This window comes from Ochlerotatus camptorhynchus, unplaced genomic scaffold, assembly GCF_037179485.1.
Source record: "Ochlerotatus camptorhynchus isolate MF236.1 unplaced genomic scaffold, CSIRO-AGI_Acam_v1.1 ptg000321l, whole genome shotgun sequence".
Lineage (NCBI taxonomy): Eukaryota > Metazoa > Arthropoda > Insecta > Diptera > Culicidae > Ochlerotatus > Ochlerotatus camptorhynchus.
Window position 1 is genome coordinate 37656 of NW_027040809.1, and position 288358 is coordinate 326013.

The window sequence follows — 288358 nt, forward strand, 5'->3', positions numbered from 1 at the left end:
GCTCTAATCGCGATTTGGGGGGTGTCCAGATGCTCGAAATTTTCATATCCAAATTTCCCAGTACAAAATATTTCATAAATCATTATTAATCAAACCATTAAATCGATTTATCTCCTTAAATATAGCTCTAATCGCGATTTGGGGGGTGTCCAGATGCTCGAAATTTTCATATCCAAATTTCCCAGTACAAAATATTTCATAAATCATTATTTGTCGGCCGGTGGGTTTCCCAAACCTTTAAATCGATGTATCTCCTTAAATATAGCTCTAATCGCGATTTGGGGGGTGTCCAGATGCTCGAAATTTTCATATCCAAATTTCCCAGTACAAAATATTTCATAAATCATTATCATTATTTATCAAACCATTAAATCGATTTATCTCCTTAAATATAGCTCTAATCGCGATTTGGGGGGTGTCCAGATGCTCGAAATTTTCATATCCAAATTTCCCAGTACAAAATATTTCATAAATCATTATTTGTCGGCCGGTGGGTTTCCCAAACCTTTAAATCGATGTATCTCCTTAAATATAGCTCTAATCGCGATTTGGGGGGTGTCCAGATGCTCGAAATTTTCATATCCAAATTTCCCAGTACAAAATATTTCATAAATCATTATTTGTCGGCCGGTGGGTTTCCCAAACCTTTAAATCGATGTATCTCCTTAAATATAGCTCTAATCGCGATTTGGGGGGTGTCCAGATGCTCGAAATTTTCATATCCAAATTTCCCAGTACAAAATATTTCATAAATCATTATTTGTCGGCCGGTGGGTTTCCCAAACCTTTAAATCGATTTATCTCCTTAAATATAGCTCTAATCGCGATTTGGGGGGTGTCCAGATGCTCGAAATTTTCATATCCAAATTTCCCAGTACAAAATATTTCATAAATCATTATCATTATTTATCAAACCATTAAATCGATTTATCTCCTTAAATATAGCTCTAATCGCGATTTGGGGGGTGTCCAGATGCTCGAAATTTTCATATCCAAATTTCCCAGTACAAAATATTTCATAAATCATTATTTGTCGGCCGGTGGGTTTCCCAAACCTTTAAATCGATGTATCTCCTTAAATATAGCTCTAATCGCGATTTGGGGGGTGTCCAGATGCTCGAAATTTTCATATCCAAATTTCCCAGTACAAAATATTTCATAAATCATTATCATTATTTATCAAACCATTAAATCGATTTATCTCCTTAAATATAGCTCTAATCGCGATTTGGGGGGTGTCCAGATGCTCGAAATTTTCATATCCAAATTTCCCAGTACAAAATATTTCATAAATCATTATTTGTCGGCCGGTGGGTTTCCCAAACCTTTAAATCGATTTATCTCCTTAAATATAGCTCTAATCGCGATTTGGGGGGTGTCCAGATGCTCGAAATTTTCATATCCAAATTTCCCAGTACAAAATATTTCATAAATCATTATTTGTCGGCCGGTGGGTTTCCCAAACCTTTAAATCGATGTATCTCCTTAAATATAGCTCTAATCGCGATTTGGGGGGTGTCCAGATGCTCGAAATTTTCATATCCAAATTTCCCAGTACAAAATATTTCATAAATCATTATTAATCAAACCATTAAATCGATTTATCTCCTTAAATATAGCTCTAATCGCGATTTGGGGGGTGTCCAGATGCTCGAAATTTTCATATCCAAATTTCCCAGTACAAAATATTTCATAAATCATTATTTGTCGGCCGGTGGGTTTCCCAAACCTTTAAATCGATGTATCTCCTTAAATATAGCTCTAATCGCGATTTGGGGGGTGTCCAGATGCTCGAAATTTTCATATCCAAATTTCCCAGTACAAAATATTTCATAAATCATTATCATTATTTATCAAACCATTAAATCGATTTATCTCCTTAAATATAGCTCTAATCGCGATTTGGGGGGTGTCCAGATGCTCGAAATTTTCATATCCAAATTTCCCAGTACAAAATATTTCATAAATCATTATTTGTCGGCCGGTGGGTTTCCCAAACCTTTAAATCGATGTATCTCCTTAAATATAGCTCTAATCGCGATTTGGGGGGTGTCCAGATGCTCGAAATTTTCATATCCAAATTTCCCAGTACAAAATATTTCATAAATCATTATTTGTCGGCCGGTGGGTTTCCCAAACCTTTAAATCGATGTATCTCCTTAAATATAGCTCTAATCGCGATTTGGGGGGTGTCCAGATGCTCGAAATTTTCATATCCAAATTTCCCAGTACAAAATATTTCATAAATCATTATCATTATTTATCAAACCATTAAATCGATTTATCTCCTTAAATATAGCTCTAATCGCGATTTGGGGGGTGTCCAGATGCTCGAAATTTTCATATCCAAATTTCCCAGTACAAAATATTTCATAAATCATTATTTGTCGGCCGGTGGGTTTCCCAAACCTTTAAATCGATGTATCTCCTTAAATATAGCTCTAATCGCGATTTGGGGGGTGTCCAGATGCTCGAAATTTTCATATCCAAATTTCCCAGTACAAAATATTTCATAAATCATTATTTGTCGGCCGGTGGGTTTCCCAAACCTTTAAATCGATGTATCTCCTTAAATATAGCTCTAATCGCAATTTGGGGGGTGTCCAGATGCTCGAAATTTTCATATCCAAATTTCCCAGTACAAAATATTTCATAAATCATTATTTGTCGGCCGGTGGGTTTCCCAAACCTTTAAATCGATGTATCTCCTTAAATATAGCTCTAATCGCGATTTGGGGGGTGTCCAGATGCTCGAAATTTTCATATCCAAATTTCCCAGTACAAAATATTTCATAAATCATTAGCATTATTTATCAAACCATTAAATCGATTTATCTCCTTAAATATAGCTCTAATCGCGATTTGGGGGGTGTCCAGATGCTCGAAATTTTCATATCAAAATTTCCCAGTACAAAATTTTTCATAAATCATTATTTGTCGGCCGGTGGGTTTCCCAAACCTTTAAATCGATGTATCTCCTTAAATATAGCTCTAATCGCGATTTGGGGGGTGTCCAGATGCTCGAAATTTTCATATCCAAATTTCCCAGTACAAAATATTTCATAAATCATTGTTTGTCGGCCGATGCTCGAAATTTTCATATCCAAATTTCCCAGTACAAAATATTTCATAAATCATTATTTGTCGGCCGGTGGGTTTCCCAAACCTTTAAATCGATAAATATAGCTCTAATCGCGATTTGGGGGGTGTCCAGATGCTCGAAATTTTCATATCCAAATTTCCCAGTACAAAATATTTCATAAATCATTATTTGTCGGCCGGTGGGTTTCCCAAACCTTTAAATCGATGTATCTCCTTAAATATAGCTCTAATCGCGATTTGGGGGGTGTCCAGATGCTCGAAATTTTCATATCCAAATTTCCCAGTACAAAATATTTCATAAATCATTATCATTATTTATCAAACCATTAAATCGATTTATCTCCTTAAATATAGCTCTAATCGCGATTTGGGGGGTGTCCAGATGCTCGAAATTTTCATATCAAAATTTCCCAGTACAAAATATTTCATAAATCATTATTTGTCGGCCGGTGGGTTTCCCAAACCTTTAAATCGATTTATCTCCTTAAATATAGCTCTAATCGCGATTTGGGGGGTGTCCAGATGCTCGAAATTTTCATATCCAAATTTCCCAGTACAAAATATTTCATAAATCATTATTTGTCGGCCGGTGGGTTTCCCAAACCTTTAAATCGATTTATCTCCTTAAATATAGCTCTAATCGCGATTTGGGGGGTGTCCAGATGCTCGAAATTTTCATATCCAAATTTCCCAGTACAAAATATTTCATAAATCATTATTTGTCGGCCGGTGGGTTTCCCAAACCTTTAAATCGATGTATCTCCTTAAATATAGCTCTAATCGCGATTTGGGGGGTGTCCAGATGCTCGAAATTTTCATATCCAAATTTCCCAGTACAAAATATTTCATAAATCATTATTTGTCGGCCGGTGGGTTTCCCAAACCTTTAAATCGATGTATCTCCTTAAATATAGCTCTAATCGCGATTTGGGGGGTGTCAAGATGCTCGAAATTTTCATATCCAAATTTCCCAGTACAAAATATTTCATAAATCATTATTTGTCGGCCGGTGGGTTTCCCAAACCTTTAAATCGATGTATCTCCTTAAATATAGCTCTAATCGCGATTTGGGGGGTGTCCAGATGCTCGAAATTTTCATATCCAAATTTCCCAGTACAAAATATTTCATAAATCATTATCATTATTTATCAAACCATTAAATCGATTTATCTCCTTAAATATAGCTCTAATCGCGATTTGGGGGGTGTCCAGATGCTCGAAATTTTCATATCCAAATTTCCCAGTACAAAATATTTCATAAATCATTATTTGTCGGCCGGTGGGTTTCCCAAACCTTTAAATCGATGTATCTCCTTAAATATAGCTCTAATCGCGATTTGGGGGGTGTCCAGATGCTCGAAATTTTCATATCCAAATTTCCCAGTACAAAATATTTCATAAATCATTATTAATCAAACCATTAAATCGATTTATCTCCTTAAATATAGCTCTAATCGCGATTTGGGGGGTGTCCAGATGCTCGAAATTTTCATATCCAAATTTCCCAGTACAAAATATTTCATAAATCATTATTTGTCGGCCGGTGGGTTTCCCAAACCTTTAAATCGATGTATCTCCTTAAATATAGCTCTAATCGCGATTTGGGGGGTGTCCAGATGCTCGAAATTTTCATATCCAAATTTCCCAGTACAAAATATTTCATAAATCATTATCATTATTTATCAAACCATTAAATCGATTTATCTCCTTAAATATAGCTCTAATCGCGATTTGGGGGGTGTCCAGATGCTCGAAATTTTCATATCCAAATTTCCCAGTACAAAATATTTCATAAATCATTATTTGTCGGCCGGTGGGTTTCCCAAACCTTTAAATCGATGTATCTCCTTAAATATAGCTCTAATCGCGATTTGGGGGGTGTCCAGATGCTCGAAATTTTCATATCCAAATTTCCCAGTACAAAATATTTCATAAATCATTATTTGTCGGCCGGTGGGTTTCCCAAACCTTTAAATCGATGTATCTCCTTAAATATAGCTCTAATCGCGATTTGGGGGGTGTCCAGATGCTCGAAATTTTCATATCCAAATTTCCCAGTACAAAATATTTCATAAATCATTATTTGTCGGCCGGTGGGTTTCCCAAACCTTTAAATCGATTTATCTCCTTAAATATAGCTCTAATCGCGATTTGGGGGGTGTCCAGATGCTCGAAATTTTCATATCCAAATTTCCCAGTACAAAATATTTCATAAATCATTATTTGTCGGCCGGTGGGTTTCCCAAACCTTTAAATCGATGTATCTCCTTAAATATAGCTCTAATCGCGATTTGGGGGGTGTCCAGATGCTCGAAATTTTCATATCCAAATTTCCCAGTACAAAATATTTCATAAATCATTATTTGTCGGCCGGTGGGTTTCCCAAACCTTTAAATCGATGTATCTCCTTAAATATAGCTCTAATCGCGATTTGGGGGGTGTCCAGATGCTCGAAATTTTCATATCCAAATTTCCCAGTACAAAATATTTCATAAATCATTATTTGTCGGCCGGTGGGTTTCCCAAACCTTTAAATCGATGTATCTCCTTAAATATAGCTCTAATCGCAATTTGGGGGGTGTCCAGATGCTCGAAATTTTCATATCCAAATTTCCCAGTACAAAATATTTCATAAATCATTATTTGTCGGCCGGTGGGTTTCCCAAACCTTTAAATCGATGTATCTCCTTAAATATAGCTCTAATCGCGATTTGGGGGGTGTCCAGATGCTCGAAATTTTCATATCCAAATTTCCCAGTACAAAATATTTCATAAATCATTAGCATTATTTATCAAACCATTAAATCGATTTATCTCCTTAAATATAGCTCTAATCGCGATTTGGGGGGTGTCCAGATGCTCGAAATTTTCATATCAAAATTTCCCAGTACAAAATTTTTCATAAATCATTATTTGTCGGCCGGTGGGTTTCCCAAACCTTTAAATCGATGTATCTCCTTAAATATAGCTCTAATCGCGATTTGGGGGGTGTCCAGATGCTCGAAATTTTCATATCCAAATTTCCCAGTACAAAATATTTCATAAATCATTGTTTGTCGGCCGATGCTCGAAATTTTCATATCCAAATTTCCCAGTACAAAATATTTCATAAATCATTATTTGTCGGCCGGTGGGTTTCCCAAACCTTTAAATCGATAAATATAGCTCTAATCGCGATTTGGGGGGTGTCCAGATGCTCGAAATTTTCATATCCAAATTTCCCAGTACAAAATATTTCATAAATCATTATTTGTCGGCCGGTGGGTTTCCCAAACCTTTAAATCGATGTATCTCCTTAAATATAGCTCTAATCGCGATTTGGGGGGTGTCCAGATGCTCGAAATTTTCATATCCAAATTTCCCAGTACAAAATATTTCATAAATCATTATCATTATTTATCAAACCATTAAATCGATTTATCTCCTTAAATATAGCTCTAATCGCGATTTGGGGGGTGTCCAGATGCTCGAAATTTTCATATCAAAATTTCCCAGTACAAAATATTTCATAAATCATTATTTGTCGGCCGGTGGGTTTCCCAAACCTTTAAATCGATTTATCTCCTTAAATATAGCTCTAATCGCGATTTGGGGGGTGTCCAGATGCTCGAAATTTTCATATCCAAATTTCCCAGTACAAAATATTTCATAAATCATTATTTGTCGGCCGGTGGGTTTCCCAAACCTTTAAATCGATTTATCTCCTTAAATATAGCTCTAATCGCGATTTGGGGGGTGTCCAGATGCTCGAAATTTTCATATCCAAATTTCCCAGTACAAAATATTTCATAAATCATTATTTGTCGGCCGGTGGGTTTCCCAAACCTTTAAATCGATTTATCTCCTTAAATATAGCTCTAATCGCGATTTGGGGGGTGTCCAGATGCTCGAAATTTTCATATCCAAATTTCCCAGTACAAAATATTTCATAAATCATTATTTGTCGGCCGGTGGGTTTCCCAAACCTTTAAATCGATGTATCTCCTTAAATATAGCTCTAATCGCGATTTGGGGGGTGTCCAGATGCTCGAAATTTTCATATCCAAATTTCCCAGTACAAAATATTTCATAAATCATTATCATTATTTATCAAACCATTAAATCGATTTATCTCCTTAAATATAGCTCTAATCGCGATTTGGGGGGTGTCCAGATGCTCGAAATTTTCATATCCAAATTTCCCAGTACAAAATATTTCATAAATCATTATTTGTCGGCCGGTGGGTTTCCCAAACCTTTAAATCGATGTATCTCCTTAAATATAGCTCTAATCGCGATTTGGGGGGTGTCCAGATGCTCGAAATTTTCATATCCAAATTTCCCAGTACAAAATATTTCATAAATCATTATTTGTCGGCCGGTGGGTTTCCCAAACCTTTAAATCGATGTATCTCCTTAAATATAGCTCTAATCGCGATTTGGGGGGTGTCCAGATGCTCGAAATTTTCATATCCAAATTTCCCAGTACAAAATATTTCATAAATCATTATTTGTCGGCCGGTGGGTTTCCCAAACCTTTAAATCGATGTATCTCCTTAAATATAGCTCTAATCGCGATTTGGGGGGTGTCCAGATGCTCGAAATTTTCATATCCAAATTTCCCAGTACAAAATATTTCATAAATCATTATTTGTCGGCCGGTGGGTTTCCCAAACCTTTAAATCGATGTATCTCCTTAAATATAGCTCTAATCGCGATTTGGGGGGTGTCCAGATGCTCGAAATTTTCATATCCAAATTTCCCAGTACAAAATATTTCATAAATCATTATTTGTCGGCCGGTGGGTTTCCCAAACCTTTAAATCGATGTATCTCCTTAAATATAGCTCTAATCGCGATTTGGGGGGTGTCCAGATGCTCGAAATTTTCAGTACAAAATATTTCATAAATCATTATTTGTCGGCCGGTGGGTTTCCCAAACCTTTAAATCGATGTATCTCCTTAAATATAGCTCTAATCGCGATTTGGGGGGTGTCCAGATGCTCGAAATTTTCATATCCAAATTTCCCAGTACAAAATATTTCATAAATCATTATCATTATTTATCAAACCATTAAATCGATTTATCTCCTTAAATATAGCTCTAATCGCGATTTGGGGGGTGTCCAGATGCTCGAAATTTTCATATCCAAATTTCCCAGTACAAAATATTTCATAAATCATTATTTGTCGGCCGGTAGGTTTCCCAAACCTTTAAATCGATGTATCTCCTTAAATATAGCTCTAATCGCGATTTGGGGGGTGTCCAGATGCTCGAAATTTTCATATCCAAATTTCCCAGTACAAAATATTTCATAAATCATTATTTGTCGGCCGGTGGGTTTCCCAAACCTTTAAATCGATGTATCTCCTTAAATATAGCTCTAATCGCGATTTGGGGGGTGTCCAGATGCTCGAAATTTTCATATCCAAATTTCCCAGTACAAAATATTTCATAAATCATTATTTGTCGGCCGGTGGGTTTCCCAAACCTTTAAATCGATGTATCTCCTTAAATATAGCTCTAATCGCGATTTGGGGGGTGTCCAGATGCTCGAAATTTTCATATCCAAATTTCCCAGTACAAAATATTTCATAAATAATTATTTGTCGGCCGGTGGGTTTCCCAAACCTTTAAATCGATGTATCTCCTTAAATATAGCTCTAATCGCGATTTGGGGGGTGTCCAGATGCTCGAAATTTTCATATCCAAATTTCCCAGTACAAAATATTTCATAAATCATTATTTGTCGGCCGGTGGGTTTCCCAAACCTTTAAATCGATGTATCTCCTTAAATATAGCTCTAATCGCGATTTGGGGGGTGTCCAGATGCTCGAAATTTTCATATCCAAATTTCCCAGTACAAAATATTTCATAAATAATTATTTGTCGGCCGGTGGGTTTCCCAAACCTTTAAATCGATGTATCTCCTTAAATATAGCTCTAATCGCGATTTGGGGGGTGTCCAGATGCTCGAAATTTTCATATCCAAATTTCCCAGTACAAAATATTTCATAAATCATTATTTGTCGGCCGGTGGGTTTCCCAAACCTTTAAATCGATGTATCTCCTTAAATATAGCTCTAATCGCAATTTGGGGGGTGTCCAGATGCTTTCAGATTCATATCCAAATTTCCCAGTACAAAATATTTCATAAATCATTATTTGTCGGCCGGTGGGTTTCCCAAACCTTTAAATCGATTTATCTCCTTAAATATAGCTCTAATCGCGATTTGGGGGGTGTCCAGATGCTTTCAGATTCATATCCAAATTTCCCAGTACAAAATATTTCATAAATCATTATCATTATTTATCAAACCATTAAATCGATTTATCTCCTTAAATATAGCTCTAATCGTGATTTGGGGGGTGTCCAGATGCTCGAAATTTTCATATCCAAATTTCCCAGTACAAAATATTTCATAAATCATTATTTGTCGGCCGGTGGGTTTCCCAAACCTTTAAATCGATGTATCTCCTTAAATATAGCTCTAATCGCGATTTGGGGGGTGTCCAGATGCTCGAAATTTTCATATCCAAATTTCCCAGTACAAAATATTTCATAAATCATTATTTGTCGGCCGGTGGGTTTCCCAAACCTTTAAATCGATGTATCTCCTTAAATATAGCTCTAATCGCGATTTGGGGGGTGTCAAGATGCTCGAAATTTTCATATCCAAATTTCCCAGTACAAAATATTTCATAAATCATTATTTGTCGGCCGGTGGGTTTCCCAAACCTTTAAATCGATGTATCTCCTTAAATATAGCTCTAATCGCGATTTGGGGGGTGTCCAGATGCTCGAAATTTTCATATCCAAATTTCCCAGTACAAAATATTTCATAAATCATTATCATTATTTATCAAACCATTAAATCGATTTATCTCCTTAAATATAGCTCTAATCGCGATTTGGGGGGTGTCCAGATGCTCGAAATTTTCATATCCAAATTTCCCAGTACAAAATATTTCATAAATCATTATTTGTCGGCCGGTGGGTTTCCCAAACCTTTAAATCGATGTATCTCCTTAAATATAGCTCTAATCGCGATTTGGGGGGTGTCCAGATGCTCGAAATTTTCATATCCAAATTTCCCAGTACAAAATATTTCATAAATCATTATTTGTCGGCCGGTGGGTTTCCCAAACCTTTAAATCGATGTATCTCCTTAAATATAGCTCTAATCGCGATTTGGGGGGTGTCAAGATGCTCGAAATTTTCATATCCAAATTTCCCAGTACAAAATATTTCATAAATCATTATTTGTCGGCCGGTGGGTTTCCCAAACCTTTAAATCGATGTATCTCCTTAAATATAGCTCTAATCGCGATTTGGGGGGTGTCCAGATGCTCGAAATTTTCATATCCAAATTTCCCAGTACAAAATATTTCATAAATCATTATCATTATTTATCAAACCATTAAATCGATTTATCTCCTTAAATATAGCTCTAATCGCGATTTGGGGGGTGTCCAGATGCTCGAAATTTTCATATCCAAATTTCCCAGTACAAAATATTTCATAAATCATTATTTGTCGGCCGGTGGGTTTCCCAAACCTTTAAATCGATGTATCTCCTTAAATATAGCTCTAATCGCGATTTGGGGGGTGTCCAGATGCTCGAAATTTTCATATCCAAATTTCCCAGTACAAAATATTTCATAAATCATTATTTGTCGGCCGGTGGGTTTCCCAAACCTTTAAATCGATGTATCTCCTTAAATATAGCTCTAATCGCGATTTGGGGGGTGTCCAGATGCTCGAAATTTTCATATCCAAATTTCCCAGTACAAAATATTTCATAAATCATTATTTGTCGGCCGGTGGGTTTCCCAAACCTTTAAATCGATGTATCTCCTTAAATATAGCTCTAATCGCAATTTGGGGGGTGTCCAGATGCTCGAAATTTTCATATCCAAATTTCCCAGTACAAAATATTTCATAAATCATTATTTGTCGGCCGGTGGGTTTCCCAAACCTTTAAATCGATGTATCTCCTTAAATATAGCTCTAATCGCGATTTGGGGGGTGTCCAGATGCTCGAAATTTTCATATCCAAATTTCCCAGTACAAAATATTTCATAAATCATTATCATTATTTATCAAACCATTAAATCGATTTATCTCCTTAAATATAGCTCTAATCGCGATTTGGGGGGTGTCCAGATGCTCGAAATTTTCATATCCAAATTTCCCAGTACAAAATATTTCATAAATCATTATCATTATTTATCAAACCATTAAATCGATTTATCTCCTTAAATATAGCTCTAATCGCGATTTGGGGGGTGTCCAGATGCTCGAAATTTTCATATCCAAATTTCCCAGTACAAAATATTTCATAAATCATTATTTGTCGGCCGGTGGGTTTCCCAAACCTTTAAATCGATGTATCTCCTTAAATATAGCTCTAATCGCGATTTGGGGGGTGTCCAGATGCTCGAAATTTTCATATCCAAATTTCCCAGTACAAAATATTTCATAAATCATTATCATTATTTATCAAACCATTAAATCGATTTATCTCCTTAAATATAGCTCTAATCGCGATTTGGGGGGTGTCCAGATGCTCGAAATTTTCATATCCAAATTTCCCAGTACAAAATATTTCATAAATCATTATTTGTCGGCCGGTAGGTTTCCCAAACCTTTAAATCGATGTATCTCCTTAAATATAGCTCTAATCGCGATTTGGGGGGTGTCCAGATGCTCGAAATTTTCATATCCAAATTTCCCAGTACAAAATATTTCATAAATCATTATTTGTCGGCCGGTGGGTTTCCCAAACCTTTAAATCGATGTATCTCCTTAAATATAGCTCTAATCACGATTTGGGGGGTGTCCAGATGCTCGAAATTTTCATATCCAAATTTCCCAGTACAAAATATTTCATAAATCATTATTTGTCGGCCGGTGGGTTTCCCAAACCTTTAAATCGATGTATCTCCTTAAATATAGCTCTAATCGCGATTTGGGGGGTGTCCAGATGCTCGAAATTTTCATATCCAAATTTCCCAGTACAAAATATTTCATAAATAATTATTTGTCGGCCGGTGGGTTTCCCAAACCTTTAAATCGATGTATCTCCTTAAATATAGCTCTAATCGCGATTTGGGGGGTGTCCAGATGCTCGAAATTTTCATATCCAAATTTCCCAGTACAAAATATTTCATAAATCATTATTTGTCGGCCGGTGGGTTTCCCAAACCTTTAAATCGATGTATCTCCTTAAATATAGCTCTAATCGCGATTTGGGGGGTGTCCAGATGCTCGAAATTTTCATATCCAAATTTCCCAGTACAAAATATTTCATAAATAATTATTTGTCGGCCGGTGGGTTTCCCAAACCTTTAAATCGATGTATCTCCTTAAATATAGCTCTAATCGCGATTTGGGGGGTGTCCAGATGCTCGAAATTTTCATATCCAAATTTCCCAGTACAAAATATTTCATAAATCATTATTTGTCGGCCGGTGGGTTTCCCAAACCTTTAAATCGATGTATCTCCTTAAATATAGCTCTAATCGCAATTTGGGGGGTGTCCAGATGCTTTCAGATTCATATCCAAATTTCCCAGTACAAAATATTTCATAAATCATTATTTGTCGGCCGGTGGGTTTCCCAAACCTTTAAATCGATTTATCTCCTTAAATATAGCTCTAATCGCGATTTGGGGGGTGTCCAGATGCTTTCAGATTCATATCCAAATTTCCCAGTACAAAATATTTCATAAATCATTATCATTATTTATCAAACCATTAAATCGATTTATCTCCTTAAATATAGCTCTAATCGTGATTTGGGGGGTGTCCAGATGCTCGAAATTTTCATATCCAAATTTCCCAGTACAAAATATTTCATAAATCATTATTTGTCGGCCGGTAGGTTTCCCAAACCTTTAAATCGATGTATCTCCTTAAATATAGCTCTAATCGCGATTTGGGGGGTGTCCAGATGCTCGAAATTTTCATATCCAAATTTCCCAGTACAAAATATTTCATAAATCATTATTTGTCGGCCGGTGGGTTTCCCAAACCTTTAAATCGATGTATCTCCTTAAATATAGCTCTAATCACGATTTGGGGGGTGTCCAGATGCTCGAAATTTTCATATCCAAATTTCCCAGTACAAAATATTTCATAAATCATTATTTGTCGGCCGGTGGGTTTCCCAAACCTTTAAATCGATGTATCTCCTTAAATATAGCTCTAATCGCGATTTGGGGGGTGTCCAGATGCTCGAAATTTTCATATCCAAATTTCCCAGTACAAAATATTTCATAAATAATTATTTGTCGGCCGGTGGGTTTCCCAAACCTTTAAATCGATGTATCTCCTTAAATATAGCTCTAATCGCGATTTGGGGGGTGTCCAGATGCTCGAAATTTTCATATCCAAATTTCCCAGTACAAAATATTTCATAAATCATTATTTGTCGGCCGGTGGGTTTCCCAAACCTTTAAATCGATGTATCTCCTTAAATATAGCTCTAATCGCGATTTGGGGGGTGTCCAGATGCTCGAAATTTTCATATCCAAATTTCCCAGTACAAAATATTTCATAAATAATTATTTGTCGGCCGGTGGGTTTCCCAAACCTTTAAATCGATGTATCTCCTTAAATATAGCTCTAATCGCGATTTGGGGGGTGTCCAGATGCTCGAAATTTTCATATCCAAATTTCCCAGTACAAAATATTTCATAAATCATTATTTGTCGGCCGGTGGGTTTCCCAAACCTTTAAATCGATGTATCTCCTTAAATATAGCTCTAATCGCAATTTGGGGGGTGTCCAGATGCTTTCAGATTCATATCCAAATTTCCCAGTACAAAATATTTCATAAATCATTATTTGTCGGCCGGTGGGTTTCCCAAACCTTTAAATCGATTTATCTCCTTAAATATAGCTCTAATCGCGATTTGGGGGGTGTCCAGATGCTTTCAGATTCATATCCAAATTTCCCAGTACAAAATATTTCATAAATCATTATCATTATTTATCAAACCATTAAATCGATTTATCTCCTTAAATATAGCTCTAATCGTGATTTGGGGGGTGTCCAGATGCTCGAAATTTTCATATCCAAATTTCCCAGTACAAAATATTTCATAAATCATTATTTGTCGGCCGGTAGGTTTCCCAAACCTTTAAATCGATGTATCTCCTTAAATATAGCTCTAATCGCGATTTGGGGGGTGTCCAGATGCTCGAAATTTTCATATCCAAATTTCCCAGTACAAAATATTTCATAAATCATTATTTGTCGGCCGGTGGGTTTCCCAAACCTTTAAATCGATGTATCTCCTTAAATATAGCTCTAATCGCGATTTGGGGGGTGTCCAGATGCTCGAAATTTTCATATCCAAATTTCCCAGTACAAAATATTTCATAAATCATTATTTGTCGGCCGGTGGGTTTCCCAAACCTTTAAATCGATTTATCTCCTTAAATATAGCTCTAATCGCGATTTGGGGGGTGTCCAGATGCTCGAAATTTTCATATCCAAATTTCCCAGTACAAAATATTTCATAAATCATTATTTGTCGGCCGGTGGGTTTCCCAAACCTTTAAATCGATTTATCTCCTTAAATATAGCTCTAATCGCGATTTGGGGGGTGTCCAGATGCTCGAAATTTTCATATCCAAATTTCCCAGTACAAAATATTTCATAAATCATTATTTGTCGGCCGGTGGGGTTCCCAAACCTTTAAATCGATTTATCTCCTTAAATATAGCTCTAATCGCGATTTGGGGGGTGTCCAGATGCTCGAAATTTTCATATCCAAATTTCCCAGTACAAAATATTTCATAAATCATTATTTGTCGGCCGGTGGGTTTCCCAAACCTTTAAATCGATTTATCTCCTTAAATATAGCTCTAATCGCAATTTGGGGGGTCTCCAGATGCTCGAAATTTTCATATCCAAATTTCCCAGTTCAAAATATTTCATAAATCATTATTTGTCGGCCGGTGGGTTTCCCAAACCTTTAAATCGATTTATCTCCTTAAATATAGCTCTAATCGCGATTTGGGGGGTGTCCAGATGCTCGAAATTTTCATATCCAAATTTCCCAGTACAAAATATTTCATAAATCATTATTTGTCGGCCGGTGGGTTTCCCAAACCTTTAAATCGATGTATCTCCTTAAATATAGCTCTAATCGCGATTTGGGGGGTGTCCAGATGCTCGAAATTTTCATATCCAAATTTCCCAGTACAAAATATTTAATAAATCATTATTTGTCGGCCGGTGGGTTTCCCAAACCTTTAAATCGATGTATCTCCTTAAATATAGCTCTAATCGCGATTTGGAGGGTGTCCAGATGCTCGAAATTTTCATATCCAAATTTTCCAGTACAAAATATTTCATAAATCATTATTTGTCGGCCGGTGGGTTTCCCAAACCTTTAAATCGATGTATCTCCTTAAATATAGCTCTAATCGCGATTTGGGGGGTGTCCAGATGCTCGAAATTTTCATATCCAAATTTCCCAGTACAAAATATTTAATAAATCATTATTTGTCGGCCGGTGGGTTTCCCAAACCTTTAAATCGATGTATCTCCTTAAATATAGCTCTAATCGCGATTTGGAGGGTGTCCAGATGCTCGAAATTTTCATATCCAAATTTTCCAGTACAAAATATTTCATAAATCATTATTTGTCGGCCGGTGGGTTTCCCAAACCTTTAAATCGATTTATCTCCTTAAATATAGCTCTAATCGCGATTTGGGGGGTGTCCAGATGCTCGAAATTTTCATATCCAAATTTCCCAGTACAAAATATTTCATAAATCATTATTTGTCGGCCGGTGGGGTTCCCAAACCTTTAAATCGATTTATCTCCTTAAATATAGCTCTAATCGTGATTTGGGGGGTGTCCAGATGCTCGAAATTTTCATATCCAAATTTCCCAGTACAAAATATTTCATAAATCATTATTTGTCGGCCGGTGGGTTTCCCAAACCTTTAAATCGATTTATCTCCTTAAATATAGCTCTAATCGCAATTTGGGGGGTCTCCAGATGCTCGAAATTTTCATATCCAAATTTCCCAGTTCAAAATATTTCATAAATCATTATTTGTCGGCCGGTGGGTTTCCCAAACCTTTAAATCGATGTATCTCCTTAAATATAGCTCTAATCGCGATTTGGGGGGTGTCCAGATGCTCGAAATTTTCATATCCAAATTTCCCAGTACAAAATATTTAATAAATCATTATTTGTCGGCCGGTGGGTTTCCCAAACCTTTAAATCGATGTATCTCCTTAAATATAGCTCTAATCGCGATTTGGAGGGTGTCCAGATGCTCGAAATTTTCATATCCAAATTTCCCAGTACAAAATATTTCATAAATCATTATTTGTCGGCCGGTGGGTTTCCCAAACCTTTAAATCGATGTATCTCCTTAAATATAGCTCTAATCGCGATTTGGGGGGTGTCCAGATGCTCGAAATTTTCATATCCAAATTTCCCAGTACAAAATATTTCATAAATCATTATTTGTCGGCCGGTGGGTTTCCCAAACCTTTAAATCGATGTATCTCCTTAAATATAGCTCTAATCGCGATTTGGGGGGTGTCCAGATGCTCGAAATTTTCATATCCAAATTTCCCAGTACAAAATATTTCATAAATCATTATTTGTCGGCCGGTGGGTTTCCCAAACCTTTAAATCGATGTATCTCCTTAAATATAGCTCTAATCGCGATTTGGGGGGTGTCCAGATGCTCGAAATTTTCATATCCAAATTTCCCAGTACAAAATATTTCATAAATCATTATTTGTCGGCCGGTGGGTTTCCCAAACCTTTAAATCGATGTATCTCCTTAAATATAGCTCTAATCGCGATTTGGGGGGTGTCCAGATGCTCGAAATTTTCATATCCAAATTTCCCAGTACAAAATATTTCATAAATCATTATTTGTCGGCCGGTGGGTTTCCCAAACCTTTAAATCGATGTATCTCCTTAAATATAGCTCTAATCGCGATTTGGGGGGTGTCCAGATGCTCGAAATTTTCATATCCAAATTTCCCAGTACAAAATATTTCATAAATCATTATTTGTCGGCCGGTGGGTTTCCCAAACCTTTAAATCGATGTATCTCCTTAAATATAGCTCTAATCGCGATTTGGGGGGTGTCCAGATGCTCGAAATTTTCATATCCAAATTTCCCAGTACAAAATATTTCATAAATCATTATTTGTCGGCCGGTGGGTTTCCCAAACCTTTAAATCGATGTATCTCCTTAAATATAGCTCTAATCGCGATTTGGGGGGTGTCCAGATGCTCGAAATTTTCATATCCAAATTTCCCAGTACAAAATATTTCATAAATAATTATTTGTCGGCCGGTGGGTTTCCCAAACCTTTAAATCGATGTATCTCCTTAAATATAGCTCTAATCGCGATTTGGGGGGTGTCCAGATGCTCGAAATTTTCATATCCAAATTTCCCAGTACAAAATATTTCATAAATCATTATTTGTCGGCCGGTGGGTTTCCCAAACCTTTAAATCGATGTATCTCCTTAAATATAGCTCTAATCGCGATTTGGGGGGTGTCCAGATGCTCGAAATTTTCATATCCAAATTTCCCAGTACAAAATATTTCATAAATAATTATTTGTCGGCCGGTGGGTTTCCCAAACCTTTAAATCGATGTATCTCCTTAAATATAGCTCTAATCGCGATTTGGGGGGTGTCCAGATGCTCGAAATTTTCATATCCAAATTTCCCAGTACAAAATATTTCATAAATCATTATTTGTCGGCCGGTGGGTTTCCCAAACCTTTAAATCGATGTATCTCCTTAAATATAGCTCTAATCGCAATTTGGGGGGTGTCCAGATGCTTTCAGATTCATATCCAAATTTCCCAGTACAAAATATTTCATAAATCATTATTTGTCGGCCGGTGGGTTTCCCAAACCTTTAAATCGATTTATCTCCTTAAATATAGCTCTAATCGCGATTTGGGGGGTGTCCAGATGCTTTCAGATTCATATCCAAATTTCCCAGTACAAAATATTTCATAAATCATTATCATTATTTATCAAACCATTATTCGATTTATCTCCTTAAATATAGCTCTAATCGTGATTTGGGGGGTGTCCAGATGCTCGAAATTTTCATATCCAAATTTCCCAGTACAAAATATTTCATAAATCATTATTTGTCGGCCGGTAGGTTTCCCAAACCTTTAAATCGATGTATCTCCTTAAATATAGCTCTAATCGCGATTTGGGGGGTGTCCAGATGCTCGAAATTTTCATATCCAAATTTCCCAGTACAAAATATTTCATAAATCATTATTTGTCGGCCGGTGGGTTTCCCAAACCTTTAAATCGATGTATCTCCTTAAATATAGCTCTAATCGCGATTTGGGGGGTGTCCAGATGCTCGAAATTTTCATATCCAAATTTCCCAGTACAAAATATTTCATAAATCATTATTTGTCGGCCGGTGGGGTTCCCAAACCTTTAAATCGATTTATCTCCTTAAATATAGCTCTAATCGCGATTTGGGGGGTGTCCAGATGCTCGAAATTTTCATATCCAAATTTCCCAGTACAAAATATTTCATAAATCATTATTTGTCGGCCGGTGGGTTTCCCAAACCTTTAAATCGATTTATCTCCTTAAATATAGCTCTAATCGCAATTTGGGGGGTCTCCAGATGCTCGAAATTTTCATATCCAAATTTCCCAGTTCAAAATATTTCATAAATCATTATTTGTCGGCCGGTGGGTTTCCCAAACCTTTAAATCGATTTATCTCCTTAAATATAGCTCTAATCGCGATTTGGGGGGTGTCCAGATGCTCGAAATTTTCATATCCAAATTTCCCAGTACAAAATATTTCATAAATCATTATTTGTCGGCCGGTGGGTTTCCCAAACCTTTAAATCGATGTATCTCCTTAAATATAGCTCTAATCGCGATTTGGGGGGTGTCCAGATGCTCGAAATTTTCATATCCAAATTTCCCAGTACAAAATATTTAATAAATCATTATTTGTCGGCCGGTGGGTTTCCCAAACCTTTAAATCGATGTATCTCCTTAAATATAGCTCTAATCGCGATTTGGAGGGTGTCCAGATGCTCGAAATTTTCATATCCAAATTTTCCAGTACAAAATATTTCATAAATCATTATTTGTCGGCCGGTGGGGTTCCCAAACCTTTAAATCGATTTATCTCCTTAAATATAGCTCTAATCGTGATTTGGGGGGTGTCCAGATGCTCGAAATTTTCATATCCAAATTTCCCAGTACAAAATATTTCATAAATCATTATTTGTCGGCCGGTGGGTTTCCCAAACCTTTAAATCGATTTATCTCCTTAAATATAGCTCTAATCGCAATTTGGGGGGTCTCCAGATGCTCGAAATTTTCATATCCAAATTTCCCAGTTCAAAATATTTCATAAATCATTATTTGTCGGCCGGTGGGTTTCCCAAACCTTTAAATCGATGTATCTCCTTAAATATAGCTCTAATCGCGATTTGGGGGGTGTCCAGATGCTCGAAATTTTCATATCCAAATTTCCCAGTACAAAATATTTAATAAATCATTATTTGTCGGCCGGTGGGTTTCCCAAACCTTTAAATCGATGTATCTCCTTAAATATAGCTCTAATCGCGATTTGGAGGGTGTCCAGATGCTCGAAATTTTCATATCCAAATTTTCCAGTACAAAATATTTCATAAATCATTATTTGTCGGCCGGTGGGGTTCCCAAACCTTTAAATCGATTTATCTCCTTAAATATAGCTCTAATCGTGATTTGGGGGGTGTCCAGATGCTCGAAATTTTCATATCCAAATTTCCCAGTACAAAATATTTCATAAATCATTATTTGTCGGCCGGTGGGTTTCCCAAACCTTTAAATCGATTTATCTCCTTAAATATAGCTCTAATCGCAATTTGGGGGGTCTCCAGATGCTCGAAATTTTCATATCCAAATTTCCCAGTTCAAAATATTTCATAAATCATTATTTGTCGGCCGGTGGGTTTCCCAAACCTTTAAATCGATGTATCTCCTTAAATATAGCTCTAATCGCGATTTGGGGGGTGTCCAGATGCTCGAAATTTTCATATCCAAATTTCCCAGTACAAAATATTTAATAAATCATTATTTGTCGGCCGGTGGGTTTCCCAAACCTTTAAATCGATGTATCTCCTTAAATATAGCTCTAATCGCGATTTGGGGGGTGTCCAGATGCTCGAAATTTTCATATCCAAATTTCCCAGTACAAAATATTTCATAAATCATTATTTGTCGGCCGGTGGGGTTCCCAAACCTTTAAATCGATTTATCTCCTTAAATATAGCTCTAATCGTGATTTGGGGGGTGTCCAGATGCTCGAAATTTTCATATCCAAATTTCCCAGTACAAAATATTTCATAAATCATTATTTGTCGGCCGGTGGGTTTCCCAAACCTTTAAATCGATTTATCTCCTTAAATATAGCTCTAATCGCAATTTGGGGGGTCTCCAGATGCTCGAAATTTTCATATCCAAATTTCCCAGTTCAAAATATTTCATAAATCATTATTTGTCGGCCGGTGGGTTTCCCAAACCTTTAAATCGATGTATCTCCTTAAATATAGCTCTAATCGCGATTTGGGGGGTGTCCAGATGCTCGAAATTTTCATATCCAAATTTCCCAGTACAAAATATTTAATAAATCATTATTTGTCGGCCGGTGGGTTTCCCAAACCTTTAAATCGATGTATCTCCTTAAATATAGCTCTAATCGCGATTTGGAGGGTGTCCAGATGCTCGAAATTTTCATATCCAAATTTCCCAGTACAAAATATTTCATAAATCATTATTTGTCGGCCGGTGGGTTTCCCAAACCTTTAAATCGATGTATCTCCTTAAATATAGCTCTAATCGCGATTTGGGGGGTGTCCAGATGCTCGAAATTTTCATATCCAAATTTCCCAGTACAAAATATTTCATAAATCATTATTTGTCGGCCGGTGGGTTTCCCAAACCTTTAAATCGATGTATCTCCTTAAATATAGCTCTAATCGCGATTTGGGGGGTGTCCAGATGCTCGAAATTTTCATATCCAAATTTCCCAGTACAAAATATTTCATAAATCATTATTTGTCGGCCGGTGGGTTTCCCAAACCTTTAAATCGATGTATCTCCTTAAATATAGCTCTAATCGCGATTTGGGGGGTGTCCAGATGCTCGAAATTTTCATATCCAAATTTCCCAGTACAAAATATTTCATAAATCATTATTTGTCGGCCGGTGGGTTTCCCAAACCTTTAAATCGATGTATCTCCTTAAATATAGCTCTAATCGCGATTTGGGGGGTGTCCAGATGCTCGAAATTTTCATATCCAAATTTCCCAGTACAAAATATTTCATAAATCATTATTTGTCGGCCGGTGGGTTTCCCAAACCTTTAAATCGATGTATCTCCTTAAATATAGCTCTAATCGCGATTTGGGGGGTGTCCAGATGCTCGAAATTTTCATATCCAAATTTCCCAGTACAAAATATTTCATAAATCATTATTTGTCGGCCGGTGGGTTTCCCAAACCTTTAAATCGATGTATCTCCTTAAATATAGCTCTAATCGCGATTTGGGGGGTGTCCAGATGCTCGAAATTTTCATATCCAAATTTCCCAGTACAAAATATTTCATAAATAATTATTTGTCGGCCGGTGGGTTTCCCAAACCTTTAAATCGATGTATCTCCTTAAATATAGCTCTAATCGCGATTTGGGGGGTGTCCAGATGCTCGAAATTTTCATATCCAAATTTCCCAGTACAAAATATTTCATAAATCATTATTTGTCGGCCGGTGGGTTTCCCAAACCTTTAAATCGATGTATCTCCTTAAATATAGCTCTAATCGCGATTTGGGGGGTGTCCAGATGCTCGAAATTTTCATATCCAAATTTCCCAGTACAAAATATTTCATAAATAATTATTTGTCGGCCGGTGGGTTTCCCAAACCTTTAAATCGATGTATCTCCTTAAATATAGCTCTAATCGCGATTTGGGGGGTGTCCAGATGCTCGAAATTTTCATATCCAAATTTCCCAGTACAAAATATTTCATAAATCATTATTTGTCGGCCGGTGGGTTTCCCAAACCTTTAAATCGATGTATCTCCTTAAATATAGCTCTAATCGCAATTTGGGGGGTGTCCAGATGCTTTCAGATTCATATCCAAATTTCCCAGTACAAAATATTTCATAAATCATTATTTGTCGGCCGGTGGGTTTCCCAAACCTTTAAATCGATTTATCTCCTTAAATATAGCTCTAATCGCGATTTGGGGGGTGTCCAGATGCTTTCAGATTCATATCCAAATTTCCCAGTACAAAATATTTCATAAATCATTATCATTATTTATCAAACCATTATTCGATTTATCTCCTTAAATATAGCTCTAATCGTGATTTGGGGGGTGTCCAGATGCTCGAAATTTTCATATCCAAATTTCCCAGTACAAAATATTTCATAAATCATTATTTGTCGGCCGGTAGGTTTCCCAAACCTTTAAATCGATGTATCTCCTTAAATATAGCTCTAATCGCGATTTGGGGGGTGTCCAGATGCTCGAAATTTTCATATCCAAATTTCCCAGTACAAAATATTTCATAAATCATTATTTGTCGGCCGGTGGGTTTCCCAAACCTTTAAATCGATGTATCTCCTTAAATATAGCTCTAATCGCGATTTGGGGGGTGTCCAGATGCTCGAAATTTTCATATCCAAATTTCCCAGTACAAAATATTTCATAAATCATTATTTGTCGGCCGGTGGGGTTCCCAAACCTTTAAATCGATTTATCTCCTTAAATATAGCTCTAATCGCGATTTGGGGGGTGTCCAGATGCTCGAAATTTTCATATCCAAATTTCCCAGTACAAAATATTTCATAAATCATTATTTGTCGGCCGGTGGGTTTCCCAAACCTTTAAATCGATTTATCTCCTTAAATATAGCTCTAATCGCAATTTGGGGGGTCTCCAGATGCTCGAAATTTTCATATCCAAATTTCCCAGTTCAAAATATTTCATAAATCATTATTTGTCGGCCGGTGGGTTTCCCAAACCTTTAAATCGATTTATCTCCTTAAATATAGCTCTAATCGCGATTTGGGGGGTGTCCAGATGCTCGAAATTTTCATATCCAAATTTCCCAGTACAAAATATTTCATAAATCATTATTTGTCGGCCGGTGGGTTTCCCAAACCTTTAAATCGATGTATCTCCTTAAATATAGCTCTAATCGCGATTTGGGGGGTGTCCAGATGCTCGAAATTTTCATATCCAAATTTCCCAGTACAAAATATTTAATAAATCATTATTTGTCGGCCGGTGGGTTTCCCAAACCTTTAAATCGATGTATCTCCTTAAATATAGCTCTAATCGCGATTTGGAGGGTGTCCAGATGCTCGAAATTTTCATATCCAAATTTTCCAGTACAAAATATTTCATAAATCATTATTTGTCGGCCGGTGGGTTTCCCAAACCTTAAAATCGATTTATCTCCTTAAATATAGCTCTAATCGCGATTTGGGGGGTGTCCAGATGCTCGAAATTTTCATATCCAAATTTCCCAGTACAAAATATTTCATAAATCATTATTTGTCGGCCGGTGGGGTTCCCAAACCTTTAAATCGATTTATCTCCTTAAATATAGCTCTAATCGTGATTTGGGGGGTGTCCAGATGCTCGAAATTTTCATATCCAAATTTCCCAGTACAAAATATTTCATAAATCATTATTTGTCGGCCGGTGGGTTTCCCAAACCTTTAAATCGATTTATCTCCTTAAATATAGCTCTAATCGCAATTTGGGGGGTCTCCAGATGCTCGAAATTTTCATATCCAAATTTCCCAGTTCAAAATATTTCATAAATCATTATTTCTCGGCCGGTGGGTTTCCCAAACCTTTAAATCGATGTATCTCCTTAAATATAGCTCTAATCGCGATTTGGGGGGTGTCCAGATGCTCGAAATTTTCATATCCAAATTTCCCAGTACAAAATATTTAATAAATCATTATTTGTCGGCCGGTGGGTTTCCCAAACCTTTAAATCGATGTATCTCCTTAAATATAGCTCTAATCGCGATTTGGAGGGTGTCCAGATGCTCGAAATTTTCATATCCAAATTTCCCAGTACAAAATATTTCATAAATCATTATTTGTCGGCCGGTGGGTTTCCCAAACCTTTAAATCGATGTATCTCCTTAAATATAGCTCTAATCGCGATTTGGGGGGTGTCCAGATGCTCGAAATTTTCATATCCAAATTTCCCAGTACAAAATATTTCATAAATCATTTCCCAGTACAAAATATTTCATAAATCATTATTTGTCGGCCGGTGGGTTTCCCAAACCTTTAAATCGATGTATCTCCTTAAATATAGCTCTAATCGCGATTTGGAGGGTGTCCAGATGCTCGAAATTTTCATATCCAAATTTCCCAGTACAAAATATTTCATAAATCATTATTTGTCGGCCGGTGGGTTTCCCAAACCTTTAAATCGATGTATCTCCTTAAATATAGCTCTAATCGCGATTTGGAGGGTGTCCAGATGCTCGAAATTTTCATATCCAAATTTCCCAGTACAAAATGTTTCATAAATCATTATTTGTCGGCCGGTGGGTTTCCCAAACCTTTAAATCGATGTATCTCCTTAAATATAGCTCTAATCGCGATTTGGGGGGTGTCCAGATGCTCGAAATTTTCATATCCAAATTTCCCAGTACAAAATATTTCATAAATCATTTCCCAGTACAAAATATTTCATAAATCATTATTTGTCGGCCGGTGGGTTTCCCAAACCTTTAAATCGATGTATCTCCTTAAATATAGCTCTAATCGCGATTTGGAGGGTGTCCAGATGCTCGAAATTTTCATATCCAAATTTCCCAGTACAAAATATTTCATAAATCATTATTTGTCGGCCGGTGGGTTTCCCAAACCTTTAAATCGATGTATCTCCTTAAATATAGCTCTAATCGCGATTTGGGGGGTGTCCAGATGCTCGAAATTTTCATATCCAAATTTCCCAGTACAAAATATTTCATAAATCATTATTTGTTGGCCGGTGGGTTTCCCAAACCTTTAAATCGATTTATCTCCTTAAATATAGCTCTAATCGCGATTTGGGGGGTGTCCAGATGCTCGAAATTTTCATATCCAAATTTCCCAGTACAAAATGTTTCATAAATCATTATTTGTCGGCCGGTGGGTTTCCCAAACCTTTAAATCGATGTATCTCCTTAAATATAGCTCTAATCGCGATTTGGGGGGTGTCCAGATGCTCGAAATTTTCATATCCAAATTTCCCAGTACAAAATATTTCATAAATCATTTCCCAGTACAAAATATTTCATAAATCATTATTTGTCGGCCGGTGGGTTTCCCAAACCTTTAAATCGATGTATCTCCTTAAATATAGCTCTAATCGCGATTTGGAGGGTGTCCAGATGCTCGAAATTTTCATATCCAAATTTCCCAGTACAAAATATTTCATAAATCATTATTTGTCGGCCGGTGGGTTTCCCAAACCTTTAAATCGATGTATCTCCTTAAATATAGCTCTAATCGCGATTTGGGGGGTGTCCAGATGCTCGAAATTTTCATATCCAAATTTCCCAGTACAAAATATTTCATAAATCATTATTTGTTGGCCGGTGGGTTTCCCAAACCTTTAAATCGATTTATCTCCTTAAATATAGCTCTAATCGCGATTTGGGGGGTGTCCAGATGCTCGAAATTTTCATATCCAAATTTCCTAGTACAAAATATTTCATAAATCATTATTTGTCGGCCGGTGGGTTTCCCAAACCTTTAAATCGATTTATCTCCTTAAATATAGCTCTAATCGCGATTTGGGGGGTGTCCAGATGCTCGAAATTTTCATATCCAAATTTCCCAGTACAAAATATTTAATAAATCATTATTTGTCGGCCGGTGGGTTTCCCAAACCTTTAAATCGATTTATCTCCTTAAATATAGCTCTAATCGCGATTTGGGGGGTGTCCAGATGCTCGAAATTTTCATATCCAAATTTCCCAGTACAAAATATTTCATAAATCATTATTTGTCGGCCGGTGGGTTTCCCAAACCTTTAAATCGATTTATCTCCTTAAATATAGCTCTAATCGCAATTTGGGGGGTCTCCAGATGCTCGAAATTTTCATATCCAAATTTCCCAGTTCAAAATATTTCATAAATCATTATTTGTCGGCCGGTGGGTTTCCCAAACCTTTAAATCGATGTATCTCCTTAAATATAGCTCTAATCGCGATTTGGAGGGTGTCCAGATGCTCGAAATTTTCATATCCAAATTTCCCAGTACAAAATATTTCATAAATCATTATTTGTCGGCCGGTGGGTTTCCCAAACCTTTAAATCGATGTATCTCCTTAAATATAGCTCTAATCGCGATTTGGGGGGTGTCCAGATGCTCGAAATTTTCATATCCAAATTTCCCAGTACAAAATATTTAATAAATCATTATTTGTCGGCCGGTGGGTTTCCCAAACCTTTAAATCGATGTATCTCCTTAAATATAGCTCTAATCGCGATTTGGGGGGTGTCCAGATGCTCGAAATTTTCATATCCAAATTTCCCAGTACAAAATATTTAATAAATCATTATTTGTCGGCCGGTGGGTTTCCCAAACCTTTAAATCGATGTATCTCCTTAAATATAGCTCTAATCGCGATTTGGAGGGTGTCCAGATGCTCGAAATTTTCATATCCAAATTTTCCAGTACAAAATATTTCATAAATCATTATTTGTCGGCCGGTGGGTTTCCCAAACCTTTAAATCGATTTATCTCCTTAAATATAGCTCTAATCGCGATTTGGGGGGTGTCCAGATGCTCGAAATTTTCATATCCAAATTTCCCAGTACAAAATATTTCATAAATCATTATTTGTCGGCCGGTGGGGTTCCCAAACCTTTAAATCGATTTATCTCCTTAAATATAGCTCTAATCGTGATTTGGGGGGTGTCCAGATGCTCGAAATTTTCATATCCAAATTTCCCAGTACAAAATATTTCATAAATCATTATTTGTCGGCCGGTGGGTTTCCCAAACCTTTAAATCGATTTATCTCCTTAAATATAGCTCTAATCGCGATTTGGGGGGTGTCCAGATGCTCGAAATTTTCATATCCAAATTTCCCAGTACAAAATATTTAATAAATCATTATTTGTCGGCCGGTGGGTTTCCCAAACCTTTAAATCGATTTATCTCCTTAAATATAGCTCTAATCGCGATTTGGGGGGTGTCCAGATGCTCGAAATTTTCATATCCAAATTTCCCAGTACAAAATATTTCATAAATCATTATTTGTCGGCCGGTGGGTTTCCCAAACCTTTAAATCGATGTATCTCCTTAAATATAGCTCTAATCGCGATTTGGAGGGTGTCCAGATGCTCGAAATTTTCATATCCAAATTTCCCAGTACAAAATATTTCATAAATCATTATTTGTCGGCCGGTGGGTTTCCCAAACCTTTAAATCGATGTATCTCCTTAAATATAGCTCTAATCGCGATTTGGGGGGTGTCCAGATGCTCGAAATTTTCATATCCAAATTTCCCAGTACAAAATATTTAATAAATCATTATTTGTCGGCCGGTGGGTTTCCCAAACCTTTAAATCGATGTATCTCCTTAAATATAGCTCTAATCGCGATTTGGGGGGTGTCCAGATGCTCGAAATTTTCATATCCAAATTTCCCAGTACAAAATATTTAATAAATCATTATTTGTCGGCCGGTGGGTTTCCCAAACCTTTAAATCGATGTATCTCCTTAAATATAGCTCTAATCGCGATTTGGAGGGTGTCCAGATGCTCGAAATTTTCATATCCAAATTTTCCAGTACAAAATATTTCATAAATCATTATTTGTCGGCCGGTGGGTTTCCCAAACCTTTAAATCGATTTATCTCCTTAAATATAGCTCTAATCGCGATTTGGGGGGTGTCCAGATGCTCGAAATTTTCATATCCAAATTTCCCAGTACAAAATATTTCATAAATCATTATTTGTCGGCCGGTGGGGTTCCCAAACCTTTAAATCGATTTATCTCCTTAAATATAGCTCTAATCGTGATTTGGGGGGTGTCCAGATGCTCGAAATTTTCATATCCAAATTTCCCAGTACAAAATATTTCATAAATCATTATTTGTCGGCCGGTGGGTTTCCCAAACCTTTAAATCGATTTATCTCCTTAAATATAGCTCTAATCGCAATTTGGGGGGTCTCCAGATGCTCGAAATTTTCATATCCAAATTTCCCAGTTCAAAATATTTCATAAATCATTATTTGTCGGCCGGTGGGTTTCCCAAACCTTTAAATCGATGTATCTCCTTAAATATAGCTCTAATCGCGATTTGGGGGGTGTCCAGATGCTCGAAATTTTCATATCCAAATTTCCCAGTACAAAATATTTAATAAATCATTATTTGTCGGCCGGTGGGTTTCCCAAACCTTTAAATCGATGTATCTCCTTAAATATAGCTCTAATCGCGATTTGGAGGGTGTCCAGATGCTCGAAATTTTCATATCCAAATTTCCCAGTACAAAATATTTCATAAATCATTATTTGTCGGCCGGTGGGTTTCCCAAACCTTTAAATCGATGTATCTCCTTAAATATAGCTCTAATCGCGATTTGGGGGGTGTCCAGATGCTCGAAATTTTCATATCCAAATTTCCCAGTACAAAATATTTCATAAATCATTTCCCAGTACAAAATATTTCATAAATCATTATTTGTCGGCCGGTGGGTTTCCCAAACCTTTAAATCGATGTATCTCCTTAAATATAGCTCTAATCGCGATTTGGAGGGTGTCCAGATGCTCGAAATTTTCATATCCAAATTTCCCAGTACAAAATATTTCATAAATCATTATTTGTCGGCCGGTGGGTTTCCCAAACCTTTAAATCGATGTATCTCCTTAAATATAGCTCTAATCGCGATTTGGAGGGTGTCCAGATGCTCGAAATTTTCATATCCAAATTTCCCAGTACAAAATATTTCATAAATCATTATTTGTCGGCCGGTGGGTTTCCCAAACCTTTAAATCGATGTATCTCCTTAAATATAGCTCTAATCGCGATTTGGGGGGTGTCCAGATGCTCGAAATTTTCATATCCAAATTTCCCAGTACAAAATATTTCATAAATCATTTCCCAGTACAAAATATTTCATAAATCATTATTTGTCGGCCGGTGGGTTTCCCAAACCTTTAAATCGATGTATCTCCTTAAATATAGCTCTAATCGCGATTTGGAGGGTGTCCAGATGCTCGAAATTTTCATATCCAAATTTCCCAGTACAAAATATTTCATAAATCATTATTTGTCGGCCGGTGGGTTTCCCAAACCTTTAAATCGATGTATCTCCTTAAATATAGCTCTAATCGCGATTTGGGGGGTGTCCAGATGCTCGAAATTTTCATATCCAAATTTCCCAGTTCAAAATATTTCATAAATCATTATTTGTCGGCCGGTGGGTTTCCCAAACCTTTAAATCGATGTATCTCCTTAAATATAGCTCTAATCGCGATTTGGGGGGTGTCCAGATGCTCGAAATTTTCATATCCAAATTTCCCAGTACAAAATATTTCATAAATCATTATTTGTCGGCCGGTGGGTTTCCCAAACCTTTAAATCGATTTATCTCCTTAAATATAGCTCTAATCGCGATTTGGGGGGTGTCCAGATGCTCGAAATTTTCATATCCAAATTTCCCAGTACAAAATATTTAATAAATCATTATTTGTCGGCCGGTGGGTTTCCCAAACCTTTAAATCGATTTATCTCCTTAAATATAGCTCTAATCGCGATTTGGGGGGTGTCCAGATGCTCGAAATTTTCATATCCAAATTTCCCAGTACAAAATATTTCATAAATCATTATTTGTCGGCCGGTGGGTTTCCCAAACCTTTAAATCGATTTATCTCCTTAAATATAGCTCTAATCGCAATTTGGGGGGTCTCCAGATGCTCGAAATTTTCATATCCAAATTTCCCAGTTCAAAATATTTCATAAATCATTATTTGTCGGCCGGTGGGTTTCCCAAACCTTTAAATCGATGTATCTCCTTAAATATAGCTCTAATCGCGATTTGGAGGGTGTCCAGATGCTCGAAATTTTCATATCCAAATTTCCCAGTACAAAATATTTCATAAATCATTATTTGTCGGCCGGTGGGTTTCCCAAACCTTTAAATCGATGTATCTCCTTAAATATAGCTCTAATCGCGATTTGGGGGGTGTCCAGATGCTCGAAATTTTCATATCCAAATTTCCCAGTACAAAATATTTAATAAATCATTATTTGTCGGCCGGTGGGTTTCCCAAACCTTTAAATCGATGTATCTCCTTAAATATAGCTCTAATCGCGATTTGGAGGGTGTCCAGATGCTCGAAATTTTCATATCCAAATTTCCCAGTACAAAATATTTCATAAATCATTATTTGTCGGCCGGTGGGTTTCCCAAACCTTTAAATCGATGTATCTCCTTAAATATAGCTCTAATCGCGATTTGGGGGGTGTCCAGATGCTCGAAATTTTCATATCCAAATTTCCCAGTACAAAATATTTCATAAATCATTATTTGTCGGCCGGTGGGTTTCCCAAACCTTTAAATCGATGTATCTCCTTAAATATAGCTGTGGTCGCGATTTTGGGGGGTGTCCAGATGCTCGAAATTTTTATTAATGGTTGGCCCGCTATAAATTCTGGTACGAACAATTCGACTCAATCGCAAAAAGTCATTAAACCTTAACACGATTACCGTGACAAACTGATTGTACCAAAACACCCCATTCCAAACCTGATTACTTTTCCCACACCTCTGAAACGACCGGCGTGCGACTGCTTGAAGCCGTCGAGAAATCAAACAATTATTACAGTTCACCGGAAATCGCTCATCGGTAATAAAGCACCCCGAAGGTTCTTCCATTCCTCCTGTCCCCCCCCCCCCCAATGGATTAGATTGAATCCAATTTATATCAAATTCAAACCAACCAGCCGCAGCCATTATGGGATTTTATGGAACGTTTATCCACGTGGTTTGCGTGCTACCATCACTTTGTCGGAGAGTCAAGCGGGGGCGATTTGAGTGGTAGCGTTTTTTACCTGTTTCCTAATGAATCATATAAATTTTGCTACACTATTGGGAGGTCCCAGTCCACCGAAAAACCACCAAATGCTCCAAAACAGTGGTGGACGCGATGCAAAATCAGTTTTCCTGGCACGCGTTTCGATCGCTTTTCCATCGTCGGTCGGTCAGTCGATTTTATGTTGCACGTTCCGTGTTTTTGTTTATTTCAGTTGAGATTATAATTTTGTCATTTTATGTTTCCGCCTCCACCAGGTTGCCGGTCGGAAAATGGGGACTTGATGTCGTCCGTAGCCCCCGGTAAATGAGACAATTATCACAGTTTAAAGCCGATTACAAGCAGTTGTTGGTGCTCGGTCGGGAAAAAGGGGAGAAGCACCCATTTGGAGTTTCCGCTCTTGCCGGAACTGTCGGTCGGTGATAATATTCCATTTAGATTGTTGTGAATTTTGGAGCAATCGAAAACATGCTGCCTGCCTCTCAATCTCCTTTAATGCGTTGCTGGCAAACTTTTGCCGGGAAATTGTCAAGATCATTAACAGTCAACTTCGGGGAAACTTCCTTCCTAAGAATCCACCAGTTTTCGCCCGTCCTTTGAGGCTTGAACAGCTTCTTTATTTACACCAAATCCTATTCTCGGACCTACCAAGAGCCCGAACCAGACGATTATAATCTAATTTAACGCTGTACATAATTTAATTTTCAATTAGTGCCGCCCTCGATTGTGGAATCGCTGACGAGCAACGACATGGTCGTCCGGGAAGGAACCAACGTGACGTTGACGTGCAAGGCGAAGGGATTCCCCGAACCGTACGTCATGTGGCGCCGGGAGGATGGTGACGAGATGCCCATCGGTGGCGAGAATGGTAAGTTGGCTCCCCTCTTCCAGCTCGGTCTTCTCGATTACGAGCTGCTAATTAATTAGTGGGAAGACGACAGCCGACAGCTACGTTGGTTGTGAGCGATTAGCTTGATGTAATAGTTAGTTAGTTAGTTAGTTAGTTAGTTAGTTAGTTACAGTCGTTGTGAGTGGCAGATTGTGTCGGTTCTGATTTCCCTTTTTTTTGTATGTGTGGTTTGGTTTCTTTTTCGATTCGTTTTCTTTTTCTCTTGCAGTGAATGTGGTCGACGGAGAGATGCTTCACATCACCAGGGTCAGCAGGTTGCACATGACGGCGTATCTGTGCGTGGCGTCCAACGGAGTGCCGCCGTCCATCAGCAAACGGGTGCATCTGAGGGTGCAATGTAAGTAATTATGAATATATATTTTTTTTTTTTATTTTATTTATTTATTTATTTATTAATCTGACTTTTTGTCGTCTTAATGAATGTGATGGGGAAAAGCCAATTTAAATTGCTTAAAAACCCCATATCTTTTCACAATACAGTACATCCGTGAACATAACATAAAGTGAACATGGCTTCAAATATCAACTGTAGTCAAAAACATAAAAAAAAAAAATAATTCTATCAACTCCATCATCCGAAGCAATCCTCGTCGGCAGAGGTGAATCGAGAACAAAAAAAGGATACAGGTAGCATAATCGTTACAATTTAGGAGCAATGGAATATTACTCACCTTTCACAATAACGAATCTCACTCGATCCATTAATGCAATTCAGTCCGTCTACGCTTAAATGTTGCCACAGTAGAGTTGAAGTCGAAGAGGATGTAGACTTCGTTGAACCTAGTCGGCATAAAGCGGACAGGATCATGAAGGCCGTACAAGGAGTTGCGGGGCTCAAGCAGCAAAAAGTCCCGTTGGTGAAGTAATCGTTCAGGAACGTATAGGTTAAGTTGACCTAGTAACTCCAGTGCGTCAGTTTCTCCTGTGAGAAGTTTAGCTACAAACACCGCTTGGGCATCATTCCGTCTCTGCTCAAGCGTCTGCAGTCCCAATAATCTGCATCGATCTCCATATTGTGGTAGGTTTAACGGATCTCGCCACGGAAGGCGTCGTAGGGCATATCTCACAAATTTTCTCTGAATTGCTTCGATCCTACCAGTCCAGGTTGACTGGTACGGGCACCATACTACAGAGTTGGATTCCAGAATCGATCGCACCAGTGCGCAGTACAGAGACCGGAGGCAGAGAGGATCGGTAAATTCGCAGGATACTTACTTGATACTTGATGGGCTACGAATCGCCAGGTTGATTCAACGCCGAACGAAGTACTCTTCTCCATTGGACTCGGTCCTGAGCCAATCGCTTCCAGTCGCCATGAACGTTTAGCGACCTGATGTCCTCCTCAACTGCAAATAGCCAACGTGTCCGAGGTCTACCCCGGAGTCGACGACCTCTACCGGGTTCTCTGCTGAATATAATATTTGCTTGTCGTTCTTCCGGCATCCGCACTACATGCCCAGCCCACCGTAGTCTGCCGTGTTTTATAAGCTTCACTATATCCGTACCGTTATACACTGGGTACAACTCGTGATTCATGCGACGCCGCCAGATGCCATTCTCCTGTTTACCGCCGAGTATTGTTCGCAGCACCTTACGCTCGAAGACACCAAATGCTCTCCGGTCAGACTCTTTTAACGTCCACGATTCGTGGCCGTAGAGGGCTACCGGAAGTATCAGCGTCTTATACAGAGCGAATTTCGTTTTCGTTTGCAGGCTACGGGACTTCAGCTGGCTACGTAATCCGTAAAAGGCCCTGTTTGCAGCTGCAATACGTCTCTTCACCTCGCGGGTAACATCATTATCGCATGTCACTAGTGTTCCAAGATACACAAATTCTTCCACTACCTCAAATTGTTCACCATCTAACAACACTACACTACCAACACCACTATTGCTCCCACGCTGGCTACCATGTACTTCGTTTTGGTAGAACTTATCGTGAGCCCAATCCTCGCCGTCTCCCTCTTAAAAGGCACAAACGCCTCTTCCACTGCTCTAGGGTCAATTCCGATGATATCGATGTCGTCCGCAAAGGCAAGGAGCATGTACGATCGTGTGATGATGGTACCGTTCCTCTGCACACCAGCTCTCCTAATCGCTCCTTCAAGAGCAATGTTGAACAGTAAGTTTGAAAGTGCATCACCCTGCTTCAATCCATCTAAGGTCACGAACGAGGTCGAAATCTCATCTGCAACCCTTACACTTGATTTCGATCCATCTAGCGTTGCGCGAATCAGTCTAATTAGTTTCGCCGGAAAACCATGTTCTAGCATAATCTGCCAAAGCTCATTTCTCTTCACTGAATCGTATGCTGCTTTGAAATCAATAAACAGATGGTGAGTCTGCTAGTTGTACTCCCGGAATTTATCAAGGATTTGACGCAGGGTAAACATTTGATCCGTCGTTGATCGGCCCTCACGAAAACCAGCCTGGTATTCACCGACGAAGGACTCCTCAAGCGGTCTCAATCTGTTAAACAGAACGCGTGACAGTATTTTGTACGCCGAATTCAGAAGAGTTATTCCTCGATAATTGGCGCACTCGAGTCTGTGCCCTTTTTTGAATAATGGGCAAATGAGGCCATCCAACCAGCTAGCAGGCAGTTCTTCGTCCTCCCATATCTTCGTTAGAATACGGTGGATTGCTTGATGCAGCTGCTCACTTCCGTGTTTGAAAAGTTCGGCCGGGAGCTCGTCCTTCCCAGCAGCCTTATTGCTTTTCAGCTCACGTATTGCCTTTTTAACCTCGTCTAGCGTTGGAGGCTCCACAGCTTGATCGTCGTCTGCGATGTTTACTCTGTTCCTCGATACTCCCTCACTCTCTCCATTCAACAATGTCTCAAAATGTTATTTCCACCTGGCAGCCACCATTGTTTTATCTGTCAGCAAATTCCCCTCAAGGTCATTGCACATGGCGGGAGATGGCGCTGTTTTACTCCGCACACCATTGACAGTCGCGTAGAACCTTCGCATATCGTTCTGTTCCATACTTTCTTGCGCCTCAGCAATCACGCGTTCTTCGTATTGCCTTTTCTTTCTGCGGTGGGTTCGTTTCTCAGCTGCCCTTGCTACCTTGTACCGCTCTCTGTTCAGCCGGGTACCAGACACTAACATCCGGCTTCTGGCAACGTTCTTCTCATCAGTCAACCTCTGGCACTCCTCATCAAACCAGCCATTACGTGGTCGTCTTTGAGCTGTACCTATCACTTCTTGTGCTGTTGTGTTCACCGCTCCGTGGATTGTGTTCCACAGATTGTTGAGGTCCTCGTTCACGTTGATTTCGCTAATCCGCTCATCAAGCTTCTGGCGGTACTCTGCAGCAACACCTTCTACTGACAAGCGATGGATATTGAAACGCATCGATCTCCGGTTCGTTGAATTCGTAACGGTCGATAGACGCGCCCGAATTTTGCAGACAACAAGATAATGATCTGAGTCAATGTTAGGCCCCCTAAAAGTCCTTACATCAATGACATCTGAGAAGTGCCGGCCATCCACCAACATGTGATCGATCTGGGTGCAAGTTTCGCCATTTGGGTGTCTCCAGGTGTGCTTTCGGATATTCTTGCGTGCAAAGTAGGTGCTACTGATGGCCATACCTCTAGCAGCGGCGAAGTTTATCAGTTTCAGGCCGTTATCATTGGTTACTGTATGTAGGCTCTCTGTACCAATGATTGGACGAAAGAAATCTTCCCTCCCGACCTGCGCATTTGCATCTCCCATTACAATCTTCACGTCGTGTTTTGGGCACTCATCATAAGTTTTATCGAGACTGTCATAAAACGCGTCCTCCACGTCATCGGATTTATCGTTGGTTGGCGCATAGATGTTGATCAGGCTGTAGTTGAAGAATTTGCCCCGAATCCTTAATACACAGATGCGGTCGCTTACCGGTCTCCACCGCATAACACGCTTCATCTGCTTCCCGATCACTATGAACCCTACTCCATGTTCTGCCCTATCGCCACCGCTGTGATAGATATGATACTTGAAGGAAGTGTTGGCGATGGGATCCACCGCCCGGAATTCACGTTCTCCGGATCTAGGCCACCGTACTTCCTGAATAGCAGCTACGCTCACATTCACTTTTTGCAGTTCACGAGCCAAAAGGCCCGCTCGTCCAGGTTTATTTAAGGTTCTGACATTCCAAGTACCGAGTTTCCATTCATTGTCCTTATTTCGTTGCCGGGTCGGTTGCCGAAAATTCCGTTCGTTGTTTTCTCTTTCTTCGTTTTTCTGAGTAATGTTGGGGGTTTCAGTATGCTACCTTACCGGGGTCGCGATACCTACATCATGTTGGTGGGGCTGCCACCTTAGGTGTAGCTGACGTGATACAGCATTTCTTATTCAGCCGCTCGCTCCGAGACAGACGCTGTTTGAGCCGCACCTCAATGGTGAACAGACGCTCGAGGGTCGCACCTCCTCACTTTGCTATCACCACGATCCGGATCCATGTTTTTATCGTGGTGACATTGCCCAGGCTACGCTACCAGCATCTTTTGCTGGCGGTCTTTGTCATCGGCTGACCCGTGGAAGCGTGAGGTAGGAACTTGTGAGGACCAGAGCTGTTGGGACAACACTCCTTCCAGTTTGTCGACTCACCATTTGTAGCCCGCAGGATATTTTGAACATAAATCCCAGCTGTCGGTTGGCTCTACAGATAATATCGTTGTAGTGCGATCGGAAGGTCAGCGCTGAATCCAGGATGACACCAAGATCACGAACTTGAAGACAACGGTCAAGGGACTGACCATTAATTGAATAATCATACGTAATTGGGTTGAGCTTGCGATGAAACGATATAACGTTACATTTGTGGATGCTCAACGTCAGCATGTTCCGGGTGCACCAATCAGTAAACTATTCAGCAGAAATTGTAGAGCATAGCAGTTCTCGATACCTTTAATGATCATGTATATTTTGACGTCATCACCGTAAAACACACGGCAGCCAGATGGTAGTACGAGAGAAAGGTCGTTGATGAAGAGTGAGAATAACAAAGGACCCAGGTTGCTACCCTGTGGCACGCCAGATAAGTTTGAAAATTGTTCCGAAGACTCAAATCCGATATTAACGGTGAGGCTACGATCCGTAAGGTATGATCCAAACCAGCTAACAAGATCCGCAGAGACACCAATTCTTCCTAGACGTTTCAGTAATATTCCGCGGTCAACTCTATCGAAAGCTGATTTCAAATCAGTGTATGCGGTGTCGATCTGAGCACCAGCATCAATGTTGCGTATGCAAAACGAAGTAAACTGGACGAGATTTGTAGATGTTGATCTTTTGGGGTAGAAACCGTGCTGATCCGTAGAAATATAATTCTTGCAGGAGTCGAAAAGTACATCATTTATTACGATTTCGAAAACCTTCGAACAAGCACACAACGAAGTTATTCCTCTGTAATTCTCGATGTTCTGTCGATCCCCCTTTTTAAAAACGGGGAACATGACCGATGTTTTCCAGCTTGTGGGAAAACAACGCTTCCGTAAAGATATGTTGAAAAGTGTCGTAAGAGGGAAAATCAACTCTTCGCCGCATTTTTTCAGGATGCATGACGGTATGCCATCTGGACTGGACACAGAGTATTTCAATTTGTTTATTGCGGAGTCCACCTGATTCGACGTGATCGCAAAGCTTCTCAGAGAACAGACCCCACTAGGTGTATCTCTACAAGCTTCTGTGATTTGACATGCAGACGACGTAGAACCATTAAATGCCCTTCTAACGTGAGTGGCAAACAAATTGCACTTTTCCAAAGCGGAGGTGGCGACTTCATCGCCCAGAAACATCTCAACGGGTAACCCATTCTCCTTCCGTTTAGAGTCGACAAATTTCCAAAAATATCGTGTATGTCTGCGTAGATTTTCCTGAGTTCGTTTGCAGTAGCATTTGTACAGATAACGGTTATACGTGCGATAATTGTTACTAGCACGTGCGAAATGTTGCTTGGAAAAAGGACAACGAGACTGGCAGTAGGATCGGAGTGCTTTGGATCTTAGACGTTTGAGTCGTTGTAAATGTATATTTCCCCAAGGTGGTTTCGAAGATGGCCTGCGCAGTGGAACAAAATCAACCAAGTAACTCTTCAACACACTGGTGAAGTACTCTACAGCAATGTCAATATCTTCAGCGGATTCAAGGATGTGCCAGTCAGTTTGGCGAAGCGCTTTAAGTAATCCTCCAAAATCAGCGCGGTGAAAGTCAAGTCCAGATTTGTCCGGGAAACTCTCAAATTCAGTAGGCTGTGCGAGACTGATAGTTACTTCAAAAGCGGGCTGATCGGCATCAATAAAAGAGAGTGGTGCTACAGCTGCTTCAATCTGGCATCGAGAGAGCGTTGCTTCATTTACCAATGCGAAATCCAAGATTCGCATGTTTTGATTAGTAATATAGTTAACTTGAACTCAATTAAGCCTGTACAAATAAAGTAATTACAAAAAAAAAAAAAAAATAGTTAGCAGATTGAAGCCATCGAGTAACGAGGCGCAAGCAACAGAGATGAGAGACTGCAAGGAAGGACGATCGTTGCTTGGTGTGTTCCAGACAAGTCCCGATTGATTATAATCGCCAAGAAGAATAGCATGATCGTTATTCCCAAGGTGTGAATGTATCGCCTCGATCGACTCGATATGGTTATTCACGCTAAGTAAATCATTCTTGCTATCAGGTGGAAGGTAAATTACACCTATATTAACTGAACATTGATGCAGTTTCAACTTAACCCAAAGCTATTCTAGAGAAACATTTACCGGAGTGGGATCAATGTACCCGTTGAAATTAGTTGAAATAGCGATCAACACTCCACCGCCACGTGATTTATGACTGTTAATATTGCTGCGATCTGATCTGTAAACGATGTAGGAATCTCCGAAAAGCTGTGGTAAAAATATTTTGTCATCAAGCCATGTTTCCGTAAGCACTATAACGTCATAATGACATGACGAAACAGCCAAGAAAACGTCGCTGAAAACGTGCTTGGTTAGTTGCAGGTCTTGAGCTTCTTAGTGTGGCACTGCAAACAGTAGCAAATATCAATGGTTTTTCATTTTGCCAAATCTCACAATGACTCTTAAGCCAAATATTATAAATTAACAGGCAGTATTTTTTTTCTCATGCATTTTACATGCCTAACCTGGCATTAGCCTCGTAACGTGGGTAGATCACCTTTTCGTGGTACGTTACGAAATGTAAGATCTACCACCGGTTCCTAGTCTTGACTACTTCAAACTAGGGGAACAGGATTTTTCAGTAATCAAAGAAACACATCTTAGTCCTTGTTACTTTGTATGCCTTGTTGATAGTGATAAGTCCTCGGGCTTCCTGGACAGAGGATGATCATTAAACAAGGAAAAAATGAGCTAGTTAGTCTTCATCTATGTGATTCCTAATCTTCTATTCGTTGTTCCCTAGTTTGAAGTGGTTAAGACTAGGGTTCTGATGCATGGTCGCTATCGGTGTCATTCTTTGATTTTGTTGCTAAGGAATTCAATTTTGACTGACAAAGGGGCGCGCCTTTGGAGGGTGTTCCAACACTCCGAAGAGTATAACTAGCGGGACCTTTCAATTAGAATCGATTCCTTGCGATGAAGGCAAGAATGAAAACTGTATCAAAACCGAATACTTCATCATTTCTCAATAGTGATGAAGCAATACGACATGCACTAAACTAAGGACACGGGATATACTACAATAGATCAAATTACTGGTCGCAGTAGTTTTATGTCCCGAACAGAGGAAAAAAAAAACCTGGCATTATCACATTATACTACGTTCAGACTAAAGAGACTGAATTGGGTAAAGAGGCGAAATCTTATCCATTTGACAGGTCTTCTGCTCGACTGGACTAAATTTTCATATGACTTTGACAGATAAACGATTGTTCCAAATTTGACATTTTGACTCTTTATAAATTCAGCCTCTTTAGTTAAGGCTATAGATGATATCACGTGATATAATATGATATCATGAAAGCCTTTATTACGTGATATCAGCTATAGTTCGCTGTATGCTATTTTTCGCATGGTCCCAGCACGACGACCCACGCCTACGCGTGCTAAAACGTCAACGCTCTGCTGCCCTCCGAAAGTATTGCCTCGCTCACCGTACCACAAATGACTGTTCAATTTTGCGAGTCGTACCTAGTTATCGAAATTACAATCGTTTTCTCTATAATCGACACGTGAGACGCACGGAATCGAACCTTCGCACGAATCCGAAAAGATTTTGGTCGTTTGTCAACTCCAAACGAAAGGAATCCGGGTTGCCTTGTTCCATGTTTCTCGAGAATAACTCGGCTAATAGCGAAAGAGAAAAAGGCGTCGTCATTTCAAGCAAGTGTTCCACGATTTTTCCGCCTCGCCGACACAAGTGCTGGATGCTACAGTTTTTTTTTTTTTTCTTTGGTTTGTTTTTTTCCGTCGATCTTGTTTTCCGTGCTGAGCACCAATGCTACCGACGTGCCAGGAAGACAGCTCCCACACCTGGACCCTACTTATCGACCCATCAACTCATGAACCGGGGACCAACGGCTTTACTTCCCATCCGAACATCCCGGCGGCGCCGACTGGGATTGAACCCAGGCCTGCTGGGGTGAGAGGTAATCACGCTTACCATTACACCACCGGCGCCGTTGGATGCTACAGTTGGAATGCCACGTCATGTGTTTAGTTTCAATATTCCGTGCATTTCAGAAGACATGGTGATAGCCGCAACACGCAAACTGAAGCTCTCGTTCGCCGCCGGACCTGACGGCACACGCTATGTCTGAAGGCACTTTTTTTTTTCAACGTTCTTGTACCTCAGATTTTTCTTCACAGGATGTTAGTATTGATTCTAACAATCAAATCTGTGATGGTTTTAAAATATTTCAGCTTGGGTTTTTTGAGAACAAATGATTTGAAGTTTACAAAGCCGATTATGAATGCGTATATGGACTATTGACCATACAACTGTTACGAATTGAACAAATGCAGTCAAATAAGGTTCAAAAGTCGATTGCGTTAATCCAAATGGCATTACAGAAGTTTTCTTTAACTCCCAAGTAAGATCCATATTGATTTTGTCGACTTTGTGATAAATCAATTAATATTTGTTCGTAGCACAATTTCTTGTTTAATTTCTCTTCCCTCATAATAGTAAAAGAGAAAGAAGCGAGCAGGACTGTCCGAGACAGCCATCCTATTTCGAGTGTTTTTTTTTTTTTTATGGATGTAACGTGTAGAAAATCTGGAAAAATTAAAAAATCTCATGAAGAAAATAGAGAGCTCGCTTGTCGTGCTTCGAAAAGCGACTCTGTAAAAAAAATTAAGCCACTTTAGTAGCGACGATCGTTGAAAGATTTTTACCGGAGTTAAATAAAGGAGATAGTAGGTATCCGAAAGTTTTGTGTCTTGTACTCAGCAGCTGGCGAAGGTGGCATTTACCACTAAATCATCCTGAGGGGCGGAAAATTTGCTTGGATTTTTATAAATAAATAGATATGTTTGCCTCAACGGCGAGATCGAAAATAAATTCTGGCAACCATGATGATATTTTTTGAAAATCGTTTAACCGATAATGCCGAAAATACAGGAATGAAACTCGCATGAGGTTAGTTACTCTTGCCCAGTGAGTTTAGGTAGCCCTCACCTTGAATTACCACAGATTTGCTAGAGCTTCATTGCAGCTCCCATATTTTGTCCATGGAAATTTTCAGGAAGGTTCAGCGACCTTCTAGGAAATTATGTGAACTATAGGGAACTGTAGTGAATTTTAGGAAAGTACTGCAAACTTTAAATAATTTCCTCCAATAAAGCAGAGAAATTCAACAACTTTCAGATTAGTTCATTGGACTTCAGAGAAGCTCTACAAACTTCAGGAAAATTCTGCTGACTTCAGGGACGTTTTGTGAGCTTCTGGGGAGTTCAATGTCGTTCTGGTAAGCTCTACGAACTTCAAGCGAGTTCTGTGAACTATAGCAACATTATATGTTGAATTTCATCGAAATTCAAGGAAATCAAGGAAAAACAGAGCTTTGAATTTGAATGTAACTTCTAAAAGTTGTTTCATCGGGTCGTTGGTTGAACAACTCCCACTCTATGTCTTAGAAAACAGGTATAATACACGCAAAACAAAAATTCATTACAATGAATGCAAGATCCATCTTCATACATCCTCTGTATATGAACTACACTGTGAAGGTTAGAAGCTAAGCTTACAGACGATGTAATGATTTTTAATCTTTTTTTATTTCACGATCTGTTTTGCTTTCACCTATATATGCAAGCATTTTTTGCCTTGATTTTTATTCGATCTAGATAGAGCTGAAATTAGAGCGTAAAACAATGACTTCTCTCGATGTTTTCTAGGAATTAAAGGTACGCCCACGCAAACCAACATTACCGTCGGTAGGGGAAGTCTTACCCTACCTGATTGTGATGTTGCTTTGCGTTGGCGAGCCTTGAATTTCAAGACATCATCGAAATAAGTTATCGTTTACAAAAGCTGTTACGCCCTAAATCCAGCTCTATCTTGCCAACGATGTACACATTAATCTCAATTCTCTCCAACCACATTTATACACGAATACATATGTAAAGTTATCAACGTACAGTGGTAACTTTCTTATATTTACATAAACACAAACTCTACACGACATGCATATTTTTGTATGCGTGAGAACCGTACGCCAACTGCACGTATTAGTTGGTCGCTGGCGATGAAAAAGGATGTGCGTCAGGAATAATAATAATTATTAGGGGAAATGGATGTAATGTCGGTCTAAATGCCCCTAATTTGGCCCCATGCATAAATTCAGCAATCGACTAAATTTTCAATAGTGACCAAAAATATCCATTAGTACCGTTCCAATGGCGCGTTCATCTAGATAAAATTGATAAATAGCAGATGTTTAGCGATGGCCCAATCTTAGATCCATAGACCAACATTAGATCCATTTGCCCTATTTGGTAACATTCTAAACAATGTTTTGTTTTTGTTTGTGATGTGGGAAGTTATGTTTAGTGTTAAGTGTTTGTGTTGCTTAATCTTTTATACCCGTTTACCCCGGTCCGTTGCGACGCGTTGGTCCATTTTTTACTGCGGAATCATTCCGGTAATCGCGTCTTTCACGAATCGTCGTACAGTTGTCTTTAGGTGGAGAAAAATATTGGAAGGAGGAATGAGCTGTTGACATGGACGACGCCGTCCCCACCATGTTACGGGTTTCAAATCCAATTGGACAAACCGACCGAATCTTGGTTTTTACCGTGAGTGTGGATAAGTACAGTGTAGAGCTGATTCGATCGGTTCGATCCGCGGATGTTGGCTGGTCGTAGTGGGAGAGAGAATAATTATGTGTGGTGCCGGTGTACTATAAATTCAGTGCCAACATTTCAAAGGGGCGTAATTGCTTTTGTAAACCATGACTTTAGCCATCAATTTCTCGCGAATGAAATCTTACCTCTCCAAAATAACAATGCTAGCTGGTAGAGGAAACATTCCTCTACCTGCTGGTGTCATTATTTTTCATGAGTGAGCTTTTATTCGTGAGAAGTCGACGGCTAAAGCCATTGTTTACAAATGCAATTACGCCACTCTGAATTGTTGGCAATGAATTACTTGTTTGATGAATAGTTGACCAGAATCAAGAGTAGATCGTTAATAGTCGGAGAAGTGAGTGAATGGTTCGATTTTCTTGGGTGCTCAGCTAGAAGTTCGGCTACTGGTTTTGCTGGTTTTCAACATTCGATACAGCTCTGACCACATCCAGTGCTGGATATTGTATTCAACTGGAACTCTGTTGTCCTGGACTTCCACCCACGTTGCGGTCGTGTGATCCATTTGTTTCTGTCGGTCTGTGCTGTACGATACAGTGTAGGGCCACCAGGACCAATGATTGACTCTGCACCAGGGCAAGGTGATCGATGCGCTGCTGAACATTAAATCACCGGCAATCCGGAGACAACACCAGCTGTGACCACGATTGGTGAACTGGTGGTGACGGGTTGATGTGCGAGCAGACATGACCCTACTATTGGTCACTCTGGATAATATCGACCCACCTGGCGTATCAGGTAAGTGTTGCTTGTGTTAATTAAGCAACATATACATACGCATATACGCAACGATGTTGCAGGTCTAAAATTGTCCAAAAAATTGTACGCTACGTATGTGCACCACCGATGAATGTGCACTACTACCTACCAGTTATAAGAACGGAATCACTTAGAAATGTATTCCAACATTCATGTTGAATATTTTATCACCAAAAATCGTTGAAAACCGTGCTAAATTTGCCTGGAAATTGAAGATTGAAGTGGATACAAAAAATTCTTATGTAATTCAGTAATTTCTGAAATAATTCCGAAATTTTCTGGAGTTACTCTATATTTACCAAAGTGATAATGTGTGATCCATAATATATATTGCATATATTACGTATGGTAAATGAAAGATTATGATACAAGCAAAACAATAGGTACCGTAAAATGGGGTAGCTTTGATAGTTTTTTTAAGTATCTAAATATTTTTTACAAAAATGAATGTTTTTCAAAATTTAATTTTTTAAAACAAGTACTGGGGATCCGAGAGTTAATTTTTTGGTAACATGTTTACCAGGAATTATTGCATTTGCACTATTTTAATTGTCTTGTGTTCGAACATCAGATTTTTGTTTTGGGGTTACTTTGATAATACTCGATGAATGTAGAAAACCATGCAAGAATCGCAAACAATTTTGATCAAGAAATAAGTTACTTTGAATGAGGAAATAATCAGAAACATCATAAGCAATAAAAAACAATATTGAATTTCAGGCATAACATTTGAAAATGGCACAAAAGCTTTTGTAAACAATAGTTGTAAGGCCCTTTACACGCAATCTGAAGTACGCTCACGTAAACCAATACCACTATCGGAAAGGGGAAAATTCCCCTACCCGATGATGTTGTTGGTTTGCGTGGACGTACTTCGGTTCACGTGTAAAGGGCCTTACAAATTTTGTTTGCAAAAGTTGTTGTCCGTTTTCAAATGTTACGCCTGATTTGTCATGACTATATAGGAATCACATTTTCTAAAACTCTATACGATATCAAAGGTAATACCCTATGCTACAAAATGGAACCAATATTTCTAATTTGGAAACAGTGCAGAGTGTAAATTTAATCATTATATTCTACTATCATAGTTACCCGCATTATCAAAGATACCCCGTTTTATGGTATATGTAAATAACAGAGGGGGTACACTTTTTTCATTGTAGGTACATGACTAATTAATACATGGCCCCTTGTATATTTTTCTGGAGGTATTCAGTACTTCCTGAAGTTATTTTGAACTTTTATAAATTGACTTAGCACTTTCCTAGGTGATTTTAAAACTTTCCGAGGAGATTCTATCTTGGATTCTATATTTTATTGAAATTATATTTATTACTTGTGGAAGTTTATCACAATTTTTCAAGTTAATCCAGTTTTTCCAAAGTAATTCCATATTTTTCTGAAGCAATTCAATACTCCTAAAGTAAATTCAAATTGAAGGGATGAAGGGAATGAAAACATAGTATACTTTTGTGTGTACCTACATAGGACAAAAATTTGCCAGTCAATCGAAATAGCACTGTTTAAGTAAATAGCAGTAAAAGACACTGTTTTTTTCTCGTGATTTCCTTGCGATTTTCGGACAATATTACAACATTACATGAATGAATCTCAAATACATTTTTTAAATCTTTTCTACAAAGTACGAAGTATTTAAGAACACATGGTTAGCAAATATTAACCGTTTTATTGACTGAACTGCATATAATCCCATATCAGTCCCATATGGAAAAAGTAGGCATTGAGAAAGTGGCAGTCGAAGTTACGAAGTGCAATTTTCATGTAAATATTTGATAAATAATAGATAATTAATTGATATTTTTTAAGTTAAAATCATTTGCAACGAAGCTTGCATGTTTTGTTATATCAGCGAAAAATATGGCAATTCAACAACCTTTAACTTGAACTATGGGCGATTGAATTTCAGGATGGGACTGATATGCGATTATTTTGCTTGATGGGAAAAACTGACCTGATATTGTTCACATTTTTCACGATCAAAGTCCATAGCTTTATCACATTATATGAAAGTAGATGCCAATTGATAGTGGATAGCGTTGTTAACTAAAAATTGACGAACATCCATATGGGACTGATATGCGATTATAGGCAGTGAAGTAAAGAATCTGTTTATCGTAACTTCATCTGAACATGGGAAACATGTTTGCTACTCTTGAACCCATTAACCCAAGTCCAATAAATTAATGATCAATTCAAAGCCCTATTGGTAAAGCATTTTTTTTTATCAAGGTTCATTAAAACTACACAATGTTTCAACAAGGTTCATAACATTTAACTCAAAGCTAGAATTTACAGCGGTGCCGACAAATTTACTGGGCCTAACTTGTTTACGCTCAATGATTTTCCCTATCAAGCTGAACATTGCATTAGGTCCTAAGTAACATTGATGGATTCTTTTCATCGACTTCCTCTTTCGTTAATAACTTGTGCACATAACCGTTTCTTGTCGTGTTTGTCGTATTAGATGCTGGATAACAGCTTCTTTTATCGATCTGTGTGCTTAAATTACCTGAGAAAATCTTTACATGGCCGTGGACATGTACAAAGATACAAAGATAAAGTCGATGAAGAGATTCTGTCAATGTTACTTAGGACCTAATGAAATGTTCAGCTTGCTATGTGAATTTGGTTCCAAACATGTTGTCATTTGGAACCAGTTAGAATTGGGCCAAGATTGCCCAAAAAACGACATTCATTTGTTTCCTTGAAGATCAAACAGACCGAAGGGAAAGATCGATTTTTACAATTTTTTAATAAACAAAAAATCGATCCTAAAAATCGGAACTCGTGATGAAAAAAATCGATCTCTCAAAGATTGATCGATCTTTGAGAGATCCATTTTTTTCATCTCGATTTTCGATTTTTAGGGTTGAATTTTTTGTTTATTAAAAAATTGTAAAAATCGATCTTTCCCTTCGATCTGTTCGATCTTCAAGGAAACAAATGCATGTCGTTTTTCCAATGTGTATTGAAATATCGTTTTGTTTTCACGCCAAACCATTTGGAAAATTCAATGAACATAGCCTAAAAATCTGCATCACCATAGTCGGTCCTAATGTTATATAAAATAGGTGACAACAAAGACGAGTAGTTCCACGTTACCAACCTAATATTCCATGATATAGTGTTATGATGACTGTTGTCACATTTTTACAATTTTTGAATTTTTGAATTGAAACCATTTGTGGCATTAATTCTATTGCTGATTGTTTGATTTCAGAAAAATCTTACCGTCTCCATTTAAGGAATTTTGAAATAAGTTATTCTGATAAACAAACAAATTTCTTGATCAGCTCGAGTAAATGGGAATGAAAAATATGGCTATTGTTATTTCTTTAAAATTGCATACATATAGTTCGACAGTGAGCATGCATATGGGCCTATACGCGATGATCGATTCTCTTCGTCGATTTTCTCTTTTGTTAATAACTCGCTAGATTTAACGTTTCTCGGTGCGTTTGCTGTTGCTTTTGATAGCCAATACAACCTGTTACTACTCTGCATTGAACAAATTCTAGAAAATTGTTTCGCTTAGCTGTAGCAATGCAAAGAGAAAATCTATGAAGAGAATCGATCATCGCGTATTCGCCCTTATGCATGCTCACTGTCGAGTTATTAATTCTCGCGCAACACGAGTAAAGCATAGGCGTAGCCAGATAGGGGCAGGGGGGGGCGACTGCCCCCCCCTAAACTCGGCAACACAAAGGCTTTCGAGGAAATGGCGTTCGGTGAAATGGCATTCGGCCAAATTTTCCATGGTAATTTTTTTTTTCGCCCCTCCCTAGCTCGAAACCTGGCTACGCCCTTGAGTAAAGGGCCTATCATTGTTGATCGATTCTCTTCATCGATTTTCTCTTTCGCGAATAATCCGACTGCAAATCAATTTCCCATTGAGTATGTTGTTTCAGGCGCAATCTAACATCATCTTCTGTTGAACTGTGCTGAGAGTTTGTATTCGTTTATGTTGCCGTGGTAAATCAAAGTGAAAGTCGATAAAGAAAATCGATCAACGACGATAGGCCCGTTTGAAATGTTACGCGAGAATTGATAGTTTTTGATGCCTGTACCATTTTTGCCCGGGGAAGTCGACAAATTTTCCAAACCAAAATATTCCTAGACCGGACCGGGAATCGAACCCAGTTACCTCCAGCACGATCTTGCTCTGAAGGTGCGCCATTACCGACTGAGCTACTTAAGGGAGGCCACACAAAAGATCGATTCTTTGGTATCGATTTAATCGATGGATCGATTTGTCGTAAATTGAATCGATCCGTCGAGATCGATATTTCCCTGAAGATCGCCCAATCCTACAACCAGTTATGCGAGGTGCAACGATTGTTCGTATTTGACAGTAACCTCCCCCAGGCACTGACGGGTCTAACATTTTGACAGTTTGATATAAATGTATTGGTGAGCCTACTGCTCGTGAGCGGATAGCTCACTAACACATACAAACGATTTGTGGGTCTCACAAATACGTATGTAAATGTTAATGGTCACTAATACACATGCATCTATGATATACCAACACAAGCACAGTATGCTTCGTAAACAAATACTTAAGCAGCAGCTCTCCACATCCAAAATCTCTCCAAAATTGTTGATCTCTTTTATCTCCTTTTTCTTGCATTGGACCGTAGCTCGATTCATCACATCCTCTGTTCATGCGGTCTCCACTAACATCCTGTGATGATGAATCACACAGAATTGTAAGCAAATCTTACATCCCCCGGTTGGGTGTAGAAATAATTTCTTGTGATATCTCTTTCTCTTTTACGCTTCCCTTACGAAATGTGATCGAGGGCATGAGCAGGGTAAAAATGAGAGTTCGCCATCTAAAAAAATATCGTGAATACGACTCACGCATGTTACATTGCCGTTTACCGGTATAGAAAAGGGAGCTGTTTATGAAAATTGAGGTTCAAATAATTCAAATAACCAGAAGAAAGATTTTAACAAGAAGTTCAAACCAAACTCGACAGTCAAAGATGTGCGGGTTTGTAGATGTTTGTTAGAAAACCACTTTGTCGCCAAAAGCAGGCAAAAAACTAGCCGAGGTTATTTTTGTAAACGTCGCAGGAATACCAATGGGTTTAAATTTGAAACAGTCGGGACAAAAAATCTAAGATTTCTCACGAAGATTCACTCAGCTTTAAGAAAGATCTTAATCTGAGTGCTAATAGGTTCAGTGTGTGACAGTTATCTTTATAACTTTATATTTTACAAATCTTTACACTATACTTTTTTTATATTACAGACGCTAAAAAATGGCTAAACTTATGAGATATACCGGCTGTCAAACAGCCTTGCCTCAAATCAGCTTTGAGGAAAGACAACGCAATTGGGTGGCTGCCGATTCAGCATACGCAATTTGTATTCGCTGGTCGCCATTGTAGGTGCTTGATAAATGCCATTGCCTGATAAACGTGCAGTTTTTCAAGGATGAAATTTTGATCATCAGCTATCAAAAAACAACACATCGCTGATTTTTGGATATGTTGTGAAAGAAAGCCTAATATTTCAAGGGAAAATATGAAAACATATTGAATCCTCTATCTAAAAAACCATGAAAACTGTAATAAATTAAGAGACTACAAAATTGTTTAATTATTTTATTAATTTAAACATTATGAGATCATGACAAAGCTACGATATCTTACGGTACCAAAAAGGGAATCTTACTTTACCAGTATTTTGGCAACTTTGGTCCCATTTTGAATCATTTTCAGTTGAATTTATTTCGACCCGTAACAGTTTTGTATCATCAATAGTTCATATACGCCTTTGTAAACGACTAAGTATATTTCAAAACACTTATTCTCTAAAACCCCAAGATAAAATATTTTAAAACCATCACAGATTTGATTGTTAGGATCAATGCTAACATCTTGTGAAGAAAAATATGAGGTACATGAATGTTGCAAAAAAAAAGTGCCCTCAGACATAGCGTGCGGCATTCCGTCATCAGTTTTAAAACGTTGTGTAGCCAATCTCTGTCTTCCACTTGCGAGGCTATTCAATCTTTCGGCACAGCAATGTGAGTTCCCCTGCCGCTGGAAACATTCTTATCTGTTCCCAGTCTACAAAAAAGGAGGTAAACGGAATGTCGCAAATTATCGTGGAATCACCTCCCTGTCTGCATGCTCAAAACTGTTCGAGATTATCATAAATGGTGCTCTGTTCGCGTGTTGCAAAAAATATATCGATACAGAACAACACGGCTTTTACCCGAAGCGCTCCGTGTCCACGAACCTGGTGCAGTTTACGTCTAACTGTTTGCGATGTATGGATTCAGGATGGCAAGTCGATGCTGCGTATATGGATCTAAAAGCTGCATTTGACACGGTGGACCATAATATCTTGCTTGCCAAGCTGGAGATACTTGGCGTCTCGTCAACCGCTGTGGATTGGTTCAGATCTTACTTGGTGAATCGCTATGTACGGGTTAAGATTAGCGCGTCGGAATCGGATGTTTTCTCAAACAACTCGGGAGTTCCGCAAGGCAGTAACCTAGGGCCGCTACTGTTTTCGATCTTTTTAAACGACGTCGCCTTGCTGATACCATCAGGATGCCGCTTTTTCTATGCAGACGATACGAAAATCTACAAAATTATTTAAAGTCTCTCGGACTTTCGTGATCTCCAGAATATATTAGGTATTTTTGCTGACTGGTCCTCAAGAAATTTTATGAGTCTAAGCATCGAAAAATGTAACATTATTTCCTAGCACCGAAAAATGAACCAATCATGTTTGGCTATGTTCTCTACGGAGGCTTTCTTGCTCGTGTAGAGCACATAAAGGATCCCGGCGTTACCTTGGACTGCAGACTCACTTTCAGAATCCACTACAATGACATCATCTCCAGAGCTAATCGACAATTGGGCTTTATTTTCAAAATTTCCGACGAGTTCCGTGCCCCGCTATGCCTCAGGTCACTCTACTGCGATCTTTATTGGAGTCAAGTTTAGTTGTTTGGTGCCCTTTCACTAGAATTGAATCCGTTCAACGCAAGTTGGTATGCTCTTCGTTTCCTCAACTGGCGTGACCCAACAAACTTGCCACCGTACGAGGAGCGTTGTCGTCTCCTGGGAATCGAACCATTAGAGGTGAGACGGACGGTCGCTCAAGCTATGTTCGCTGGAAAGCTGCTTACGGGTGACATTGACTGTCCAACACTGCTGGCTCAGCTAAATATGTATGTCCCTGAGAGGCCTCTTCGTCAACGCGACTTTCTGTTTTTTGAAACCACGGCGCTGAAATAATACACAACACGAGCCAATTCGAGCAAGCAGCCGGCAATTCAACAACTTCTGTTAATATGTTCGACTTCAATGTATCAGCTGAAGTGTTTCGTCATCGGTTAGTTGGCCTTTTCCGTACCGCTGACCGTAACTATTTAGTTTAAGTTTTATTCATTTACACAATAATTGTCAGTTGAATTTTTCAATATACAAATAAACAAATTAACACATATAGTCTGAACGTACTATAAGCATAAAGGGGAACCAAACCAATACAAGGAAAAGCCAGGTTTTTTTGCCATCCCTCTTTACATACCACATTGGCTACTTAGCCACTGTGCAACAGGCCCCTCTGGTGTTTTTTTTTGACTCACTGGTATTTTTTCAAGCTTTTCAAGTTCGATTAATAAAATTGTAAAAAATAATTATAAAAAAATCCTTTATGTTAACTATTTTTCTTATGTACTGGATTATAAGAAACAGTTTTAAGAAATTATATTATATCGATATTTTATCGATGGCATAATAAAACATCTTCAGGCTCTGCAAATTAGCCATAAGCCCAAGGATTTTTGTTTAACTTCTCAGAACTTCGTTAAAGTTCAAGGACTTCTAAAAAGTTCAGGAAACATCTTAGCAATTGAGTCAACTTAATAGAAATTCAGGGAGCTTCATAGATCTTCAGATAAATTCGTAGAAACAAGGAACTTGGAAAAAGTCTGAAAATAGCGTAGAAGTGGAAAATTTATTCAGAAGTCATGGGAACATTATTTTATTTCAAGGAAGCTTATTATTGATCGGCAACCTATATTTAATTTCAGGGCACTGTTTTTAAGCCTCATGGACTTCAAATAGTTGTTTAACTTCGAAAAATAACACACCGATTTTTGTACATCATCTGCTAAAGTCTAATAAAGTAATGAAATTGGGTTGTTAGCGGAATGCTTAAATTAAACAGCAAAAAAGGTTATCGTCCATTTAATTCCTCTTAATTAATTTAAGTATCCATGACAGATACGTATTTCGACTACAATGTGCAGTCTTCATCAGTGTCATTCCCACTAAAGAACTTCAAAAAAATTTAACCCCCTTAAGTAATCATCCCATAGGTTAAAAAGTCAAGATCACAGGTATAAAAATGAAACTACAATGTGTTGAATGTAGATTTAATGTTGTAGATTTTGAAAAATTCTTTAGTGGAAATGACACTGATGCACATTGTAGTCGAAATTCGTATCTTTCATGGATACCAACATTAATTAAGTGGAATTAAATGGAAGATAACCTTTTTTGCTCTTTGTGCTCGCTCCCATACAAAGCCCCACCAAGGGGCGCTAAGGTGGTAATTTTTACTAATGTAATCGTACTTATTTAAAACAGTTCCAGTCTTAAATTGATAAAATTTTGGTTTCGGTTCCATTGTTAATGCAGATAACGAATATGTATTTGCCTCAATACCCCTATACAACCCAATTACGTACAAATTCAAGAAATTTCGTTCGTGGAACTTTGCAGAAAATCAACGAGAAACGTAGAAATGCAGAAAACTTTGTAGAAGTTTTGCGAATTTTGTAGCATTTTGAGGAGCTGCTTGAAACTTCAAACAAGTTCACGGAATTTTGTAGAAGATCTAAAAATAGTTCACTGAACTTCTGAGAGCTTCATAGATCCTCGTTTCAGTTTAGGAATCTTCGTTACAGTTTGTCAGAGATCTTATCTCAAAAAAGCTGCATGAACTTCTTGCAGGTTTTGGGAACTCCGTTAAATTTCAAGGAACTGGCTTGTGGCCTTCTAAACGTGCAAAGATGTTCAGAGATCTCTGTAGAATTAAGAGAGATGGAACAAATATGGAATTTGGAATATTGCAGAATATTTTGTAAAACTTAAGGGAGTTTTGTAGATGTTCAGGAAACGTTGCATAAGTTACAGGATATTCTTCAAAGACAACAGGAAATATTCAAAAGATCTCCAAATAGACGAAGATATTAGTAAATATCTTTGGATATTTTTCCAAGAATTTAGGTTGATGAAGTTCTGAGGATCTCCAACCTTTTAAAAATTCACATTTTCGTTCAAGACTGTAGGTTGTTCACGAAGTATAAAAAACTTTTCCAGCTTATTGAATCTGATGGAATCTTGAATGATGAATCTATATTTTATGGACATGTTTGAACATTCTCTATACGGAAGACCCATGTCTTGGTGATTTAGCTATTTTGTAAAGAATTAGCGCTCCATGACACAGCTAAAAAAACTAGCGCAAATTTCCGTTACTATGATGCACATAAATGGAGCGTCATATATCATACAAGTTTAGATTATAGATCGTGTAAATTTATGAGACATGTCATGCAATATTCCATATATTGTATGCAACTGTCCACTTTTGTTTGCAATATTTCTTGCAAGCTGCTTGTTTACGTGAAAAGGAAGTTTACATGCATGAATGTCTGTATGCATGGTTGTTTACATCGCCAGTAAAATTCAGAATTTTTTGGTGTGTACATACACTTAATGTAGTTGCCTTGACGCAATTTAATTGAATAGAATTACCGAATCTTCTGAAATTTTAAGGCAGTTCTGAATTATCAAGTAATACAAAATGCTTCACAAACTCTGAATTCCAAGGCACTTGAAAAAAAAAAAAAATACTAAGAATTTTCAAATTCCTTTTAAATTCTTTAAAATTCAATTAGAATACATCTCCATACAGATGCATTCAACTGAATTCCATTGAAATACAATAGTCTTTATATTCATGGTTAGTATCGTTCTGAATCATGATACACATTAATTAGAAGATACACCAATTTAATTAAAAAAAATTAACGAACGGCTTAACGAACCGTCTGGTATTCGATGTATTACGGAATATTCCCAATTTCGATAACTTCCTTAAATGTAATCCATCGTTACTCGATATCCTTCTTTGCCCTCAGCATCCTTCGATATCCTGGAATTTGGAAAATTCGTCAGTAATACTCACCTTTCATCTTTTCCCCCCCTACAGTTCCCCCGATGCTGTCCATCCCGAGTCAGCTGGAAGGTGCCTACCTCGGTCAGGACGTAATCCTCGAGTGCCACACGGAAGCGTACCCGGCCTCCATCAATTACTGGACGACGGAACGGGGTGATATGATAATTTCCGGTAAGTATCACTTTCATCCCCCCTCTCTATCTCTCTCTCTCTCTGACCAGAGTCACCAAACACAACCAACAATCACAGTCCGATATCCGGTCCAATAAATCAAAGCGACACTTTCGTCAGCAGGAAGCCCGCCCCTTTTCGAGATCGGAAGATGATAAGATGCCTCTCATTTAGCACCAATCGGTTCCCCCCAGCGCAATCAATAGAACTTAACTCAATTTGCGAAATTAGTTACAAGTGAGCAGACACATCCCCAAAAGCCGATCGAATTCGAGTCCCTACGCCTTCTCCCGCCCTCTCCCTTAGGAAATTGATTCATGTGCCAAATTGTCCGACGAAGGAAGGACGAAACGGATCAAGTAGAAGGGGAGCCGTGATGGGAAAAAGGACACCAGAAATAAATCATATACCCGACTGGGGCGGCGGCCTTTGAAGTGCCTGTGTCACCGGGGACAGATTTCCTCGGGCATGAACTCAGCCGGAACGGTTGAAGGTCCCTTTCTTCTGTCTGCATGATGCCAGTCTACAGGCGGCGAATGTAGGTCGGATGGGGGAAGGATACGTCCGTATCCGGAAATCGACATCACGCCTCATTTAATTGAATTGACGTTTGCTTAGGACGAACTGGTGGGCAGCTGTTTTAAGGGGAGGGGGGTGATGGGTAAACTGCTGATCGGATATAGGGGTATTTTGACTGGAATTTAACATTGGAGATTTGGCAATTTATCTGGCGACGGAATCGGAGAGTGAAATTTTAATCCTGAAAAGTATGCTCTCGTGTCCGTTATTGGATTTTAACTGTTTCGACGAGCCTGAGCAGGAGTTTCCTCCAGAAAAGTTGCACCCTAGGAAGGAAATTGCTACAATTTCATCTCGGTTTCCTGATTATTCTGGTAAATTGAATATGGGTCATTCCAGCTCAAGTGGGTACAGAATTTAAAAAAGTTGTGGTCGATGTCACCGATTTAAGCCAAACTTAACCAAAACGTTTATTTTGGCATTCTGAACAAACGTCATTTACTCTAAAGTGCCTTGATCCTTTTGGGCTACAACCCTTGATTTTCGAGAAAATTTCAACTTTCAGAAGATATCCACAACCAAATAAGCTAAATGTGATCTTAGATCTCCAATTTGAAGGTTTTTAAATTTAAATTCTTATGGGTGTACCCACATTTTATTTTTGTTATAGTAACTGCAGTATTCTGACTGAATACCAGCAGGTATTCAAATTGTTAAAAATAGCCTATTTTCACCATAGTCGAGTATTAGTACAAGACACTGAAGAAGTCTGCACATTGTAGACGAAATACGCGTATCAGTCAAGGATAAGCAAATAAAGTAGTGGAATTAAATGGAAAATACTAATCCTTCTCTCTCTCATTATACAGGTATTCCACTAAGACGCCCACATTCATCAGGGATTTTTTATTTCTCAATATTTTGGGCTCAAATTTTTACCACACTTTTGAAAACTCTTCTAAAGGGCGAACACGAAATTATTGCGACACATTCAACAGGGCATAACTTTTTTACCATTGGGTAAAAATCAACCAAATTTTGCACACTTTCTCATTGATGTGTATTGTGTACATGCTGTCAAACTCGAAGTCGTGTTTTTCGATTCAACGAAAATGGAGGTGAACCAACGCGAGTTGAGAGAACAAATTCTTTCCAAACACCTGGAATTTCCTGACCTGTCGCACCGGCAGTTGGGAAAAATGTTGAACATTCACCATTCAACCGTCTCCAGAGTGTTGAAGCGGTTGACGTTGGACCACGGCAAAGGAGCTGGAAGAAAACCGGGACCGGAGAACAAAAAGACGGAGGGAAAGGTGAAGCGGATGATTAAAGCAAATCCCAACGTCTCAAGCCGAGATTTGGCTAAAAAGATCGGCATGTCGCAGAGCTACGTCCAGAATGCAAAGAAGAGAGCTGGACTACATACATACAAGGTACAGAACTTCCCAAACCGCGATGAGCGGCAACAATCGACGGCTAAAACTCGGGCACGGAAGCTCTACGAGAAGATGCTGACAAAATATGGCTGCTGTGTGATGGACGACGAAACGTATATAAAAGCCGATTTTAAGCAAATTCCGGGGTTGAAGTTTTTCACCGGCAAGAGCAAGTTCGATGTGGACGACACATTTAAGAAGAAGAAAATGTCGAAGTTCGCCTCCAAATATCTCATTTGGCAGGCCATCTGCTCTTGCGGACTAAGGAGTGAGCCTTTCGTGACAAAGGGCACAGTAAATGGCGAGATCTACAAATCTGAGTGCCTCGAGAAGCGTCTTTTGCCGTTCTTGCAGCAGCACGACGAAGCTCCGCTATTTTGGCCAGATTTGGCATCATGCCACTATTCTAAAAGTGTCCTGGAGTGGTATGAGGCCAATTCTGTCCATTTTGTTCCAAAGGACATGAATCCGCCTAACTGTCCGGAGCTGCGCCCGGTGGAGCAGTACTGGGCAATAATGAAGCGGAAACTTCGGAAGAGCAAGAAGACAGTCAAAGACGAGAAGGACATGTTAAGAAAATGAAAAAAAAACTGAGAAACTGGTACCGGATGACACTGTAAAGACTTTGATGGAGGGCATTAAGCGAAAATGCGTTAAATTTTACACTCAAGGCTCCATCGATTAACTTTTCTTTTGATTTTTGAAGTAAATATATGTATAAAACTACCCTAAAATTTTGGTTTAATTCTAAACATTATAAGAAAATTGGCATGACATTTTCGGTGTCGCAATAATTTCGTGTTCGCCCTTTATTTGATGTGTTTCCAAAGGCAAATAATTTGGACAAATAGTTTTTTTGAGATTTGACCAGATGAGTAAGAGGTTGTTTTGAGCTTTTTTTGGTGGAAATCAATGTTAGCTAATGTTTTTTTTTCCTAACGGGAAGAAGTAAATGTTCGATTGCCACCGATTCTCGCACCTTTGTCGACCCCGCTTAATCAGTTCCCATCGCTCAAAATATTAAAAAATAAAAAAATCCCGCCCATGGTGAAAATAGGCCACTTTTTACAATTTGGATACCTGCCGGTAATCAGCCTGATTACTGTAGTTACTGTAACAAAAACAAAATGTGGGTAAATTAAAATTAAAAAACCTTCAAATTGACGTTCTAAGATTACGAATAGCTCATTTGGTTACTGTTCTGAAAGATTACATTTTTAGAACATTCGAAAATCCAGGGTTGTAGCCGAGAGGGATCTAGAAACTTCAGAGCAAAATCGAAAAAGGCGTTTGTTCAGAATGCCAAAATAAGCATTTTGGCCAAGTTTGGCTCAAATCGGTAACATCGACCACAGGTGCCACTTGCAAAGTTGATTTTTTTAAATATCAACCAACTATCAGCAGAGTTGAGAATTCTCTTTGAAGTTTCCATAGGCCCATGTTGGTTTACGCGTCATCATTATCCACAATAATCTGGACACACCAAAACTTAAGTAAAACACAAATTTCGCTTGATATATCAATTGTTGTTGTTTATTTAAAATTCATGGGATATGATTTAAAAATTCACCAAGTCAAAACATAGTAATTCGGTATTCGCATAAAATTTTTGAACTTTGCGCTTAACTCCATCCATTAGGGTTTGTTCAGACTCCTCAAATACCGTGGTGGCCGTCTTTGTCCAAATTTGTTGGAAGTGTTTGATATCGTTGATTCTTTGTTTCTTTCCAGAAAGCTTCCGCTTCATCAGAGCCCAATATCTCTCGATTGAACGTAACTCTAGATAATTTGGCGGATTTGCGGTTTTTGGTACAATATTCACTTGATTTGCTTAGTAGTACTCCCTCACAGTTTTAACATAATGCATGATGCAAAACCGGGCCAGAACAAAGGGTTTTCGTTGTGGCTTTTGATCAAAGGTAGCAACGATCTCTGCAGGCAATTTTTCTGCAAAATCTCCTTCTTGATTGTGCCTGTAGTGACGAAAGATTGACTCTTTCGACCACACATGCAAATTGCTAGCTAAGGGTAAGGTATATTTTGGGAAATTTCGATGCCTGCTTCGTCCTGAAATACTCAGCTGTAGCATTTTTGGTCATAGCAGAATAGAAAGCCAGCCCTGGAAGCTGCTTTAAATCCTCCAGGACATAAGTTTCATCATCCATAGCAACGCATGAAAACTCCGTCAAATATTCGCAGTACACACGTCGAGCCCGTGATTTTGCTGTCAAATTATTATGATTTTTGAACAAAACATTCCTTTTTTATTTATTTATTTATTCGTCAATCAATCAAATCGTAGACTACATATTAACATTAAGACTTATGTTCTATGACTTCGCAGGGTTCTGAAATATATTTTTTAATTCTGTTGAGGGCATATTTAGGTCAATCATTTCACAATGATGATTATAAACAGTCATCATCTGATTTACCGGTCCAAATTTAGCGTAATTGGTCCGATGGCGATCTACTGCGAACAACTGTAGATTGCGTAATTGTCGGGAAGGTGCATACAGATTTAACCTTGACAATAGATCAGCTGAGTCAATGCGTTGCGAAATGATATTGTTTAATAAAGAAATCTTTGCGTAATCCCGACGTTCTTTCAATGTTTGAACGCTGATCAGCAAGCAACGTGCTTCATATGACGGGAAAGGAAAAGCCGTCCAACCTAACTTACGTAATGCATATAATAAAAATTGCTTTTGGATTGACTCTATTCGTTCTTCATGCTTTTTTCATATAGGGTGACCAAACAACGCTACAATATTCTAAAATTGACCTCACATAAGCAACGTAAAGTGATTTAATTGTATAAGGATCATTAAAGTGGAGACCGAAACGTTTTATAAAATTAAGCATATTGCCTGCTCTATGTATTATTGTGTTATAATGGTCCACAAATGTCAATTTATAATCTAGAATAACACCTAAATCTCTTACATTTTCACATTTTTGAACATTTTCATTACCTAATGTAATACAAAGATTTTGTTTGTTTAGTTTTCTACTGTACGTTATAAGATTACATTTTTTGATATTTAGTTTCAATAAACTTTTACTACACCATCTGTAAAAAAACATGTATTTCATTCTGAAACACATTCATATCGTTATCGCTTCCTATTTCTAAAAATAGCTTCATGTCATCAGCGTATATAAGTACCTTGATATTTTTAAAATAAGAGAGACGTCATTAATGTACAAAATAAAAAGAAGGGGACCTAGGTGCGATCCCTGGGGAACCCCTGACGTGACATGAATTGGCTTAGATGTTTTCTCGTTGAATCTTACAATTTGCTGGCGATCAACTAAATACGATCTAATCCAGGTGATGAGCTCCATCTCAATTCCCATTTTTTCTAATTTAAAAATCAGCATTGGGATATCAATTCTGTCAAACGCTTTGCTGAAGTCTGTATATAGAGCTTCTACTTGGTTACCTCTGTCCATTGCATTTAATACAAAGTCCACAAATTCCAAAAGGTTTGTGGTGGTTGAACGGCCTTTAAAAAATCCGTGTTGTGCACTAGTTATTCTTTGTTTTATTCGGCCAAAAATGTTTTTTATTTATAATTGATTCGAAGAGTTTTGGAATGCATGCACGAAATGATAGCAATCCCACGATAATTTCGAATATCGGATTTTTTACCTGATTTATATATGGGTATAAAGTAGATTTTTTCCATACTTTCGGGAATATACCGGATTCAAGCGGCATATTAAACAGCCATAATAAAGGGGTTGTGAGTTCAGTTGCTAAGTTTTTCATAAAAGTAGGTGGGATTCCATCTGGTCCTGAACCTTTAGTGGCGTCCAAATCTCGTAGGCCATTCCAAATATCATGAAGCAAAATTTTATTAACGCCAACAGTAGTTGAAAAGTCAGGAAAATAAGAAAAATATTCATAATCACGATCATTATCTGAAAATTTCGTGTATGTTTCTTGAAAAAAAAGTGGCGAAAAGATTACATATATCATCAGAATTATTACCTTCCTTTTCATCCAATGTCATTTTTGATGGAAAACTGCACGATTTCATTTTAGTTTTGACGTAATTGAAGAAGTTTCTTGGACATGATTTAATTTCATTCTCAGTTTTTATGTTATACTCAGAAAGTGCCAAAGAAATTGCATCATTGAGTTGATCACAAATCCTTAAATACTTTTCGAGATTATCACGATTTTTATGTTTTCTGTATAATTTGTGAGCTTTTTGTTTACGATTTTTCAAGTTAATGATATGATTAGTGAACCAAACCGGATATTTGGAGGAATAATTGCGTCGTCTCCTTTTTAATGGAATTTCCTCGTGAATTACGTCAAACAGAATTTTATAAAAAACCTCCACGGCACATTCAACATTTACCTGATCCTTCAAAATGGTTTTCCAATTTAGTCCATTGAATTTAGTTTTAATATTATCATAATTAGCATTTTTGTAGTCGAACACATTTTCATACCCACTGTCGTTAGGGTGTTGACTCTCATGAACAAATATGGAATACTCGATTGCTGTGTGAAATGCTTCATTCTTCCATAAAGGAGAAATAGATTTACTTACACAGAAATCTTCATGTATATTCGTTAACAAGAAATCTAGGAAACAATTCTGTTGATTTCTTACATGGTTTATTTGGTTTAATCCTAAAGACGCCATTTTTTCAAAAATAAATTGTAATGTTTCGTTTTCCCCAATGACTGGGAGAAGAAAACTCTCATTATCTGAATCAGGAATAAAATCAGCATTGCGTTGATTGAAATCTCCATAAATATGAATTTTGAATTCAGGGGGAAATTGAAATACACACTACAAAAAAGACATGTAAATTTCAGTGCCCTGAGACCGACACATGCAAGCGGCCCTTTTGACATAAGAATCAGTTGAAAAGGACGAGAAAATCAATTCTATCAAACGCACTTTTCGTCAAGTTGCATATGTTTCAGTTTCAGGAAACTCAATTTTACATGCCATGTTTGTTTACGTTCCATGATGTACGTCAAAGCTGAATTACATCTCGTGTAAAAATAATAATTTCTAAGTGTGTACGATTTCTTCAGCTATTTGGAAAAACTTTTCATACGAGGACTTACAAGCGTAGTCTGGGGGAAAATAGACTGTGGCAAAAATATGAGTTTCACCAGCTATATTTGTCTTTACCCACACATGCTCAAATTCTTTTACTTTCGATGAAACAATAAGTTCTGAAATAAATTTTGAAGAAATAGCAATAAGAACTCCACCACCTGACATTCTTTGGGTTTCGAGTAAGTCGCGATCATCTCTGAAAACATTATAATCATTTCCAAAAGTTTCCTCACTTTTAATGTTCTCGTTCCAACTAGTTTCAGTGCCCAAAATAACTGAAAAAGAGGAACTCAGTATATTTTAATAAATTTCATTCATTTTTGTTGCGCTTTTCATACGATTAAAATTCTGACAATATACCACAATTTCCGTAGAATGTGTTTCAGATGAAATTTTTGTTTGTTCGTCAGAGCTTAGAATATTATTAAAAATATCGGATTCATTACCAGTCACATCCGGTTCGTCACAGTCTGCCTCAGAAAAGTGCGTCAGGTTCATCTCCTGCGAAACGTCGTGATCCTCGTCAATTTCATTCTCAGCCGCATCCGGTACGTCACAGACTACTTCTGAAGAGAGCATCAGATTAAGCAGAAACACATTTTCTTCCTCCAAAGGGTGCGTCAATTGTGTTGAAAACACGAGTGCCTGCATGAGCACACCTCATACGATGAAGCTGAAGTTGACCGGTTGGTTGGATGTGCTGTTATAGAAGGTGGAAATTCAGCACTCGTCGGGTACGGGTTCAATATCTCTCCTCTTCGAAATTGAATTGTAGGCCGATAGCTAACCGGCGGTCGCGAAAACTGATCTTTCGCTGCTGCAAGAAGTACTCTGTCAGGCGGAAGCAAGTGGTTGCCATTTTTTCTGCTTACTATGTGATTACCCTGAGCGCTGATGTTGTTATTGTTGCAGTTATTGTTATAGTTATTGGAGATGTCTCTATTGTAGTTGGCGTCATTGGTGTTGCAGTTGTAGTCGTCGTTGTTTCTGTTGTAGTTGTTGTGGTTGATTTTGTTGTTGCTGTTGTTGTTGCTGTTGTTGTTTCTGCTACGATTGTGTGAGTTGTTGTTTTTGTTGAACATTTTTTGGTAGGCCCTTTTCTGCTTCCTCCGCTTACTAGCCTTTGCAGCCAATTTTTGCTGGCTCAGATGTCGCGATTTTCGAGCATCGTACTCCGTCCAATCAGCTTTCCACACCTTCCTGTCGCCCAAAACCCTCCAACCGGAGTCGGCAGCATCATTGTTATTTCGGTTGTTTTTGTTGTTCAATTCGCCCATTAGGCTGGGCGGGGACGGCAAACGTGCGTCCATAGTATTAATTGTGCAATTTACGCTGTCGGAGACCAGCCATTTTGCCCTAGGTTTTCCCCTTCACGACGGGACGCACGTCTTACCTTCACAGCTGCCAAGATACGAAAGAGCCCGGAGCTCAGTGCTGCGCGGTCAAGTGAGCGGATGCGGGGTTGGGCGAACAGCGAGGCGGGCATGGCACAAGTTGTATAGAGTTGAGTAGGGCTGTGTAGCATGGCTACGGTATATATATAGGGTGGAACCAAATGTAAATAAGAAGAGGATTACAGTTGTAATCATGCGAACTGTCAAATAATAACCACGACCCCACACATTAATTACAGAGGCAAGGCATTTAATTTCATTTAAAATGTCCCCACCAACTGCGTCCGCAAGACATTGCTCTCCAGTCAACACATTTGATGTAGAACACCGTTCAGTGCATTGAGCAGCCATGTCCATGGTTAGACTGCTCAAATTTGTCACTTCATCGCATATTTTCGTCAGCTCACGTGACAAATCCCCCGTAAGATCACGAACATAGTCCTCGATACGGTTTCTCGTCGTCTCCATGGATATATTGAATAATGAGGTCAGGTGGTTTTTAATGCCAGCGACCTCATCGGATTTGTTTAAAGAGCTGACTTCAAGACCGCGCGACAATGTCGACACCGCATTTTTTACTTCTCTTCTCCTTTTTTACGAGCCACCGTTCGAACAGAGAGATTCGGGTTTTCTTTCAATATCCTCTTAACCTTTTGGTCCATCACAGGATCAGAACTTCCAATGTTTTTATCACTTCTCGGGTTCCTCTCAACCGTCAAACGTTCCGAAAATGATTTGAGCACAAACGTCACTACGTTAGGCTCAATTATGAGCTCAAGCGAGTTAGCCGTCGATGCTATTCGCAATATCAGAGGAAACTCAAGTCGCACCCGAAGTCATTCTGGAATTACGTAAATGAGCAGTGCAAGGAATCCGGCCTACTTTCTTCGATGGTGTTGAATGGAGCAGTTGCTTCCACTCCTCAGCAGATCTGTCGCTTGTTTTCTGAGAAGTTCGCCAGTGTTTTCACGAATGAGAGATTAACTGACGAACACGTTACCCTAGCAGCTAGTAATGTTCCACTGTGCGGTCAAACACTGGGTGTGATGGATGTCAACGTCGAGATGATTTCCACTGCCGCATCACAACTCAAGTCGTCCTTCAATCCAGGACCCGATGGCGTTCCATCCGTATTCCTGAAAAAGCATATCGCCAGCTTGCTGATGCCCATGCTTCACCTATTTCGATTGTCCATCTCGAGTAGTACATTTCCATCTTGTTGGAAATTCGCACATATGTTTCCTATCCACAAAAAGGGCAGCAAACGAGATATGGACAATTTTCGTGGAATTACGTCGTTGAGTGCAGTTTTGAAGTTATTCGAGTTAGTTATCATGGAGCCTCTACTCTCTCATTGTAAGCAGTATCTAAGTGGTGATCAACACGGCTTCACTTCCAGTCGTTCTACTTCCACAAATCTGCTGTGTTTGACATCGTATCTTACGGAAAGCATGGCAGAGAGGACTCAAACAGACGTCATATAGACCGACTTGTCAGCTGCCTTCGATAAGCTAAACCATGCCATCGCGATTGCCAAGTTGCATAGACTTGGGGTCAGCGGCAACCTCTTGCGATGGTTTCGTTCATATCTCACTGATCGGCAACTCATGGTTGCCATTGGTGACAACCGGTCCAATATCTATCTAGCTACGTCAGGAATACCTCAAGGAAGTCACCTGGGACCTTTGATTTTCTTACTCTACATCAATGACGTGAACTTGGTCATCGAAGGCCCACGAGTATCGTATGCAGACGATCTTAAAATCTACCTACGAATCCGCTCGATTGATGACTGTCACTTCCTTCAACGTCAGTTCGAAGCCTTTGCCAGCTGGTGTAATTTGAACCGAATGGTGGTTAACCCCACTAAGTGTTCAGTGATTACTTTTACTCGGAAGAAAGAACCAATCACATTTGAATACAAACTTATCGGCACTGTAATCGACCGTGTGAACCATGTGAAAGATCTGGGTGTTATTCTGGATTCTCAACTTACGTACAAGCAGCACATCTCGTACGTTGTGGACAAAGCGTCTAGTACACTGGGATTTATCTTCAGGATAGCAAAGAATTTCTCCGATATCTACTGTTTGAAGTCACTGTACTGTTCCTTGGTGCGATCCATTCTGGAATATTGTTCTGTGGTCTGGAGTCCAAACTACAACAATGGTGCTGAGAGAGTTGAGTCCGTTCAACGCCGTTTTCTTCGATTCGCTCTGCGGGAGCTGCCTTGGAGAGACCCATTTCATCTGCCCAGCTATGGAAGTCGTTTCCAGCTGATTGATCTGGAGCCTCTCCGAACTAGAAGAGACACCTCTAGGGCCCTGTTCATTGCGGATACTTTACAAGGTAGAATTGATTGCAGTGCAATCTTAGGGCAAGTCAACATTAACGTCCAACCCCGTGCGCTACGTAACAACGTTATGCTGAGATTGCCACTTCAGCGCACAAACTATGGCATGAACGGTGCAATAGGTGGGCTGCAACGAGTGTTCAATCGAGTCTCGGGCATCTTCGATTTCCATATGCCTCGACAGCTGCTACGAAGATACTTCTCATCGTTCTTTTCTGGCACAGTTAACCGTGAATGATTGTGTGTTTTATTTATGTATTTTATTCTTAGTTTTTATTTTTTAACTTGCCTATATAAGTTACTTAAATCATCATTGGGGCTATACACAGCCTGTTGATGCAGACACATAAATTAGTCAAATTAGTACACCGTGAACAGTGGATTTTGGTAAATCCAATTTTTTTGCAAGTTCCCGTATTGACAAGTCAGGATTTGCATTACGTCCGTACAAAATCCGCTCGCGCACGTGTTTTTCTTTGGTCGCCATCTTGAACACTAAATATGAAATGGAAATACCAATCATAGTATTTTTCAGCAATGACGCCCAGCTATACCTCAGCGAAATTTTTCACTCCTACGCATCCTACGTGCTATGTTTCAAAAGTTACAGTGATTTGAAGGTGTCCTGACTAATATGGATACAGACCTTAACCGCTTAAATGCACCTACTAGCTACCCGAGTATAGTAGGCTTATCTTACCAATCGGGCACTCTACTCGATCCATGGCCACACGTCGCCAGCCTCGTAGTCTGCGAAGGGTCCGCAGATCGCCTTCTACTTGGTCGCAGCGCGCCTTCTCTTATTGTTCCTGTTGGGTCGCTTTTTCACTGGGTCGTCGTGCGGCAGTCTTACAACGTGCCCAGTCCACCGTAGTCGCCCAAATTTTGTAATGTGGACGATGGATGGTTCTCCCAGCAGCTGATGAAATTCGTGGTTCATTCGCCTCCTCCACGTTCCGTCATCCATCTGCACTCCACCGTAGATGGTACGCAACACCTTCCGTTCGAAAACACCAAAGGCGCGTTGGTCCTCCACGAGCATAGTCCAGGTCTCGTGGCCGTAAAGGACCACCGGTCTAATCAGCGTCTTGTAGACAGTCAACTTCGTGCGGTGGCGAATTTTATTCGACCGGAGCGTCCTCCGGAGTCCAAAATAGGCATGATTCCCTGTCATAATGCGCCTGTGAATTTCTCTGCTGGTATCATTTTCGGCGGTCACCAGTGAGCCCAAATACACGAAGTCATCGACCACCTCGATTTCGTCACCGGAAATCTGAACTTGGGGTGGGAGGCTAACATTGTCTTCCCTAGAATCTCTGATGTACGTTTCCGACATCGTCTCAAAGTTCCGTGCCATGATGTCGACGTCATCGGCGAATCCAAGAAGCTGGATGGACTTCCTGAATATCGTGCCACTCGTGTCTATCCCAGCTCTTCTGATCACACCTTCTAACGCGATGTTGAATAGCAGACACGAAAGTCCATCACCGTGCCGTAACTCCTTTCGAGAAGCAAACGGACTCAAGAGTGTCCCCGATACTCGAACAACGTACATCGCTCGATCCATCGTCGCCTTGACCGATCGCGTCAGTTTATCCCGAAATCCGAACTCGCGCATAATCTGCCATAGCTGGTCTCGATCGATTGTATCGTATGCAGATTTGAAAAAGATGAACAAATTATGTGTGGGCACGTTGTATTCGTGGCATTTCTGCAGAACCTGCCGAATCGCTAAAATTTGGTCCGTGGTAGCTTGTAGTCCGTAGTACCTTGTAGGCGGCGCTCAGCAGTGTGATCGCGCGGTAGTTGCAGCAATCCAACTTGTCGCTCTTTTTGTAGATTGGGCATACGACACCTTCCATCCACTCCTCCCGTAATACACAAAACATATGTAGAACTTCATGCAAAATAACTGACTAAAAGTTGGCCCCTTTTTTGTGTTGTCTCAGTGGTATAACTGGTATAGTTGGTTGTAGATCTGTCAAAATAAAATTTTCGTGATATCGACACTGAACGTTCACAAGGACCAATGTTGAAAACGTAAACAATGGCTTCTTTCGTAAATTTCTCGTGGATGAAGTCAATCCATGTAAGCCACCAAATCGATCAGATAGGGCGACTTTCCCTCTACATAATCATCGTGGTGGTTTACTTGAGTGGTTTTTCATTCTCAAGAAATTCGTGAAAAAAGTAATTGTTTGCGTTTGTGACATTGGCTCTTATGAAAGAGAAGCAGATATATGGTTGCATGATCAGTAAGCATTGACTTTTTTCGACCACTCTGCATTGCAACTCTTTACTCCTATGGTAAAATCCCATGAACATCTGTAAATCTGTGCATTAAATCAAGTGAGCTTTGTATTATCTCTTCACTCCACCAGTGAAGTGCCGTCTCTTTACGCAAAGCTTAACAGTATCTTATGGGATTTTCATAGGAGTGAAAGGGTAAGAAATGTCCACCATGGTTCACGCACAGACTGTCGTTTGCTGATGGAAATTTACCATAAAAGTAAAGAGTTACAGAGTGGCCGAAAAGCAGTTTGTTTATTATCAAGGTAATGCGGCCATTCTTTTTTCGATTTGCTCTACAGGGAGCTTATCAAAGGATTTTTTAACTGGGATTTTAAAGTCGGTCAGAAGCGGTTCAAAAGCGTTATTAATTAGTAATATTTTTCGCTGTGCTTTTAATGAGTCAACTTATGAATGTTTCAGCACGAAATATTCTGTTGATGGATATTAACGTTTACATTTAAAAAAGTTCATTTTTTTAAAAGCCTCATAAAGAGCAAGAAATAAAACAAGGGTAAGTGTGCCAGTTTTTGCTCAAATTGGCCCTATCCCACATTCATCAGGTTTAAATTACACATGTTTTGCATTATTTTCATTTTTTTTTCTCCATACAAGGTTTGAACATATGGTTAATTTGAAAATATATTTTAAATTTGATTTAGGCCCTATGGCAAAAACTGGACCACTAGTGTCAAAACTAATAAACTAACCCTACGTAAAATAGATCCAAACGATTACTTTCGTTTGTAAATAGTGCTTAACCTTGATTGGAAAAATAGCCGTTCCTGGTAACTTTGAGACAGCTAGCTAGGAGTCTTAGCCTGGGACCTTAGACATAGTTATCAAACCAAGTTTGTTAGGATCCTTTTTTCCCCTCCTTCCCCTTTTAGATCAATCTTTCCACGTTTTTTAGTCCTAAGTAATTGGAGTAGATCTTTGTGTTGGGGTTTGAGCAAAAGTTTGCAATTGGCCGCAGTTGAGAAACATATGGAGCCATGGAGGGTTGAATCCTTGCGTATTACAGGAATCGAAGCACTCAAATTGATTTATCGTCCTGCTTGCGAAATTCTTGCGAATTAAACGATGATCACCTCAATACACTGCATATTTTCAGCTTAAACCAGGCCACTTGTTGCAAAATTATGCTGCTTCTCTCTGGACTTCAAAATGTGTGCAGTAAACTTCTAATTAGCACAGTCATATTTTTCCTCCTATGAATCCAAATGAATTCAAAGATTGATGCAATTGGTTCCAAACCATTAGAAAAGTTTAACGAAAAATCGTACATACATTTTTCTTTTAAGATAGAAAAAATCAAATAGTAAAAATATACCTGCATTAATTTTGAATCAGAAGAATGAAACAAGTATTCGCGTGCAGTTTCCCCACTTTTTTGCCATAACTACAAAAAAACACTACGAGCCGCTTTCAAAATTTGTCTGCAAACAGTTAACATACCATATCGGTTAAAAATGTCTACTTTTTTAAATGCAAACGTAAACATACGTTATGCTGTGTGAAGCAAGATGATGAATTTGTTAGATCCAGCTATACAGTTATAAATAAAGGACGTAACGATGAACAAAGACATAAGTTCAGAAGTGCTAATCATAGAATTTAAAACCTAATTATTATTATTTTAATAGAATTGACTACCCCTTGATTTCCTTTCTCATGGTATAATCAATTTGAAAGATCGATGTCTTTCTATACCACTTGAAATTACTGAAATGGGGTTGTTTTTTGATGATCAAGTTCCATATATGTTATGTGCGTAATATCTCCTCCTCCCAAATCTTGGAAATTACCCAGTGCAGCGTTCTAGCCAGTGCTTCACCACCGTATTTTAATAGCTCACTTGGTAGTTGATCTACACCAGTTGCTTTGTTGTTCTTCAGCCGACCGATCTGCTCCTCAACTTCTTGAAGATCAGGGGCCGGTAGACTGTCGTCTTTTGCGCGACCTCCAAGGTCTGTTGCCGTGCCACCTTCGTTTTCTGCTACTTCACCGTTGAGGTGCTCGTCATAGTACTGCTTCCACCTCTCAATCACCTCACACTCGTTCGTGAGAAGGTTACCGTCCAAGTCCTTGCACATATCGGTTAGCAGCACGTAGCCTTTGCCCGAACTATTTAGCTTCTCGTAGAACTTCCGTGTGTCTTTTACGCGGTACAGATTTTCCATCGCCTTGCGATCTCGGTCTTCCTGCTGACGCTTCTTCCTTCGGAAAAACCGAGTATTGTCTGTTCCGCGCTTGTCTGTATCGCTCCACATTCAATCTCGTGCGGTGTTGCAGCATTCTCGCCCGTGCAGCATTCTTCTCCTCTACTAACAGTTTGGATTCACCGTCCAACCAGTCATTTCTTCGGTCCGGGATAGCAGTACCTAGTGCCGCTGCAGCAGTACTACCTATGGCGGAACGGATATCCTCCAGCCATCTTCAAGAGAAGCTGAGCCAAGCTGCTTTTCCGTGGGTAGTGCAACTTCCAGCTGCTGCGCGTAGTCCTGGGCAACTCCGGTGTCCCGTAGTTGCTCAATGTTGGGTTGCGGCGTTCGACTTCGACGTGTGTTATGAACCGTCGAGAGTTTTGAGCGCATGTATATTGCAACTAGGTAGTGGTCCGAATCTATGTTCGCACTGCGGTACGTGCGGACGTTGATAATGTCGGAGAATAATTTCCCGTCGATTAAAACGTGATCGATTTGGTTTTCTGTGTGTTGGTCAGGTGATCTCCAGGTGGCTTTGTGGATATCCTTGCGGGGGAAAAAGGTACTTCGAACTACCATGCCTTGAGAGGCTGCAAAGTTCACGCATCGTTGGCCGTTGTCGTTCGATACGGCATGGCCCGATTGCCGGTCTACATTGTCTCCCGTCCTACCTGAGCGTTCATGTCGCCGATGAAGATTTTGAAGTCCCGTTGCAAACAGCCATCGTACACCTGCTCCAGCTGCGCATAGAACGCTTCTTTCCCGTCGGCGGGTCTCCCTTCGTGTGGGCAGTGCACGTTGATGATACTGTAGTTGAAGAAACGGCCCTTAATCCTCAACTTGCACATCCTCACGTTGATCGGCTGCCAACCAATCACGCGTTGGCGCATCTTACCAAGCACTACAAAGCCGGTTGGTGGTGCCACAGCTCTGGTAGAAAGTAGTCGCTCGATGCCCGCTTTTCCATACCTTTTGTCCCGTCCAGCAAAGTTCCTGCAGTGCTACGACTTCGTAGTTGCGTGGTTGAAGTTCGTCATAGATTAACCTATCGCAGCCCGGGAAGCCGAGCGATTTGCAGTTCCATGTTCCGAGTTTCCAATCGTAGTCCTTATTTCGTCACGTAGGTCTGTACCTATTGTTCCGATCCGTATGTCTTTCTTAAGTATTTGCAACTTTATGTTTTTTTTTTTTCAGGGCGGCTTGTTGGGCCTGCCCCAACCCCCTGTCTCGCAGGGGACCATCGTGCACAGCTCTTTTTAGAGTCCCACGCTGGCACTAGAACGGTGATCAGCCGCTCCTAACATGGAGAACATACGCCGTTTTGAGCCGCACCTCTATGGTGAACAGACGCTCGGGTTTGGTGAAGTATTTCCTCTATCTGGCAACGCCACCCAGCTGTGTCCATGTTTCAGCTGGTAGTATTTTGTTATCATATAACTCAGGGAGGCATGAAGCAGGAACTTGTGAGGACCAGAGCAAGGTATTCCGCTCCTTCCAGGTTGTCAACTCACCATTTTGTAGCCCAAGTATAGTAGGTGTAGTAGGATTTTCCGATAGCACTCCAGATTCATTCTCGAAGTTATGTGATCTCGCCTTGGTAAAAAAACCAAGCCAGCATTTATGTCCTCTGAACCTGTCTCTCAAAATTATCTTTGCCTTATCTCCCAGAAAATAACCGGACGCAACTTCATAATAGTTTGTTCTCATAATTGGATCACTACCTTACCGATTATTGTTCTTCAACATGTCCAAATAGTAAGTGTATAGTTTATATCAAAACTCGGTTGTAATGCCTTCAAATTGCAACGAACTGAAAACATCAAAATCCACAAGACCCTGAATTGAAAAATAGACATCGTACAATCATCTGCCCAGCTGAGCATAACTGATCCCATATCACGCCAGGAATGCGATACCCTTGCCGACCGGAGATATCCTCGGTGGTAGTGATCTGAAGCGAAAGGCAGGAAAGTTGTCGGTCCGTTCGGTTTGGTGAATAGTTTTCCGGCTTTTCGGCAAAGACCGCGCGTCATGTCAGCCGCGCGACAGTTCCGGTACTACTTAGCAGAGCATTTATCGGATTACTACTGCTGGCACCATGTTCTTTGCTCTACTGAGTCGGCCATAGCAAGTGCCATGCATCCGCCACGGAAACTAAAGCTTTCTTCGTAGCAGCAGCAGCAGCTGCTCGAACTAGCCTCTAACCACCGTTGCTCATCCTGCTGTTGACAGAAACGATCCGATGTGGACAGCCAGGAGGGAGAAAGGGGAACGAAACGATTTCCGCCTTTGATGTCGTATATCAACATGTTTTCCATGAACGGGCGCGCCGCACCGTATGTTGCCTGTATTTATGTCCGATTCGTATCGCTGGGAGTCGGTTGCAGGATCGGTCGCTTTTCCCATTGATGGTGGTGGCGCGCTTGGAGTGTTTCGGAAAAGAGGCGGTAGATGAAAGATACGGTATTTAACGTGGTAATGTGTGAAGCGCACTGCCGCCTCTCGTCTACCGTCATCATCATCACCATCATCATCATCGACAACGGTTTTGCTGGTGTCGAGCTTTTGGAAAGAGAGATATCGCATCTCTCTGCCACTATCGGATGGCTACGATCAGCTTTCCGGGGTGGGACGTGCGCTTATGACGAATTAATTTACCATTGCTGATGACGATGTGATGATGACGCAGAGATTGGCTGCTTGGTGTATTGATGGCATGGGCTCAAAATGTCGAATATTCATAGAATTAATTCGGAGTTATAATAAAAAAAAAATTAATAACATATCTCGTCACCAAGAAATTATTTGTAGTCTGATTCGTTATGCAGGGACCATGGAATCTAAGGCATCATCATAAATCAATGAAATTTCATTCTGAAAATCTGATGCTTTCTGTCTAAGATGAGAAACGGCAAAAACAAATGAAAACTTTGAAGGAGAAAGCTGAAGCAACTGGACTGAAGGGTCTAATAACAGTAGTCTAGATAATAATTTGATTTCAATAAACTCTGATGGCATTAGTCACTCGACAGGTACAGTTGTCTTTCTTTTTCCCGCCAAGAGGTTATGGGTTCAGCACGCTTCCACTGCGCTATTGAAGATTGAAGAAATTCAAATATCGAAGCAAAATGGAACGATTGGGAATTATCAAGCTTAATGAATCCAATTATTCAACCTGGAAAACGAAAGTGGAATTCCTGCTGATCCGAGATGACCTCTGGAAATACGTAATCGGGAAACGATCAGAACTCGGTGCAGAGCCTAGACCAGCGTCTATGCAGCGCTTCGGCAATGGCCTCCCAGCTGGCGCTGTTGAACGCATTCTTGACGTCGACCGTTATCATGGCTAAAAATATAGATCTCCTCCTCGCTTATGTTTGGACGCCTTCTCGGCTCTCTCGACCACTGTCCGAATTGCATCCACCGATGCGCGTCCTTTTCGGAATCCGAACTGCCTCTCCGACAATCCGTGCATTTCTTCAGTCTGTTGAGGGTGATCCTCTCCAAGAGACGCCTGGATCGCCGCTTTCAACGCCACGTTGGCGATTCCATCCAGACCGGGAGTTTTCTTCACCTTCCTTCCTTGCGCAACTCAGATATGGGAATTGTCGCGTTTGTCATTGACGCACGAGCGACAAGATACATTAAAAAAAATGGTCATCCTGGAAAATTCTCGTCAAACAACAATTTCTTGTCGCACGACAAGATCACCACGACAAGAATCAAGATCAAGAATCCATCCAGTCTCGACTATCTATTCTAGTCATATGTCACTCATTCTGTTCTCTGAGACAAAGTCTATATAGATTGTTTAAAAGGAGGATCACGACAAGAAACCATCCATTCTAAAACGGAGGTTAGATTTAAAACAAGGCCGGAAATAATGTTAATTTCCTTCAATATTGGTATTTCCTATTTCAGAAAAAAGTGGGAAATACTGCCAAATATACTTCAATATGTATATTTTCAGAATCGGGATGACGTCTCGAGACCGAAAATCGATATCCAGCGCCATGTTTAAATCCAAGATGGCGGCTTCCGATTTCAGAAAAAGTGGGAAATACTGCCAAATATACTTCAATATGTATATTTTCGGAATCGGGATGACGTCTAGAGACCGAAAATCGATATCCAGCGCCATGTTGAAATCCAGGATGGCGGCTTCTGGTTTCAGAAAAAGATATAAATACAGTCAATATGAGTATTTTTGGAAAAGGAATGACGTCTAGATAATTACATCTAAAAATAAAAATGAGTGACCTGAAATCCTAAATGGCAGCTACAGAATGCAGGAAAAGTTGGAAATACTGTCAAATACACATGAATGTGGGTATTTTGGGACTCGCGGTGATAACTACGGATTAGCAATTACTGTCCGATGCCATATTGAATTCCAAGATGGCAGCTTCTGGTTGCAGATAAACTGGATAAATCATGTTAAATACCCACAATATGGGTATATTTTGAATGGGGACGATATGTAGAGGCTCGAAATCGATGTCCGACTGTCAAATACCCCCTTCACTAGACGGAAAATTGATGGCTGACGCCATTTCGGTATTCCAATTTTCGGCATCTGCACGTCGTCTTTGAGCCTAAAATATCCATATTGTAAAGTATTTTAAAGTATTTCCCACTTTTTTTAGGTGACCGGGTCGTTGGGTCGTGCTTCGGGAAAAGTCCTTCCACGATTACTTTCAGCTTCTCTGGACACATTTCAGGGGGCATCGTTTGACCTCTGATCTTTACCATCACGACACGGTAATTGGCATCAGCGTTTCGACACAGCTCCTAGAAACAGTTTGACTTGCTCTGCTTTATTTCTCGTTTATGTGTGGCCCTGGCCTCTCGGAACTTTCCTCTACATTCCTCTCTGTCTGCTTCTGTTCTTGCTCTCTAAACTGCTAAGTGCCTCGTTTTACCAGTAAGCTGGACGCCGTCTGTTATTTGGCTCCAGTTTCCCTAGCATGGTCATCTTACATACTCTCACTAATGTTTCTGTCAGCTCGTCTGCGTTCAGATCCGCGGGGCCCCTGTCCACATGGAGTGCTTCAATGAAAAGATCCTTGTCAAATGCCTTCATCTTCCACTTCAGGTCGCAAGTTCTCGTCCTCCGCACTGCCAATGCGTTTTTCGGATCGCCTGATGGTCGCAATGGGTATAACCTTCGCACACTGTCCAATTCATGTTGCCACCAGCAGCGATGGACTGCAGAAAGTGACGTCGATAATGGATTCCCGGCCATCTTTGCGAAAAGTGCTGCTGGTGTCTTCATTGGACAGCATAACATAAAGCTTTGCTATCGGGAGGGACTCAAAACGGTTCCGCAATGATCGCAACGTCGCACTTTGTTTCCGTTGTCGACTGCCACAACAGCTGTGCAGTGTCGCAATGATTGAGGTTAATTTGGATCATCTCCGTTACTGTTGTGACAAAAAAATTAATTCAATTCATACTTTAAAACCAAAAAGTTCAGCAAAATCTGCATGCTGACAAAATCGGGGGTAGACAAAATTGGGAAAGCACTGTAATTGAACTCTCTGGCTCATCAATATTGCACGCATTGGTGAAAAATATAGACTGTTTATAAAAAATTTCATTTTCAAACAAAAGCACAGAATTAACTTCTAGTCCGATCATGTTCAAACTTTGCATCTAGGGTTTAAATCTAACCGTGAAACCGTAAAACATATATCAGTACATCTTCTGTATGCCAAAAAATTGCAGGATAAATTTCCCCGTTGAATGGCATATTACATGACATATTTCATAATAATGCTTTGGAGAAATATGCGTTTGAAATCACCCCCATTTTCGTTACAAGCTTCATTTGAGATTTCTTAATGCGATCCCTAGTAAGGTAAAGAAAGACGTAGTCCTAAGTAAAAAACCATTTTGCTCAGGAGTGTAAAGAATTGTTAGGGACCTTCCTGGGCGCTCCCAACCAAACACCCCTAAATATCTCAATCAATGTTCCAATCATACCACCCTGCTGGCTGACCCACGCACGTGGACACTCCATCGGAAAGCATCGATGAACAGAATTATCCGTGTTAACATTTCATTTGCCATAATTAAATCAATTTAATATCTCGTATAGCAGCTTGTATCCGAGTCGTGTTTTCCTGCCACGTTGCTAACAGCCATCCGCACCACCATCATCGGTTATCAGTTGTCTATTGCCAGCGAGCGAACTAGTGAGATGCCAACGTCCTGTGCACCCACTTCCCCTCCCCAAGGAATCATCGACGGCTGGCGGACGACCTGCGTTCAACTGAATCTCCCCAAGCCGACCGAAATCGGTAGATCATTCTATCGTTTTCCTATATCGAACGTACCGTAGAACCCCGTTAGTTTGAATAGCTAAAATTGCAACTAACCAGCGCTCATTTCGAATTAGCTATTCAAACTAACAGAGTACTACGGTATTTAAATCTAAATTGCACACTGCTGACGGGGCAATGCAGGCAACGATCCACTGTATCTGCTAGCTGTTAAGGTCGCAAACTGTCGGGGTATTAGCAATTCACGTAGCAACATTAGAAAAGGGCTTAATTGGAATTTCAGATCGAACTCAGCTCTTTTTATACGTTGCTTGGATTCAATCCTAGAGCTCAAAGGTTTGAAATTCAATCGATGACATCTAGAAAAAAAAATCATTCAAAATCATCGATTTGGAGACTCACGTACTGTTTCTGGGGAGCAGTGAAACCGGATGCATAAATGCATCGAAAATGCGCTTTTTGCTATCTCTGACTCGGTCTTCGACGGGTGCGGGGGGGTGGGCATATGCTGCGGAAAGTGGCGAGATGCTCATCGAGAAATAGATGACTTCCCGATCCGCTCCGGAATGTGTTTCATCGAACATCAAGCAGTACGGGCCTCTGTTCGTGCCATACGCCGCCGACTATAGCATATCATTAATAACGGGAGTTTTTCAGTAGCGCAAAAATTGAAACCCGAGGACGAGGGAAAATGTCATCTTCATCGGAGTGGATTTTTTATTGAGTTGGCTCTGATCGTGACAGGGAATTAAATAACTAGGTGAACCATGGATGCAGCAATTCTTTTTTTTTTTATAAACAAATTGCACATCCCAGACCGTCTATATTGGATCACCACCGGAGAACGGGAAACCGCAGATTAGCATTTTGAAATGGCATGATGGATTGAATTTTGCTCTTTGATCAAGCGCAATGTGCACCGAAGAGGGGGGCGTGTGGATGTGGATATGTGCATTGGGAAACAGATTGGTGTCAAACTGATTATTGACTAAGTGATGATGGTGAAATATGCGTGTCACCTGGTTATTATTCGCCAGCCGGGGTATGTTGGCTGTGGATTTAGATAAAATGTACCGAAGCGGTGTACAATTTATCTGCGAAACGAAACTAACGAATGCAAATAATGCTTATTGGGATAGACTAATTGAAGGGGATCACTCATCGAATATGGTGAAATTCTGGTGGTTCCTGAAATGATTTTAACGATACAATTGGGTAAAAAACCTTTGATTTGGGAGGCGTCATTGAAAATTAATATGTCATCATTAATTATCTACAAGTTAGTATGTGTCAGTCACCATTAGCTCTAAAATTTATTGTAGCTTATCTTAGTATAAGCCAGCACTTGAAATAAAGTTCTTTGAACTGTCAGTACTTTGCATCCCATAAAAAGAACCATAATATTTACCCGCAAAAATATAGCCCAATAGAACAAAGTGCCTGAAAAGCCACCCAGTGGAAAAAGAAAACTCCCACGCGCCAAGTAACTTCCGCTTTCGATCTTCAACTTAACTCGTTTTTCAAATGGGTTTAAAAAAAAAACGAAAACTCGGAAAACGCCATAACGCATCCGCGGTCTGGCGCACGTAAAAGAAGAGATATTTTCCCGAGCTGCACCGAAAGTTTATTTTTCCCTCTAATTCATAAATTTTAATTACTTCCCATAACTTTTCACCAACTCCGGCGCTACCCCAAATAGGAAACCCCACTGCCACCCACCGTCGATGATGAAGAGCAGTCGTAAAGAAGCTTACCTTCTGCTCTTTCCCTCCTGTCCACTCCTTAGTAATGTTGAGGAATAAAAAAAAAGAAAACTTCGCCCAGCGTTCCGCTCGCACTGAATCGGTTTGATGTTAAAGTACTTTTTCACTAAATTTGCGGTCATTTTTCTTCATGTTACACCGAAATGCCAAAGAAAAAAAAAATTCGCCTCAGGGTCGATGTGCAAGAGGATAGCAATCAGAACCAAAAGGTCATTTACTCTCCGACTCCTTCGGCAATTGTGGCTCTCGCCAAAATCAAGCAACAATAACACCTCACGGAATAAGAAAAATAAAATAGCAGAAGAAGAAAAAGCGCTTTTTGCTTGATTAATGATCATCAGAGGTGGGTGTCGAATAGGAGAGGGGGGGTGATGAGATAGTAGCGGAAAAGAGGCAGAGAGTGATTTACTTTTTACACCTTGAGGAGTCGAGCGGTGTTTGAGTGACTGCCGTGAGGCAATCGGAGACATTTGTCTCATGATTATGTTTTGATGGACTTTGCTCCAGGATACTTTTGGATGGTGTTTTAGAAACTACATTTGTTAAGATTTCTTTTACTGTTAGCGCGAAGTATTTTAAAGTAAAGGTCATCCAGCATGGAATTAAGTCCAATCATGGCCGTTCAACTTACATCCGTCAGCATTTAGAAAAAAAAGGACAGTTTTGTTTAGGTCATGTTTTAATATTAAAATTAAAGTTCCTGCGTTAAGGTTCAAGTTGATACGTTCATGCCTCGGTTATGGTGAACATTTTACGTCAGAACTAGCTTACTAAGATGTGGTAGTGTATAGAAAAAGGTTACCGTTAATTCACAGACAAACAGACATAACTCTTAGAAGAAATTTCTTCAAAAAAGTAGAAGGGTCTGTGCCTAGGGGCACGAACGGAAGCTGGACGTAGGACCGCTAGTGGACGGAATAAATGTGAAGAGCATTTAGTTATTTTAATTGATCAATTATCTATTATCTCAACTCTTTCCGTTTTTTAATTGTAGGCGTACCAAATTTGTATTAATCTTTTTCAAAGAGAAAGTTGATTAAGAGAATCAATCAAAATCACTTGCACCTCTGCTTCCAAGTTTAGTACAGGATTACAACTCTGGAGAGCATTTTGTGTGGTCGTTGGGGGCTTGTGGTTCTGAATATGGACAAACAAGCACAGATAAATTCTATTCCAACTCTTTACTGATGTAAGCTTGATGGCCCTGAAAAGGGCCGTTTTATTGAAGAGAACATCCATGGCCACCTACGTTTGGCGTGTTTAGTGTAGGTGACAGCATCACGGACCTCATTTTCCAGGAACACCTTCATCACACCTCGTAGATCAGACCGGAGATACGTTTGACACCACCACGGCGAGCCAGACGACCGATGGCGGTTATCTCGAAGAACTTTGCGAAGCGCTTGGCGCCTCCTTTACCAGACCTTTTCCTCCTTTGCCACGACCAGTCAATTGTTGCTTGTTAGGTGTGAAGGAGTGGACTAGCCACCACCTTCCTATCAACAATCAATACGAAACTAACGATTTTAAATTGGCTCACTACTTGACTAGCCTATTGGTCCCAAGCAAACGATTAACGTACCCCATTCTAGTCAAAATTCTAGAACTACACAATGTTTTTTTTTGATTCGCTATGAAAGTTTGACAGATAAAATGAGGGATTAGTGGATTTTTCTATGTTTCGAGTGGTGAATCGATTAGCTTGGGACAGAAGAGAGTACCAGAGCTGAGCCAAAAAGATGGCACGTTTCTTCGGAACCTTCTAGTTTAAGAGTTTCCTCTATGTTTCTTCTGCTGCTATTGCTGTTCACCACACCGTCCGAAGCGAAAATGAGCTAATGCCATACAGCAGCTCTCTTTTATATCTTTTCAGGTTAAAGCAGAATGATGTGCAACCAAGTGGTATAAAAGCTACAAAGACTCCTCCCATTATGAGTAGTTTGCTATCGAGTAGTGACACTGGCTCTTTTCCTTTTGCGTACACGACAAATGAGAACGACCCAAATTTGAGTTTAGTTCACTCATAGTCGCCAAAAGTGCAGGAACTCAGCGATGAGTAAATTTGTCTCATGGTTTCCTGTGGAAAACCTAAAAAATCTGTCAAAAAATGAGGAAATTGACGAAAATTTCATTCAGCCTCGGAGTTGTACCAATAGACTGAGTGAATCCAATCTTTACTTTTCTCAAATTCAGGAATTTTTCCCTGGAAAATCCTGGAAAAACCTGGGAAAACATGAGGCAAATTTACTCATCGCTAAGTTCCTGCACTTTATTTCTTATTTCTGAGATAACAAAACTCAAATTCGGGTCGTTCTCATTCGCCGTGATATCACCTTGAAAGATAACGGCGCCGGTGGTTAGCGTGATTACCTCTCACCACAGCAGGCCTGGGTCCAATCTTAGTCGGCAACACCGGCATGTTCTAAGGCATAACATCTCTGATCACGCCTTCCTTCGGGAAGTGAAGCCGTTGGTCCCCGGTTGAGTTGATGGGTCGATGGTAGGGTCCAGGTGTGGGAGCTGCCTCCCTGGTGTCGGTAGCATTGGAGCTCAGTACGGAAAACAAATCTCACGTCACTTTTCAATAGGTCCTATCTACATTGATCGATTCTCTCCATCGACACTCTCTTTTGTAAATAACTCGGCTTCACAAATGTTTCCTGCCGTCTTCGTCGAATTAGATGCTAGATTGTTGCTTCTTCCATCGAAAATATCCGGCCGTGGCGATTCAAAGTTGATCAAGGTTCATCAAAATAATTTGTACCCCTGCTTCCAGTTTGATTACATGAGCATTTTGTGTGATCAATGGTTCTGATTATATACACAAACAGGCAGATGAATTCTATTCCTACTCTTTACTGTAATAAGCTTGGTGGCCCTGAAAAGAGCCGTTTTGTTGCCAAAGTTGGTGATGATTTAACCTCCGAAACCAAACAGAGTGCGTCTCTGTCACTACAAAACGTAGATGACATCCATGGCCGCTTACGCTTGGCGTGTTTAGTGTAGGTGACAGCATCACGGAACTCATTTTTCAGGAACACCTTCAGCACACCTCGTAAATCAAACCGGAGATACGTCAGAAACCGCCACGGCAAGCCAGACGACGGATGGTGGTTATCTTGAAGAATTTGCGTTTGGTTCTGAATAAGGCGATGAGTGTGCAAAATATTACGCAATTCCATCTTCCCTATTCGCACGCGCCCACTTCGACTTGTTTCGTCTACTTACTACTCTCTGACGTCTGTGCTGGGGAAGCAGCATATGCATGTAGGTAATTGATGGATTTGTTAGTTAATTTGACGCTTTTGGACAATGCTGGACATTTACCAGTTTTTCAATAGTTTCTAGTTGAAAATCAACATTCGGAAGCATTGTTATCGATGCGTAGCCATATTTTTGATCGATTGGTGATAAATTTATTGAAATTGGACCAGGGGCAGCTGAATTATTAACGTTCAAAATCTTTCTTAATTTGTTACATGTTCCATTTTCGGTTTTCACAAAGTGTACCTCCATATAGAAATCAAAAACGTAGTCCTACGTCAAAATGTCGTCAAGCGTATTTTTCATGCACGCTAGCACCATCTATCATGCACATTTCGATGCATTGTTTAGCAACCGGAGCATCCCTCGATCATGCAATTTTTTCTCTAGTTGCTTTTCCCTCGTTTTGTCAACGCGTCAGCTGTGTTGAATAAAAACAAAACAGATGGAAGCCAGTGATGTCGGTTCTACGAAATTTTCCGTAGATCTATAGAATTGATTGAATTTTGAAGAAATATGGATCCGTAGCCGTAGGAGAAATTCACATCCTCAGTCTTTTAAGGGATTTGTTTTGATTGATAAGTGTGATTTTTTATTTGCTGGAAACAAGTTTTTAAACGTGGTAATGTTTTTTTTTCACTGTAAAATTTAGTTTATTTGGCTGATTGTGTTAATAACTAATTACTGCAATTAATTACATAGCAACTTGTAAATGGAAAACTAACTCGTCAACGTCTACAGCGTTATCACAACCTATGATAAAGGTGACGTAATTAGTAAAATATTTTAGAATTTCAATTTTGTGCCTTCTGCCCATGTTGTTTAAAACTGTATGTATGAGGTCCTCAAAAGAGAGCCTCCTACGACCGTCAAGGATTGTTGATATCGTTCTCTGCAGGTGTGACCACGCCGGCGTCACTCGTGGATATTCACATCATTTGTGCTTCAATGTTTCAATTGCTCCATTACAGTGTAGGTACTGCTCGTTGTTTGCTCGTCGAATGGTGTGCCATAACAGTCTGTGCTCTATCTTTTCGTTAACGAGTAGATACCAGCCACTACGCTGGGTTGAAGAGAGTCTTCTGCTTCCGATGTTAAGCCACACGCGCTTCACAATTCCTCTCTCGGTTGATCTGTTTGGTCAAGGAAAAAGCGGTGAATTTGATCGGAGGAAGGGTTTTGTTGGATTTTTTGCGGTAAGCGAGGGTATGCTTGCAGGATTGTTTTTAGGCAGGGGAGATCAGCAGGGGGATTGTTGGGATTTGGGTGGATAAGAAAGGAATTATAAAAGGGAATGAAGCCGATCCAGATCCAGAAGATTAGGCCAACGCTGGTCCTGTTAAATTTTAATCTGTAAAAATGCGGTTCAGCATGAGGGAAAAAGTTTTGCTAGTGAGCCATTTTCTGGCAGTGTTGTGCGTTTTGTCCGGACCAATGCAAATCCAGTCAAGACTGCATTCTACCGGTGCAGCAACTAGTCCCAATCTAAACTACTCGGTCGTTCCACAACCCGTCGATGAAAACGTTTGCGAGTACAATGAAGCCTGTACGGCCGCCGTGGAATGGAATCTCTTTTGGCTTTGAAGCGAAAGCCAACTTGAAGCCATGTTCGACTGCAACCCACGTGGATGGAGTTTGCTGTCCCATAAGCGAGCAAAATGAAACCACCACCAGCAGTAGCAGTGGCCACCTTCACAAACATTCCCTGGAGCATCCTGGTGAGTACTTGTACTTGAACGCCATTCACGAGGGCCAACAGGAGTACAACGAAAAGCTTCGCCATGAGGGCATATTTTTGCCAGTCAAAACTTCGCTGAGATGACGAATATGACCTTGGAGGAGCGGTAAGTTGATCGGTTTGTGAGGCTTCCCAGGGCAGTGCAGAAGTGTTGTCTACCACCGGTACCATGCAATCCAAATGCACGCTACCGGACCATCAACGGAACGTGCAACAATCCACGGCCAGACCGTACCAGCTGGGGACAATCTGGCTATTCTTTCGACAGGGTTCTGCCACCAGTGTACGAAGATGTAATATGGGCGCCAAGAATCCAGTCGGTAACCAGCAACCTGCTAGAGAGTGCTCGAACCATTTCTGTAGCGCTATTTCCGGACATTTTCCGACCGGACCTCCACCTGAACATTCTATTCATGCAGCTTAGCCAACTCATATCCCACGATTTTACCCTCAGCCGAAGCTCAAGAATGGTCAACCGATCGAATGCTGCACCCCGGATGGCTCCCAGGAATTGACGGGAGCACAACGGCATTTTGCCTGTTTCCCCTTCTCCGTCAGCCCTGATGATCCGTTCTACTCCAAGTTTGGCGTTCGCTGTTTAAACGTGGTCCGGGTACGACTAGCTCAGGGCCCCAAATGCAAACTGGGCTACGTAAAACAATCCGATCTCATTACTCACTTCATCGATGGTTCGGTGGTGTACGGATCGACTGATGCGGCATTTGCACTTCGCTCGTTCCGACAAAGGTCCCCGGGATTGCGTCCCGTGGGCTCGAGTTTGCTACGATGCCGGTGATATTCGAACCAATCAGCTGCTCGCTTTGACCATGGTTCATACGCTGTTCATGAGGGAACACAATCGAGTGGCAGAGGAGCTGAGTCGACTCAACACACTGGGACGACGAAACGATTTACCAAGAGTCGAGGAGGATAGTGATTGCTGACCTTCAGAACCTGGTGTACAATGAGTACCTTCCGATTCTCCTGGGTCATCGGAAGGCGCAACAGTTCGGTGGATCCTGTTAGAGGGTTCACCAACTTCTACAATCCGAATCTTCGACCGATGACGCTTGCTGAGGTTGCAGTGGTGGCCCAACGTTACGACCACTCCAGCGTTGAAGGGTTCTTCCGACTCCTCCACGAAAAGGCACCTCCGGAGAACGTAGCCATCAAGGACATCTTCAACGATCCGACGAAGACTCTGGAACCGGACAGTTTCGACGAAATGCTGTTTTCTTTTAACCAACAGCCCATGGAGTCAATGGATAACGCTGTCACCTTTGGCCTTACCCGGTTCCTGTTCAAGGAGCGTAAACCATTCGGTTCGGATTTGGCCGCGATAAATATCCAACGGAGTCGTGACTTTGCCTTGCGGCCGTACAATGATTATCGTGAATGTGCAGGACTTCCCCGGATAACCGATTTCCGATAACTGGGCAAGATGGGAGCACGGCTAGCGCAGGTTTTCGAATCTCCCGACGACATCGATCTGTGGCCTGGCGGTGTGTAACCTCCTGCGAATGGTGCCGTTGTGGGACCGACTTTCAGTCATCTGCTAGCGAAGGCGTATAAGTTTGAAGACAGGCACTACTTCACCAATTCTCCGGATGTAAATCCGGGTGCTTTTACGCTGCAGCAGTTGAAGGAAATCCGGCGTACGTCACTGGCCAGTATAATCTGTGCAAATGTGGATAACTGGTTCGATTTCTACCAGGCTCCTCAGGCGTTCCTGCAACCCAGTAACGATAACGTAATGACGAAGTTATCTCTAACGGATTATTTTATATGGATCGCTGTCATAACGACTTTTTTTAATAATTATTGTAGCACTGCAAAAACTATTTCTGTTCGCCACGATGGTGATGATGGATTTTTAATATTTGATTTAATAGCAGATTAATAAAAAAAAAAAGAAGTCTACAAAGGTTTGAGCCTCGCGAACGTATTACGGATATAGAGGACTGAATTTAACATTTTATAAAAAAAAAATGCAATTTTGAAGCTTATTTGGAAGATACCTTGAGTTAGTAGTAAGTTTTCTGGCAAATGTTAGGGGTTCGTGAGCATTCCTGACATTGCTGAAAATTATGATAGCATCAGATTGCGGGGTTGCTAGTGTAATAGGATGCTTTGTTGATTGTTCACTAACTCATGATTGCTTGTAATACTTATGAATATTTAGGTGGACAAAAAGGCGAACTAAGAGGTGGACGCCTGAGCTTTTCCACATTTATATCGCTGTGAAGCAACTGTAAATTCTAGAGGGATGTCATATTTAATTATCTTAAAGATAAATCGTCCAGCTCAAACCCTTGTTGGAGTAAGAGGTGGGACCATCATCATCATCATCATCATCATCTCCTGGAGATGCCGATTGATCAGCAGCGCTTTTGCTTTCAGTTTCAGTCCTCCTTGATCTCGTGCCCTTGTTAATTGTTGCATTGGCGCATGCGCTGGATGCCTTCTCCACAAAAATGTTGAGAAGGATCACCTTTTGGTGAAGAGTAAGTGTATGCAACGAATGCAGCCACACCTGTTGTGACATTTTGCCTATCAGTATATCCCAGTTAATTGTGATCATGTGCCATGTGCCAAGTTGGCAAAAATCACACTCAGAATTTTTATCTGGTTTTCGGTCCTCATCCAATTCGCTTGAATCGGGTTTCCATTAACGAAACCGACATTCATGGACGTTGTTTTGTGTAGGTTATGTAACGCTCCAGACACACGCCCGAAGCGATGGAATAGGTCTCGCACTGTTTCGATCTTGCTTGCCGGTGTAGTGATGACGCTGATATCATCTGCATATGCCACGATCAAGTCGGAGCCACACACTCGCGCGAGAGAATCTACCAGTGGATGTAAATACAACGCAAACAAATGCATCGAGATTGCGCCTCCTTGTCTCACCGACCGCTGGATGGGAAACGATGTCGTAAGGTGCCCATTTATCAACAGGCGGGAAGAGGATAGAGTTGCTCATCTGGGACAGCAAATCCACGAGTTGACTGTTTATGTCGAGATTGCGCATATTTTCAAAGAGAAACGTAGTTTGTACGGCTTCCCGTCGACTGTCAGCTCGTGTTTGCCCCACTTCGAGGCAAGCGGCTTTGACATAGGCAACTACGGTGTTGCGGCTGTATTGAATCCGCAAGACATCTACACGCTTCATACCCAGCGTCACACCAACGAACTGGTGGACCTCCTCGGACGATGGCTTCTTCGGCACATTCGCATAGTCAATGCGAAATGTGTTTTCGTGGCGTTTTATCGCGGACATTGCTACGCAGTATCATAAAAAATGCGGTGAAACTCACGACAATCACTCAATCACGGATACGCACTTTTAAACTGAAAATTGATCAAAAATAGCCGGCAAATGACTTTCGCAGACGATAGTGGTATAAGCATCTATTCGGTACGGAAGTTGAGCGCTAACTGTGCCTCACTAATGAGTGCCCTTTCTACCACCGCTCATCGCTTTAATGTGTACAAAGCAAACAATATGTATCAATCAATGTTATTCATGATGTATTGAACACCAGTTGCTAAAAGTGGATACAATATTACACTCATTACAATTATTTGCTCACAAACTCTGTGTATATTGTACAGCGTAATATTACAGAACTAGCGGAATGACCAAGAATTGGGTATGATATTCAAATTTTTTTTGACGTAGCACTACGTCTTTGATTTCTATACCGGAGGTCACAATAACAAAATCAAAATTCAGACATGTAACGAAAAATCCCAAACACGGACGTAACGATAGAGCGCAAATCGATCACACGACACATTGCGCATGCTCACATGAGCGACCTCACTGCTCGTTTGACCGCTCACCATTTCACCAATGAAAGAAAGGGAGGAGAAAAGCAGCGGTAATAAAAACGCTTGCCAAATCGTGCCATCAAGCTGTACAGTCTCTCTCGAGTCATTCGGTGTTTTAAGTCGGTCATTTGGTCGTGGTACCCGTCGCGAGTTTTCGCTTTGGCTAGCAACGTGTCGTCAGTTCTCGCCTCTCTTGTGGTAGTCGCTAAATCGGCGGTAGTGGAGCAACAATTGAATGCCTCCACTCACCCGCTGAAAAAACAAAAGGTGATGGGTTGCCAAAGTGTGGATGCAACCGCATTCGATCAAGATGCCCCGAAAAGGCCTCGCAAGCAAGCTGGTGCCAGCAACCACACGGAAAGGTTGCTTCAGAGTAATCCGTTCTCGGCACTCCCCGAAGAAGCAGATGTAGATCCAGTTAACAAAACGGGAAAAAGTGCCCCCACTGTTCACCTCGACGAAAGAACTCGCGTTGCTCAGGAATGAGCTGACTAAAAATTAAATCCATCCGCTGTTCAAGCTGTGCAGAACGGGGATCAAAATCTTGTGCTCAACGCTGGCGGACTATAACGCTGTTGGCACTTTTCTTCAGCTGAACCGGTTTGAGTTCTACACTCACGACGTCCCTGGAAGAAAACTACTGAAAATGGTGATCTTCCAAATCTCCCTGTTGCGGAGATTAAAGTGGAATTGGAGCTTCTTCTATCTGCATCCAATCAACATTTTTCCCATTGCGAGACGTGATGAAACCAGTGCATTCCGGGACCAGTTGTACATGGTGCACTACGATAAGGACTCCACCAGTGTGGCTGCTCTGCGGCAGATTCAATGGGAGCAGTATCGCCCTCGGCACCGTGACGTGACACAGTGCACTAATTGTCTGGCATTCGGGCACGGTACGAAAAATTGACACATGAAGGCTCGTTGTGGCAAATGTGCTGGGGCTCACAATACTACCGCCTGCAAGAAGGAAGAAGAAGCTGAACCTAAGTGCGTGAACTGTGATTCCAACCATCTGGGCAGCAATAGAAGATATCCCAAGCGAGCGGCCTTCATCCAGATCCGACAACAGGCTTCCACGAGGAACCAACCTGGTCACCACCGCAATAATCGTGTTCCTATTGTCAACATGGACACGTTTCCTGTACTTCCGGCTCGTCGTATGGTCCCGAACCTAGCACCGCTTCCACTAAACCAGCGCCCCCCCCCCCCTCGTTGCGAATCCAACATCAGATCAACCGGGTTCCAGCCACCGTTCAGTTCAGCATCGCCTCCCTGATGCTGCGGCTCAGCCGAGTCATGGCTCTACTGCCCCGGAATTATCGTACGCCCGTGCTGTGTCAGGTGAGTCAGAAGACAATTCTCCACTCACAAGGGACGAGTGATCCTCGTGACTGAGGTGATCATAATCTTGCGCACCAACAATACACTACCTGAGCAGCTTCGTGCAGTTATGACCCTCGCGCAAAAGTATGGACCGTGAAGCCATCAAAATAGCCAACTGGAACGCTTGCTCGCTCAAGAGCAAAATCATTGAGTTCGTTGATTTCCTCAATGAACGTAACATCGACATTGCAGTCATCAGTGAAACCCACCTGAAACCGGAGGTAAACGTCTACCGTCCTGACTTTCGGGTTCTAAGACTTGATCGAACCAGCTCCGGGGGAGGAGGAGTGACCATTGCTGTAAGGAGAAACATCTGCTGTCGCCTTCTGCCGAGCTTCCAGCTGAAAATCATCGAAGCTTTAGGGGTAGAAGTCTCCACTCCTGTCGGCCCTATCACCATCATTGCGACCTACTGCCCCATGCAAATCACCATCAGGGACGGGTCGGCAGCAGACCTACGGAGGGATATCATCAGACTAACTCGACGGCGCGAAAAGTACGACCTGCAAGAGACTCGCTACACCATATTAGTGCTGGACTCTTCCACCCGGTTGAGCCGGTCTGGCGTACACTCCACCATCGACATATTCATCAGCAACATGGGAGACAACATCTCGCTACCTGTGACCCACCAGGAGCTGAGTTCGGACCACTATCCGGTGGTGGCCGATGTAGGCTCATCCGTCAACCGATTTCTAGCTTCCCGACGCCACTACCTTCGTGTCAGCTGGGAGCAGTTCCAACACTGTGTCGACTCCTCTGTCGACTACGGTGTACTTCTGAAGACGTCCGAAGACGTTGACTGGTGTCTGCGTTCCATCGAGGAGGCGATATCCCAGGCCAGGGAACAACATATGCCAGTATCCAGACAGGTGAGCAATACTCTGAACCTTGGTAGATCTACCAAAGACCTTATAAGACTCCATAACGCCATCCGAAGGCAGTACCAACGCTCTGGTCTGCCTGTCCTTAAGATCCACTGTAATTGCCTAGCAAAAACTATCCAAACCAGGTGGACCGCAGAAATCAGGACTTTGATAACAGCATCCGCTCTCTCCCAGAATGTGCTAAGCCCTTCTGGAAACTTACAAAAATTCTTTAAAACAAGCCTAGGCTCATTCCACCACTGACTCCACTGGATCGTCCCGGCGACCCAGTGGTTCATCTGATAACTCCTGAAGAGAAGGCTGCCGCGATAGGTCAACACTTCGTCAGCTCCCATAATCTCGAACAAAACATCGTCAGCCCTCATGAATCTGAGGTTGCTGAAATTGCAACCAATCTTCTTCAGATTCCTAATATTTTTCCAGAGGAATCCGAGATTACGGCTGACGAACTGTTGGCCTATATCAAATCATCTTAAAGCATGAAGGCCCCAGGTTTCGACAACATCCTGAATCTGGAACTGAAACATTTGAGCTTCAGATTCTACAACCATCTGGCACTGATTTTTAATCTGTGCCTCAGACTTGGCTACTTCCCCTCGTGCTGGAAATCAGCTAAAGTCATACCCATCCGGAAACCTGGGAAGGATCCGTCCTCTCCTTCAAATTTTCCGACCTATCAGCCTTCTCTCAGGGTTATCAAAACTGTTCGAAAGAGCAGTCTACCACCGGCTCCTAACATCTGCCGAAGAAAACAACTTGTTACTCGAGGAACAGTTTGGTTTTCGGAAAGGTCGTTCGACCGTCCACCAGCTGTCTCGAGTAACAAACATTCTCAGGCGGAACAAGTCTGTTTCGAAAACATCTGCCATGGCGTTGTTGGACGTTGAAAAAGCGTTCGACAATGTCTGGCATGATGGCCTGGTGTTCAAATTGCAGCAGTACGGTCTTTCAATCTTCCTAGTGAAGATAATAAACAACTATCTATCAGACAGGACGTTCCGAGTCTCTCTGAATGGCATCACATCGGATGCTTTCAACATCGGTGCCGGGGTTCCACAAGGAAGCATCCTTGGTCCCATCCTATTCAACCTGTTCACCTCCGATATGCCGGCTCTCCCTGATGGTGGATCGTTGCCTCTGTTTGCAAATGACACATCCATCGTCTACAAGGGTAGGGTCATCGGAGCTCTGAGTGCTAAACTTCAGAGTCTGAATATTTCAACAGCTGGAAGATCCGTATCAACGCGGCAAAGACCCAGGTCATCATATTTCCACACTCTAAATCTCCCAGACTTGTTCCGTCGGTGAATAATAAGATCTGCCTGAACGGCACAGTGGTGGAATGGTCCAAAGAGGTAATCTACCTCGGCTTAGCACTAGACAGCAAGCTGATTTTCAGGGAGCACGTTGACAAAACCAAAACAAAGTGTAACATCTTGATAAGATCACTGTATCCACTCATCAACATCCTTCCCGTAATAGAATACGGGATGCCAATCTGGGAGAGTTGCGTCAAATGCCATCACCTCTAACTCCAAAGGATGCAAAACAAGATCCTTAGAATGATTTTTAACAATCCCCCGCGGACTAGAAATTCTGAGATACACCTCCTGGCTGGAATTAAGATATTAGAAGAACGGAGAGTTTTCATCCTGGAAAGGTTCAGAGAGACCTGTCTGAGATCAAATCATCAGATCATACGTGATCTAGCACGTTAGGTTAAGTTATACTCGTAGTTAGGTAGGTTTTCACTTTTTTCAATTCAAACAAAACACACTCTCAATAGGGGTATTCTGATATCATAATCGACAGAAATAAACATAATTTTACTACTACTAAAAGCCGGATCAGTGTTCACTCAGCCGTCAGCCGTCGATGTGTGTGACGCGATCGTCTGTTTACTTGGCAGCAACCATTGTGTGGTCCTTCTCATTGCTCTTCATCAGCAGTTCTTTCGATTGATGCGTCGTCGACTTTGGAAAGCAACCGTTTCGTGATGAGTGTGTGAGTGCTGACCACGTCTGCCTCCCGTTGGCGATACTGCCATACAATTAAACCACTGGAATTGGCTCCCGTTCTGATGAAGGAGGCTTATTGGTTAGCGGAAGATAAAGTGTTTATTGTGTTGTACCTTTTGACTATAGTTTTAAGATGTGTAGTATAGTGAACAAGAAGCTTCGGCTCTGTAAACTTAATTAGATTGAGCCTTTATGAAACAAATTAATGAAGGAAACGAATATTTATAACACATTTAGTTTATTTGAATATCGACTTTTCACGCTACGATGATTAACGTCTGACGTTTTGACCTTTGGATTTCGACCTCCTCCAAGGGATATAAAGTTGCAGACTGAAAAGTTGACAATCGAAAAATCCAGTCGTTTTTCAACTGTAATAGATTCAATGGTCGTAATTGAAACCTTATACCGCAAGCAAACTATTTCAAGGATCAGCTTTAATTTAAATTCTGCCATCCAATGCAGCCACTTCACCTCTCACATAATATAACCACCCAAGCATACGACAATCGCAAATAATAAACCGGCAATTCAGTGTTTATTGAATCTATCGAAATGCAGTCACAATTGCGCGCTGCAAAAACGAAATATTGCGATTTCGACTATCATTTATTACTTAACGTGAAGGAGTATATTATTCCACATTGAAATCATCCCCCCCACAAGCAGGGACAAGGTAGCGAAAAATCCAGCACATTGGCTTTCAACATTCATCAACACCCAAGCAGGCAGTCAGGCCGATCGGCGCGGCAGTGGGAGTGTTGATAAAGTTATTTATTTTTAATTATTTTTCAACAACTCAAAACCCCGGGCCCGTTAGATTTGAGCTCTGTGCATGAGGAAAAGCCTTGCCGTCCAAAAAAGGGAATAATTTATTAGCGAAAAATAACCCCGGACTGCGTTGTCGGTTGAGTACCCACACTTCAGCTGGTTTCCTCCGGAGCCGCCACCGAAAAACAGAAAGCCACTTGCCACCGAAAATCTGTTTGATGCAATCGGCTGCGCGTTAAAAATTCTATCAGATAAAAGTACATTTAATTCGAAACGCACTAGCAAAATGTTCGCAGTTTTTGGTTCCCTCGCATTTTATTCGATTCGTCCCCCAGGGGGGAAATCCTTGCGTAAAATAAATGTTGTAGGTTTATTGGTAAATAAAATAGTGCTGACACTCAAATTGAGAGCCGGCTGAATTCGGAGAAATTCTCTTTTTTTATTTAAATTTTTAATCATTTACGCATAACATATTCGGCAATCATCAAATGAGAATGAAAATTTTCGATGAAAAATTTAACAAATGATTCCCTGGTTTGGAATCAAGCGAGTTCATAAGTAGTGTGAAAATATTCGGTTTGATGGGTATGATGATATATTAAACTTGTCAAACGATTTATTCCGAAAACACACACTTCAGGAACCAAAGTGATAAATGTATCGAATCCCTCGTCGATTCCATATCAAAATAAACCAATGATCTGTTTCCAATGTAGTGGAAGGCTGCTCGGGTCCCGTCTCACCCGAAATCTGTCAATGTTGTCATCGAAACTTTTTGTTCTCGAAAAAAAAACTGATCGTTCGTCATTGACCCCCAGTTGACAGCTTAGTTTTTTTTTGTTTCGTTTTACGAAGCTACCTAAATCTTCGGAATTCTCCATCCAAGAAAAAAAATGACAATTGTTTTCCATTAGAAGTCACACTCCAAAGCTCACCCGAGTGGAAAGCGACTCAATCAAAATTTATTTAACTTCTTCCCCCACGCCATTTCACTTGCACGGCCAATGAGAGTAACTCAAAGTTGAGTCGAATTTTATTGAAAATTGCAAAAAGCGAATGAGTAAATTGTTCACGATTTTTCTGGAACAACTTCTTGAATTTGAAGAAAATTGAGAGATATTTCAATTGGTCTATTGTATGCTCCTAGACTGAGTAAAATCTTCGTCGATTTTCCTCATTTTCAAGCAGTTTTTCCCGGTAAAGTGAGGACATTTTTACGAATTCACGGAGTAACTCAAGCTTGCCAAGTTCGATTAATAAAATTAAACTATATGGATTATATGGATATTTAATCGATGACATAACAAGACGTCTTCTGGTTCTACAAATTGGCCATGAGTCCAACGATTTTTGTTTAACTTCTGAGAACTTCGTGAAACTTCAAGGACTTCTTAAAAGTTCAGGAAACATCTTAGAAATTGAGGCAACTTAGTAGAAATTCAGGGAGCTTCATAGATCTTCAGACAAATTCCTAGAATTTTGAAACTTGGAAAAATTCTGAAAAGAGCGTTGAAGTGCAAAATTTATTTAAGTTTGAGGAGCTTCGTAGAAGTCAAGGGAACATGATTTTATTTCAGGGAAGCTCATTATTGATCGGCAACCTCTATTTTATTTCAAAGAACTTTTTATAAGTCTCGCGGACTTGAAATAACTGTGGAAATTGGATTGTTTAACTTCGAAAAATACACCATTTTTACACATCATCTGATAGAGTCTAATTTTCTGAGAACAACGATATTTTTATCGATCCTATAGATATCCATCTCGATTTTTAAATCAAGATTTGAATTTATGATCGTTGACACTAAATCTATTCGTTGACAGCTCGCTCCCATTCAATACTCATTATACCGTTACTAAGAACCAATGTCGAGACCAAAGACATCACTGGGTTCCGTCCCATTGCACTGACCTGCTGCACGGCCAAAGTCCTGGAACGGATGGTCAACAGGCGGCTGAAGCAATATCTTGAGGCCAAGGGGCTGCTTGATCATAGTCAGCACGCCTTCAGGCAAGCGTATGGCACCTCCACCTACTTCGTCACTCTTAAGGGAAGTCCTGAAGGAGGTCTCGCTGGACATCTTCAAAGCGTTCAACCGAACATGGACACCAGCTGTATTGAAGAAGCTTGCTAATTGGGGCCTGAAAGGACACATCCTTCACTTCGTCCGGCACTTTCTGACCGACCGATCTTTTCGGGATTCGGTCGGAAACGTGCAATCCGGAAGTTTCAGTGAGGAAACCGGAGTGCCACAGGGTTCGGTGATCGCAGTCACCCTCTTCCTGGTGGCCATGAATGGGGTCTTTGACCAACTACCCAAGAACGTTTACATCTTCGTCTACGCGGATGACGTCCTCACCCTGCAGAGGACGAAACTGGGAGCGCAAGCGGCAGCCTCCTCGGTGGTCAGATGGGCTGACTCTGTTGGTTTCCAGCTTTCCGCCGGCAAGAGCGTGCACTGCCATATATGTACCACCAGGCATCGCAACAACGGACAGCCCATCATGATTAAAAAACAAGCAATACCGACCAAAAACACCGTGAGGGTCTTGGGAGTGCTCCTCGATCGGAATTTATCTTTTGAGCCGCACTTCCAACAAGTAAAGAAGGACTGTCGCAGTCGGTCCAACCTGATTAGGACCATCTCCCGCCCCCACCGATCCAACAGTCGCCATCATCGACAATCGCCTACTGTACGGTGTAGAGATTACATGCCTTGCCGCCGAGAAAGCCGTCCAGATTCTGGAACCGGTGTATAACGGCCGACTCGTGCGCACGGCCGCCAACGTAGATCTCCCTCCAGTGGCTAAGGTCACCGGCACGGAGACAAAAGTTGGCAATCGCACAAGATCAAAATTGACAGCCGAATCAAGGACCGCTTCAGGGCAGGAGACAACTCGCTGGCTTTACGCCGAACAGTTGTCGAAACTCTCGGGGCGCACTACCAAGGTTATGAAGTTAGGTACACCGACGGCTCTCTCTCCAGGAGCGGAGTGGGAATGGGGGTCTCCGGAGATGGTCTGCTTGTGAGCAGCTCGCTCCCGACCCAATGCTCGGGGTGCTCAGCTGAGGCAGCGGCCATTATCAACGCGGTTAAGCTACCGGCCAACCGGCCGATATTAGTCGTAACTGACTCACACAGCGTGATTTTGGCTCTAACAACAAAAAAAAAACCGAAGCATCCGTGGATTCAAGGGACGGTAAAGCACACGCCGCCCAACACAGTATTCACCTCGCCGGCGCAGGCCACACCGGACCCAGGTCCACCGGCAATGTACCGCTCCAAGATGTCAAAAAGTGGATCAAGCGGACGATTCGAAGAGCCTGGGACACCAAGTGGAGGAACAACAGGACACACCACCTTCGGAAGATCAAGGCGACCACCGGAACCTGGAAGGATCAACTAAACTTAAGAGAACAACGAGTGGTGTCAAGGCTGCGCACCGGGCACAGCAGAGTCTCCCACAACATCGGAGGAACACCGTTCCGGAGGACCTGCGAAACCTGCGGAGTGCCAGCCACCGTGGAGCACATCCTCGTGAATTGCGCGGAGCTGGAGGACCTTCGGCTTGGAGTCAATCAGCATTTGGAACCTGTTGGGCGACGAGTCCCCGGCATCACCTTCCTAAAGGAGACGAACCTGTACCACAATATCTGAGTGTTCCTTGTTTGTATTTCCGTTCTGTTGGCCCTTTTGGCAGTTTTCTACACCTTTTCATTAAAGCAAGATAAATGTACCACAGCCAAGATTGGGAATCTGCTTCTGAGAACCCAATTGTTTTCTACTTATACTATCTTAAGAGATGAACTAGCCATATGGCTAAAAATCCCTAATATAATAAAAAAAAAGTAATTGTTTTTGATATTCTCCAAGAATTCAGGTTTATTAAGTTCTGAGGATCTTCAACTTTTTAAAAATTCACATTTTCTTTCAAGACTGAAGGTTGTTCACGAAGTATTAAAAACTTTTCCAGCTAATTGAATCTGATGGAATCTTGAATGATGAATCTTTATTTTATGGACATGTTTGTACATTCTCTATTGGGAAGACCCATATCTTGATGTTTTAGCTATTTTGTAAAGAATTAGCGCTCTATGAATTAGCTCAATTTCGGACATAATTTTCAACGAAGAAATGGAGATTTCTACATACACTTAATGTAGTTGCCTTGACGCAATTTGATTGTATAGCATCTTTGAGAGTTTTTATTTCACCGTAGTTTAGCAAAATAAAAATAAAATGCAACAGGCCCCCTTAAGCCCCCTCAAGATACATTTTCTAGCTATGCCAATGAACCCAACATTTTGTAACTTTTAGTTGAATTCAACTCAGCTAGTGAGCTACTCTCATGGAAACTTCAAGGCACTAAAAATGTTGTGATCTTAGACTTACTAAAAAAAGCTGTTTCTTTAAAACTTATTGTCATAGTGTTTGCGTTAATTGTTGTTGTTGCTGTTTTACAAAAAAAAAATCATATTTTTAACGCATTTCATAAATAGCTCTCGTATAAATAATCTGGAAATCATCCGCCAAAGTTGTGGAAAACCCTGAAAAACTCAGGAAACTTTTTTTAGCCAAATGAGTGGGCACCCTGTAAATAAAGAAAGATGATTAAACGTCAAAAAACTCTATACAAGGTTGTCAACTTCGAATTGTTCAAAAAATAAAACAAAATGTAGGCCTATTCCACACACTGAAAGAAGAATGATCCATCTTGAAATAAATTGCTGTGCTCAATCACATCTCTTTACCTCAGCTAGCCGGCGTTTCTAACTCGCTGATCATCTCTCCATTTTCGCTGCAGCTCCTACAAAATTTGCGTCACTGCCCTGCTGACGACGCTCCACGTCCTCTCATCCCGGCACATTTCACTGACGACATTTCTCGCGCTAAGGGCCGGCATCTCCACTCGCACTGCCTCAAATCTTGGGCAGTCGAAAACCACGTGCTCTGGCGTTTCGTCCACGTTGCCACACTCCGGACAGAGGGGTGACGTTGTGTGTCCAAAGCGATGCAGGTACTTCCTGAAGCAGCCATGATCAGACAGGAACTGCGTCAAATGGAAGTTGACTTCTCCATGGAAGGTCCAAGGAATCGGTATTAGCCTGTATGTCCATCTACCGTTCTCCGCTGCATCCCACTCCTGTTGCCACTTAGCCATCGACTCCGTTCTCACCAATGTCCGTACTCCTCTGGTATCTCTTCGCATATAGCATTTGGTGTCCTCCGCCTAGGTGATGACGATGGGTATCATACCGGCGATAACGCATACTGCTTTCATCGAAATTGTTCTGTACGCACTCACGACTCGCATGGCCATGAGGCGGAACGTACTGTTCAATTTTGTTTGATTCTTCTTCGTTTTCAGCGCTGCTTCCCAGGCTGGACCTCCATACCTCAGTATCGATGACACTAGCCAGAAGACGCCTCTTGCTGTTGCTTGGTCCAGAGTTGTTCGGTATGATTCTAGCTATCGCATTGATGGCCTTCGCCGCCTTCTCACATGCGTAGTCGACGTAGTCGGTCATCGAGTATCACTCCAAGATACTTCAGCACGCGCTTTGATGCTATGGCTTTCTCCCCGACGGTAATTTCTGCTCGCTGAACAGCTTTACAGTTACTGACCAATAGCACTTCCGTTTTGTGGTGGGCTATCTGCAGCTTCTCTCCTTGCAATAGTCCAGTTGGAAACCGTGTCGATCGCCTCGGTTGCCAGCATTTCCACCTCTTCCAACGTCTCGCCTACTACCGCCAACACGACGTCGTCCGCAAATCCTACGATCTCGACTCCTTTGGGCAGCTTCAGCTTTAAAACGCCGTTGTACATCGCGTTCCAGAGCGTTGGGCCAAGGATGGAGCCTTGTGGCACACCCGCCGTGATCCGGATTGATTTCTCTCCCATGTCCGTCTCGTAGACTAGAACCCGGTTCTGGAAGTAACTCCTTATAATGCTACACAGGGAATTAGGAACCCTCATTCCATGCAGTGCTTGGGCGATGACCTCCCAGCTGGCGCTGTTGAATGCGTTCTTCACGTCGATCGTTATCACGGCGCAATATCGATCTCCTCTCCGCTTCTGTTTGGACGCTTTCTCGGCACTCTCGACCACTATCCGAATTGCATCCACCGTTGATCTCCCTTTCCGGAATCCGAACTGCCTCACCGACAATCCATGCTCACTCTCCGTGCATTTCGTTAGCCTGTTGATATGAATATGAATACCATACAAAAGGACATCATCACCTGAACAACTTTGCTGAAGACAGCAACGTTCTATATTGCCAGGTTCTTGAGATACAGTTTATATAGAAAGTTCACATGCACACTAGCGCTACGTAGTGAGAGAGTTCGTAACTAATATGGTCACCATCCGAAAGGACTTGGTCACTTGAACAACTTTGCTCAAGACAGTAACTTTCTATATGGCCAGGATCACGAAATATTCTATGTTGGACCTATGATCCATATATTATAGCACCCGTCATAAGTAACATAAAAGTGAAGCGCCTCTAGCGGCGTAGTTCCCAATTAAACATGAATCCAATGACACAAACTTGTTGTTCTATCCCAGCACAACAACTTTGTCCAAGACAGTATAGACAGTATAGTATTGAAACAAATGAGATAATCCCCCACAGCTCCTATTATTGAAAATCCCATAAGCTGTGGGTATCCTTATCCGCGGTTCCTTATTCACGCCCCTGTTACCCCGGCAATAAGGATTCCTGACTGTATGCATTGAGTGGCCATTCAATTCTTACCTAAGTCCATTTAGCCTCTCCCCCCCCCCCTCCACACCATCAATGTAAGAATGTATTTCCTTATATGACACTTACGAAAAGTTTGAAATTCCAGCTCCCCCTCAATGGGCTCGTATATATTGAATGATTCCTAAAACATAAATCTTGCATTATCAAATAGCATTTAAAGATATTATGTTAAAAAAATTAAGCAAAAAAAAATGTCCCGATTTTGTCAGTGCCCCGTTTTTGTCAGCACTAAATTCATCAGGGGGCTGACAAAATCGGAACATTACTGTATTTCCCGGTTATTTTTCAGTTCTCCCGGTTTTCCCGGTTGGGCAAATTATTATTATCATTCTTGATCAACCAACTTTCTTTGAAGAATATCTTAAGGGCATGATTTGAGCTATTGTACAGTTTGAAATCTTCAGAAAAATTACTTATCAACCAGAAGAGTGCTAACCCAGAGAACATTATGCTGGTTTTTGATGAATTGAAGGTCTTAAAAATAATTACATCTGCGAACTTAAAAAAAATTCTTGTGAACTTCTTAAAAGTTCAATATTAGAAATATTCAATGATTGTCAGAGATGCAAATCTTTGAGAAGCTTGTCGAAGTCTTGGAAAAACGCATTTAAGCAGAACTTCCGAACGTTATTAAATTTTTCTGAAGCTCACGAAGTTCTTTGAAATTTGCAGGACTTTGCTTAAGATTGTATTTATTTCCTAAATTTCTAAGATCGTCTTTTGCTTAAGAAATGATAAAATAATGTATTATTGAATTATAAGAGACGATGGGTGGCATTCACTAGCCCGTGCTCCTCCTTGCCTATTCGTAACACTGGTCCTTGTAAGAGACGCGGATGCTAGCCTCTTCATAGCAACATGCAGAAGTAGCTAAGCTGCGCACTCCTCCATCTAAATAGCACCGCAGCTGAGCTGCGAATGCAATGAAATAAAGGGAATATCGACTTATTTCAACTACCTACCCTACGCCGATTCGGTGCTTTCTGTGAATACTAAAACTACTAAATCTGAAAAATTACACCTAAATCACGAATCACTCCGGCAGTCTTGCAGTACCTACATGAACACAAGATACATTTTCTAGCTACGCCAATGAACCCAACTTATGGCAACTGAGTTACTCTCATCGGCCGTGTGCGTGCGAATCCGGGAGGAATTCATCGTTTTTCATTTTTCCCGATGCCCATCTGAACGACGACGGTCCTACGCACAACAACAAAAGCAGCCCAGTGGCGAATATCACAAGGGAAGCTGCTGTCGTCATTTTTTTCTGCTCCATTCTTTTGTGTCCCGACCCAACCATCGCATCGCCTGTATCCGTGTCGGAGCGAACACGTGACGAAGTCGGGGAAACTTTTCCTTTGTCCACCCTCGTGCGCGACCGTCGTCATTTGATTTTCTCCGTTTACGTCAGTTGACTGCATTTCAATATTAGCAAACCACTTGAGACTTTGGCTTTCTCTTCCTCGTAAGGCGGTGGGAGAAATGAGACGTGGAGTTGAGACTTTCGCTTGAATGTTGAATCTGAAATAAAGCTGCATTTCAGCAGCTGGTTGCTTTCGACTATGATAATTCCACACCCAACAACGGTTTCACAATTTGTCGGAAGTTCGGCACCTCCAAATGTTAACATGCACGTTTGACAGCATTCGCAACGTGAACAGGACACCTTCGTGACTGCTGTGCGGTCAGTGTGCCAGACCCAGCCTGAAACTCCACTCTGATTGAATATCTGTTTCTGGCAAATATCTGACGCTTGCTGTTTGTGTGTTTGTGTGGGATTATTTATTGAATGGCACACGTGTCCAACTCAAACCCCGTGTGTTTCAAACAGACATTCAAGTCCCAAAATTATACGGGATACCTACCACCGCCATCATCATCATCATCATCATCGATGCCATTGTGTTGCGATGCTCCCGTTCGGTTGCTGCCACATTGCATCGGTTGTTTTGGCACTGTGCCCACGTCGGAGCGTGCGTCCTGTGGGTGGTTGGTGGTTACATTGATCTCCGACTCCAACAGGGATCAACATTTTTGGTCTGGTCTCGAACCTCACTTGCCCGGCAGGGTTGGCCAATGAATGCAAAATTCCGATAAAATAATTGACTTTGGCACTTCCGATACGAGAATCGGCACATGCTTGCTGCACCGAGATGGGTGGTGCATTTTAGAAAATTATTTTCGTACGTGTGGAAGTTGGAGGAAAAACAAGACCCCAGCATCATTTGTAGTTACATTGATTGGAAGGGATGTTTCTACCCTGTAAACAATGTTGCGATAATTTCAGTTGCACAAGAAGGCTGGCTGAAACCATTTTGGTAAGCAGATCCGGGTTGCCAAATTACTTACTGGGTGTCAAGTTTGGTGATTGGTTTGTCATTTTTTTATTTATCTAGGATCAAGCAAGGTGTATCATTTTATGCAATCTATCAAATATCCAAATTGGGATAACACTTCACCAACATTCTATTTTTATTAAGTCTCAACAGACGCTTTTTTTTACCAATTCAATTAGAATCCGATTCTTCATTGGATGGAATAGATAATTGCTTTTCATCGTCAACGGCAGCAGCCTTTAGTATCTTTGCAAATCTTACGTAACATTTGAAAAGGGCCAATGACCAAAATGTAAACAAATCACTTTTTGATAACTTTATATAGCACCGCATAATCGATAAAAATTATTAAAAATACCTTTATTTTCAAAATGGACGATCAACGAAATTGTTCATAGACCCATTTATGGTAAAAAGACTTAAAATATACATTTTTTTTTCGTTCCATTAGGTTCCATTGATAAGTCAAGTGACGTTGAAGAGTTGATAATTTGTTTTGTATTTATTTGTATTTTATTTGAAAAGTTTACCGCTCCGAAAAAAATAAAAAAGTATTGGAAAAAAGTATCAAAAATCTAAAAAAAATCTAATTTTTTCTAATTATCGAAAAAAAAATCATGTGCGAAACAAAAATTGTAAGTCATTATGACATAAATTTGAGCTCAACAAAACACAAATTATCAAATTTTCGGTTTTGCTGAGAGTTTAATTTTTTTCATGATGCGATAGAAAAAAATATTTTACACGTTATTTTTGTCAAGAATCTAAGCAAGAAACCGATTTTCTTGGAGATTTGATAATTTTTCCCAATATTTTTAGAAAACAAAAAATATTGTCAAAAATTTATATATTTTTTTTATTTTGTTATCGATTTTCATGTAGTTTTGAATTTTTTTTCGCATTTTTTGATGTTTTAAACTATGTTACTATTGTTATATTGAACCTTCAATAAAATTATTCAATTCCTTATGAATTGCAATAAATAGTGGCGGAAAATATATAAAATTAATTTTCTGGCTTGTTTACATTTTGGATGTAGGTCCTTTTCAAATGTTACGTGAGAAATGTTTACTTGTGATATAATTATCTTGGCTACCAGCAAGCTTTTTATTTATAACATTGTAGAACGACGCACAGACTTGCCATGATTATCTCCAATTCCCGTTCAGCTGAGACAGCATACGAAATCGAGTATGAGAGGAAATGAGCGCGTCTTATTTGCTTTTATCCTATTCATATTCCAAAGCATGGAGATAGCAGTGGAGAAAGCGCAGGGCTGCTAATCACTACGTTCGAGGTTCGAGTCCAGTTGGCAACTTTTTTCTTATCTTTTCGACATAATTTTGGAACATTTTTACGCTCTGAATTCAGCGTATCGTATTAAGTGATTTTATTATCGAGAGAGTCATCTAATGTGCTAACTCCTCACCATACTACTATGCCTGTTTTCTCTATTACACTTCTACTTAAAATTATCTGTCTTAGGGGTGCACATGCTTTGTTGTTCTGGTGTGGTTGAGTTTGCTGTCGTGTCCCGACCGGCAACGCACCGTGTCCTGGTCGTGGCGTACTACTCGAAAGGCTTCCTTGAGTACCGATATGCCACTACACATAAGCGTACGGTTCCTCAGCTCGAATGTGCCCGTTGGCGCTGACCTTGCCATTGCCCATAGGCGCTCGTATCCTCCGTTTCCTGCTCCTGCGAGTCCACCGACTAACCGGGCTCCCCAACTAACATTTTCAGCTTTGTAAGCCAACTTTTCCAGCGTTGTGCTGTAAAGTAGCTGAAAAGAAGCTGCAGATACAGCTACAAACAAAAGCTAGCAAAATAGTTTTGGAGAGCGTTTACTCAACTTTCTCACAACCGTTATTCAATTTGTCAGTCGCACTGAATAACATCAGCCAATAAACGCTAATGTCACTTCTATGCACACACCAATCAACTTTCCACTTGTAGCTGCAAAACAAAGCTAACAAAGTGAATATATTACTCATTTGATGGCTTCTACACAACCAACAACTCTTGCTGAATAACATAAACATCAAAAGTGCTTTTTCAACAACTAAACAACCTGTACTCAGCTTATAAACTGTGTTAGAGCAACTTCGGAAGCATTTTCACAGTCAACTAGATTTATTTTTAGACGTGTGCAGTTTTACAGCTTTTACTCTGCTCTTTTATAACTAGTCGAGAAAAGTGATTCATGTGCACTATTATAAAGCCTCTACTCAGCGATTTTGTTGTAGAAGGGAATGTTGATTTGTTTACATAAGTTCAAAGTGTTGGCGTAGCACAGTTGGTAGTGTCAAGGATTGCCAATGAGGTCGTCTCGAGTTCGATTCCAGGTTCCGTTGAATAATTTGGTGATGATTTGTAACTAATTTCGATTAATTTGATTCACAGCAAAATAAACTCAATAAATTCCTTCATAACCCGGCTTCAAGAGAAAGCTGTGTAGTGATTTTCAAGTTCACACACAACTAAACAGCAGGATAACAGCTGTATAGAAGCGTTAATGGATCTGCAATAAGAGCTTCTCAACAGCCTAAGTAGCTGACTAAGTTCGCCAAATTTGCTTGTATAGAGGTTGAGTAAAGGTTTCCTCATATCGTATAACGTTTGAATACAGCTTGAGACTGTATAAATGAAATGAGTAAAGCGTTTACATTGTGAAAATTGTTAGTTGGGTCCCTGGTGTGGCACCACCCACTTCCGTGTGGATCACGACCAGCAGTGCTCCGTCTCAGTGTGCACGAAAGCGTTCGCTGCGTTATTGCACGTAGACACTCGTTTCCTTCCCTTCCCTTCTGCTGACAGCAACGATCACTGGATGACTATCGGAATGGTGCCCGCACGGAACTCCGCAGGTGCTCGGAGTCACTACGCTTCGCTCCATCGGCAGGACCAAACGTGCTCCAGCCCACTAGCAGAGATAAAACAAGAGTTAAAGAAAGGCTCTATGGCCAATTGGAGTTAGGATCGGAATAATCTTCTCCAATAACCTGACCTACCTCCTGTTGTCTGGGAATGCGTGCGCTTTTTGCCGATTAGCTGCCTAAACTCCGCTATCGTGAAGAAACGTTCGGCCAGTCGAATCACGCCCAGCGTCCGATGCCCGTGCTTCGATTCTCCGTACGGCTCTACCAATTGGAGCTTATGTCGTCGTTGTTGTTCCGTCGACGTGAAAACTAATATCTCCCCCGCTAGAGTGTATTTTTTTTTATATTTTTCAGATACCGTAAAACGGGGTATCTTTGATATTTTACTTTGAAAGTAGAATATAATGATTAAATTTTCACTCAACACTATTTCCGAATCGGAAATATTGGTTCCACTTTGTAGCTTACGGTATTACCTTTGATATCGTATGGAGTTTTTTGCAGTATGTTTTACATATTTTCCAGATACCTCCAAAAAATATTTTTCTTGTTTTTCGCCTGATTGAAAAGGAACTTAAACAATCACTTTTTAAATGTATTTCCTATATAGCTTGAGTTTGAGCTTGAGCTTGAGCTTGATTGACCGCCCACGGTTGCTACTCTGTTATTGCCAGATCAGCTGTAATTACACAGAGAACCAATAGACGATGCTTGGGACTAGCAATCATCCTCAATGTGTAAAAACTGGTGATCTTAAATTAGGCAATACCAGCGCCGGCCACGCCCGAACACAGGTCAAGAAAGGAATGGGAAGGATTGTGTTGACATGACACTCGCTTTGATGGAAGCCGAGAACACCTCTGCACTTCCACGAGGAATCACTGGGATGTTGGATAAGAGGGTTGGGTTTGCAGCAGGGTTCGTTTTGTTAAACGATAAGCTGAATTGATGTCCTAACGATCATATAACGCGAAGAAGCTTGGGACTAAACCAACGGTCTTCTGCTCAGTAAGCAAAAACGTTTGCCACTAGGCAGACGAGCACCTTTTTAATCAAATCCGAAAACTAAAAACTACGAAAAATTACTTCGGCCTTCGCGACGTTCAATGTTTCAATTTGCTCTTTACGTATTGTTCAGGCTAGAAATAGGTCCTTTTCAAAAGTTACGCGAGAAATACGCACAATCGTCGCCTACCTCGCAAAACTGGTTCCAAACGACAACAAAGGCATAAGCAACGATGGATTGTTGAACTTTGCTGGCTGGTGTAGTGCACAGCAAAAAAATGTAATATCGATCAACGTAATTCAAGCTGATGTATGAAATAATGATGTAATTGTAATTCTGTTATTTATCAGCACACACCCTGGTCGACTACTGTAAACCAATCTGCCGTTAAGCGAGTGTGTACCTACTGAAACCTGGCCGTAGGCCTATGCTAGCCCGTATAGCATAACGACCTTCTTCCACTAGCAGGCCTGTTTCTGTTTACACAGACAGTCCCAAAAGTTTCCAATACATTTATAGGGGATAGTAGGACATTTAAAGAATGGAGAAGAGTTATAGAGGTTTTTTTGTTGTTGTTTTGCTGAAAAGAGAGAAACAGAACTAAACGAAATTACACCTGCTGAAAAAAGATAAGTCTATTATTTTGGTTAGTGATCGTTTGGATTTGGGTCACCCCACGTTGTGTTTAGGTTAGTATAAATAAATAATACTATATAGTCATATAAATCACCACAGCTCATTATCTTCAGCGTTATCGGTTTTTGTTTCTAGATCTTTAGTTGCCTCTGTGATATACTTACTTACGGCATACTATTTTGGGAGTGTATAGGAGCGTGTACCAAGTACGGTAGCTCATCTCTCATAGTGATGGTGGGACATAGTAGACAAATCAGAGAGAAAACAAGGAGGTACTAGTATTAGTTATATGTGAACAAACAAAACAAAAGAAGAGAAGAGGAAATAAGAGCAGAAAAATAAAAAGGGGATAAAGTAGATAACAAAGAAAAGAAACGTAGGCAGATTATTAGAAAAGGCATTATCCGAGACTCAGCAATCAAATGTCACTCCCGCCGAGATCTCAGCGAAACCCCCTCCCCGCCGAGACCCACACAGCCGAGCTCGGTAGAAAAAACTAAGTGTGTAGATAGATTAGTAGAAAAATAAATAAAACTACTTTATGACTCAAAGTGCAATGAATGAGCGTTAGTTTCGGGATCATTTCAGTGTTAGCGTTATGTTAGTTTTGATCCGTAATCAGCCCTGCCGACCCCTCCAACATTAGTTACAGGCAAATTGAGGCAAACTATCTATCTTACAATTACAAAAGCAAACCTAAACTTACAATTATATGCAAATGCAAAATGAAACTTGACAAATCATCGTCAATCCCCTTATTCCAGGGCAGGGCCTGACGATTTGAATCTTATTTTGATCAGTGAACGGGCACCATATGGTACATTTTCTCACCATGAACCTATAATTTCCAGCCTATCTGAACTATTTAATAAATGGAAGCCATAACATGGGTTACGCTCTCCCTAAGCGGGCCCTTCGCATCCTGTCTCTGTCTTATCTCAAATACAAAATGCCAATGGTATGAATGTATCTATATATAACTTGGAAATGACGTACAATCAAATAAACCCGTAACCCACTCAATTGGTCAGGCTTCAGAATCGTCCAGTGGGCAGTGCGCTCTACACTCCAAGTTCGTTTTTTTCAAATTTACCGCAAATTTAATATTTTATCCATTGAGTGTTGATTAGTCACAATGAAACATTGTGACAGAAGTTGAGGTTACTAGTGTATTAAATAATCTAGGTCCTATTTAGGATTATATCTGAAAAATCCAAATCTGGCCAACGCCCACCCTAAACCTGTTTTAATCCACCTGAAATGACTAACGAATGGAAGACTTTGACTACCCAGTCATGCAATAGTCTCATTCCGTGCCTTATGGTAACTTGATGATTCTATTGCGCTCATCTTCTGGCACCACTCAGGGGAGACTTGGTCCTGTACCCAATGCTTAACTTATCTCCATTCCACTCAGCTACTCGCAATTTCTTGTGATATAGTGGGCGGAATATTATTATATGAGACAATTCAATGCAGACGTCTTTCCAAATTTGGCAGATCGACAGGTAATCGGTGAGTTACCACGATAGTTGCTATTCAACAACTCGACAGCGTCCCATCGTCAACGCCTGCTATGAGAATTTCCCATTGCACACGCCAACGAAATGACGTCATCGAGCTATCGATCAACTACCCTGGTTATCGCCTGGTACCTTATAGCACGATGCTAGGAGGCGAACCGGAAGAATCGATGAGCTACCTCCCCCGTTTAAATGTATTTCCTATATAGCCATGACAAATTCAATATTTTTTTTATTGCTTATGATGTTTCTAGTTATATACTCATTCAAAGTTTCTTATTTCTTGATCAAAATTGTTTGCAATTCTCGCATGGTTTTCTAATTTCATCGAGTGTTATCAAAGTAACCCCGAAACAAAAATTTGATGTTCAGTCATAAGACAATAAAAATAGTGCAAATGCAATAAATCCTGGTAAAAATGTTGCCAACGAATTGACTCTAGGATCCCCGGTACTTGTTTTAAAAAATAAAAATTTGAAAAACATTCATTTTTGTAAAAAATACTTAGAATATACTTTAAAAAACTATCAAAGCTACCCCGTTTTACGGTACTCAGATATATTTTTTAGATTCTCAGACAAGAATTGAAGTTTGCGAAAATTCAATGTACAGCTATTCTTCCAAAAGGGCGATTAATACGGACAGTATATGTGGAAAGACGCATATGGCTTTATTGTTTCATGTAAGAATCCAAGCTGGCGGCTTCCGGTTTCTGACAAACTGTCAAAAACCTTATGATATGGCATGATTGGCACCATTTTGGAATCCAAGACCTTAAAAAGGGTATTTTTGGAATGGAAATGAAGTGTAGAGGCCATTTCAAAATAAAAGATGTTGACTTCGGGTTTTTTTTAACTGTCAAATACTCCACACTATGAGTATTCTCGGAAAGTAAACGACGTGTAGAGGCCGGAAATTGAAAATTGACTGCATTTTAGAATTCAAGATCGTGGCTTTCGGTCATTGAAAAACTATTTAAAAAGCTACTATATTGATAGAAAGTGATTATAAAACATTTATAAAGCGGAGGCAACTAAGCATGGAATCAACTTTTAAAATATTTGGATAAATTCTGGGAAGTCAAGAGAATTTTAGGGAAGTTCTGTGATCTTCATAGTAGCCTTAATAGTATAAGGAAAGCGCATTAAATAACAGGAACGTCGCAATTGGGGAGTTTTAAAAATGATGAAGAATTGGATTTCATAATTTTGGGGCGTTTTCATGAGCTTCAGGAAAATCATAAGAATTTTAGTGAAAATCTTTTTTTATGATTTGTTCTCCGTCGATCTTGTTTTCCGAATTGATGACCTATGATACCGACGCCAGGGAGGAAGCTTTTGCACCTGAACCCTTCCTACCGACTTACCGGCTTTACTTCGCGATCAGAATCGCCTCAGAAAATCCCGACGGTGTCAACTGGTATTGAACCCAGGCCGTTTGAAGTGAGAGACTTGGATTTTGATGTATTTTCAAAAGAGTTGAAAGAGATTTAATTTTTCTGGGTGATGTGAAAAATTTCTTGGCTGTTGATTGTTTTATCGGGATATTTTTGTGATGGATTGACTGAGTCTGTTGGGAGTTAAATCTCCTCTTTCTTAATCGTTTTTTAACTGCTGTATTTAAAGAACATAAACCAAAATATGTTATTCGGCTTAAATTTTACTTAAATACGGTTAGACCGAAATAAGTTGCATAACTTTTTTTACGGCTATTTGTTGGCACAAATATTGGTTTCAAATTGTCATTTTATATTTGTTGTGGTTCAGAAAAATAAGTAGTGTCGACAAAGATCATGATTATCTATCAGATCTATTAGCGTCCCCTTTAATAAAAAATATACGCAATGAATATAAAAAGAATAAAAAAATAATGCCTCTGTCGAGGTTTGTGACCTGTTGCTTCCGGTCCTGTGTCTGGTTGGCTAGGTGCGTTTCACTTAAACGCTGGCCTTTTATTATAATTAATAGATAGATACTAATATTCACTTGTACACTAGCGCCACGTAGTGAAATTATTATCAACTAATCTGCAAATCTACCGTAAAGTCTTGGTCACTTGAATAACTTTTCTCCAAACAGAAACATTCCAGCAGGCCAGGATCTGAAGCTATAGCTTAAGTAGGAAATACATATGCACACTAGTGCACAAGAGACCATTCTAAAAAAAGGTGGTCAAAACCCTTTTCTCACCCTTCCCGATATTTAGCAATTAGGTGTCTTACTAGAAGTTTTTTTTTCCCCTTTGGTATGTTTTCCGTCGATCTTATTTTCCATGCTGAGCGCACCAATGTTACCGACGCCAGGGAGGCAGCAGCTCCCACACCTGAACCCTACCTATCGATCCATCAAACTCAGGAAGGCGTGATCAGAGATGTTATGCCTCAGAACATCCCGGCGGCGCCAACTGGGATTAAACCCAGGCCTGCTGGGATGAGAGGCAATCACGTTTACCACTACACCACCGGCGCCAATGAACAGTGAGCATGTTCTACTTCCTTTGATTCCGCACCACTGTTAATGCTGTACAACAATCTAAAATTGTAACACTACCATTCAAGCTCTCTACAATTGTATCGCTGCCCTCATCGAGCATCGGCAGCAGGTTTTTGGCATCAATCCAAAGCAATCATGTCGTGCAATTAATAGCCTGGCTGTCTCTCCCGGTTGAGGAATTACTCTCATCGTCCAACAGGGACAGTAATTGACGGCCTTGTTTCGAGCCCTCCTCTCCGATTTCAGCCAAGCGTGTCTCCCAGGAAGCGGACAGGTAATTTACAGTAAATCAATCTTCTACATCGCACCGCAGCCGTAATTGGCTTGTTTTGCCCTAGATTTATTGGACCGGAAAAACCCTCCCCTGGACCCGCGCACCGTATCTCATTCTGCATTGTTCGGTGTAATTATTTAGCAAAGGCTTTTACTCTGTGCGGGGAGAGCGTGTGTTATGTTCGCTCCAAAATCACCACAAAAAGTCTAATTTTTTTCCATTTTGTTTATCTCTTTCCCCCAACAGATACCTCCCGGACGGGCGATAAGTTCGAAACCTTGTCCAGAAACAGCGGCTACACCAAGTACATGCAGCTGAAAATTAGGACCGTCGGCCCATCGGACTTCGGCTCGTATCGATGTGTGGCGAAAAACTCATTAGGCGAAACGGATGGGATGATCAAGCTGGATGGTAACTAAGTCCTGTGCTACCGAAAAACATCATAGACTATGTTTTAATTTTTTTACGGATCACGGAGGAGTCGAAAAGTGGGCTTTTTTTAACTTGGTAGAAGACCGGAGGGGTTAGGGTGCGAATCGATTTTCGCTGTCCTGATGGATGACGGGAGTGAGATGAGTTTTCGGCTGAGTGATCAACAACAGCAATTCCCCATCAATCTCGCTTGGCTCATCACATGAAAAAATATATATTGTGTAACGTAACGGTGGTCGTTGAAAAGCATTATCCTGCTGATGCTGTATTGTTGGTTGGTCGGTAGGGGGGAGGAAACACCCGAGCCGAACGCTTTTATTATTGTAATGGTAATCTCTTTTTACAATGAGCTTGAGAGCGGTAAACCAGAACATACATTATACTTTTAGGGGGTGATGATGTTTTAATATGAGATGTTTTTATATTGGTAATGCCCTGTGGGGATTACGGAAAAATTATGGACAAGGGTTTGCGATCGAATTGATCTTCTCGGAAAGGATTTTAGGAAGGAGTATGCCTGCTGTTTGCTTTATTCCGCGTTTTTTTTTTGCGTTGGAATTCGAGCTAAATTGTGAATCCATTAAACCGATTTTTTTTTGCTGTTGCGAATTCCTTCAGCTCTCAGGAAATGGTGAATGCGAATTAATATAATCTTCAAAATTACAGTGACATGTGTTCAATATTGTTACATCCATTGAAAAAACGACCAGATAACCCTAATACAATGTGTATGGTTATTTTGCTTAACGACGTGTTCAGGGTATACGCCCAACCAAATAGTTCAATCATTTGGGTTATCTTTTGGGTATGGTTTTTTTTTTTTCTAAGGGAAACTATTAGTCATTGAATATCTGGACAAACATTTATTTTATAAATAGTTTTGAATTTGGTTTTGATGAATGCTCGAACTTTTCTTGGAATACCACTAATCATATTTTGGACACTCTGATGGCTTCATCTCTGTCGTATCCCGAGTCACCTTTCCACTCTCCTTCAACTTCGGTTTGACAACTACCCAATATTTCTCAATTGGGTGGAATTTAGGGCGTTGGGTGGATTGATGTCTTTTTCGAAGAAATCTACCCCGTTACCTCGATACCACTGTAAAACTTCTCCGCTGTAGTGGCAGCTTGCCAAATCAGGCCAATACTTTACAGGTCCATTGTGAGCCTTAAATAACAGAATAATACGTTTTTTAGGCACTCCTGCTTGTACATTTTGGAATCCATAGTCTTGTTTTTCACGAGAATCTGGTATTTTTGTACGAAGCTACAAATACCTTGCCAGATTATAAGCTTTCCTGCAAATTTATCGGCAGAAATGAATTTCAATTTGCTAGGTTCATCACCTCAACCAGTGGCTTTATAGAGCTTTTGTCCGGGAATGATGCATCCTCCTCGAGTCATATGATAACAAAAGACTACCAGCTGAAACATGGACACAGCTGGGTGGCATGGCCTGGGCAATGTTGCCAGTCCGGCAATAGCAAAGTGAAGAGGTGCGACGCGAACACTGCACAGTGGTCGGAAATGCCAATTTGGTGAACTTAATTGTTTTGTGGTCAAACCGTTGACTTAATCCAAAAACTGTCTTCAGAAGAATTGTTCACAAAAACATTGCGCATATTATGACAATTACCAATATTTGTCATGGCATACTATTAAAAAAATAAAAAAAAAACTTTTTTCGCAAAAGAGATAGAAGAGTAGTTTCTTCAGCAAAGTTGTAGTACTTGTAAAAATATGAAACTTTGCTGAAAACATCAAATTTGTATGACGAATACTTGTGAAGATATGAAGCGTTTTTGATGGAAACCCCCTTAAATTCAATTTGTGCACTGGCGCGGTAACCATAGTACGGTGATAGAGGAAATGCTTCACCAAACCTGAGCGTCTGTTCATCATGGAGGTGCGGCTCAAAACGGCGTCTGTTCTCCATGTTAGAAGTGGCTGATCACCGTCCTAGTGCCAGCGTGGGACTCTAAACAGAGCTGTGCACGATGGTCCCCCAGCGAGACAGGCCCAACAAGCCGCTCTGGAAAAAAAAACGAAGTTGCAAATACTAAAGAAAGAATTACGGATCGGAACAATCGGCACAGACCTACGCGACGAAATAAGGACTACGATTGGAGACTCGGAACATGGAACTGCAAATCGCTCGGCTTCCCGGGTTGCGATAGGTTAATCTATGACGAACTACAACCACGCAACTACGAAGTCGTAGCACTGCAGGAACTTTGCTGGACGAGACAAAAGGTATGGAAAAGCGGGCATCGAGTGGCTACTTTCTACCAGAGCTGTGGCACCACCAACGAGCTGGGAACCGGCTTTGTAGTGCTTGGTAAGATGCGCCAACGCGTGATTGGTTGGTTGGTTGACCAACGCGAGGATGTGCAAGTTGAGGATTAAGGGCCGTTTCTTCAACTACAGTATCATCAACGTGCACTGCCCACACGAAGGGAGACCCGACGACGAGAAAGAAGCGTTCTATGCGCAGCTGGAGCAGGTGTACGACGGCTGTTCGCAACGGGACGTCAAAATCGTCATCGGCGACATGAACGTTCAGGTAGGACGGGAGGCAATGTATAGACCGGCAATCGGGCCAAACAGCCTGCATGCCGTATCGAACGACAACGGCCAACGATGCGTGAACTTTGAAGCCTCTCAAGGCATGGTAGTTCGAAGTACCTTTTTCCCCCGCAAGGATATCCACAAAGCCACCTGGAGATCACCTGACCAACACACAGAAAACCAAATCGATCACGTTCTAATCGACGGGAAATTCTTCTCCGACATTATCAACGTCCGCACGTACCGCAGTGCGAACATAGATTCGGACCACTACCTAGTTGCAGTATGCATGCGCTCAAAACTCTCAACGGTGAATAACACACGTCGACGTCGAACGCCGCGACCCAACATTGAGCAACTACGGGACGCCGGAGTTGCCCAGGACTACGCGCAGTAGCTGGAAGTTGCACTACCCACGGAAGAGCAGCTTGGCGCAGCTTGGTGCAGCTTCTCTTGAAGATGGCTGGAGGGACATCCGTTCAGCAATAGGTGGTACTGCTGCAGCGGCACTAGGTACTGCAATCCCGGACCGAAGAAATGACTGGTTTGACGGCGAATGAAAACTGTTAGTAGAGGAGAAGAATGCAGCACGGGCGAGAATGCTGCCACACCGCACGAGATTGAATGTAGAGTGATACAGACAAGCGCGGAACAGACAAAACTCGGTTTTCCGAAGGAAGAAGCGTCAGCAGGAAGACCGAGATCGCGAGACGATGAAAAATCTGTACCGCGTAAACGACACACGGAAAATCTATGAGCAGCTAAATAGTTCGCGCAAAGGCTACGTGCCGCAAGCCGATATGTGCAAGGACTTGGACGGTAACCTTCTCACGAACAAGTGTGAGGTGATTGAGAGGTGGAAGCAGTACTATGACGAGCACCTCAACGGTGAAGCAGCAGAAAACGAAGGTGGCACGGCAACAGACCTTGGAGCACGCGCAGAAGACGACAGGCTACCGGCCCCTGATCTTCAAGAAGTTGTTGAAGAGATCGGTCGACTGAAGAACAACAAAACAACTGGTGTAGATCAACTACCAAGTGAGCTATTAAAATACGGTGGTGAAGCACTGGCTAGAACGCTGCACTGGGTAATTGCCAAGATTTGGGAGTAGGAGATATTACCGGAGGAGTGGATGGAAGGTGTCGTATGCCCAATCTACAAAAAGGGCGACAAGTTGGATTGCTGCAACTACCGCGCGATCACACTGCTGAGCTCCACCTACAAGGTACTCTCCCAATTTCTATGCCACCGTCTGTCACCATTTGCAAGAGAGTTCGTGGGGCAATACGGCGGGATTCATGGGTGCCCGCGCTACCACGAACCAAATTTTCGCGATTCGGCAGGTTCTGCAGAAATGCCGCGAATACAACGTGCCCACACATCATTTGTTCATCGATTTCAAATCCGCATACGACACAATCGATCGAGATCAGCTATGGCAGATAAACTGACGATTTCCAGATAAACTGACGCGATTGATCAAGGCGACGATGGATCGAGTGATGTGCGCTGTTCGAGTATCGGGGACACTCTCGAGTCCCTTTGAATCTCGAAGGGGGTTACGGCAAGGTGATGGACTTTCGTGTCTGCTGTTCAACATCACGTTAGAAGGTGTGATCAGAAGAGCTGGGATAGACACGAGTGGCACGATATTCAGGAAGTCCATCCAGCTCCTTGGCTTCGCCGATGACATTGACATTATGGTACGGAGCTTTGAGATGATGGCGGAAACGTACATCAGACTGAAGGCTGAAGCTAGACGGATAGGACTTGCCATCAACGCATCAAAGACAAAATACATGAAAGGAAGAGGTTCTAGGGAAGACAATGTTAGCCTCCCACCCCGAGTTCAGATTGACGGTGACGAAATCGAGGTGGTCGATGAGTTCGTGTATTTGGGCTCACTGGTGACCGCTGAAAATGATACCAGCAGAGAAATTCAAAGACGCATTATGGCAGGGAATCGTGCCTGCTTTGGACTTCGCCGCCGCACGAAGTTGACGTCTACAAGACGCTGAGATCAGCGTCTACAAGACGCTGATTAGACCGGTGGTCCTCTACGGCCACGAGACCTGGACTATGCTCGTGGAGGACCAACGCGCCCTTGGTGTTTTCGAACGGAAGGTGTTGCGTACTATCTACGGTGGAGTGCAGATGAATGACGGAACGTGGAGGAACCACGAATTTCACCAGCTGCTGGGAGAACCATCCATCGTCCACATTGCAAAAAATTGTCGACTATTGTGGGCTAGGCACGTCGTAAGAATGCCGCACGACGACCCAGTGAAAATGGTTCTAGAAAGAGCATTTCCAGCCCAAAACGCAAACCGGTTGGTCATGAGTGTTTCCGATTTGAATGAAACATTTCTCACGTGTTCGCTGCTACTAATGGTTGCATTTTTCATTTAAATATGATTTTTTCCTCCAGAGTAACTTTTGAAAAGGGCGTATAAAAAAATGTATTATTTTTTTTTTCAAAAAATCATAACTTGAAAACTATTGATCTGATCAAAATGGCATATGAAAAGAAGTTTTAGGTAGTTAAATTATCTTTGCGAAAAAAAATACACTTAAAGAAAAACTTAGTAAATTAGTATTTAAAAAATGTAAAACGATGATTATCTCAAAACACCCCCCCTTCGATCTTTATATTTTTTTTTCAAGAAAACTGAAAAAATGTCCTAATATTTGGTGAAGAGTGTATGCTGGTAACTTTCTTAAAAAGAAATTAATAATTTTTGAAATTTTTGTTGGTTTTTACAAGTTGGTGAAATTGCATATTTTTTAGTAAAATAGTAATTTATTTGGATTCTACGTATAATTTTCAAAAACATTGCATATTAAAACTTTTTTCCTAAGTCTAGCCGTTCTCAAGCTAATGCAATTAAAAAAAAAATAATTATAATAATTTTCTACATTTTGGGCTATTTTCAAATGTTAGTCGTGATTTTTTCATGAATATATATTAAAAAACAGACAATTCATTCTCAAATATGGTAGCTGTCAGACTTACCCGTTTCTATTTAGACGCAGCGACTTCTTTTTGTCCTTGAATACACTTTGAATTAAGCTCCGAACGTGCTGTAGCGAGAAGACTGTGCTATTGGGAAGCTTGATTACAGCTTGAAACGACTCATCCATACAATCTCGACCTACCATCATCCTTTAAATTACCCGAATTGAAAAACAAACCGTCACAACAACAAAAATACAAAAACATCGATCAAGTTCAACCAATTTCATTAAACCAATCGATATCCGATACCCATTGTAACCACACTCTCATTTTTCCATTTTGTTTCTCTCTCTCTTTCCCTCTTCTATTTAATTTAAATGCAGAAATACCAGCGCCTACGACAATATTGACAACCGAATCACTTTATAACAATCGATCAAAAGGTAATTTAAATGTAAATTTTTAAATAAATTCTCACTTCACACCGATCATCATTCCTTTCCTTGCCCACCTGGTTGTGGGTTCTTGATTTTTTCCCCTTCGCGTTCAGTCCATCCCAGCAAGCGGTGCCTCCAGCAACCATCATTACCAATTCCACTCTTTCATTTTTTTTTTTTGCTCCACTCAGCATCCGAGAAGGCCGTGTGTCGGTGGCCCTTTCGAGTTCCCAATTTCTTTCCCTCATGCCAGTCGCGATGAAGGTGAAACCTGCGCCTGCGGGGCTTCTTTTTCACAGGGTTGGAAATTAAATAAAGCCAAAACGATCCCACGATTCCAGTTTTTCAAATTATTGATTTCCCGTCCTACCGATCGTCCCAGCCAGTGCAGAGAAGAGGTGTCGCTGATTCTCATTAATTCGTTTATTTGGCTGCCGCTGCCGAAATCCTTAATGGTTTCCCTTCATTATATTTACATACGACGACGCTTTGACTTTTCCCGCGAAATGATGAATTGAATGGAAATATCATTTCCCCGGAATGGCAGTCTGTTTGCGAAGTTTTCCTTTGTACCGACTTTGTTGGTTGGGTGGAAATTGTGATTTAAGACGAGACGAGTATAAATATTTCATCTTCATTATTCTCCCTCGCCGAAATCCAAACAAAGCGGCTGTCTCGGAAAGTTTCCCTATCCGAATGTGCTTTCGCAGTCTTATCCCTAGTTGGGAAATAAGCCCACCTAATTGCCACAGACTTGAGGTTGACGCAAGTGACGTGTCGATGACAATCAATATTAGCTTTTACCGGGAGCATGGAACGTTCGAAAACCGATAAATGCTGACACCACTGAGCTACTTACCCTTTTTCCGTTCAAATTCTTCAGCATCATCCTGCGGTCGATGGGTCTAAATGAAACTCTAATGAACCTTCCCCAGCCCCATCCATTATCATGGATTCTTTTGAAAGAAAAGACACATTATTAGGTATCAATTCATTTATCATTGTTCTGCTCTTGTCTCTGTCTCCTCTTCTGTACCTTCAACCGACCTCGCTGGGGCCCCACAACGATGATGACGATGACGACGATTGTAGGTCGGAAAGCAAACAAAAAGCCGGATTACGGCGTCGAGGAATGGAAGGATAATGGTGAGTATTGCCGTTTATTGGTTGCTATTTCCTAAGTCACTAAGTTGTGCGGTGCGGCGGAAGTGAGAGGGATTAGCTTTTCTTTTGGAAGAATGTGACGGTAAAATGATATTGTTTGATTTACGGGATATAGAAGCGATAGCATAGTCGATAGTGTCTTCCCGTTCATAATGCAACTTCGGAGTAAACCAGGCCTGTCATGGTGCTTGATCATGGTTACTCCAAGAGTAATAAGCTCCGAAAACTTATCATTCGTATTCTTATCCTTAAATTAATATTAACTGGGCGGAAACATATCAATAAACTTGTACTCTTATAAAAGCCGCAATACTGAGTTTCAAAATTGTTTCAAGCTACTCGGCAGTTCTAAAATTTGAAACTGTCTAAAATGAAACTGCAACACGATCAGCGCACAGTTTTATAAGGTGTTTGGTATTCATCCCTGCATATGTGTGCGTGTGCAAATTTTGTTTGCTTCGATGAATTTAGTACGAACGGAGAAGTTGATTCTGATTCAAGAATGTTTCCTGGAACAAGATGATAACAAAAACGTAATTCAGTGTCAGGTAACGAGTTAGAACCACGGGAAAAGGTCCCGTACGATTCTGCATGTTATGACAGGTGTGAAGTTTGGCCATTCACTGAAGCAGGGATACCAGATGATTTTTTCAAAAGTCTGTATGAGTCTCGCCTAATTGCTGATTACGTATTTCCCACATATATTTTGGCTATACAATTGCTCGCCGCACACTAAACTGAATAAATAAACATTTTTAAACTTAAAAAAGTGCGTTTTTGTGTTTTTTTTTCAATTTTTATTTTTAGTAGTATACGAAGTCAAAACTTAAAAAGCATTTTGGTGGTAAAAAATAACTAGATTTAAAATTTTTTTTTGAATTTTCGGTGCGCACAATCTAATTCTAAGATGCACGAGCAAGAGGGAAATAGATTATATTGATGAACAAAGCTTTCTTCGCCGTCGTCGTGTGCTAGAAAAGAGAAGACGATTAAACGTCAAAGAGGTCAGGTCCGTAGTAATTAAAACAAAATCTGGCAGGTGCACTGAACTAAAACATCCGCAATACTTCGACTCATTATTGTATTGCTCGAGCCCTTTAACAATAGACGAGTGCACGGATGGATTTGAGTTCACTCACTCGACAAAAAGTGACACAACAGCGGGGCCCTGTTTACTAAAAATGAACACATGAATAATACTCACGTGACATTTGAAACCGGCCTATCAACTTTCCTACACAAAACTTGTTAAGCCTTTTTCGCGCGAACCGAATACGCCCACGCAAACTAACAACACCATCGGGTTGGGGAAATTATCCCCTTCCCGATAGTGCTCTTGGTTTGCAAATTATTTACAAAAGTTGATAGGCCCTTTTCAAATGTTACGCGAGCATTATTCATGTGTTCATTTTTAGTAAATAGGGCCCCCCTGTTGTGTAAATTTTTTTTTCAATAGATGAACAAAAGTTCACCCATGCACTCGTCTATAGTCTGTCGAATTTTGGATGATTTCCTTGTGCTTGAATTCGTCATCAACTGATGAGCAATGAGCATCCATATGACTGTCCTCCAAATAAAGGATGATATTTATTTGAAAATTGGCTGTAAAACATTCTGGGCTCAGAGGACAACAATTTAAGGATAGGATGACATGAAAATGTTTTCGATTAGATTATTAATTTGATTGCTTACATTTCCTTATTGAAAAGCCATGAACAACCATTCATCAGGGATACAAAAATCTCTTATTGGTTGGTAAAGGAAACTTCCTCCACCACGAAATAGAATATTTATGGTTTCCACGCTTTACCAATGTTCGTAACACCTCTGATACCGATGGCTATGCTTCCACCTCGTTTGTTTACTCAGAGCAGCAAATGACGTTCGACAGAATTATTTACATCATCGTTTTGAATGATTTGCGATAAGGGGCTGAACCAATACCAAATGCATTTCAATTTAAGATGACTATCATTCTGCATCCCAACCGAAGACCCTGCCCTTTTCATAACAATGTTCATCCTGTATTCGAGAGGAAAATCATCTGATTTCAAAACAACCGTCATCATCGTCATGCAGCTATCATCCGAAAAGGCGATTTCGATTTGAATGGTTTCAGGTTTCATTCGAACAGAGGACAGTGGTTTGGTACAGTGTGCTTGCTCCCTTTAGAAACATACCATAATAATAACAAGATGCACACACTCGAAAAAAAATTTGTGTATTCTATGTTAGGTTTCAGGACGCAGTTGGTAAAAATCTGTACTAAATCTGTATTAAGTTTCAAATATTTGTATAATGTCTGTAGCCGGTATTAGGTCTGTACGAGACTTCAAAAATCTGTATAAATACAGAAATATCTATATATCTGGCACCACTTCACTGAGGAATCCGGTTGCAGATTTTACCTAAGCGTCCCCAGGCGATGACGGTTCGATGAGGAAGAGCGAGAGAGACGATCGCTGCGTGCTCTCGTCGTCTCCCGTCACGTCTGCTGAGGAGTGCGTAGTAGGTAGTGAGTGGCTAGCTTCTCTATGCGAGGGGTATTCAATACCGTACAACAGGGTGGTCACTGAACCAGGATGTTTTGGAGAAAAAAAAAATATCCAGAGATGTGTTTGGAGACCTATGAGCACCTGAAGGTCTTAGCAATAATTTCTGAGACTCCTGATATCACGAGAGAATCTTTAAGAGACGGTATTGCAATTGTTGGAAAGTTGAAGATCTTCGGAATAATACTTGATCATCCTGAAGTATTAAAAAAAATATCCTGATAAGATTGTGCAGCCAGTGAGTACTTGAAGATTTTTGCAGTAGTTTTAACACACCTGGTATCACGAGAGAATATAATACCCCGTTCACATTACAGCGAATATCACGTGATATACGCTGTAATGTGAACGGGGTATAAGAGAGATTTGAATTGTTGGGCAGTTGAATATCTTCAGAGTAAAACTTGATTATCCTGAAGTATTGAAAAAATATCATGAGAAGTTATTGGAGTCCTGTCAGCACCTGAAGGCTTTACAATAATTTCTGAGACACCTATAGAATCTCTGATATTTAATCATCCTAAAGTAGTCAGAAAACATCCTGAGAAGTTTTGAAAACCTATGGGGACCTGATCGCCTTTGGAGTAATTCCTGAGACACCTGGACAGTTAAAGATCTTCAGAATAATAGTTGATCATCCAGAAGTATTGAAAAAATATCCAAAGAATTGTTTGGAGAGCTGATCTGATCAGATCTGATCACCTGAAGGTGTTTGGTATAATTTATGAGTCACGTGGTATCATAAGAAAATATCTGAGAGACGCAATTTGAATTGTTTGATACCTTCAGAATATTACCTATTTAACTGAAGGCATGGAGAAAAAGAGAGAATATCTAACAGACCTATCTGACCAAAGAACACTACTGACATCTGGCTTCGTGTTCGCGGGAAATATTTGCTAAGCCATGCAAAAACTATGAATTGGTTCGTGTCTGATCTATTTTGGACTAATTATTTTTATCTAGATCAAAAACTCCTATGGTTTTGACAGTTCAGATCACTGCACATTTAAATCGGCCGTTTACGATTTTCGGCCATAAGTTAGAATTAAGTGTCATGTCGGTTTGTCGGTGGTAGAAGATCTTCAGCATCCAAGAGAGAGGAGCCAGCTCAAATGACAGATGCTTTGTTTTGGTTGTCTTCTTCTTCTTCTTTTTTGTTGAAAAAAATGTTGATGGAAAGAATCATTCAAGCGAGGATGCGCGTTGGTCACTCGGTTTGTTGATATAGTTTTGCCCTCGACCCTGAAAAGCTGGGACCTCGTGTTGCCAACTGCGACTCTGAAAGAACGATCGGTCAGGAAATTTTTGATGAAGTGGACCATGGGTCCAAACAGCCCCCAGTTGACAAGCTGCTCTAAGACGAGGCGTTCACGTCCTGTTGAAGGCCTTCCATATATCCAGCGAAACGATCTCGGTGTGGAGACCGCTATCGTTGGCACTCTTGAGGACCTCCCCTAATGTTACGCAGTAAGTTGACGTTCCGTACCCTTGACGGAAGGCGTGTCTTCGATGGTCCAGCAGGTTTTCGGCTTCAAGGAAATGTTTTAGCCTCCTGTTGACCATTCACTCCAGGACCTTGGCCATACAGAGAAGCCTACCTCAGCTTCGTCATCGAAAAATAACTAATTTGGTTCGGTCTCTGTTTAAAACAACATTTACCTTATTGCTCGCTTCGATATAACGGCTGATATAGGATTAGATGCTTTTCATTTGGCTATTTATTTTCGACTGAGACTGATCTGATCCCTTATATGAGATGCTCATGATCTAATACAATTAAAAATGGTGGTTCTCGTCAGTTGGTTGATGATAGGACGACGGACCTCAGACGTAGCATTTAGTTGATTTACCTCGGAACTGAAATGATGTAGTATGCAATAGATTGACGGTGTAAAACCGGAACAACTCACCTTCGGAAGTAGATATGTGCAGCCTGACGGAAATCCTCCTAGATACCTGAAGCGTTCGAAGTGAGTGTTCACCCGGTCGTCGAATGCTCGACGAGATCAGCGGTCAATTTACAGGGTCAGATGCCATCGTATACACCGTGCCAGTGACGCCAGTCTCGGGTTACCATCGATGTCACAGTCGTAGTTGGTCAAGAACTCACAGAAGCATTAGTTGGGTAACGGTTGGTTGGTTGTCTTTATTAAGGAGATTTCCTGCCAGACGCTGGTTCATCTCCGAGTTGGGTAACGTTAGTTAGTATACGGAACGACACAATACCGCCGCAGCGCTGAGCATGCTACATCTCGGAGAGTGTATTATCTTCACCAAGTGGGTGCTGGATGCTGTACAGGCAACACGCAAACATTCGAAATTGCACGCCGGTAGTCTCCGACGTGGGTTCGAACAGAAACCACCCGAACGTTGCCATCGTCACCACGGAAGATTTGAATGACACGACCATAACGCCATTTAAGCGGCGGAAGATGCTCATCCTTCAACATGCTGATGTTGTCCTGCAAATGAGTGCATTTCGTGCGAGGGTGGAGTCCGGAAAGGTTGTCGGTGCTCCAGACAAGTTTTTGCGAGTTCTGGTAACGATCCAGGCGATTCGTTGCCAGTTCGGCATACGAAGGCTCTGGTATGGAAACCAGCGGGAGATGAACCAGAAACTGACCGGGAGTAAGCAATTCCAGGTCTTCTGGTTCGGAAGTCAACGGCGTCCGGAGTTTAAACAGCCAGGATTGTTTCGAGATCGTCCTTGAGGAGAACGGTGGTTCCGATTGTCATTTTGAAGTGATTTTTAAAGGACTTGACTGCGACTTACCCAAAGACGCAGCTACAAAGCAAGACACCATGCTGGAGGCGGCTGGGTTCGATCCCCGGTCCGGTCTAGGAATTTTTCGGGTTGGAAAATTTGTCGACTTCCCTGGGCATAGGGTATGATAGTACTTGCCACACAATTATACTCTATGCAAAATTGGTTCGGGCATCGAAAGCTCTCAATTAATAACTGTGGAAGTGCATCTAACACACTAAGTTGAGAGCACGCAATAAGCTAATATCAAGAACAACATGTGAAAAGGGCATACAAGCTTTTTGTAAACAAACATTCTTATGCCCTTTTCTCGCCACCCATATGACACCAACGCAAACCATCAACATCGCCGAATAGGGGAAGGTTTCCCCTTTCCGATGATGTTGTTAGTTTGCGTAGGCGACCGTCGGTTGGCGAGAAGAGGGCCTACAAAGGTTTGTTTACAAAAAGCTTGTATGCCCTTTTCACACGTGGCTCTTGATATGTGATATCAATAAGCTTGAAATACAAAGAAGAAGAAGAAGAAGAAGAAGAAGAAGAAGAAGAAGAAGAAGAAGAAGAAGAAGAAGGAGAAGAATAATAAGAAGAAGAAGAAGAAGAAGAGAACTCAAGAGAAATTAAGAAATCATCAGTATATATTTCGCATCCTTTAAAGAAGTTCAGAGAATTTCAGGGAAGTTTTAAGGCTTTCAGGACACTTCTTTTAATTTCAGAACCGCATGAAGTCGTCAAGGAAGCTCTCAGAACATCAGGACAGATCAGCGGTCCGAAGGGTAGTTAAATTAATTTTAAGAAAATTACTTGAACATTGAAGGTGTTCCGGAATTTTCTAAAACTTCCGAAAACTTTAAAGTGCTTTAGGAAAATGTTGGAAGCGTTTGGGAAGTTACATGAACAGCAGAATAATGTTAGAACGTTTTAAGGGAAGTTCCGTGACGTTGCTAAATCCCCAATAAAGTTTAGAGAACTTCAAGGAATATTCGAGATTTAAAGGTAGTTTTATTATATATACAAGTACTTCGAGGATGTACAGAGAACTTCACACTAGTCCCATTAACTTCAGGGAACATGTAGAAGCCCTTAGGAAATATTAGTTATTCCGACTATTTTAGGAATATAATGAAATCTTCATGAACTGTCAAAATTCTAAAAAAAAGCACAAATGAACCAAATATTTCATCAATTATTAAAATTTTCTTCAAATAGACTTAAATTCCTTAAAATATCTCAGAGGTATATTGAGATGTATTTCAAAATTTTATAAAAAATAAAAATATTAAAACTATTCTATTGTTTTTCAAAATCAAAATATAAATATATATACCCTATTTTCGGCCTATTAAGCACAACCTGTACTTAATCTTTCTTAATCTAGCGCAGTTTAGCACCAAAAGGAATGTTATTATTACTGATGGCTTCCAAATTTATTTACCTTACCTTAGATTTAAAAAAGAGAAACTAATCGTTGAGATATTGTCAAAAGTCTAACACTGATTTTTGACGCCAAACTCGGCCTACGGATTCTAAACTCGTTCTAACGCATTGAAACGCCAAAGAATTCACTTCGGCCTATCGGAGCGCTTCTTTTGTTTTTGCGAATAATGAGTGCAAACCTTCATTTCACGCGTTCTCATTGACTTCGTTCGGTAGCTTACTAACTAAAGTATCGTACCAAATGCATAATTGACTTGTTAACTCTGAAATCATGGATTTATTTGAAGTTTTCTGCTCGATGGGCCCAAAATGGGCGATTAGGCCGAAGTAGATCTCTACCCTAAATGCTCAATTTTAATTTAACTTGAGATTCCAATTGGAAAAACTGTGGCCATTTGAAAAGTTTTTTTTTTAACGTTGTATTTTAATAACTCCTATCAGTTCCGTGAAGGCGACTTTCTCGATAAGATTGAAACAAAAAATTTAGAGCTAAAAAACTGTATTTTTCATGGACTACTGTGGACAGACGCAGTTTCAGTTTTTAGACAATATGTTTTCCTCGCTCAATTCCTACAGCTTGCCTGGTCCAAGTTCGGTACGTTTTATTACACTGATCACTGCATACTGTACGTTAGATGACGTTTGTCTTCGAAATAGCCTTTTCCATCGGTTTTTGAGCATTGATTCTGCCACGTAGCGTTAGATTCAACAAGGTAAATCAAGTCATTAGAGCAAATGGTCTAATGACCTGGAATCTGAATTGAGAACCTGATCGTTTGACTTAAAGATCCTGGCAGCTGTCCATACTGTACAATTTAAGTTATTCTAAGGTATCTTAAGTCAAGTCCTTACGAAAATTTGCAACACTTACATCCATTCCAAAACAGAAATGCTTTATTTACAGTCAAACATCTTCACGAAGGCACTTGCTAGCAACCGATCACTTATCACTGTATCAAAACCTTATCTCAAACTAATAATTTCCAGGAAAGTAGATTCGGTAGTTAGTTGGTTCAGCTTCCTTCGATTCAATTTCCCTGCTTTGAATCCACTCATCGGGCCACACATGCTGCTCGATCCAATCAACATAGCTCGCCACCTTTGTGTACACAGACTCACTCGTCCCTATGCCACATGCACCGCCAGAGGACGTAATTCCTACCACGTAGTAGGCACAAGTTTCCAGATCCGTGGCAACCTGAATCGGTCCACCGGAGTCACCATTGCAGGTATCCCTTCCTCCCTCCTGACTTCCGACGCACATTTGCTCATCCATGATGCCGTCATCAAGTTTCCTATAGCCGAAGAATTTATCCTCGCATTTTGCTTTGTCCATCACATTCAGTCGCACCTTCATCAAAACCGTAGAGTTGGGACCTGTAGAAGATGTCAGTTTTCATTGCAATGCGACCTATAATTCAATACAAAAACCATGACACTTACCATGCTCCGTCGCTCCAAAACCGGATGCCACCACCGTGCTGTAGTTGAACGGATCACTCGTCCATAGGCAAGCGGGACGTATTTCAGGGAAGAAGTCCACTTCGATTGACAATTGCACCAGTGCCAAGTCGAAGTAAGCTTTACTAATAGTAAAGCTCGGATGGCGAATGTAATCAGACACCATACAGTCTACCTCGTTGTCATTCACATCTGTTAGATTGTGTACCCCCAGGCGAACAATTGTTGGTCTGGGGCAATGGGCCGCGGTTAGCACAAACCGCTCACTGATCAGCGATCCTCCGCAGTAGTACTCCAATTCGGCCGAGCCATTCTTCGGTTTACCGAGCACGGCTTGATGGGGAAATTCACCAACCAGTGCCTCAACGCCATTGATGATCAAATCGACGGACGTCGAGCAATTGGCAGCCTTAAATTGTATCACATCTGGATTCAGGCTAAGAGTTCCCCCATACGATTGCTGAGTGTTTTGATCGATGTATTCCAGACATTCTAAAATGAAAATTGAATTATTTTTAAGCAATCCCAATAAGCCTCTGAGAAAATTGCACTTACTTTGTTCAGCCACTCGTAGCTTTGCTGGTGTATGATTGTAGAAATTAAATTTATATCAAAATAAAAACAATCAAAATGACAAATGACGTTTGACTGACCTTGCACCGGAGCGTAGTGGAGAAGACAGAAGCCACACCAGAGAAACGCTAATCGTTGAGCGATGTTCATTGCGACGCGATTGCTGGCAGCGAACTGAACGGTAGAAACGGGTTTGAACACATAACGGATGCTAATCAAGAGGTCAAAATCGGTTCGGCTATCGACAATTCATTGGCGAGGCGGGGATTTTTTATTTCGTTCGGGCATTTTAAACTTTCAGTGGAATTTTGACGATAAATACAAATTGAGTACACACTTAGAAACATTTTTTTTTTACACGAGACGTAATCCATCTTTGACGTAAATCATGAAACGTAGACGAAAATGTCATGTAAAATTAAATTGCCCTGAAATCGAAACGAAAAGTGAGTTTGATTAAATTGAATTATTCGTTTTTTTTTTTCATCTGATTTTTATGTCTTTAAGGCCGCTTGTATGTGTTGGTCTCAGGGCACCGACATTTACTCAGCGTGTGAGTCACTTCTACTCACTTGTTAATAATAGACAGAAATGGCACAACTCAGTAGCTTTTCTGTGTTACAGTGAGTAACTCTGGCTCACCGCGTGTGTAACCGCAATGTAAACAACAGTGAGTATAGTAAACTCATGAGTCGAGCTCTTTTCCCGCTGTATAGCTCGAATCAGTGAGTAAAACTTGTACGCTTGCTACGATTTACACTTTTTGCAATTATGACTCGATTCGACTCAATTTTGAGTCGATCTGGCTGGCCGTGCATGGCTTTGCTGTACTGTGTAACAGTTTGCAGCTCTATCACAAGCGCAACGGTCGTTGGAATATGAGCGGCTAGTCGGTCGTTGCTATCGCGGGTACCAAACAAGTTGTCCCATTCCGTATCGGTAGTGAACATTTTGACAACGAAACCGTCATTTAAACAAAACAAAATGCACAACTATTCGCTGTATTTTTTCGGATTCCAGTGACGACGATCTGGACTTGGTAAGCAGGATGCTATTCCACACGCAGGCTATCGTAGCAGAAACGACATGGAATCACGAAACATACGTGCCAGGATGCGACCCAACACTGATAGATTGGCGCAGGATAATCCGACTTACAAGAACGACGAATTTCGAAGACGGTTTCGGATGAGTCGAGACCTATTCTTGTGCATCGTGGATAATGTTCAAGTTGCCAATGTGTACTTCGTCCAACGAGCGGATGCAACTGGGAAGCTTGGTCTAACCACTCGCCAGAAATGTACAGAACCCTCGCAAACGCAATTGATGAACATGGTCTTTAGCCAAACATATAAACTTAACTTTGACTCAATTTTAACACATCAAGAACTTCCAAGTGAAATGTAGAGAAATTTCTTGAAACGCTCAGAAAAACTTCCAAGAAGTTCCAAAAACTTCCAAGAACATTCAATTATTTTCAAAAGTTTCAACAACTTCCAAGAAGTTCCAAGAACTGAAGTTCCCTGGATATAAATTTAACATAACTTAAAGTAAACCATATCTTAAGTTTTACATTACTTTATGGGTGGGGAGCGATACCCCTCACCATCCCTCTTCAACGGGTGAGTTTGGTGAAAAGAGATGATCAAACCGATTTGTACCTTCCTAAAAAGTTGTCCTTGCTCGCTTTCTACTCTCTAAATACAATTTTCACACTGCCATACTTTTACGGAACTATCAACTCTATATTTTCATTTCCTCATCTATCGTATAAAAAATACCACTTAAGTCTGTTATTTGAAATTAGCATCTTCAACTATGAAAATCGTTAGCTTCACGCAGAAGTAATACAAACAAATAGCTAAAGTACATAGCTTTATCTTAACTTAAACTTATATTTAACTTATCTTTATCATAACTTTATATTAACAATAAATAAAAAAATTAAACTTCAACTTTACTTAGACTTATTATTAACTTAACTTGAATTTATCTTTAACTAAACTTTTACTTAATTTTGCTAAACTTAAACTTAAAAATTTACTTTACTCGTAATGAACTTTAACATAACTGCAACGAATCAACTAAACTTAACATTAGCTTAACTTTTTCTAAGCTTTAACATACTTATAACATTTCTTTGAATGAACTTCAAAATATCATAAAGTTAAGTTTAACTAAATGTAAACCTAACTTTAACTAAACCTTCACTTTAATTTTACTAAATGTTGACTCAATTTTAACTTAACTTGATTTTATCTTTAACTAATTAAATTAGAAGTAACTTTAACTGAACATAACTTAAATTTAACGCTAACTAAAAATTTAATAAATTTTGACTTAATTGTAACTTAAAACTTAACAAGAACTTCCAAGAAGTGTCAAGTTTCAAAGAGTTCCAAGAACAACCAAAAATTTTCAAAAAATCGAAGAAGATGCATGAACATCCGAGGAGTTGCCCTGAAGTATACATTAACTTAACTTCAACATATATTTAACTTGACTTTAACTTAATTTTATCATATTTACTTAACGTAATTTTTAGTATATCTTAACTTTAACACAATTTAAGTTTATGTTCATGATAAGTTTTACTTAACATTAACGTATCATTAACTTTAACAAAACTTTAACAATAAATTTAAATAAACGTGATTTAATCTGTATTAAAACATTAACTTAATTTTTACTTAACTTTGACTAATTAACTATATTATCAAAACTAACAATTCACATGACTTAAATTTTACTTAACTTTAAGATGTAGTTAACTTCAACTAAATCTTCACCAAACATTGACTTAATATTAAGTAAACTTGATTTGAACATTTTAACATTCACATATAATTAAGTTCAACTAATCTTTCACATGAATTTCAGCATAACTTAACTTTATATTTAATAAAACTATAGCAAAAATTTTAATAAACTTTTACTTATTAACTTATTGTTAGGTCAACTTAACCTAATATCAATTAATTTATCTCTAACTTAACTTTAACTTAACTTTAACTTAACTTTAACTTAACTTTAACTGACCTTTAACTTAACTTTAACTAAACTTTAACTTAACTTTAACTTAACTTTAACTTAACTTTAACTTAACTTTAACTTAACTTTAACTTAACTTTAACTTAACTTTAACTTAACTTTAACTTAACTTTAACTTAACTTTAACTTAACTTTAACTTAACTTTAACTTAACTTTAACTTAACTTTAACTTAACTTTAACTTAACTTTAACTTAACTTTAACTTAACTTTAACTTAATTTTAACTTAACTTTAACTTAACTTTAACTTAACTTGAACTTAACTTGAACTTAACTTTAACTTAACTTTAACTTAATTTTAACTTAACTTTAACTTAACTTTAACTTAACTTTAACTTAACTTTAACTTAACTTTAACTTAACTTTAACTTAACTTTAACTTAACTTTAACTTAACTTTAACTTAACTTTAAATTAACTTTAACTTAACTTTAACTTAACTTTAACTTAACTTTAACTTAACTTTAACTTAACTTTAACTTAACTTTAACTTAACTTTAACTTAACTTTAACTTAACTTTAACTTAACTTTAACTTAACTTTAACTTAACTTTAACTTAACTTTAACTTAACTTTAACTTAACTTTAACTTAACTTTAACTTAACTTTAACTTAACTTTAACTTAACTTTAACTTAACTTTAACTTAACTTTAACTTAACTTTAACTTAACTTTAACTTAACTTTAACTTAACTTTAACTTAACTTTAACTTAACTTTAACTTAACTTTAACTTAACTTTAACTTAACTTTAACTTAACTTTAACTTAACTTTAACTTAAATTTAACTTAACTTTAACTTAACTTTAACTTAACTTTAACTTAACTTTAACTTAACTTTAACTTAACTTTAACTTAACTTTAACTTAACTTTAACTTAACTTTAACTTAACTTTAACTTAACTTTAACTTAACTTTAACTTAACTTTAACTTAACTTTAACTTAACTTTAACTTAACTTTAACTTAACTTTAACTTAACTTTAACTTAACTTTAACTTAACTTTAACTTAACTTTAACTTAACTTTAACTTAACTTTAACTTAACTTTAACTTAACTTTAACTTAACTTTAACTTAACTTTAACTTAACTTTAACTTAACTTTAACTTAACTTTAACTTAACTTTAACTTAACTTTAACTTAACTTTAACTTAACTTTAACTTAACTTTAACCTAACTTCATCTTAACTTTAGCTTAAATTGAACTTAACTTTAAATAAACTTTAACTTAACTTTAACTTAACATTAATTTAACATTATTTCAACTCAACTTTAACATAACTTGAACATAACTTCTACTTTACTATCAACATGTTGCTGGATTAGAATGTCGATTTGTAGCATCTACGCGTCGTCCCCGTTCCGAAAATACCCATATTGAAAACTAAAATAGCGTCGGATGTAGATTTTCATAATATACGCGTTGTTCCCGTTCGGAAATCACCCATATCTTAGGGAATTTCTCCCTTGTTCTGCAACCTGGATTCCAAACTGGGGCCGGATATCTCGGTTTTCAATCTCTAGACATCGTCCCGATTCCAAAAATACCTATATTGATGGGTATTTGACAGTATTTTCCGTTTTTTCTTAGACCAGAAGCCGCCATCTTGGATTTCAAAACGTTGTCGCATATAAATCTTCGATCTCTAGACGTCACTCCGATTCCAAAAATACCCATGTTGATGGGTCAGCATCAGTATTTACCACTTTTTATGAAATCGGAAGTCGCTATCTTGTATTTTAAAATGGCGTCGATCATCGATGTTCGGCCTCTAGACGTCACTCCGATGCTAAAAAATACTCATATTGACGGGTACTTGACAGTATTTTCCACTTTTATGGAATCTTGGATTTCAAAATGGCGTCGGACATCGATTTCTGGCCTCTAGACGTCATTCTGATTCCAAAAATACTTATATTGACGAGTATTTGACAGTATTTCCCACTTTTTCTTGAACCGGAAATCACCATCTTGGATTTCAAATAGGCGTCGCATATTAATTTTCAATCCCTAGACGTCAACCCGATTCCTAAAATAGCTATATTGATGGGTCGGCATCAGTAATTCCCTCTTTTTCTGATATTGGAAGCAGTGATGCAAAATATCATAACACTCACGTGACACTCGTCTTCGCATCAACCGACTATCGCTGACAGATCGTTTTGTCACGCAGTGAGAGGTAGAGCCATGGCAAACAACAATCATCAGTAATGGTCGCTGCTCACAAGCAAAACGTTGCACTCGCTGCTGATAATGAAAAGCACAACGAAAACAATGAAGACTTCTGCAGTACGATCATGATAAAAAGCGAAACGACAGAAGAAAATGAAAACAATGCCTACGTATTCCAAGTTCGTCTCGGCAGGCGCGACTGTGTGAGTTACAAACAAAGCAGGCAACATGAAACGGAAGCTGTTGGGCTCACTCACCAACACACGCACATAAGCAAGCAAAGCAGCAGCTGCTTCAAAACGAGCACAGATGAGTGTCGTGATTGTCGGGAATGACCAGATCGGTGATGGATCACAACCGAAGACGACATTCACCAGTTGCTTTTTACTTCTTTCGTCAACTTGATGGATGGTCATGGAGAGAGCTTCAACGAGCACATTGATAGGAATGTACAAAGCGTTACTACCATCAGCTGTTTGATGATCGTGACGTCACTCCAATGCTAAAAATTCAAAATGGCGTCGGACATCGATTTCCAGCCTCTAGAAGTCACCCCGATTCCAAAACTACCCAAATTGATGGTATTTCCCATTGTGCCTCAAACCGGAAGCCACCATCTTGGATCTCAAAATGGCGTCGCATATCAATTTTTGATCTGTCTGTCTGTCTGTCTGTCTGTCTGTCTGTCTGTCTGTCTGTCTGTCTGTCTGTCTGTCTGTCTGTCTGTCTGTCTGTCTGTCTGTCTGTCTGTCTGTCTGTCTGTCTGTCTGTCTGTCTGTCTGTCTGTCTGTCTGTCTGTCTGTCTGTCTGTCTGTCTGTCTGTCTGTCTGTCTGTCTGTCTGTCTGTCTGTCTGTCTGTCTGTCTGTCTGTCTGTCTGTCTGTCTGTCTGTCTGTCTGTCTGTCTGTCTGTCTGTCTGTCTGTCTGTCTGTCTGTCTGTCTGTCTGTCTGTCTGTCTGTCTGTCTGTCTGTCTGTCTGTCTGTCTGTCTGTCTGTCTGTCTGTCTGTCTGTCTGTCTGTCTGTCTGTCTGTCTGTCTGTCTGTCTGTCTGTCTGTCTGTCTGTCTGTCTGTCTGTCTGTCTGTCTGTCTGTCTGTCTGTCTGTCTGTCTGTCTGTCTGTCTGTCTGTCTGTCTGTCTGTCTGTCTGTCTGTCTGTCTGTCTGTCTGTCTGTCTGTCTGTCTGTCTGTCTGTCTGTCTGTCTGTCTGTCTGTCTGTCTGTCTGTCTGTCTGTCTGTCTGTCTGTCTGTCTGTCTGTCTGTCTGTCTGTCTGTCTGTCTGTCTGTCTGTCTGTCTGTCTGTCTGTCTGTCTGTCTGTCTGTCTGTCTGTCTGTCTGTCTGTCTGTCTGTCTGTCTGTCTGTCTGTCTGTCTGTCTGTCTGTCTGTCTGTCTGTCTGTCTGTCTGTCTGTCTGTCTGTCTGTCTGTCTGTCTGTCTGTCTGTCTGTCTGTCTGTCTGTCTGTCTGTCTGTCTGTCTGTCTGTCTGTCTGTCTGTCTGTCTGTCTGTCTGTCTGTCTGTCTGTCTGTCTGTCTGTCTGTCTGTCTGTCTGTCTGTCTGTCTGTCTGTCTGTCTGTCTGTCTGTCTGTCTGTCTGTCTGTCTGTCTGTCTGTCTGTCTGTCTGTCTGTCTGTCTGTCTGTCTGTCTGTCTGTCTGTCTGTCTGTCTGTCTGTCTGTCTGTCTGTCTGTCTGTCTGTCTGTCTGTCTGTCTGTCTGTCTGTCTGTCTGTCTGTCTGTCTGTCTGTCTGTCTGTCTGTCTGTCTGTCTGTCTGTCTGTCTGTCTGTCTGTCTGTCTGTCTGTCTGTCTGTCTGTCTGTCTGTCTGTCTGTCTGTCTGTCTGTCTGTCTGTCTGTCTGTCTGTCTGTCTGTCTGTCTGTCTGTCTGTCTGTCTGTCTGTCTGTCTGTCTGTCTGTCTGTCTGTCTGTCTGTCTGTCTGTCTGTCTGTCTGTCTGTCTGTCTGTCTGTCTGTCTGTCTGTCTGTCTGTCTGTCTGTCTGTCTGTCTGTCTGTCTGTCTGTCTGTCTGTCTGTCTGTCTGTCTGTCTGTCTGTCTGTCTGTCTGTCTGTCTGTCTGTCTGTCTGTCTGTCTGTCTGTCTGTCTGTCTGTCTGTCTGTCTGTCTGTCTGTCTGTCTGTCTGTCTGTCTGTCTGTCTGTCTGTCTGTCTGTCTGTCTGTCTGTCTGTCTGTCTGTCTGTCTGTCTGTCTGTCTGTCTGTCTGTCTGTCTGTCTGTCTGTCTGTCTGTCTGTCTGTCTGTCTGTCTGTCTGTCTGTCTGTCTGTCTGTCTGTCTGTCTGTCTGTCTGTCTGTCTGTCTGTCTGTCTGTCTGTCTGTCTGTCTGTCTGTCTGTCTGTCTGTCTGTCTGTCTGTCTGTCTGTCTGTCTGTCTGTCTGTCTGTCTGTCTGTCTGTCTGTCTGTCTGTCTGTCTGTCTGTCTGTCTGTCTGTCTGTCTGTCTGTCTGTCTGTCTGTCTGTCTGTCTGTCTGTCTGTCTGTCTGTCTGTCTGTCTGTCTGTCTGTCTGTCTGTCTGTCTGTCTGTCTGTCTGTCTGTCTGTCTGTCTGTCTGTCTGTCTGTCTGTCTGTCTGTCTGTCTGTCTGTCTGTCTGTCTGTCTGTCTGTCTGTCTGTCTGTCTGTCTGTCTGTCTGTCTGTCTGTCTGTCTGTCTGTCTGTCTGTCTGTCTGTCTGTCTGTCTGTCTGTCTGTCTGTCTGTCTGTCTGTCTGTCTGTCTGTCTGTCTGTCTGTCTGTCTGTCTGTCTGTCTGTCTGTCTGTCTGTCTGTCTGTCTGTCTGACTCTTATAGACTCTGAAACTACTGAACCGATCGCGTGAAAATTTGTATGCAGGGGTTTTGGGGCCGGGAAAGGTTCTTATGTTGGTTCAAGACCCCTCCCCCTTCTGAAAATGGGGGCTCCTAAACAAATGAAACATAAATTTCTGCATTACTCGAGAACTAATCAAGCAAATAGAACCAAATTTGGCATGTGAAGGTCATAGGGGGGTGGGGGTGGGGTGGTGTTTCTACGTACAATATAGCATGCTTTTTTTTAAATTTAGCGCATAAACTCAAGCTAATATTGAATCCCGATCAAGCCAGGTACACTCAGCTAGTGAAAGATAAAATGAACGCGAGTCAAGCCAAAACGAACAGCATGAAAACTGATCGAAAGTGGTTCTGTTGATGTTGAAGGGGATCTTTTCGACAGAATGACTTTCAATTGATTGATTGAAAGTGACTTTGTTGGACCCTGTTCACACCTCCTCAATGTCTGTGCTGATTTGCTAGCGCTAGTGTACTAGAACAGTACTAAAAAGTAGTCAGCATAATGTAAACAGCGCGTCAGCATGAGATTTCAGGAGTAACTGAAATTCGTGCTAGTTGGTTGAGCTGGTTGAGCTAGTGAACTAGCATCAGTGTAAACACCCCATAAACGATGGCAACTGAAACACGCTTGTAATCGTGACATTTTCCCCTGTTTGACCTCATCGATTAAAGCATACCGTATCACCGTAGTATCCAATTGCAAATACCGCTATTTGAAAAAACAAACCCCAGCAATCAAATGCTATTTTGTGCAGTCTCGAAGAATGGCAATCATCGTGCAAATGCAGAAGTTTTGCGGTCGTCAGTCATCTGTCAATGGCAGTGACACATTTCAGTGGACCATCGAAGCGTAAACCGAACAATAATCGGATAGTTGCTTCAGGGCCACGGAAAAAAAATAAAAGCCAGCTCACGAATAAATACCTAAATCATTTGACTGACTGTCATCCCTGGCCGGTCCCGAAAACCACCACACGGTGCGCTCGTTCGTAATCCCGGCTATCCCACCATTTCGAAACGAACAAGGTTTCATCATTCCACCGTGGATCCACTCCGGGCTTAACCGCACTCCGACCTTTCAACCGGTCGGATGTCACAGAATGTGTGTAGTTTTATTTTTTAACCCCCATCAAACGCTGTCCCCATGTAGATTGACACATCCCACCAGACGACAGTAAAGCTTTCAACAGATCAACTGGGGCAGTGCAATTGATGAGTGACCCGACCTTCCCCCTTCTGGTGTCTCTTTGTTGAAGCGCTGACCGCGGCACAATAGCGAAATGTTTAATCAATTCTAGCAGGAAAAGGACTATGTGCAATTTAGTGCCAGGCTAATCAAGCTTAATGCTTGGGTTGTTGAAATTTTAGATTTCCAGCGAACTCATCAACGCTTTCCAGCGAGCGTGTTAAATGATGGAAATTGAAACTCTTAATCGTCTCATCAGAGCAGCAAGTTGTAATGAAACGACATACCCGGAAGCGGAAATCACGCATCCTACGCCGAGTGATTAGCGTGAAATCCTCGAGCAATCTAATACCAAATCGTTCCTGATTGGCCTGACTACCTTCTGCCCGGGCAATTTGATGCCTCCGGTCCAGGGTTTCGCGGAAGGATTTCTGATGGATGAGAAATTAATTGAGGTAAATAGGCGTAATTAATAGCGCACGCACCGTCATTCGGGAAGATGAGCACAAATGAGCTGTTTCAGCATTTGCTGCCATATAATATCCTGCCAGGAACCATCCAACCGCCTGGCAGCTGTCCACCATTCATTATTGGGTGGGAATTTTCGGAGCCGACACATTGAAACACGATATCTTCGTTCTCGGTGGTGATGGTCGGTGGATGTGAAGTCCTGATGGCGAGCGCCCAGTTGCAAGCTGGAGCAATTAATTAGTAATTTTAAGTAATTTATGAGCTGCAAATCCCGCATCAACATTCTGGGGATGCCGCAGACCGGCAAACAAGGTTGTTAACAATGACCGATGAATATTATAGGCTGCTGCTGCTGTTTTACCATCTACCTTGTTCGAAGCCTCTTGATTATGGCTTAGCATTTGGATGGGAACGGAAGGAAGGGTTTAAATCGTTAAATGAGCCCTGCTGCATTAATGGACGGCAATTCCACGGTATGTAACTGCGGACGTTTGATGTGTTCTTGCGGCAGTGTAATGGATTTAGTACCTATGCCCTGGTGGGTCCTGTTTCAAGGTACTGTCATTAGAGGATTCTTGCATCGCTTGAAAACTTAAAGAACAGAGCTGAGTGCGTCTCAGTAGATGAATACGATGGTTTTTTTGTCTTTTGACAACATGGTGTCAATTTAATGTTGCCAAAAAAATTGAGTGACGAAATAGTGTCAGGTTATAAACGCTTATAATTTGGCCATTAATCGATGGATTTCAATTCTTTTCACACCATTTGATTCAGATTTGATGTAAGATTTGTTTGATATAAGTAGTACAGTATTTTGGTTATTTGAAAAAAAAAAAATATTGCTGATCCACAGCAAAATTCTCATTTGGCGGAGTAAATAAGAAGAAGGAGAGTCAGTACACAGCAGGTGTCAATCTGCTGTACACTAAAAAATCTCAAAGTAAATTCTAACTTCTTCTTCTTCTTCTCTTCTCCTACTTTGCATTTAAAGCTGATTGCTTATATCATATTAGCTTATTGCGTGCCCAAGTAACAATTTTGGTTTGTTCGGGTTCTGTAGACCATGATTTAGCCTTGCAGCATGCTATAAAACCTCCATAAAACTTGCAATGTTACTTGGGTGCGTCGTGGGATCGTCAAAGTCCATGTTTTTTTCAGGTTGTTGTTATAGGGGAGTAGGGGGATGTTTTGCATTAAGGACTTTTCCGTGTTTCGTATTAGGGGCTGTTCATTAACTACGTAAACAGGTTCTTTAATTCTTGCACCCCCCTCCCTCACTCTGTGTATGCATTTGTTCATCCATTTTTTAAAATTTGTATGGGCCGTGGATAATTGCCACCCCCTCTCTAAACTTTCTATGTAGTCAATTAACAGCTCCTAGCTCCTTAGTTGAACGGGACCCAAGTCTCCTTCCACCCCATCGCTGGTTGTCAAGGTGATCACGCCGGGATCCACCTTTAACCGCTGACCCACTGACCCAATGCCTAGCCGTCCGAAGCGGTAATTAGCAGAGGGAGGACAGCAGCACTGTTTTTTTGCTTTATTTAGGAGATTTTTTGCCGTAGGCTAGTTCATCTCCGAGGCAGCACTATTTTATATCTACTTATCTTCAAGCAGAACGATGTGCAAGCAAGTGGTTCCCGATTATAACGACTGGGTTTGGGAAAAACGTTTATTTCATAAAAACAGTGATAAAATTATCATTTGTACACACTAAAAAAATCTGAATTTTACTGGTGATGTAAACATCCATGCATGCAAACATTCATGCATGTAAACTTCCTTTTCACGTAAACTAGCAGCTTGCAAGAAATGTTGCAAACAAAGGTAGAAAGTTGCATACAAAATATGGAATATTGCATGACATGTCTCATAAATTTACACGATTTATAATGTAAATTTGTATGATTTATGACGCTCCATTTATGTGCATCATAGTAACGGAAATTTACACTGCTTTTTTTTAGCTGTGTACATATTTCAACATTTTTTTTCAGTTAAATTAGAAAAATATGTATTTCAGCAGATTCTTAATGTAATATCCTATAGATTGGCGTATTTAGATTTTTATTTCATTTATGCATGACAAAATTACAAGCGTACAAAACCTAGCACAATTTCACCATATATATTTTTTTATTTGCCCTCCACTATAGTCGACAAAGACGGTGTTGTACTTCAAAAAGAAAGGCAAATGCTTGCTTGTATAGTCGAAAGCATAGATGAACTAGAAAGAAAATTAATTGCGTCTGCAAGGTCAACTTATAACATTCGCTGCGGGGTTTGCAGCAGATGATGATAGGAAATACAACTAATATTCAATGTAATACATTTTTGGTTTGCGTTACTAGCTGTGTTGTCAGTAATGCAAATCTCGGCAGATAATTACCAAACTGGCGAAAACAAAACTAAGTGTATAACTAAATAGCTAAGGTACACCGGGGTAAGTAGAAACGGAAGCCGTTACTATATGCAGAAGTGAGCTTACTTACCTTACCAATCAGGCTAAGGCCTTGTTGTCCTCTGCTGCTCGAAGAAGTCGTCTCCACTCTACTCGATCCATGGCCATACTTCGCCAGCCTCGTAGTCTACGAAGGGTCCGCAGAACGCCTTCTACTTGGTCGATCCACCTTGCCCACTACGCACCTCATCTTCTTGTTCCTGTTGGGTCGCTTTCGAGAACCATTTTCACTGGGTCGTCGTGCGGCATTCTTACGACGTGCCCAGCTCACCGTAGTCGCCCAATTTTTGCAATGTAGACGATGGATGATTCTCCCAGCAGCTGGTGCAATTCGTGGGCGCGTTGGTCCCCACGAGCATAGTCCAGGTCTTGTGGCCGTAGAGGACCACCAGTCTAATCAGCGTCTTGTAGACAGTCAACTTCGTGCGGCGATAAATTTTATTCCCTGTCATAATGCGTCTTTGAATTTCTCTGCTGGTATCATTTTCGGCGGTCACCAGTGAGCCCAAATAGACGAACTCATCGACCACCTCGATTTCGTCACCGTCAATCTGAACTCGGGATGGGAGGCTAACATTGTCTTCCTTAGAACCTCTTCCTTTCATGTATTTTGTCTTTGCTACGTTGATCTTCTTCTTTCCTTTTTTTAACGTCGGTTTCTGTTCCGCAATCTAGTGCCAATCACCGACGGACATCAATTGCCATCCATTGACGACAATCGAATGTGCAAGGAAGGCAGCTTCCACACCTGCGTAGGATATCGCACCCATTCAAACACACATGGGCCGGGACCAACGGCTTTACTTCCCTTCCGAAGGAAGACGTGACCAGAGATTTTTATGCCTCAGAAAAATCCCACCGACATCGGCTGGGATTGAACCTAGACCCATCGGGGTGTTAGAAAGCAGTCACGCTTATCACTACACCACCGGCGCCGGCTTTGATACGTTGATGGCAAGTCCAATCCGCCTAGCTTCAGCCTTCAGTCTGATGTACGTTTTTGCCATCGTCTCAAAGCTCCGTGCCATGATGTCGATGTCATCGGTGAAGCCAAGAAGCTGGATGGACTTCCTGAAGATCGTGCCACTCTTGTCTATCCCAGCTCTTCTGATCATACCTTCTAACGCGATTTTGAATAGCAGACACGAAAGTCCATCACCTTGACGTAACCCCCTGCGAGATTCAAAGGGACTCGAAAGTGTCCCCGATACTCGAACAACGCGCATCACTCGACCCATCGTCGCCTTGACCAATCGCGTCAGTTTATCCGGGAATCCGTTGTACTCGTGCATAATCTGCCATAGCTGAGCTCGATCGATTGTGTCGTATGTGGATTTGAAATCGATGAACAAATGATGTGTGGGCACGTTGTATTCGCGGCATTTCTGCAGAACCTGCCGAATCGCGAATATTTGGTCCGTAGTAGCGCGGGCACACATGAAGCCCGCCTGGTATTGCCCCACGAACTCTCTTGCAAATTTGCGAGAGTACCTTGTAGGCGGCGCTCAGCAGTGTGATCGCGCGGTAGTTTCAGCAATTCAACTTGTCGCCCTTTTTGTAGATTGGGCATACGACACCTTCCATCTTCAGCCGGCCGTTCTCCTCCTCAACTTCTTGAACATCAGGGGTCGGTAGCCTGTCGTCTTCTGTGCGTGCTCCAAGGTCTGTTGCCGTTCCACCTTCGTTTTCTGCTGCTTTCGCTGAGGTGTTCATCAAAGTACTGCTTCCACCGCTCAATCACGTCACACTCATTCGTGAGAAGGTTACCGTCCAATTCCTTACACATATCGGCTTTCGGCACGTAGCCTTTGCGCGAACTATTTAGCTTCTCGTAGAACTTCCGTGTGTCGTTTATGCGGTACAGATTTTCCATCGCCTCGCGATCTCGGTCTACCTGCTGACGATTTTTCCATCGGAAAACCGAGTTTTGTTTGTTCCGCCCTTGTCTCTATCGCTCCACATTCAATCTCGTGCGGTGTTGCAGCATTCTGGTAGTGCAACTTCCAGCTGCTGCTCGTAGTCCTGGGCAACTCCGGCGTCCCGTAGTTGCTCAATGTTGGGTCGCGGCGTTCGACTTCGACGGGTGTTATGCACCGTCGAGAATTTTGAACGCATGCATACTGCAACAAGGTAGTGGTCCGAATCTATGTTCGCACTGCGGTACGTGCGGACGTTGATAATGTCGGAGAAGAATTTCCCGTCGATTAGAACGTGATCGATTTGGTTTTCTGTGTGTTGGTTAGGTGATCTCCAGGTGGCTTTGTGGATATCCTTGCGGGGGAAAAAGGTACTTCGAACTACCATTCCTTGAGAGGCTGCAAAGTTCACGCATCGTTGGCCGTTGTCGTTCGATACGGCATGGCCCGATTGCCGGTCTATACATTGTCTCCCGTCCTACCTGAGCGTTCATGTCGCCGATGACGATTTTGACGTCCCATTGCGAACAGCCGTCGTACACCTGCTCCAACTGCGCATAGAACGCTTCTTTCTCGTCGTCGTCGGGTCTCCCGTCGTGTGGGCAGTGCACGTTGATGATACTGTAGTTGAAGAAACGGCCCTTAATCCTCAACTTGCACATCCTCGCGTTGATCGACTGCCAACCAATCACGCGTTGGCGCATCTTACCCAGCACTACAAAGCCGGTTCCCAGCTTGTTGGTGGTGCCATACCTCTGGTAGAAAGTAGCCGCTCGATGCCCATTTTTCCATACCTTTTGTCCCGTCCAGCAAAGTTCCTGCAGTGATGCGACTTCGAAGTCGCGTGGTTGAAGTTCGTCATAGATTAACCTATCGCAGCCCGAGAAGCCGAGCGATTTGCAGTTCCATGTTCCGAGTTTCCAGTCGTAGTCCTTATTTCGTCGCGTAGGTCTGTGCCGATTGTTCCGATCCGTATTTCTTTCTTCAGGAATTTGCAACTTTTTGTTTTTCCAGGGCGGCTTGTTGGGCCTGACACAACCCCCTGTCTCGTCTGGGGACCATCGTGCACAGCTCTGCTTAGAGTCCCATTCTGGCACTAGGACGGTGATCAGCTGCTCCTTACATAGAGAACAGACGCCGTTTTGAGCCGCACCTCCATGGTGAACACACGCTCAGGCTTGATGAAGCATTTCCTCTATCACCGTACTATGGTTACCACGCCAGTTTTCGCGTCGCACCTCTTCACTTTGCTATTGCCGGACTGGCAACATTGCCCAGGCTACGCCACCCAGCTGTATCTATGTTTCAGCTGGTAGCATTTTTTTATCATATGACTCGGGGAGGCGTGAAGTAGGAACTTTTGAGGACCAGGGCTAGGTATTCCGCTCCTTCCAGGTTGTCAACTCACCATTTTGTAGCCCAATAGCGGAAGTGTGCTATCACCGTGATTATTTTTATCAGTATAATATAAACTTAAACGCATCCTATGACTGTCAAATGAGGTAGTTACAAAAAGCCTAGCGTGCTGCTCAGTTTTGTTTATTTTAATTTAATAAGAAACTTACAGTACACATTTTATACGCTATGCTTGAATCTTCTAAAAAAAAATGTTGAATTTTCTACATTTAACCCATTTTTATGCACTATAAGGACAGCTAGTTAGAGTGATGATATATATAAAAAAAACGGGTACAAATGATGCTACAAAAAATATCCTCAACATTTCAAGCATTTCAACTTTCCCCACATTGTTACACCCTATGGGGCAAATTGAAATGAGTACAAGGGGAAGTTGAAATGGTGGATTTCCCATTGTCAGTACTAGGAATCACTTCAAAATGTTGACTATTAATCTCTAATCTAATCTAATCTAACACCAACACAGCCAGTTCTTGAAAGCATCCTGGAAAATGATGGATATACCATAATTTTTCTTGTCTATTTGATATATGGTTCATCTCGAAGATGCGTCACACATATCAAAACGGTCAGGCCTACTGTGCAGCATTTAAGGCGCAAGATGATTCAGAAAACATCGGGCCTTAGATCGAAGATTTAAACACGATGCTTCAGAATCCAATTGGGACATGAGCACTAACTCTTGTCCTAGCCTTTTATGGCTTATGGCTATAGCGCCATTACTTGCTTTCTGAAAAGAGTAGAGGGAAAGGAAAAGGAGAAGGACAAAAGGGATAAAGGGAAAAGGATTATGTAAACTCTATGAACATAAACAATATTTTTGATTTGAAATATACAATATAGAAATGCATAACGGCGGTGGTCACTGCCCGAGTCTTGTCACTATTATCAAGTCATAAAAAGTAACAAGCACTAAAATTTAATCCTTGATTACTAGAAAATCCTGATTCCCTAGTTTGAAGTTGGCACGACTAGGGTCCAGTCGTAGATCTTATACCAGTAACGCACCACAAAAAGGTGATCTCTCAATGTTACTGGTTTGAAAAGGTAAAAATTTACAAAATGGAACGAACTCACCAAGTTTAGCCAATTGAACCTGAATGCTGCCTGACATGTGTTGATGTAGAAGTAGAAGTCCAAATTGTAGACGAAGCTTGACGAAGATCAACATGAACTAGTTTGGTTTATGGTAGTTGCGCGGTATGTCCGTCGATTTGAGATAAACAAATGATGTATGTAGTCGATTTTTGATCGTGGCCAATAGTCAGGTTCAACGCTGTGACTCAATGAATGATGGAACTAATGATGGGACGCCTCGTGGAGGTTCTACTTGGCTTCGGAACAGCTTCTCAGTGGCAAATAATAGGGATTGAGGAACTAGAAATTGTCTCCTGGGCCTGGTTTTGGCCAGATCAGAAACCGATTATAGATAAAAAAAACTCCACGGAAAAAAACAAACGTCAGGTTCGATCACACCACTTCAAAATGTTGACTATTAATTTTACCATAAAAAAGAGGTTGATTTATCTTTAGTAGAGATGATCAATTTTTCACCATAAAACTAAATACACGCTAACTTCTGCTTACTCACCATGTGAGTCGATCGTACTCACTTTCGTCCGATGTATCGAGTTGTCAAAAATTGAGTAAACGAGAAATGTCAAACTGAGTAAAAGCCACTCAGTCAGCAAAATCCTGGACTTGGAAAAAATGCCAGTCATGTCGGAGGAAACCTCATAGAAAATGTTACTCAACACCGGCTAAAATGCCTTCAGGTAAGTTGGAATTGCTTAGGGAAACGGTGTTGAACCGTTTTTTGCTCCGGTAGAATGAATCCGGAGCAGGCAATTTCCATTTCCTTGAATAAAAATCAAAACAAAAACCCTCCCCGCAACTGAAAATACCGGCGAGTGGATTTGACTCAGTCTACGTGAGAACGTAGTTTACTCAAAAGTGAGTCAACATAAGGCTACTCAATTTTGAGTAGCCATACTTGCCGCTGAGATGAGTACATTCAACTCAATTTTGAGTTGACCAGAATAAGCGTGTACACCTCATAATTTAGCTTTATGGAGCTAGATTAGCTAACACACACCATATATGTATCCTCATACAAAAGAAAGTTTTTTAAATCTAAACTGTAGTTTAATATTTTTTCAAGATTGAAGGCGCTTTTACTAAACTTTTAGTGCAACAAAAAATCCGGTTTATGTTCTTTTATGACTTTTCCAGAGAGCCTCAAAGATCATCTTTGAAAAAACCGTTTCAACTTGCCCCGATGTACCTTATATCCAATTATCATGGCACCATCTCCATTGCCATATATTCTTGCTGTTCAATAATAACCCAACTGAGCTTCACTGTTTAAATCGCCGATCCCAAACTGCTCACTTTCAACGCAATCCCAGCCGCATTAAACATTCACCGTCTCGATTTAATCATTCAATTACCAATCGAATCTAATTCAATTTATTCCCTCTTTCTCTCTCTCTTGGAATATCTGTTGTCCGCAAAATCAGGTCCCTCGATACGACATCCCCCGGGGGCATTTCACAACGCGGCGGGAAGCAGTCCATTCACCGTTCCCAGCCAGTCCAGCACGATGTTGTTGCTGTTGCTGCTGCTGCTCCTGTTGCTCCCATCGATAGCGTTACAAGCGCCTCTGAGCCGAATCAACAGATGAAACTGAACTCACAACTGCCATCCACCAGCACCACCACAACCACCAGTAGGAGTAGCCTCACAGCCCAGCAGAATCATCATCATCATCAGCCTACCCCTTTCGGTGTTTGTCATGAACGACAGCAACTCAGCCACGGAGCAGAACCCCCGAGGGGTCCTGTCAAGCAAAGCACTCAACAAACGCGCTGAGCCCACATACACTCACACATTGTAGTATGGGTATATGGCTTATGTGAGAGGTAAGTTTATTAGCTAACTAAGTGAGAGACATTGTTTGTATACAAACGCAAAAAGTAAGGATAGTAGCTATTAGAACAATTTCTATACAAAGAATAGAACAAATGCAGAGTGACAAAGGAAAATATGCGTATATTATAAAGAGAAAAATAAACATACACACACACACTAGCTAAGAGCTAGTGAGGAATATATAAGTTAGATTGTTTGTAGTGAAACCGAAAAAGAATATGGAACTCAAACAAAAAATCATCAGTTTATAGCAGGAAACTATTTCTTTTCTGTAAATAAAATAGCGTTGCTTAAAGATGCTTTGATCATTCTCAGAAAATATCAGAACTACGATTCCACGGTTGTTTCGACATTTTTGTGGAAACTATTCATCACAGTACTGGAGGGAAGAGCGAACAGTGTTCACAACTTTCTCCAAGTACTGACGTAATGAGGTTTAGAATCCTACCATAACCACGCGTCGTCGGTAAGTTGACAACTGTCTCTGCTGTATTGACACGAATAAATCTATATTTTAGGGTAATTCCTTGAAGAGTCCAAAAATGGCTGCCATATGGCCGTTTGAAAACAAACAGATTAATCACAGATTTGTCGAGGATAAACGCTTTATCTCGCAAACAAGCTATACCGAATGGTAGAGGAACGATTCATCTACCAGTTGGTATTGAAGTAATGAAATTGGGTTGTTAGCGGAATGCTTAAATAAAACAGCAAACAAGGGGTTATCTTCCATTTAATTCCACTTAAATAATTTTGGTATCCACGACAGATCGAGGGGGCGACACATCGAAAATGTCGTTTAGCTTCAACTCTATTTACATATGGTTTTCTTGTTCAGTGTAGATTTGCAGGATTCCGTTTCCTACCGTTTCCTACTGTTTGCTGGCATCTACTTTTTCGATGCTGCAGTAGATAGAAATCGATGGCGATAGGTACGGAATGATTTTTCATGAAAAGTAGGTGTGTGTGTCAATTCATTTGCTGCTAAGTAGACACGAGCCTACATATGCTTGAAATCAGTGAGCTTGCAGCTCTGAGGTGCCACGGTCTAGAACAGTATGTTTCTCGGAAAGTGAGAGGATTATATATACCGTAATAAAATTGGCATACATATTTCATAACGAACCAATACTCGGAAATAATCAATTTTATGAGCAGCATACAAACTTTTGTATAGTAGGGGAAATGGATGTAATGTCGGCCTAAATGCCCTTAATTTGGGCCCATACATAAATTCAGCAATCGTCTAATTTTTCAATAGCTACCAAAAAATATCCATTTGTACCGTCCCAATGACGCTTTCATCTAGATAAAATTGATAAATAGCAGATTTTTAGCGATGGAACCAATCTTAGAGCCATTTCCCCTATATGTTTAAAAAATGATGTACCATATAGAGATACAGGTGTTGTCAATCAGGCTGGTTGGTTTATATAACACATATGTTATCGATAGGAAACTTTCATAAACTAGAAGGCTGGTGATCCAGTACAGTAATAGACCTAAGCGGATGGGAAGAAGTGTGGATTAAAACTTTCGCTTTTCCATCAATAGAGCATTTTACGAGACATTTCTGGTTAAATTCATGCATAATACTCTTGTAAATCTTTGAAGTAAATCTGCCAACCGAGAGTACTTGCCGCTACAGAAATAACCGAAGAAATTCATGTTGCAGTAAACAAGCCCGGTCAAACCGTGAACGAGGTAGTTTTCACAATACCGCAACCTACCAGTTTCTGGGGGTTATTCCGAAAGTCGAAGTAACTTTTGTCACTTTTGAAGTGAGAAAAACCACGTCGTGGTGACGTGACTCTCTGTGAAAATCAAATGAAGAGTCACGTCACCACGACGCGACTTTTCTCACTTCATTAGTGACAATAGTCACTTGGATTCTCGGAATAACCCCCGCTGACTGACTTTGACTAGAGATTTACGACCATTCCGTTTCTCATTGTAGAACCTTAAACTGGCAGTGGTTTTCATTGACCGGTACGGTAAGGATTCACGTTTTGCTTCGCAGTGGGCACTAGCTTCCACAAAGCAATTTTGTAGTGCTGAATTCATTTGCTCTTAAAAGTATAAATTCTTAAAATCTGCAATACTTCTAGCTTCCTAAATGACCATCATTTGGTGGCACCATCTCTATCTCCGAACGGACCACTTAAAACTCACAAATCTATAATTCTGGTGTTACGACGTTGAACAATTATCACTTGATCACGGTCTCACCGAAATGTAAATAAACACCTCCGGCTTGCTGCTTCGTCTGCTATGGTTGTTTGTTCGGTGATAGCTCGATCACGAGAAGATTCGAGCATGCTCAAGTAGATGGTAGTAGATGCCACAGATGCAAACAGATGGTGTACGGTAAATAAATATATAAAAAAATAGAACAGATTCACGCTGAAAATGAGATAATCTGGATGTGTCGCCCCCCTCGCGACAGATACGTATTTTGACTACAATGTGCCCCTTTTTGCTGTTTTATCTAAGCATTCTGCTAACAACCCAATTTCATAACTTCATTATGATGGCTACCAAGCCTTTGGGATGTTTTCCTTATTAGAGATTTGAATTAATTTTTCTCCTTTACTTAAGGTAAATCCTTATCCACTAGGTAAAAATGTCAAGATCACAGGTATAAAAATTAATCTAAAATGTGTAGAATCGGAACCTACCTAACTAATAATGACCAAAGGTAGTATAGGTTACTACCTTTGGTTATTATTAGTTAGGTAGGTTCCGATTCTACACATTGTAGATTAATTTTTATACCTGTGATCTTGACATTTTTACCTAGGGGATGAGTACTTAAGGGGGTTAGGTTTTTGATAAGTCTTTAGTGGAAATGACACTGATGAAGACTGCACATTTAAGTCGAAATACGTATCTGTCATGGATACCAACATTATTTAAGAAGATAAGGAAGATAACCCATTTTTTGCTGTTTCAGTTGGTATTGTTTTTTTTTAGCGAGATTGAACTTTTATCGTGCGAAATCGGTGGTTGATCAATTTATTTACAAATGCATGTACGCCCTAATCACGAATCAATCTGGATTTGTGCTCTTTAAATCAATCGATTTGCTTCACTGAGCTTACGAAACCAACATAGACGATGTGTCTCGATGAGAGAAGAAGGAGAAGGAATTAAAATTCTCAAGTAACATGTCAGGCATAACATTTGATAACGGCACAAAAGCATTTGTAAACAAACTTTCTAAACCCCTTAACACGTGAACCAAAGTACGCCCACGAAAACCAATACCACTTTCGGAAAGGTGATAGTTGCCCCTATGTGGTTACTCATGGTTACTCATGATAAGCTCTGATGAATAGTCGCGTATGATCTCGTGATTTGATCTCAGACTGGCGTCTCTGAACCTTTCGAGGATGAGCGTACTCCGCTCTTCCAGTGTCTGAAGACCAGCCAGGCGGTGGATCTCAGAATTTCGAGTCCGCGGGGGACTTCAATTTTCTTCATTGTATCACCGGCACTTCGTGGGGAGCCCATGCGGAAGATCTGATAAGACTTTACAAAACCACCATTCTTTAGGTTTTGGAGTATGGTAGCTTTTGCTTTCAATCGGCGGAGAACACGTACATCTTGAAGCTGCAACGGATTCAATATCGTTGTATTCGAATTGGACTAGGTTGTATGCAATCGACGCATTCAATTAGTCTGGAAGTACTTGCGGGCGTACTTCTCTTACCAGATCGGTTTGCGGAATTGTCTTTTCGGTTCCTTATCCGCTGTGAAGTCATGAACCCGTTGGAGATCGAGAATTTTGAGAAGCTGCTTGAGTGAAATTCGCAAATCGCAACAATTCATGAGCTTGTACTACGAAAAATCAGTCCCTTCTCGTTCAATACCAATGAAGTATCCCACGATTTCAGTAGTTCTTCCGTAAGATTCGATCTCACAATGAGGGAGGAAATTCAAGGAATACCAGAGCCCCATCTCCCCCTCATTGTACCATCCATCTTCGCGAACAAATACCACCACGACAATGCCGAGAAGAGATTTTTCAATGATGGGTCCACAATAAATGCGTCCACTCGTTTTGGTGTATTGGTATATTCAGTATTCAATAATCTTCATAGCGGCTCATATCAGCTTCGAAAACCATGTTCGGTATGCGTTGCGGAACTAGCAGCTATATTGTATGCGTAAGAGCTGATCTCCTCACGTCCCCTGATCACTATTTCATTTCTTGGGGTGGTCTAAGTTCCCTGAAGGCTATGCGGTCAATGAGGCCACGTATTTCCTGAACGAAATTCGATCGTCACTGAGTGCTTTATCAAACTAAGGTGCATGAGTCCCTTCTCATTGCTCTATCCCGGGCAATGAGAAAGCGGAAAGCTAAAGTGGCCGCTATGGAAGGCGATATTTACGAGCGACAAATCACCTACAATGAATTTTTCACAATTGTTCGTCAGCAAGTCCTCATCAACTGGCAACAAAAGTGGAATGATGGTGATCTGGGAAGATGGTTACATTCGATCCTCCCACAGGTGTCGATCAAATCCTGGTTCAAGAGATTGAACGTGGATCGCGATTTTATCCGGGTAATGTCCAGGCTCATGTCCAATCACTACTCGTTAAACGAACACCTCTACCACCGACACACCGACATGAATGATCATACCAATTACAAAGACATTTCTGCACAAAACTGACATCTGCCGCCGTGTTCGCGGAAAATATTTATCCTAGCCACGAACACGCGTACAAAATTTATGAGTTGGTTCGTGTCTAATCTATTTCGGACAAATTATTTTTATCTAGATAAAACATTTTTTATGGTTTTGACAGATGGGGTCACTGCACATTTGAATCGGCCGTTATGGAGTATCGATCAAGAGTTAAGTTTAAGTTTCATGTCGGTTTTTCGGTGCCTCTACCGCATAGAGCTTGTAGACAGCAGTTTGTGTGCTAGTGGAAACGGCTATCACGACATCGAGTATGTTGTCTGGTTCTGCATCTCACATCATGTGGCGAGATCCGAACTACTTGAATCCCTTAGGGCCCGAAGAAAACAATCTTATACCCCAATTAGAGACGTTCTGGCTTGCCGTGATCTCGATTTTATGAGATTAATTTACGAATTTAAAAAAAGTTCTGATTTGTGTATTTAGTAGTGTTATGTATTTTAATTTTCTCATCACTATCCCAATCCAAGTCCCCTCTTGTATCATGTCAGCTGTGTTTTCAATGCTTCTTCCACAATCATCCGTCGAAAGAAGCAGAAAGAAGAAGATTTATCAATATCCATTTTCCCTTTGTTCCCTTCTTATCCTCTAAATAAATGTAATTATTTATCTCGAGTAAACCACCATTATCGGCCCCCATTCTACTAACTTTAGTTGTAAGAAATGATTATCTAATATTACATGTAAAGTAATTTGGCTCCGCAAAGTTACCGCATTTGAGCCTTGACAAATAAATGGATTAAAAAAAAAGGTGGACTTTTAAGTTACCAGGTGGGCAAGCCGAGGTAAGTTGGAGTGCGGAAATAGTATGGTCTGTGTTTTAGCTGGATCGATACAACTCTTCCAGCTTTTGAAATAGTCGGGCAGAATATCCAAGTGTGATTGAAGTTTTCTCGTCAGAGCACAGATCACTCGACCCTTATAGATGATAGCAGTGTCATCCGCAAACATTGACCAAATACCACCACCTGGAAGGGGAAAAACATCTGACGTGAAGATGTTGAAGAGGATAGAACCAAGGAGGCTACCCTGGGGAACCCAAACATCAACGTTGAACGCACCAGAAGGTGAATTGTTTAAGAAGACCTGGAATGATCTGCCCGACAAGTAGTTTTTAATGATCTTCACAAGGAAGATCGGGAAGTTGTACCATGGTTGTTGTATTGGAAACGGACTTGTTCCGCTTAATGATGTTAGTAGCCCGTGCGAGTTTGTGGATGGCGAATTACTCTTTGAGATAGATGTTATTATCATTTGAAAACACCAGCAGACGGCTGAGTATCAACTTTTCGAATAGCTTTGAGATGGAGGACAAAAGTCTGACGGGGCGATAGCTGTTGGCACTGGTAGGGTCTTTGCTAGGCTTGAGGATTGGAATGACATTGGCTAACTTTCAGCATGCAGGGAAGTAGCCAAGCCCCAAACACTTATTGAAGACCGCTGCAAGGTGCTCGAAGAAGTCAACATTCAAGTTTTTCAACTCGATGTTGACCACTCCATCGACACCAGATGCCTTCATTGTTCTTGGTTGATTTAATCGCTGCTATCACCTCATCAGCCGATATTCTACTTCCGTCAGCGACAACTACGGGGTGGCAGCGACTCTAGATATTGCCTCCTATGAGATGGATAATAACTAGGTAGGTCATGACTTTTCATATACATTTCCTGACAGTTGGTGAAAGGTCATTTGGATTCAAGCTGCTGCACGGGTAAGTTGAACATTTATTAGCTACGTCGTGGATGATTTGCCCTTAATTAATATCGGCGGATTTTCACATTTTCTGGCGATCTCGCCTCCTGGCAGGAGGCGATCTGTAATCTTGGAGACCCCCAATATGTAATAAAGGGCTAATAACTCACTTGCAAGGAAAATTGAAAAATTTGAACGCGGCCGGGACGGCCGTTCTGAGAAAACAAGCGACGACGGATTTGGTCTCGTTACCATGGCACCGTGAAACAAAAATAAAAAATTAAAATACAGATCGACTAATGAGTATTGGTGGTATTACACGGAATTTTCAAGATCGCTGACAAAGAAAAATACGTCCGGAAGCGGAGAAACGAGGAAGAAAATAGACGAATACCGTTTGATGGGCCTGATTGAGCTTGAGCTTGAGCTTGAGCTTGATTGACCGCCCACGGTTGCTACTCTGTTACTGCCAGATCAGCTGCAATTACACAGAGAACTAATTGACGATGCTTGGGACTAGCAATCATCCTCAATGTGTAAAAACTGGTGATCTTAAATTAGGCAATACCAGCGCCGGCCACGCCCGTACACAGGTCAAGAAAGGAATGGGAAGGATTGTGTTGACATGACACTCGCTTTGATGGAAGCCGAGAACACCTCTGCATTTCCACGAGGAATCACTGGGATGTTGGATAAGAGGGTTGGGTGTGCAGCAGGGTTCGTTTTGGTAAACGATAAGCTGAATTGATATCCTAACGATCATATAACGCGAAGGAGCTTGGGATTAAACCCACGGTCTTCTGCTCAGTAAGCAAAAACGTTTGCCACTAGGCAGACGAGCACCTTTTTAATCACCGAGTTGCTGTTATTACCATGTAGTCATATTAACAAATAAAACGATTGACGAATCTTGAATGTGGATGGGCCTGAGATTAGACTCATGATGTTCTGCTCAGTAAGCAAAAACGGTTGCTCTAAGGCCACCGAGCCCCTCATATCACATAATACCGTTGCTCAAATTTGTGTATCCATTCAAACCCGGAACCAACGACAACAACGAGTTTCGCAAAATACACGATACACAAGCGATTTTACCATAAATCTCTTTGATATGTAAGGACCTGAGACCGCGTTTTTCTGCTCAGTAAGCAGGCCACTGTAACCGACGATCTTTCAAATCCGAAAACTAAAAACTACGAAAAAGTACTTAGGCCTTCATTAAGTTCCACTTTCACGCGACGTTCAAAAATCCAAATCTGGCCAACGCCCACCTAAACCTGTTCTAATCCACCTGAAATGACTAACGAATGGAAGACTTTGACTACCCAGCCATGCAATAGTCTCATTCCGTGCCTTATGGCAACTTGATGATTCTATTGCGCTCATCTTTTGGCACCACCCAGGGGAGACTTGGTCCTGTACCCAATGCTTAACTTATCTCCATTCCACTCAGCTACTCGCAATTTCTTGTGATATAGTGGGCGGAATATTACATGAGACAATTAAATGCAGACGTCTTTCCAAATTTGGCAGATCGACAGGTAATCGGTGAGTTACCACGATAGTTGCTATTCAACAACTCGACAACGTTCCATCGTCAACACCTGCTATGAGAATTTCCCATTGCAGACGCCAACGAAATGACGTTATCGAGCTATCGATCAACTACCCTGGTTATCGCCTGGTACATTATAGCACGATGCTAGGAGGTGAACCGGAAGAATCGATGAACTACCTCTCCCCCCAAAAGACATCCCATCGAACAAGATGTGGGAGGCTTGGAATTCTTATATTGACAATTTCGAGATTGCCCTCTCCCTCAGCAATGCTCGGGACCCAGTGCACAAAACGCAGCTACTTTTGTTCTCCATGGGGGTGCAGCTGCAAAACATCATTCGAGTGGCAAAGCTTCGTCCCAGCTTATCTCGGCCGGATTGATACGAAGAGTTAGTCAGAAACGTTGACGAATACTTCAGGTCGATGACCGACACGGCCGCAGAACACGAGGCATTCTCAAATATGAGGCAGTAAAAAGGAGAGTCAGCAGTTACATTCCACGCACGGTTGAGGCTACAGTGAGTCTGATCAAGAAAAGTATGTAAGAGCGCAATTGAACCAGGAAATAACCCGGGCTGCTCGAATCTACGGACATGACATCAATTGCATTTTTTTTTATAAACATTATGGTGGGGCTATGATGTTGGTAAAATTAAACCTGACAGCATTCAGTAATTCATTATCATTAATTTTGGTTAAAAAAAAAACTTGTATAACTGTTATACCGAAGGAGAGGGAAGATATGAGATGAATAGTAACTAGGTAGGTCATGACTAGTAGTACTATAAACAGAGATTTGCGGAAATATTATCAGACGATTTGGCAACGTGATATGTTCTGTTTACAAAAGCTGCCAACACTTGCCACGGAGCAAAATGTTCCAGCTGTGTGCGTGACTTTATCGTTGTCTTCGCTATGAGTTTATTTGAATTCTCAGTGAACTGGTGAACTATTTTTGCCATGCTTTGCCCTAACCACGGTCGTGGAACTGCAACAAAGTGTAACAATGTGAGTTTTTACCGGTTTCCAGAAAACGCTGCACTTCGCGAAAAAAAAAATGTCGGACTGCGGTCGGAGTTTTCCCTAGTGAAGTCTATGCGTTCGTGTAGTATATGTTACAATGATAATTATTTGGTGGTAGCTAGTTAAAATTTAATGCTTCTTACAGTACCACTTCGAGCACAAGCAATTTTTTTTTTGCTAAATTAATTAAGATATGTTGCTGGATAAAAAACAAAAATTTGTACAGTTTAATTGCGCACTTCACACCAAACTGGACAAATAAGCTCGATTTCACTTATTAAAAAGGGTGATAAAAGTGCGTATTTTCTTCTAATCATCTTGCACTCATTCCTTATTATAAAGAAGCAATAAGTGCTCCAGAGACAAGGACGGAATCGTGCATTTTATCGCACTTTTTGAATTTTTGGGACTGTCCTGTTGCAGATGCAATCAGCAATATAATCCGAACTGAAAAATCTATTAAATATATCCATTCACAATGTATTATCTAATTGTTAATCATGCGTAAAACTCTCTTTTGTCATACCCATTTTACTGCTTTGACACATATTTGCTTTTAGTTTGAATTTATTTCCCCCCGATTACAATACTTTTCAACTCAATAAGAAATCCTCTAAATATTTTCTAATTAGAATGCTCTTTGGCTCACAGTTTGACAGTTCTCGCTGCTCGATTGGCTCAAAATGGCCGCTTTTGCGAATCTCTCTACATAGGATTACTACTTTTCATACACATTTCCTGACAGTTGGTGAAAGGTCATTTGGATTCAAGCTGCTGCACGGGTAAGTTTGAAAATTAATTAGCTGCGTCGTGGATGATTTGCCCATAATTAATATCGGCAGATTCTCACACCTCCAATAATGCAGGTTCGTGGGAACTTACTTTAGTGCATGTCGTATTACTTCATCACTATTGAGAAATGATGAAGTATTCGATTTTTTTTAACAGTTGTCTACTAATTGAAAGGTTCCGCTATTTATACCCTTCGGAGTGTTGGAACACCCTCCAAAGGTCCGCCGCTTTGTCAGTCAAAATTGGATACCTTAGCAACAACATTAAGGAATAACACCAATAATGACCATAGGCGTAACCAGGGAAGGGCGCGGGGGGGGGGGGTTCGACTGCCCCCTAGACTCAGTAACACAAAGGTTTTCGAGGAAATGGCGTTCGGTGAAATGGCATTCGGCCAAATTTTCCAAAGTAATTTTTTTCGCCCCTCCCTAGCTCGAAACCTGGCTACGCCCTGGCTGACCATGCATCAGAACCCTAGTCTTAACCACTTCAACCTAGGGAACAACGAATAGATGATTAGGAATCATATTGATGAAGACTAACAAACTCATTTTTCCTTGTTTCAAGATCATCCTCGGTTGACAAAGCCGAGTCTTGTCACTAATAACAAGACATAAAAAGTATCAAGGACTAACATGTGTTCCTTTGATTGCTGATAAATCTTGCTCCCCTACTTTGAAGTTGTGAGGACTACGATTCGGTGGTAGATCTTATACCAGCAACGCTCCACGTAAAGATGATCTACCAGGCCAAGTTAAAAGACTGAAACGTCGGAGATTTAATATATTGTAGTTTATTGAACTGAAAAGATAATACACGAAAAATGAGTAGTTTTAAGTTCTACGGCGAGCAGACAAGTTGTATCTGTTCCCTAGTTATATTTAGAAGAAATTGAATTTTGTGTGTATTCTCAAATTACACACAATTATGGGCTCTTCTTAAATGAAGCACATGGATGGGCGAGGGTGCACATAAAAAATCAGTGAGCAACTAGCTTTAAAATTACCATGACCAGGGCAGGCAAATTTCATTTTCAATGAAAGATCTCACGCGATATTTACAGAGATCCTTCTGTCACTATCATTGGATGAGAAAACGATGATAGAGATTTTCTTCAAAATATCATCGAATTTTTTGTCAAGACAGAACGTGACAGTGTTGTGATCATCGTAATTACTAGCTCATAATGCTATTTAACTTACTTGTGCCGAGGAAATCATAATAATATATTCACTCTACCGATTACATACGGTTTTTTGCTTAAATTCATCTAAATCAGTTAGAAATGTTGATGTTCAAACCATAAGAATTATTCTCATGAGTGCTTGATCATTGAAGAATGACAAGAAAGCTATATGTAGATTCGTTTAGTGATAGTGAGAGGACCTGTTTTCTCATCGTCACATGCAGGCCGTGATATTTACCAGCTCTGACAATGACAGCTCTGGTTGAGAGATTGAGCTCATGAGAGAGCGAATTGTGTGAGAGATATAGTTGCTTACGCTCTTGGTAGGAAGCTAGTTTTTAAAATGTATGGGAACGAACTGTCGTCCAAGATGGATGTATCTCTATGTACTTGGTCATATGAATTCTTGACTACTGCTTGAGATTATTGGATTGACTTACTCTCTTCTTCCATCCTGAATTTCAACGATGCCTACTAAGGAAACTGCGCCATTTCTGGGAAAAGTCTACATGGGAACTACTTAATGGCTGGTGTAATCTGATAGAATGATAAGTTCAAATATTCTTTAATTCCACATCCTCACGTCCCTTCCAGAATCCCTCTGAAAAAAAATCCTTTTCTCACTTCATCGGAATCTCATCAATCATTTCGGAAACTGGTTCATAATTCCTCCGCCTCTGGCAAAACACACATATTCAATTGCTAATAAACGCCCCCTCTCCAATCTCAGCCGGCAATTTCAACCAAGGCGAGAAAAAGCAAACGCACATTCTCAAAATATGTTCCATCATCATCATCATCGGCCTCAATCTCACCGTCGTCGTGCTCCAAATCTTTTCCCATTCAGCAGAAGCAAATCTACTAGAGAAGAGCCTAGGAACTCACCGAACCTTTTCGCATTTGGGCTGTGATTATAAGTTTGGGTTGCGGGGGTGGTGAGTCGAATTCATAAATTCGTCGTGGGCTTACTAACCCATTTCCTCGGCAGCCAACCGCCCCCGCCCCCCAACTGATCAAAACCAAAGTCGTGTGTCGTACTGCACTGCTGATTGTGTGAAGCGCTTTCCGCAATTTTCGGGGATGATGAATTGATGGGAAAATAATCGGATCATAGCTTGATCTCAAGCTTTTCTAGTTGGTGGGGGTGGCAGAATTGAAAATGTCTGCTTCCGAACATGCTGAGGATGATGAGCACTGCTGGAGACGAAGTCAGTTCCCATTGGTTGCGGGCGATGCACTGCGTTGGAATCAGGTTGAGTGGGTGAGGAGAGTTGATCAAAAATGATTCCAGGGAAATCAATTGACTGAGCGATTCCTGAGAAATCATACAAAATTCTTGTTCTTTTTTTTTTCTCAGTTGAGAACATAATATTATTCCGGCCATGTGTGCCAACGAACGAACCCACCCGTAAACCGAGAGGGCCTGGGAATCCAGCCAAGTCTATTAAAATTTCAATATTGGTGTATGCACAAGACACGTTCCTTGCCATCCGTTCTCCAGCCCGGCGAATGATTGATTGCTTCGGGAAGCTTGTCTGATTTCAAGCGGAATTCGTGATGACTATGGATTTCCGTGTAGGTACCGCACTCGCGGAACAAGATATTATGGGAGGAAAAAAAGCATACATATGTGCTGTGCCCGGAATAGGCATATACCGTAAAGCACCGAAATCGGGACACTTCGTTCGCTAATCCGAACGCTTTTAAAAGTTGATCATCTGTGCCTAGCATGCTCAATCATCATAGTATCGTTTAGAATCTTCACACATATCTGTTATGTTGCAAAGTAGATGTGGTATTTAATTTTTTAAAAAAATGTCAGTATTAACGAACCGTGTGGTATTCGGTACACTACGGTATAAGGCAGGCATAGAAATTTTGATCGCAAATCAACGTGAGTTGGAATAATTAGGGCGAATGGTGAATACGTCTAGCTATCCCATTTGTCGCCTGTTTGGCTCATTTGTCAGAGAGGGGTTCATGATTATTGAAATTGGATGCTACACGATCTTACTTGTGAAATATTTGGAACTTAGCTGTGTCTAAAATGGAATCTTTCTTAAATATTTTTAGATGAGTTTTTCTGAAAAGGCATTGGTATAATCATCCTTTCAGGGATTCTTACATACCGTAAAACGGGGACAAATTGATAGCTGCTTTACGTAAATATCGAAATAAATTTGTTCTAAAAAGCACAAATGGTATTAACCCTCCAGTGCCCATAGTCGCCTATAGGTGATACATATTTTGTTTTGCCTGTCAAAAATCAAGTTCTTAATCAAACTTAATGACTCTAGTTGCAAATGAAAGCTGATTTGCCATGAAGCGGTCCAGATTTAATCCAAGTGGCCACCGGGAATCCGTTTCAAGCAAAATAGGCCATTTTATTTCTTTAACTGAAACAGGAAAGCAAATTAACTTAACGATGCTAACTGAACTTCATTTGCATTGTCGTCAGAAGTGCTTGGCATTTTTCAGCCATACACAATAATGCGGCAGCGTATGTTCCGGATGATCTGATTTTTTCGAAATGATAATATTTTCGTGAATCCTTGATATTCCTGATATTCTGAAACGGTTCCTAAAAGCTTAGTATGTACATTGGTCAAAAAGACGTATTAATCATGACAAAAATGTTTGCGCTTAAGCCATTAGATTTTGCAGCACCGGTGGTGTAGTGGTAAGCGTAATTGCCTCTCGCCCCAGCAGGCCTGGATTCAATCCCAGTCGGCGCCACCGGGATGTTCTGAGGCATAACATCTCTGATCAAGTCTTCCTTCGGAATGGAAGTAAAGCCATCGGCTCCCGGTTCATGAGCTGATGGGTCGATAGGTAGGGTCCAGGTGTGGGAGCTGCCTCCCTGGCGTCGGTAGCATTGGTGGTCAACACGGAAAACAAGATCGACGGAAAATCTTTTGATGTGAGGTTATTGAGGTGAATATGTCAACTTTTTAACTATTTGAGGTTGACCAGTTGGACAAAGTTGTAGAACACCTTATTTAAATCAACTTTGCTAGAGACACAAAATGTGCATGTTCTCGTTTTATACTGGTTTAAAAAAGTAACTTAGGGTGACCCCTAATACTCTAAGCTCCGGGCTATAATCGAAGCTCAAATTTTAAGTTTCCATGCCAATATCTCGGCAGTATATTGAAGGATCATTGAATTTCTTTCACTAATTGAATATTCCAGGTGTCTAGATTTACTGCAATGGAAGTTTTTGGAAAATGGTGTTGTCTACTTTTCTCTAGAGCCAGACGATACATTCCCAGTTTTTTATACACCTAGTTAAATGTGAAATAGCTGTACTGAAGTTGAAATTAAGTAACCAACTAGGGTAAATGACCCAATAGTGGAGGAGCTAAGCACAACAAAGTCATATATTTTGTTTTTTTGACAAAATGAAATGAATATTGTTGATGTTTTCTATCATTTTCTATTCAAATGGATACTCTTTTATCATTTTTCAACATAAAACATGATTATTGAAAGATTTTGGGGATGTAATTGTCAATAAAATATTGGATGTTTTTGTTCCTATAGTTGCGATAGTGTGCCTATAGTTGCGCATGGGTGTTCCTATAGTTGCGGTAAATAATAAAGTGTTAAAATTATGGTACTTTCTGATATTGATCAAAAAGTTTAATTCCGTGTTAATGCTAGCACAGGATAAGAATCGTTGTCTTAAACAATGTCTTAAAGGGGCTGTTTAAATATTACGTAATACTCTAAGGGAGGGGGAGGAGGTCTGCCAAAATGTTACGGTCCATACACAAATTTAAGGCTTCCCATACACAATTTGTTACGAAGGGGGGGGGGGGTCAACAATTTACAATTTAGCATTATATAATATTTGAAGGAACCCTTTGTAAATCAATGGAACATTGCATTAAACTGGACTAAACGAATTAAGATATAGTTATCGGTACATAATTCCAGAGCTGTGGTCCAGAGCTCGTTGTTGGAAGTTGGTTCTGGTTTTCTTACGAGTAAACATAGGAATGATAATTTTCAAAAAATGCATTAGGCTAGCCGATATAAGGAGGGGGAGGGTGGGAGTGGTGGTGTAGGTGGTGTAGGTAGTGTTGTGCAAAACCCCAGTTCGAACCAGATCGTAAAATGTTAAATAAACGGAAAAACATTTTTAATTGATATCCATTAAAAAGTGTATTTTAGCCATTTTGTGGAATATTAAGGAAATTACAGTATGAAGCAATTCATGTTGCTTGTTTACAAATTAGTAAGATTCAAGTGCTTGAACAAATTTACTTTTTCAGGTTTCGCACGTTTTGTCGCTGCTGCTACTTCTCGATTTTCTTTTCGCAGATTTTCACGCTCCTGCTTCCTGATTGCCGCTTCCTGACAATTTCGTTCGCGCATTACTGCTTTCAGTTTTTCAGCTTCAAGTTTTTCCTGGGCACGTTTCTCAGCTTTTTCGTTCTTCAGCTCACGTGTGGCTGCTTTCAGTTTATCATTTTCTTTCTTCCTTTCAGCACGCCTCTCAGCTTTCTCCTTCTTCTCTTGGATTACGTCCATCTTCTCTTCCTCGATTCGACGCATCTCCTCCAAGCGTTCACCAGCCGTAAGCACAGGGTAGAATTTGCGCTTATAATTGCGATGGGCACGATTTCTTTTCGGAGTTTCAGGACAGTTGAGGTAACCTGAGATGCTCATCTTCCTTTTTACCCCTCCCTTATCGTTAGTTATGTCCATCAATACATGTTTTTCTTGTTCATTCATGTATGTACCGACGACGTGTGGTGACTCCTCTGAGTATCCTGAAGTATGGTTGGACGTGTCATCCAGATAGCACAGCTCACCAACAGTTTGCAAAGATGTTTCTTGTCGCTGTTCAAAAGATAATTCTTCAGCCACCACCACCATCTCAGCTGGAAATAAAAGCTCATAATGTACCTGTTTCGAATAATGCATTTATTTTAAATTTACCTGATGCAACATTTTTAAAGTCTACAGGGTGTGTAGTGCTATCAGAGTTATCGGTACATAATTCCAGAGCTGTGGTCCAGAGCTCGTTGTTGGAAGTTGGTTCTGGTTCGAATGGGAAAGAATCGTTTTGTTGAACCTCAAATGATTTCTCAAGAGGATTTTGAAGACCAACTGTAAATAGTTAACAAAAATATATCACAATTAGATTTTAATAAAGATATATCAAACAGTACCTGGCTGATCTTGGATTTGCTCCTGCGTGGAAGTAGATTGGTTAACATCAGCGTACTCGAAAAGGTGATTTGAGGACTTAGCTTCCGATAAGGTGAATGATAGAGAGGAGTGATACGGTTTAATGAGTTTCTCGTAAAGGTTTCTGATAACAACCTCGTCATCACTCAGTTCTTCGCAGCTGGTTATCTTATTCAGACGTTTTTCTCCAATGTCCTCCAAGGCGAGCTCAATGGTCTTGAATGGAATGACGTATGAGTCCATAATATACGAAGAAAGTGTGCTGTTATTCTCGACAATTTGTAATTCTTCGTGCTCGGGGGATGTTACATTAGGAGGGTTCAGCTCCTGAGATACATTCGGATTAGGTGCAGGCGTAGTGGACCTTGCAATGCACTTGCTGTAGTCAATGCTGTTGGGATCAAACGGCTGTAGTCCACAAGCTTTGAATCCATTTATAATGCTGTTTGCCACGATTCCACGCTTCATAGCCTCCTGGAGAACCACCGCGAAGTGGTTTAATGTGAACATTTCTCCGTTTTTCCTGTCCTGCCACTCGGAAACTGCTGCCTTCCAAGTGTTTTTTAATAGTTTGAAAATTGCCACATCAGCAGGTTGTGTAATTCTTGTGGTATTAGGATATAATACTTTAAGTATTATTCCTAAATCAAGACACAAATCAGCCACATCTGCTGCCATGTGTGATGAATGTCCGTCAACAAAATATATAACCGGAAAAGTTACTCCTTTCTTCAAAAGAAAAGGATAAAAAACCTTCCGAACGTACAATTCAAAATTGGAGGCATCCATCCATCACTTAGCGCTTTTTCCAATGCCCCAGTCCGGTGGAAAAGTCCGCAACAAGTCTGCACGAATTCTTTGCATTGGCAAGATGATATTAGGTGGCACAATAGAGCCGTCCGCACCAAAACTGAACATCACGGTTATGTTCGTATGACTACTGGCGTGTTCGACTTCGTAAACATTGTGGCTCCCACGAGCAGCCAGCACTGCTTTGGTTTTGGGGTGCAGGAAGAAAGAAGTCTCGTCACCGTTGTAAACCCTCGATCCATCCTGAAGGATTTCCAAAAGACCTCGTTCTTCCAGATATGACGTCACTTGAGCAAACCAGCCACGAATGTCGGACTCGGAAACCTTAGCGCTAGCTGCGGAAACTGCTTCTGGTGTTCGCAACGTGACGGTTTTGTGTCTCTTGAGGAAACTGTTGAACAATTTACGACCTTAAATTGCAATTACATACTTTTAAACTGAAACAACATCACGAATACAACACAACTTACCGGGAGCATTATTCCGAAAGGGATTTGGCCGCGAGGTAGAATCAAAGAAGGATTTGATTTTCAAATACAATGTCTTTTTCACGACAGGAAAACCTTTTCGTTGCATGTCTTTAATCCAGTCCACAAGCTTTGCCTCCTCCTCTTCCGACAGCACTGTTTGAGGGCCTTTTCGTGTCTTCTTGCTCCATTTATCACTGAGCCGGAACCGGATGGTGGATTCAGGAATGCCAAAAGATAGCGAAGCGCCGTAAATAGTTTCTTTCCCGTTTTTAATGCTGAGAATGCATTACCTCACAGCGTTCTCGTCGTACTTCCGACGCTTCCGGATCGTTTTTTTCTTTTCCGGTTCACGCTTCTCATCAGATGCCATTCTGAAAAGATATAGATATTTCAGTACCTATACACAATAATTACAATAAAATCACTCACTTTCACAACTTAGATAACTCAGAACTGCAAAAATATAATAATTGATACGCACCGCAAACGAATGGAAGGTAAACAAACGCTGAAGAAGTGACGAGCAACTTTGACACTTCTTCAACGTTGCACTGCAATATCATGAAGAACAGGTACGGCAATGCTAATCAATCGTCTCCTTCATTCTCCCGCTGTTCTTACGTAAGGATGAGTGTGACGTCAAACTCGTCGTTACGTTAGAACAGTGGGAGCAAGAAAGTGATGAAACATTTAGATGTTGAGACCTGTTTTCTATTACATTGCAGCCGGAGGCGCAGAAAATAACACAACTACAGGAACGCAGAGTATTTGGTGTTCCAATAGTGGAGGCATACATTTTTAGATAATATTATCAATAATGTGCATATTTCACGGTTTTATTTAATTCCTACGATAGTTTATCATGTGAATGGACATAGTTCTTGCAAATATATGGAATAGTTTTATAATAATGGCTTAAAATGTTGTGAGAAAATGTAGCGAATACATTAGTGAATGAAACAGTTTGGCTATGGCATATCAAAATAGTATTTTTTAAATAACGTGTGTGTTTTTTTTTGTAATCCGGTAATTGTAGCAACATACGTAAATATGTTTGATTTATGTTTTATTCATTATTAAGTTAGAGTAATTCAATTAATTGTAATCAAATTAATTGATTTTTATGCGGTATCGCAACTATTGGTACTACCGCAACTATAGGAGCATTTACCCTAGCAATGAAACATGTTCAAGCACGTTCATAAAGTTCAAGCGCATAATTTAAAACCAAAATGTTCCTGAGATTTCAAACAGTACTGGATTTAAGATCAAATGGTCTACTCTTCTACTATTTTTTATTTATAATGCAGTCGCCAAAAATTGTGCCAAATTTTAATGAATTTGGTTGCGATCTGGATTTGCGGAAGTACTTGAAACTTTTTATGACAAATGGAATGAAGCTATTAGTTAAAAGCTTGTCAAAATTTCACACATTGATAATTATTTCCAATACCAAAGATTTAGATTAAGTAAACTATGTTGAACAACTTAGTATTAGACTCCGAACCGATTCAGAATCCTGTCCAAAGCTATTTACTATTGGCCAAATGTGCTACACCTATCTACAGATGTATTATAAGTCCATAGGTATAAGCAACGTACTTGGACAAAACTAAATGTCTAGTAAAGGTTAATAACATCTTTTACAGCATCGAAACGCAATTTGCACCCTTATTACACTGACTATTAAATCTGAGTAGCTATGCCCCCGAATGCAGAAATATCGCTGTTTGAAAATGTTATCTCACTACGCACTTCAGCTTATCTTGTTGGATTGAATACTATCACATTCTGGTGTTTATAATAGTTGCCGCACCTAGTGTATAAATTTTGGAAGAAACCTATCGCTTTTTCTAGTTAGCTTATCACTTTTTTTTGATGATAACAAAACTGAGTGAGGCTATCCAGCAAGACAAAGTCCAACCGTACCAGCGTAAGCTGGCAAGTTGAATACGAATTCATTAGAGAAAAAGTGATCTTATGAACCTGAGTCCAGAAGCTCCATCCATCCATCCATCCATCAAATTGCATCTTGGAAGGATCTCCGTTTCTTAATGGTACTTTCCCTAGTGTGAAATGCCAATGTTTTGGCGAGAAGAAAAGTGGTCATCTGATCCTGATTTTGGAAGATCCGGATACTGACCACCCTAGTCACATTACATCTAGCAAAAATCTATGGTACTCCATCACACTAGCCTATGATAATTATCGAAAATGTTGCATGCCCATGATTTGGCATGGGAGAAAAATGGTCTAGAAAGTATCTCGAGTACTCCATCATACTCGTCTTTAAAAAATAGCGTAAATTGATGAGTCGTGCGCCCAGGTTCTGTAGGAACGAAAAGTGATCCTCGAAAACGGATTAAGGAAAATCCAGATCCTGATCACTGTGACCAGATTACTTCTAGACTGGTTCTCTGGTAGTCCATCAAACTCTCTTTGAGAATTAGCGTAAATTGATGGGTCGCATACCATGTTCTGTCGGGGGAGAAAAGTGGTCCTAGGAACTGGATTTTGTAAGATTCGGAAAATGGACACTGTGGCCAGATTATGTCCAGAAGGGATCTCTGATACTTTATCGTAATCACCATTGAATATTAGCGTAAATTTATGTGTAGCATTCCAATGCTCTGTCGGTGAGAAAAGTGGTCCTCGGAATCGGATTTTGGACGATCCGGATACTGCCCACTGAGGTCAGATTACGCCTTAGAAGGTTATTTGGTACTCCATCGTACTCGTCTTTGAAAATTATCCTAAAATTATGTGTCGCATGCCCATGCACTGTTGGAGCGAAACGTCGTTCTGGGAACCAGATGCTCCTTAGACAGGTTTTTTTTTGTCATTTTATTCTAAAATAATCTGATATGATTAATTTGCCCACCTTGGTCTTTGAAAAGTCATTGTGATGCACTACTACCGGATACTCCTTTTATATCCGTAATAACACCGAAAGAAGGTGGTTTTTCACCACAAGATCCAAAATCGGTTCAGAAATGACGAAGTTAGGATTTTCTGAGTTTTTTTTTAAATAAAAAAAGCAGACGTTGAGGGCAAGGTTGCAAATACTCATTTCAGCTAAAACAATGTTTTTTTAATTATGAAATAATTAGATGCTATGATCATATTTTGAATAGGTAAGATACAAATAGAGGTAGCAAAGAATGTGTTTAACATATTAAACCTGTTTATTTCACTTCATGAGAGTCACTATCAGCGATTTTTCACTCAATCAGCAAATCGCTGATTGTGACTCATAGAAAGCAAAATTTACAGGTTTTATGTTTCAAATGCATACTGTGTAACCTCTTCTTCTAAGTTACAAGTAAAACATGTCATCATACCATCTTTTAGTTTTATTATTCCGAAAAACATTATTTTAGCTGAAATGAGTATTTGCAACCTTGGTTGAGGGTTTTAGAATGAATAAGCATAATGAAAAAACAATGGCATTTACCTATTCATAATAGAATTGATAAAACAAACCGATACACAAAAACCAGTATGTATGTTTCAAACCTATTTTAGGAAAATTTCATAAAGTTTAATAAGCTTAATGAATCCATGACGTATAGAATGGCCCTTACAGGTTCAGTCTCGAATCGGTAAAATGAACTGGTTCTAAAAACTGGTTTACATTTGTCTATTTTGGTTTTTAATTGCATTGAGTTTATTGAGCATAATGTTTACATTACATAGACAATTGTCTTAACCTATTCATTCTTGAATTGGTAAAATGGATCGTTAAACAGAAACCGGATTATATGTGGTCAACTGTACTTTTTTTTTTTTTTTGAAAACCAATCATCAACATCCAATAAATTTTTTTTTTTTGTTAATTACTTTATTTATACAGGCTCAATCGAATAAACTTTACAGAGCCAAGTTATCATTTTCTTTATACATTATAAATGTCTTAAATCTAAAATTAAAGGATTTGAACCGATTACTCGCGGTCTTCTCGAGGTTAGTGGATGACAATTGTTTGGATCGGGAGAGGGAAAAGGAGATTTGGAATATGATTTATGATTCAAAAATTTCACTATTTCTAAAACATATACTTAATCCTATCGACGTTTTATCAACTCTGTAATTATACAATTATTACAGAAACAAATCTACAAAAAAAAACACACACACACACACACACATACAAAATACAAACTAAACACAAGGTTAATAAAACTTACAATCTATGGTTAATATTCTTCAAGAAAACATATATGAGTTGCATAAACTCCGGATCGCGTCTAGCCAAAATATCCCGAACTGGAACATTAGGTTGTCTACCTCGAGCCCGAAGGGAATCGTACAACTCGGATCTGACTCCACGGTGCTCAGCACATGACCAAATAATGTGATCTGCGTCCTGGTAACCTTGTCCACATTCACAGAGATTACTGTCCCCCAGCCCAACACGGAACAAGTGAGCGCTTAGTGAATAGTGATTGGACATGAGGCGAGACATCACACGAATGAAGTCTCGACCCACCTCCAAACCTTTGAACCAAGGACACTTTGACACCTTAGGGATAATTGAATACAACCATCGTCTCAAACTCCCTTCACTCCATTTAATCCAATAAAATGGAAAGTAGTTTACTTTATCGGTTCCCTTATGGGTGCTGGACGGTTTAAACCAATAGCTTTGAGGACTCTAACATTATACATAATAACTTATCGTATTTAATGTTTTAATATTTGTTTGAAATTTTTTGAAACCTCATATTTGGAAATTTCAATATGGAGTGACATTGATGAACCTTTCAAATATATGAATTTGGATTCCTTGAATACGAATTAGACGTTGTAATCGTTGTGAGCAGTGAATTTTAAATGAAAGTGCCAAAATTGATTTCCAAGCCCAGTTAATAGTAAACTTTTCACCACTTTACCAAACTTGTCAGCGATGGAAAATATCACTTCCACAACGTGCGCGATTCCGGATAGCCCGGAGAACACTTTTCAGACGATTTCATGTGCGTTTTCACCCGCACAGTATTGACTTTTCCGTGAGCACAAAGTCGATTTGTCCTTCTAAGCAGCCTTCCAAACGCCTCATTAAAAATTGTTTGAAGTTTACCAAAATCTTTTCATTTCTTGACATAAGAAACTTTTCTTTCATAAAATTTTAAAAACTTTAAAATCAGTGACGTCAAAAACCACTTTCAACCTAAAGACAACAGTCATTGCAAACTTATGATAGTTTGTTTGAATGATGATATTGTAAGCTATAAAACGCCAGTTAAATAAAATTGAGTTTTGAACAGTAAAATATAATTTTTCCGAAAACTCCAGAACGAATTCCAGCTCTCTAGATTTATTTCGAATCCTTCAGCGACGTATCAAGAGCTTTAGTGAATATCCGAAGCGATCAGAGAAGTTTCAAAAACTTCAGGAAAGTTCCGAGAACTACAGGAAAATCCAGAACTTTGGGAAGATTAAAGATCTTTAAGGGATGGTTCCACGATATTTAAACTTTAGGAAATGTTCGTGAACTTAGATGAACATCAGACGACAGTTCCATTAACTTAAAGAAAATTCCAGAAACTTTACAAGACCTTCAGGAAAGTTTTGAGAACTACGAATTTAATGGCAGTTCCATGAACATCCGGTAATTATGCAAAAGTTCCAAAAATTACCGGAAAATTCTTAGAACGGGGGAATTTGATTAACTTCATAATAATTGCAAGAACTTTACAGATGTTCCAAGAACAAAGTATATAAAAATTCAGTAACGTTAAGAGTCCCACGATCGTCAAAAAAAATTGCGGGAGCTTAAATGAAGTTTCAAAAAGTTTTTGGAAAACTTAAGAACTTTATGTGAGTTTAATTAATATAAGAAACATTCCGAGAACCTTCAGGCAGATCTGAGAATTGAAAGGAAATTCCAAAAATTTAAAAGAAATTCCGATAACATCAAGACCGTCTAGAACACTCAGAACAACATGGACGTTTTAAGATCGTTAGTATAGGTTCCGATTGTTCAGAACAGTTTCGTAGATTTCAGGAAAGTTTCTAGAACTTCAGCGAAGATCCAAAAGCATCATAGCAGTTCTATTGACAATCCAAAAACGATGTCTCCGGTAGAATGTGTAATGGGAAATTATCCATTGTTGTCCATGTCCATCGGGTGCCAATGAATTTGAAATTCATCAATAAATAGCTGAGCTATGTTTTTTCAAACATTACAAATTTACACATTTTACCTGATGCATCCGTAAAGTGGTCAATCCATGAGTCTGATCCTAGAGCTCCACGATTTGTTTGGAAATACTTTGAACCGTGATATACGGATAAATTTGAGGTTGTGGCATAAACATGGAATCCGATGCGGTTTTCTGGAAGATCCGGAACATCCGTGGTCAATGATTGAAACTGATCCTAGAGCTCTGTGGTATTTTTTACACTTTGAACTGTGATGTAAGATTATATTTGTAGTTTACACACAAACATGGATCCGGATGGCCACGGAAACGGTCCTCTGGAATATTTGAAACATTCGTAAAAGCGGTCAATCAATGAAACTGAACCTAGAGCGCTGCTGGTTTTTTTTTCAAAAACAAATATGGAAATAAGGCTGAATTTATAGTCGTGACTAAAACATGGATCCACATGGCGACGGAAATGGTCCTCCGAGAGATCTAAAACATCCGCAAAAATTTGTCAATTCATGAAACCGATCATAGAGCTCTCTGTTTTCGAAAGCATTGAGAACTGTGATATAAGAATGAATATGGGATCGTGGCATAATAATGGACCCGGATGGCCATGAAATCGTCCCCGGGAGATCTGGAACAACTTTAACAGTGGTCAACCCATGAAACTAATTTTTTTTTCAAACACACTTGGGAATGTGGTGTAAACATGTTTAGGACGGTCCGGTGATCATCCGGGTTTATGTTTATGTAAAGACCCCAAGTTTATTCTAGTTGTTTTTTCGAAAAAATAACACGGAGCTCTAGGATAAGTTTCATGGAATGACTATTTAAACAAATGTTCTGGATCTTCTAGCGAACCGATTCCGTCGTCATCTGGCTCCATGTTATGTGAAGATCACAAATTAATTATTTTACAGTTCAAAGAGTTTTCGAATAAAACCACAGAGCTCTACCCAAGTAACACACTTATGTTGCAAAAGTTGTTAAAGACGGAAATAAATCGAAAACAAGTTTTCACAACCAAATTGTGATCAGCGTGTTACTGGGGAAGGATCAGTTTCCCGTATTGAACAATTTTACGGATGTTCCAGATCGTCCGGAGGACGGTCACATGGTTGACCGGGTTATTGTTTGTGTCACAACTCCAAATATATTATTTTCTCACAGTTCGAAGTGTTTTCGAAAACACCATGAAGCTCTAGCGGCGCCGGTAAACGTGATTGCCTCTCCCTCCAAAAGGCCTGGTTTCAATCCCAGTCGAGAAGTAAAACCGTTGCTCCCCGGTCCATGAGTTGATGGGTCGATAGGTAGGATCCAGGTGTGGCAGCTGCCGTCCTGGCGTCGTTAGCCTTGGTACTAAGTACGGAAAACAAGATCGACGGAAAACAAATCAAGGGAAAAAACATGAAGTTCTAGGATCAGTTTAATTAAGTGACCACTTTAACTTTTGAATGAACCTTTCCGTGGCCATCCGGGTCCATTTTTATGTAACGACTACAATGTCATTCTAATATCACAGTTCCAAGTGTTATCGAAAAAACTCGGAGCTATAGGATCAGTTTCATAGATTGACCGGTTTTACAGATGTTACGAGATCTTCCGGATGACCATTTCCATGGCATAACCCCAAATAATAATGAGTATGAATATCACAATTCAAATTGTTTTCAAAAAAATCCAGGATTTCTGGGATCAGATTTATGGATGTTACGGATCTTCTGAAAAACCATTCCGCTGTTTCCAGTGTCCATATTTAGGAACCATGATTTTATTCTGGCTTATTATGAACAGTCGGGCTCATTATTCGAAATTATAGTTTTTTATCCACTTTAAAAAGCCCATAAGCAAACTTGTACCGACTCAATTCGCTTTTTTTCAAAAAAATGACGGCTGTATTTTAAACCAATACACAATCAATTTCACTATGCCTAAAAGCAAACCCACACACACACAAAATACATAATTAACACAAGTTAATGCAACTTGCAATTTAAGGTTAATATTCTGAAAGAAAACGTATAGGGAAAATGGATTTAATGTCGGCCTAAATGCCCCTAGTTTGGACCCATACATAAATTCAGCAATCGACAATATTTTCAATAGTGACCAAAAAATCCATTAGTAGTATTAGTACCAGTGTTGTGAAAATATAAAAAAATCCAATTTCACCAATGCCCGAGATCACGCTTGATTTTCGTAGACTAAAATCAACAAGCATAAAGCTGCGGTTGATTTTGCAAGGTGTGATATCGCAGCTCAGAATGTCAAGCTAACGAAACTCACCAGCTGCAAATGTCAACAAACTGTGGTGAGATTTAGCTTCATGGTTTTTGCTTTAAGCCCGAAGGCAACCGAAACTTCCATAACGGTTGGCAGCAGTCACTTCGTGTCTGCCATCGGTGAACAGTAAAAAGAGATAGCATACTATACTTTCTCTTTCTAAGCAAGCGATGTGCAACGGATTGATTTTTGCATCTAGTCAACTCTCCGCTTGATTTTTGCACGTTGTGAATAGTCTCGCAATATCAAAGGAGCTTGTAAAATCAATATTCAGCATGATATTTTGTTCCAATATCACGCGTGATATTGAGAGCGTATGAGAGCGATTGATGATTTTGCCAACACTGATTAGTACCGTCCTAATGACGCGTTTATCTAGATAAAATTGATGTATAGCAAATTTTTAGCGATAAGCCCAATCTTAGATAGATCATAGGCCACCATTAGAGCCATTTCCCCTATGAGTTTCATAGACTCCATTCCGAACTGGAATATTAGGATGGCTACCTCGAGCCCGTAGGGAATCGTACAACTCGGATCAGACTCCACGGTGTTCAGCACATGACCAAATAATAAGATCTGCGTCCTGATAACCTTGTCCTCATTCACAGAGACTGCTGTCCCCCATCCCAACACGGAACAAGTGAACGTTTAACGAACAGTGATTGTACATGAGGCGAGACATCACACGATTGAAGTCTCGACTCACTTTCAAGCCTTTGAACCAAGGATACGGATATAGCCAGCGTCCCAAACTCCCATCACTCTATTTATTTTGCCTGCTGGGCGAGCGAATGTTGATGATAAATTAAGATAAATTCGTTGTAGGTGATTTGTCGATCGTAATTAACGCATTCCATAGCACCCACCTTTGCAAGCGAGTCCGCCTTCTCATTGTTCGGAATCGAGCAATGAGAAGGAACCCATGCAAAGGTAATGACAAAAGATCTTAAAGATAAAGCACTTCGAAGCTCTCGCATTATCATGAGCAAATACGAGAAGTGCTTTACCGGCCTCTTGAAGTGACTCTAAACAAATTGTATTCCAACAATATCAAGAAAAACCACTAGAATTGAAGCGTAGCGATCAAGTTCACCCCGTATGACGGTACTAAAATGTTGGGGTGGTTCAATTTAATTTATGAGAGAAGACACGTTTGAACAAATCCAAAATTCTTCGAAAAGTATAAATAAACATTGGAACATTATAATTGAATGTGGATTCACAGAAATTAAATAGCATGTTTATTAGGGCTCTGAAGCCCTGCTAACCTTCAACAAGTTAAAGTAGTACCAGAAGAGCAAATCTGAAAGTCCAATTTACGAAAGAGAGTTTCCAACAACCTTTTTTAAAATTAAACTTATCCCCAATTTTGTTCAAACTACTTGTCACACTCCGAAAACATCATTATCTTCCACTGCAACAGCTCATTAGACTAGGGGAACCAACAAAAAGTAGAATCAAGTCCCCTCATCGAATCACGTTCTCCGCTTTTTGGGCACGCACCACCTCAATCTCGCTTTTGATTTGGCCGGTCGGCGGATCCGAACCGTTCGCCGTTCGAATATTATTCCGATTTCAATCAAATCAGCACGACGACGAAGCCACCACCCGCCGAAGAGGGGATGACATCATTCATTACGCGCGATTCCGGCAGAAATCATTTCCGTCGTTGTCTGTTTTCCTCCCCCCGCATCCTCGGTAACGCCTCATTGGAAAGCGATTCACATGCTAAAAGCCGCACACTCGCTCGTTATTTCTCCGTTTATCAATGAGCGAAAGAATTATGCTCGGAAGATGATGAGCACTCTCATCGTTTTCAATTTTTCATTTGTGTTCCCGCTTTTTTTTTTTGCTATTCCGAATGCGTGTGAACTTTGCGTTTTTGAGTTCGGTGGGGGAAAAGGGGTGGAAAAAAAAAACTCGAAACGCGTTAAGAGCCCAATTACCGATCGTTTTTCGCAAAATGAAAATTGCGTTCTGCTTCTCGATTTCAGAGTACGGGAAATTGATTGATGATCGTTTGAAGGGGATATTTTCAGCAACAGTGGTTTTTTTTGTATGGATGTGTATTTGAGTGAGTGTTTTGCATTGAACGCACAACGTTACTCCAAGCTTAAAATGATGACATCCAGTGTACGTCTGTAGAATTCATACCTAATTAATGATTCCTGTGATGAATGGTTTTCCGACAAAAATACTCTGATCAATAACAAATGACATCATACGAACCCAAATCAAGAGTAGCTCTGTAGGGTAGTGCGAAGAGCAGGCACAAATATATCAATTCTGTACATATCGGAAATACTAGGAAAATCAACTTCCTTCCTTTCTTAGCAAAAGAAAATGCAAGAAAATAACTAGCAACAGAAAAGGGAAAAGCTAGTAGGTTCGAAAAAATAACTCATTAGACAGAGCAAATCTCATATGAAGACTAATTATGCAATGTGAGAACAAATTTAAAGGGAATTTTTTGTTGAAATAAACTGTTAAATGTATTGTAATGTAAATAAATCCTAAATGAAGCACAGACAAAATAATCAGTTTGTTTCCCGTTCGATTGCCACTTGTAACGACGATGAACATTACTGAAATAATTACAATAAAAAACCGTATCGAATCATCAACCCCCGGTGCAGTCAGCTTGATAATTACTGCGCTACTGTTGCGAGTAATTCCGGTCACAAGAGAAAAAAAAACAAAATAGCAAACCGATTACAGTCAAAGGTTGCACAGGCGCTGAAAAATGGTAACGTGTAAATAAAACTGTAAAAAAGGCACAATAACGACGAGGGAAAAATCATGATGAGATAATTGAAAATTTATCAGAGCAACCAACACACTCACACCAACGCACAGCGATTGAGTGAACTGGAAATGCCGGTGGATATTTATACAGAACCAGGTAGTAAACGGTAGCCAATTCGATGGGAAAAGGAAAAAAAAGGTGAACTACAGCAAGGCGAGAAGAGACAGAATTAAAAAAAAAAACAGTAGTCAACGAATACAATTTAACGGTTGCAGTGATTGGAGAACAAAACGAGTAAATTAATGAGAACAAACGTAAATCAAATAATTAATAATAATGCTTGTGAGAAAGAATGTATAAAATAATGGAAGATAACAGCGTTGTGTAAATATATTATTATAATTATATATATATATATACAATACAACGGAGAATGGAGGTGGAATAAAAATGATTACTTAAAAAATGCGTATGGTTTTCATTTTATGAAGAAAAACGTGACTCAAATTTCAGGTATCAGAAGGGCTGCTTCGATAGGTGTGTGAAGTAAGTATTTAATTTTTTTTTACGTAGGACTACGTCTGTGATTTATGTATGTATGTAAATTGAACATGTAACGAAATTATGAAAGATTTTGAACGTTAATAACTCAGCTGCCCCTGGACAAATTTCAATAATTTTATCACCAATCGATCAGAAATATGTCTACGCGTCGCACAGTGGCCGGAAGTCGGACAAAACCTCAAAAATTGACTTCATTATTTTATTTTTATTATATTTTTTTCTCAATATAGATACTTCAATTAAGAAAATCCCAAATTTTCAAGTCATTTGGTCAAAAATTTAGTCTTGGGGATTTTTTCAAAGTTGAGGTTTGTGTGATAGTTTTTCAATTTTTATTCTCTTTATTTTATGAGCTTTCTTCATGAGCTCGTTGTAAAACATTGGAAAATTTGGATAATCTGACAAAACTGTAGGTGTTTTTGGGCATCAATAACCAAAACATTTCAAGGTTTGTTTGAAATCCATTCGCAAAATTATAGTGTTTTTTCAGCGTGCAAAAATATTGATTTACACTGGAGTCGCTTTTTACGCGGTTTTTTTACACGGTCTTTTTTTGCGCGGTTTTTTTTACGTGGATTTCGGAATTTACGTGGGTTTTTTTACGCGGTTTTTTTACGCGGATTCCGGAATTCACGCGGTTTTTTTTACGCGGTTTTTTTACGCGGGACGTACCACCCGCGTAAAAAGCGACTCCAGTGTATATGCAATTTTGGAGAAATACTTAGTATTAAGGAGAGCCAGTACTTTTACAGGAAACATCAGAAAACGATGCCATATCCCGGATCTGACGCGAAATTTTGTCTAGTTTTTGGGTATATAGGCCACTCTTTGCGCATTTTTGAGCAAAGCGCGAATTTTTTTTTATCAAGTCGCTATGGAGACGCATGGTTGTGGAGGAAGCAAAATAGTTTGAAGATTGTATTTTATCTTAACATAAATAAAATTACCATCTGAATACTGACTATTTAGTGTAATCCTTATTCTGGTAGGTAAATGGCCGTCAATAAACCACGTGGTCTTAGGGGGGAGGGGAGGTGGAAGGGTCAGAGGGGGAGGGGGTCATGACCACGAATTTTTCTACGGACAAAAGACCACAAGGAGGTGAGTGTTACATATTAGGTAAAAAAAACAGTAAGGTGGAGAGGAGGAGAGCGATGACTAAGAATGATTTAGCCTTTATTTGTTAAGAAATTTATTTTTGGAGAGGTTTCATTCCAGAAAAAAGTGATTTGAGAGTTTTGATAAACAGTTTGAGTAACAGTCAATTACGTAATCAATTTGGGACACCAAAAAATTCTTAAAATTTAACTTTTATTTCTATCAACAAACATTTATTAAACAAACTAACATTTATTCATCGCAATCTTCAACTATCAACAAATCTTGCACCTCTTTAGGCAATTCATTTGCCACTACCATTTGCACATGGCGATAACTTGAAACAATGGGATCGGATGCAACAAGCAATCCACAACATATATCTTTCATTGTTTGCTTGCGTGAACCTTTCCTCGCGTGATGCTCTCTTAGCTGCCTAATTTCTTTATTCATTGCTTCCTGGGCTTCTTCGGACATACGACCAATGGGAAGCAATGCAAGCAACTTATGGAGCGTTGTAGGCATATTATACCATCCATATAAAGAAGCACAGCGTTTGGCTGTCTCTTTTGCATATTGGTGGAATTTTTCTGGGTCAACGGATTCTCCAGATGAAACGGCTTGCAAAATCGTTCTCAATCGAATGATAAGATCAAGATCAATTCCAGTGATTTGAGATGAAATCTCAGCATTTTTGAAGAAACGTCTCGCGGTGTTACCTGTAGATAATAAGAACGATACGATTAGAATATTAACAGGTAAAAGGTATTAATATTGAAGAATTCTAGCGTGCAAATCAAAGAAAGTCAGTCTTATAAAATGCCATCTTACCATCATTGCTATTTCCAAATTTAGCACGAGGCTTATCGACGTGTAATCCAAGTTGCTGGAAGAAACTTTTTTGAATTCGAGCTTTAGCATTGTTGTACTCCTCCATATGTGCAGTTTTTATCCATGTTCGGAAGCTAAGTCGGTATGCTATACGTAACAGACACTCAAATGTTCTGATCCAGCAATGTAAGCTACACATACCGTACTCCAGATTATCCGAGATGATAGCTCTGTTGAACATTTCTTCAATGTCGTTAAAATTGGAACTCGTAGCATAGCAAAGGTAGCATCTCTGAGAAGATTTTGTATTGGTGATGGCGTTAACAGTCTTTCCATCAATCATAGTTAACATAAGATCAAATGTGATTAACACCTTGATGCCTGAAATTTCTAATTCGAATGGTTCTAAATTAGAAATTTCGTCATTCATGCGCTCAAATACTTGTTTTGTTAACTCGACAGTTTCTTTTGCAAATTTCAATGAAACAGGGCGACAGTATCGCGTAGAGGACGATCGAGGGTTATCCCAAACTACTTTCCGGTCGGTAATTAATCTTAATGGTACCACCGATGTTAAAAAAATGTGAGCGTCGGAGCAGCTAGGATCCATAAATGTTTGCTTGTATTCGTAAAAACCAGAACTTCCATCACAGCCCCATTTTAGTAAAAGGCTGAAATCGTTGAAACCTTCACGAACTAGATTTTCAAATTTATCTTTAACAAGTACAATCAACCGAGAGCAAGTGTGGTTCAGCAATGCTTGTAATTGAATGTTACATACAGTCTCCGTAATTTCAAAGTGCTCAAGTGATGGAAAGCACTCATTTTTCGAATTAGATATTTTTTCATAAGATGGATAAAAAATTTTAACGGGTGCGCGAATGATATTGTATCTTCTTTTCGAAAGTTTTGCGTCGACATATATTGCCAAAGCATGCTTAATCGGAATGCTTGTCGTGCAGGTGCCTTTCTTTAGTAACGAAGCCAATTCCGCATTTCCATCTGCTTGCAAAGCCATTCCTGCAGCAAATTTCAGTTCTTGCGGAGTAAATGATTCACGCAACACTTCTGTTTTTCGCCGCTTGGTTCGATCACAAACGTCTTCAAAATCTTTTGAAAGACGACCACCTACATTCCGCATTGTTGAAGAAGATGTTGCTTCACCAAAAACGACGAACTCTTCTAACCTAAGAAATTAAATAAAAACAAAAAATAATCAACCGTAAAAAACATGATACAATACCTACAAACCATTGCTCATTGGTCTTCAAAAACTGATCCTTTTTTCGATTCGCACTCTGCCATCTTCGTTGAAACTCCTTAAAAAGCTTGGAAATGATCTCATCACGACCTTCTACCGCACATCCAACATATAGCGACACATATTGGTCGACAGCTTTGCGTTTCTGCTCTACACGCACATCGCTACAGTTCAGAGCACCCTCCAATACAGCTTTTCTTTTTAAGTAAACTTCTATAAAATATAAACATATATTACTTCTAATATAACTAGAAATTTCATTGTGTGTTATCTATATACCGTTTTTCTTAGAGCACATTTCCACTAAACCACACAAAGAGTGATTAACAATTTGAAAGTATTTGCTGGAACTCTACTTTTTATCAATATGATCACCGATCACTGATGATTGTTTATCAGCAACTCCTTTCGGTATTGCGAATGTGTATTGACATTTGTTTCACTTTCGACAAGTAAAATGAGATGAGGTATCATAATTCTTTTGTTCGCTGCAGCGCGCTGTATGGTATCTCTTCGACAAGTGAGAAAAAAAGATCAATGTATATTATAGCCCATATTCAGAGGAGCATGCATGAAAGCGTTGAAATAAGATTGGTAAGGGACAGTTCACATTTTACGTAGTTCACATTTTGAGACTATCTGATCCCATTGTAAATCGTAAAAGAAATGAATCCTTATATAACATCAACTTCAGCATTAACTTAGCTCTGAGTTCGCGCCTTAAAAACGTCACGTGGTTTATGGACGGTCCCTAAGAATACCAATCAGTTTTGTCAGCTAACATGTGTTTGTAGCTGAATCGATCCATTGAATGAAAAACGTAGGTAATCGAACTTTTTTAATAATTTATATGATTTTATAGCTTTTGGAACACCCTAAGAGCAAAAAATACACAAGTAAAGTTAATTTCAATATCAATAATGATTTCAGAACATCCTAATAACCCTTTTAATCAAAATCTCCATTCAACTAACACATCGTGATAGCTTATTATTGATTACTTTTTACTTAACCCAAAATGAGCTGATTTTCATAATTTAGAACCACCCTAATATAATAAAACCAAAATATATGAAAAGTTTCATATCAGAAATACATTCAGGATACCAAAATCATCTTAACCTGTGAGTTTTAGCCATTTCGGATAACATATGAGGTTTTGTCCGACCTTTGTATGGAGGCCCGCAACTGTGTGTCGATATCAATGCTTTTGACTGTTAATTTTTAACAGGAAACTATTGACAAAGTTGTAAATGTCAACCAATGTCCAAAAGCGTCGAAATAACTAACAAATACACCAATTTACGTACATGCATATGCTGCTTCCCCAACACAGTCATCAGAGAGTCGATAGTAAAAAAAAAAACAAGTCGAAATGGCATTCGCCTCCGATCTTTGGGCGTGTTGTGAATAGGGAGGATGCAATAGCGTAACATTTTGCACACTCATCGCCATATTCAGAACCACAGCTTATTTCTTATTTCTTCTCGTTTGATTTAGTGCACACACTTAGAAATTACTATTTTTACACGAGACGTAATTCATCTTTGACGTAAATCATGGAACGTAAACAAACATGGCATGTAAAATTAAGTGTCCTGAAACTGAAACATATGTAACTCGACGAAAAGTGCGTTTGATTGAATTGATTTTCTCGTCCTTTTCAACTGATTCTTATGTCAAAAGGGCCGCTTGCATTTGTCGGTCTCAGGGCACTGAAATTTACATGTCCTTTTCGTAGTGTGCAGTAGAGAAAATAAATAAAAGAACTAATTAATTTGAACAGGCATAGAGAAGAACCATGACGTGAAACAGTATCATAAATCCGTGTTTAGCGTCTTTCTGCTAAAGGCTAAGATTTACCAACTTGTTGAGAGGAGGAGTTTAACGAAAAAAACTAAACAGCTGAAGAGACTCAGCTGGCTGGACACTGATATTCTGCGGCCTTCCAACCTTTCACCCCTGTCCAGCAGCAGACGGGCCGAGACTCTTGCGAGTGCCCAATCATTGAACCAAAGAATATGGGATTGTCTAGTCCGATTTGCTGATCCAGCTGCCTACACGTCATCATCATCATCATCTTCCAAAGGCTTTAAGCCTGTACTACCATCGGCCCTTTTCAGGGCCACCAAGATTTTCCAAAAGAGTTAAATGTCTGGAAATGTCCCAACTAAAATTCATATCAAAAGGTTCTTGTCATACTAAAGAGTATAAACTCAGTTGTCCCCCATCGCTGGTTTGCATCGTTCAAGTACCATTTTCCGGGAATCTACAACGATGTACGAGTCATTCGGATGAAGCTTAGTCGCCCCATTCCATCATGTGTGACCATCGATGGCGAAACAACGCTGGTGACATACCGGAATCAACCCAAAATATGTCGTCACTGCGGAAAAGCAGCCCATCCCAATCAAAAGTGTGTGAAGACTCCGAAAACAGCTAGTAAAACCAAAACACCACCACAAGCAGCATTCAGAAGGTCAAGTGATCCAAAGTTGAATGGAGGCGAGTTTCCACCATTATCATCAGCATCTGAAAAAGAGGAGCCGGATCTGGAGCCAAGCTCCCCACTCTAGGCGCTTAATACAAAGGTGACACACAAACCTATTGAAGTGTGAAGAAGTGTTAGTTTGTTTACTAAAATGAACTACGCCCATTTTGGTATGGCAAGTTTTGCTATAAAAAATGCTCCTCGTGGTTATTAGTTAAATTCACATCAAAGGTTGATTAATTGCGAATTGGTAATCAGTTTGGCCCGGCATTTGTGAACAGCACATACCTTCCGGTCGTATGACTCATGCATGAGATTTGAGTTTTTGAGTTTTTCTGAACACTGGCGACGATCTCGGCGCCTAATACATAGGTGCCACAGTCGGAAGAAGTGTTAGTTTGTTTACTAAAATGAACCATGCCCATTTTGTTATGGCATGTTTGCTATAAGAAATGCGCCTCGTGTTTATTAGCGAATTTCACATCAAAGATTGATTAGTTGAGTAGGAAATCAGTTTGGCACGGCATTTGTGACCAGCATACACCTTCCGGTAGTATGAAACAGGTCAAAAACTGTTCAAATCCGCAGATAAAAATTTTTGTTTTGAATTTCTGTATAGCAAAATAGTGAACTTTTCGTGAACATTAACGGCAAAGAACTCACCAACACTGGGAGACCATGAGCTCCTGCCCACCTGTCATAAAACCATCTAACAAACACCAACGAAGAAACCGAAATACAACAAAACAAAAACAATAACAAAAACAACACAACCAGTGACAACGACGATGACTGCGATGATGACTGCGACGATCAGTGTTCGGAAAATCATTCTTAAATATCATTCATTAAGCCTCCCTGCGTGAATAAACTCGCGTGCGAATGCGGCAAACAAAATTCACGCTTGAGATTCTCATGCATATTCACGCACTCACACAACGCCGAAAAATCGTTCCAGCTTTAAACTCATAAAAACCACTCAAACGTCAATTGATATCATGCCTATGCATGTTGTGTTAATTTTCCAACCCCTGATGCACAAACAATAGTAATAACAATGAATAACGCCAAAATATAAAGCAATGAATTTTTTAACCTGAAAACTCATTGGCGCATAAACTCATGCATGAGATTTGAGTTTTTGAGTTTTTCTGAACACTGGCGACGATGACGGAAATGACAGCCCGGATACCAACGATTTCATCGAAGCTACCAATAAAAGGCAACGGATGTCAACAAGTAAATTGACTCAGAAGGCAAATGAAATGAAGAAAATGGGTTTAAGCCAGGGCTGCCAAAACTTGGAACAAAATAGTAAACGCTTCCAAGCATTAGTAGAAATTGATTTTATATGTCCGTCGGCGGCAGAAGTTGGACAATATATAATCCGTTCAAAAAATAAAAACAAATATAGTAATTAAATTAAACTGCTATGAACTACAGTCTCGAATGACCTTTAAAATGCTAAACTGACTATAATAAATAAAAAAAGAGCATAAACAGAGAGAATCCCGCTCAAATTCCTATCCCTACACAAAACATAAGTTCCTGCTGCAGTTAACAAATAACATTTATCATATAAGACCACGTAGTCCTACGTCACCCTTGCGTACAGCCCCATAGGGCTGTCCCTTGTAGTTTTTTGACGTAGGACTACGTCTTTGATTTCTATATGGGGGTACACTTTGTGAAAACCGAAAATGAAACATGTAACAACTTATGAAAGATTTTGAACGTTAATAACTCAACTGTCCCTGGTCCAATTCCAAAAAAATTAACAGCAATCGATCAGCAATATTTCTACGCATCGAGAAATGATTCCGACTGTTGATTTTCAACAAGAAACTATTGAAAAAGTGGTAAATGTCCAGCATTGTCCAAAAGCGTCGAATTAACTAATAAATCGACCAATAACGTACAAACATATGCTGCTTTCCCAACACAGTCATCAGAGAATCATTCCTAGACGAAACATGTCAATGTAGCATTACAACGAGGGCTCGGTAGCTCAGTGGTTACCATTTCTGCTTACTGAGCAGAAGGTCGGGTTCAATCCCAGGCCCGTCCCGATCCTTGCAATTTTTCACTTTGCCTTATCCTATCTCCACTAGATTTGAATAAAAACAAATTTTGCTTTAACCGATCGCATCACTTACCATATGAATCCTGATCTTAAAATAACCTACCTCACTAACACAACTATCCTTCCCGAGACAGTAAAACAACCGCACTGAGCGTGCAAGTTGATTAGTTCTGATCATTCATGGGGGAGCAACTCAACAATTGAAATAGGCGGAACAACCAAACGTAAACAATGGCTTTACACGCACATTCCTCGATAATCAAACCACTCCCACGCAAGCTAACCATGCCATGCAATAAAGGAAGTTTTCTCTATCAGATGGTGGTGTTAGATTGCTTCGATGTGTTTTGATTATCGAGGAATTTGCGTTTAAGCCGCTGATTACGTTTGGTTGTTCTGCCTATTTCAAATGTTGGTATAGATAGAAGAGAATAGCAGAAATAGTGCAAAATAGGTAATTGAAGCCATGGTGATCACAAAAGAGGAAATCGATAGGCTTTCATTCTTCTGCTTCTTAGCCCCTTACAGTCGTCACAGCAATGAAAACTAGCATCACATCGCTTTTGGTTCTAGGGCACTTGCTGGTTGCAATTTTAATATCAGGTTCACTGTGTTCAGTGAAAGCATCAGAAATTTCCTTCCCAACTCTCTTGTGGAATCTTTTAATGGCTCTGAAAAGGGCCAGTTCTATTCGATTTCGACGGAGAAATTAAGAGCGCTCACCACAAATACGATGCGCCAGCTGAATGTCCTTTAGCATAATTGTGACACGCTTGACGTGGATGGCGCACAGGTTGGTATCTTCGAATAGACCGACCAGATGGCCTTGCTAGATTCCTGCAACGGCCGAGCTCTGGAAGCGCATATCGGACTTGAAAGTCCTGGGCGATTTCAGGAGGAGCCTTCCCTCCGGTGGACCTACGGGCGGTCTGCTTAGTTACGGTGCACGTTGCACGGTGCACGTTGCACGGTGCACGTTGCACGGTGCACGTTGAATACAAATTTCAACCGCTTTCTCCTCTATTTAATAACATACTTTTGTTATGTTCAACCAATCATAAACGAAGAAAGAACAAAAATGCAACAACTTGCAAGAAGCATTTAGCCTTCGAGTAGGTATAAAACAGGTATTCATGTTCAAAATAAGCATCCCAAACTCTTGATTCGGCTCAGAAATGTTCGTAGACGCCAGTTTCAGCGGACTGGGGATCTGCAGCGTAAATACGAAATGGTCGATCTGAATCGGCAGATCGCTTCCAGAATGGTCTCAATCCGGAACGAGAGTTTCGGGCGGCTCGTTCAGAACCTGGACGACCGTTCCAGACCATTCTGGAAGGTTGCCAAGGTGCTGAAGTCTCACCCCAAGCCCATTCCACCACTTAGAGTCAATGACGAACGGCTTATCACCAACGAAGAGAAGGCCAATGCAATTGGGGAGCACATTGCCCAGTCGCATTTGCTTGGCTCTACAATCCCAAGTCCACTCGAGAACCAGGTTGTGCAGTGCGTCCAGACGTTAGATGCCTCCCCTTGTGCCGTCCCTCCAGAAGAACGGATTATAGAGGAACAAATTTGCTCAGCGCTGAAATATAGTAAAAACATGAAGGCTCCCGGGTTTGACGGAATATTCAACCTAGCGTTGAAAAATCTCAGCCCGAGGGTCCACTCGCTGCTGGCTGCCATCCTCAACAGATGCTTGGAGCTGCACTACTTTCCAAGCATCTGGAAGGTGGCAAAAAATCATCCCGATCCGCAAACCTGGGAAAGACCCTTCACTACCGTCAAGCTACAGACCGATTAGCCTGCTCTCAGCGCTGAGCAAGCTGTTCGAAAAATTGATCCTCAGCCGACTAAACAAGTTTGTGGAGGAACATGACATTCTTCTTCCGGAACAGTTCGGGTTCCGCAAGGGGCATTCCACCAATCATCAGCTAGTGCGGGTGATGAATAACATCCGGAGTAACAAAGCTGTATCCAAGTCCACAGCCATGGCCTTGTTAGACGTCGAAAAGGCGTTTGACAATGTCTGGCACGACGGACTTATATACAAGCTTTGTAACTCCAACTTTCCACCATACCTTGTGAAAATCACCCGTAACTATCTCCAGCAAAGGTCGTTCAGGGTGTCGTTGAATAGTTCCCTTTCGGGACAATTTCCGATCCCAGCAGGTGTTCCGCAAGGGAGTCTGCTGGGACCACTGCTTTACAGCATCTACACGTCGGACATCCCTCCTCTAGGAGACGGTTGCGTGTTCTTTCTGTTTGCAGATGACACCGCGATAGCCGTCAAGGGTAGGATGCCTCGTGAAATTACGAACAAGCTCCAACGATGCCTTGACACCTTTACTGATTATGCCACCACGTGGAAAATCAAAATCAACGCCTCGAAAACCCAAGCGATCATGTTCCTTCACAGACAATCATTAAAACTTAAACCGTCTCCCTCCTGTACCGTAATAATGGATGGTACAAGGGTCGAGTGGTCCACTGATGTTACTTATCTCGGGATGTTGTTCGATGAGAAGCTCCTGTTCCGCTCGCACATAGAGAAAACCCTAGTTAAGTGCTCCGCCTTGGTTAGGTGTTTGTATCCGCTCATTTGCCGCAGATCCCGCCTCTCAAGGCAAAACAAACTGGCTGTTTACAAACAGATCATAGCCCCCGCGATCTTCTATGCCGCCCCGGTGTGGGAATCGTGCGCTCAGACCCACAGGAACAAAATCCAGGTTGCACAGAATAGAGTGTTGAGGATGATCCTAGATCGTCCATTCGACACAAGAATAGCAGACCTCCATCAAGAGGCAGAAATTCCCAAAGTAGATTCCAAAATTGATGATATGACAACTAAATTTATTCAAAAATGCAATCTTTCTGAACATGCTTTAATAAGCAATTTGTACATAGTAGGTTAAGTGTATATAGTAGAGTAGGTTAGTTTTAAGCTGTCAATAGTAGTATTAAGTAGTTTCTCTTCAAATTCTAAAAACAAAACAAACCAATCCCACCAAGGTGGTCGACCGTGTACTAAGTCTAGGACTAATTCTGTAAAACAAATTTTGAATTTTGCCCATACCTAAAGATGAAGAAAGCATTTAAATCACTTAGAAAAATTTATATGGAAATCGTCCAAGTTAAACTAAAATAAAGATCATTTAAACTAACTGAAAAAAAAAACAAAATAAGCATCATTCTTTGTTAGACCGTCAAGCAGGTCAGTTAATTAACCGTAACCGGCAGCTTAAACATTGCCTAGACGTGGCAAGGGAGGCAAAGGACTCGGCGAAGGAGGAGCCAAGCGTCACCGTCATTTCCAAGATTTTCGTCAGGATCGTATGTAGTGATAATGCGTATCTCCGGTCTGAGCTACGAGGAAACCCGAGATGCGCTGAAGGTGTTGCTGGAAAACGTCATTGGTGACGCTGTTACCTACTCTGAAGACGCCAAGCGACAGTTAGCTCTGATCATTTTCCCTATCTGAAACGGCCCTTTTCAAGGCCAATAACTAATTTCAAAAGAGACGGTTTAGGATTTCTACTTTTCTTCAAAACTTGGCATGAACCAAATTCCTGAAACCAGCAAAATGGTAGCAACCAATCCTGAAGCAACTGGGCCGACTCTCTGAGTGCTCATTTCTCGTAGCGAAGCTCGCTGCCTTTCCAACCACCGGGTCAACCCGTGTCCAGCAGTAGCCGTAAGTAGAAGTATTAATGGCGATCATATCATATGGTTGACACAAAACTGCATGACTGCCTATTCTTTGCTGCATACAGCATAAATATTTACATTTTTTGACAAAACTCGGGCAATCATGACAGATTCTTCATTTGCGTTGTTTTCAAAGATCTAAAAGTCATGAATACCTGAGATTTGTCAATGATGTAAATATTTACACGTAATGCATTGAAGAATTACATTGATAAGATAGAAATTCAAATTAACTCTTAAGCCAGAAAAAATTTTGTGACCCTGAAAAGGGCCGTTTGATTTGTCAGATGAGTTCTGATGATCGCAGCATGGGTTTGCTGTTAGTTCACACTCCGGTACGGTTCAGATTGGAGACGATGATAAATGCCCTTAGCCTACAACTCAAAAAGTGACAAAATTTGGTGATGGTTTAAAGTGTAAGAGTTATCCTTTTTACTGTCAGGGCGAACGTTGCGAACGAAAATTAAGTCCACGCACGATCCATCAACACCAGCTGCCTCCGAAGAATTTGAAGCCATGTCCAGGTGCAAATATTTCTTCATGAACTCGACGAACTTCAAGAACACGCAGTCCAACGGCTTTAAGCCTGTACTACCATCGGCCCTTTTCAGGGCCACCAACATTTTCCACAAGAGTTAATTTTCTGAACATGTCCCAACTAAAATTCATATCAAAAGGTTCTTCTCAGGGTAATCATAGTCATACTAAAGAGTGTAAACAGAGAGAACCCCGCTAAAATTCCTATTCCTACACAAAACACAAGCTCCTGCTGCAGTTAATAAAAATATTTATTATATCATACCACGTAGTCCTACGTCATCATTGCGTACAACCCCAATAGGCTGTCCCTTGTAGTTTTTTAATTAATTTTTTTTACAGGCTCAATCGAATAAACTTTACAGAGCCAAATTATTATCTCCGTTATACATTATTAATATCATAAATTATAAGTTAAAGGAATTCCATCGAATCCTCACAGTCTTCTCGATGTTACTTTACACCCGAACGCAACCAAAACTTCCATAACGGCTGGCAACAGTCACTTCGTGTCTTCCATCGGTGAACAGTTAAAAAGAGGTAGCACACTATACTTTCTCTTTCTAAAAAACGGAATCATTTTTGTGTCTAGTCAACTCTCCGCTTGATTTTTGCACGTTGTGAATAGTCTCGCAATATCAAAGGAGCTTAAAAAATCAATATCAAGCATGATATTTTGTTCCGATATCACGCGTGATATTGAGAGCGAATGCGAGCGGAAAAATATATTGATGATTTTGTCAACGCTGATATCCACAGAGCTTCGAGTGAAGGGCAAGTAATGGTAAGTAAATGTATAACAAGGTTTATACCTTGTCTCTAGAACAATCGATACGTGGTTTAAATGGATATAACAATGCTTCCCTACTTATTCAATTCTTACAGGAATTAATAGTTCAATATCAAATCAGATATCGCATTGTGCTTAATATGTATTTGTTTGTTTTTTTAAGCATTTAAATATTAACAAATAACATAATTCAACACTAACTATGCTCAGAACGTCAAATTCTCTTCTTAAATTCTTGACTGATGCGCCTCAACTTCGACCGAGTCACTATAGGACTCCTCTCGACAATTTTTCTTTTTCTATATCAATGATCAACTTCAGACCGTTTAGAGACACCTTCAATTGGTCTCGTTTCAAGCACCGATTTCTCAACGGCCTCTATTGCTGAGTGAGCAACGTGGTAATCATTTTCGTTCAGAAATCCCAAGAAGTCTCCTTCCTCATCCACAGAAGCTCGTCTAGTCTTGTGTGCACTAGTGACCATGACCTTAGCCTTTCGATTCAGTTGTTCCACCATCTTTAGCTGATGTATGTGAGCCGCCAGTACATGTGTACCCAAAGCAATCTGGAAAATATTTGTGGAAATCCTTTTAACAAACAAGGTACTTCTTTAGTTGAAGATGCTAATTTTAAATAACAGACTAAAGTGGTATTTTTTATACAATAGATGAAGAGATGAAAGTATAGAGTTTATAGTTCCGTTAGAGTACGGCAGTATGAAAAATTGCATATAGAGAGTAGAAAGCTAGCAAGGACAATTTTACGAAGGTGCAAATCAGTTTGATCATCTCTTTTTACCAAACTCCCCCTTTGAAGAGGGATAAGAGGGATGGTGAGGGGTATTCCCCCCGCCACCACTGGCAAAAAAAGATGATCGCCGACTCGCTCATGTACCGACGATGTGTTAGAAACAGTTCTATCGATTTTTACCACACTCAAGTTGATATCTGAAAGAAGGCATCCAGCATCCATACCCCTCACCGTCCCTCTCCAACGGGGGAGTTTGGTAAAGAGAGATGATCAAACCGATTTGTACCTTCCTAAAGTTGTCCTTGCTCGCTTTCCTCTATAGCAAATTTTCAAACTGCCGTACTTTAACGGAACTTTCATCTCCTCATCTATAGTATAAAAATGTCCACTTTAGTCTGCTATTTGAAATTAGTATCTTCAACTATGTAAATCGTTGACTTCACGCAGAAGTAATACTAAACATATAGTCAAAGTGAATTCGTTTTTAAGTGATTCAATACTATCCGAGTGATTTCTTATTTTTATAGAGTGATTCAGCACTTTCTCAAGTGATTCCAAACTATGCTGTAGTGATTCAGTACTTCCTGAAGTGATTCAGTTCGTTCCGAAGAGATTATGAAATTTTCTCAAGCGATTCAGTGATTCATTCCGAAGTAATTCAGATCATTTCTGCAGTGATTCAGTGAATTCTTAAGGCATGCAATTATTTTCGAAATGATTTAGTTTTTACAGCAATGATTACAAACTTTCTTAAATGACTTTCTTGCTAAAGTAAATCCGAGTTCTTTTAATCCGAATGATTTCAAACTTTTTAGAGTTATCCAGTTCTTTCCAAAGTGGTCCAGTATTTGAGGAAGTAATTACAAACTTTCTGATCTAATCCTGTACGTTGTAAAATTATTCAGTTTTCTAAAAATGATTACGACTTTTTCCGAAGCGATTAAGTACTTCCGAAGTGATTCCGAGCATTCCTGAATTGATTCAGTATTTGCCAAAGTAATTCCGAACATTTTTGAATGATTTTTTTCTTCCGTCGATCTTGTTTTCCGTATTGAGTATCAATGCAACCGACAACAGGGACCCTATCTATCGACCCATCAACTCATCGACCCGAGACCAACGAATTTACTTCCCTTACTACGTGCTCACAGATTTTATGCCTCAGAAAATCCTAGCGGCACCGACCAGGCCCTTTCGGGTAGACGCAATCACTCTTACCACTACACCACCAGCGCCACTATTTCTGAAGGGATGCAGTGCATTACCAAGTGATTTAATTCTTTTCGAAGTGAGTCAGCTCTTACTGAAAAGATAACGATCTTTCTAGAATGATTCAGTATTTTCCGGAGTGATTCCAAACTTTTCTGAAATGATGCCAAATCTTGCTGAAGTGATAACAAACTTTTCTAAATGGATTCAGTTCTTTTATAAGTGATTCAATACTTGTAGAAGGGATTGAAATAATTTCTGGTGTGATTTAGTTCTTTCCGAAGTAAACTCTAAATGTTGTGGAGTGTTTCAGTACTTTACATAGTTATCCTTATTTCTTCCGAAGTGATTCAGTGAAATCTGAAGAGATTCCAAACTTTTTCGAACTGATGCAGTACTTTCCGAATTGACTCCGAACATTGCTTAAGCGATTCAGTGCTTTCCGGAGTGATTCCAACCTTTTCTGTCCTGATTCAGTATTTTCTGAAATGTTACCGAATTTTGCTGAAGTGATTACAAGCTTTTCTAAAATGATTCGGATATATTAGAAGTGATTTTTAACTCTTATGAAGTAATTACAATTTTTTTCTGGAGCGATTCAGTATTTTCAGAAGTGATTTCGAACATTTCTTAAGTGATACAATACATTTCAATGTGATTCTGTACTTTTCAAAGTGATCAATCTTTTCTGAAGTTATCCAAAGCTTTCGGAAGTTGTTTCGATCTTTTCATAATTTTTGCAGTGAAATGGTTCAGTGCTTTCCGAAGTGATTCCGAACTTTTATGAAGCAATTTAGTCCTTTTCGGTGTGATTGCGAACATTCCTGAAGTGATTCAGTATATCCCGAGGTGATTCAAATATTTTCATACGTAGTTTAGTCCTTTCAGAAAGAAGTGATTCCAAATTTGAATGAAGCGATTCAGTACTTTTCGAAGTGATATAGAACTTTTCAAACTATTCTGAAGAAAGTCAGTGCTTTCTGAAGTAATTTAGATCTTTTCATTCAGTACTTTCTGTTATTCAGTACTTTCCGAAGTGATCCAGCATTTTCCACAGTGATTCAATTATTTCCTTAAGTGATCACTTTCAGAAGTGAGTCCAAATTTTAATGAAGCGATTCAGTACTTTTCGAAATGTTTTCTATCTTTTCTGATGTACACGGTAACTCGCAACAATGCAAAATTGAGTCGAACATGCTCATTTTAGCGGGAAGTATGGCTACTCAAAAGTAAGGAGGCGCACTTTTACTCACTTTTGAGTAAAAGACGTTCTCGCGCAGAGTGAGTCAAAACCACTCTGTGATATTTTCAGTCGGGAAGTTTGTTTTGGTTGTAAGTGCTAGCTACCTCAGTTGGGAGCGAACCTGAGAATCTCTGACTACAATGGCCTCAGGGTCGGCACGCTTACCGAACTAGGTTCCACGTGGCAAGGAATGATCGCACTGGATACAGCAAAAACTCCTACAGCACTTCAATATTCCAAATTACCACTTTTTATTGTCGGATTCTACTAATACTTTTATTCCTCCCTACGTATGTAGCACTCCAACTTTCTTAATTTCTATCTGGCCTGTTTCTGTTGTCTTTCCATTCTTCACCACTACGTTTCCAAGACGACTGCTTCGCTCGGCTCCACGTTCCACCTTCTTCCTTCTCTCCTTCGGCGGCGTTGGAAATTTCCTTCGCGCGCTATTCAACTTCTTATGCTGGCTGGCCCACCGAGTGTGTTGACGGACTCGGCTTCGGCGGTTCGTGCCGGAATTGTACTTACTTGGGACTGGGGACTGGCGTAGCCTACCGGTACGTCTACCAGGTATACCTCAGCGGTTCTGTCAAAAATTTACAGTGGGGTCCTAACAGACAAACGCTTCACATTAGGACCTTTGAACCAAAATGGTGATTCCGGGAATTTACCTGCTGTCCGTTTTTTCCTCTCACTCTTTTTCACTTTCCTCTTACTATCTTCAACTATCTTCTGTCTGCACTATCGACCGTTTATCTTGATGGTTCTTTCACAGACAAACAGACGTAACTCTTTGAAAAAGTTTTTCTTGAAAACATAGTTTCTCAAAACATAGGACCTCAGTAGCGACATCTTTGAGGCTTCTCGCGGAAAACAAGCTTGTTCGCTAACTCACATAAAAGTTCTATAGAATGTATAGAAACGTCAATGTGATCCGATGCCAGCGCTGCGGCGAGTAGTTCGCGTAACTGATAATATTCAAATCAACCGTTAAATGCGTGAACGAAGATACACAATGAAGAGTTACGTCTGTTTGTCTGTGGTTCTTTGATGATAGACCTGATCGGTGTATAGCCTAGAAATACGTTCTTTGGGTCACTGTCACTGTCAGTGACCCAGGCCATTCGTTTTCCATCGCCAGTCATCGTGTCCGTTATGCCGTTTATAATGGCCTTTTTTGTCGTCACCTCTCATGGGCACCTAAATGCTGTTTTTACTCCATCTGGTGGTGGGTTTTGTAGACTACGGTGGGTGGATGGCTGCGTAATACTGTAGGCTACTCTACTCTTTCCTACCAGGAAGATTTACTGACGGAGAAAAACTGCACACATATACGAACATTACTTGCCATGATTTTTCAACATATCAACGAGTGTAGAGTACACGATATTCTAAAAATTACTCGACACTGAAACGTAAACACTCACGTGGTTTTATTTGTTATGATAAAAAATTGAAACTACCTGCTACAGATTCCATTAACTGGAGCTGAAGACGACTGAAAACCCTCTCCACATGCAATTCCTACTTACCTTAATACATTTTCGTCGGTGTAATACAATAATTTCGCCGTTTCTTACAGCGTTTGCTCTGACATGGCTGGCAAGTCCCGAATTTGGTTGATTGAGTAGCTTTTATTCCGTTTGACATATCTCGTTTACTCAGATGTTGACAACCTAATGCATCAGACGAAATTGAGAACGATTGACTCACCCGGTGAGGAAGCTGAAGTAAGCGTGTAATTCATTTTTTTTTTTCTAAAGTGATTAAGTACTTTCCGAAATAATTCCAAACACTTTGAAACATTTCCTTTGAGTGATGCTAAACGTTTCAAAGTGATGCAATATTAAAATTAGTGTTGCAATACTTTTCTATGCGAGTCCATACTTATGACGGGTAGTGTAAGTGAAATTAGGGTAGTTCCTATGGATATTGAGCTCAAAATACCATCTTTTTATTTATTTAAGATAGACCAGCGAAATGATTTCCTCTTATCTCAATTGATAAATATGCAGCAACCAAGCAAAACTCCATGCTGGAGGTGGCTGGGTTCGATTCCCGGTCTGGTCTAGGAATTTTTCCCTCGGCATAGAATATGATTGTATTTGCCGATTGTAAACAAATGCAAAAATGGTACAGGCATCGAAAGCTCTCAATTAATAACTGTGGAAGTGCATCTAGCACACTAAGTTGAGAGCACGCAATAAGCTAATATGCGATAAGCAATAAGCTTGAAATTCGAAGAAGAAGAAGAAGTTAAATGATCTACAAAGTGGTAGAAGCAACTCTGCTGAAAATGCAAATTTTCTATCTCTGATGTTTCTCGTTTTATACTGGATTTAAAAAAAAAGAAGTGAATTAAAAAAAAATACAAATTCTTTCGAAATAAGATCAGCGATATTCGCATTTCAACATTGTTTGAATGTTATTTTGACTTCAGACCCGGATATATCCTGCATGCAACCACATAATAGCCGGTACAATCCAATGAAAATCAACCGACATGCTTCCATCCGTACATAGATCCATCATAACCTACCCTTCCACGGAAATACACACACTTCAATCGACTTTTTTACGGCTACTAAACCAGGCTCATAAAAACAAACTCGAAAGTACCATTTCCCACTCAAACAGTCCGGAAGAAGCTACCCGGCTCGTTCAGGTGAGCGATGACAAACAATAGAGGACGCCATAAACTTCGATCGTCGTCGTCGTCGTCGTCTTCAGGCAGGCAGGCCAGGTCAGGTACGAGGGCTGTGCGCACCCGATATGATAGACTTCCTCTGCCCAAACAAGCAGAAAGTGAAAGTTTCCCTGTGACAGCTGTCCAAGAGTGGAAAAAATGAGTTTCCATCTCAGTCATAACAGACAGTTCCATTGTGGGGGTAGCTTATTCTTTTTTTTTTCGGACAACGAACTGCCTCCTCGGAGGATAATATCGATTGATTGACTTTGTGAATGGAAGTTGGATAAATTGCAATCGCATCGTCGTCGTTGTCGTCGGAACGGACTGGCGTCATATGGCACACCAGGGAGATGATCCAGCTGGTTTCTGGTCGTTTCGGAGGAGCATTTTGAATTTTTATTACTATCGTTATGTGGTGAATGTCCTTTTCCGTCGCACTCTTTCGGTTCTGTCGATGGTTTTCCTTGCTTTAGTACAGAGCGATAGGTTTCTCACGAAGCAGTCAGGTACCAGCGTGTGCAATTCATTAGGCAAATATGCAGAATGTGTTTAAGATCCACTGAATCGTTTGTGAAGCATTATGTAAATGAATGGTTCAGTAAAGCCCTCTGCCAATCAATGTGCTTTACTCGTTGAGCTTTCAGTCTTAATTAATGAAGTCTTTTGAAAAGTGGCAGAGCGGTAGGTTAAGCTGAGCAAATGTTAAACCGGAGAAAATTCTATAACTTGCTGCTGCATCCTTGAATTCGGTTGCTCCTCAGAATGAGAATGATTCAAACATTTCATTTGAATTTCGTTCTGATTCCGAGACATTCAACTGGGAACTGTAGAAAAGAGGCCATCATCAACACAGGGCAAACTGATGTAGTAGATGGAAGCACTGAGGTATGCAAAGTATTTGATTAAAAATGCAAGCAGCAAAATTCAATTTCATTACCTTTTCTCAATCTTGTTACAAAATTTCCTGCTCCCTCTCTCTCTCTACGGAGTGCTTCCGTAGAGTAGAAGCAGGAGCAGGAACAGGAGCGGGTTCGAAAATGATGAAATATTCATCTGTCATTGCTGCTGTCTTGGCTGGCCTAGGCACTTCAACTTTTGCTCTTTCCAGAAGTCGACGGTATGAATAGTGGGCCTGTTATGGAAATGATGCTGTGAATGAACTGCTGGTAGATTTTCCGGAGCATTCCTGTTATTCCCTTATTGGAATTTATGAGCCCCTAGAAACATGGCCAGGACAGGAGATGAACGGGGAGCATTTCGTATTGGACATGAATGTTTGGCTTTTTGGGGTAGCAGATCGGGTTGAAAAGTGCAAATTAGGGCACTGCTAGCGGTATAAATAGAAACAAAATAAAATACATTTGGAGGATTCAGGTCGCTGAAGGGCAAAGCTTTGGAATAAATTTCCACAGGTTGCCCGATACCCTTAAATAGAAGGTAAAGGTCATTCCGTTGCATCCATAGCTAAGGCTGAAAGTTCCATGAAATTACCCAGAGGATTTAGCATAAACTTCCAAGGAAATAGTTTGAAGCAACTGAGTCTGAAGATCTTCTAAGAGAATTAGGACGAATGCTCCAGAAGAAGACGGAAGTATTTTTCGAGGGAAGCCTGAAGAATTTGTCGATGAAAGCCAGGCGATATCAGAAAACATTTCCATGCTAAGTCCAAAAGACTTACCATGGAAGTCGGATGAATCTCCCGGGAATGTTGAAAAAATCGAATATTTAAAAAAGGAGGGACTTCAAATGTTAAACTTAATGCATATATAGAGGTACCAGACATGTTTTGCAGTGTCAGGTATTCTATTTTGAAGTCTGTGAGAGAGAAATCACAAAAAGAGTGTCATCAAAACACATGGCATGTTGAGAAATTGAACTAGTGAGAGCAAATTTTTCCTCTTAAATTTTAGGCTCGCTGGGGACTGGTAGTAAAGTAGGTTAAACTTTATGGGGAAAAATAATTTTTATTTAATTGTAGCTTGTCTAACAATAATTTCCGGGAAAAAATTGAACGAAAAAGCCGCTGACTAATTTCTTAAGGTTGTCGTTCACATTTTTGACCTGAATATGCACCGAAAGCGAATTATTCCTACTTCTCTCAAGTTTTATACAGGGATTTTTATCACTTCCTACCAGGGAAGCAGCGCCATCTGTGCGGAAAATGACCAGACGAAATGATCAATTTAGTATTTTAGATGCACTTCCACAGTTATTAATGCCATAAACTTTCGATGCCATTAGTATGATTCTGATGTGAGTATAATCATACTCTATGCCCAGGGAAGACTAGACCGGACCAAGAATTGAACCCAGTCATCTCCAGCATGGTCTTGCTTTGTAGCTACGCCTTTACCAACTGAGCAAAGGGAGGTTCAACTACCGACCTCCTGGAAAACGTATTTTTCTGAGATCTTAGCAAAAGTGACATTTTGTTGCTGAACCTCATCAAACATTCGTCATGTTTCCTGAGATATCAGTAAAATTTATTGCAGAGCACTCAGTTGATTTGTTGAAATCGTGAAATCAAATCTAGTTATCATATTGAAAATTATCTGGCAGCTTTTCGGAAACCAGCTCCATCTTAGATTCCGAAATGACATCTAATCTAGGCTACTAAAGGTTGAACACGAAAATCCTGTTGGAATTTAACAATGCGTGTTGTTTTTCATAGTTCAATGTAACAGCTATACATTAGTACACACTTAGTTTTTTCTACCGAGCTCGGCTGTGCAAATCTCGGCAAAATAAGTTTCACTGAGATCTCAGCAAAAGTGACATTTGATTGCTGAGTCTCGGATAATGCTTAGCTGAATCTCAGCAAACAAATGAAATGTTTGCTGATATCTCAGTAAAACTTTTTTTGCCGAGATTTGCACAGCCGATCTCGTTAGAAAAATCTAAGTGTGTAGATATTATGTTTATTGTACAGACAATCACTGTTTGAATAACTTTTTCATGAAAACTTTGTACCTAAACAATAAGACATCAGTAACGACATCTCTCGAGCTTCTCGCGGAAAACAAGCATGATCGCAGAGTTGCAGCAAGGTAAACATAATATGTAGAAACTTCGAAGTGATCCGATGCCAGCGCTTCGGTGAGCAGTTCGCGCACATGATAATATTCAAATCAATCGTTAAATGCGTGAACAATGATCCAGAATCAAGTGTTACGTCTGTTTGTCTGTGCTTATTGTAAGACCATTGTTTTAGTCTTCCTTCTTACCATAGGTCTTTGCTCGAATTTTTCTTCGTACATAGCCCATCATCTTTTGCACGAGCCTTGTTCCCACTTGTTTGGCTGAAAAATTCCATTTCCGCTTGTAATCCTTCAGGTCAATTGCAGTTCCACCCTTTTTCTGCAGTTCCACCAATATTTCTCAACTGGATGGGAGCCACTGTAACGCCATTTTCGCTGTACCACTGTTTGGTGGAATTTGAGTAGTGGCAGCTTTCCAAGACCGGTCAGAATAGGCAATCCACCAGCTGCTCCAGAAAAGGCAACAGTCTCTTCCGTAGGTACTCATCCTGGTAAATTTGCTCGTTCATGGTTCCAAAAGTAACGAAAGTTTCACTTTTCAGCCCATTCTGCAATCCAAACCTGAAAGTTCTTGGTCACCTGAACAACATAGCCAATAACAGCAACATCCTTAGTAGCCTGGACCTCAAGATACAGCATTCACAGGATCTTCAGCAGTGTCCCCGTCTCGAGTCCCTTTGAATCTCGAAGGGGGTTAGGGCAAGGTGATAGACTTTCGTGTCTACTATTCAACATCGCGTTAGAAGGTGTGATCAGAAGAGAAGGGATTGACACGAGTGGCATAATATTCAGGAAGTCCATCCAGCTTCTTGGCTTCGCCGATGAGATTGACATCATGACACGGAACATTGAGGGGATGGCGGAAGCGTACATCAGACTGAAGGCTGATGCTAGGCGGATTGGGCTTGCCATCAACGCATCAAAGACAAAATACTTTAAAGGAAGAGGTTCTAGGAAAGACAATGTTAGCCTCCCACCTCGAGTTCAGATTGACGGTGACGAAATCGAGGTGGTCGATGAGTTCGTGTATTTGGGCTCACTGGTGACCGCCGAAAATGATACCAGCAGAGAAATTCAAAGACGCATTATGGCAGGGAATCGTGCCTACTTTGGACTCCGGAGGACGTTCCGGTCGAATAAAATCCGCAGCTGCACGAAGTTGACTGTCTACAAGACGCTGATTAGACCGGTGGTCCTCTACAGCCACGCGACCTAGAGGACTACGGTGTTTTCGAACGGAAAGTGCTGCGTACCATCTACGGTGGAGCTCAGATGGATGACGGAACGTGGAGGAGGCGACTGAACCACGAATTGCACCAGCTGCTGAGAGAACCATCCATCGTCCACATTGCAAAAATTGCGCAATTACGGTGGGCTGGGTACGTCGTAAGAATGCCGCAGGACGACCCAGTGAAAATAGTTCTAGAAAGCGACCCAACAGTAACAAGAAGAAGAGGCGCGCAGCGGGCAAGGTGAATCGACGAAGTAGGGCGACCTGCGGACCCTTCGCAGACTACAAGGCTGGCGAAGTGTGGCCATGGATCGAGTAGAGTGGAGACGACTTCTTCGGATAGCAGAGGACAACAAGGCCTTAGCCTGATTGGTAAGATAAGTAAGGATGTTCACATGCACACTAGCGGCTCACAGAGAGAGAATAGTGAAATACATTGACTTCAATCTGGAATGCTTCAGTTACCTAAACAACTTTGTAAAGTGTAGAGATCCTTCACGGTTGTGGAGTTCTTTTCCAGATGGACCAGGTAGAGCTGGTCACGATACTTGATGGCCTTGCAGCGGGTCATCTTGTGGACTTCGACCGGCTTGAGGCCGTTCGCCTTAATCTCGTCCATTAAGGTGGTGGTGTCCATGTCGTGGAGCCCGCGCAGCACCACTTTCAGCGGCTTGGTGGCCTCGATGTCGTGGGAGAAGTACTCCAGCTTCATTCTGTCCAAGAGGGCCTGAACTGCGTTGAAGTGTTTTTCGGCCGGGACCATCAGTTTGTAGCCTTCCGTGCACCGTTGAATGGTGCAGCGAAGGCCCTGCTTAATGTAGAAATCCAGCTGCTCCCATAGCCCGGGAGGGAAGCCCTTCACATAGAAGGGTGGCAACTTAACTTTTTTCGGCACCGTCTCAGGGTCCGACTGTGGCTGGGCTCCGTTCTGCAGGGCGGAGAACGGATTGTTGCTCAGCAGCTTTTTTGCTGCTGATACGGTGGCGCTGCTGTCTTCAGGTCTGGGTCGTTTAGTTCCGGGAGGCCCCGGCTGCGGGTCCGCAACGCCTGTCGGGATGGGCAATGGGGTTTTCTTCTGCTTCTTCTGGGCTGGCTCGGTGGTCGCGCCGTCTCCTGGGAGAGTCTGTTTTCCCGGTAAACCGGCACTGGCGTTACCGCGCGATTTCTTACCCATGGCTGGGTCAGCGAGAGCGTCACTACACAACGCGGAGCTAATTCGACTTGCGAACGAACGAACGAAACTAGAGAGAATGTGCAGTGCAAAACATGTCTGGTACCTTTATATATCTAAGAGGAAGAGGAGACAATACCGGAGCAAAAACGAACCACTTTTTTGTCAAAGTCCCTCCTTGTTTACCCATTGTGCACACAAAATAGCTCACCCCTCACAGGATTTCCCGCCGATTTCTATGAATGGAGCGGGGCAGAAAGTATCTTTTGTGCAGAACATGTAAAAAATGAGAGATCAGATGTAAGGTGACAGACATGCAAATTACGTTCCCACAAAATCGACCAAGTCATGACCAGACAAAACTATATCACGACAATAAATTTCAAAAGACATTAACGCTAAGACCCGATCCACCCAAATTCACAAAATGCATGTTTGCAATCCGAGACGAACCCAACAATCTATTCCCACTGTAAAACAACATTTTCCAGAACCAATTTCGTAACACCAAAGACAACCATCATCATTTCACACTTGAGATTTCGAAAGGTTAATTTATTGCCTCAGAACGAACAAGTGACTATGACCATCCTAACTGCATACATATCATATTCCCACCACACATGAAGAAACCAGAACGGTTGACAAAGAACGAAAACGTAAACGCTGACATCCACTCGAAGCACGCGACCGACGACAAACATTCCCACGGAATAGAAAACTCACCCACGCGACAATATATTTCTCCCTTTCGCGTGCATGAGCTTAAGCCATCCGAGCGCACGAAAGCAAGATGGAAAATAACAACCAATTAGGATCGAGACCGATTACTCTCTCCGATACATATCCCTCTCCATTCATTAGAATGGTGAAGTACTAGATTATTTGAACAAAACATTGTAAACATAAAAACCGTTTGGAATAAAGAAATTTACACAGTCTAGAGAGAGTCTTGACAAAAGTCAAAACGATGTTTATGATATCAGTGGATGATGACAAACCCTTAGAACTTAGAACTTAGAGAAAAAGTAGTGAAGTTTGATGTGGCCAAATGGTGCCACAAATAGTGATACGGAAAGTGTCCAAACCAGACATGTTTTGCTGTGTCTGGTACTCTATGTTGCAGTCTGTGAGATGGAAATTTCAAATAGAGTGTCATCAAAATACATGGCATGTTGAGAGATTGAGGTCGTGAGAGAGAATTTTCTCTCTCAAATTTGAATTTTTTGGCTCTCTGGGGGCTGGTAGTAAAGCAGATATAACTGTATGGGGAAAAATCAATTTTATTTAATTGTAGCTAGTTTAACAATAATATCCGGGAAAAAACTGAACGATAAAGTCCCTGACTAATTGTCGATCACTTTTTTTGTGACCTGAATATGCACCAAAAGCGAATTATTCCCACTTCTTTCAATTTCTATATGGGGATTTTTATCACTTCCTGCCAGCGGAACAGCGCCATCTCTGTGGAAAATGGCCGGACGATATGATTTATTGGTGATTTTGTTCCTGGTCGCTAAAAAAAAATAAACCCACATTTTATTATTTTGTAATAAGACAGACCATTTCATGTTAGGATGGTCAAAAAAAACCTTTGTTTTTCAAAAATTACTTTTTTTAAATGCAAAACTTTTGAACCACTAGTCCGATGGCAAAGATCAAAATATTAAATCAGAGGTAATTAAAAACACTTTTAAGAAAAAATATAATAGTATTTTAAAAAAATATGAAAAATTTAACACCATTGTTTTTTTTTTTGGTTTTCATGTGGTTTGTAGACATAGGGAGCAATATATATATATATATATTTTTGCTTTTCCTTGAAAATTTAGGCTGTTTCACACAACATTTCAAGATGTCGTTTTTTTTCGTTTTTGAGCTATATATTTTTTTAAGTTATCATGTTTTGGGTATTTGATCAATATTCCTATTCGACTAGACTACCATTGGGCGATATTAAGGCAAGAATCGAGCTTAGTGAAACGATTTTTGACGTAGAACTACGTCTTTGTCGACTATACTGGGGTGCAAATCAAAAAATATGTATGGTGAAATAGTGTTAGGTTGTGAACGTTTATAACTTTGTCTTTTATAGATGAAATTAAAATCCAAATACGCCAATCGATAGGAAATTACTTTACAAATCTGCTGACATAAATAGTTTTCAAATTTTCCATAAAAAACTTTTGAAAAATGTGCAATTGATAATTTTATCAATGTTTTCTAAAATAAACGTTTTCCCCAAACCCAGTCATCATAATCGAGTACCATTTGGCTGCACATCGTTCTGTTTGAACCTAAAAAGATATAAAACAGCGCTGCTGGCATCATGTATATATTAGAGTAGGTTAGTTTTAAGCTGTAAATAGTAGTATTAAGTAGTTTCTCTTCAAATTCTAAAAACAAAACGAACCAATCTCACCAAGGTGGTCGACCGTGTACTAAGTCTAGGACTAATTCTGTAAAACAAATTTTGAATTTTGACCATACCTAAAGATGAAGAAAGCAATTAAATCACTTAGAAAAATGTATATGGTAATCATTCAAGTTGAACTGAAATAAAGATCATTTAAACTTGCAAAACTTGCCTCTGCTCATTACCACTTTGGATGGCGTGGCATTGGGTCCTGCAGCAAGATGGAGCATGTCAGCGATTAATGTAGTGCTTACATCTATGCGGATTTGCTAGCGCTAGTGTACTAGCACTGTGTAAAAAAGTAACCAGCATAATGTAAGCAGGGCATCAGAGTCTACCAGCATGTGCTAGTGATCACCTTGACAACCCGCGATGGGATCGAAGGGGACTGGTTCAACTAGATCGAACCGCGGAAATTATCTATACAAAACACACCCCCCCCCCCTCATCCCCTACACTGATAACCTGAAAGTAAACAAACTACAATTAAGTAAAATTAATTCCATTAATGTTTTACTCACTTCTGTCCAGAGAACCAAAACATTCAAATTTGAAATAAAAATCGCTCACGATGATGATTGTGATTTATTAACAACTGACTGTAAAACATATCTGCTATCTGGATATATGAAATTCTATTAATATCCGAAGTTCATCCTTTTTTACATATTCTGTACAAAAGATACTTTCTGCCCCACCCCATTCATAAAAAACCGCGGAAAATCCTGTCAGTGGCGGAGCTTAGAAAGTATTTTTTGAGCAGAATACATGTTCTGCAAAATGATAACAAGATTTGACATAATGAATAATTATTAGAAACTAGAAAGGTAGACTTTTTCACCAAACACACATTTTTCATGTCCATATATGCATAGGAAAAACACGGCATACATTATGACGCAGTGAGCTGTCATTTATGACATGAATAGGTCCAACCAAAATCCATTACCCTACACCAGTGCAAGTTGAAACGCGTGGAGTAGTTGAAACGGTAGATGTATCTCTTAGCGGGAGTGAATAAACCGAGGGGGTCACTCTATCTAAGATGCAGGAATTTTTTTGTTTTGCTGCTGTGAGATGCACTCGCTCTTAATAGAGAGAATCACGATTGATTCTGATTTTTAAGATTTCCTGCAAAAAAGTGGAGAGCGGTGCGAGTAGATAGGTTAAGATGTAAGAGATGAAAAAAGATTTTTCGTAGATTGATCCACTAGTGTGAGATTTTTCGACCCTTTTAAATCGAGATTTAGATGTGTCGCATCCCTCGGAATAAACACTGAAATTATTTCTTATATAATAGTTTGCGGTAGCACATAATGCCTCGAAAAAATAATTACAATGAATATTCATTTCCGCTAAGAGATACACGTAACGTTTCAACTTACCCCGGTGTACCTTAACTATGATGCTTACTATCAAAAAAATTAACAGGTGCAGAACCTGTATACAAGCTTTTGCTCTGACTTTGAAATTGAATAACTGAATCCCCCTAATTTTCAATTAGCGTAATGTTGTAGTAAGCACCTACTTATTGGAAACCAGACATTTGATTTGAGAAAAAAAAGTCACAGTATTCTATTTTGCATCATTCTACGAACACGCTGTAAATTACATAACGATGATGCATGATAATTTTATGTTAGGGTTGTCCTCCAAATTAGAGAACAAAGAGGTGCTTAAGCCCCGTATGATCGTTATACCCCTTCCTCCCCTACTTTGCTGACATATGAACCAACTTTTTGTTCAATATTGAAAGCACCGTCTTCTGATAAGGAAAACACAACTGCCTGTTGTGTTATCATAAAATGTAACCTTCAATCTTCTCTGCTACAGAGACCTAATTTAAAACTATTGATGGAGCTGCTGAAAAAAATTAACGTATTTTTTGGCAATCTCACAACATGCATGTCGTCTTTGTGGACTATACTGAGGTGCTGCTCCAAAATATATAACGGCTTGTTTAGGACCCTACATGTAAATTTTCATAATTTATTACATTCTAGAAAAATACTTGAACCAACATTGAAACATAACCGAAACATTGAAATAGGGGAAATGTTTGTAATGTCGGCCTAAGTGTCCCTAATTTGGGCCCATACATAGATTAAGCAATCGACTATATTTTCAATAGCAACCAAAAATATCCATTAGTACCGTCCCAATGACGCGTTCATCTAGATACCATTGATAAATAGCAGATTTTTAGAGATAGGCCCAATCTTAGATCCATAGGCCAACATTAGAGCCATTTCCCCTACTTGAAAAATTTAAGATAAAGTATAATCACAGACAAACAGACATAACACTCGCAAGTTGTTCATCGAACAAGCATTTAACGGTCAATTTAAAAGTATCGTAGTTGGTAGTACCGCCACCTGTGGCACGCATAGTCATTTCCCTTGAGTTTGACATTTACACATTACCACCATCTGTTCAGCGTACTACCCACCACAGTGTACTCAACAGATGGCGGTAATGTTTAAGCGACGATGTTTTATAGTGAGAAATATTCAATGTGTTATGTCTGTTTGTCTGTGGTATAATAGTCAAAAATGCATGACATAAATCAATTTTGCGTAGTTCTACGTCATATTGCGGTCGTGTCTAGGACACAACCCTTTAATTTTTTTTTATAATCGATTCATTTTTCAAAATGACACAAAAATGTTTCAAATATAACGGATCATAGGAAATTTTGTGTAGATTAACGCCAAGATCAGTCCAAGCTGCATTATATAGATATTACGTTACATAAGCTATCTTGTTATGACATTTCACGTATAAAAGTCATTTAGTAATAATTCATGACTATTTTGATTCCATTTGACTTATGGAAGTTTTTGCTCAGGATAGTTGATTAAGTGAGTGAGTTTTAAGGTTCAATTTACTCTGAAGCGCTTTCAAAAAATTTAGATTACAAAAAGCTCAAGTCTTTTTGTGTAAAATAGCAAAAAGAATAGATTGAGGCTAGCTCTTTGAAATGTGAAATGATGCGTCGAAAAAAAACTGCATTTGAATTTTTAGAAAATTAAATTGAAGTAAATTAAACCTCAAATGAACGATTTAAAAAACGAATGATTAACATATGAAACAAAACGATTAGATTATTGGAGCGTAAAAGCAGGTAAGAACGGAACGTACTTAATTCAGATATCCCAAAACTCATCCGAAAGGGATCCCAATAAAGCAAATTGAGTCATGCGTTTTGCATTGAGCCGATATCGATTCTGTGTGGTTGTACAAGTTGCAGAGAAAACCCTCTCTGACGGAACACTTGTTATCATTCTTGATAAATTGTCTCGAGCAATGGGGCTTACATGGGGGCATACACTATGGATTTTATCCTCTGATTAAAAAGGATCGACAGACCGTGGGAAATTTTGTAATTTTGCCGAAATCCAGAAATTTTGTAATCCAGTTCTGACATCGCAGAGGACTGAAGAATCTGAAGAATGTCATAAGAAGTGAATGTTTCTACTGAACTGTCACACTGGTTGTTTGCAGAATCCATGTTCAAGGCAAGTAACGTGAAAAAGTAAAGACAAGTGGATTGTTCGGCTTCCTTCTGAAAGAATTAACGTCACTTTTCCGACAGATCAGTAAGCTTGTTTATAATAACGTTAAAATGACATAAAAACAAAATTGGAGTTGTTGATTTTCAATGAGGGATCCAATAACTTCAGGCTGTAACACTTCAATCCTGATCATTTTTGGAATACAAAACCTACTTGTGCAGCCGAAAATCTATTCGGCCTGCCACTGCCAGGTGTTTCTCACTATTTCAGATTGGTAACAATTATCCCAAAAATTCAATATCCCATTCTCCACGACCGCTCCTATTTCCATCCAATTCCATTATCGCCCTGAAAGCATTCCGTTATCAATCGTTATAACATCGAAAAGCATTTGGAGGGGCAAGCACCGTTAAACTTTGCCACCACACACCGACACTAATTGCAGTAATCAACTATCAAGTTTGCTCTATAGAAACCCACACCAGCAGCGCTGCAGCTCTGTCCGACGATATCGCAACAACACACATCGAGAGTCTTTGCACCGTTGCCTAGCTGTTGTTGTCGAGTTCCAGTCGAGAACCGACCGGAAGCCATTTCACGGTGCAATATGCAACGGGACGCGGTTCGTTAATGAATGGCCGGTTTGTCCGGGTGTGGAAGAAGGAACCTGGTTTCGAAAAACCTGATCTGGCCTAGCTCGGTCTTTATCATGGTTTAGGCCCGTCCTTTACCCGGTGTGTGAACTAGAACGAAACCGAACCCAACGGACCGTATCGGCATCGGCCTCCGGGAATTTTACCCGTCATCGTCGTCGTCGTCGTCGTCGTCGGGAAGTGGCAACGGTAGACCAGCCAGCCTGCGAGATATGGTAATGCAAATTGCATCGAATACACCTAAATTTGCATTTGATTATGAAATCTATTTCTCTAAATTCTAATTTCGGAACGAGGAGAACTGGGGAGGCTGCTACTTGGATGGGTTGAAATCGAAACGAGCGAACACCGAGTGCGGTACCGGAATTGTCGGGCTTGTAGCAGCAGAAGACGTCACCAGTCAACCGGCTGGACAACTCTCGAGAACAACGATCCGAACTCCAAGCTCCATGCCAACGACAGGGAAATAAACGAAACCGAGGATTGAATTTTATTTTCCATTCATTTTCACCAGCAGTGCTGCACTGGGACGGAAATGGTGTCTCTTGCTGCCACTTGTACCGACCGGATCAGCGCATATATCAGTGCCCTGGCATCGGCATCGGCATCGGCCAGAATAGTGTGGTTGTGTTCTACTAGGAACAGGTTCGATTCGAACAACGAGTGGCTCGGAGAGAGTGGAGTTAGCTGAAAATATGCCAGAAAACGGGCAATCTTTTCCGATTGTCGATGTACTTCTCGCCGGTACTTGGTCTGTTGTCTTGCCTACTTTTACCGTCCTCGTTTCTCGGGGAACGGAAATGGCAAGGTTGCCACATATCGTTTGCCAAGCTCTGTGATAAGTTCAGTTGTCCCAAATTTAAGCGAATGATTAAACGTAAACGATAGGCCCCAGTTCATACAAAGTTGGATGCTAATTTGAGATTTAGATGGGGCGTCATATTCATACAAGTTTACATCATGGATCGCGTATATTTATGAGACGATATTCCATAGATTGTAGGCAACATTTCTTGCAAGTTGCTGGTTGACGTGAAAAGGAGGTTTTCATGCATGAATGTTTGCATGCATGGATGTTTACATCACCAGTGAAATTAAGGTTGGATAGATGGTGCTAGCGATACCTTTCTGATAGTCCCCCATATTGTAGAGTATTTGACAGTTTTTCTTTAACCGATGGTCACCATTTTAAAGTCCAAAACTGGCGTCTGGCATTGATTTACGGCCTCTCCCATATTGTAGGGTATATGACAGTTTTTCTTGAACGGATAGTCACCATCTTGGATTTTAAAATGGCGTCTGAAATCGATTTCTGGTTCTTGCCCTCACATTGCACAGCAACATCTTATATGAACAAGCTTTGCAGACATAACATATTAAGGGAGTTCATGTGCACACTAGGATTTTTTTTAATGTTTGTTTCTGTAATAATTGTATAATTACACTGCGGATACCAAATTAAATAGGAATAAGTTCATGTTTTAGGAATAATGAAATTTTTGTTTCATTAATCATAACTCAAACCTCCTTCTTCCTCTCCCCATCCATAAGACTGTAAATCTCTACTGACCTCGAGACGACCGCGAGTAATCGGTTCGATTCCTTTAACTCTAGATTTAAGACATCAATTATGTATAACGCAAATGATAACTTGGCCCTGTAAAGTTTATTTGATTGACCCTGTACAAATAAATTAATACAAAAAAAAGGACATGATACCGTACCTGAACAACTTTGTTGCAGTCAGTAACCTTCTATATGGCCAGGATTTTGAGATACAGCTTATACAGGAAGCTCAAGTGCACACTAGCGCTGCGTGGTGAGAGAGTTTTGAACTAATATGGCCACCATCCGAAAGGACTTGGTTACTTGAACAACTTTGCTCAAGACAACAATTTTCTTTATGGCAATGATAACGAAATATTCTAAGTTGGACCTAAGATCCATATATTAAAGACACAGAAAAAAAAGTTGTTGAATATTACATCCAAACTGCTGCAACCAGGTCAATCCATCGGTTGTGTAATATAACGTTGTACCATGTACATCAATTTTGCGAACAAAATTACATCCATAGATGTAATATTGTATCTGCTTTTTGCTATTACATCATTATTTCATACATCAGCTTGAATTACATTGATCGATATTACATTTATTTTGCTGTGTAAGTAACGTAAAAGTGAAGCACCTCTACCGGTGTAGTTCCCAATTAAACCTGAATCCAATGACACAGGCTTGTTGGTCTATCTTAGAACAGCAACTTTATCGAAGACAGTATAGTCATAGAGGTAACTCTAAGACTAAAAGATCCCGAAGAAACGTGCTCAACTTTTTGGCTCAGCTCTGGTCCTCTCTTCGGTCCCAAGCTAATCGATTCACCCCTCGGAACATAGGAAAATCCACTAACCCCTCATTTTATCTGTCAAACTTTCATAGCGAATCAAAACCAACATTGTGTAGTACTAGAATTTCGACTAGGATGGGGTCCGTTAATCGTTTGTTTGAGACCAATAGGCTAGTCAACTAGTGAGCCAATTTAAAATCGTTAGTTTCGTATTAATTGTGGGTAAAGTTCTTTGTATTGAAACAAATGAGATAAACCATCACAGCCCCTATTACTGGAAATCCCATAAGCTGGGATATCTCGGCAATAAGGATCCGGTAATAAGGATCCGACAATAAGGATCCAGCAATAACGGATACCGGCAATAAGGAATCCGGCAATAAAGATTGCTGACTGTACACTACTTAGCACATATACATTGCAACAAATGAGGCAATAACGGATACCGGCAAAAAGGATTCCTGACTGTACACTCAAATAGCGCATATACATTGCAAAATTATCAGAGAAATCAAATATCACCCATTTCATACTGTGAGAACCTCAATAAATTTCCAGTTTTGCACGATTCTCCCCAAATACTTGGTAGAAGCTAATAACGTGTTTGAAAACTTATTCGATGCCAATGAAATGAACTCAAATAGCGCCCATCTATTGAAACAATATCAGGGGATTCCCTTCATCGATTTTCTCTTCGCGTTACCTAATTAGGTTCTGTAGCGAGACGTCTCATACGAAATCAGTGTTCATCGGATGAACTTTTTGACGCTTCTAGATAGAGCTGGAATTAGGGCGCAACAGCTTTTGTAAACAATGGCTTCTCTCGACGATTTCTCGGAAGCCATGGCTCTCCCTGGCAAATCGACATAACCATCGAGTAGAGGAAGACGTCTCCTTCCCGATAGATATGTTGGTTTGTGTAGGCGTGCCTTGAATTCCGAGAAATCAACGAGAGAAGTCATGGTTTACAAAGGCTGTTACGCCCTAATTCCAGCTCTATCTAGACTTTAGTGGTACTGTTTAAAAGAACGTAGAATTAAAAAAGGTGTTTTGTTTACCTTTGTCTGATAGTCATTCAAATTCAAGTTTTAAAAAAGGACTTAAAGATATGTTCTTTTAAAAATCAGCCGCTCTGATTTTTTTTTCACTGAGTCAATCAAACCACTGCAAGAGGTTAAAAATAGTGAGGTTAACTTGATGATGCAGTTCCCTATAGACAAGTGCACAAATGTATTTGAGATCACTCACTCGAGAAAAAGTGACACAAGCTGCCGGTAATGTTTACTAATCATGAACACCAAATGTTCATAAATAGTTTTTAGTGTTCATGATTAGTAAACATTGCCCGCAGCTTGTGCCATTTTTTCTCGAGTGATTGAACTCAAATCCATCCGTGCACTCGTCTATAGCAGTGTTCATTAAAAGAGAACTACCTAAAGCCCCACTTTGCCGAAAGCATTTCCAGTCAATGGTGTGTTATAATGCAATTCGCTGAAACGTCGCTAGAACTATTCCACAGTCGCAGGCAGTATTTGAGCAAATTCAAGCGTACACTTGTTGCCTATAGATTTGAAGATATACTTAAAATCTCCGCGTACATCGTACGGGTTAGGCAAAAAGTGTGCGTTTGACTTTGTACTGTCACATTAATGACTCTTCGTTCATTTTCAACTTGTGTTCAATTTTCATACTACCGTACTCGAACGGAACTTTCTACCTACCCCTCTTCTAAGACCATTGTCTTCTTCTTCTTCGAATTTCAAGCTATGGCATACCGCATATTAGCTTATTGCGTGCTCTCAACTTAGTGTTCTAGATGCACTTCCACCGTTATTAATTGAGAGCTTTCGATGCCTGTACCATTTTTGCATTGGTATAATTGTGTGGCAAGTTCAATCATACTTCCATGCCCAGGGAAGTCGAGACATTTTACAACCCGAAAAATTCCTAGACCGGACCGGGAATCGAACCTAGCCACCTCCAGCATGGTCTTGCTTTGTAGCTGTACCTTTACCGACTGAGCTAAGGGAGGCCCCAAGACAATTGTCTAGCTAATAAATTATCACACTAAAGCTTCATGTTAGATAGCATTTCCAACCAACTCCATAAAGATGAGAGTTTTTTTTATCAATATTACCTCACAGACAAACAGACATAACTATCACAATCACATTCATCGCAAATAAGGTTTTAGTTGGGAATGTGCTCACATTTGTTATGGTGGCGCCACTGAAGCGTGAAGCGATCTACCATATTTTGAACTTATCAGTGATGCCAGTTCTTTTTTAGGTAAATTTAGTAGATGTGAAAATGATAAGTGGCCAAAGCATCCCACTGGAGACACACCACATCTGTCGAATACAGAAAAAAAATTGTTAAATATTACATCCAAACTGCTGCACATTGGTCATTCCACTTGTGTAATATTACGCTGAACGATGTACACCTAATTTGAGAACAAATCGTTTTGATGACTGTAATATTATATCAACGTTTAGCAGTTGTTGATGTTCAATACATCACCATGAATATCATTGACTGATACATATTATGTATGTTAGCTGTGTACACATTAAAGTGATGAGTGGTGGTAGAAATGGCATTACCACGTTTAAAAACTTGTTTCCAGCAAAAAAATATCGCACTAAGCAAACAAAACAAATCTCTAAGAAATACAGACCCGTATTTCTGCCAAAATCAATCAAACCGACATCACTGACTTGCATCTGTTTGTTTTTATTCATCACATACGGGGCCTTTTTCAAAACCAATTTTCTGTCAAACGCGAACCAGTGTCTGGTTGGTCGGGTGAACGTATAGAAACGCGAGAATTTTCACAACAGGGAATCTATTTTCTTGTATTTTGACAGTCGACTGCGTCCCCCCCCCCGCGAGCGAAGAACACTTCACATATAAAAAGAAGCCAGTTGTCTCCTTCTCCTCTTCACTGTAACTGGCGAGTACCCATTAATGGGTGAAAAAGTACCCATTTTGTGGTAGTGTATGGACCTGTCAAAAAATGCGTAAAAGAAAATTTCAAATAGTGGGTACTTTTTCACCCATTTCCGAAACCTGTTCAGGGATCAAAAATGGGTACATATTTACCCATTATTGGGTGAAAAATATCTTTGTTGCATCATAACGTTGCTGACATACTTGGTTTAAATTTTCGAGTGCCTTTGTTCCGTTTTGAAAAGTACAAAAAGTTATATATATGAATAGTTTAAAGAACGGTGATAGCTTCAAAAAGCTTCAAGGTACGAAATACTATATGATTTGAATGATTTCTTAGCTTATAACGTTGTTAAAAGCATATTTGTTTCATTCCACAAATTTGAGTCCCATTAATACATTTTAAAAAATTGGTACTTTTTTACCCAGTTACGGAAAGCAATGCGTTCTGGAAATGGGTAAAAAGTACCCCATGATTTGACGTATAAACTCTTTACCCATTAGTGGGTAAAGACGTTTTACCCATTTTATGAGTTTACCTACTTTACCGCAAAATGGGCACTTTTTCACCCATTAATGGGTACTTTCCAGTTACAGTGTTCCTCTTAGTTCAACACAGCTGGTGTGTTGACAGATCGAGGGTGTTTCGGATCTCAAACTATTTTTTTTTTAAGCAGCTTTTTGTTGTTGCAGCTCAAAACTGAAATATAATATTTATTTAAATTTCATCGTTACCTTTTGTTTCCCATTACATACATGAATAGTTTTCACTCCTAGCTATCGCTATTCAAGCACTTTCTCTCCCTCAACAATCTGCAAACTAAATGCAATTTATGTTAATATTCTTTCTATTTGATATTCAATTTATATTTCACCTTCACTATTTTCTTCAACCCGAATTCAACTGTTGATCACTAATTCTAATTCTATTTTCAGGTTCACCAAGAGCAATTATTCACCGCGTAACCACTTTTTTTTAAAGCAATGGCCGTAATAAAGTCTTTCTCACACTAATGTTTTCGTCTATTATTTTTCTCCATCCTTCGTTTGACGTTTGCGCGATCAAAGTGATCCGCACAAGGTGATCCGTACAAGGTGATCCGCACAAGGTGGGTGGATCTTACGCACGCTAAATTAACATTACCCTGTTTCATTCACGCAGTGTTGCCAAGTGCCGCAACAGAGGGAAAAGCAACTAGTGGAAAAATTGTATGAACGAGGGATGCTCCAGTTGCAAACCAATGCTAAGGAATGTAAATGATAGAGGGTGCTAGTGTGCATGCAAAATACGCTTGACGATATTTTTGAAGTATTTCCTTCTAAGAGTTGTCTGTTTTAACTATTGAAAATTGATCAAAGTTTTTAGTCGTAATCAATCACGTGCTTGCTTGCTATGACGGTATCGAATCAAGAGATCAGAGAGACGGGCCAGTTCCACTCACAACTCAGTATTTTATTTTTGTTTTTGTTTTTATTTTTTTTTTTTTTAGGCCTACATTAGTAAAAACACAGAAAAAGAAGGTGTTTGGAATGCTATTATAAATGCTTAAGTAAGGGAATTGTAGAAAATTTTACATCGTTTGACTGCCGAGTGCTTAAAAGGGTATTCGATGCGTTGTACACTGAAATCGAAACGAACTCAGAGAGTGAGTAAGTTTTATTCAGTTGCGAGTCACTATTGCTCATTCGTACTGAGAAATTTCTAACAGCGTAGGTCAAGCTCTAACCAAAGTTAGAGCACTGTAAGTAATTTACCATTCTAATTCACCAAAATCTCCAAACAAAACTCAAATCATTGAAGCGACTTCTAAACCTTCATCAATCTTTGCCAATTTTTCACAGGGTCAAATAATTCGACGGAGGGTGGCCTATCAGAAAAGCAACCCTTTTTCCAAAAAGAAGCACCCTAATCTCGTTTGATCGATGTAGAGTGATATTGGTGACGAACGGATACTTGAATTTCCTGAATCGAGTTCCACAGTGCGCGGATTGTGTCGGACGGCCGTGATTAACAAAAAGAATCGATCAATACTGGTAGGAACTATTGAACTGTTTATCTAGAAATCTCGAATGATTTTAGAATAGCTTCTTTCTCCATGATAGTCATTTGGAGTGCTCAGGACAATACTGGTCATGTTTAAGAACCCCGGAAGGTAGTTTCTCAAGTTGATATCAAAATCGAGATTGTCCTGGTTAATAAATGTTCTCTATCCGGTTGATCAATATGGGCTTTTTTACGTCTCTGATTTCTTTATGGGGGTGCACTTTGTGGAAATCAAAAATGGAACATGTAACGAAATTTTGAAAGATTTTGAACGCTAATAACTCAGCTCTCCCTGGACCAATTTCAATAATTTTATCACCAATCGATCAGAAATATTTCTAGCAATGCTTTCAACTTTCAACAAGAAACGATTGAAAAGTGGTTAATTGTAACAAGTACGCTTTTCATTTATTTAATTATATATTTTGTTAGTTATTTATTTATACAGAATTCATATTCATGCAATTCACTTACTTAATCAAACTGCATGAAGTTGCGTTTTTACAATTAAATCATAAATGTGTTCTCCGCCAAGGCATTTTCTCACATGTAGGGTTACACTTCTCATACAACAAGTAACGAGTTCCCAATACGTTCAGCAAATTAATTTCATTTGACCCGAATACGGTATCTGTTCGTTAAAGTCCGGGGTACGACTCTGAACCGTGCTCTCTTATAAAAAAGTAACCGAAAATAGATTTGAGCAAGACAGTATATTGAAATTGCATGATAAGGAAAAAGATGTACCATTGAATGATTTTCATAGAAAGATGATGAGAATTGTCGTTTGAAAGCTCGTTGAATTACTTCGGTAATTTGACGTACTTCCGGCCACGATTACCGTTGAATCCACACTTATCTGAGGGTTTCTGGAACTTCTACTCGTTCACTTTGACTTGAACCGTGGAAGAGGCGAGAGTGCGAGTAGTTGATACTTAAGTGTACTTAGTGTCGCGGTGTGTTTTTCGTGGTATGTGAAGTTTTAAAATGTGAGAAATCTAAAAGACTGAATTTAATGTTACATTCCTCGTTCCTGTCCGTTAGCCTGTAGAGTTCAAACATTAGGTTAGAAGTTACGTGCGGTCAACTTTTTGTGTGTACTTAAATGTGTCGAACAGCCGTTCAACGGCTTTTTGTGCAGGATCGTTTTGAGCAAATTGAAAATTGCACCGCATCGGTTCTAGCGATACATGGCTTTGCTCGGCACACCGCACCCATGATAAAAATTTCGCGCTCTCTAGACCCCACGCTTCAGCGTCAAGGTTCCCGGTTTGGGAAGAATCCGGAAGGGAGACACCGTTAACCTATTCTCCGACAGAGCGTTGGCCAAATCCGCCAGCATCCACCACGTGAACTAACGTGCTTCCGTGCATAACCGACGATCCCCTCGTCGACATCTGCGCCAACGGCAATCGGCGCTAGTATCAGTACCAATTCGAGGTTTCGATTGGGAATTTCCGCATTATACCAGTCCGGGGTGCAATGCGCAACACCAACTTGCTTCTTTTCCGACCTGATTCCGACAAAGGGATGCTGCTGTGCCGATACGGATAAAGCAGCGACGACAATAATTGGTACCGTGAGTAAACAAAATGCATGAATATCTCCACACACACAAACACGTGAGCTCGAAGCAAGCAAAAGGATAGGCTAGCAATCGCTAGAACCACACACTTAAAAAAAATCATGTAAATTTAGGTGCTCTGAGACTGACATATACGAGCGTCAATTATGACAAAATTGAGTCATAATAGACGCGAAATTCAGCTCAATCAAACGTACTTTTCGTCGAGTAACGAACTTTTCAGTCTCGGAGCACTTAATTTTCATGATATGTTTGCTTACGTCTCATCCTTTATGTCAAAGATGGATTCCGTCACGTGTAAAATTAGGTATTTCTAAGTATGCAGATCAGAAAACCGCACGCACGATTAGAGAGAGCTAACAAACAAACATTCCGTTATTTGCCCCTGAAATAAATGTTGTTTTCGTAAAATTTAAGCTTTCCCTGTAATGGTAATTTTGGTTGACTAGGTTTTTCACATTTGGCGTCGTTCTATTTTTGCGTTATTTGTTGTGGTATTTTTTTTTTTTTTTTTAGCAGAATTTACTCCAGGTTGGACTGCCTGGGAAAACAGTCTCCTCACTCACGTGTCACGATCGGTGGAGGAAATCAAAAAGGCGAAGTTCCTCCAGTGATGAAGAATGTGAGTGGGGTTTGTTGTGTTTCGGTAGAACGGCGATTAGCACCAACTTTCGCTTAAGACTGTTTGAAGCAGCCTCTATCTGTGAGGATCTCAATCCCCCATGGGATTTCAGTCTGCTGAATCGCCCTCAAACTAATTTTCGGTCTCTTCTACACGTAAACCCGCCCTTAGGTTGGGTTTCTTGCCGGGAAAATCAAACCGTGGCGAGTGGTCCTCTCCGGAGGTGGCGCTTAAGCTACTCGTTTGGAGACCGGACGCAGGTTGCGAGGCTTGCGTTGCAAAATGTCAAGCATTGTCCAAAAGCGTCAAAATTACTAACCAATTACGTACATGCATACGCTGCTTCCCCAACACAGTCATCAGAGAGTCGTTAGTAGACAAAACAAGTCGAAGTGGCATTCGCTTCCGATCTTCGGGCGTGTTGTGAATAGGGAGGATGCAATTTCGTATCATTTTGCACACTCATCGCCATATTCAGAACGACACGCCTTCAATGACCACACAAAATGCGCTCCAGAGTTGTTATCTTGTAACCAAACTTGGAGGCAAGTGATTTTGATCGATTCTGTTCATCAACTTTCTGTTACGTTAATAAATCGACGACAAGCACATTCATTAACACGTTTGGTGTTCTGAAACATAGAAGAGCATAGCAGAAATAATGTGAAATAGGTTAGTGAACCCATGGTCATCAAAAGTTCAAATCGATGAAGAGAATTGACTTTCACCCCTCTACTTCTAAGCCCCTTAATTCAGTCATCGTTATAGCAATGAAAACTAGCATCGCACCGGTTTTAGTTCATGGATTACACTTGCTGGTTGCAATTCTGTTGTTCAATATTTTTGAAGGACCACCAAAAACCATGAAATTTTACTTTTTTCTAGGGATATCTAAAAATTCAGATTTTTCCAGCTATTCGATTAAATATTTATCGAATTTTTAATTATTCGAGCGCGTAACCGACATCCCTTCTTATTTCTACTCGTTTGATTTAGCGCAGTAGAGAAAATAAATAAAAGTATTAATTTATCTGAACAGGCAAAGAGAAGAGCCATGATGTGAGACAGGATAATATAGGAGAATATGATAAAATACCCAAAATGAGTGGGGCATGATTTTCTAGCTTTCCAAAAATGATTATTTTTTCATGTCCGATTGACAAGCGGTAAAACCGTACAAAGAGGAGGAACTTCAGCTGATATACACCTAACTGTTGCTTTCGTCCATACAGTAGCTGACCGAAGCTCCTCCCATTTGGTGGTGTCGTTAGCATCTAGTGTTTCGTTCGATGTCCAGTTTATTGAATCGCATTCGGGTACTTGGTAACAAACTGTTTGTTACCTTCAGCGTGCCGCTCATTTCTGCTCACCTGCCACATCTGAACCGGTTGAATCGCTGATGGAAGTTACACAAACGGCCCTTTTCAGGGCCACCAATTTATCTTCAAGAGATAGGTTGATAGGACAGAACTACTCAGAGTTGGTTCAATGGACCGAGTAACTCGATTTACCTCAAAATATGATCGATGGTTCAGAAATTCCTGTGTGTAATGACAATACCTACTGACATTGTCCGCAAATGTGACCGCAAAAGGACAAATATTTTCTACGGCGACCACAAGAAAAGCAGCAGTGTAAGAGGATGCTGATCACCATGGACTGCTCAGACGTAGGAAGATTATTCCTACATATCTGCGTACATTTAGATAAATGAAGGAGCTACAGAAGTAATCGAAGAATGAGAACCGTAACGAGACCAAACCTACATTTCCCCGCACTCGCTTTTCACCATAAAATTTTAAATTTCTGGGTTTATTTTGCTCTTGTTCGTTACTGCAAATCTCTTTCACTCACGTGAAGAATGACGAATAAAAGTACAAGCAAGTTGAGGTTTGCTTTTGCGTGCAGTAGTCTATAGGTTCCAATTGAAAATGATTATGGTTTGCCGATGTGGAACGGCGAGTTGACGTTAACGATTTTCATTTTAGCCTGTTGGAGTTATCAAATAACATTTATTATATAAGACCACGTAGGGCCACCATAGGGTTGTCCCTTTCAGTTTAGTTATCTGAAAAGGCATCCCAGCTTCCAAATTTTTTGTCTAAGACGTAATTTCGATTAGATGAGATTCTATTGTAATTCTTGTTATGATTTAGTGAAAAATTATCTAATACACCATTTTCCCTCCCCTTGGCTAGTTTTTGCACCTTGCTGTTGGTGGGCGGGCTTAATTTCATGCTTTTTAGTGGAGTGTTGGAGACGGTAGGTTTATGGTCGGCGTTGCTGGCTCATGCCGCGATAGAATTGCACCATGGGCAGGCAATGGGGATTACTAAGCTTCCTCTCTCTGATAAACCACTGCATGAGAAAACCAAAGATCTAGACTAGCAGTGATAGTATCACACTTGTTACTCCTTTGATTGAGAGCCACGTTGTAGTACGCTTACGTATAGGCACTGACGTTGGGTGCGATACTGGCGGGTTTTGCCGCAAATCACTCTTATTTTTTTACGCAGATAGATTTATTTGGGTTTGCAAGGGAAATATACAATTGAAATATTTCAGAAAGGGTCCAACACTGCTCCTTCTATTTGGAATCTTAGGAAGCTTTCATTGTTGTTTTCATTGAGGTATTACTCAGGGAACAACGTTAAAAACACCATTTTTGTACATGGTATTGTAAATAATCTTATATGTGCTTCATTTTGATTTGGGATAAGTGTTTGAACTATGGCTCGGGATTTCCACTATGGCGTGCTTCTATTGTGACATATCCAGATGTATTTTTGTGGTGCGACATAGTGGAAGCGTAATTGGAACATTTACCCTATACAATATAAACTTTAAAGTTAGCTAGGAAACTAACTTCAAAGTGAAGCATTTTAGTCACTTGAAGGTGTCCCCTGGGACGAACAAAGATATAATTAATATATGTCAAAGCCAGAAGTACTTGAAACACGTTAAATTTTAGTTTAAAAGCATGAGCTATGATTGTGTAGGTAGATTAGAGGTTTCAGTTATTTATTAAATAAGACTAAATAATCATCAAATGAACTTGAATAAGAGAACTCAGAAAGTCAATTAACATAAGAGATAGGACGCGGGGGTCCGCTTAGGGAGGCAACTGGCCTTTAGAGTTGTGTAATAAATCTTCCTATTTAGTATATTTGTTTATTACAGGCAATTTCAATAGTAGGCATATCTTCAATCAGGCGCTTGCGAATAAGTGAAGATTTAGGATAGGTGTGTTAAATATGTTGATAGGTTTGAAATAAGAATAAGGATTGTTGTGCTATATCCATACGTAATTTTGTGGGACGACATAGATGAAACGTGTGAGCGTAGTTGGAGCATATACCCTATATAATTTAAAAATGAGTTAGGAAACTATCTTCAAAGTGAAACATTTTAGTCACTTGAAGGTGTCATCTGGGACGAACTAATATATTATAAATATAGGTCAAAGGCAAAAACAACTTGATACACATTTAATTTTAGATTACAAGCACAAGTGCAGGTACTTAAAAAGCTGGAAGGGTTGTATACTAGATACGACCGCAGGGTTGGCGTTGGATAACGTCTGTTATGTGTTGTACTTAATTGTGCATTGTGCATTATATTTTAGGAATATTCCTTAATAACTCTTTTGCGAAAGTTTGGTGGCCCTGAAATGGGCCGTTTTGTTGGGCTGATGTTGTTGACAATGATGGAACGGGCGACCTCGTTGGACGCTTATATAGTAGAACAGAAAATATCAGAGGTGTCAGATACTCGCATACGTACGTTAAACTCTTTCTTGATAATGTTGTGGCCCTGAAAAAGGCCATTTTTCCAACGCTCTCGGCATAGTTGCCCTTACGAAGCAGACATTGAATACGACCGACTGAGAACTGCAGCAGCTTGGCATTCCATGACGGCGGCCCAGTATACCGGAGCATTGGCACCAACGCACTCGGCGTAGTTGCCCTTTCGCCCCCAGGCTCTGCTTCCGCTGCTCTGGTACTGCTGCTCTGCTGCTCTGCTGCTGGGTCGACGATCGGATAGACAATGATGGAACGGGCGATCTTGTTGGACGCTTATATAGTAGAACAGAAAATATCAGAGGTGTCAGATACTCGCATCTGATGTCTCGGTTGGAGAAAGTATAAGAATATAAAAAAAAAATCAATCGATATTCACCATCTTTAGACAATGGTTTACTTTTAACCATTTTTCAATAGTTTACAGAATGAAATCAATAGTTTTGAAACATTCAGCAAATAAGAAATATTTCCAATCGATTGATGCCATTATCTCGTAAATCTATCGAGAGATGGTTGAGTTATTATCGTTCAAAATCTTTTAATTTTTCGTAACGCATCCAAAATGACTGTTTTCAATTTTGTAACCCCGTATGTTGCCGAAAGACGTTATCCAACGTCAAAAGCATGGGTCATAATTGATTAGGTATATTAGAGATTTCAATTATTTATTAAATAAGGCTAATGGGATATCATAATCATCAAACGAACTTAAATAAGAAAATTTAGACAGCCTAATAACATTAAGTAGATTAACAAAAGAGATAGGATGCGGGGGTCTGCTTAGGGAGGCAACTAGCCTTTAAAGCAACTGGCAACTCGCCTTTTCATATATTGTCTGTTTATTTTGATGGTTGCTTTAAAATATCAATTTGGTATATATGTGAAAGGATGAATGGGTGGGAGATGGATTTTCGGTTTCTTTACATTTTGCAGCACAAATCTAGTACTATGTGTCATTTTCTCAAAACCCCTCAATAACCGACCTCTCCAATCCCTTCCCATGGCGTTCAAGTGGTCCGCATAGACTATTCAGCCATTACTCTTCCTTTATCCTCGGCTTTGGATTGACTTGCGCTTCCATTGCCCTACCAAACGCTGCAAAATGAAATGAAATTATCTAATACGCCAATTTGAATAGTTCTAGATAGAGCTGGAATTAGGGCGTAACAGCCTTTGTAAACAATGATTTCTCTCGTTGATTTCTCGGAATTCAAGGCACGCCTACACAAACCAATATATCCATCGGGTAGGAGAAGTCTTCCTCTACTCGATGGTGATGTTGATTTGCCAGGGAGAGCCATGGCCTTCGAGAAATCATCGAGAGAAGTCAATGTTTACAAAAGCTGTTACGCCCTAATTCCAGCTCTATCTAGAATTAGTTTAGAGTCAAATTGGCCGAATTTCAGCACAAACAACCCAACAACAGTGAACAATTATGTGAAGTTTTATGGAATTCTGAGAGGTAAAATCTGAAATTCGTTTACTTTTTGGCTAATTGGCGTGGATTTGCTCTACACACTTTGAAATAACTAATTTTACACGTGACGGAATCCGGCTTTGACATAAAATATGAGACGTAAACAAACATGTCATGTGCTCACCGTCTCGATGAATCTCATCGTCGCCCACTGGTCACCATAGCCGGTCGAACTCCAGACGAAGCTAGAACCGCACTACCGTTCATACTGGCGACAACGCTCTGATGAGACAACGAAACCTTACCCCCAAGCTCCTCCCCTGATCCTATCCTTCGACAATGTACCCTTCTAACCTTGAGTAAGCCGCGAGTACTCGACCCAACTCCTACTAGACATAGCTATAAGTGAATTTTGTTAAAAACAATGAACAACGAATTACTGGCTCCGTAAAGCTAACGGGATTGAGCCTTCCAAATAAACGAATTAGATAAAAAAAAATGTCATATAATATTAAATGCTTCAAGACTGAAAAGACGTTGCTCGACGAAAAGTACGTTTGATTAAGTTTTATTTCGCGTATTTTATGACTGAAATTTATGTCAAAATTGACGCTCGCATATGTCACTCTCAGAGCACCTAAATTTACATGAGTCTGTAGTGTAAACAGTGATTAGAGTGTAATCGCAGTTTTTTTGACATTATCATTTTCGAATTCCCTTCTAAAGTAGATTTTGTAAAACTACCATCTAATTCACACCTCGATTCAACTGGCATCACTTTCCGGTGCTCGGCAAAGTCTCTAACCGCAAAAATCATTCATTCCCCTCGCACTAGTCCACCTTAAACCAAAACACATCAGTAACGACCGACAACGAGGACGACGACGCTCTGCAGCCGTCGGATAAGTTTCCGTACCCCCAATCGCACTGGGCTACACTACAAGTGCTCCTCGCTCGGTACTGAAAGCAGGACGTACAGGGCAATAGCATGGACCCTCTAATAGTCTCAACTTAAGACGAAAATTTATGTACATAAACTTGGGGATGTACACTCTTGGGCATGTGTGTGTGATGTTGCTTCTGCCGAGTACCGTCCGTCCGTCGTCACATCTCGTACCTCTGCTCGAGGAAGTGAACCTTTTCGAATGGAGCCAAACGAGTCAGTTTATACCTATTATCCATAGCCGGAGTTTGAAGTCCACCAGACAAAGAGTTTCCCATTTCCACGGAGCGACCTGGTTTTCGCTAAGCCATCTGCAAATATGAAGAGATAAACAATCGTTATGGTAATCATCATGGCTGACGGCGACGGACGACGAAGGAGGAATTTTAATCGGAAGCAATGGAAGTCAGTACTGATAGTGACTTGATCCGTGTGTTGTGATTGGTTTCAACTTGCATGGGAATTTTGGATTATGAAGCTTGGGATCAATTTTGACCCAAAATCAGAGATGATTTTTGAAAGGGAAGCCGAGCAGCATGCTAAATTGAACAGAAACAGTAAAATTTTCCATTCCTTGATGAAAGTTTCACAAATTCAATAAAAAAAAACCACCACTGTAGCCTCCCACCACGGGGATATCACCTCATTCCTATTCCGCATCAGATTGAAGAACTATCGAGAGCTGAGATTGCGAATGTGTCGAAGATCCGTGTTTGCTAAAAGATTTATTTCGACACGTTCGCATGTTCGCAGGGTACACTGGAGTCGCTTTTTACGCGGTTTTTTTTTACACGGTTTTTTTTTACGCGGTTTTTTTTTACGCGGATTCCGGAATTTACGCGGTTTTTTGTTAGGCGGATTTTGGTTTTTTTTTACGCGGATTTCAGAATTTACGCGGTATATCGCTTTTTACGCGTTTTTTTCTTACACGGTCTTTTTTTACTCGGTTTTTTTTTACGCGGATTTCGGAATTTACGCGGTTTTTTTTTACGCGGATTCCGGAATTTACGCGGTTTTTTTTACGCGGTTTTTTTTTACGCGGGACGTATCACCCGCGTAAAAAGCGACTCCAGTGTACCTACTATTTGATTTGCATCAGTTCACTTGACTTTGGTGCCAAATCATCCCACGGCCACGGTTCGTTAGCAACAGAAGCAAGAAGACGACGGCAGCCGTGGGTTTAGCGTTTCCGCCTTTTAACCGTTCTTTAGTTGTGAAGGCACTGTCTACTCAACTCACCCGTGCTCGCCAAGGGAAGGAGGTGTCAACGCTTGCGACACATCCGAAGCGCTCAGATCATGATTTATTTATGGCAAAATTTCTGACAGATTCTCCGTAAATATTTGATTCGGTTCAACGAGAGGGTTATAGGAAATTGAAATAGCGCATTTCGTCAGTCAATCAATGTATTTTCCAACAAAACAAAAAGTACTTTCCTTAAATTGAGACTGGAGGGAGAACTTATTTCTCCGAGTCACAAAAAAATACAAATAGTACCAATATTATACCGAATCATTAGGTACAGCAGTAGTACTTGGTCCCGCGGGACCAAGAAGCTCACAAATGATGCCGCACGCTATAATTGTGTACATCTATATTACGTTGTCTCAGGAAAAGAGCAGTTTTGGTCTTCTCCCTCTTCTGGAAAACGGAGGAAATCTTGGCAAACTACCATTAAAAGTGTAGCAGAAGGCAAGAGCTCAGTCAAGTGGAAGACACTTTTCCAGCGCTCGAGCACCTTGGTGTTGGGAAAGGTAACTACACTATACTTGGCTGGATTTCTTTCGTTTGCCCGTTTTGCGCTTCCTTGGGGTTAATTTTTTTGTTTCTGGGTAAATGTGTCTGCCTCTGTTTCAAAGACAAAGGGAAACGGCGAACGGATACCACACATTTTCTTTTTGCTATGGTGAGGGGTGGCTTGATAACGTTTTGATTTTATGCTTTGGATTTTAACAAAAAAATAAAAACTAATGCTATTTCAATCGATATATTCTCCTGCAAATTTTGATTTTGAACTTTCAATGTTAAATGGATAAAGTTTATTTGACCATAAAATACTATTATTGATGTTTTAAAAATTCCTTTCAATGTTTTGATTTTTGCACACTGCTTAGTATTGCTATTTTTTTATTGAAAGCCGTAGTTTCATTTCCTGTTTTCCAGTGGTTGTTTTATAATTTTTTGAATGTTTAAACTGTTCCACTGGTAGAGGAGAATTTAGTTCATTCGATACGGCACAAAGCAACCATTCCGATTATCATCATCCCCGTTACCGCTTACCCTCACACACCATTGTCTTAAGGACTCAAGACTACCCTCTTATCAAAAAGAAGTGAAGTGACTATACAAATCATTTCCTTTCTAATGCCACTTCAACCTACTTATGCTTATATCATATCGTATAAGTCGACCGCCCGCAAGAAATTGAGTACAGTTTGTTCTGTACTCCTGTCGTTGTACAATATCTCACGGATTGAACCAACGATACCCATTTCTTCCCTCAATTGTGCTCGAGCCGGGCACTCCATCAATAGATGATTTACATCTAAAATCGCACCGCATCCCTGGCAGTAGGCCACACTGCCGCTAAAACGAGGTCCATGAGTGAGCCGTGTATGACCAATCCTCAGCCAAGTCAGAACTTTCTGATCTCGAGAATTGGGTACATCTTTCCACTTTTGTGTAGTGTTCTTGATTCTACGCAGGAATGTATCACGGTTGTTATGCCAAGATACATTACATGCGTATCGTGAGGTCTACAGCGGGTAGCGTCACTATAGGGCACCGAAGTGGTCTCTAGCTGAGCAAGACGACCCAGGTTAGCTAGTTTATCAGCTGCCTCATTCCCTGGAATACCTGCGTGCCCAGGTACCCATACAAAGGTTATGTTAGCATACCGCTGTACCTCCAACAACCACGGATGTCCAACCTGCCCATGCTCAAGGGCAGAGAGACAACTCGCTGAGTCAGAATATACAGGCCTCAGCTGAGAAGATACCACAGATACCGGATAAACGACCTATGACCGGCTTATGGTCTCCCTAGACACCCCATAACCAACTTCTTCGTCGATCAAAGAACGGTCCATATATAGCATGGGTCTTCCCTCGTATGAGGCAGAAACCTCCCTGAATGCAGCTTTCGCCACACCAGAGCTGGCCCCCGCCCCGTACATTGCTTTAACACTCCAATCAACTTTCGGGGCAGAAGCATCCCAAGCCTAACTCGCTGGGCTAACGTGGGAAAATCTACTCCCGTTAAGTCGCTCCACCATCCTCTCGTCCTTGCAACCGTGGGCCTGTCATTGAGGATGGGATCCCTCTCTAATAACCTCAGCGCCTTAGTGGCCAGGTCTTCAGTGACAACATTCACCAAAGGTACCTTACCATTCTCCACCAACAGGGAAGCTATTGGTGAAGACCTCAGCGCTCCACTACAGATTATGTACGCCTCATTATACTGAGGTTCCAGAATCTTGAGCAATGAGACACCACCCCTGCTCCAAAATTCTGCTCCGTAAAGGGTGCTAGGGACAACCAGAGCCCTAGCAACCTTGGTCAATGTACTACAAGAGGCTTCAGAGAAAGGGTCCGAAGGATATTCAACTTGTTGTTGACGTTATCCTTCACCAACTTGGCGTGCTTAACATCATCTTCTCGCGCACGGCCTTTACCGCATGCTCACCGATACTAACGAAAGGCAGACTCGGTCTGTGATGATGACCAAAGCAGACGTGCAACAGTTTGGACTTCTCGGGGGAAATCACAAACCCAACACTATCTGCCCAGTCAACGACAGACTGCACTGCATCCTGCATTCTATGCCTAACCACCCTACCGTATTTACCTAACACGATGAGGGTAATATCATCGGCGTACACAATAATGTATACTTCCTTAGGAATGCGTTCAAACACTGAGTTCATCGCAATGAAAAACCGTGTAACCGAGATGACAGACCCTTGCGGGATGCCATTCTCCAGCAACCTCGAGGAAGAGGTTGCGCCAGCGTTCAAAACTTGTAACCTACGGTTCTGTAGAAAGTTTTCTACGCAGTTAAACATACATCCTTGGAAGTCCCATTTCTTGAGGGAAGTCAAGATAGGAAGCTTCCATGTCATATCATATGCCTTGGACAAATCGAGGGAGACTACATCTACATGCAAATCTTCCGACGATGCCTTGTCCAATAAATGGTCGAGCTCAGAGAAGAACGTCTCCGATCCATAGCCACATCGAAATGCGTGTTGCTGTGGGTGGATCCGTCCTTGCCTCTCCAGCTCAGTTGACTCGAGTGTTTTTCCCATGCAGCTCAGCAGGTTTATCGGTCGATAACCATCCGTTTTGGTTCTATCCTTCCCAGGTTTGGGAATGGGAATAACCAACCCTTCTTTCCAGTCGTCCGGTACCTGTTCAGAAAGCCAGACCTCGTTTATTGTGTCAAGAAGAGCCAATCGGCCGACAAGAGGTAATCTCCTAAGCAAGGGATACCCAGGTAACAATTTGATGCTTAACAAGTGTTGTTTAATCGATTTTAATTCAGCCTTAGATTGAATAATTGCTGTACATAGATAACGTTAAACTTTGTTAAGCTTTTAAACATCTAAATCTAGTGATTTTAATCAGCCAAAAGCTTAACATTAATAAACATTATAAGCTTTTTAAAGCATTAAACAACAGTCTTTTCCAACCATTGTTCAGCTTTCTAGTTTTATTTCAAAAATAATAATTGAAGATCGCTTCATATCTTATGCATTTACATGGAGCTGCTTTAACTTGTTGCGGACATATTGGATTTACATATTTAGTATGTTAATATAAGTCTAAAAACTACCTTTGCATTTCGGGATTCGAACTAGCAGTCGCTGATTCACAGGCGTCAACCATACCTACTGCACCACTTAAGCATAAGTGTGGCAAAAGGTATGATCATTGACTTGAAGTACGTAAAATTTAAGTTGAATAACAGCAATTGGAAGAGTATTATACACTAATGCAGAATTGTAAACAACAACTGGTGACAGTAAAACATTCCTCTCATTTTCAAGTGCAGTTAATATAATGTGGACACAAGAGCATGATTTATAATCGATGGTCATTTGGATGCTATTTTAGTGCCATTATTGAGTAATATTTTTGGAATGCGGTCTGAAAGTTCAGTGCAATATAACAGACAAAACACAGGAATACAAATGTTAATACTTCCGACGTCGTCGCAGCCCACATCTACCTGGAGCTATTCATAAAATTTTCCTCTCCCTTCTCTCTATTGCTGCCACTGCTTGTAATTAGAAAGGTAGGCAGTAAATTTAGAAGAACTAAAATGCCGGCAATGCAACGAGTGACACAGATACTGACGACATTTAAAAAATCAAGCTATCAAAATATGTGTAACGCATTGCTGATTTATGGAGTTTTGTTAAGCTTAAATAAGCCTTGTTCAATATTTAGACCAGCTAACTTATTGAGGTTGGATTATGGGGATACAATTCGCTTCATGCACTACTAATAAACAATATATTCAGCCTATTGTTAATCAGCTTTGTACACCTTAAATCAACCAATAATCAGCTTTTGTTCTTACTGTTCAGCTTGAATTGTTACTTGGGTACCCAATGTCGTCAGGGCCCGCAGCTTTGCCAATGCCGCGGCGCAAGGCCCAGTTGAGCTCTTCAAGTTCGAATACCCTGTTATAGTCTTTAACAAGACTACACTGCCTGTCACGGGAGTAGCGGTACTCCTCCTCAGCCAATGACTTTACATGCAGGAGCTCATCACTGTGATTGCTGTTTGCCAACACCTTGGCAAATTGATCAGCAAAGGCCTCACTGATAAGTCCTGGGTCTTTCGTGTAATCAACATTCAACTTAATAACCCTCTCAACATGTCTGCTCTTACCACCGACAGACTTTACCTTTCGCCATAGCTCACCAGAGCTAGTGGTTTCCGATATGTCCTCGGTGAAAGCAGACCATTTATTCCGTTTTGCAGCTTTGATTACGCTTCTAGATTTAGTTCGAGCGAGCTGAAACTCCCTCAATCTGTCGGCCCTAGAAGGATCATCAAGCTGCAACCTACGTAGCGCCCTTAGACATTTACATCTAGCCCTGATCGCCGTATGAACTTCTAACAACCCCTCCCCTCCCCCCCCCCAAGGGACAGTTTTTATACCTCCCCTCCCTCCAGCCTTTGGGATGTGACGATGAGCGGCCTTACTCAAGATTTGGGTCCAGTCACCTGGTCTCAGTAAAGCTGTCCCAATCTGCCATCTCAAGGTTCCATCTAAGTCTTGTCACAGTACACGGGAGGTCTAAAGCCTGTGACAATGAAATAGGGAAATGATCACTAAGGTGTAAGTCATCGTCAACCCGCCAGATTAACTGGCTGGCTACATCCCAAGAGGCTATGGCCAGATCAATCATGGACTCTACCCCGGTGGTGGGATAGGACCGAGTCGGTCTGCCATCGTTCAGTACTGAACAACCCAACGTGTCCAGTAGCTGATAAAACCTCTCACCGCAAACGTCAGTCTTATGTGATCCCCAAAAGGAGTGATGCGCATTCAGATCGCCCACTATCACATAAGGGACAGGCAGTTGCTAGATGAGATCTTGCAGTTTGCCGGTGACGTTCACTTCTTTGCCAACCCTATTCCTCGGAGCCATGTATAAGCTAACAACAGTCAGCTTATACGGAAACTGAATGGTGACCGCGGTGGCCTCCAGTTCAGTATCCAACTGCTCTACCTTATGTGGTATATCTTCTCTAACAGCCAATCCAGTGCCGTGGATGTAGACATTAATGTGAGGCTTATATCTACCACCGAGATAGTTTGGAGGTAGATCTGCTACCTTGGCCATCGTTTCTTGGAGGGCGATGACACAAGGGTTCAGTTTCTTAGTCAATAGTTGGATACCTTTGATCGCAACCCATGGACATTCCATTGCAGTATTACGTTCGATGGCTCTTTACCATTCTGTTGTGGGACATCAGACATGGTAACTACTTATTACCGGTAACAGCATCGCTTTCGCGCTCCGATACCGAATCAATAGGGGGAGAAGGTGCTACGTTTTCTCCTCTTTTACGGCTCTTATGGCCACGAGTGTCCTCGAGGCCGGCAGTCTGTTTGGAACTTTTGAACTTCGTGAAATTTAAAAGTTTTCGCTACAAATTGGACGTCGGGGTGAATGCCGTATATTGGCTGAAACCTTGGACGGATTTAAACGTCTTCTCAAGTATCTTACTGAGAAGCAGAACAAATGTTTTACTTACGACACCAAAACTGAACGTGTGTTCAAGGTTGTCATGAAAAGACTGCCCAGTGGATCAGATCAAAGATGAACTAGAAAAATTACTTGGAGTTGTGCCACTCCAAGTAATCAAAATGAAAATGAAATCCCGTCCTGGCGATTCGCGCAACGGGATTTCTAATGATTTTTATTTAGTTCACTTCAAGTCTAGTGAACTAAACAACCTTAAGGCCTTAGAAAAAGCTAGCCTTATGCTCCATGTCCGAGTGAAGTGGGAACACTTCAGGAAGGCTGGAGGAAATTTCCAAAACCTCACTCAGTGCCGTAAGTGCCAGGGATGGGGTCACGGAACTAAAAATTGCTACATGCCAGCTAAATGCATGAATTGTGATGACTCCTCTCACGCAAAGGAGGACTGTCCTGTGAAGGAAGATCCTAAGAAATTTAAATGTTCAAATTGTAGTGAAAACCGCAAATCAAATTTTTGGGAATGTAAGACTCGCAAAGCGATCCTACAATCGCGTTCTAAGCGCCACGTTTCCGAACAGGTACAAATTCCTCTGCTGTTAACAACGGTCAGCGAGGAACAAATTCTACATTCGTACCCGTAGGTACAAATATCACCCCTGCTTCAAATGTTTCATCTGTACCTACTCCCCTCGCTGCTAACAATGTTCAACGCTATTGCAGCGGGTAGAAATCAAAATACTAACCAACGTAATCCCAACGGAAATTTTGACAATTTTGACTTAGGAAGCATTACTGCCCCTAAAATGGAATTTTTACAGAAATCATTAATTGACATGATTTCTGATATGCTTAAATCTAACTCCATGGTTGATGCTATTCAAACTGGAATAAAATTTGCTAAAAATATTGTCATGTAATTCAGTAATGGATTTTAAAGCATTAAACATTTTAAATTGGAATGCTCGATCTCTTAAAGGTAATGAAGACGAGCTATTTAACTTTTTGAGAGTTCATAACGTGCATATTGCCGTTATAACTGAAACGTTCCTTAAACCTGACCATAAGGTTAAGAAGGACTCAAATTATTTAATTTATAGAAATGATCGTCTTGATGGACCCTGTGGTGGCGTTGCCATCATTGTTCATAGACGAATCAAACATAAAATTCTTTCTTCATTTGAAACCAAAGTTTTTGAAACTTTGGGAGTTTCTTTTGAAACAAAATTTGGACAACTTACGTTAATAGCTGCCTATTTGCCATTCCAATGCGTAGGCCAACAAAAGAATTTTCTCAAGGGTGACCTTCAGAAACTTACCCGTCAAAGGTCTAAATTCTTTATCATTGGTGATTTTAATGCAAAACACCGTTCATGGAATAATGCTCAAAGCAATTCCAATGGTAATATTCTGTTTGATGATTGTTCTGCAGGTTATTACACTATTCAATATCCAAACAGCCCAACATGCTTTTCTTCTGCAAGAAATCCCTCCACTATTGATTTGGTCTTAACTGATTCATGTCAACTTTGTAGCCAATTGGTTACCCATGCTGACTTCGGTTCTGATCACCTTCCAGTAAATTTGGAAATATCCCAAGAAATAATTTGTAATCAAACAGCTCTACTCTCAATTACCATAGAGCTGATTGGGAGCAATATGGATCGTTTATGGAATATAACTTTGATCCAAAAATTTGCAAATCAAAAATGACGTAGCTATGCTCTTGAATCTCTGACTACTTGTAAAGTTGAAGCAAGAGCTGCCTCAGTACCAAAATGCGAGGTTAAATTCGATTCAATTATAATAGACGACGATCTTCAGCTCTTGATTCGTCTTAAAAATGTCCGTAGGAGACAATATCAAAGAACACGTGATCCTGCCATGAAAGTTATCTGGTGGGATTTACAAAAACAAATTAAAAAATGATTCTCTGCCCTGAGGAACAAAACTTTTGAAAATAATGTTTCTGAATTAGACCCGAGTTCCAAACCCTTTTGGAAACTCACAAAAATTTTGAAAAAACCTCAAATGCCTATTCCAGCGCTTAAGAGGAAGCTCACCGGCCCAAAAATAAAAAAAATATTTTCGGTACGTTTTTATTTTTCTAAAAATATTGGGAAAAATTATCAAAAATCCAAGAAAATCAGTTTCTTCCTTAGATTTTTGTCAAAAATTACATGCAAAAAAAATTTTTCTATCCCATCATGAAAAAAAAATGGACTCTCAGAAAAACCGGAAAGGTGATATTTTGTGGTTTTTTTGAGTCCAACTTTATGCCATAATGACTTATAAAACATGTTTTTGCACGTGAATTTTCTTTAAAAAATTAGAAAAAATGTGATTTTTTTTAGATTTTTGATACTTTTTTCAATATTTTTAGAAAAATCAAAACGTAATTTTTTTTCGGAGTGGTCTGCTTCCCCTTAAAGAAGGTGGTAAAATTTTGATCACAAATTTGGAAAAATCTCAGAAACTTGCTTAGCAATTTGAGAGTTCCCATAATTTCAGTTTGGGTCTTACTAGTCCTATTGAGAATCAGGTTGCTCGGGATTTTCTGAATATTTTCTCTCGGGAAAATATTTTTGATGATTCCTCGGGGACTGATTTGGACGAAGTAAGGTCTATAACTAAAAAGTTTCAAAATATGAAAGCTCCAGGTGTTGATGGAATTTTCTATATCCTCATCAAAAAACTCCCAGAGAGTACCTTGTCTTTCCTGGTAAAATTATTTAACAGATGTTTCCATTTGGCATACTTTCCTGATAAATGGAAAAATGCAAAAGTTGTTCCAATTTTGAAGCCGGATAAAAATCCAGCTGAAGCTTCTAGCTACCGTCCAATAAGTTTGCTTTCTTCAATAAGTAAACTTTTTGAAAAAATAATTTTAAATAGAATAATCAATTAACTACTAATCAACTCTTAAGAGTTACCAATTTAATTCGTTCAAACAAATCTGAAGGCTGCTCAACTGGAGTTGCTCTTCTAGACATAGAAAAAGCATTCGTCAGTGTTTGTCATGAAGGTTTGATTGCTAAATTGAAAAAGTTTAATTTTCCACTCTATATTATGAAATTAGTTCAAAATTATTTAACTGACAGAACTCTGCAGGTAAATTATCAAAATTCCAAATCTGATCGACTACCTGTTAGAGCAGAAGTTCCTCAGGGTAGCATTCTTGGGCCTATATTGTATAACATTTTCACTTCGGACCTCCCTGATTTGCTTCAGGGTTGCCACAAATCTTTGTTCGCTGATGACACAGGCATTTCCGCTAAAGGAAGAAGTCTTCGTTTTATTTGCAGCAGACTTCAGAAAAGTTTAGATATTTTCTCTTCTTATTTACAAAAATGGAAGATTTCTCCCAACGCTTCCAAAACTCAACTTATAATATTTCCACATAAGCCTAGAGCTTCGTTTTTGAAACCTATTAGTGGTCACATAGTCACTATGAACGGAGTTCCAATTTCGTGGTCAAACCAAGTGAAATATCTTGGATTAGTACTTGACCAAAAATTAACTTTTAAAGATCACATTGAGGGCATTCAAGCCAAATGTAACAAATATTAATAATGCTTGTATCCTCTTATAAACAGGAAATCCAAACTTTGCCTGACGAATAAACTTCTAATAATTAAACAAGTCTTAAGACCGGTCATGCTTTTTTTTTTCCTTTGGTTTGTTTTTTCCGTCGATCTTGTTTTCCGTGCTGAGCACCAATGCTACCGACATGCCAGGAAGGCAGCTCCCACACCTGGACCATACCTATCGACCCATCAACTCATGAACCGGGGACCAACAGCTTTACTTCCCTTCCGAAGGATCAGACATGTTATGCCTCAGAACATCCCGGCGGCGCCGACTGGGATTGAACCCAGGCCTGCTGGGGTGAGAGGTAATCACGCTTACCACTACACCACCGGCGCCGTTACCGGCCATGCCTTACGCTGTGCCAATATGGTCTAGTTGTTGCACTACCAGGAAAAAAAGCTCTTCAAAGAATTCAGAAGAAAGTCCTGAAGATGATTTTGAAGTTGCTTCCTTGGTGCAGTTCTACCGAGGTACATAGAATTTTGAATGTTGAGACTTTAGAACAAATATCTAACAACATAATTAATAATTTCAGGCAAAAATCGATGCAAGCCTCAATTGCAATGATTGATTCTTTTTATACTTAGATAATATTAAGTGTTAGTTTTTATATTTAAGATGTAAATTGCTATACTGACATGCAGGTTAAAAAAAAATCTGTTTAAAATACTGAATTGCCAAGGCAGGAACAATGTAAAAACACTTAGATATATCTCATAACAATTAAGGCAGGTAAGTTACTGTAGTAATTTATTTTGAATTTGGAACAAATACAGAGTTAAAAAATGTGTAAAGCGACTTAACAGACGCAAAACAACACTACAACCGATGATCTTTTATGCTCGGCAACAAATAACTTCTAATGTTGCCTGGTATATTTTCGAACCCGAAAGAGCATTCGCCACATACAGAGAATACCTCTTGTTTTCCACAATTCCGACCTGCCCCGAAAAAGCCTAAACCGAATAAAAAATATACAGTCTTCTGCTCAATGTGTGTGTGTGTGTGTGTGTCATCCTTTATCCCTCACCCAGCCGGGGGCGTTGGACAAGTAGAACTGCGTATAATTTGATCAAATCTCATGCTCCGTAATGGTGCCCTTTTACGTTGTGAAGACTAGTACTTCAAAAAGGGTAACTTTTGAGGCAAGACAGGGTGTCCTCAACAAGTTAAGGGAACAGGATGCACTAGATGTCCACAACAGGTACAGCAAAACATCACATAGACGCCCTTATTCACACTAACTACTCAGGGGATAGAAGGTCAAGAAGAGCCACCGCCGCCAACTAAAGCTTGAACCGGGTACCTGGGACTCCAACGATATACCCGCGGCAATGGTCAGCAGACGATGCCCTGTGCGTATTTAGTATGTAATATGTTTTATTTGGATACACAAAATGTTTGAAACCATAATTTGCATCACCACAAATGCACTTGTCAACAATCTTCAACTGGAACGTACTAACCAAATCACTTCACCCGGGAGCGCATTCCCGATGCTTCCCAATATACAGTCTTCTGCTCAATGAACCAAAACGGTTGCCACTCGAGACCTTCATTAAGTCCATTCCTGAGAAATAAAGTATTTTGTCCATACCCTTCAGCCCAAAAGTTTTCCTTTGAAGAAGATAAGGGAGAACAGCCCATAATGCACCCCTGGGGTAAAATGCCCACTTTTAGAAAAACAGCGATAACTTTTCCTCAGATGCATTTTCCGGATAACGGTTTGTGATTGTTTTCAACTGGAGGTTTCACAAATAATTCTTGATCATAAAATCATGTATTGACCTACTGATTCCTTAAAAAAATTGCATTTTGTGCAAAACAGGACACAGTTGTTAAAATCATCGACTGTAAATTAAGCTTTTAACATCATATATCACAAAAAAAAATTAACAAATTTTCGTTTCGTATAATTTTTAGATATTTTACTTGATGAATCACAGTTTAACATTCTATTGAGATTTTGAGACCTTTTTTATGATGTAACATAAAGAAATAATCATTTGAAATACCGCTTCCCTTTGAATTATCTACTTGCAGGGGTTATGGTTTGTTTACCATGGGGTGCATTTTACCCCAATGTTGTGGTGCGTTTTGGCCATTGTTGTCGTGCGTCTTGCCCCAATGTTGTGGTGCATATTGCATCATGAATCAGGCGTTTTTCCCCGCTATCATTTTGGAAGCAATTTAAAAAATACCTTGAAAGTCATGGAAAATCATCCTTTTGTAGTTCTAAATCACTCGATCTTTGTAGAAAACATGGTAATGAACCAAACGCCATTACTTTCTTCTTGATTTTAGCTTCCATTCGCCAGCCATTGACGATTTTGCTTAAACGGTGCGTTTTGCACCATCCTACCCTACTAACCAGCGCAGCAATATAGGGGTACAAATTACAATGACTCCATTAAAATCTGAGTTTAGAAGACTGCACAACTGATTTAAACTTCCAATTGCAAGCTCACCCCTCGTCCAACTGAGCGCCCGTGCGTTACAACACCTGACTTGTCGTTTGAGCGCAGAAACGGCTAAAGCGCCAAGGCAAAAGCGATTCATTCTGCCTAGACAGGTAACAGCGGCAGCGCCAGCAGCGGTGGCAGCAGCCAACGGCAAACGGTGACTATAAGAACTGTGATTGCTAAAAGACGACCACATTTGCGCGTCCCCCAGATGCCTCTTTCACCCCGGTCGGTGTAGTAACCAGACCACGATCAGTGACGCTGACGACGACGAAGACAGAGAGACTGCGAGACACTAGGCAGGCCGCAGGAGACGACATAAGAAGACATTAACCTAGACAAGATAGATGGATGGCTCGGGGGTAAATAATAGGGGGTAATTGAGGTGAAATGAAACCAACTTCTCGAAAATATATCGTTTTTTTGGTGGGTGGGTATGTGTGCGGGGAGTGGTGTGCACTGATCTTTCCGGGGTCGACAAGCGGTGGCAACTTTCATGACGGGTAACATCAGCTTATTTTTAATGTGGGAATGAGTACTGAAATTCGTTGTTTTATATTTATAAATAGGAATACGAATAATACTCGGTCACATCATGTCCATGTACCGTACGTGTCAAATTGAAAATAGTGCACCTATTTCTATCCCGTAATTTACACCTCAATATCGACAACATGTTCCCAAAATAAGCTACATTTAATATCCCAATTCTAAACCCATAATATCCTCATCGAAGCTAAGACCCAGCAAGAAATTCCCCGTATCCGGAGGATTGCATTTATTCAGCACCATTTCACCGCTCCTCGCTCGGTTGCAATCGGCGATAGCAGCAGCAGCGTTGTGTGAATCCGTTGCATCATAAATTGTGCACCATTTTGACGTTAAATTACGTGACGATTATACTTGTTTGATATTTCTTGTCCCCTCTCCGCTCAGACTTGCATAACAGTCAGCCCTCGATGGTCGGTGGTGGTGGGGGCGTGAGGGTAGCGCTTCTTCGGATTCACTTTATCATTCATACACCAGAAGCAGTGGCAGCAGCAGCAGCAGCACAAGGTCCAAGTCGTTGTCGTCTTCGTCCTGGCTGCATTTGGGGCGGCCCTATACCTTTTTCTCCGAGCAACTCGCTTCCGCTTCGTGGGGCGGGGGTGTATGTGTTTCAACTGACTGTCACCATTTTCGCTGAAATATGTTCTCGAGAACGATGGCGATGATGGCGTTTGGGTGGACCCTGGAAGGAGCGCATAAGGTATACGGCTTTAAGGCTGCCGTCGGTTGGTCGGTCGGTCGGTCGTTTGGAGGATGAAGAAGCCGAAAAGGTGCCCGTGCCGCTGCCGGATGGGATATAGTCTTAAAATGAAATAACGTGCCAAAATGGGGAGGGGAGATATATGAGCGAAACCAGATGGTACGAAATATTAGATATTTATTTTGCACGCGGCATTTTATTATATTTCTAGCCGCTGATATATGGTCACATGTTGGATGTAGGTTGTTGGTCTGCGCTGGTTGCTTGCAATGGGAATCGTGGCAGTAGATTATCATATTGAATATAACAAATTGTGACTCCGCAAAATAGCCTCAATTTTAATTTGAAACATGAAGTTATGAGAACAGCAGGACGGTCGTCCGGTTGGGAGACAAGATATGTCAGATAATTTTGGTTGGTGTTAGTGTGATTTTGGTTGTTCAAAAGCATAGTTAGTGGCGTTGAGTGAGATAATAACACCTAGTGCAGAGTAGTATTCTTTTTTCCTTGATTTGTTTTCCGTCGATCTTGTTTTCCGTCCTGAGCACCAACGCTACCGACGCCAGGGTGCCAGCTCCCACACCTGGACCCTACCTATCGACCTATCAACTCATGAACCGGGGACCAACGGCTTTACTTCCGAAGGAAGGCGTGATCAGAGATGTTGTGCCTCAGAACATCCCGACGGCGCCGACTGGGATTAAAGCCAAGCCTGCTGAAGCTAAAACAATAATAATTTACTTAGTGAAAAATACGATTTGAGTTTGATGCTCAAATTGAATTCAAGCTGCTAAAAAGGAAGAAACGATTATTTATCGGAATGAATAAATATAAAAAAATAATGCAAAATAATATACAGATTTTTCAGATTCTTTCAAACAAAGGGAATATATTATATTTTATTTGTTATTTGAAAAAATCTGAAAAATCTGCATATTTTTCAAAAATCTGTAATCTGTATATACAGATATCTGTATCAAAATATTGAAAAAAAATCTGTATGATTACAGATAAATCTGTATATGTGGCATCACTGATTACCACTACCTACTTCTCTCCCTTCCGCTCTCAGAATTCGCCGATTTGGCGTCTCTCGTTGTGTTTTCTGCTGAGACTGAGCAATATTCGATACCGCGAAACATCTCCGCAGTTATGTTTTCTTTTAGCGCATTAGATGTGCGGTAATCAAAAGTTAAGAATGTAGCTAAACATCTACAATAACACTCTACCAAATTTTCATGTGCGTAGTCCACTGCAACAGCCGAACGTACGAACGAATAGGGTGACTATAGCGCATTTTATGAAAACGTCACAAGTTTTTATCGCTGTTTTAAATCAATAATTACGAAGAAACCATAAAGCCTACAAGGTTACTACCAAAGACACAAATCTAGGGAACTACATGGAAAATGTGTTGTAGAACAACTAAATAAACAGAAATGAAAATTTTCAACTCAAAAACACTAAAAAGCATGAAATTTTACCAGTTTTTTTGGTACTTTCAACATACTTTTCAATTTTAATGTATGATAATTAACTTTAATCGAGTTCTTTTTCAAAGAGCATTGATAGTTAAGACTTTAATCTTTCATTTGGTATGTTGAAATCAGAAAACCACATTAAGATTAAAAAAATATAGCTAACCAAAGTTGGCAATACAAAAAAACATAAAATGTTGAATAACTCACTTAGCAGTCATTTCCGACCCTATGTTTCATGGGGATTTTTTCATAACTTTAGGAGCCCTATCTACCCTGAAAATATGTAAAACCCGGAACCAAACACTCTGTATATTCATACTATGACGCGAAACGCTGTAGATTATGAGATGCTCGATGACCCTGGAGGGATCGATTTTGTTTACTGAGCAGAAAATCATGGATTTAACCCCAAGCTCTTCCACAGCCAGTCTTGTAAGCGGTCACGGTAGTCGACACATTTTCTGTGATAATTGACTGCCTTTGCCTCCGACACTTGCAAAACAAGCTATCAAATGACAGTACTAAACTAAAATGTCATATGACAGACTCTGTCATACGACACTGTCGCCGAAGACCGTCACGAATGTATGTATTTTAGTTTTTCTCATAATAAGAGCTGCTGATGGTGTGCTTGTGTGAATTCTGAAAATAGCAAGCAATGATGTCCTAGTAATAATATTTCTGATCATAAATGGTTTAATTTACACCAAATTGAGGAATTACAACGAAATCACACATGTCATATGATAGCAATTTTGATAATTTTCTTTTAGCTCGAATGTTATTCTACCGCTCGTGTTGTGTGAGAGAGACGACGGTAGAGCATGAGTGTTCGAATACAAACAGACTGTCGCGCATGACAACGAAGCGAGTGTAGTAAAAAACGTCAACTGTTTCAACCCCTGTCCACAGCACAATAAATCGCCACCATCATTTGTATATTTTATATTGAACATTAACCTCGGAAACTATTTGCATATCAAGCGAAAACGTAGTCCTGTATTGTCGCGAAGCGTTATGGTTCTGAGATGCTCGATGACTAAGCAGAAAATCATGGGTCTAATCCCAAGCTCTCCGTCATGACTCTTAAAATTCTTGATCACTAAACAAAATGAATATGTTCTTTCGATAGCCGGCTATCGAGAGATTAAATAAACAATACATACTTCTGGTTGCATCGCCAACTTGAGGTGAATCCTAACCGAATACCCTACCCAACCCTCCAGCTCTGTAGCACTTACGAGGGTGTCGCTAAGTCGGTGGCCTTTCGTTAAGTAAGTACTACATCAACATTTCCTTCCCTATCCCTAGTTATGGTAAAGATGGGCGTGGCCGGGAATAGCGACAGCCATGCTTCTGTTACTCTTGTTTAGATTGGAACCAATGTTTACTCCCCCAGCATTATTCCTGAAAGTAGTCTAACTGAGAATTCCAGAAGAGACGTGAGTGTCGCTAGTATCCAATCTACGAAGTATATCATAACAACGCTAACGCTAACTACGGTTCAATAGAGCAAATTCATAAAATTTCCCTAGCTTTCCAAACCTTCGAAAAACGTTTTCTTGATTTTTTTAATTAAGTCCGTCATCTTTTTATATCAGCTAGTGTTTCGTACTCGGGACATCCTAGGAAACCATACTATGTTCACCAAAACTCAAGTTTGCCGATTTCCGGGAAACAATTTTAGAAGGATTTTTGGGAGAAAATAACAAGAAATAAAATAATACTTCTGAGGAGACAGTTTGAATACAGACACAAGGGAAATCAAAAGAATGTTTCAGGAAAATTCCGAAAAAATTTCCGTGGGAAGCCAGAAGAATGGATGTCAGAAGACATTTTCAAGTGAAACCAAAAAAAAAACCCGAATTTATCCACCTATGGTGTGATCAGACCCTTCTTACTTATTCAAGTTTATTTATTTTATTGTCATTATCAGTGACCAAGCCCCCCACCCCCGTGTCATCCAGTGACGCTACGCCACTGCCTGGGAGTACCCGGAATATATCCGGGTGTAGTCTATTTGGTGAGGCTACCAATCACCTTATCATCGTATTTTAATGTGATTTAATGGGTTTTAATTCAATTCATATTCAAGCAACTTCCCCGGGGTACCCGGAACATGTTCAAGTGTGTCCAATGTGGTCTGGAACACTTAACACGACTTGCATTGATCTTATTTTTGAATTCTGTAGTAATTACATATCTCCGGAACCAGTTCACCGATTCCAAAACCGTTCAATAGCGTTCAATGGGACCCCAAGACCTATCATTTGGCGCCAAGTTTGTCCAAATCGGTTGAGCGGTTGCTGAGAAACGTGAGCGCATTCATTTCGTTACATACACACACACATACACACATACACACATACACACACACACAGACATGTTCCGATCTCGTCGAGCTGAGTCGAATGGTATATGACACTCGGCCCTCCGGGCCTCGGATCGATAGTCGGTTTTTCAAGTGATATCTATACCCTTCTTTGTAAGAAGGGTAAAAAGACTGATCAAGTATGGGAATTTACGTATTCTTGGGAACCTAAGCAGCGACCATCTTGATATAGCCTTTTTCTCTAAGGAACGCACACGCAGTATTGGTTTGTTTACAATCTTTTGCTGCCAGCTGCTCTAACAATTTCAGACGAAAGAATTGTCAAAAACTGTTTTGAAACGCTTTTACAATGCTCCAATCTTCTCTAGTGCAACCTCTTTTTATTCGGCAACCTTTCTATTTGAGCTGTGTGTTAAACAGCTGTGCTTTCATCGGCAACTCGAAATCAGCAGCATTTTGTAGTGCGTGTGTTTCATTTCGAGAAAACCCAGCTAGATTGCTTTTTCTCAGTGGTAAACATATAATCAAATTGAAGCGGAATGCCTAAAGAATAGTTTGAATGCATTCCGCGAAGTGTTTTCTGTCATGCCGAAGCCGTCATTTCCCCTATGTTGTTTTGTTTGTAACAAAATTAATAAAATAGGAGTTGGGCTGAATACCCGTGGCTTACCCGAGGTTAGAGGGACATAACATATATTGAACTTCAAGAAAAACTGATGACTAAAAGTTGAACCCTTTCTTGTGTTGCCTCCAGTGTTGGCAAAATCAGAAATCAATTGATATTTTTCCGCTCTCATGCGCTCGAAATATCACGCGTGATATTGGAACAAAATATCATGCTTGATATTGATTTTACAAGCTCCTTTGATATTGCGAGACTATTCACAACGTGCAAAAATCAAGCTGAGAGTTGACTCGACACAAAAATGATTCCATTGCACATCGTTTTCTTAGAAAGAGGTAGCATAGTTTGCTATCTGTTTTTAATCTTCACCGATGGCAGACGCGAAGAGACTGCTGCAAGCCGTTATGGAAGTTTCGGTTGCATTCGGGTGTAAAGCAAAAATCATTAAACTCAATCTCACCACAGTTTGGTGAGATTTGCAGTTGGTGAGTTTTGTTAGCTTGATATTCCGAGCTTGCAAAATAAATCGCAGTTGTTTGTTTGTTGATTTTTGTCTACAAAAATCAAGCGTGATCTTGGGCGTTGATGAGATTTGATTTTTTTAAATATTTTCCCAACACTGGTTGCCTCAGTGGTATAGCTGGTATAGTCGGACATCGATCTGTCAAAATTAAATTTTCGTGATTCGACACTGAGCGTTAATGTGGGCCAATGTCGTGAACGTAAGTGATGGCTTCTTTCGTAAACATCTTGTAATTCAAAGCCAATCCATATAACCCAGCAAGTCTATCAGCTATGGGGACATTCCCTAAACACAACCGTCGTGGTGGCTTATTTGAGCGAGTTTTCCTTCTCAAGAAGTTCTTGGAAAAGTCAGTGTTTACGTTTGTGACATTGGTCCTTATGAAAGAAAGCAGATATTTGGTTGCATGCTCAGTACACGCTATTTGAAAACTACCCAAATTTGAGTAAAATCCATCCTGGTGTGTCAAAACTGATCCTATTAAAAAAAAAATGGTAAACTATGTTGGGAGTGACAGGTTAGCTATTGAACAACGTTGGTCAGATCCATGCCAATGTTGTTCATTTGTCAACTTGTCACTCCCAACATAGTTTACCAATTTTTGAGTAGATTAAGCTGTGACCGATCTGGGAGGATTCTACCCAAATTTTAGTAGTTTTGAAATAACGTGTAAGTAAGTATTGAATCTGTCAATCTGTGCTTGAAATCTAGCGGATTTTGTCTTATCTCTTCACTCCACCAGCGAGCCGCAATCTCTTCATGCAAAGATTAAGATGGGATTTTTCACTGAAGTGAAAGGTTAAGGAAATGTCTGACATGTTTCACGCACAGACTGACGTTCGCATTTTTCCATAGGAGTAAAGAGTTACAGAGTGGCCGAAAAGGCGACTTGTCAAGGTAATGCGGTCATTCTTGTTTAGACGAGCTTTAGGGCACAGGGGGCTTATCAAAGAATGTATAGTATTAACGCGTGTTTTTTTTTTTCAAGTTGGACAGAAGTCAATCAAGCACGTTGTAAACCAGTCATACTGTAGATAACCAGTCAGTACATCTTTGTGTTGGGATTTGAGCATAAAAATTCAATTGTATGCAATTGAGAAACAAAGAGAGGGTTGAAACCTTGGGTGTTACAGGTATCGATAAGCGCTCAATTTCATTTTTCCTTCTTGCAAAATTCTCGCGAATGGAAATATGCAAGGTCAGCTCAAAACACAATATCCAGAGATCTATGTCTGTTTGACGAATTAATTCCAAGAAGAAGAAGTTCCACCACAGCTATTTAATGAAAAAGGTGGATACATTTTTTATCTAAGTTTATCATAGAGAAAGAAAATTGAAAAAATATCCAAGCAAATTTAAAGAAATAAACAAGTATTCGCTTGGAGTTTCTCCAGTTCTGGTCATAGTTACAAAAAAAAAAGCAATAGCTATCGCTTTCAAACCTTAAATTTAAACTGTTAACACATGGCAGCTTAAAATTACATTTTTTATGTGGCAGGTCATCGCTTAAAAAATCAGCAAAAAATACCACTTGATATAACTGAAATGGGGTCGATTTTCGATGATCGAGTTCCATATATGTTATGTGTTAGAGGGAATTTTGGCGAAGGATAGAATCGGAGGAGGAACTTGCGGGCTTCTGGGGTAGTTAAAAACGAATGAGTAGAAACTTCCAATCAATGTTTTGAGAAATTTGCTGAAGAAGTTGGTTGAAACTTCCAGTGGATTTAAGCGGACAAATGATTTTTTAAGTTGAAGGATTTGGTCAAATTCCGACAGTATTAAATCTTAAGAGGTCACTTAGGTTAAATGAGTAACTTAACCGAAACTTAAATTTCTGAGCAAATAGCTTGTGCTTGAATTAAACCAATTAATAGATTTGAAATGATCTTCCGTGACGTTCTCTTAATTCTCGCCATAGTTCTGAAGATTACGGATCTTAGAAAGAGATTGCATTTTCCTGATGTTCTCAGAATTTTCCTTGAATTTTCTGATCTTCTCTGACGTTCTCGGAAATTCTATGAAATTCCTGCATTTGTCCTGAAATTTCTCAACTTTTCTTGAGTACTTTGGAATTTCGTAAAATTTCTGTAACTTCATTAAGTACCATAACATTGATAATATTTTTTGAAGCAATGAATATTTTTTTAAATTTTATATTTTTAAAACACGTACTGAGGATCCAGGAGTTAATTTGTTAGTTATTTTTTTAATGGAAATTAAAGCATCTGCACTTTTTTTTTAACTTGTGTTATCAAACACCAGTATTTTGATTTGGGGTTACTTTGATAATGCTCGATGAATGTAGAAAAAAAAAAAAACAATTCCCGGTTCGGTCTAGGAATTTTTCGGGTTGGAAAATTTCTCGACTCCCTGGGCAATAAAGTATGATTGTACTTGCCACACAATTATACTAATGCAAAAATGGTAGCAGGCATCGAAAGCTCTCAATTAATAACTGTGGAAGTGCATCTAGAACACTAAGTTGAGAGCACGCAATAAGCTAATATGCGATATGCAATAAGCTTGAAAGGCGAAGAACAAGAAGAAGAAGGATCGATTATATCCAATCACTCCTAACTCACTAAGTCGTGAGTGGCGCCTCACGTATAGTGCCGTGACAAGGATAGCGGACACTTCGTTGGATATCTCCACTCTTGAGGACTAACCGGTTATCTCTGATAAATTTGACTACTCCATCGCCATCGCCTACGGAATGGCTCGTTCATCATTGCCTTCGACGTAAAGGCGGTAATTATTCCCCGCCTAGTTTTGGTTGAAATGTATTGGCTCACAGGCAATGTGAAAAAAAAACTCGGAGCTCTGTCCTCCTGCCTCGATTCAAACAACAACCTCAAAATTCAGCCATCTTACTTACTATCCTCTGGGAATTCAGGCCTTCGACTGAGCGTAGTCAGGACAGGATTGTCGCATACGGCATAATCACCGCAACGCATCTCCCAGCAGAAGGAGCAGCATTACGTTGGATTCGCTAGAAACGCTTCCATTCCTTTCCTGTGTCAAATGAAGTTACCAAATCCACCCAATGTCCCGATTCCAACGAAAACATGACCGGCATAACAATCAGCAGCAGTGAATTGAACAGTGAACAATAATACCATCAAAAACTATTTTGACCATCGTGATATCATCAGATCCAGATAACATCACCATTGCTTGACACAATTTTAGGCACAAACAATTTTTCTTGTAGTCGATGATCAAATCATACAAAACAATTCACCCAACAGGTATCACCTAAAAAATTTCGTACATTTCGCTGAAAAATATTCGTTTTGTGGGCTGAGATGTTGTGATGGGGATGGGAACCACCCTTAGCTCAGTCGGTAAAGGCGCAGCTACAAAGCAACTCCATGCTGGAGGTGGCTGGGTTCAATTTCCCGGTCCGGTCTAGGAATTTTTCGGGTTGGAAAATTTCTCGACTCCCTGGGCAATAAAGTATGATTGTACTTGCCTTGCCACTCAATTATACTAATGCAAAATTGGTACAGGCATCGAAAGCTCTCAATTAATAACTTTGGAAGTGCATCTAGAACACTAAGTTAAGAGCACGCAATAAGCTAATATGCCATGAGCAATAATCTTGAAATGCGAAGAAGAAAAAGAAGAAGAAGATGTTGTGTTTCACTGTTTTCATTTTGTTTCTATTTACTTTGTTATTATTTTGTACACGGTAAGAAAAAAAGTTCCCAAAAGTAAGTTCTTTTCACTCATATCGGCACTATAGTGCAGGAACAATGCAATATTTCTCCACACAATAATGCCACCTAATTGCATTTAATGTTCGAATACACCCTTCAATCAAACTAATTATGTGATGTTATGTCCTGAAATGCTACTTCAAGTACTCGGCTAACAACGCTGTGTGTTAAATTCACGAATTTATAGAGGTAAATCTATGAAAGTCCATGCGGGGTCATTTTACCTCAGGCAGGAGTGTGTTTTGGACAGTCCTACCCTAACTTCCCAACATAATACCCTAAGTACACCACAATTTGAAACCGAGAACTATTGAAACAGACATTTGTTCATCCATTCAGCACATATTATCAAATAATGTGTAATCCTGTCATCACTTTTCTAACCTTCTCCAACCAACACTCCCCAGATCCCAGAACATGGCACCAAAACTGAATCCCAGCTCGTAAGACAGTCATATCATTGAGGTTCGCATTTCAGCAGACGCCGTTACCACTCACTAATGCTGCACTCATCCACCGTAAATGAGCTTAACTGATATAATGCTCTTCACTCTTTTTTAACAAATAAACGGGAAAACAGACACAATCAGTAAACAGCACAAACAACGACGCCAACAAACGCGAAGAAAGCATCCCACCCTCACGATCACACCTACTTACACACATGTCACACTAGAGCAAAAAAATAAAAATCCCCATAACCCGAACGGGTGAGTAAATCCTTCTCCTAATACCGTAATCCTTTTCTTTCAACGTGTGTCCTTATTCCAGAGACGTCGAGCGATGGCGCGAAATGTGCAACCCTCAAGTGTGGCTCGTCGGTACACACCAGCCAAAGTAAACGGATAATGTGAACCCGGTATCAGAGTGCGGACATCTCGCCAAGCCGGATTGGCCGTCGTCACGTTGCCCGGTGGGGATAGCGGGATTTACAGTTGCACTAACTCCGGAGCACCGGAACGACGACGGCTGGCAGTGGAAAATGAGCGGCCGTCTGGGATGCCGGTTGGTGGAAAAATCGCTTGTCTTTGTCAGGATAGCTGTTAAGATAAAGACTTTAGTAGCATCGGTTTCCGGTCGTTTTGAGTTGGGATGCGAAGGCGGAAAAAAATCGCTACCCGGTCCATACGGTACGGACGCGACGCTTCAACGACTCACAGAAGCCTCCTCGCACAGAAGCAACCTCTGATTGGGAGGGAATAAAAAAAAATCACGATTCAGCAAATTCTGCAACCTATCCTTCGTCGACGATTGAGCAGAAATTGTCTCTTTGTTTAAATGCGGATATCTCGGTTTTAATGAAAGTATCGTCATTTCCTTTATTGGTTCCGATAAGCGGCGGTTGTAAATTTGCCTGTCGGGGGAGTTTTATGAGACGGTGGGTTTAAAGAGTGGAAAGATGAATGTATGTAGTAGCACTCACATTGCACTGACGAAGAGACAATCCTAATGGGGGCGATCCCGGTGTAGTGGTTAGCATCTATACCTCTCACGTCAAAGTCACGAGTTTAGAATATCACCCCCATACAAGTCAAGAACGACCCAAGAGTAACTACAAATAAAAAAAAATAAAAACACACACACAAGATTACCAAATTCATGCACAATCCAAAAATACAATTGTGAACTGAACAATTATGAATCTTCTGTGTATAATACTCAACTAGGGTAATGGATGTATTTTGGTCCACCTGGCTATATTTTGCACATCACACAACGTTAATAAAATTATAGAATATAATAAAAATGGCTTCAGTATACACTTAGAAATACCGTAAAACGGGGTAACTTTGATAGTTTTTTGAAGTATATTTTTTACAACAATGAATGTTTTTCAAATTTTTATTTTTTAAAACAAGTACTGGGGATCCTAGAATCAATTCGTTGGCAATGTTAACCAGGAATTATTGCATTTGCACTATTTTTATTGTCTCGATGAAATTAGAAAACCATGCGAGAATCGCAAACAATTTTAATCAAGGAATAAGAAACTTTGAATGAGTATATAACCAGAAACATCATGAGCAATAAAAAAAAAACAATATTGAATTTGTCATGGCTATATAGGAAATACATTTAAAAACACTGGCGTGCACAGGGTGGGGGCAAGGTGTGGCAATTGCCCCACCTTTTATAAATAAGATTTTTATTTCCACATTTACTAAATTATGGTATAAAATAACTTGATTTCTTAATACCTTGATTTGAAGGTAAGGTTAGGTTATCTTTACTAGCGAGACTTTCAGCCAGAGGCTAGTTTATCTCTTCTTGATTGGAAGGTAAAATAACTTCTTTTCATAATATAAGGGCACTGAAAACTTTTTATTGCGTAAATTCCTTTGAGATGGTGCCTGAAAATTGCATGAAGGGGCAAAATTCAATAAAATGTTTTGGTCAAAAAATTGCACCACAATGGTGCATATAATAAATTTCTGGGGTAATTTTTTTTTTCAGGAGAGGGTAAATTTAAGGTTGATAAAATCCAGCTTCGTGGTGGTAAATGGAAGAAAAAGCTTTTTATTGAATATTTCTGGTGTAAAAATTTCATCAAGGTGGTGCATGGAAAGACTAATCAAAATGAATCACTCTGGTGGAAAAATTGAATCATGCTACAAATTTGGAGGTGCACATTTAACTGAAAATTTGCTGGTGGAAAGTTCGCAACACTGTGGTGAATGTAGAAGCAAGGTTTATTCATTTTTCTGGTGCATTATTTGCATCGTTCTGATGAATGCAAGCTTCACTGAAAATATTTTGAAGAGGCGAAGCCTGAAAATTGCACCACAAAGGTGCATGGTGAAACAGACTTCTCTGACAATTTATGGTGCACCGTTCTGGTGAAGGAGGGGCTTGCTTTATTGAAAATTTCTGGAGCAAAATTTGCATCGCTCTGATAAATGAAATGAACCGAATATTTCTGGTGGAAAACTTGTACTGGTCTGGTAAATGAAGGCACAAGCTTTATTTAAAATTAAGCTATATTGAAAATTTCTGGTGGAAAATCTGCACCGTTCTGGTGAACGGATGGGCAAGCTTTTTGGAAAATTTTTGCAACCTTCTGATGATAGGAGAAGCAAGCTATATGGAAAATGTCTGGTGGAAAATGGAAAAAGGAAATCTACACCAATCAGAAGATCGGAAAAGCAATTTTTATTGAACGTTAACAGTGGAAAATTGGAATCGTTCTGGTCAATTGAAATTTTCTGATGTAAAATTTTCTGAGGGCAATAGGGGCATTGAAAATTTCTGGTGTAAGATTTGCAACAATCTGCTGCATGAAGGGGCTGGCTGAATTGAAAATTCCTGGAGTAACAATTTCAAAGCTCTGGTAAATGGACGGGCAAGCTATATTGAACATTTCTGGTAGAAAAACTACAACGTTTTGGTGAATAAATGGACAACTTAAACTTGACTTCCGAGAAGAACCTCAAGGATATTGAATTCTGAGGACAGTTCCAGAAGAAAAGATTTCTGGGGATGATTCCATAAAAATTCTGCGAATAATTTCTAGTGAATCCTGCAGAAAGCTCCAAGATAATTTCGAAAAGAATACCGAGAAAATCAAATTTTGAGTGAAATTCCAAAGGGATTTTAAGCAAAATTTCAAATGAATTCAGAAGATAATTGTCTAGCTCATTCCAGGAAAAAATCTTGAAACTCTAAAGGAATGTCAGTTCCAATAAGAATTTCAAAAGAGCTCTTAGGAGAGTTCTAACAAAATCCGAGAAGAACCGCAAGGATATTGAATTCTGAAAGGATTTCTGGGGAGAAGAAAGTCCTACGAATGATTTCTAGTGAATCCTGCAGATTGTTCCAACATAATTCCGAATAGAATACCGAGAAAATTAAATTTTGAGTGAAATTCCAAAGGGATTTTGCGGAAAACTTCAAGGGAGTACTGATAATTTCTAGCTCATTCCGGGAATAACTTCTGGACAATACTCAGGAAATTATTCTGAAATTCTAAGGGAATTTCACTTCCAATGTGTTCTGAGTAAAAGTCAAGAAGGGTTCAAAAAATAATTCCAGAGGCCTTCTGAGAAGAATTTCAAAAGAGAAATCTAACTGAATGTAATGTTGCGGAACATTGCGAAAACCTTGCGAGCAGTTGGCGATTGTCATCAGGTATATTGATAATGTTCGGCCGACGGAAACATTCGTGAGTGTGGGACGGTTGTTGAAAACAGACGCAACGACCAGGCATGGAAAATCATTTACATTCATTTCATGCATTCATTTACATTCATTTCATGCATTCATTTACATTCATTTGCCTCTAACTTTGTTCATCAACAGAATTCCGCAAAGTTATGTATCGAGCTTTTTTAGGTTTTGTTATTAGCTACAATTTTTGCCAATAACCCAAATCTGTATCTCTTATGCATCACGAATTAGAGCGGGCAGAACTCGTTACTGTTTTTTCAGTGAATGTAAAATACATTCACTGAAAAACAGTAGTGGATTCGTTTGCTCTGGTTCGTCATGTATAAGAGATACGGATTTGGGTTTTTTACAAATGTTGTAGTTAATAACAAAACCTACAAAAGCTTCATACATCATTTTGCGGAATTCTGATGATGAAAAAAGTTAGGGTCAAATGAATGTAAATGAATGCATTAAATGAATGCAAATGATTTTCCATGCCTGGCAACGACCATCTTCAATACTATTGCTGAGGTCCTGACAGCTATGCAGATTTCTTGGGAGCAGGTGATGGCAGGTTTCCATTGGCTGTCTGAAAGGAATTGAAGAAGATGAACCACTACCGGAGGAAAAATAAAATAAAATTAGCTAAATTGAACAGTAGGGAAACAGTGGTGGGTGGACAGAACCATCCCCCAGGCACTTTGGAGTACTCCCCATCCCCAGATTAAAGCACCATAGAAAAAAAAAATAGAAGAGTCTGTGCCTAGGGGCACGAACGGAAGCTTGACGTAGGACCGCTAGTGGACGGAATAAATGTGAAGAGCATTTAGTTCTTTTAATTGATCAATTATCTATTACCTCAACTCTTTCCGTTTTTGAATTGTAGGCGTACCAAATTTGTAGTATTTTTTTTTTTCAAAGAGAAAGTTGGTGATGATTTAACCTCCGAAACCAAATAGAGTGCGTCTCTGTCACTTCAAAACGTAGATACATCCATGGCCGCTTACGCTTGGCGTGTTTAGTGTAGGTGACAGCATCACGGATCTCATTTTTCAGGAACACCTTCAGCACACCTCGTAAATCAGACCGGAGATACGTCAGACACCGCCACGGCGAGCCAGACGACGGATGGTGGTTATCTCGAAGAATTTGCGTTTGGTTCTGAATATGGCGATGAGTGTGCAAAATATTACGCAATTCCATCCTCCCTATTTGCACGTGCCCGAGGATCGGAGACGTATGCCACTTCGACTTGTTTCGTCTACTTACTACTCTCTAACGACTGTGCTGGGGAAGCACCATATGCATGTAGGTAATTGGTGGATTTGTTAGTTAAATCGACGCTTTTGGACAATGCTTGACATTTACCATTTTTCAATAGTTTCTTGTTGACATTCAACATTCGGTTGCTATATTTCTGATCGATTGGTGATAAAATTATTGAAATTGGACCAGAGGCAGCTGAGTTATTAACGTTCAAAATCTTTCTTAATTTGTTACAAGTTCCATTTTCGGTTTTCACAAAGTCACCCCCATATAGAAATCAAAGACGTAGTCCTACGTCAAAAAATTGCCCCTCCTTTACAAGATTCATGTGCACGCAAGTGTTTAAAAAGTGATTTTTTGAGTGCCTTTTCAATCAGCCGAAAATCAAGAAACAATTTTGTTGGAGATATTAGGAAAATATGTAAAACATACTGCAAAAAACTCCATACGATATCGAAGGTAATACCGTAAGCTACAAAATGGAACCAATATTTCCGATTAGGAAATAGTGTTGAGTGTAAATTTAATCATTATATTCTACTATCAGAGTTACCCGCATTATCAAAGATACTCCGTTTTACGGTACCTAATCTTACACGTGACGGAATCTATCTTTGACATAAAGGATGAGACGTAAACACGTCATGCAAAATTAATTGATCCGAGACTGAAAAGTTCGAAAGTACGTTTGAAAGTAAAAGAGTATGTGCTTACACACTTAGAAACAAATATGTACATTTAGGTGCTCTGGGACTGACATACACGAGCGTAAATAGAATTGAGTCATAATAGACGCGAAATTCAGCTCGTCTCATCCTTTATGTTAAAGATGGATTCCGTCACGTGTAAGATTAGATATTTTTAAGTGTGTAGGAGCACGAACGGAAACTTGACGCAGGACCGCATTGGTCGGTGCATTAGTTTATGGTTTTGCTGCTTGAAATTGTTCAAGATCTATAATTTTAACTCTTTATTTTTTTAAATTTGTGGCCCTCAATAGGGCATTTCTGCGAGTTTATCTGGTATCCATAAAATGGATTGTTGATTAGGCACTAATGCTGTCAACGGGGCAATCTTACTGTTGCTTGTGTTCTGGCATCACTGCAGCACTTCACTCACACCTTTGGAGTTAAGTGCGTTCCTACTCGTCGGCCGAGAACCGTCAACGGCGAAGTGAACAGTAGAAGAAAGAATAGTAAATTGATAGGCAGTTTAGAGTTCAGTGAAGTTATTTCTGAAGAATTAGGAAATTTTTGTAGAGGTAAGACGGAATTATTCTTCCCCAGGTTGAAATTAAATTATGCTGTGCGATTAAGGTTCTGCTCTGCTACAAGATTGTCCCGTCTGGCTCCAAGGAAGTGAATCAGAGTAGCTTTATTAAGGAGAAAACTAATGTAAGTTTGGTTTTATATTGTTTTGCATTGTTTATTACAAAGAATTAATTACAGCTTTGAGGTTTTGTCTCAGAGGGAAACGGTGTCAGCTGGAGAGATTTTTCTCTTTACACCATCCGAACATCATCAAAGATTATCTCGGAATGGATTTGGAGTTGGACGGAAAGGACTGCGGAATGTGCGATCGGTAGAACTCGGTCGATAAAATGGTGCAGTGCGATGCCTGTCAGACGTGGTACCACCTGAATTGCGCGGGTGTCTCACCGGGAGTGGTAAATAGACCGTGGCATTGTGCGAAGTGTCCCCGATTGCAGGCGGAACCGGCAAAAGCCGCGGAAGTGAAAAGAAAAACGGTAAGAAAGCGACCGCGAAGCCACAGAAGGGGAAAGCTGCTACCAGCGGCCCGATTCCAGTTATTTCTGAGAAATCATCACCTGATTACGGTACACCGAAAAAGCATCCGGAAGTACATAGGCACTTGAGTTATGTAGGCGCATCTACGATATTGAGTGCATCCAGTTCTCGAGCTTCAGCGCAATTGGCACTGCAGCAATTAAAGGAGAAGCAGGAGATGAAGAAGCAGAAGCTAGAAAACCAGCAGCGGGAGCTGGAAAAGGAAAAGGAACGGCTGCGAAAGGAAAGGGAGCTAGAACATCAGCAAAATGCGACACAACCTAGAGGAACAGTTAGTCAATGACGATGCCCTTTCGCACCGTACCTTTGTCAGTGGATGGTCCAAAAAACGGAACTGGCTGGAAAAACAAAGATCGTTGACGATTTGATCGAAGAAGAATCGACTGAAGAGGGAGAAGACGAGTCTAGTGAAGAAACCAAAAGGGAAAGTGCAAAGGAATCCGACCAACCGAACGTACTGATCCGGAATTTATGCTGAAGGTACCTGCAAATGAAAGAGTAAAGGCAGTCAGATCATCGCGAGTCAAAGAAAAAGTTAAGGGTTGTGTCCAAAGCTCGACCGCATTTTTGACGTAGAACTACGAGATTTTTTTGATGCTCCATTCACTAATATATTAATAACAAAACAAATGGTTTGGAAACCTAACTCCAAAATGAACAATTCATTATTTATTTATTTTTTTTAAATTGGGCTGATATTGAATAAAGCCTAAAATTAGGATTACCTCTGGCCGCTTTCTTGTTGACTCATCACAATCGAACGCGTTCAGCAACGGTCCGCGTATGTTTCACAGGTTTTCCTGCCTCCTGGTCTCTCGCGCGCTTATTATAACCGCTGAGATATTTTGCAGCCATGTGTTGAGACATTTTGAAGGTTTTTACAGAATTGACTCTATCCAACGTGGAGTGTTAACACTGAAGCACTTACTGTACCAATTGGAATATACAGAGAATGCTACAATGCATAATCACAATGGTGTTCCAATATGATGTCTGTGTTTGGGAAACAATAACAAAATGAAATTTTGATTGCCTTTCTTTTTGCACACGCTGGTAAGCTACACAGTTTTCTCCCATCATGAGTAGTTTGCTATCAAGTAGTGATACTCTCCCTTTGCGTAGTTTGCCAATGTCAATCCTTCAAAGCAAACGGAAATTAAAGAGTTATTAACTAAAGATGAAGAGAATCGATCAAAATCACTTGCACCCCTGCTTCCAAGTTACTTGGGTTACAAGATTGCAACCCTGGAGCAAGGTTGCCAAAAGGAAATCTGTGTTTTTGTCAAAAAAAATCTTTTCATCTTAGTTTTTGTCCAGAAAATATGTGATGATATCTGTTTTGATAATTTATATATTGAATCCTTAAAAAATGTCATTTGAAAAGTGATTGAGCAATTTTTCTGACCGAGACAAAAAAAAAAATAGATAAAAATATCTGTATCAGAAATTGACAAAAAAAAAATACCTCTGACAGTTCTCATTCTCCTTTTTCATGCCGCAAAAAAAGCATGCATAGATATAAAAGTTTGTGATGCTAGAATACACTGAAGTGAAAATAATGTTTTGTTATTAAACACCTCAAGTTTAATTTATTAAATATTTGATGATATTTTAAAAATCTGTGTAATCTGTTATAATCCTAGAATCTGTAATCTGTGAATACAGAATCTTGGTTTATTAAACTCTGAAAAATCTGTAGAAATATAGATGTATCTGTAGTTTTGGTAACCCTGCTCTGGAGAGCATTTTGTGTGGTCGTTGGGGCGTGTGGTTCTGAATATAGACAAACAGGCACAGATAAATTATATTCCAACTCTTTACAGTAATAAACTTGTTGGCCCTGAAAAGGGCCATTTTGTTGCCAAAGTTGGTGATGATTTAACCTCCGAAACCGTACAGAGTGCGTCTTGCTTCAAAGCTTAGACGACATCCATGACCGCTAACACTTGGCGTGTTCAGAGTAGGTGACAGCATTACGGATAACATTTTCCAGGAACACCTTCAGCACACCTCGTGTTTTCTCGTAGATCAGACCGGAGATACGTTTGACCCCGCCACGGCGAACCAGACAACGGATGGCGGTTATAACAAAGATCCTTGCAATGACGCTTGGCGCCTTGGTAAAGACATTTTCCTCCTTTTCCACGACCAGTCATTGTTGCTTGTTAGGTAGAAGAATGGACTACCTAACCTGCCATAACCTTCCTACTGCTGCTGTTGCTGCTTCTGCTGTCTGCTCACCACGCCATCCGAAGCGAAATCGAGTTGAGGCTAGACAGCAGCGCAACCAAGTGGTACTCGATTATGACGACTGGGTTTGGGAAGAACCTTTATTTCATGAAAACAGTGACCACATTACCACTTTTTCAATAGTTTCTTGTTGAAAATCATCAGTCAAAAGCATTGCGTAGACATATTGCTGAGCGATTTTTTTTATAATTACTTTATTTGTACAGGCTCAATCGAATAAACTTTACAGAGCCGAGTTATCCTTTGCGTTATATATTATTACTGTCTTAAATTTAAAGTTAAAGGAACTGGACCGAGTACTCGCGGTTGTCTCGAGGTTAGTGGAGATTTACAATTTTTTGGATGGGAAAAGGGAAGAAGGAGGTTTGAAATGTGGTTTACGATACAACTGTTTAATTAATCCTAAAGCATGAAATTATTTCTATTCATCTTGAAAACAAACATTGAAAAAAAAAAAACCCACACGTACAAAATACAAACTAAACACAAGGTTAATCAAACTTACAATCTAAGGTTAATATCCTTAAAGTAAACATATATGAGTTTCATAAACTTCAGATCGCGTCTAGCCAAAATATTCCGAACTGGAACATTAGGTTGTCTACCTCGAGCCCGAAGGGAATCATAAAAATGTAATCTGACTCCACGATACTCCGCACAAGACCAAAGGATGTGATCAGCGTCTTGGTAACCTTGTCCACATTCACAGAGATTGCTGTCTTTCAACCCCACACGGAACAAGTGAGCGTTCAAACAATAGTGATTGGACATGAGACGAAACATCACGCGTATGAAGTCTCGACCCAAGTCCAACCCTTTGAACCATGCAAACTTCGACACCTTAGGGATAATTGAATGTAGCCATCGTCCCAAGCTCCCTTTACTCCATTGATGTTGCCAGCTAACGAGTGACTGCTGACGATAAATATAGAAAAATTCAGTATAGGCGATTTGTCGATCATAAATGATATTGCTGAGCGATTGGTGATAACATTATTGAAGTTGGTCCAGGTGCAGCTGAGTTATTAATGTTCAAAATCTGTCATAATTTTGTCATTTTCGATTTTCACAAAGTGTACCCCCATATAGAAATCACAGACGTAGTCCTCCGTCAAAACCAAATACGGAAATTGGAGCCGCAGACGGGGCTGGGTGTCTTACTGATGGTCATGAGACACCGATATCACAGCCAAGTGCAAATCAAATCGCTGCGAGACAGGTGTGGCCGAAGCAATTGCCAACGTTTTCGCGTGAACCTGAACAGTGGCCTATCTTTTATAGCAGCTACATGGATTCAACTGCTGCGTGTGGATTTTCGCCCGTCAAAAATATCATTCAACTGCGAGAGTGTCTATGGGGTCAGGCTCGTGAGACGGTCGTGACGAAACTAATGTTCCCGAATGCTGCGCCGTCCATCATAGAAACTCTACGGCGGTTATATGGGCGACCGGAACTGCTCGTTAAGAACCTGCTTGCGAAAGTGCGACGTTTGGAGGCACGGAAACCGGAATGACTTGACAGTCTGATGATGTTTTGTATGACAGTTCAAAAGCTGTGTGACCACTTCGAGGCTGCAAACCTGCGTAGCCACCTCAATGATTCATCAATGCTTCTGGAAGAACTTGTCAAGAACCAATCAACCAATTGGTCGAAAGTCCGGGCAATTCGGAGGATTCATTAGCTTGGGGACAAAATAATTGACCACATTAAATCCTTTCCTTCTTATACCTCTCACTATAGCCGAGAGAAAACTTCACGCTTATATTTAAGCAGTGATTTGAACGTGATGAATATGTACAATTTGTACAAAGCTAAATGTGCTAAGGATAACATGCATCTTGTGCACTTCAACACTTATCGATTACTATTCCGCTCTATGAAGCTGGCATTCAGGAAACCGAAGGCAGATACTTGTTGCCTGTGCGACAAACTAGCTGTCCTACTAAAACAAGCAGAAACATGCGCCGAGAAGGAGACGATTCATCGCACACGAGATGACCACCACGCGGTGGCTCAAACAGCTTATACGAGTAAGAAAGTCGATGTTTTGGCTGCAAAAACCAGTATTGAAGTCAAGACGGTTTCTTTCGATCTTCAGAAATGCCTGTCAACACCACATTTGCTGTGTGGCACGGCATTTTACAAAAGGCAGTTGTATACCCTTAATCTGACTGTGTACACTACCTGGAATGGTGAAAATTCAGTTGAATGTTATTTGTGGGACGAATCGAAAGCGAGAAGAGGATCACAAGAGATAGCATCTGGTATCCTAAAGGATTTATCAAACACAGACCAAAGAGTTAAGGTAATTAACTACTACTCCGACCGTTGTACTGGACAGAATAACAACATAGTGATGTGCATGATGTTCTCACATTTTATCGAAAAGTTTAGCACTGAAGAACGACAGCTGACAATCTGTCATAAATTTATGACACCCTTGCATAGTCATATGGAGGTGGACTCGGCCCATGCTTGTATTGAGAAGATGAAAAAGCGATGCACTACTAATGTAGAGACGCCGAGGGATTGGGCTGTCTTTAAATGGTCCATTCAACGGAGAGTGCCCTTCCAGGTCACCGAAATGGACCAAAACGAATTTTTGGGATTCAAACAGCTGGAAAATTACTACAAACGACCCAAGATAAACACAGATGGAGAACCTGTTCGATTCAAGAACATTTCACATTTCGAATATAGGACTTCAACGCCAGGGATGTGTACTATAAGTATGAATTGTCTGCTGAAGAATATAAGAGATACGATATGACTAATCATGACACGAAAAATGTTATCGTAACTCCTATCACCAACGAACCAATTCCACTTTCCAACGAGAAAATAGATGACTTAAAAAGTTTGGCGGATTTTGTTACCAACAAAGCATACTAAAGGGTTATACGGTCAAAATTTGGTCAATATCAACTTGACGTATTTCTTTCAATTTTGCATTTAAAAAACCTGAACACCCCTCATTTTGAAGGTGTGTGTGTGTAGAATGTTGCTCCTATTTTGATTTTGGAATTCACTCTTCAGTTGGCAAAATGCCGTCCAAGCAAGAAGAGCAGCGTATCAAAATTTTGCTCGCGCATCGCGAAAATCCGAGCTACTCGACTTACAAGAAGGTAGTGACTCCAAATCGCGATGATAAACAAAATACGACGGCCAAAGCGCGATCCCGGAGGCTGTACACGACGATGCTGACGAAACCTACGTCAAAGCCGACTACAAGCAGCTTCCGGGACAGGAGTTTTATACGGCAAAAGGGAGGGGAAAGGTAGCAGATGTTTTCAAGCACATGAAACTGTCAAAGTTCGCTGGTTTGGCAAGCCATCTGTACCTGTGGCTTGAAAAGCAGCATTTTCATAGCTTCCGGAACTGTCAACCAAGAAATTTACGTGAAAGAGTGTTTGAATAAACGTCTGCTGCCTTTCCTGAAGAAACACGGTTGTTCCGTACTGTTTTGGCCGGATTTGGCATCTTGCCATTACGGTAAAAAGGCCATGGAGTGGTACGCCGCCAACAACGTGCAGGTGGTTCCCAAGGATAAGAACCCTCCCAACACGCCAGAGCTCCGCCCAATTGAGAAATACTGGGCTATTGTCAAGTGGAACCTAAAGAAGACCAAAAAACTGCTAAGGGCGAGCAGCAGTTCAAGGCAAACTGGCTTTCTGCGGCGAAGAAGGTGGACAAGGTGGCTGTACAAAATCTGATGGCAGGGGTCAAGCGTAAGGCCCGGCAATTCGGATTTGGAAAAGCGGAAGCCTAACTGAATATTTTTCCTGAATTTTATACTAATTGAACTTGAAAAAGAAATTTAATTTGATTTTTTAAATAAACGATTTCACCGATTTACACGCGTTTTCCCTTGACCAAATTTTGACCGTATCACCCTTTACGGCACTTTATTGAAGCAACTAGCACCAAAAAAGCGAGGCCGTAAGGCTAAGACTGATATAGGGGACCATTTCGATGCAGATTTGGATGTTTCCTTAAATATTGACGCATAAAAGGGCGGTACAAAACTTCATTATTCAACTTTCTTTATTAAAATTATTTGAAATGAAAAAATTGCAAGTGATGTAGTTATTATTTGTTACTGCTATTTTCCATTCGACAATGAGATAACCGCCTTTTTTTTTTGTATGGAAAATACGGTTCGATCGAACACTACAAAAAGAGCGAAAACCACTCGACTTGTACCAAAGAGGGAAGGTTTTCATGGAATGACGACTGTTGGCCGATTAAAACGAATACATCTTTCAAATACTGATTTGCCTTCAATTCTCAAAGTTTTCGATCAACTCCGGTAAATTATAGTCATCCTAAACTACGGCTGCACTGACCAACGTCTTTAGCACATTAAGTCATTGTTGGCTCGCTGTACCTGTTCCGCTGCATATATGGAACAATGATGATGATGAGTGATGATCCATGGTAATACCGTTTCACTTTCTTGCTGCACACCCCAGCAGCGGCGGACATCGAAAGGGATGGATTGCACCACGTCTACGGATGGAGAAATTCAACAGCAGTTTCAAACTTTTCACTAATCCGTCGAAATTTTGTATCTTTTTTTCTTTACCAGTTCAGTAAATGATCCAGGTTTTCTGCTTGCTTACCAAGTTTTCGTGGACGATTATCACGGTCCAATCCTCGGTAGTTGAAGCACTGTCTTTGAACTAAAACGAGAAATTTTCATGCGTGAGCTAGACGTTCGGTTCGGTGATTATTTTCCTTCCTGTCCAAGTTGGAAAGCGATTAACTATTTTACCGGTGAATGTATTGGTAGCTAGCAAAGTATGTCTTCCGGTTGTTAAAGTGAATGACCGTTCTTGATGGTGTTCACACCGAGATTTTTCACTAACAGCTGAATCTTTTTGTTATCAACAGCGGAAATTGTGTGCACAATCTTCACCACTTAAATTATCCATAAAATAACATAACTCTACCTAAACGATATGGATCCACAAAAAAACAAAATCAAGAAAAACATTAGTTCCTTACAAAATACTTTCTGATTTTCCCGATTTTCCTAATCAAAGCAGCAGAAGGGCGTAATTAAAAATCCAAAGACAACAAGGCGCTGTCAGTGGGGCCGAATTGACAAATTTTCAAAAAAGGTACAAACCGAAAGGGCTTAATCAAAATTTACAAAAAAAAAAAAAAAAACAGACGAAACTTGTTTTTAAGCTTTTTAGAGATAAAAACAAAGAAAATAAAAATCGAAATTATTATATATTGGTAAGCAAGGAGCATAAATACTGCACTGTACAAGTATGAGGCCTGCAAAGCTTACTAATTTGAAATAAGTTCAATTTTTTTTTTTCCTTTATTTAACGTCGGTCTCTGTTCCGCAATCTAGTGCCAATCACCGACGGACATCAATTGCCATCCATTGACGGCAATCGAATGTGCAGGAAGGCAGCTTCCACACCTGCGTAGGATATCGCACCCATTCAACACACATACATGGGGCGGGACCAACGGCTTTACTTCCCTTCCGAAGGAAGACGTGACCAGAAATTTTTATGCCTCAGAAAAATCCCACCGACCTCGGCTGGGATTGAACCCAGACCCATTGGGTTGTTAGAAAGCAGTCACGCTTACCACTGCACCACCGGCGCCGGCATAATTTCAATTTTTCGCTTTATTAGAAACTTTGACAGCGTTTTTCTCAGTTTGCCATCATTGTCAGTATCGCCCTTTTGAAATGTTGATGCCGAAATCTTGATTTCACTGGATCGTATCTGTTTACAATTCTAAGCGAAGTGAAATTTTCGTCACACAGGCTCGTATTCTTCTTAGGTACATGGTACCGAATTTTGAGATCTGCAAGCGCTTTCTTTACGGATACGAGGAGCGAGTTTGATGTTTTTCGACATGATGATGACGCTCTTGGTGAACATGGCCCAAGAGCGACGTATCGCTCGAGGAACAACTATACCCGAACCCGTGCTGGTGTTGTTTCTTCACTACTTATCTGGCTGGAGCGCTCTTGCAAGCTGCCTGCGGTGAGCCTTTCCACCGGTCCGCATATCGTCTGTGTTGAACTGCTGCGTGTTGAACGAAACGAATGGAAATGCGGCTTCGACTTGTTTCGTTTGGTACCAACTATATGATGGCTCTGTTAGGAAAGACACCATGTAGTCTAAGCCAATGTATAGAAAAAATTTAGATGCTTCCAATTTTAGTTAAATTTATTAGTTTTTTAGTTATCTTCACTATTAATGCCTTGGAGAAATATGCGATTGAAAACACCCCCTTTTTTCGTTACATGCTTCATTTTCGATTTCTCAATATGACCCCTAGTATAGTCCTACATCAAAAACATTCGGCTCTTTGACCTGATGAATAACCATTTATTATATCAAAATACTGCCTAAAGCGGTCCAAAAACCTCCGTTACCCTATTAGATCTCCAGACATGTTCGTTACTTTCAGCCACCCAGCTCACCAAACTACGAACCGGTTTGCATCGAATAGGACGCACCACAAACCAAGCATCATGAAACGCGGCTACTTCCTTCGCCAATAACGCAATGGTGGGCAGGGCATCAAGTGTCTCCAACAAAAGCCACCGCACCAACTTTTCCCTCAAAATGAGCTCCGGTTCGTGAGATAAACTTACACCTCGAACTCGGTTGTCCTTCTTCTACGCTCCGCTCGGCTCGGTCCATCTGGACCGAGTGCATCAATAGACATCGAAACTCAGGAAGTATATTGCAACCGGAAAATGATCCAGCCGGAACTTTGTTCAGCAGCGTCGTCGGTGATGGTGGTAGTGGTGGAAACTTGGAAAAGTTTTATGAAGAAAACATGCACTTTGTCAATGTGGCAAACGATGATAATGGTAATAAGTTGTGCACTGGTGACTCTTCCGCCCGCACTTGAATGGACTTGTCTTCGGATCAGCCGGAAGGAAAAGTGTGGCTTCGAAACAGCTGGAAGTGCGCGGTTCCGACGTCGTCGAAGACAGTGGGAGATTGGTTTGTTTTAATCGGAAAATAGCTTTTATGTAAAGGGATCAATCATTCGAAACCATCACGATAAATATCCCATGGTGTTCCAGCTGTTATATGACCATTGTCAGGCACAAACATATGGTACACTCCATTGAAGGAAGTTCGTTTCTTCTTCGCTCTATTATGTGACGACACCCCTCAATGGAAATGCCTTCTTCCTGAAATGGCAGTAAAAGAACGTAAGTACTAGGCTGTGTTGTGAGTCAAGTCGGTCTCAAAAGGGAATACGGCACCGCTGACATCCATAATAAGGGTTGTATAAGAAATATATTACACATCAATATTTTGCAATATATTTTTACCGTTCTGCTTTTTTCCATGATCCTTACACAGGCCGTATTTGGTCTCGGCTCGCGATAGGTATCGGAATGAGAGCGTTCGGTGTGCTATTTGCTGCTACTTGCGACGTCGGCGATAGTCGTTTGGCTGCCAATGCCGACGATCTATAGACTAGCTATGAGGTGGAAGATGCTCGGATGGCACACGTTGATGTTGATGCTCTTTCTTGTTGGCTGGCGGGAAACGGTGGAGGTGAGGCCATATAAATAAATAAACAAATAAAAACAAATCGTGAAAGCTAGCGCAGAGTGAAATTGAAGATATGGATTATTGATTTATGCAGATTAGATATCGACTTTTGCCGGTGGGAGAAGCAGGAGGAATGTGAAAAGCAATATGATGATGTATTGCTTTTATATTTTATTTTTTGCACATTGCGGTGAAGAGGTAGTCATGAATTTTTATGTGCTGATGGGAGGATTTAAATGGAGAATGGAAAGACGGATTTACACCTTATGCTTCTTCAGTTAATGACGCTTCCTTCCCAAGTAAGTAATTTTTGAATACCTAATTCTGATTCTGATATCAACATGTTGTGTTGATAAGTTTGTCATAATAGGTATAAAACCAAAAAAACAATACCAAACAAATGCATTCAAAATATTTTTTAAATCACCGTTATTGATGTTTGGGTACCAAAATAATACCTAAGGTTTAGTAATTTGGTATCATTTTGGTATTGTATTAGCTTAATTTGGTATCAGAATGCTATTGTGGGATAATTTGTTTGGTATTATCTTTGGTATTTGACCTCACTAATCTATACCAATTTAAGATATCGAGATCTTCGTTCCTGCTCAGGTTAAAATGGAAGCTGGTACTGATTTTAATGTACTTTCAATAAGCATCCTTTGGAGCTCCTTCTTCAGTTAGGCATTGCATATGACTTTTTAAATTTTAAAAAAATATCTTTAATCCCACATTTGACTGAAGGAGTGAGTGATCAAAGTGACTGGTCACAAACCCTTAAGTAAGGTAATCAAGTAGGTCCGTACCGAAATACTGGTAATCGCAAAAAAAGTTCTGTACCGAGAACCCTTACTGAGGAATTCAAATAACATGGTCCATAGTGATATAATTATACAATTTCTGCTTTTTTTTCTGACGTTCATACTAGCGTACTTCAAACAATGCGGGATAAGACCCTCTTTACCAAACGGTTTTTTTGCACGCAAAAAATAATCAATTAATTTGTTTGTGAGTTTTAGTTAATATTTATGGTGCACGTGATGATTTAGCATTAATTACTTACAACACAAATTAAGCTGCTGGCAATTGAGATTTCAGCATTTAGCAGGACTTTTCAGTCACGAGCCTCATAGACGCTTGTTGTTGTATATACGTAACTAGCACATGCTTAATAACACTTTCTAAGTAAGAATTTTATCATATTTGACTTTTTTATTGTCTCCTGCGTTGAAGTCTAGAACAGGCCTCCCAAGGTTTTCACCAGGCGGCCCAAATGCCGTAATGCATATCAGTTGGCTGGTTAGGCATTTTATAACAGTATTTTTCCACATGATTTTACGGATTTATAGGCTTTTAATTCATTGAACATCAGTACAATATGATGAGTGTGGAAAATGTCCCTTTACTGATATGGTTCGTCTAAATTAACTACTCAATTCGCGAGAATTATTCCACAGCCGCAGACAGTAATGAGCAAAGGCGGGCGCACACTTTTTGCCTGTAGATTTGAAGACATACTTCAAATCTCCGCGTACGTCGTACGGGTTAGGCAAATAAGTGTGCGTTTGACTTTGTAGTGTCACATTAATGACACCTCGCTCATTTTCAATTTCTATTCAATTTTCATACTTCCGTACTCTAACGGAACTATCTGTCTACCCTCTTTTAAGACCATTCTCTAGCTAATAAATTATCACACTAAAGCTGCATGCATTTCCAACCAACTCTTACTACTCAATGAAATTACGAAAATATCGTAATGGTAAGAAAATTAAGTCCTGCATGAAACTATTGGCTGCTCTGCAACACTCGTTGATCTTAGAATCTGTCTTCGCAAATCGTGAATATTATTTCAGGTTCTTATCTGACAACGATTAAGGAAGGTTATTTTTCAATTATTTTATTCTTAAAAAGAGTTGCTCATACAGATTTGTCACTGTATACTTGTCTGTGCCTAGGTGCACAAACGGAAGCTTGACGTAGGACCGCTGGTGGATGTAGAAATGTGAAGAGCATTTAGTCCTTTTAAAGGGTGTCCACGATGAAATTGCCACACACAAAATTGATTCGCAAAATTCGAGTTTTCATCCGATTGCCATCAAATTTTCAGGGATTGAGAAATAACTATTAAACTTCATTTTACCATTTTACTCGTATTTTATTTACAGTCCATACGCAAATGCCCGCACCTTGGCCTTAACCCCGGCCATAAGATTCTGCACAACCTGTGAATCAACCGTTTTTTGCATGTAAACACATACTTTCTTCAGTTCCTCGACTGTCTTCACTACCTTAGGTCGTTTAAGAAGGTGCTGCTTCATAATCGCCCAGTACTTCTCGATGGGGCGGAGCTCCGGAGTGTTGGGAGGGTTGAACATTTTCGGCACGAAATTGACCTTATTGTCCGCATACCACTTCAGCACGTCCTTGGAGTAGTGGCATGAGGCCAAATCCGGCCAGAAGATTGTTGGGACGTTGTGGGCCTTCAGGAGAGGAAGCAGCCGCTTCTGGAGGCACTCTTTTATGTACACCTGTCCGTTCATCGTGTCCTGGGTCACGAAAGGTGCACTCCGCTTCCCGCACGTGCAGATGGCTTGCCAAACCAGGAATTTCTTCGCAAATTTGGACATCTTCTGAGTGCGGACATGCTCCGGAACGCTGAACTTATCCTTGGCCGTGAAAAACAGGTTGCCGGGGATCTGTTTGAAGTCGGCCTTCACATATGTTTCGTCGTCCATGATGCAGCATTCAACTTTCGTCAGCATGTTGAGGTACAACTTCCTGGCACGGGTTTTGGCGGACTTGTTCTGCTTCTCGTCGCGATTAGGGGCCTTTTGTACCTTGAACGTTCGAAGCCCAGCCTTAGTTTTGGCCTTCTGGACAAAACTTCGGCTTAGGTGCAGCTTCTTAGCCACATCCCTAACGCAGGCGTTCGGATTTCGGTTGAAGGCCCCAACTACGCGGTTGTGATTTTTGGTGTTGTACGGAATACTTTTTCCTTCACTTCTGGGCTTCCGATCGGTGGTCAACCGTTCCTCGAACCGCTTAATTACTCGCGACACCGTGGAATTCGCGATTCCCAACGTTTTAGCGATGGAACGATGCGAGAGATCCTTGTTCTCGTGATGAATGCGCAAGATTTTATCACGCACGAGCTGTTCTTTCGACTCCATTTCCGCGAGTTTTGATCACAGGACTTTAAAACTTGCAGGATGTAAATAATGCACTATGAACTAAATCCACCCAAATTTTCATTAAATTCTACCCAACGGTTAAAAAGTTAGAGCAATTTCATAGTGTGGCAATTTCATCGTGGACACCCTTTAATTGATCGATCATCTATTATCTTAACTCTTTCCGTTTTTGAATTGTAGACGTACCAAATTTGTAGTATTTTTTTTCAAAGAGAAAGTTGATGAAGGGAATCGATCAAAATCACTTGCACCCCATGCTTCCAAGTTTGTTTACAAGATTACAACTCTGGAGAGCATTTTGTGTGGTCGTTGGCGACGTGTGGTTCTGAATATGGACAATATTCTTTCCTTAAAACAATTGGTAGGAAGGAATGAAGTCATATTATACTGGTGCCTTCCATTGTGGCATTGAAGGAAATGAAAATACCGACAGTCTAGCAAGACGAGCTTCTGCATCGAAATTCATCGGTCCGGAACCATTTTGTGGAGTCCCTGAGTGTACTACAATGATGGAACTACAAAGTTGGGAAACTTCCTTTGTAGAATCCATCTGGAACGCCACAGATGTATTCAGACAGGCGAAAAGCGATATTTGGAAAAGAGATATTAAACCCTTTGAAGTTTGGCAAAGCAATCCCAAAATGGAATTAGACTTTATAAGACGAGTTGTGCCTGATTGGGACAGCGTGCAATGTAAACAAATGTCTATCACACCTTAATTGTGGCAGGATATGTGACTAGCACCAAAATAAAATGGGTCAGACAACAATATTCCTTAGTAATGGACGCAGTTGTAAAAAGGCTCTACAGATAAGAAAAAAAAATGTCCACTTAAAGTCTGATATTTGACATTAAGCATCTCCAACTATATAATATTTTGTCAATACGGGAATCCTACACGATATTTTGAAGCTTTACAAAGTCATCCAAATGTATCAAGTCTTTCTTGACAGCTTGTCACACGTGATGTGATGAGGCTGAAGCTCGAAGCTCGAAGCTCTACAGATGCGTGTAATAAAACAGGACATGGTACAACAATTTGTTGAGCCTACTTCTACATCGAAGTTGCAGAATAATTTGAATACCCCGGAACACTTTTCCATTACAACTATCTATCTCACATGATGTTATGGGGCTCCGCGGAGATCTACAGGTTAAAATATTTAGTTTGTACATCGTACAATACTTAATTGAGTCGGTATCTTAGCTCCACGCATTTTGACGATCCTAAGATATGTTGTTAATATAACATATACCCCACATTATGTAATAAGTTCCCACGAAGCTCTACGGATTTGTGTACTAAATCAGGACCAGGGTGTCACAATATCAGCTTCAATCGACAAAATCGATGCAACGATGAGACTGATAGCTTTCTTTTTTCTGTTGAAGTCGAGCAGCTTCGCAGCCTTCTAGCATCTCAGTCGGCGCCTAGAAACAAGTTTTCAATTTTTTTGACGTAGAACTACGTCTTTGTCGACTATACTGGCGTGCAAATCAAAAAATATGTGTGGTGAAGTAGTGTTAGGTTTCGAACGCTTGTAACTTTGTCATTTATAAATGAAATTAAAATCCAAATACGCCAATCGATAGGATATTACATTACAAGCTGCTGAAATAAATATTTTTCCAATTTTTCTATAATAAAACTTTTGAAAAATTTACAAATGATAATTTTATCACTTTTTTCATGAAATAAGCATTTTTCCCAAACCCAGTCATCATAATCGAGAACCAGTTGGTTGCACATCGTTCTGAAAAGATTTAAAACAGCACTGCTTTCGCGCTTCTGCTCATTACCGATTCGGACGGCGTGGCGCTTGGTCATTAACTACTAGGGGGTGTGGGAGGGAGAGGGCAAGAATCCCAAAAAAATGTATACGTAGTTAATGAACAGCCCCTAATACGAAACGCGGAAAAGTTATTGTCCCCTATAACGACATTCTGAAAAAACATGGACTTTAACGATCACTTTTTTCCGGGAAATAATTGTTAAGCAAACTACAATGTAGTAAAAAAAAAGTTTAATTCCGTTAATCTTTTTACCCAACTACTGCCCAGAGAGCTTCGCATTTTGAATTGAAAAATTGGAGTACTGGAACTATTTTAAATAATTGAGATTACATTAGCAAATTTCACCATCTAAGCGACCCTCAGTGAGACTTTGGATGGGAGCGAGCTGTCAATTTGTTAGTTTGGTGTCAAACAGTGGAGTTAATATTTTGCTTTAAACTTTGATTTAAAAACCGAGATGAAAGTCTACGGTTTCGAAATAACGAAGCTCCTTCAGATGATGTATAAAAATCGACACACTTTTTTTTTAAATTAATGAACCCAATTAGCGCAATTACTCAGGAATACTTGTGTGATTACGAGCCCGCGTTTCAATAAAATCCAGGGGGTAAGTCACTCTGCCACCTTTTGTTTGTGCTTATTGTGTTTTATGTGTGTTTTTGGGGGTCGGAAGGTGTTTCTGGGCGCTTCATCGTATTGACGGAGCTGTCAAAACTTCAACAGAAAAAATAAATTTATTGGCAACCATATCATCAATCATAACATAACGCTGAAAATGACAGACCCCCCTGCGATGCCTTTGCTGTTGTTTGTTTAAAGAAATTACACAACCGGCGGGAGGATTATTTGGACCTTAAATGACCGCAGCCCAGAGCACCGGATATCAGAGTAAGACATGGAAAGGACCGCCAGCCATACCACTGACTTGCTGCGTCAGAATCAGTAATAGAGTTCCATAAGTGTTTCGCAACTGTAGAGATCGAATATTAATCAGCAGTGGCTACCGTTCAGGGTTACTTGTCCGAAAATTAGTTGTTGACACGGGCATTGATCCTCTCGCTGCAGGAGGAAGACGAATGGGTACGGGTCACTCGAGAAGAAGGATCAAGCAAAGGTTGCATTTTCAATTAATTGGAGGGGTCGTGATTGGGCTGCCGCTGGATTATAAACTTTTCCGTTGTGTTTGTCTTGGTTTTCTTGCAAGACATCTTTACCTTTTTTTAGCATCCTGGTGCCACTGCTTTCGTGGATCCCACCCGGTTTAGTATTTTCTTTTCTTTGGATTGGAGGTTTTCAATCCAGATCAAGAATGTTTTTCTTTCAAGGCAGGATGGTAGGGTAGAGCGCTACTTCGTCGTAATCGCCCATTTCCGTTCTATCGATCAGAAAAGATCAATTATGTCTATGATTTCACCGTGCACAAATCAATAATAGGTTTGTTCCGATGCGCTAGTTCATTAGCTACAACATAAACCCTGTTAGAGCGCATTGTATGAATATTTACGCTCATTGTTCTCATAACAAAAGAAGCACTCCCTGCGAATCCCCTTTTTCTACGTTCATCCGTAGGATGAAGAAAATCTAATGGCGTTTCAATGCGTTAGGACGGAATTGAAACTCGTAGAACGAATTTAGAATCAAGAAGCAGTGTTAGATTTTAGACAATTTCTCATCAATTTCTCATCATTTCTCATCAAATCTCTTTATCAAATCCAACGGTACGTATGGAAAGGTGAATAAATTTACAAGTCATCTTTGACAGAAATATTCCATTTTTTGTTTAAATTCGTTCAGAAAAGAGAGGTAAAGCGCGGGTTGTGCTTATTAGGACGGAAATTAGATCAAAAACCCTACGACGGTTTTTTCTGTTTTTTTTTTCAAAACAACAAAATAACAATCGAATGTAAACATTATTTGCAGTGGTGCCAGAATTGATTAAAATTTGATTATCATGTGGCGGAAGGGTGCTTGAAGTGTGTCGAAGTGTGTTTCTGTGGGTGTTAGCACAATGTGGCAGAGTGACTTACCCCCTGATAAAATCCTATTTTGAGAACATTGTTCATTTTTTAGTATTATTAGAAACTAGAAAGTTAGGCTTTTTCACCAAACACAAATTTTTCATGTCGATATGTAATATTTATAAAAAAAAACATGTCATACATTTAGACGCAGTGCGAAAATGACATGAAAAGGTCCAACCAAAATCCATTACCCTACACCGGGGCAAGTAGAAACGCGTGGGGCAGTTGAAATGGTAGATGTAACTCTTAGCGGAAGTGAATAATCACTGAGATTATTTCTACATACATTACTTTACATATCAAAACATTAAACAAGTGGAGAACCTGCATACAACCTTTTGCTCTGACTTTGAAATTCAATAGCTGAATCCCCTAATTTTCAATTAATGGTGTACTAAGCACCTACTTATTGGAAACCAAACGTTTAATTTGAGAAAAGTCACAGTATTCTATTTTGCAAACCTTCTACGAACACGCTGTAAAGTACATAATGATGATGCATGGTAATTTTATGTTAGTGTTGTCCTCCAAATTGGAGAACAAAGAGGTGCTTAAATCCCGTATGATCGTTATACCCCTTCCTTCCCGACTTCGTTGACATATGAACCAACATTTTGTTCAATATTTAAAGTACCGTCTTCGAACAGGTAAAACAACTGCCTGTTGCGTTATCATAAAATGCAATCTTCACTTTCTTCTCTGCTTCAGAAACCTAACTTAAACTGAAGACAACAAATCAAGAAGACTGGCAACTTTGCCAGAATCCAAGCGACAGATACAATGGCGCTGCGCTAGAGTGAAGTGGAAGCAATGCATAGAAAAATGAGCAAATACACAAACCCTTCTTCTGAGGATGTAATCTTTGCAATCAAATTCGTTCGAAGCATTTACCTTTGAGCGGCAGATGAGGCAATTGTACCTGTCTCATAGCGTTCGTATGAGAAAATCGAAGAGTTGCCAGTCTTCTTGATTTGTTGTCTTCGCTCAAACCTAATGATGGAGCTACTGAAACAAATTCATGTATTTTTTGGCAATTGTTTTATCCCACAACATGCATGGCGTTTTTGTGTACTATACTGAGGAGCAAATCAACAAAAAATGTGTGACGAATTAGTATCAGTTCCTATTGTAGTCGATGTCAAATTTAGTGTACATGGATCACAGCTAAATAACTCAACATTGACAACTCAAGGTAGTTATGTAGCGGAAATTGTGTCAATTCTTAACCATTACATTAAGTTTAAATGCATTATCTCATGCGTAAGATGAACCGTGGTCTGATTATGCTAACATGAACTGTCGCGAGTTTTGAACCATAACCGAAACATTGAAATACTTTAAAAATTTAAGATAAAGTATAATAATCAAAAATGCATGACATACATCAATTTTGCGTAGTTCTACGTTATACTGCGGTAGTGTCTAGGACACAACACCTTTATTTTTTTTCTTTCTCCCGTCGTCTCTCTTTCAAGCTTCGGTGAAGCGAACGAGAGAAAGAGCGCTTGACTTTGATAGTTTCGTCTTTCATAAAACACATCAATCGAGGTTTCATGACGTATATGACTAAAAGATTACACGTAATATGTTTTATTTATGTATCTGTAGATTTGAAGAAATACTTCAAATCTCCTCATCCATGTATGAGCTAGGTAAAGAAGTCTGCGTTTGACTAGTACTGTACTGTCGCATCAATGGTCCATCACTGATTTTCAACTTCTATTTAATTTTCATGATGCCGTACTCTAGTGGTTCTATCAACCTACCCTCTTCAGGCCTTTCTCTAGCTAATAAGCTATCGCACTAAAGCTTTACGTTAGGTAGCATTTTCAACCAATATCCAATTAATTACTTTAAAAAAATGATAATTAGTCCGTTTTTTCAAACGCATAAATTTGTATGGGGATATAATACACTTTACTTTGATTGAATATACGTGCCTTCAGGAAAATAATAAATTGATGCCATAAATTTTCAGCTCAAAAATGGGTCGAAATAAAATATTGATCTTGAAAAAAAAAATGATTTTATGTAAACATGGTGCTTCGTTTTGAACATATCAAATATTAGCATTTTTCAAAAGATATATAGACAAATAATTCGTGGTTCATAAGCGGTAGAACGGTTTTCCTCGTAATAGTCAATCAACAAAAAGACACACTTCATCATTGCAAAAGCAAGCCAGCACTTCATAAAGCAAACAACTCGGTACAACCACAATGTTCTTACGTTGAATACAACCGGTCGCAATAAAATTAAGCCTCTTGCTTGAATTACTGTTTAATCGTTCTGCTTACCTGTTCCCAATGGAAAAGCATTCTCATTCCGTCGAAATCGAGCTAAATGCAACAATGAAGTCCAACACCAGCCATCTTCATCATCATCATCATCATCATCATCATCATCATCTTCATCATCATCATCATCTTCATCATCTACATTTTCTCCATCAACTAAGAACCTGTCGAGTTCCTTTAGTCACAGGAAGTTCAGATCCTAAGCAAACTCACACATAGTCTCACACCCGTTCACAGCACAAAGGATAAACACCTTGACCTACCTTCCCCGGTTGCTTGAGAGCAGATCCCAGCGCAGCCTACCGGACGACGACGACGACGACGACGACGACGAACGGAAAGGCAGCTCCGGATGAAGTCCTTATAATCCGCCTTCGTAACGCCCCATTATTGAACGAATGGTCGACTCCCTTCTTCTGCTCCTTCCTCCCCCTAGCCACTCCAACCGAACGGAATCAAGACAAAGTGTTGTTTTCCTCGTTGGTCGTGTTTGCTGGAAGTGACCAGGAAGAAGAAAATGAAGAGGAAAAATGGCATCAGAAAATCACTGCTAAGGAAGTGCTTCGTAGAACTGATGTAGTACCGCTACGGGCCTGTATGCAGTAGGTAGGGTAGAATGAAAAATACATTGCACTATTCAAGCCATCTTCCGGTTTCTGGGTTGGGAGGACTCGGTGCCGAGTCAAACCTCGAACTACAACAACGTGCTCTGGTGGGAGGCTGAGGTTTGGGGACACTGTGGAAAATCCGCATCAGAAGCAGGGCTTGTAACTCAAATTGAGAAAGCTCGAAATTACCACCGTGCGTTATTGTGAGGCATGAACACAGCCTCAACAGATGAAAATAAATGCTCATTCTTGGTTAATTATCCACTTCCGGTCGGGAGAAGCCGAAACGAGGCAGTCATTACAGCGTTCATCATTCTTCAGGAGAGATTTATTCTGACTCAATCTTAAAGCCGTAAACGTTTTGTCCGAGGTCTCTTCATTTGATAATTTTCCGCAGCATTTCATCGTAAAGGAAATGTACGTTAATTGAATGAAATTATGGAACTTAAACTGATAACTGATGCCAACTGCTTTCCCGTTTACCATCATCATCATCGTTCCGTACCGTACTCTTCAACCAAGGTTAATTGAATTTGCGATAGTGCTTTATTCCGACGATGTACCAGGTTGCAAGCTTGATCTTTCAACGTTGCAACAGTGGGGCCGGGCCGGAGTAGACTTTGGATTTTCATACTTTCTTTATATTTTTGCTTTAGTAATATAAAATGAAAAATAAAACTTTCAGATTTTTGAAAGCTGTCATTTTTTTATCTAGTTCGTTTATTTGGAAGACTTAATCGCGTTAGCTGTACGGATAACTCATTGTTCTTTGTTTGTTACAAAATTCACTTAATTCTATGTCTACTAGGAGTTGAGCTGAAAGCTGTCATTTTTCCATGGTTTTTTTTTCGTCGATCTCGTTATCCGTGCTAAGCACCAATGCTACCGACGCCAGGGAGGCAGCTCACACACTTGGACCCAACCTATCGACCCATCAACTCATGAACCGGGGACCAACGGCTTTACTTCCCTTCCGAAGGAAGGCGTGATCAGAGATGTTATGCCTCAGAACATCCCGGCGGCGCTGACTGGGATTGAACCTAGGCCTGCTGCTTACCACTACACCACCGGCGCCAATTGAAAGCTGTCATTGTCTTATGAAATTATCAAAACATGTCATGGAAGGATCAAGACTAATCTTGATTTAATTTTTATATCAATATAAAAATAATATATGGTGGAAAATAATTTGTCAGACTTCTATTTTGATTTCAGTCAGGCAGACTATGGAGCTATCAAAAATAAATTGAACAGTAGAGATTGGTAACGGATTACAACGTATTCATGATGCAGAACATGCAGTTGATGTATTCTATCAGATTGTTTATTCTATTCTAGAACAGACAGTTCCCATGAAGCAAAAGAAAAAAAAAAAACCAATGCAAAAGCACTGATATGGTACAATAGACAGATAATAAATCTTAGAAATAGAAAGCAAAAAGCTCATAAAGCGTACAAGAGAAACAAAAGTAATGAAAATTTTGCCTATTATCTTACCATTTGTGACCAACTTAATTAAGAAATTGAAAATGCATATGAGGAGCACAATAGAACGATTGAAACTAACATTCAAGCAGACCCAAAATCCTTTTTAACTATGTTAAAGAAAGGCAAAAATCCAATGCAATTAGGCAGTAGGTTGGGCAATACGTCTAGTCAGATTAGTAACTTATTTGGTGTCTTCTTTCAAGACGTTTATACAATTCAAGATGAGAATGAACGAGATGATCAATATTTTTGGTATCTCCCCGAGCCTTTGAAGAACATTGCAGTTGATAATTTAACTCTCAAGGAAATTGTACGCGATGAACGCTTCCAATAGGAAAACGAACGACGTCATCGAATGGCGCATCCTGATTGGCTGACGCAGCCGATGAAAGAGTATAAAAGTAAACAACATTGTATTTCATGTTTCATTCTGTATCCTGCATTTAACCATTGAAGAGGAAGCAGCGAATAAATAGAGGTAGAATTGAGAACAGTGTCTCATTCTTTTCGTCCGAGAACGGAGATTTCCCGAGCATTCGTGCTTCGTCCAGTTCCTGTTCGTTCATCCACTGGTTGCATGTGGTGATCGATTCATCTTCCATAAGTTCCACCTAGTGGACACTTTTAAAAGAGTTGAACTTTCCTGTTTCCCTGCTCATCAGAGCCTTGTGTTCGGCAGTTTTGCCGTGGTCCTTCGAGAGAGAGAGAGAGATTACTGCGCTGGTGGCTGTAGTTTACAGCTGTTGGCAGCTCAACGACTGGTGCTGAAGAGTTTTCAGCGACCCATCGTTCCTACGCTGTCCGCTGTGGTGTGCGCAGCCAACGGTGCATCGTCCCTTCGCTGGTAGCTGTGGTGTGCACAGCTGTCAGTGGCTCATCGTCCCACTACTGGTGGCTGTGAGGTGTACAGCTGTCGGTGGCTTGATCACAAGTTGTGTCGTGGTCCTTCGTTCGAGAGAGGCAGCCCGTCGCTGGTGGCTGTAGCGTGTACAGCCAACGGTGACTCTTCGATCCATATGCTGGTGGCTGTGAAGTGTATAGCTGTCGGTGGCTCGATCACAAGGTAGGTTTTCGTCTGTGCTGTTGTGGTAAGGGCAATGAATCTACCCCAAGAGAAATTGAGTACACAACATTTGGTCCTCACGAGCCGGATATCAACCGGTGTGATACGTCCATCCGCGAATATTCGTGACCCTTCCTTCCAACGAGTTTGTGCCCGAATGAGTAAAAAGTGTTTGAAACCTACGATCGTAGTACAGTAGTACCCTTAAAAACTGTGAGTGTTGAGAGTGAACTGTAGTGAAAAGTGTAATCATGACGAAATTGAAGCAATTAATTCATCAACGAGGACAAGTAAAGGCGCGAGTGACAATGATCGTCCAGAAGCTAAACGAAGCTATGGATGAACCTGAAACAGCGAGCCTTTCCCAGTTGAAGGCTTATGAGAAGAAATTGGAACTACATTATTCGGAGTATGCGGTGAAGCATGACTTAATCGTGACTCAGTGTACTAGTGAAAACATGGAGGATCAGGACAATAAGTTGGACGAGTTCGACGAGCTGCACACGGAGGCGTTAGTGAAGCTGAATCAACTGTTGGAGCTACTTCGTGCTGATCCACAACCTAATAATGGAGTTCCCCAAGTGATTGTGACTCAGCAACCTCTGAAGACGCCGATCCCAACCTTCGATGGGAAGTACGAAGGTTGGCCAAAATTCAAAGCTCTCTTCAATGACTTGATCCGAAAGTGTGGCGACTCCGATGCAACTAAACTGCAATACCTGGACAAGGCGCTGATCGGTGAAGCTTCCGGTATCCTTAATGCCAGAATTATCAACGACAACAACTATCAGCAAGCATGGGAGTTGTTAGAGGAGCGCTTTGAAAATCCGAGAGTGATTATTGACACCCATATTTCCGGTTTATTGTCGATGAAACCGATAGCCAAACAAAGCTTCAAGGAGCTAAGGAACCTTATCGATACATGCAATCGCCACGTGGAAGGATTGCGGTTCATGGAGCAGGAGGTTGTTGGAACAGCCGGTCTAATCGTGGTGAAGCTACTTACAATGTGCCTTGATGGAGAAACGCGGAAGCAGTGGGAGCTCACCATGGAGCACGGAGAACTTCCTGACCTCGAAGAATCCATGAAGTTCCTAAGAAGTTATTGCCAGGTACTTGAGAGATGTGAAGTAGACAAGGCGTCCTCAGCTAAGGCAGCTGTTAAGCCTCCTATGATGGGGAAAACCAGCTCATCGCAAAGAACCTCCAATCCAGCAACATCCAGTTCACCGGAGAATGTGTGTGAAATATGCGCGGGTCAACATTGCAATTACAAGTGTCCTTCTTTCTTGAGCATGAGTGTTGATCAGCGTGTTACCAAGGTGAAGCAAATCGGACTATGTTTCAACTGCCTTAGGAAAGGCCATCAAATCAGGGCTTGTCCATCAGATAAGTCATGCTCGAGGTGTTCCAAAAAGCATCATACCATGTTGCACTTCGAGCAGGTGTCCCAAGCTGATCCGAAGCAGAAAACTCCAGGTGGAACATCCAAGCCGCAGGAGATGCAGACAGCAGCAGCTGTTCCTGAGGATCCTGTGTCTACAGCCTGTTCCAGTATGCAACAACGAGCGAAACAAGTGTTTTTGATGACCGCATTGGTGAATGTTACGTCAAAGAGCGGAAGGAACTTCAAGTTGCGTGCTCTCTTCGATTCCGGGTCTCAGATCAACCTGGTTTCTGAATCTGCTGTAAAACTGCTAGCGCTTCCGAAGTATCCTGCCAACGTGCCAGTCGTAGGAGTGGGTGGCGCCAGATCTCAAATTCGTCATCGTGTGATCCTGAAGTGTTTCTCCGACTACACCGATTTCCAAAGTGACATGGACTGTTTGGTGACAGCTAGAGTGACAGGAAAGATTCCATCTGTTCCAGTTGACATCTCGGAGTGGAAGTTCCCGAGTGGTATTGTGTTGGCCGATCCAAGCTTCAACGAACCGAGAGAAGTGGACCTACTGATCGGTGCCGAGCTGTTTTTTAAAATCCTGAAACAAGCTCAGCTGAAACTCTCTGATAATCTACCCGTACTGTTCGAGACTCAGTTCGGATGGGTTATTGCCGGTGCTTTAGAAGAGTCCGAGGAGGAAGTCGTCAACGTGCTGTGCGCCACAAATGAGGATCTGTTGCTGAAGAGCATTCAGAGGTTTTTCGAGCAAGAAGAACTTCCAGAAGAAAAAGTCCTGACGAATGAAGAGCAAGCAATAGAAGATCACTTCTGCAAAACTTATCGACGAGATGAGGATGGCCGATTCGTGGTTCAACTACCGTTCCGTGAGTCCATCAATGAACTAGGAAACTCCCGATCATTAGCGTTGAAGAGGTTCCTGTCAATTGAGAAACATCTAACCAATAAACCCGAGATGAAAGAGATGTACCAAGAGTTTATGCAGGAGTACAAGGACCTTGGTCATTGCCACGAGATCCGTGAGGAAGACGATCCGCCTGGCCAACAGAGCTACTATTTGCCACATCATGCTGTACTTAAACCTACAAGTACCAGCACAAAGTTACGTGAGAAAATGTTTAGGCAAGTGAAACTTGATCCAAGACAGACACATTACCACAGAACTTTCTGGCGTGACCAACCGATGGACCCGATAAAAGTGATGGAGTTGTTAACGGTGACCTACGGGACGTCTCCTGCATCGTTTTTGGCAGTGAGGTCCATGGTTCAACTAGCGAGAGAGGAAAGAGCCAACTTTCCTGCAGCTGCAGAGGCGATATTAGAGGACTGCTACATGGACGATATATTGAGTGGTGCCCCAACACTTGCATCCGCGAAGCAACTGCGAAGTGATATCGAGGAGCTTATGATGAAAGGAAAATTTCCTATCCGAAAATGGTGTACCAACGACGACGAAATTCTTGAAGGTGTTCCGGATCAAGACCGTGAGAAGCTAGTTCGAATAGGAGATTCTGGTACCAACGAGGCGATTCGAGCTTTAGGTGTTCTGTGGGACCCAAGATGTGATCAGTTCCTGTTTTGGAGAAGCCCGGAAGTGATGCAACCGGATGTTAAGGTGACTAAAAGGTATGTTCTCTCACAAATCGCCAAACTGTTTGATCCCCTTGGCCTCATATCACCTGTGATCGTTTTGGCTAAGTCCATCATGCAGCAATTGTGGGCTGATGGTCTGGGATGGGACGAGACCCTAGAGGGCGAGTTGTTGAGTAGATGTGTGACCTTACATCAGTCATTGGTACAACTGAACGAGATACGAATACCGAGATGTGTTATGGCTCCTGGAGCTCAACGTATTGAGATTCACGGCTTCTCTGATGCGTCGTGTACTGCTTATGGTGCATGCGTTTATTTGCGTTGTGTTCAGGAGGACGGGGCAGTGTCAGTTAGGCTGCTTTGCAGTAAGTCAAGGATTGCCCCTCTGCGTCGTCTCACAATACCTAGATTAGAGCTGTGTGCCGCTGTGGTATTGGCCAAACTGGTTAGTGTAGTGATCCCTATTCTGAAAACCGAATTCCACGATATCAAGCTGTGGTCTGATAGCCAAATTGTGCTGGCATGGATAAAGAAGAATCCGGATCAACTTCAAGTCTACGTCAGAAACCGAGTTTTGGATATTAACAAACTGACTAGTACCTACGAGTGGAAGTACGTCAGATCCGAGAATAATCCTGCGGATTTGGTGTCCAGAGGGTGTTACCCTGGTGTGTTGCATCGTTCGGATATGTGGTGGAATGGTCCACTATTTCTGCAAGATGTTAACTACGATATCCAGGAGACTCCGGTGATTCAAGATGAAGAGTTACCAGAAATGCGACAAGCTCAAGTGTGTAACCCAGCGGTCGATGTTGAAGACGATCCGGTATTCGAGCGGTGCGGATCGTTTTCCAAGCTGCAACGTGTATTGGCGCAGGTGGTGAGATTCACTCGACTGATACGAATGAAAAAGGAGAATCGTAAACATGCAAGATACATTTCTGTGCAAGACATGCGGAAGGCATTGGATTACATAGTAAGGATTTTGCAGAGGACCGGATTGAACGAGGAGATCCAGTGTGTTCAGCGTAAGGAGTTGCCGAAGCGATTGGCGAATCTTCAACCATTCCTGGACGAAGAAGGCTTCCTTCGCGTCGGCGGGCGTCTACAAAACTCTAAATAACCGTATGACGCCAAGCACCAATTACTTCTTCCACGCAATCACCGAGTGACGGAAATGTTGATTCGTCAATATCACGAGGAGAGACTGCATGAAGGGCCATCCGGTTTGCTGGCAGCAATAAGGCAGAAGTACTGGTTGGTAAATGCTCGATCCGCCATCCGGAAAGTGACTCGAAGCTGCGTAAAGTGTTTCAGGACTAAGCCGAGAGGAATTCAGCCCTTGATGGGAAATTTGCCGGAGGAGCGTGTGAATGTAGCAGCAGCGTTCGAACTCACTGGTGTGGATTACGCCGGCCCAGTGCTTGTGAAAGAAGGAAGGTATAAGCCGAAACACGTAAAGGCATACATTGCACTGTTTGTCTGCCTAACAACGAAATCGATTCACCTCGAATTGGTTTCGGATTTGACAACCGAAGCTTTTCTCGCCGCTTTAGATCGTTTTATCAACCGTCGTGGAATGGTTCGTAAAATTATGTCAGATAACGCGACCAATTTTATTGGTGCTTCGAAAGAACTCCACAAATTGTACTTGATGTTCCGTGACGAGACCGCAAGAACGAAGATCAACGATTTTCTGCTCAAACGAGAGATTGAGTGGGAATTCATTCCGCCTAGATCACCCAACTTTGGGGGTTTGTGGGAGGCAGGAGTAAAGGTTGTCAAGTCCCACATATATCGGACTTTGGGCAACGCAATTTTGACGTTTGAGGAGTTCGGAACAGTATTGACCCACATCGAAGCCATAGTGAATTCCCGACCCTTGTATGCACTGTCTGAGGACCCGAACGAGCCGCTTCCGATAACACCTGCTCATTTGATGATTGGAAGGCCATTGGAACCGATTTTGAAGCCGTCGTACTCCGATGTAGCAGTGAACCGTCTGTCTCGCTATCAGTATATGAACAATTTGCGTGATCGGTTTTGGGCAAAGTGGTCGCATGATTATCTATCAACGCTTCAATCGAGGGCAAAGTGGACAAAAAGTGAACCGAATGTGAAAATGGGTACTATTGTGCTACTGATGGAAGACAATCTACCAGTTCAGTCATGGAGGTTGGGTCAAATTGTTGCACTTTACCCGGGAAGGGATGACGTGATCAGAGTCGCCGACGTGAAGACTGCAACGGGAGTATTCCGGCGCTCCATTCGGAAGTTGGCGCCTCTTCCTATTACCGACAACGACCAATCGAAGATTTCCGCTTTTGGAATGGTATTCCAACCGGCGGGAGTATGTACGCGATGAACGCTTCCAATAGGAAAACGAACGACGTCATCGAATGGCGCATCCTGATTGGCTGACGCAGCCGATGAAAGAGTATAAAAGTAAACAACATTGTATTTCATGTTTCATTCTGTATCCTGCATTTAACCATTGAAGAGGAAGCAGCGAATAAATAGAGGTAGAATTGAGAACAGTGTCTCATTCTTTTCGTCCGAGAACGGAGATTTCCCGAGCATTCGTGCTTCGTCCAGTTCCTGTTCGTTCATCCACTGGTTGCATGTGGTGATCGATTCATCTTCCATAAGTTCCACCTAGTGGACACTTTTAAAAGAGTTGAACTTTCCTGTTTCCCTGCTCATCAGAGCCTTGTGTTCGGCAGTTTTGCCGTGGTCCTTCGAGAGAGAGAGAGAGATTACTGCGCTGGTGGCTGTAGTTTACAGCTGTTGGCAGCTCAACGACTGGTGCTGAAGAGTTTTCAGCGACCCATCGTTCCTACGCTGTCCGCTGTGGTGTGCGCAGCCAACGGTGCATCGTCCCTTCGCTGGTAGCTGTGGTGTGCACAGCTGTCAGTGGCTCATCGTCCCACTACTGGTGGCTGTGAGGTGTACAGCTGTCGGTGGCTTGATCACAAGTTGTGTCGTGGTCCTTCGTTCGAGAGAGGCAGCCCGTCGCTGGTGGCTGTAGCGTGTACAGCCAACGGTGACTCTTCGATCCATATGCTGGTGGCTGTGAAGTGTATAGCTGTCGGTGGCTCGATCACAAGGTAGGTTTTCGTCTGTGCTGTTGTGGTAAGGGCAATGAATCTACCCCAAGAGAAATTGAGTACACAACAGAAATTATACGTGGATGCTTCAAAAGGTGGTGAACCAGATGGTTTACCAACTATTTTGTTAAAGTCACTTTCGAAGGAGCTAGCATAACCTTTATTCTGGCTGTTTAATTTCTCCTTAGATTCGAGTGGACTTCCTCCGATTTGGAAAGAATATTTTTTAATTCCAATTTTAAAAGTGGTACAATATCTGATATAAAAAATTACCGTGGACTTGCTATATTATCAAGCATTCCTAAATTATTCAAATCCATCATTAATGATAATGTATTCTTACAGATAAGGACGGTAGTTACGAGCAAACAGCACGGATTTGTTAAAAGACGATCTACAGCTACCATCTTGATACATATTGTGTCATATTGTTAAACTCAACGGATAAAGGAAATTATGTAGAAACTTTATATTTTAGTAAAGCATTTGACAGAGTTGATATAAGGCTTGTACTCGAAAAAAATGCACCATTTTTATTCGTGTGTAACTTTTCTATCCGTGGGTAAAAATTGATGAAAATCTGGGTATAACTAGTTTGAAGTGAATTGTTCATATGTGCAAAATTTTATAACAATCGGTTCAGTGGTTATTGAGATGTCATCGAAACAAGAAGAAAATCGCCGGAGAATTTTGCGCGCCGTCATGGAAAATCCGACTGCGACCATGAGATGGATCGGAAGACAACTGGGAATCACCCATACAACTGTGTCTCGGGTGGTAAAATCGTTTAAGGAGTCCCAGACGACCGAGCGGCGGGCTGGAAGTGGAAGAAAATTGAAGACAACTGACCCTGTGAAGGCCCAGAAGGTGTTGGATTATTTCATTTATTCTGAACCTTTCGATTCGCGACGCGGCTCTGAAGGCAAAGTGTTCCGCCTGGTTCATTCAGCAAAGCATGAAACGAGCTGGGCTTCGTGTATTTAAGGTCCGGAAGGCACCGAACCGGCGTGATCAACAAAACACGGTGGTCAAATCCCGCGCAAGGAAGCTGTATCGAGAGTGGTTAACGAAACCGATGTGTGTGGTTATGGATGACGAAACCTACATCAAGGCAGACGCAAAGCAGATACCGGTGCTGGAGTTCTACGTTGCCAAATCACGGTTTGATGTTCCAGAAGACGTAAGGAAGAAGAAAGTGGACAAATTTGCCAAAAAATACTTGCTCTGGTAGGCCATATGCCAATGCGGTAAACTGAGTAAACCGTACATCACAATGGATACCATCAACAGCAAAATTTACCGCACCGAGTGCCTCCAGAAGCGGCTGTTGCCCTTCCTGCGGTCCCACGGAGGCGAGACATTATTTTGGCTGGACCTGGCATCATGCCATTACGCGCGATAGACGTTGGATTGGTACAGAGACAATAACGTTGTTTTTGTACCAAAAACCGCCAACCCCCCAAATTCACGGTGGAAAGATTTTGGGCCATAATGAAGGCCAAAGTCAAAAATCGTCCAAGGTGCTTAAGAACGAGTCGGAGTTGAAGAAAGAATGGATGAAAGTGACCAAAAAGGTCGGCTCCACCATTGCACAAAATGTAATGAGGGGTCTTAAGGGAAAGGTGCGGGCTTTCAGCGATGGGAAGGAAATTGAATAAAGTAATTATACCGAAACATAATCCATATGTATTAGTTCATTCCCTGAAAGTTTCAAGAAAATCCGACTTAAAATAAATTTTTGGCGAACACTTTTGTCTGGTGCATTTTTTTCGAGTACAGGCCTTACCTCTCTTGTTTTTAAAATATCCAAATTAGGTTTCAATCCTAGGCTACTGAAATGGATCGAGTCGTACTTATCACGGCGGACGCAAAAGGTAAGATTTGAAGGAAATCTGTCCACCATAGTTTCTTGGCGATATCTAAAGCACCTGATTTTCAAGTATTTCAACATGAAATTGCCGATTTTTACACATGGTGTAAGTCAAATTTGTAAGAACTAAATGTCAATAAATGCAATTCTAAAACGTTCACAAGAAAGCACGTTTTAATACACGACACAATTATTCTTGGCCAGCAAACAATCCAAAGATCCTATCAAGTCAAAGATCCAAGTTAACCTTTGCTGATGACTACAATAACATTATCTACAAAGCAAGCAACATGCTCGGGTTCATTAAAAGATTTAGTTTGCTCTTCAATGATACCTACACAATCAAAACACTTTACGTAACATATGTGAGGCCGCTTCTCGAATGTTGTGGCATAATTTGGGCACCATATCATGATACACATGTAAACCACATTGAATCAGTTCTAAAGCAGTTCTTGTTGTTTGCTCTAAGAAAGTTGGGTTGGACGAGTTTTCCACTTCCATCGAGTTTTTCCATCTTATGAATCCCAATTAGCAATGCAAGATTTATAGAGGTTTTATAGCATTCTACAAGCCTAAATCATGGTCTACAGAACCCTCTTAAAACCAAAATAGTTACTTGGGAATCGCCTTGTTTGCTAATTAATTTAGATGAGCTCAACAAGCGAAGAGAGTTCGCAATGAATGCATTTATAAACGATGTGATTTCGCAAAGAGTTAACAGCCCAGAGATTTTGGAAAATATTAACTGCGGAAATGAAATTTGTTTAGCATCAACAATCAATGAACAGACTATGCCAAAAATAGTCAATGGGCTGATGTCTTGCTAATATAAATACTGTGAATCTATTGACATACCAATGAATAAAAGAACGCTAAAAAAAACTAGCTAGGCATCAATAATAAAATATAAATGTTATGCAAGTTCTTGAAGTAAAATTGTAACAATTAGCGTTTGAGTAAAATTGACGACTACACTGATTGATGACAAATAAAAAAATAATAATACATGTGTATGTTTTCTAAGGAAAAATTTTCTCAGAAACCCATTGAACAGCTCAGATTTTGTCTTAAAAGAGGCCTCAAAAGTAAAAGTCGAAATAATATTTTTGATATTATTGCTACTTGTCTAATATATTTTCAGAGCCTCGTACACTTATCAATAAAAGCTATTAAACGAACCGCTATTGCATCTTAGGTTAAATTTTTTTTAATTTCGAAAACCATAGTGGTGCTTTGTAACACCTAAGGGACCTCCCTTAGCTCAGTCGGTAAAGGCACAGCTACAAAGCAAGACCATGCTGGAGGTGGCTGGGTTCGATTCTCGGTCCGGTCTAGGAATTTTTCGGGTTGGAAAATTTCTCGACTTCCCTGGGCATAGAAGTATGATTGGACTTGCCACACAATTATACTAATGCAAAATGGTACAGGCATCGAAAGCTCTCAATTAATAACTGTGGAAGTGCAACTAGAACACTAAGTTGAGAGCACGCAATAAGCTAATATGCCATACGCAATAAGCTTGAAATGCGAGAAAGAAGAAGAAGAAGTTTTGTAACGTTTTACGGAAATTGAGACCTTTCCTAAAATCTAAATTCTAGCAATGAATGTGTTTTCAAAGCAAATTTTTAATAATAATTATAATTTGAAGAAGCTTCTAGAAGAAACATATGAAAAGAAGCATCTATAAAAAAGTATCTAAAAGAAGAATGTAGAAATAAGCTTCTAGAAGAAACTTCATGATGGAAGATGCTTCTAATTGAAGCTTCCAAAAAGAAACTTCTAAAAAAAGCCTCCAGAAAGGAGCTTGTAGAAGGAGCTTATAAAAGGAGCTGATAGAAGCAGCTTCTAGAATAAAGCTTCTAGAAAGGTGCTTCAAGAAGAAGCTTCCAGAAATAAACTTCCAGATAGAAGATTCCAGAAACAAGCTTCCAGAAAGCAGCTTCCATAAGGTATCTTCAAGAAAGAAGCTTCCAGAATGAAGAATTCACAAAGAGCTTCTCGAAGAAGGTTCTAGAAAAATCCTCCAGGAAGAAGCGTATAGAAGAAACTTCTAGAAGAAATTTATAGAAGAAGCTTCTATAATGGCTAGATTGAAATTCCAGAAGTAGCCTCTAGAGGGTGATCCTTCAGTTTTCAAAGCAGGCGAATGGTGTTTTAATGTTTAATAATTATAATTTTTTAAGTTGCTCAAGAAGCTTCCAGAAGAAACTTATAAAAGGAAGCATCTATAAAGAAGCATGCAGAAAGAAACTTCTAGAAGAAGCATGTAAATAGAAGCTTCTAGAAGAAACTTCAAGATGGAAGAAGCTTATAATTGAAGCTTCTAAAAATACGCTTCTAATTGAAGCCTCCAAAAAGAAACTTCTAGAAGCAGACTCCATAAAGAAGCTTATAAAAGGAGCTGGTAGAAGCAGCTTCTTGAATGAAGCTTCTAGAAAGGTGCTTCAAGAAGAAGCTTCCAGAAATAAACTTCCAGAAAAAAAATCTTCCAGAAAGAAACTTCCAGAAACAAGCTTCCAGAAAGCAGTTTCCAAAAATCAGCTTCCATAAAAAAGTTTCCAGAATGAAGGTTTTACAATAAGCTTCTAGAAGAAGGTTCTAGAAATTTCCTCCAGAAAGAAGCTTGTAGAAGAAACTTCTATAATAGCTAGACTGAAATTTCTATCAGAACCTTCCAGATAGAAGCATCCAGAGGTAGCCCCTAGAAGATGATCCTTTAGTTTTCAAAGCAGGTGAATGGTGTTTTAATTTTTAGTAATAATATTTTTTTTAGAAGCATGCAGAAAGGAACTTCAAGATAGAAGAAGCTTCTAATTGAAGCTTCCAAAAAGAAACTTCTAGAAGAAGCCTCCAGAAAGAAGTGTGTAGAAGAAGCTTATAAAAAGAGCATGTAGAAGCAGCTTTTAGAATAAAGCTTCGAGAAAGGTGCTTCAAGAAGCAGCTTAAAGGGCGAACACGAAATTATTGCGACACATTCAACAGGGCATAACTTTTTTACCATTGGGTAAAAATCAACCAAATTTTGCACACTTTCTCATTGATGTGTATTGTGTACATGCTGTCAAACTCGAAGTCGTGTTTTTCGATTCAACGAAAATGGAGGTGAACCAACGCGAGTTGAGAGAACAAATTCTTTCCAAACACCTGGAATTTCCTGACCTGTCGCACCGGCAGTTGGGAAAAATGTTGAACATTCACCATTCAACCGTCTCCAGAGTGTTGAAGCGGTTCCAGGAGCGGTTGACGTTGGACCACGGCAAAGGAGCTGGAAGAAAACCGGGACCGGAGAACAAAAAGACGGAGGGAAAGGTGAAGCGGATGATTAAAGCAAATCCCAACGTCTCAAGCCGTGATTTGGCTAAAAAGATCGGCATGTCGCAGAGCTACGTCCAGAATGCAAAGAAGAGAGCTGGACTACATACATACAAGGTACAGAACTTCCCAAACCGCGATGAGCGGCAACAATCGACGGCTAAAACTCGGGCACGGAAGCTCTACGAGAAGATGCTGACAAAATATGGCTGCTGTGTGATGGACGACAAAACGTATATAAAAGCCGATTTTAAACAAATTCCGGGGTTGAAGTTTTTCACCGGCAAGAGCAAGTTCGATGTGGACGACAAATTTAAGAAGAAGAAAATGTCGAAGTTCGCCTCCAAATATCTCATTTGGCAGGCCATCTGCTCTTGCGGACTGAGGAGTGAGCCTTTCGTGACAAAGGGCACAGTAAATGGCGAGATCTACAAATCTGAGTGCCTCGAGAAGCCGTTCTTGCAGAAGCACGACGAAGCTCCGCTATTTTGGCCAGATTTGGCATCATGCCTGGAGTGGTATGAGGCCAATTCTGTCCATTTTGTTCCAAAGGACATGAATCCGCCGTGGAGCATACTGGGAAATAATGAAGCGGGAGCTTCGGAAGAGCAAGAAGACAGTCAAAGACGAGAAGGACATGTTAAGAAAATGGAAAAAAAAAAAACTGAGAAACTGGTACCGGATGACACTGTAAAGACTTTGATGGAGGGCATCAAGCGAAAATGCGTTCAATTTTACACTCAAGGCTCCATCGATTAACTTTTCTTTTGATTTTTGAAGTAAATATATGAATAAAACTACCCTAAAATTTTGGTTTGATTCTAAACATTATAAAAAAATTGGCATGACATTTTCGGTGTCGCAATAATTTCGTGTTCGCCCTTTACAAGCAGAAGCTTCCAGAAATAAATTTCCAGAAAAAATAAATTTCCTGCCATAAAGAAGCTTCCAGAAATAAACTTCCAGAAACAAGCTTCTAGAAGGCAGCTTCCAGAAGGTAGCTTCCAGAAAGCAGCTTCCAGAAAGTAGCTTCCAGAAAGAAGTATCCAGAATGAAGCTTTCATAAGAAGCTGCTAGAAGAAGGTTCTAGAAAAATCCTCCAGAAAGAAGCTTCTAGAAGAAGTTTCTATAATAGCTAGATGGAAATTTCTATCAGAAACTTCCAGATAGAAGCATCCAGAAGTAGCCCCTAGAAGATGATCCTTTATTTTTCAAAGCCGGCGAATGGTGCTTTAATTTTTAATAATTATAATTTTTATAAGTTGCTCCTAGAAGAAGCCTCCTGGAAAAAGCTTTCTCAAGAAGCTTCCAGAAGAAACTTATGAAAATAAGTATCTCTAAAGAAGCTTCTAGAAGAAGCATGTAAAAAGAAGCTTCTAGAAGAAGCATGAAAAAAGAAGCCTCTAGAAGAAACATCACGATGGAAGAAGCTTCTAATTGAAGCTTCAAAAAAAAAACTTCTAGGAGAAGTCTCCAGAAAGAAGCTTGTAGAAGAAGTTTATAAAAGGATCTGGTAGAAGTAGCTTCTAGAAAGGTGCTTTAAGAAGAAGCTTCCAGAAAGAAGCTTCCAGAAATAAACTTCCAGAAAAAAAGCTTCCAAAAAGCAGCTTCCATAAAGAAGTTTACAGAGAGAAGTTTCTAGAATGAAGCTTTCACAAGAAGCTTCTAAAATAAGGTTCTACAAAAATCCTCCAGAAATAAACTTCTAGAAGAAACTTTAATAATAGCTAGATTGAAAATTATATCAGAACCTTTCAGATAGAAGCATCCAGAAGTAGCCTCTAGAAGGTGATCCTTTAGTTTTCAAAGCAGGTGAATGGTGCTTTAATTTATAATAATAATATTTTTTTTAAGTTGCTTCTAGAAGAAGCTTTCTCAAAATCTTCCAAAAGAAACTTATGAAAAGAAGCATCTACCGTTTGCGTGATAATTTTTGCACTATTGAGCAATGTCAAAATTAAAAAAAATTCTCAAAAATGTCGTTTTCCAGTTTTTTTTTTATTTATTCAGAGGGGGATGTTTCTCAGAGTCTTAAACTATGTTAATCATCGATCGAGTTTCCACTTGCTGCAATTACGGCCTCCACATGCTACCGGAATGCACGGCAGGTTCTAATAATGTAGTCTGGATCCATTTCTCCCCAGGTACGGGTCAATGTTTGTCTGAGACTTGCTGTACTCGGGTGGCGCTTAGAACAGGCCTTGACCTTCATGACGCGCCATATTGAGTAATCCAGCGGATTAAGAGCGGGGCTGGATGGTGGCCACATATCATTCGCCCAGAACGGAAGTTGTTCCTGTAACCACTTCTGAGTGCGGTTCGAGGTGTGGCACGGAGCCCCATCTTGTTGAAATACAACATTTGGCTTCGGACCGTACTGTTCTTTGATCCACGGATGAACATACTTACTTAAAATCCCGATGTAGACCTCCGTGTTGACCTTGTCGCCTTCTGGAATGAACACCGGTTCAATTTTTTTTGCCATCGGACTCCACCAATCCAAACACCATAACGCTAGCAGGATGCTTGGTCAGATACACGTTCTTGTGCTCGTCGGCCACGTCTTTTAAAGGAAGAGAACTAATATACCGGTCGGTTCTGGAATTTGATACGGGATCGACGGTAAACATGCTCTCGTCGGTGAACAGGATTACCGGATTTTTTCGCTTTAGGAAGTTCAAGATTTTCTTGCATCGTTCGACTCGTAGCTCCCGGATGCGGTTGGTAATCATGTGAGTTTTTTTCCGTGCCCTCGACTTCGCCCCGTAAGTCACTGATCCCGTGTTCCTTTGCCATTTTCCTTATTGAACGCACTGGATTCACCCGAATCTTCCTTTTGATAGCAGCGATAACCCTCGGAACCTGAGCTGACTTCGGACGACCTGTGACCACCTTCGCGGATAGTTGTCCTTTCTTTTCTCGGTCCACCGGGACACTCCCACGGCGATTGAAAAATGTCTTTATGACTGGTGCTACGAACAAGGATACGTACTTTTCAGCCTTGTCTCCAGCCTGGACCAGTATTGACCATCTGCATCTGCAGAATTTGGTAGAAAGCATGCCAAAACGTCTTCAGAAGGTGCTTGAAGCTCATGGTGGACATACCGAGTACTAAAGGTCACCAATCGATGTTGCGTTTACAAATCGTAAATGATGTTCCAATAAGAAAATAACAGAATTAATATCGATAGTTCTAAGGCCCCCTGTAGTAACGCCAAGCGAAAGACCGCAGCTAGAAAAAAAGTGCATCGATGATGGATAGCATGGCTTTGAAAATTTCCTCAACCAAGACTGTTGTACCCTCAATCACAGTGCATTCAAACCAACCGAACCAAAAACGGCATCCCCCAACTTTAAACCCAAACTCAAAACAATTCGTTTCAGCTGTCTCCAGCTGTCCCGGGAGAAATCCTTTTTCCCATTTTCCAATCCATTCGTTCCTGGCAGAGCGCGCGGCTCCCGAAGCAACTGAGGCATTCGCGCAATAAATTCCTCCAGCTGTCAATTGGGACAAACTTTAAAAAAGCGATTTTCAAATCCCGTAACGAGCAAACACACTCACATCGGAACCGGGTTAGGGTCTGGCAGGCCAGAGGAAGAATCAACATCGTCAGCCATAAATCTTATTCTCGGCTCCGCTCTTCGACAGCATCCCCCCCCCCCCCCCCGCTACCACTGGCCTAGCTCGATTTAGATGTATAATCACCGGCTTGCCAGCTTCTTGGATTCCACCCGCAAACTGAGACCACTATATATTGATCTTGGTGGTGGAAATAAAGTGGCTCATCGATCGTAACATGCCACACTGAACCGAGCGATGCGATGTCGGGGCTCTTGTCTTAGTTCCCTTCGTTGGTTCCCCCGCCATGCTTGCCAAGGAAAGGAGAGAGAAAAAAAACTTCCAAGCGACATTGAGACATTAGCTGTACGAACTTGGGGGCAAAAGTTTCCGCCATTGATTGTGTGACTTCAAATTAAGAATAATCTCGTTGAAAAGTTTTTCGCATTTTTTGTTGGTGCATTTTTCAACCATCAGACGAACCTGACCGAGCTTTCCGGTTCTCACTTTGTCGTGCTTCGTGTCATTTAACAGGGATATTTATGGCTTTTAAGCTTTCAGCTTCTTTCCAATTATGATTCATTTTCCAACAGACTCAATTGATTCGACTGCTTTCCGCTACATTTAAGCCTACATCGCTTAAGTGGAATTTCCCTGGCTCGGAAGGAAAACTTCCCAACA

General features: G+C 40.4%; 3 protein-coding genes and 2 pseudogenes across 3 annotated transcripts; 3 read left to right on the forward strand and 2 right to left on the reverse strand.

Moving 5' to 3' along the window:
- Positions 1-31922: 31922 nt before the first annotated feature.
- LOC135707868 (lachesin-like) lies at positions 31923-145010 on the forward strand. The gene is made up of 7 exons (XM_065229769.1): positions 31923-32073; positions 32324-32452; positions 54467-54604; positions 110009-110173; positions 116105-116164; positions 117251-117304; positions 144114-145010. The coding sequence occupies exons 1-7, from the start codon at positions 31956-31958 to the stop codon at positions 144275-144277; spliced, it is 828 nt and encodes a 275-aa protein (XP_065085841.1). The 5' UTR covers positions 31923-31955; the 3' UTR covers positions 144278-145010.
- Positions 82535-87688, forward strand: LOC135707869 (chorion peroxidase-like; annotated as a pseudogene).
- On the reverse strand, positions 124549-126266 carry LOC135707867 (serine protease snake-like). Its single transcript, XM_065229768.1, has 4 exons — positions 126190-126266; positions 126092-126115; positions 125519-126028; positions 124549-125452 (listed from the first exon to the last, which is right to left on the reverse strand). The coding sequence occupies exons 1-4, from the start codon at positions 126257-126259 to the stop codon at positions 125049-125051; spliced, it is 1008 nt and encodes a 335-aa protein (XP_065085840.1). The 5' UTR covers positions 126260-126266; the 3' UTR covers positions 124549-125048.
- A 15647-nt stretch (positions 145011-160657) lies between the features above and the next one.
- On the reverse strand, positions 160658-162337 carry LOC135707864 (uncharacterized; annotated as a pseudogene).
- Positions 162338-273142: 110805 nt separating this feature from the next.
- LOC135707865 (uncharacterized) lies at positions 273143-276949 on the forward strand. The gene has a single exon (XM_065229765.1). It carries the CDS (start codon positions 273143-273145, stop codon positions 276947-276949), a length of 3807 nt encoding a protein of 1268 aa, XP_065085837.1.
- Positions 276950-288358: the final 11409 nt, after the last annotated feature.

Bases quoted from the DNA above. Each gene is read 5' to 3' on its own strand.
- LOC135707865 (XM_065229765.1), top strand. From the start codon at position 273,143: ATGATCGTCCAGAAGCTAAACGAAGCTATGGATGAACCTGAAACAGCG.
- LOC135707867 (XM_065229768.1), bottom strand. From the start codon at position 126,259: ATGAACATCGCTCAACGATTAGCGTTTCTCTGGTGTGGCTTCTGTCTT. The intron at 126,116-126,189 runs GTCAGTCAAACG...ATCATACACCAG, and splicing joins CCACTACGCTCCGGTGCAAG to CAAAGCTACGAGTGGCTGAA. The intron at 126,029-126,091 runs GTAAGTGCAATT...TTTTCATTTTAG, and splicing joins GCTACGAGTGGCTGAACAAA to AATGTCTGGAATACATCGAT.
- LOC135707868 (XM_065229769.1), top strand. From the start codon at position 31,956: ATGGTCGTCCGGGAAGGAACCAACGTGACGTTGACGTGCAAGGCGAAG. The intron at 32,074-32,323 runs GTAAGTTGGCTC...TTTCTCTTGCAG, and splicing joins GCCCATCGGTGGCGAGAATG to TGAATGTGGTCGACGGAGAG. The intron at 32,453-54,466 runs GTAAGTAATTAT...CCCCCCCTACAG, and splicing joins GGTGCATCTGAGGGTGCAAT to TTCCCCCGATGCTGTCCATC.